At 45.6% G+C, this 288,358-nt stretch overlaps 4 protein-coding genes and 2 pseudogenes across 8 annotated transcripts; 3 read left to right on the top strand and 3 right to left on the bottom strand.

The window, feature by feature from the left end:
• Nucleotides 1–76,937: 76,937 nt before the first annotated feature.
• Nucleotides 76,938–119,617, top strand: ANXA11 (annexin A11). 2 transcript variants are annotated; one of them, XM_080926573.1, is made up of 15 exons: nt 76,938–77,075; nt 104,104–104,166; nt 105,283–105,395; nt 107,148–107,534; nt 108,550–108,637; nt 108,852–108,946; nt 109,359–109,472; nt 111,247–111,337; nt 111,689–111,768; nt 111,906–111,962; nt 112,755–112,848; nt 116,084–116,179; nt 117,069–117,127; nt 117,277–117,399; nt 118,872–119,617. In XM_080926573.1, the coding sequence occupies exons 2-15, from the start codon at nt 104,112–104,114 to the stop codon at nt 118,929–118,931; spliced, it is 1,512 nt and encodes a 503-aa protein (XP_080782699.1). In that variant the 5' UTR covers nt 76,938–77,075; nt 104,104–104,111; the 3' UTR covers nt 118,932–119,617. The 2 variants fall into 2 exon arrangements, with proteins under 2 accessions (XP_080782699.1, XP_080782698.1); XM_080926572.1 differs by lacking the exon at nt 76,938–77,075 and adding an exon at nt 87,696–87,766.
• Nucleotides 119,618–121,001: 1,384 nt separating this feature from the next.
• PLAC9 (placenta associated 9) lies at nt 121,002–134,946 on the bottom strand. The gene is made up of 4 exons (XM_080926199.1): nt 134,825–134,946; nt 124,331–124,428; nt 121,462–121,585; nt 121,002–121,121 (listed from the first exon to the last, which is right to left on the bottom strand). The coding sequence occupies exons 1-4, from the start codon at nt 134,919–134,921 to the stop codon at nt 121,111–121,113; spliced, it is 330 nt and encodes a 109-aa protein (XP_080782325.1). The 5' UTR covers nt 134,922–134,946; the 3' UTR covers nt 121,002–121,110.
• A 19,707-nt stretch (nt 134,947–154,653) lies between these two features.
• On the bottom strand, nt 154,654–158,745 carry TMEM254 (transmembrane protein 254; the record flags this gene model as incomplete). Of its 2 annotated transcripts, none has more annotated exons than XM_080926669.1 (4): nt 154,654–155,393; nt 156,241–156,300; nt 156,498–156,601; nt 158,455–158,745. In XM_080926669.1, the coding sequence occupies 4 exons, from the start codon at nt 158,539–158,541 to the stop codon at nt 155,273–155,275; spliced, it is 372 nt and encodes a 123-aa protein (XP_080782795.1). In that variant the 3' UTR covers nt 154,654–155,272. The 2 variants fall into 2 exon arrangements, with proteins under 2 accessions (XP_080782795.1, XP_080782794.1); XM_080926668.1 differs by lacking the exon at nt 158,455–158,745 and adding an exon at nt 158,202–158,306.
• Nucleotides 158,746–168,690: 9,945 nt separating this feature from the next.
• Nucleotides 168,691–211,588, top strand: LOC308428318 (double homeobox protein B-like; the record flags this gene model as incomplete). The annotated part of the gene is made up of 11 exons (XM_080926737.1): nt 168,691–168,721; nt 183,582–183,640; nt 185,866–185,982; nt 186,064–186,193; nt 186,265–186,428; nt 202,453–202,576; nt 206,153–206,185; nt 206,739–206,893; nt 209,269–209,362; nt 209,828–209,973; nt 210,938–211,588. The coding sequence occupies 11 exons, from the start codon at nt 168,691–168,693 to the stop codon at nt 211,586–211,588; spliced, it is 1,704 nt and encodes a 567-aa protein (XP_080782863.1).
• Nucleotides 211,589–240,718: 29,130 nt separating this feature from the next.
• On the bottom strand, nt 240,719–243,876 carry LOC308428317 (peptidyl-prolyl cis-trans isomerase A-like; annotated as a pseudogene). The gene is made up of 3 exons: nt 243,373–243,876; nt 242,441–242,513; nt 240,719–240,759 (listed from the first exon to the last, which is right to left on the bottom strand). The product of its transcript is annotated as a peptidyl-prolyl cis-trans isomerase A-like (transcript).
• Nucleotides 243,877–286,741: 42,865 nt separating this feature from the next.
• On the top strand, nt 286,742–287,575 carry LOC308428434 (protein phosphatase 1 regulatory subunit 3B-like; annotated as a pseudogene). The gene has a single exon. The product of its transcript is annotated as a protein phosphatase 1 regulatory subunit 3B-like (transcript).
• The last annotated feature ends 783 nt before the right edge of the window (nt 287,576–288,358 follow it).

Here is a 288,358-nt window from a genome sequence, read left to right as displayed (position 1 = left end):
ATGCTGAGGCCTTCATTCACCTCAAAGTCCCAGAATGGTATGTGTGCTGCCCCATATCCCTCAACTCAAGAACCTGGCCCAACTTCTCGGTGCCAACTCAGAGGAACTGACAACCCTGCGGGGACTCAAGTCTCCTCCACCTCGTTTGGCCCTGGAGCCATTAAACCTGGTGTTCAAATGCCAGAAAGCAGACTTCTGAGTAGCCCCTCATCTCTGCCAACCAGCCTGTGTTCTCTGTAGTATGGGAATGATTATATTCACACTGGGTATCTATTGAATGGAAGCATGGGGTCAATAGAGAGAAACTTTCAGGAAAGTCCTTTGTCCCCCAACCAGCCACCAAGCCAGGGCACCTCAGCACATCTGTGGATGTTTGGACCCAATAGCTTTCAGTGTGACAGCCAGCTAGCCTGTGTCACCAACTGAGAGACCCTTTGATCTCCATGTTTTGAACCAGTTCACCCATCAAACAATTGGCAGTTACTAATTTAATGACAACATGTATGTTGATAAAATACCAGCATATTTCTTCATCCAAGACATATCTATAAGCTGATGTAGTGGTTCATGTCTGAAATCAGGGAGGTAAATGCTAAATTCTGTACCCCAAGTTCTGGTTGCTCTAAGATGAGCAGATTCTCCTGCATACCATTTTTTGAAAAAACCTTGCCCACCCCCAAGTGATTTGGATTTGGTTTGATAATTGGATTATGTTTATTGGGTTCCCAAAATTGCACAAGAATCTGAATGTAAGATTTTGAAGGTTGGGGGCTGGAGAGATGGCTAAGCAGTTAAGAACACTGACTTCTCTTCCAGAGGTCCTGAGTTCAAAACCCAGCAACCACATGGTGGCTAACAACCATCTGTAATGAGATCTGATGCCCTCTTCTGGTGTGTCTGAAGACAGCTACAGTGTACTCATATATAACAAATAAATAAATCTAAAAAAAAAATTTTAAAGATGTTGAGGGTTCCCTGCCCCCAGTTGGTTCTGATTGGTAAGTAAAGTTGCCAGTGGCCAATGGCTGGGCAGGGAGACAGACACAGGACTTTAGGATTCTCAGGCAAGGGGACTGAGAGAAGAAGAAAATTTAGAACCACCATGCTGGCTGGGAAAGGAGTAAAAATCAAGCCTGACAGGTACAGAAGAGAGAGTAAACCAATCATGTGAGAGAACTGGGAATAGTGTCCCCAGCTCCCCCTGCCTTGGGTCTAGGGCAACAAAGATAGGATGTAGATTTTAGTAAGTAATAATTCAGACATATTGGAGGGGAGGTGTTAGCCATGTGGAAGTTTGGGAATAGCCCAACCAACCATTGAGCTGTTTAAGGCATATTAAAATATAAGGCTGCAGTGTGTTTCTGTGTGAGTGTGTGTGTGCATATGTGTGTGTGTGTTTCATCTAGGAACCCAAGAACATTGAGGCAGGTAGCAAGGTATGTGTGCTGCCTGGTTGATATGAATTAATTATCTACTGCTATTCGTGATTGGTTAATAAAGACGCCTATAGCCTGTAGCTGGGCAGAAGAAAGGTAATAGGGGCTTCAGTTCCCAGGCTTGGGGTCTCAGGTAGGGACTATTGAGGGAGAAGGAGAAGAGAGGAGAAGGGACTCACCAAGGGTAGGTGGATTGTGAGCCCGTGGCCTTGAGGGCCAGCCTGTTGGAGTAGAAGCAGCCTAGGCAGCACATGACAGGTGATATCTTGGGGATCACCACGGGGAAATATATAAAATGGCATAGGGGGTTGGTATCTACCCAGATCTGATGCTTTAAGGCTTATAAATATAAAGGTTTTATGTCTTTTTGGGAGGGGAAACTAAATGATCTAAGGTAGGATAGAAACCCCTAAATATTATTTACCACAACACTGGGCTGCATGAGACCCTGTCTTAAACAAGATAAAACACCTTAGCACCGCTACATTTCTGCAAGAGATTTTGAGCCCCAAAATATGGTTAGGATTTGAAACCACCCTCCTCAGAGTTTATAAAAACAAGTGAGAAGGACTGAGAGCAGCTTAGCCAGTAAGAGCAAGTATTGCTTTTGCAGAGAACCTGAGTTTGGTTTCCGACGCCCCTGTCTGCTGGATCACAACCACCAAAAACTCCAACTCCAAGGACTATGTTACCCTCTTCCGGTCTCTTTGGAACCTGAATTCAACACGACCATAAACTATACCTCATCACATACTCACACATACATGCACATATTCAAAGTAAAATAATATGTTTCTACAAAGATGGTTAAGTTAGGGGTTGGTTCTAATGCTTTTGATTTTATCTGGCCCCCAACATTGGGAATCTGCCTGTCCAAAGGTCTTGGGAAGGTGTGTGTGGGCAACCCATTGGGAGCACAAAGCGATTTTACTAATTACTGCTATATAGGTAATATCTTCCAACTGTATACCAGGCAGTTGGGGAGCTGATAGGAGAGCCTGAGATGCCCAGCAACTTTTGGCTTTATTCGTCTCCCCAGTTTTCTGATGAAGTCACCCCTTGGTGTCAGAAGTAACGATAATTCCCCCTGGTATGAATTGCAGAGCCAGACTGCTTTAGAAGCCAGACAGGTAACCACCATTCTCCCTTTGACACTGGTTTCTTGCTGGCCTCCAGAATGATTCTGATGCCAGAAGGGTACTTGTTTTAAGCGATGACCTCTGCTTTCTCCCCTTCCTCTTCTTGCAGAACCTGGCGCATGACTAGGGATCGGTAGGGAAATATTCGGTGAGTTGAGAGATAGGCAGATGGAAGGATAGTAAAACTAGGCTCCTTCGAAGTCTGGGTGGCCTTTGTGGATGTGTATGTCTCTGGTTCCCTCTGTCCTCAGCACATGTTGTTCAACATTTGGGCTCTGTCCCCAGCAAGTGATCAGTAAATGTGAGCAACCTATGGGCAGTTTGTTTGGATAGCAGCTAGCTGGTCTGAGGTCAGCCCCCAGATGGCTGCTGGAGACAAATACTACAAATTTCACGAGATAACATGAGCTGTGGAATGGGGTTGTGGGTAGAAGTAACAGGAGGGAACCAGAAGGCCAGTACTCAACCAATAGGCTGGGCCAGACCCCTCCCTGTGCCTCCCTTCCCAGACATACACTTTAACAAGAGGAAGTGTTGTGGCCCAGGCAGGGCAAGGGGCTTGCTGGAGTCACATAGTAACTGCTCCTAACCATACCTTGATTCTCTTACACTGGCAGCTTTGCCTCACTTGGGACTAGAGTAGGAGAGAGTTTTCATGTGAGGCTCCAGTCTCTGCCACCTTCATGCCTGAGGAGTAGTCTATTCTGTAGTCTACAAAATGGGACAAAAGAAAGAAATCAGAATTCAGAGAAGCTAGGACATGTTCTGGCCCTCTGTTTAAACTGTAAAGATTTCTAGCCCACCCATCCTTACCCACGTCTCCAGGGACTGGTGGAGCTAAAGCGTGTCTGACCAGAACATGCTACTTACTGGTAATCGTGTGGCAGAAAAGGGTGGCACTGGCCATTTCAATAACAATAATATTCATGCTGTCTAGGAAAAATGAGGAAGGATCGAGTGGAGACATCTCTATCCTGAAGTCACCCAGGAAGTGGATCTGAGAAGCCTTAGAAGGGTTTTGGACCAAGAACTCAGAGCTCTAAAGAATAGGAAGAGCTGGAGAAAGGAGGAGTTGAGCCCTGGGGCAGGGCCTGCAATGAATGTGTGGGGAAGATGGAGCTTACTAGCCTGTACAGGCCAGGATGCTTATCTCTCTGCAGAACAGTGCCTGGTGATTTATCACTCTAAGAAATCCAGGAGTCCGAGGATCTCTTGGTGTTCCCGTATAGCATCAGGGATACAATTAAGTACCCACATCGGACAAGGCTGAAGTTCTTCTCCCCCTGGGCCAGGGCCAGGCACTTGGGTGTTTTCAGACTATGTGTTGACACAGAAGGTGTCAGCTTACAGCAGAGAGGGCAAAATGACAAATGCTCTCCCTACTCCTGTTCCCGCCCCATCCCCCGCCAAGATAACTCTCTTGGGCAGATGGATCTTCCCAGATCTGACTTCTGCTCCTCCTTAATGGAATGCTCCAGGTTCCCATTCACAAGAAGCTGGCAAAGTGAAAATTCCTTTGCACCCCAGCTTTCTGTTCTCCTTCCGTGAATGCTTACACGGAAGGCAACTTCTTATCCAGGAATACAGGGCACATAGCTTACTAGACATTAGCTAGCTTTCACCTCTACTGACCCCAGATACCCCCCCTGCAGTGAACAAATGGTAAAGCCAGAGAGCAGCCTGACCACAGGAAAGCCCTCACCAGACTCCTGACCAGCCTTTAAGAGAGTAGCAAGAGGCCAGAGATGTAGTTCAACTGAAGACTGTTTGCCTAGCATGTGTGAGGCCTTGTATTGCATATCCAGTCATGGGGGGGGGGCGAAGAGAGAGAGAGAGGGAAAGAGAAAAAGCACAATCACCAACCCTTCTCACCACTCACAACCTGTAGCCTGGGAGAGTGAGCCCCAAGGTTAGTGATTGTGCTCACTTTTGGCCCCTTTCCTCCCTCTCCCACCTCTCTCTCTCTCTCTCTCTCTCTCTCTCTCTCTCTCTCTCTCTCTCTCTCTCTCTCTCTCACACAGAGACTAAACTCTTACCAGCTATAAGACACTGATAAACTGAGATAAACCTAGTGTTCGATCTGAAGAGAATACCATTGTCAGTGGAGGACTCAAAGTCGTATAAGGGCCTGCTACTGGCAGGCCTCAGCAGGTACCTGCTTGGTTTCAGGACTGTAGAACACTGAGGGTGAGCAAGAGAAGGACAACCTGTATGCTGAAGGCCTGGACAACCTGCAATCTAGCCCAGTCAATCTGACAGAATCTCTAAGTTTCAGGAACCTGGAAGGCTCAGAGCCAGGCCTAGGAGCATCCACCAAACAGTAGTGGGTGGGCAGCAGTCACTCTGCTCCTACCTTCAGATTTCATACCCATTTCTGAGAAATAAAAAGAGGAACAGGAAAGGTAGGGAGTGTGCGTTCATTCCACCAGTGGTCCATTAGCAAGCTTCGACCGCGGAAGGGACCCCAGGTCTCCAGTGGATGCTGGCTACTCCAGAGAGAGAGATGCCTCCGGGATCTAACACGTGGAACCCATCCTCCAGATGAATGTGACTACCCACTTTCCTCCCGCCTCTAGAATAGCTCCTAGGGGAGTCTTCCTGCAGTATCTCACCCTTCCAGATCAGCTCAACACTGACTTTTTGTGATCCCTCGGGGTCAGTGGCCCAGATAAGAACATGACCTCCCGTGCATCATAGCAGTGGGGAGCAGTCTGTAGTTCTCCTGTGCTTTGGCCTACGTGACATGTGTTTGAGAGATGGGATGAAGATGCCGGTCCTGAGACTGGTTGAGCAGAACTCTCTATGTTACTTTGAGAAAATCCTTGTCAGCGTCAAAGAGCCAAGGGAGAATTCACGGCCACTTGACGGCCACCTCCCTAGTCATCCTGTTTCTCTTTATGTACACATTCAGATTCTTTCTATTAGAGTTATCGGCATAAAATCCTAATACTCATTTGACGTGGCATTAAGGGTTTGTCCTTACTTCATTCCTGACCCTCCGTCTACAGTCTGCCTGAAGTGTTTCCTGGCTCTAGCACACCAGTCCTCCAGATGAATGAGGAAACTGGCTTCCCCATGCCTCTAGAATAGCCTCCTAGGGAAGTCTTCCTGTAGAGCACCAATCCCCTTCAAGATCAGCTGGGAACTGACTTCTTTCGATTGTAACCCCCACCTTACCTACTAGATAGCACCTCTCTGTTCCTGACTCTTTGTTGTTTGACAGGTGTCAAACACACCCTCCTCTCACTTCCCCCTACCTCCCACCCCAGCCCACCACTGGACTGTGAGCTGCTTGGCAGCCATGATCTCCACTGCTTGCTCAGCTCTGCGCTGCAGCAAGCCTTCTGTTTACTTAAGAGATGGAGTAATAACCTCAGTATGTCCTTGTGGTTTGCAGACTCAGATATGCAGACTATTGGTCACGTTGTGGACCAGCTCAGAGACACAGGGATTTAAGAACGGCACGATGCTCCAGCGGCAAGTGCGAACCTCCAGCATGTGCTGATCATCTGTGTCCTCTGCTATCTCTGAATGTGTCCCAAGGTTCATGTCCTGGACATTATCAGAATTGAGAGGCGGAGCTTTCAGAAGGCAATGAGATACTGGGACGTAGCTCTAGAGTAGAATGCTTGCCTAGTATGTGTGAGGCCCTGGGTTCGATTCTCTGCATCTCAAAAGAAGAATGATGACTATTAAGGTCATAGGGGCTCTGCCTCCTGAGTGGACTAATATCACTTTGAAGGGATAAATGCCTGTCGTCCTAGTTAGGTTTTTCTATTGCTGTGTTGAAACACCAAGGCCTAAAGCAAGCTGGGGAGGAAAGGGTTTATTTGGCTTGCATTTTCACATTGAAGTCCCTTACCTCACCAAAGGAAGCCAGGAAAGAAATTCAAGCAGGCCTGAAACCCAGAGACAAGAGCTGATGCAAAGGCCATAGACGGGAGCTGCTTACTGGCTTGCTCCTCAAGACTTGTTCAATCTGATTTCTTATAGAACCCAGGACCACCAGCCCAGGGGTGGCACCACCCACAATGGGCTGGGTCCTCCCACACCAATCACTAATTATGACATGCTTTTCAGCCAGATCTTGTTTTTTGTTTTTTTTTTTTTTAAAGATTTATTTATTTATTATATATAAGTCCACTGTAGCTATCTTCAGACACACCAGAAGAGGGCATCAGATCTCATTACAGATGGTTGTGAGCCACCATGTGGTTGCTGGGAATTGAACTCAGGACCTCTGGAAGAGTAGCCAGTGCTCTTAACCACTGAGCCATCTCTCCAGCCCCTTTCAGGCATATCTTAGGGAGATGTTTTCTCAGTTAAGGTTCCTTCCTTTCAGATGACTTATGTGGAGCTGACATAAAGCTAGCCAATGCAACAGTTTTCTGCCTCTCTTTTATATAGGTGTGTGTGTGATTCTGTGTAGGTGTGCATGTGTGTGAGTATGCCTGCTGTGCAGCTTGTGTCTCACTCAGTCTCTCTCTACTTTTTTTTTTTTAAGGCAGGGTCTCTTACTGAATGTGGAAACCTTGGAGACTGAGGCAAAGAGATCTCAGTGATCAGTAGTTAACGCTGAGACTCATAAATGGGCAAAGCACTAAGAATGATGACTACAGGGTACTCAGCACCTCTCCATTAATCCTTCCCCTAAGGCTCAGTAAATATCATGGAAGACATAGTGGAAAACTGAGGACAACCAAAATGAAGGAGGGAGGGGCAACCTTTGCTACATAGTGAGTTTCAGGCTTGGACTAAGAGCGAGACCCTGCTTCAATGTCCCCCTTACAATAACAACAGAAAAGTACTTAGATGTGGTGTCTGTCGCTGAACAGTGCCACAGGGTTAGTTCAGCCAGTGAGCCCATCTCCTCTCAGACATCAGCAGTTCCATTACGTATAACCATAGATAAACTTCTTCCCAACCCCCCTCCCAGCCTCCCCCTCCCCCACGAACTCATTCAGCTTCCTGTAACTCTAGTTCTCAGGTCGCATTGCTCCAGACCATTCATTCTGAGACACATTGAAAGTCAAATGAAAGACTAAGGGGGAAGAGCCCTGCTCTCCCTCCCATCCCAGCAGAAGCATCTGCTTCTCTGCATCATGGTGAGAAGACTGTGGAGGAGCAACCTCTGTAAGGGTCACAAGCTCAGCTCAGCTGTGGTGATGAAGGATTCCCCCAGCTTTGGAGGATGGCTTGTGCTGCCCAGAATCTTGAGAAGAGATTTTGACACGTGCACATACACATGTACTTTTGTCCTCGGAGAGTTTCATGATGGAGTGGACAGACACGGCCTGATAATAGATGGCTAGAGCTGGGTGGTAGATGGTTCTGAAAAGTATGGAAGAGGTAGGCTGAAAGGTGCTCAGGGAAGAAAGGTGTGGTCAGTGTGCTCTGTCAGGACACTGGCCGCCGTGTGACCTTGATCTGGTGTGGAAGGGAGAGGAGTCTCTGCTTTGTGTAGCAGAGCACATGTGTTCCATTGAGAAGACTAGGCTGATTCCATGACAGGCTTCCACTGACAGTTCAGGAGACCAGACCTAAATCTCTGTTTCCAAGAACTGAGAAATTCCAGGCAAGTCCTTCTGGGCCTCAGAAGCTGCCCCACCACCTGGCCTGAGGTAAGGACAATGTGTCAGTGGCAGTTTCCAGACCTCCTTAGCAACAGTTTCCAGACCTCCCTAGCAAGTTCCCAGTCCCCACACCCCAGTAATGGAATGTCCGTAGAGATGGACCCAACAGATTAACTTAGAGGTCACCTTCCCTGGAATTCCCAATGCTTTAAATCAGGTCTGCGAGCTCACTTGGCTGTTTCTTCATCTTGGTAATGGGAGACCTCAGAATGCTGGACTTCTACAGAATAAAATGCTCTTTGTGTTTATGTACTATTTGAGTCTGGGGTGCCATTCTTCAGCAAATCATGGACCCTTACACCACGTGCTGGCATTAAGACCATCAGTGCAAAATAGAAAAGTTTATCACTTTGGGAATCTTCCACTTTTTCAGAAGGGACTTAAGCCATAAGTAAGAAAGTGTAATAGGCAGCACATTAGAAAGAGTGGAGGGCTAGTGAGATGCCTCAGTGGTTAAGAGCACCAACTGCTCTTTCAGAGGTCCTGAGTTCAAATCCCAGCAACCACCTGGTGGCTCACAACCATCTGTATGAGATCTGATGCCCTCTTCTGGTGTGTCTGAAGATAGCTACAATGAATCATTTAAAAACAAAAAGAGCTATGAAGCAGGGAGGGGGACATGCTCAGGGTACCTGGGGGGAGGGGCTGGGATGGATATGATCGGCATCCATTGTTTACAAGTACAAGAGTGTCAAAGGATAAGGAAGAGAGATTGGATCTCATACATGATGGTGGCCCTTGACTTGATCTTAGCTTCTTGAAAGTCTGAGGCAAGAGGATCATAAATTTAAGGCCAGACCAGGAGTGACTGCACATGCTTAATTCCAGCACTCAAGATGCAGAGGCAAAGGCAGGCAAATCTCTTCGTTCAAGGCCAACCTGGTACAGAGTGAGTCCAGGAAGCCAGGGCTACACAGAGACCCTGTCTCAAAAAAAAAAAAAAAAAATTCAAAGCCCATCTTGGTTACATAGGAATCACTGTCTCAAACTAAAAGAAAAAAAAAAAAAAAAAAAAAAAAAAATCAAGTCAAGACTTGCTTTACGAAGCCACTGGAAATTGCCTCCCTAAGAATTGACAAATGAAAACCTGAAAAAAGGGATGAGGTACAGTTTGGAAACATCAGAAGGAAGATGGTGGTCCATGACCAGAAATCAGGAAGCCAAAGGCTACAAGGTCAAACCGTGTTTCAAGTGTCCAGGGGACACAAAGGAGAACCAAGGACCCCAGTGGACATGGAGCCCAGTGGAGGGTAGAGGACAGCAGGGAGAGTGAGACCAGAGCAGAGCCTCATGGGGCCCTGCAAAGACAGTAGCTCTTACTGTGAGTGGACCGGAGGGATCCCCAAGGGTCCTGGGTGAAGTGGCACCATCTGAACGAGACCAGGACCCAGCAATGGAAGTATACACACCGGGCAGTGGCCACTGCACACAGCCAGGCAAGAGATGCCAGGACTTGCCGAGAAGAGCTGCTCGGTGGTTGGGTGGTAAACTGGGGCACTTTTGGCTGTGTTCCGGAAGCAGAGGTGACAGGGTTAAGAAGAGCAGAGCTTTAGAGTCTCAGGCAGAGCGTGGCCTCTTGGGCTTGCTGGCATGCCGTGTGAAATCCCAACCTCCAGAATAGAGAGCTCTAACTATCCGCTCCTCTGTCTGCTTCTGTTTTCTGCCCTGTTGGCTGTTTCTCTAGACCTGGCGGCTGCATGCATCTTCCTTGTGTGCTCACACCACAGTGCTGCAGTCACCTTGGTTGTGCAACACTTTTTTCCCCCCTCTGCATCACCTTGGTTAAGTAGCAATCTAACATGACAAGCTTGGACTCTTCCTATGGCCGCAGACTCAGGCAAGTATGCTGGCCCAGGCAGAGTCAAGGGCTGAGTTTACTATGAAATATTATCCAGACGCACAGTGTGCCTCTCAAGGTAGAAGGCCTGAAATCTGAGGTTGGTATGCCATGGGGCCCTGGCAAAGGCTCTTCACAGATCTGAAAATATTCCCCAGCCACAAGCTTTCTATAGGAATAGGTTGTAATTTCCTATCTGGGACCAGAAACTAAGCAGTGCTCTCCTGAGTTCTCTGCCTCCCAAGCCTGGGTTCAGAGCACTAGTCACCTAGTGCAGGCACCACATATTTTTAATTTTTTTTTTCTCTTGGAGCAGGATCTACACCATTACCTAGCAAAAGCATTGCCCTGAGCTTGAAAGGAAGCCAGGATGGATGGTGGTCTTGTTTCACGTAGGACAGTATCTTTGAATCCCCTCTCCTGCATGCCAGGAGGTTGGTTCCCTTTCTCAGGCTCATCATCTGTGAAAGTAAAATGCATTTATTCTCCAGTGTGAAACAGACCCAAGGGGGGAACTTAGTGATCCTTGGTCATCATCAACAGTCATCATTAAAAGCTTTAATTAATTGCATCATGTTGGCTTGTTTTTTTCAGGGTTGGTCATAGCCCCTGGGGGAATTTATTATCTGAGACAGATAAAGTTGTTTGAGATGCTAGTCCTGGAAGCAAGGCTTGCAAACTCGAGGAAGAGTCTGGAGCTCGACAGATGGAAAGGATCTGAACACAGGGAAAACGATTCACGTCCTGGATGTGACACCAACGACTCACATGACCCCCCAGCAGGAAAGCGGAACTTTAGGAGAACGAGAATCTTTCGTGTTCTGAAGCATATTAACAAGGCTTTGAGAGGGCAGCCCATGGGACAAGGGAAACATTCCAAAGCTCACGTACTTCAAGAGGAACTGACATCTGCAATAGATGACCAACAGTCTCAGCTCTTTAATAGAAAACAGCATAGGAGCTGAAGAGATGGTGCCACAGAGAGGGTGCTGGCAGTGCAAGCATTCGGACACCAGTTAGGATCCCTACACTCCCAGCAAATCTGGGTGTGGCATTTGTGCCTAAAATTCCAATGCCAGAGCAGAAGAGACAGAAAATCCCTGGAGGCCCTTCCAGCCAGCCAGTCTAGCTGAGCAGGTTCACTGAGAGACCTTGCCTCCGAAAATTAAGTGAAGGGCTGGAGAGATTGCTCAGCAGGTCAAGGTACCTGCTGCCAAGCCTGATGACCTGAGTTCAACCCAAAGGATGGTGGGAGGAAATAACCACCACCATCTGCAGCATATTGACCTCGGACCTCTACACACACACACACACACACACACACACACACACACACACACACCGAGCACATACACACACCCTCACAATCTATTAACCAATCATGAAATTTAAAAATAAAAAAAATAAAATGGAGAGAGAAGAAGACATCTGACATTGACCTCCGACCTCTACATGAGCATGCATAAGTGAGGGTACCATCATACATATGTATACATATAAGCAGACACACACATACAGCTTAGTCTACAGGATACTTACCTAGAGTCTAACCTCAGGACCTCATAAACCAGTATGGTAGTGTACACTTGAATACCAGCCCTTAGGAGACAAAGGCAGGAGGATCAGAAGTTCCAGGTTATCCTTAGTTACTACATAGGGAGTTTGAGGCAAACCTGGGGTAGGGTATATACACCCTGTCTTCCCTTGTGTGTGTGTTTAATTTATAAATAAATTACATATTATAATTATATATTATAATTTTATAATAAACTGTAAATAATTCTGTTTTTAATGAGCAAATAATCTGCTGAGACATTTCTCCAAAGAAGATGAATGAATCACCCTAAGGCACGGACCCTCCTTAGTTAGCGGAGTGATGCAAATTAAAACCACAGGGACATACCTCCTTACACCTATGAGGATTGGAGAGGATGTGGAGGAGCTGGAGTCTGAATACGGGTGTTGGATGTGAGGCAGCCATTACATACAATTTGAAGGTTGCTTAAAGAGTGAGACAGAATTGTGACATGACCCAGCAAAAAGGATCTACCCAGAAGAAATGAAAACAGGGGCTCAGATGTCCACAGGTGAGCATGGTGGCAGTACTCATGTGACAAGGGACATGAACCACGAACTCCATGAGTTGGTGGAGGGGGAGCCAATATTGACATTCATCCAAGAGGAGAAGCAAATTGCTGGTCCAGGTAGAGCTTCGGAAGCCTGGAGAGAGAACAACAGGGTGTGTGCAAAAGCCATGCCAAATAGGTCCATTTTTAAAGGATTCATCTTAAATGAATGTCTGAAATAGGCAAGTTCATTGACCCCGATAGCCCTGCAGGAGCTGAGGGCTGGGGAACAATGGGCATGGGGCTGAAAATGACCTGGAATTTAATGGTACTAATAGTTCTCCCTTAGAATTACAGTAAGGAACAACCACACACTTTAAAGGGGTCACTCTTCTCCATGTGAATCCTGATATCAAAGGAAAAGAAGGCTAAGGAACTGCCAGGGTCACAACAGGAAGTGCCTCCGCAGCACCCCATGAGTGTAGGCTTTCTCATCTTGGGCTTTGTGGTCCCATGGCCCTGCTACAGTCACTTTGAGCAAAAGGGAAGAGCTGCTATAGGCTTCGTGTAACAGTGCCCATGGTCAGGACATCTGAGGGAGAAGAAGTTGAGGGGCAGGCCACTTGGAGCCCTAGCACCCTTCTCTCAACTGGATCCAGTCAAATTTCCCCAGGGTGGCTGCTGCTGTCCCTCAACTTGTCACACTCTGGTCCCTGCCTGAAAGCTTTCAATGCTCACCCGACACCTGGCCTTGACTTGATCCCAATGCTGCGAGATCCTAGACCAGCTAAGTGTCTGAAACCATCCCCCTTAGTCAAGCATCTACCCCAACCAGTTGGGCCTCTGAAAGGGGTGGAAAAGGGCAGTTCCTTTTCTCTTGGTTGTACCATTAGACTATGGGCAAGACAAAGCTTAAAAACACCAGCTGCATCTCCATTTTCTGCTTCTCTGGAGGCCTTGCTGCAAACTGAAGAATCTTAAAGGATTGTTTCTATGGAAACCCACGAGACAGAGGAAGAGAACCTACTGTTGCTATGGCCCCCATAGACTCATGTGCTTGAATGCTTGGCCCATGAAGACTGGCACTATTGAAGAAAGTGTGGCCTTGTTGGAGAAAGTATGTCACTGTGGAGGCAGGCTTTGGGGTCTATTATGCTCAATATATGCCAAGTGGGACACATAGGTTCCTTCTGCTGCCTTCAGATTAAGATGTAGAACTCTCAACTCCTTCTCCAGCACCATGTCTGCCTGCACACTGCCATGCTTCCCACCATGATGATAATGGACTGAACCTCTGAAACTGTAAGCCAGACTCAATAAATGTTTTCCTTTATAAGAGTTGTCTTGGTCATGATGCCTTTTCACTGTAATGAAATCCTAGGACAGCCTCCAGCCGTGTTCTGATCATTTACCCATTATATTCTTAGGTAGTGCAGATCTCGTCCTTCATCATGAAGCAGATAGAGGATACTAGGGAGACCTACAATTGGACAAATGGCAGAGAATGCATGACCGTAGGGTGCCCAAAGCCAGTGTGGACATCTACAGAGCAACCCCTAATGCCAATGGCTCAGGGAACATCTTAGAAGATGGGACAGAAAGACTGTAAAAGCCAGACAATGTGGATGGAGGAAATTTTAGGAAGGCTCCACACTTAGATGAAGAGCAGTGATTGGCTACCTGAGGTGAAGATAACCAGTTTTCTCCAGGAATGGTCCCTCTGACAGACTTCCCAGTCTTAAGTGATCAGTCCTAAACATGTGTACATATAGATGTCACTAACTGGATTTAGCAGATTGTGTGTGTGTGTGTGTGTGTGTGTGTGTGTGTGTGTGTAAAACAATAACAATTGTTGAATTTGAAAAAGAATGAGGAGACACGAGAAGAATTGAAGGGGGAAGGGGAGAGTATACTTGTGTGTGAAATTCTAAAAAAAAAAAAATAATAATAATATGAGAGGGTCTGGGGGGGGCGGGTCCTGAGTGCATAAGGCCAGATCAGGGCAGCTTAGATTCAGCAACAGACACCACGGAACGTGCGGTCACAGAAGGCACTTGAGGTCCTGTGGGAGCTGGAGTAGGAGGTAGCTTAGAGGTCACGCTCTTCAAAAAAAAAAAAAAGCACAGCCTCGAGGGAGCTGGGACTCCTCCCTGTGATGGAGGCCTTTTGGTTCCAAGCAGTAAACTTCAGCTGACCTGGAGATTGGCCAGCGCTTCAGACGATGAAACGATGAAATGCACCCGCTAGCCCTCTAGATCCTTGTAGACTGGCCAAGAGCAGCTCCAGAGCTAGGGAGAGGAGCTGCTGGACTCCAGAGAAACCCCGTTCCAGGAAGTGAGGCAGGAAAGGCCAGCTAGCCTCCGCAGGAGAACACAAACTGCTCTGAGCCCTTCTCATTAATCCTCCTGGAACACTGTGAAGCAGACTGTCACTTCCCACTTCACAGGGTTGGAAACTGAGGCACAGAGTAAAGCTGCTTGTGTGACATCTCACTGCAACTTTGTGTGGCAAACTCGGACTATGATGAAGGCTGCAGCCCACACTCCTAAACTCAGTCCCGTGGACTCTTTGCAGCCTGGGAAAATATTAACGGGAAAATGGTGTGATCACAGAAGGAGGTGTGTGTGCTAAAAGATGGGAATGTACTGGCGTTGGCTTGAGAAGAGTGGGAACATTGCCTAAACCCACAGTAATTGGTTAAGTAGTCATGGAGTCATCCTAGGAACCAGATCTTCATCCCATCCTTCACATGGGAACAAACCCCTGGTGTGTTTTCCAGGGAAGAAAGGAGACATCTGGGAGACTCTTGACCCCGGCAGAAAATGCAGAAGAATCCTGGTTCTAATTCTGAGATTACTGTTATGAAACTGCAATGCCTTGTTCCTGGCATTTAGACTTGAAAGGTCCTGAGATGGACCCTTTATGGTTCAAATATCCGCCCCCCCAAAAGCATCTGCGGACTGAGAGACCCAAACCTGGGCTCTGAAAAGCAGTTGGCAAACATCTCTCCCTACCCCCACTGAAGAGAGTCTTGGGCTTGTGTAAAAGCTGTTTTAATTGGGAATCTCAGCATTCAAGAGGCTGAGGGAGGAGGATTATTGCAAGTTTGAGGCCAGCCTGGGCTATATAGCCAGTCCTAAGCCAGTCAGGAATACATACTGAATCTGAGTTTTAAAACTAAGTTTTAAACCAAGGAGAACATGGTGCCACTTGGCTTTAGTCCCAGCGCTCAGTGTTGTGCTTCATAAAAAATAAAGAGAAGGAGCACGTTTGGTAGGGATGCGGTATGGTGTGGGGGAAGGACTCATGCGGAGACACTTTAACTCCTGAGGGATAAGCCACACAATGGTATAGAAAATAGAGTTTATTCAGGGCATGGGGAGGGGAGTTGAGGGAGTAGAGAGTAGAGGAGCAGAAGCTGGTGGTGAGTATGTGGAGAGAGGGGAGGGGAACGGGGAGAGATGGTAAGGAGTGGGAGCAAGAGCAAAAAAGAAAAAAAAGGGGGAGGGAGGGGGACAAGCAGCCCCTTGTACTGCAAGCCAGGCATACCTGCCTGTTGCCAGGTAACTGTAGGGCGGAGCCTAGACAAAAAAAAAAAAAAAAAAAAAAAAAACCCCGCCAACACTCAGGAGTCAGAGGCAGATGGATCTCTGAGGTCAAGGCCAGTCTGGTCTATGTAATGAAACACTGTCTTAAAAAGCAACAACAAAGAAAGAAACAAAAACACCAAAAGGGATTCAGACTGAAGGGTAATTAATCTTCAAGTCTGAATGCCAAGAACAAGGCATGGTGGCTTTATAACAGTAGCCCAGAATCAGTGGCAGGAAGGTTGTCATGAGTTCAAAGTCAGCCTGGGCCACAGGTGAGTAACACCTTATCTCAAAAAAGAGGAAGTAGGGGGAGGAGAAGAAAGAGTATGGGGGGCCAGGAAGAAGAGAAGTAGGGAGCAGAGGAAAAAGAGGACTAACAGAAGAAGGAAGAGGGGGACAAAAAGGACAACCCGCATTAGTGGTTAGTGTTTTTGTTTTTGTGTTAGTGTTGTATTTAAGACAGGGTTTCATGAAGTAGATCATACCTTGAATTCATAGGAAGAGGAGGAGGAAGGACAGAAAGAAGAAAACATAAAATAGGAGAAAAAGGGAGAAGAGGAGGAAAAAGAAGAGGAGAGAGAGGTGAAGGAGAGAGGGGAGGAGGAGAGAGGAGGAGGGGAAGGGGAGGAGGAGAGAAGGAAGGTAGAAGAAGAGGAGAAGCAGCATCTTAGGAAAGAAAAGGCACCTTGTTCTTTTAGCCCAGAGGCATACACTTGCCTTGACTTCATACAGGTTTTGCTAAAATATTCTAACAATTTTGTTTATTTGTCTTGTTTTATGAGACAGGGCTTCCCTATGTATCCCTGGCTGACCTGGAACGTACCATCTAGACCAAACTGGTCTCAAACAGTGATCTTCCTGCCTCTACCTCCCAAGTGCTGGGATTAAAGTATGAGCTACCACCACCTGGTAAATGAAGATATTTTAATACTCTCAAATAAATACATAACAGTGCTCAGAAGGAGGAAAAGTGTAAGAGAAATAAGCATGCCAAGAGAGCCTCAAGAAATCCCAAACAGATAGATGGGAATTGAAGAGGACTGCCACATGAAGCATACATGGCAGGGCTACTGTGGTGCACTGTCTCCACCAGCACGTTCTCAGGAAGTGTATGTATGTATTCTCTATGTATGGCTGGAGATGTCACCAGGACAGTCCTAAGGATGAGGCTGTAGGTGTGGATGTTATATGGCTGACATTCCCCCAAAAGGAGGTGTCATGGTAGAGGGCAAGATTTGAAGGAGGAGAGCAGAGACTAGTAAGGGTGGGCAGGGAGGTGGTTCAGATCAGTGGCTGATTCATCACTCCCTACTTGACTCTATTCACACACATCAAAAAAATCTGTCACTTTTCCAGAAGACTGCCCACGGGCACTATTGGGAAATGTGCATGTTTTCACAAGTAGAGACTACCAAGAGATTGAGAGTCATTGATTGATTCATGGGTTCTGTGTGTGTGTGTGTGTGTGTGTGTGTGTGTGTGTACACTAAGCTACACCTGCAGATCGACTCCTGGTACCTCTCCATTTGCATTCATTCCCCAAGCTGAGCCACATGCAGACAGCACCATGCAATGAGACCTCCAGCTCAGAATGCTGAACCATGTTCCTTCCATAGGTCTGGACCAACAAAGCACTAAGCCTAGGTAAAATTTGAACCTTGACCCTGGTGGGGACAAGGGGTGGAGACTTGCAGGCACAGGACATTCTTATATTCCTGAGGTCAATTCTGAAGACAATACTTCACTAATATCCTGTCGGCCAGCTAGGGTTAAGATGCAGTGACAACCCTCACCACAGGCACACACAACCCCCCCTACACATACATACACATTCCTCCCCCATCTCCCCACCCCTCCCACACGTAGAAGATTCACATACTTGAAGCTTGGACTACATTGAGGGAGTGTGGAACCTTTAAGACATGGGACATGGTTACATCATAGGGCATTTTCCTGGGAAGGGATTAGTGCTGGCTGCTTGGCAGTGGTTCATTATAAAGACACCTTATACAGTGGGCCTCTTCTGCATGTAATTGACTCCTTCTCTATTTTCAGCCATGTTGCAACCCAGGCAAAGAGTGTCAGTATAGGCTGAACAGATAGGAATGCTCAGTCTTTAACATTCAACCTCCAAAGCAGTAAGCTAAGTATGTTTCCTATTATTATTATTATTATTAGTAGTAGTAGTAGTAGTAGTAGTAGTAGTAGTAGTATTGAAATTTTAATACAGAATAATGGGGTTCATTGTAGTATCTTTTCTTTGTAACATTTTCAGCCTTGGGCATTTTGTCATAGCCACAGAAAAGAGCCCAAGAGTCTTCCTTATCCCTAGGGAGTTCAAGTTTGAGTGTTAGGGAATGGAAAGTGAGTCCAGTACTGGTTAGTAAGTTAGATGCTAAGCCTTTCACTCCAACTCTCCATCCCACTTAAAATGACAGCAAGGGACAAGCAGACATAGAAAACTCACTAGAATAATGAGACTTGGGGCAGGGGGAAAAGAAAGGAGGAGAAGCCAAGAAACAAGATGGTTTGCATTGGGGACTCAGCAGAAGGCTTTCTTCCTGCTATAGACAACCATGAAGGTAGAAACAAAGAAAAGTGATTGGCCAACAGCGTGCTTAACTTTCCAAATATTGACAATTTGTCCTCCCACAAAATCTGGCTTACAAATTGTTCATAATTGTGCACAGCTGGAATCATCTAGCGTGCCCTGCAGTGTGTGAAGGGACAAGAGGACTGTGCTACCTCCATGAAGTGGAACATACCTCCTGAGCCTGATACGATGAGTGCGACTCTTCAGTGCATGTTGCTGAGAGGTTCAAGTTTGGAAGGGCTCTGAGAGGGGCTGGAGAGATGGCTCAGAGGTTAAGAGCGCTGACTATTCTTCCAGAAGTCCTGAGTTCAAATCCCAGCAACCACATGGCTCTCTGGAAAAGGCAAACTCCAGAAAAAGAAATGGGCCAATGACTGAAAGAGGGAAGGGGAAAACAGCCAAACATGGGGAACCCCTTAGGGCTGTGGAACTATCATTGCACGATGATTTTGTGATGCATTAGTCAAAGCCTATAGGACATTACAGCACAAACAACGAACCTAGTTATATGAAATTTATTTTATTTTATTTTTAGTTTTTTAAAGATTCATTTATTTATTTTATCTATGTGAGCTCACTGTAGCTATCTTCAGACACACTAGAAGAGGGCATCAGATTCCATTACAGATGGTTGTGAGCCACCATGTGGTTGCTGGGAATTGAACTCAGGACCTTTAGAAGAGCAGTCGGTGCTCTTAACTGCTGAGCCATCTCTCCAGCCTGAAATTTATTTTAATCACTTAAGATATTAGCAAATTTCAGGATGCAATGAAGATATGACAAAATAAATAATCTATTTCAAGTACTGGAAACCTTCCAGGTTAGCCAAAGCTACATATTAGTCTTGGTCTCAAAATAAAACAAAACAGGGTCTGGTGACAGCAGGTAAAGGTGCTTGTCACCAAGCATAATGACCTGAGTTCAATCCCTGGGATGCACATCGTGAAAGAAAAGAACCAACCCTGTGGCATACGTACGCACAGCAGCAGCACCACCACCACCAGTACCACCACCACCAGTACCACCACCACCAGTACCACCACCACCAGTACAGACGCACAGGTAAAAATAAAGGGCTGGTGAGATGTCTTAGCAGTTGGCCATCAAGCCTAACAACCTGTTATCCCAGTCCTGGTACAGTCTCAGTTTGGAATTTCACAAGCCAGGACTCCGTCATCTGCGTTGCTCTCACCCTCCACGTTTCCTCGGTGGCTTACCAAGCTTTGAATCTCAGTGGCTTTTCTAGGCCAAAGTTTCAAAGTCCTTCTTCAATCGTTTTTTCCCCAAACACAGTCAAGTCTGCCGTAGGAATACGCCATGGCAGCGCTTGCTTAGGGCTTCCATTGCTGTGGTGGACAGCATAACCAAAAAGAAGGCAGACGGTGGTTCCCTTGATTCTTGGTTTTGCTCTCCAGCATTTATTATTTTTGATCAGCCATGCTCCAACTGTCTTAAATGGAAAATTCTAGAATAAATAATTCATAGATTCGGAATTACTTGCATTATAATACACTGTTAAATTTTGTAGTTTGGATGTGAGTCTATGTTCAGCTTATACTGGCCTAATAGAAATCTAGCTTTTCCTCAGTCAGTGAGTGTGACGAGAGACATGTGTCCCACGTAGGGTTTGACATTATTTGAGGTTGTAGGAACCCCTGGAACCTTCTGAGACATATTTTCAAAAATGAAGGAGGACAAACAATGAGTTTAAAAGAACCATACTATCAGGGGTGGAGAGATGGTTCAGCGATGACTGCTCTTTCCAGAGGTCCTGAATTCAATTCCTGGCAACTACATGGTGGCTCACAACCATCTGTAATGGTAACGTTCTCTTCTGGTCTGTCTGAAGACAGCAACAGTGTATTCACATATATAAAATAAATAAACCTTTAAATATATATCTCAAATTACATGAAAGAACCCTAAATGCCTCCTTGAACTGTAAGCCAGGCTCAATTAAGTGTTTTTCTTTATGAGAGTTGCCATGGTCATGATGTCTCTTCACAGCGATAGAAACACCCTGATTAGCTTAAAATGTGTAAGGCTCTTCTTGCTTCAATCTTCTGAGTACTGGGATTACAGGCTGGCAGGAAGGCAGGGAGGAAGGAAGGAAGGAAGAAAAAACTGATAATTTTCTGGGAGAAATGCAAGCAAAAATATAGATATGCAAATCAGGGTGAAAAGGTTGAGGCAGAGGGATGGCTAGTTAGGGTCCAACATCCGAGCAATCAAAGATCCAGAAACTAGAAATCAGAGAGAACAATAGAAAAAACAAAAACAAAGTATCTCCTAGAACCAAACAGTGCTTGTTCCCAGGTCAAAGAGTCTGGCATAGGCTCTGCAAAATAGGTGAAAATAGATACACGCCTAGAAGATGACCAGTCAAATGCTGGGGGCACACGGAACAGAAAGGAAGTCCTGCCGATTTCGGAGACAGCCCTGGCTATAAACAGAAACAGCCACCGAGCACACCAGCACTCGGTAAACTAGAAGGAAGTGCTGGAACGCAGAAATCATCCACCAAGCATTCTAGTTGAATAGAATTATGTCCCATGCTCAGCTAAGCCATCAATCAAGTTTGAGCATGGAAAAATAATCTTTGACTATTTAACTCATTGATTTTTTTTCCTTCAACACTATTAGGGAATATGTCCTGCCGAAAATGAGGCTGTAAACTGAGAAAGAGAACGAGTTGGGATCTAGAAAGCAGGAGACCAAACACAGGAGAGACAGGGGACAAGAAACTAAAGGGGATCCCTGTCTGGGCTGACTGCAGAGAGTGGCCAGCCACCAGCTGGTGGGAGGGGAGGGGCTGCAGAGGGGAGAGGGCTGGATTCCCAGATGCAGCTGGGAGAGGGCAGATTACACAATGTGTGTATGGGGAGGGTGGAAGGGACGTCAAACCTCACCAAGCAATTCAAAACCCAACTAAACAAAATCATAACTACTAATTCCACAAAGGAAAAAAAATGCGGCTTAGGGAAGAAAAAGCAACTGTGGTGAAACTTATGTCTAAGCAGGGAATACTGTTACGTAATCAGGATAGATGCAGGTCCTGTGACTCCCACTAGCATTAAGACACAGTCATAATGGGGGTCAAGCCCAGGAAGTGTGTGTGTGTATGTGTGTGTGTGTGTGTGTGTGTGTGTGTTTGTGTACACTTGTAAGTGCATGTATAAGAGACAGACAGAGGGACAGATGGAGGATGAAGATGGATGATCTCTATAGGAATCCAGTCCTTCATCTCCCATAGCATAAAAGTCAACTGGGAAGGCTTAAAGTGGAAACTCTGATAGCATTAAAGCAAACAAGTTATTTCAATAGAGATATGAAGACAGTCACCAAAAGAATTGTTTTTAGAAGGTTTGGGAATGATTTCCTCCTGGCTGATGTAGGGGTGGAGCACAGGGCAGGAAGCTGGGTACATTGTAAAAAAAAAATGGTCTGTCTGTTCAGTCATACCTACACCTCCTCCCGTTTACCTCACTCCCTTCCCACAACAAAGCATGAACCACTCACTGTTCATTCGGACTGCCCAGGTGAGAAAAGAGCTCCACAGCTAGCAAAGACCTGTTCTAATCATTCATTCCCCACATTCTCTACCCCTGTGGACAGCTCTCACCAGCTCACTGTTTTTCTTTTCAGTTAGTTCTCGGAGGAGGAGGTCAGGTTTCTCTCTGAAAGTCTTCCTCCAGCCCTGCTGACTCCAAGACATAAGTCTTCCAGCGATTTAATTCGATCCAGATGGAAGGCTCCACTTGGCTCTTGAACATGCCTTGGGGAGTGTTGAGATTTGCAGATAAGCCTTGGGATGAGGGAGGAAAGCAAGAGTGGCAGAGTCCATGGGCCAGGGATGGGAGAGTCCTAAAGGGATGAGTCTGGACCTAATGGAGCAGCCTCCTCCGCTGCTGTCAGGCCTACGGCCAGGATTTGATCCTCCGAATGCCTGATGTCCAGGGCTTGGGTGAGCACATACAGACTTCTCTTTGAGGATCTCAGTCTGGTAAATGAGATGGAAAGTTGGATAGACAGATCGACAACTGAATATTGATGATACAGTAATGCCGAAAATCAACATACATCAGAAGCAGGAACAAAGATTGGAGGGAGGATGAAGAGAGACATAGTTTTGGAGTAGTTGACTTCAGATTATATCATTAAAAAAGGGGGGGGTGGCCAGGAGTTTGAGGGACCCACTGGGCAGAGAGAATAGCGGTTGCCAAGGTAACAGGATCTGAGTGGCAGTGAGTCTCAGGAGCAGGAAAAGGGCTCTTAGGATTGTGTGGGGCATCACCTGGTCCTTCCTACTCCTAATTTTGTGCCCTCAGTCTCCCAGCCTCGGCTTCTTTGTCTGTTTTATAGGGAAGGATGATCTTTAGTAAATCTAAAAACAACACACACATACCCACCCCCCCACACACACAAGGTGCATTACATTGTACTTTTTGTTGTATATGTATGTGTTCAAGGTGTGTGGATGTCAAAGGTTGACACCATAGGATCTCTCTGAATCAATTTCCACATTTTTTTTGCTGAGCCAGAATGTCTCACTTGTCTTTTCAGAGCTGGATAATTCAGCTCGTCCTGATAATCTGCTTGTTTAGGAGATTTCCCCACCTCTGCTTCCTCACTGGGAGTAAGACAGGAGGCCACACCTGCCTGGCACTTGGTTGGGTCCTGGAGATCCAAATTCCAGTTTCTGTGCAGCTATATCCCAAAGTTCCTACACTGCATTTCCTTTTCAACTTTTTATTGCATTTGTTTATTTATTTATTTGTGTGTGTGTGTGTGTGTGTGTGTGTGTGTACACATGAGTAAAGGTGGCCAAGGAGATCAACAAGGTCATTAGATACCATGGAAATGGACTTACACGAGATCATAAGCCACCTGATACAGGTGTTGGGAATTTGGGTCCTCTCGAAGAGCAGGAAGCACTCTAAATTGCTGAGCCATCCTTCCAGACTCGTGTATTACCTTAAACCGAGAAATGTTCTCATTTTCATGATGATGAATATGTTTCTTGAGTCAAACCTCTCTACCCTTGATTCACTTCTGTTGGGTGACTTATTTTGACCTTGTATTTTAATTTGAGCAGTTAGCCTCTATGAATGTAACCAGAATGCTTATAGATTCAGTTCATTAGGGGCTGGGGCTCAGGCCCACTTGCCTGCATGTGAGCATGTAGAGGTCAAAGGTTGACATACAGACATCTTTCCTCAATAGTTTCAACACCTTATATTCTGAGGCAGGATCTCTCACTGAGCTTGAAGTTGACCATTTTGGACACACTGGTTGGTTGAGGAGCTGAGATCACTCAGTGCTGGGGGGCACAGACACACATCACCATGACTGATTTCTATGTCAATGGAGCGCCAAGTCAAGTCCTTGTGCCTGAACAACGAGCACTTTAACCACCAAGCTGTCTCAACTGGATCCAGTCCTTGATTCACCAACTTCAGGAAGTGATAGTAAGAATTTAATATAATGCCTTCCTTTTCTTCTCTTTGTTCTGTCTCCTGTTCTATCACCTGGGTATCTCCTCTTCTCCTCAATTAGCTGTATTTGAGCATCTCAACAATATTCTTGCATTTCTGTTTCCTTTTTAAAAATTATCATCTCTTGTCAGTATCTCAACAACCCCTAATGGGAATTAGGCTATTCATTCCTTTGACATTTTGTTTTGTTTTGTTTTTAAGATCTATTGATTTAGCCAGGCAGTGATAGCAAATGCCTTTAATCCTAGTACTCGGGAGACAGAGGCAGGTCTCTGAGTTCCAGGCCAGCCTGGTCTACAGAACAAGTTCCAGGATAGCCAGAGCTACACACAGAAACGTTGTCTCAAGAAAACAAGAAACAAAACCAACAAAACAAAACAAAGATGTGTTTGTTTATTATTTATATATTTACTTATGTGTGTATTATGTGTGTAGGTATAATATGTGCATATATGTATAAATGTGTGTGTGCTCATGCATGTTTGGAAAGAAGTCAAAAGATGGCATGGGCTAACCTCTTATTGCCTGTTAATTTGAGACAGAGTCTCTCCCTGAACCCCAGGCGTGTGTTTCAACTGGGCAGGAGGTCAGCAAGCCCCACTTGGAGCTGGGATTACAGGCATGAACAGGTTGCACCACTTGTGACATAAGTGCTGGGACCCAAACTCTAGTCCTCATAGTTACCCAAGAGCTTGACCATAAAGATACCTAGTCTTAAACTTTTTCTTATCTCTATAGACTATTTTATTTGTTTTAACTATATTTTTATACTTGAATGTCCCATTAGCTATACACTTAGCTGTTACATTTATAAGGTTGTTAACAATTTACATTTCATTCTCTAATCATCGCTAAGGAAACTAAGCATCTATGCTTGGCTATACGTTGCTTCAAATTATTGAAAACAGTTAGAAGCATGGTGCTGCACGTTTGTAATCACAGCACTTAAAAAGCTGAAGCAGGAGGGTCTCAACAGTAATATTTACATTTGCATTATTATGTGAATGCTATTTATTATATAATTGATACCAATGCTATAATTAAGTTTTCTTCATCACTTTTCTTGTAGTTTATACGCTAAACTTCCACCTTATCCCTCAGCTTGTCTATTTGTTTGTTTGTTTGTTTTTAAAGACACACTTTCTCTGTGTAGCCCTGGCTGCCCTGGAACTCACACTGTGGACCAGATTAACCTCAAACTCACACAGATCCGTCTGCTTCTGCCTCCCCAGTGCTAGGATTAAAGGCCTATTCCACCACTGCCTGGCTCTTCTAGTTTTTTAAGGATAAGATAACATGTGTGAAAGTTCTACAGTACAGAACTCCACTGATGTGGAAACATTTTTTGTCTGTTTTCTTCACAGCTGCATGTGATTAGTCTACCATCTTAAATTTGTGGTCCAAATAATTTTTTATCCCCCAAGACTATTTTGAACTCAGTTATACCAAAAAGATCCGACAAAATGTCAAGCACATTACACTCAAAATTATTTTTTAAAGATTTATGTATTTACTATACACTGTATACTGTAGCTGTCTTCAGATATGCCAGAAGAAGGCATCAGATCCCATTACTGATAGTTGTGAGCCACCATGTGGTTGCTGGGAATTGAACTCAGGACCTCTGAAAGAGCAGTCAGTGTTCTTAACCACTGAGCCATCTCTCCAGCACACACTCAAAATTATTATTTTCATTTTTATTTAAATATGGTAATTCTCCATACTAATGACTACCCAAGTTCTGTCTTACACACTTATTTCCTATAGTTAATCATCTCTGAGCCCTGAAATATCTTCTCTGTGCCTTTTCCCCACTGCCTCTTTTTAAAGTCTTAGAAGAGCAAGCTGTTCGCTGCATCCTGGCCTCAAAGACATGAAGATGATGTCCTGACCTTCAGACTCATCTTCTGCAGAGAGGGTAGTCCACATTCTTCCTGCTGTGGAGAGTACTTTCTTTCATCACCCTGATGACACCCTAGTGCCTACAGCTGCCCAGAGGTTCCAGGCCATCCAACCCAGAGCAGGCCGTGTATGGCTGCAGCCTTGCACTATGGTTATATCATCGTCCTGGGTGAGCCTGTACCATAGCAGGTGTACCCATATCTTAGTCCCCAGGTCCTAGCCCAAGGTTGCAAGCTGGTATGATTAGGTTTTTACTTGTTTACACAGAATATTTTTCTAATGACGACAATATAACAAAATTTGCTCAGCTAAATTTATTAGAAGGCTTTTCCTTTTTGTAATTTCTGTTGCTTTTACATGTTTTAATAATTAAATAAAAACATTTATCATTACTTTTTTTGTCTTAAGATCATTTGACTCAATGATAGATGGCTTCCATTCAAAAAGCTCCAAGAACCACACTTTGGGAAAACTGGAACACAGATGAATGATATAATGAAGAAGACATTAGCAAATAAAAATTTTTAAATGTGGGCCAGTGGTAAGATTCACAGACCCCCACGACTTGAATTTGATTCTTGAATTTCATGGTGGAAGAAGAGCACCAACTCAAGAAAGTTGTCCTCTGGCCTCCACAAGCAGGCTTACACACATATACACACACACACACACACACACACACACAATAATAGTAATAATAATGACAACAGTAAAATTTTTATAAAATTAAAACAAAAAGTTAGGATTCTGTTGTGCCCCTCATCTGGGCCAGATGTACAGTGCATTTACAGGCTAATTTGCTTTACTTTCTATTTCTATAAAGGAACACCAAACAAGTTAATTTACAAAGTGTAACAATTTGTTTGGCTAGCATTTCGGAGGCTGGGGAGTCCAGAACACAGTATTAGAATCTGGTGGGCGACTTGTAATGAGCCCTAGCATGGTGGTGAGACAGCTCCTGTGCTGGCTTCAGCTCTCTTCATTTTGACATATAAACTTGAATGCCATCCCGAGCCCCCCCCCCCAGCACCCTCCCATGAGCTCAGTTAATCCTCATTACTTGCTAAATGTTCCATCTCCAAACACTATGAACATGTGACCGAGGCTTGAGTTTCTGACACATGAACTTTCAAAGGACACAACCTAACCTTTGGAACCACTGGGCTGGCTGAGGTAGGTGGAAATCCAGGTAGTCCCTGACTAGCTCCAACAGGCTTCAGTTCCCCCTGATCCCTGAAGTTCACTCCGGCAAGCACAGGGAAAGCAAATCTGCATTCTACTTTGCTTTAGATAATGCTAATGGATGAGATATGGGCAGTGTGTGTGTGAGTGTGTGTGTGTGTGTGTGTGTGTGTGCTGCACCTGCTGGGGATTGAGCTACAGAATGGGCTGGATTCTTGGGAGGTAGGAATGAGCCACACGCTTCTGTTCCTCGGAGGACCTCTTTGGAGATCTGGGGCTTTTGCTGCACACAGAACAAAGAGAGCTCAGAGAGCAGGCCCCTTAACTGAGATGCCTGGAACTAAAACAACAAAAATCACCAAAAGTGGCATATAAAGGAGGGCTGTCTGATGCTAAGAGTCCCAAGAAGACCCATGTTAGATGGGCCACTGAGGTCTGGGATGCCTTCCTGAGGGAGCCAAGGGGTGCCGGAGCCTGACGATGTGGGACCATAAGGAGACCCCTGGGGTCAGGCCTAAAGGTGCTCATGTTTCTATTGCATGCGACATGCGGGGTTAACATGAGAAAATAGCCTTGCTTGTCAAATAATTTGGGGCAGTGCTAGGCTTAAGTGTGTGGAGCGGGCTTCTTCACTGCAGGGTTTCCAACGGGATGATAAGAGCTAGAGACTGCTAGAAATCACCTGTTTTCCCAAATGCCACACCCTTTACTTGCGGTACATCTGAGAGAGAGAAAGGGTGGAAATTCACCAAAGACTGAGATCCCGGACAACCTTGAATCTGGGGTTGCCAGGCTATCATTTCAGGAGACACACGGGCTCTGAGTATTAAATACACAGATTTCTTTTCAAGAGCTCACACCCTGAGTGGTGAGTCATTCAGATGAGACAGTTCTGGGGAACAGAAGTAGAAGCCGCAGTTGCAACAGCACTTTTGGACAGGAGCCTCCTGGAAGGCCAAGAGAGCTGAGCTGGGAACCCCAGAACCCTGCCACCTCCTGCGTCTCGGGCCTAGGGGAGAAGCCTAAAACCGGTATCCCCCCATTGAGGTAGTCCCAGCACAGTCGCTGGTCCTCCCCTACTGTCCAAAGCCGGTACTGCAGACCAGCTTCATCGACCTGTAGAGCGACTGGATTAAGTGAGCTAGGCTCAGCCCAGGTTGCCTCTTCCAAAGGCTTCCTTAAGTCCCGCCCTTCCTCTGTGCTTCTGTGGACCCCATTTTTTGGCCCACGCCATCTCTTGATGTCTCCCAAATGGACCTATTTAAATTTATGGGAAGGGTCTGGGTACAGACAGCTTTATATCAGAAATAAAAGAGCCTCACATTTGCAAGCAGAAAAGTCTGCTATGTGGCAAGAAGCAAACAGCAGAGATGTGTTAGGTAGGAGCGGGGAGGTGAACTTCCCATCTAAATCTGCCACACATATAGCAGTTGGCTGCATACAAAAGCTCTTAGATAAAGGCTCCGTTTATATGGGGGGAGGAACCCCACAGATTGGATCAGTGGCTGGGAGGGAAGACCTGAAAATAAGCTAAACAAGGTAGCTGCTTTACAGGCATCTAGAGCAGGGGAAGAGAAGAACATCTGGGGACAGGAGTGAGTAAAGGATCAGAAGCTGCACAGAGAAAGTCCCAACCTCACCAGCCCATGAGGCAGTAGTATGGAAAAATTAGTGTTCTTGGCCAGGATGCAGATTTCTCCTTGCCTTGCCCTGGCTGCTGACTAATGAATGTTGTAGGGATGTGAAATGTTGAGGAACGGGTGCTGCCAAGGATTCTGGGAGGGGCAGGTAGAACTAGAAACAGCAAGGAGTGCAGAGGGTTTGCCAGGTGTAGGCACTTTTTAAGTAGTATCTCATTTAGTCTCCACAGCAGTCTACTGGGTCTCTCGCTCCCACATTATGGAGAAGAGGTGAGAGCCAAGAACTGGTAAGTAAGTAGCCTACACATAACCACGGCTATTAAGAAAGAACAGGGACCGGGTATAATGGCTTCTGGCTGCAAAGCCCCCATCCTAACTGCCCATAGTGACTGTGAAGAACCTCCTAGTACCTTCCTGTGGTGCCTCAACCAGCCGTGGCCTATGAGCTGCCATTGACAGAGGATGCTTTCTGGGAAGATCACACTGACATGCGCCTCCCCCACATCCTTTCCCGTTGCCCCTTTGGCTCTATGGTAGCCATTGCTACTGTCCATGAGACATCCCCATCTGCTTCTGAGCAGTGGCAGCGTCAAGGGTATGTACGTGTTTATGTTCAGCATCAAGTTAGATGTTTCCCTGGCTGTGGTTTTGGTAAGTGATAATGTGCTTTTGGGTGGTGGTAGTGAGATCCTTAATAGTTGAGGCCAAGTTGAAAGTGCCATTGGGGTCTGTGGTGGCCAAAATGAAAATGGCCCCCATATGCTCACAGGGAGTGGCATTCTTGGGGTCCCCTTCTTGGAGGAAGTGTGTCACTGGGGGGTGGGCTTTGAGAGTTCAGAAGCTCAAGCCAGGCCCAGTCTCTCTCTGTCTCTCTCTCTCTTCTTGCTGTCTGCGAGTACAGATGCAGAGCTCTCAACACCTTTTCCAGCACCACGTCTGCCTGTGTTCCACCATGCTTCCCACCATGGTGACAATGGACTAAACCTCTGGAACTGTAAGCCAGTCCCAGTGAAATGCTTTCCTTTCTTAGAGTGGCTGTGGTCACGGTGTCTCTTCACAGCAATGGAAACCTTAACTAAGACAGGGTGTGGCCTTGAAGAGGATTGGGACCTGGTCCTTTCTTCCAGCTAACGTGGGATGAATAGTATGCTCCTCTCCAACGTACTTCTGCCACGATACAACCCCAACCTAGGCCCAAAGCAATGCTGCTAACCAACCATAAGCCAAAACAAAACTATTCTCTGAGTTGGTTATATCAGATGGCTTTTTTTTTCCCCCACTGAATAAAAGCTAGCTAATACACTGGGTGACTTCCTTTGGCCAGTACAAACTAGGCAGAAGTTTTAAAAGCCAGTGTGCAGTTTGAGCTCTGCCAAACTTTGGGAGAGACTGTCTGGATGGAGCTTGACTTGGCCTGAATCCATGAGCTGGCAGAATGCAAAGCATTCCCCCACCCCACCCCCCAACCCCCACTCACCCCCCCAACTCCCCACCCACCCCCACCCCCTAACAACCCTCCCAACCCCCACTCACCCCCCCAACTCCCCATCCACCCCCCACCACTTCCTGTGCTGACCTGTTTTGAATGAGTAGCAGGAACAGAAAACAAAGAGTTTCGGGAGCCAGTGAGATGCAGAGATTGCTTGTTATTGCAGCAAAACCTAACCTATCCTGGCTGAACTGGGTCTCCGTGCTGGTCAGTCTGTACCAGGCCAGCAACAATCCATCCTCCTCAAAGACTTCTCTAAGCCAAATTGCCTCTATTTTTTCATCAGAGCTTTCTACTTGTTAACTTCTCAACTGATCTAACTCGCCCAGATCCACTGGACAGGGTCAGCCAGCCGCCTTTGCAAAGCCTCTTGCTTCCGCATGCCACCCCAGTGATGTAGCCAGGGTCAGCAAACAAGGCAATCTGCCACCACCTTCTCATTCTTTAGATTCCAAATGGGCTTCAGGATTCAGAAGTAAACTGCTTTTAACCTGGATTTTTATCCTGATACTCCCACTGGGTTACTCTAGGCAAGTTCCTTAACCCCTCTGATCCTGCCTTCTAAGTTAAGGCCGAAAATGATGGCAGCCTTGAGAGAGTTTTCAGAATGAAGTAGAGTACCCGCAGTGCCCCTTTGTCTGGTTGTCTAAACAAGTGTTGTTCCTTGTCCTTTCCTCCCCATCCAAGCTCCTTCGGCTCATAAGCAAGGGGGTAAAGAAGGCCTTTCTGGAATGAGGCCAGACAGCTCCAATGCCATTGCTGGATTCTCTTAGTCCTAGGCTTTAAGACACAGCTGTCTCTGCCTCCATTGCCTCCATGGACCAGAGAGACAGGGAAGCAGACCACAGATGCCCAGGGCTCAGGGAAGGCTGCTGAGCTAATCCCAGGACTGCTGGGAAAGCTAGGCTAGAGCTCAGCAGGCTTTCTCCTGCCTGTGGCAGCCTGTGGCTGGGCTCGAATTTCCCAGACCCCTAGCTCAGGAACAGCTGCTGGCTTCCCCTCCCAACTCCCCAACTCCCTCCCACCAACTTTCCTTTGTACCCCCAACAGGAGTATCAGAGATGGGCAGGGCAGGCCCAGGCCATGGTCTAGAAAGAATCCAGGGGCTGTAGCCACTCAACCCAAGTCACTTTGAAGCCTGGGGTCTCAGATACCTGGGGTTCCCCAGGCCTTGCGGGCTGCAGGCCTCTCTGGAAGCTAATCACTTGGTCAAAAACCTTGGGCTCAGCTTTGCAATGTGGTGTTCTGCCAACTCCATGCTCCCTGGACTGGCTGTGCCTCCCATGAAAGCTTCTACCCAGCATGGTGAAGCAAGACCTGGCTCTGGGGTGGGAGCCTCTTGGTGTAAGCAGAGCCCCACCTGTAAGTTTTCTCAGATTCCACTGGCCCACAGATGCCAAGTACCTTTCTGGTCTGGCTCCTAAGGGACTAGCATCTGACTGGCCCTTTCTCTGTTCCTAGCACACTCCCCACCCCAGAGGTGTGTGTGTGTGTGTCCTGGATGACTGTGACAGGAAAACCCTATTTCATTCTCTCCTTGATTTGACAAGTGAGAACCCAATAAGCCAAAAGACAAATGGAGAAACTTGACTTATGACTTATGCAGAGAATTGGAACAACTTTCAGTCAAAGCCAAGATGGGAACATCATCTAGGTGACCTTTGAGCCTGTATTCTTTTTCCACTCACCAGCTACTCAGAAACAGCTGGGCAGCTGTGCAGTTCCCATCTAACGCTTAGCCTAGTGTGCACCAGAACCGTGAGCCACTTTAGAAGAGAGAAAGACAGACAGACAGACAGACAGACAGACAGAGAGGGACAATATCAATATGATACCTAGTACTAGAACCTTGGCCTAGCTTTACTACGCTTTGTATGAACAAATTTTTACATACAATGTAAGACTGTGGTTATCTGGCTTCTACCACCAAAGAGGATGTTCCTAAGGACCACTTAGTTATGTCACGTGTCCATCCGTACCATATTCCTTTTTAGGAGTGTAAAACCATTATTCATACAGACCACAGCATTCCAAAACTGATGGGGTTTCTTTTGCACTTATTTAATTTACTGGGGGTGAGGCAGGAATGCCACAACCTATGAATAGAGGTCAGGAGATAACTTGTGTGAGTCGATTCTCTACTTCCACCATGGGGGTGTCCCAGGGATCAAACTCAGGTTGCCAGCCTTGGTGGCAAGCAACTTTGTTCTCTGAGCCATCTCATTAGCTCCAGGCCACACCTTGTTCCTGTGCTCATGCTGATAAACATCAGGGTTGTCCCTATTTTGAAGTGACAGTCTAAGAATCTAGAATATACTGCTGTTCAGCCCTCGAACGGCATCCCCAGAACACAGAGTGTCAGCCTCTGATGGGACGTGTGCAGGCAGCTGCCATGGCTGCGGTGGTGTCTATTGAAGCAGCTGTTTGGCAGCAGCCTTGAAGAGTCTCTAAGTTGTCTTTCATTCTGCTTCCAAGGCCCAGGACAGAAGCAAAGAAAAAGGAAAGGTGGCAGGGGCTGGGAGGAGGGTGAGAGAGTAAGCTTTTCCAGAAGCTTCTAGAAGCTCTTGACTGATGGTGAACAAAACCTAATCTTACTCTAGGCTCTGAAGCCATCAGCTGGACAAGCTTGTCTAGATGGGGAAACTGAGTCCCAAGAAACAGCAGTGGTTCACACAAGAGTTGGAGAATCAAACCCTGGTACTCTGGTTCTGGAATGGATTCTCTTTTTCCTGAAATCAGCATGGACCTGGGGTCAGCTCCAAATGACGGTATGGCTCCTTGGTAGCCTCATCAACCCTTCTACAAAAAGTGGGGGGTGTGAGGGAAGGGCTGATGCTGGCCCTGGGCCCCAGATTCCACCAGGGTGCAAACAGCTCCTCCTGCAGGTCTTTCTGCCTCCCTCACTTCATCTAGAAAATGCTCAACAAGTCTCCCCCACAGACATGAGATCATGCCCATGGTGGGAGCTTCCAGGCTGTGAAACTCTAAGCTGAAAGAGAAATAAGCACGCAGACCCTTTTGGCTCCTTGAGCCCAATCAGATGACTCCAGCTCTTTTGCTCTCCTTAAAAGAAAGTTGTTCTGTCCCAAGGGCATGTTTACCTCCACCCACTCTGGGCCTAGCCTTGGCCCCTTTGGCCAGCATACACTAGAGCCAAATCCTGCCTCCCAGCCTCAACTGAGGAAAGGGCTGCACCTGATCTGCATTAATCTGCCCTGGACTTGCCAGACTTGGACTAAATTAAGTGCATCCCTGGCCAGCAGCTCTGTCCCCACAAACTGTGCGTTCTTCCATCCTTTGTCCCTCCTACCCACAGCTGTGGCTTCCCGTCAGGCAGAGGAAAGTTGACAGGACCTCCCATGCTCAGTCACCGGTGACTTCCCTGGCTCTGGCTGGTCTTTAGGCAGTAGGGAAAGACACGGTCCCTGAGCCTTCGGGGAATCTGCTGCTAGCTTCCTTCTGTCCTTGCATGCAGTTTTTAGCCCCTTCTAAATGCCACACACTCTTCTAGGCACACAGAGAAGCAAAGGGAAGCATCTGCCCTCCTGGAGTTTGCACTCTAGTGAGAACAGAGAGAAGTATTTGCAGAGGACGTGAAAACAGGGAGCCAGGGAGGTGGCTCAGTGGGTAAAGGCACATGCGGCCAAGCCTGACTACCCGTGTTCTATCTCCAGATCCCACATGGTGGCTGGGGGTGGCGCGTGTGACTCCCAGGAGTTCTCTGGCCTCCACATGCACTGTCCTACAAATACGCACACACAAATAAATGGACCCTTTTCTAAAAACAAGCTGAGGCTATCGCTAAGTGGCAAACGCTTATCGAGTATTGTGAGGCTCTGGTCTCAACCTCAGTAAACAAACAAACAAATAAACAACAACAACAAAAAAGCCAAATCTCAGTCAAACAGTGTGGGGCCTCAGGAGTGGGCAGAGAGGAAGCAGCGGTGTTGGAACAGGAAAAGGCGGGTCCAGACAGGCATCTGTGAAAGAATGGCAGCTGGGGAAATCTCCTGAGCTCCCTCAGCCAAGGATTCTTAGAGTATCAGTACTCAGTACTCGTTTCTGCTTCTCCAGAAGGTAGAGAAGACGCTAGGCTGTTGGTAGAACTCTCCAGAGGCAGGCCAAGAGATGGTGCCCTTCTTTCCTACTTGGGAAGAGGCTTTTCTATGAGTGGAAGTCCTGTCCGGGCTTAGGGTCAGCAGCTAGAAACCGGGCAATGTGAAGTCCATATCCAAGCCAAGCACTTGGGCCTCCTCTATAGTCTGATGCCCCAGTTGGTATATCGAAACAGGCCTCAGCCAGAAATAGAAGCAGCCCAGGGGAGGATTTATGTTTGCCTCACCCGGGAAATCCGTGGAGGAGCTCGGACTACAAGAATGGTTAGAGACATGGATATCCTATCCTGTCTCCCTCAATCCCAGACCTGTACACACACACACACACACACACACACACACACACACACGCTCACTCACAATGATGTGTTTATTAAAAGATAAAGAAAAGATATGTCCCAGGTTTAGGCACCAATGTTAGGAAAAAGATAGAGAGAAGGGGCTATGTTCTATGGAGGTGTGGTGAGGAGTGGGGCAAGAGCATGGGGTTAAGAGGTAGTAGGGGCAGAGAGAAGAGGAGAAGAGGAGTAGAGAAGTAGAGGCGAGCCATGAGCACATGGAGGTGGGGGGGGGTAAATGGGGAGAGAGTGGGGGCAGGAAGGCAAGAACAAGAGAGGAGCTGGGGGGGCACAAGAGATCAAGAAGGTAAGGGGGAGCAAGCAGCTCCTTTTATAGTGGGGCAGAACATACCTGGCTGTTGGCAGGTAACTATCAGGTGGGGTTTACAAAATCCCAATACACAATATACACTGCACAAACCCATTGCACATCCACATATATAGCCCATCATGTCCCAGAACATGCTCAAACACACACAAGCATGTAAAATGTACACATCACACACATCACAATCTATCCACCTACCATGCCCAGACAGCACAAGAGCTTACCCATGATGAAGCAGCAGACTACCAAATCTGACCGAGCTCTCCAGAACTGTCTTTGTTGCCCTGTGGGGCTGGGTGAGTCTTCCAATAAGGTCCTTCCTGGCAGCAACTTTGTTCTTTGTTTCTGGAGAGGGAGAAGGAAGAACATTAGGACTTTTTAAGAATTAAAGAATCTTTCTTCTCATCTATCCTTCCTAACAATCAAGATACTTTCATGTTACACTTAACAAAGAAACTGCGGTTTTGGAATGTTTACTGCTTCTAGGAGACAAAGATTTAAAAGTGTATCATAGGTTAGGCAAGGAGGTGGGGCAGGCAGATCTCTGTGACTTTGAAGCCAACCTGGTCTACAGAGTGAGTTCCAGGATAGCCAGGGCTACTCAAAGAAATCTTGTCTCAAAACAACAACAATGAAGTATATTATAGGTATACACACATAAACACACACACAATTACTTAGTAACAATTAGAAGCAGATAAGACATAGCTCTAATAGACGTCTTCACATAACAATGTGAACAGACTAAAGTAGGGTTTTGAGACCACGAAGAGCATTGTGCTGTCTGGCCGACAGATATTTTTTATGTAGGTGGTGTTTTGCCTACAAGTATGGTGCACACCCATGCATGCAGTGTCCATGGAGGCTGGAAGAGGGGGCCAGATTCCCTGGAACCAGAGTTGCAGATAGCAAAATCCCATCCTCTTGAAGAGCAGCCCTTGGTCTTAATGGCTGAGCCACCTCTCTAGCCCCTTCCCACCTAAAACTTTCAAAATCCTTCTACATAATCCACTTTCTAGAGTAGTTCAGGCTGAGGTCATCATGCAGAGCTCAGGGAAAACCAGAACCAGAACCTGTGTGTCCAATGCCACATCAATGGGTATTCTATTCATCCACCCAGAGAGGAAACATTCTAAGCTCTGTGTAAATCAACAAGGTCAGGCTGTTACAAAGTTGCAAAGTGGATTGTTACTTTTCTTCTTGTAGTAACTCAACACCTGACAAAAGCTACTTAACCTCATGAAGGTTTACTCCTATATTATCTTCTGTGATCTTTAAGTTATAGCTTTGCATTTAAGAATGGCATCAAGTCTCTTCAGGGTTAGGTGCCTCTTCTCCCACTGAGGCAAGACAAGACAAAGCAGCCCAGTTGATGAACGGATTCCAGCAGCGATAGGGATGTAAAATGAATAAATAAATGTATTAGTAAGAAAAACAAATTATGTGTTAATGAAACAACAACAAAGAATGACATCAATTGAGGCCATTGTTTCTAGAAAGAAATGTCCGCGTTGTCCACTGTGTATGTGGCTAACGAGTTAGGTGTAAGGAAGCATCAATGTTGTTCATTTTGTATTGGCTAGTTATACCAACATCATTTGTTGAAAAGCCAGATCTTACTTTTCTTGGTCTCTTATCAAAAACATGTTACATCCATGGAGAGGGTCCTGCTGTCCTGTTTTTTTATGTCTATCCTTACATCCATATCATATGTTACTGATGCCTGTGGCTTTGTACTAATCTTGGAAGTTGGATGTTATGATTCCTCTAGTTTGTTCTTTTACAAGCCTGTTTTGGTGCTGCCGAGCACCTAGGGTTGCTAGAGAGATTTCAGGATGTATTTGTTAATCCCTGGAATGAGCAAAGTCCATGAGACTTTGGTGGTAACCGCATTCAGTCTACAAATTGTGTCAGGAGGACTGATCTGACTGTACTAAATCTTCCCAGCCAGGCACACAGAATCAGTTACTAAGTCTAACTCTATGTGTTAGCTTTTCTTTGGTATCATTGTAAGTAAATTGTGTGTATGTTGTGTGTTCATGTGTGTTCGTCTGTGTTTGTATGTATGTATGTTTATCTGTCTCTCTCTCTCTCTCTGTGTGTGTGTGTGTGTGTGTGTGTGTGTGTGTGTGTGTGTGTGTGTCAGAGAACAACCTCTAGTGTTGTCCCTTAGGTATTGTCCACCTTGTTTGTTTGTTTGTTTGTTTGATATTGTCTCTGGAATTTGCCAAATAGATTCAACTGACTAGCCAGTAATCCCCAGGGATCTACCTGCTACTGCATTTGTGAGTGTGTGCCTCCAAACTCAGCCTTCCACACAGGTTTTGGAGACTGAATTTAGATCCTCATACTTAAAAAGCAGGTCCTTTACCTACTGAGCTATTTCTTTAGCCCCTGAAGTTGTGGTGTGTGTGTGTGTGTATGTGTGTGTGTGTGTGTGTGTATGTGTGTATGTGTGTGTGTGTACATGCAGGAATGTTCAGTTATGCCTGTGACTGTGCAGACCACTAGTTGGTGCTCTGTTATTTCTTTCCATTTTTCCACCCTATTTTCTTTTAAAAAATATTTATTTTAGCCAGTTGTGGTGGCACATGCCTGAACAATTTGCTGAAGGAGGTGGAGACAGGAGGAATCCAAGTTCAAGGTCAGACTAATTAACAAAATTTATTTTATGCATCTGAGTGTTTGGCCTGCACAGAGGTGTGTGTACTATGCATACAGATAGTGCCCACCAAGGCTAGACTGGAGTTACAGATGGTTGTGCACTGCCATATGGGTGCTGGGAATAAAACCTGGAACCCTAAGAGAACAGCCAATGATCCTAGCCACAGAGCCATCTCTTCAGTCCTTTCTTTCCTCTCCTCTTTCTCCCTCTCTCTTTCTCTGATACAGAGTATCCGGGAATCTATGTATCCTGGGATATCTTACAACTTATTATGTAGGATGGTCTTGAAGTGACTGAGAAACCATCTGTTTCTGCCTCTTAAGTTAAGTGCTTGTATTTTTTAAAATTATTTATTATGTATAGTGTTCTACCTGCATGTATACATGTACACAGAAGAGGGCACCAAATCTCATTATAGATGGTTAAGAGCAGATGGTTGCTGGGGATTGAACTCAGGGCCTCTGAGAGAGTAGTCAGTGCTCTTAACCTCTGAGCCATCTCTTCAACCCCTAAGTGCTTGTATTAAAGGCAAAATTTACTTATTTTTAACTATGTCTATGTCTATGTGCATTTGAGTGCAGGTGCCCATGGAGGCCAGAAAAAGGCATCAGGTCCCCTGGAACTGGCATTATAGATGGTTGTGAGATACCCTGTGGGTGCTGGGGACTAAACCCTGGTCCTCTAGAAGAGCAATCAGTGTGCTTAACCTCTGAGCCCTCGTTCTAGTCCCTCTACCTCATTTTGTTGAAACAGTATCTTTTCACTGAGCCTGCCACAGCCAGTTTGACTAGTCTGCCTAGCCTCTGATCCCTCTGGAAGCCCCCCATTTACAAGGCCCATCACCTGACAATGCCTGATTTTAATGTGGGAGATGGGGCCATGAATCCTGGTCTTCATGATTATGTAACAAGCATTGTTATACCCCCTGAACCATCTCTCAGCTCTGGGATTGCTTTTAAAGTTCAGTTCTAGATTGTTGAATGTTAGGGTACAGAACCTCTTCATTTTAAGCACAAATACAGGAACAGAAGGAACATCTAAGAACCAAGTTTTATGCTAAGGGGAAGTATAGTTGATGGAAATGAATAAGAAACACACACACGTCTGTGCGCACACACGTGCATGCATGCACACTGTGGGCATCAATGCCATTCCTGCATGGAGTTTGCTGTCAGTGTAGCAGACTTGAGAAGAAGGGTTGTGACATGCAGAGATCCCTGCAATTGCTAAGTCATGTTGACCTGGAAAACCTCAAGGCTAAATAACTCAGCTGCACAGCCCTGTCTCACAGGGAGGGTTCCAACTGTCCTGGAACACAGTTCTGCCCTCCCCCTCAGAGAGCTCAGTCTAAATATCTAATGGAAATACTTGCCTCGTTCACTGATAGTGAACATTCAAGAGAAGTACAACACCTGTCAAGAGATATTGCAGGGGCAGCCGGGGTATAGAGGGGTACCTGGAAGGAAAATCAATATGTTCTCCTCTATTTGGAGGTATACACCCTAGCAGATAAAAATGACTAAATATGGAACTGGAGAGATGGCTCAGCCATTAAAAGCACTGGCTGCTCTCACTGAGTACCCAAATTCAGTTCACTTATGCAGCACCTCACAACCATCCGTAACTCCAAATCCAAAGGAACCCCCACTCTCTTCTGGCTTCTGTGGGCACAGCATACATGTGTTACACAGACATACACACATGCAAAGCACCCATACATATAAAATAAAAAATTAATATTTTCAAGTTGCTAAGTGCATGTAAAATAAAGTAAGTGAATAAAAAGTACTCTTGGGAAGTTTCTCAGTTGTTCATAAGTAGGAAAGCAATTATTGTAAATGTCAGATGTAGCTGTGAGTGACGTTTGGAGAATTCCCACAGAATGTGGATCTGGGAAAGCATTAGGTAACAATATGCTGGGAGAATATGTTGATGTTCTTGAACTTGTGGATGAGCAGAGTAGAGGGAATAGCAGGGAGAGCATGTCATTTAACATCCTGATGACAAGAAGAAATTCCCAAGGAGTGACTTCTGGTGAGGGGCCAATGAGACGGCTTCTAGGGTAAAGACTATTTCCATGCAACCCCGAATGATCTGGATTCAATTACTGGATCTCATTCTGGATCCACAAAAAATGTCCTATGATTTCCACACATGTGTGATAGCACGTCTGTGTCCAAGCACACACCATACACCAACAATTGCATAATAATAATACAATTTTAAATTTAAACTTTTAAATGTATCTTAGTGTGTCTTTGTTTTTAACTTCTCTCTCTGCTGTTAAAATTGATTAAATTTATCACTGCTGTTTATTTAGATTTAAAAACATTTTTTTTCTTGGAGTAAGAAAACAGAGATGGCCTTTTCAGAAAACTTGTAGATCTAACAGCCTTTTCAAGATTGCTTGTGGTGGTTTGAATGAGATGTTCCCCACAGTCCTAGTCTTTTGAACACTTGGTCCCCAGTTGGTGGTGATGCTTAGGTAGGTTTAGGAGGTGTGGCCTTGCTGAAAGAAGTATGTCTCCTGGAGCAGGCTTTGAGAGTTTTAAGACTCACACCATTTTAGTTTGCTCTCTCCACGTTATGCACATAGTTCAAGATGTGAACTTCAGCTTCCTGCCTTTATGCCTGCTTTGGCTGCCATGCTCCTGCCCCACCTTATGGACTCTGATCCCCTTAGAACCATAAGCCCAAATAAACCATTTCCTCTATAAAATGCCTTGGTCATGGTGTTTCATCCCAGCATGAGAAAAGTAACTAGTACACTATTGAACTTGGATAAAACAAAACAAAGCATTGACTAAATTCAAAATGATTCTTCTTCACAACCATAACAAAGTAACAGGAGGCAGAATGACCCTTGTGACATTGGCAAGATGTATGATAGACATAGGTAAGAGGTGGCACAGGGCTGTGTTCCCTGAGAGGTTGCTGGATGAGGTATCCCAGAAGCTGCCCTGTTCCTCTATTGGAAGCCACTCTGGACCATGGTGAAAGAGAGGCTATGGATAGAACATAGTGATCCTGCAGAGGGAATGACCAAAGAGTTAAAAAGATAAATCAAGATGATCCTGGGATTCACAGCTACATTGTCTTCCTGGAACATTTGTGGAATTTCAGCCCTGGACATACAGTTTAAGCAACAAATATTTAATTTGACCTTAGAGAATGTGCCTTGAGGAGTAGATTAAAAGTAATTCATCATTACCAGAACAGTGAGCACTGGAAAAAGTTATCAGTGAGAAGATCTGGGGCAGGGGGTGTGGCTCAGATGGTAGAGCACTTGCCTATTATTCTTGAAGCCCTGGGTTTGAAAACTCCGGTACTACATAAACTGGATATGGTTGTACATCCTGTTATAACAGCACTCAGGAGGTGGATGTAGCAGGATCAGCAGTTCAAGGACATCCTCATTTACACAGTGAGCTTGAGACCAACCTGGGCTATATGAGACTCTAAATCAAAAGAGAGGAGAGAAGAAAAAAAAGCCCGGGGCCAAGGGCTGGAATTTAGTGGTAGGGTAGTGAAACATTCTATAATTCTGCATGCATGTCCTCCTGAAGCATTTGCTGTACCATCTGTGTTCACACAGGAGGGGGGAGAACAAAAACCTAAAGCATGGACACCAAGGGGCTGAACAAAAAAGCATCCGGGCCGTTAGACCTGAGAACCCACCAGTATTAGTTACCTTTCTGCTGCCGTGACTAAATGGCATGGCCAAAAGCTAGTTAAGGGGAGTTTATTTTGGCTTATGGTCCTGAGGCTGCATGTCCATATGGTGGAGGGAAACAGGAATTGGACAGATCACATCCCAACACACACAGGAAACAGAGAAATTGAGAACTGGGAGTAGGGTGGGACTATTACCCCTCAAAGCCTACTGTCTTAGTGAGGGATTCTATTCCTGCACAAAACATTATGACCGAGAAGCAAGTTGGGGAGGAAAGGGTTTATTCAGCTTACACTTCCACATTGCTGTTCATCACCACAGGAAGTCAGGACTGGAACTCAAGCAGGTCAGGAAGCAGGAGCTGATGCAGAGGCCATGGAGGGATGTTACTTCCTGGCTTGCTTCCCCTGGCTTGCTCAGCTTGCTTTCTTATAGAACCCAGGTCTACCAGCCCAGGGATGGCACCACCCACAATGGGCTGGGCCCTCCCCCCTTGATCATTAGTTGAGAAAATACCTTACAGCTGGATCTCATGGAGGCATAACCTCAACTGAGGATTCTTCCACTGTGATAACTCCAGCTTGTGTCAAGTTGACACACAAAACCAGCCAGTACACCCACCCAATAGTGAAGGACTTCCTCCAGCAAGGCTCTATGTCCTAAAGTCTCCATAGCCTTCAAATAGTCACCAACCAGGGATCAAGTACATGATCCTATGGAGAGTGGCATTTCTCATTCAACAGGCCACCACCTAAGAAGAGAGTCCCTGAAAACTACTCCAGACACTTAATATGAAAATATAAATTGGTTTCACAGTGTGAGACACTAAATATTGATAGCAAGGCAGGAGGAGAGAGAGGCAGATCCCTGGAAGCTCGGACCAGCCAGTCCGGCCCCTTAATTTCCAGGACAGTGAAAAACCCTGTCTCAGCAAACTGTGCAAAGTAGCTGAGGAATAACACCAAGCCTCCCTCTAGCTGCCACCCTCCACACGTGTGATGTACAAGCACACACCAGCACTCATGTCGGCACCACATACAAACAGGTGTGTGTGCTTACAAACAAGTTTTTAAAGGTGTGACATGGGGGGCGGGGCTGGAAAGATAGCTCATCAGTTAAAAGTCCTGAGTTCAATTCCCAGCAACAACATGGTAGCTCACAATCATCTGTAATGAGGATCAGATGCCCTCTTCTGGTGTGTCTGAAGATAGCTACAGTGTACTCCTATACATAAAATAAATAAATCTTTTTTTTTAAGTGTGACATGGGGTCTGTAATTAAAGAGAAGATGTGCTGGAGATGTAGCTCAGTTAGTAGGATGCTTGCCTAATGTGCATAAAGCTCTGGGTCCAACCTCCAAGGGCTCACTAGACGGCTAGCCTCATCAGCAAGTCCCAGGTCCCATAGAAAGGATCATCTTAAAAAATAAAATAGGTGGCTTCTGAGAAATAATATTCCTGTACCACACACACACACACACACACACACACACACACACACACACACACACACACACACACCAAACTACTAAAATAGCAAAAAATTTAGAAAGGTCGTGGGCTGAGAAAACCAAAACAAACTCAAACTCTTTTCAGGAAAGGAGATGGAGCTCAGGGAAGAGTACATGTCTAGAATGTTTGAAGTCCATTTTTAAAAACAAAAACAAAAACAAAACAAAACAAAACAAAAAAACAAAAAAACAAACCTGAGTGCTTTCTTATGAAAAGAATACTTTACCGGCCAACCAAAATGCTATAGTATGGTTATTAAGAGAGTATGATTTAGGACAATTAGATAATCATAAATAAATTTTAAAATTTCACTAAATGAAGAGTCCAGAGACGGACTGTGTTAGTTCTCTGTTACTGTAACAAAACACCAGAGACAATTGACCTACATAGAGGAAATGGTTCTTTTGTTCTGTTTCATTTTGTTTTGTTTTTTGAGATAGAGTTTTTCTGCATTACAGAGCCCTGGCTGTCCTGGAACTCCCTTTGTAGACCAGGCTGGGCTGGAACTCACAGGGATCTGCCTGCCTCAGTCTCCTGAGTGCTGGGATTAAAGGTGTGTGCCATCTCAGCACCACCTCAGTGGTTCTTTTGGCTCACAACTTTAAGCTTCAGTCTGCAGTTTGGTGGTCTAGTTTCTTTAGGTCTGTGGTAAGGTAGAACACCTTGGCAGCACATGCCTGATGGAACAACTTGTTTGCCTCATGACAACCAGGAATGAGAGAGAAAAGAGGGGGTTGGTCTGGGGATCCCCTTTAGGAACATGCTCCTGGTGACTCAACTTCCTGCTGGTAGGTTCCATCCATTAAAAATTCCCTCGCCTCCCAAGAGTGTAAAGTTTCTTCACAAATGAGCTTTTTGAGGGCTTTTCAGTATTCAAATGATAGCTCAGATCCTCTTTACTATGAAAATTGCATACATGACTGAACTGAAATCACAGACCTGAGAGGAAATGATGGGCTAGTCAGGAAGGGGCAGGAGCGTGGCTCAGTGGTAAAGCACTTACCCAGCATGCACAGGGCCCTGTAGTAGCAGAAGCCCTTCTTCCAGTTTTGAGTCTCAGCCTTTATCTGAGATTGTGGTCTGGCTGTGGTACCTCCTCTGAGACTGGGCAACAGCAGACCTCAGGTCCAGGTCACACACAATTACAAAGAGAAACATAGACACTGTATTGTGTAACGAGTTGCAGTATTTTTTGGATACAAGCATTCCAATCATTGCATGAAATGTTCAATATATTATCACAAATTAGGCTTTGTGTTTAATGGGCTTTCCTAGTTGTAGGCTGATGTGAGTGCAACCTCTCCCAATCACCCTCTCCACCTCAGTGCCTTGGCATCCCCCTACATTAGGCAAAAGTGCCCTCACTGGACCAAGGCCTCTTCTCACATTGATGCCAGATACTGCTATCTTCTGCTACATATGCAGCTGGAGCCATGGGGCTCTCTATGTGTTCTCAATGGTTGGTGTTTTAGCCCATGGGAGTTGTGGAGGGTTTGGTTGGTTGATAATGTTGTTCTTCCCATGAGGCTGAAAACCCTTGCAGCTCCTTCAGTCCATTCTCTAGCACCTTCATTGGGGTCCCCGTGTTCAGTCTGATGGTTAGCTGCAAGCATGCACAGCTGTATCCTAATGACTCTGGCAGAGCCCCTGAGGAGGCATTCATACCTGGGTCCTGCCAGTAAGCACTTTTTGGTATCAACAATAGTGCTTGGGTTTGGTGGCTGCATATGGGGTAGATCCCAAGGTGAGGCAGTCTTTAATCATAAAAAAATGATCTTTTTTAGATCCCTGCTACTCTAATTGACCTTCCTCCCATGGAGTGTTTTGTTCTCCCTTCTAAGAAGGACTGAGGCATCCCCATTTTGGCCTTTCTTCTTTTTTTTTTTAGCTTCATAATGTCTGTGAATTGTTTCTTGGGTATTCAGAGCTTTCTGGGGCTAGTATCTACTTATCAGTGAGTGTATACCATGTGTGTTTGTCTGTATCTGGCTTACCTCACTCAGGATGATAGTTTCTAGTTCCATCCATTTGCCTAGGAATTTTATAAAGTCATTGTTTCTAACAGCTAAGTAGTACTCCATTGTGTAAACGTACCACAATTTCTGTATCCATTCCTCTGCTGAAGGACATCTCGGTTCATTCCAGCTTCTGGCTATTATAAATAAGGCTTCTATGAACATGGTGGAGCATGTGACCTTGTTATATGTTGGAGTGTCTTTTGGGTATATGCCTAGGAATGGTATAACTGGATCTTCAGGTAGTACTATGTTCAAATTTCTGAGGAACAGCCAGAATGATTTCCAGAATGGTTGTACCAGTTTTGCAATCCCACCAACAATGGAGGAGTGTTTCTGGTTCTCCACATCCTCACCAGCATATGCTGTCATCTGAGTTTTTGATCTTAGCCATTCTGACTGGTGTGAGGTGGAATCTCAGGGTTGTTTTGATTTGCATCTCTTTAGGTGCTTCTTGGCCACTTGGTCTTCCTCAGTTGAGAATTCTTTGTTTAGCTCTGTACCCCATTTTTTAATAGGATTGATTCTCTGGAGTCTAGTTTCTTGAGTTATTTGTTTATATTGGATATTAGTCTTCTATCATATGTAAGATTGGTAAAGATCCTTTCTTAATCTGTTGGCTGCTGTTTTGCCCTCTGGACAGTGTCTTTAGCCTTACAGAAGCTTTGCAATTTCATTGGTGTGATGTTCAGGAAATTTTCCCCTGTGCCTATGTGTTCTAAGCTCTTCCCCCACTTTCTCTTCTAATAGTTTCAGTGTACCTGGTTTTATGTGGAGGTCTTTGATCCACTTGCACTTGAGCTTTGTACAAGGAGATAAGAAAAAAATTGATTTGCATTCTTCTGCATGCTGACTGCCAGTTGAACCAACACCATTTGTTGAAGAGGCTGTCCTTTTCCCATTGAATGTTCTTAACTCCTTTGTCAAAGATCAAGTGACCATAGGTGTGTGGGTTCATTTCTGGGTCTTCAGTTCTGTTCCATTGATCTACCTGCCTATCTCTGTACCAATACCATGTAGTTTTTTATCATGACTGGTCTGTAGTATAGCTTGAGGTCAGGGATGGTGATTCTCCAAGATGTTCTTTTATTATTGAGGATAGCTTTTGCTATCCTAGATTTTTTGTTATTCCAAATGAAGTTGAAAATTGCTCTTTCTAACTCTATGAAGAATTGAGTTGCAAATTTGATGGGTACTGCATTGAATCTGTAGATTGCTTTTGGTAAGATGGCCGTTTTTACAATGTTAATTCTTCCAATCCATGAACATGGTATATCTTTCCTTCTTCTGAGATCTTCAGTTTCCTTCTTCAGAGATTTGAAGTTCTTGTCATACAGATCTTTCACTTGGTCAGTTAGGGTCATATCAAGGTATTTTATATTGTTGTGACTATTGTAAAGGGTGTTTTTTTCCCTAATTTCTTTCTCAGCATATTTATCCTTTAAGTAGAGAAAGGCTATTGATTTGTTTGAGTTAATTTTATAACAAGCCACTTTGCTGAAGTTGTTTATCAGCTATAAAAGTTCTCTGGTAGAATTTTTGGGGTCACTTAAGTATACTATCATATCATCTTTAAATAGTGATATTTTGAATTATTTCTTTCTGACTTGTATCCCTTTGACTTCCTTTTGCTATCTAATTGCTGTGCCCAGGACTTCCAGTACTATATTAAATAGGTAGGAGGAAAGTGGACAGCCTTGCATAGTCCCTGATTTAGTGGGATTGCTTCAAGTTTCTCACCATTCAATTTGATGTTGGCTACCGATTTGCTGTATATTGCTTTTACTATGTTTAGGGATGGGCCTTGAATTCCTGATCTTTCCAAGACTTTTAACATGAAGGGGTGTTGAGTTTTGTCAAATGCTTTCTCAGCATCTAGTGAGCTAATCATGTTCTTTTTTTCCTTTGAGTTTGTTTATATAGTGGATTACACTGATGGATTTCTGCATATTGAACCATCTCCCCATCCCTGGGATGAAGCCAACTTGATCATAGTGAATGATCATTTTGATGCGTTCTTTGATTCAGTTTGCCAGAATTTTATTATTTTTGCATCAATGTTTATGAGAGAAATTGGTCTGAAGTTCTCTTCCTTTTAGGGTCTTTGTGTGGTTTAGGTATTGGCATAATTGTAGCTTTGAAGAATGAGTTGGGTAGTGTTTCTTCTGTTTTTATTTTGTGGAGTAATTTGGAGAGTATTGGTATTGGGTCTCTATGAATGTCTGATGGAATTCTGTACTGCATCTGGTCCTGGGTTTTTTGGGGTTTTTTTTTTTTTTTGTTGTTGTTGTTGTTGTTATTTGTTTTGTTTATTGGAGTTTCTGTTGTTTTGTTTCTTGGTTTTTTTTTTTTTTTTTGCTTGGGAGAATTTTGATGTCTGCTTTTATTTCTTTAAGTGTTATGGGACTGTTTAGACGGTTTCTGATTCTGATTTAACTTTGGTGCCTGGTACCTGTCAAGAAATTTGTTCATTTCCTATAGATTTTCCAGTTTTGTTTAGTATAGGCTTTTGTAGTAGGATCTAATGTTTTCTTGAATTTCCTCAGGTTCTGTTGTTATGTCTCCCCTTTCATTTCTGATTTTGTTAATTTGGATACTCTCTCTGTGCCCTCTAGTTAGTCTGGCTAAGGATTTATCAATCTTGTTGATATTTTCAAAGAACCAGCTCCTGGTTTTGTTGATTCTTTGTATAGTTCTTTTAGTTTCTACTTGTTGTTTTCCTCCTTGTGTTAGAGTTTTCCATCTATTATCCTTTGTAGGGCTGAATTTGTAGACAGATATTGTATAAAATTGGTTTTGTCCTGAAATATCTTGGTCTCTTCATCTATGGTAATTGAGCATTTTGCTGAATATAGATCCTGGACTGGCATTTGTGTTCTCTTAGGGTCTGCATGATGTCTGTCTATAGGATCTTCTAGCTTTCATAGTCTCTGTTGAGAAGTCTGGTGTAATTCTGGATTGGTTTCCCTTTATATGTTTCTTGTCCTTTTCCCCTTACTTTTAGGATTTTTTTCTTTGTTTTGAACGTTTGGTGTTTTGACTGTTATGCGTTAGGAGGAGTTTCTTTTCTGGTCCAATCTATTTGGAGTTCTGTAGACTTCTTGTATGTTCATGGCCATCTCGTTCTTAAGGGTACAGAAGTTTTCTTCTGTGATTTTATTGAAGATATTTACTGGGCCTTTTAGTTGGGAGTCTTTTGTGTCCTGAATTTCCTGGATGTTTTGGGTTAGGAAGTTTCTCTCTCTCTCTCTCTCTCTCTCTCTCTCTCTCTCTCTCTCTCTCTCTCTCTCCCTCGCCCTCTCCCTCCCTCCCTACCTCCCTCCCTCCTAGATACTCTGAATTTACATTTGAGAAATGTTATCCCTTTACCCTGCCTGCTCCCATCCTCCCTCTCCCTCCAGTTGCCTTCACAAAGGTGCACTCCCTTCTGATCCCTCTCTCCACCCTATTGCCTTGTCATTCTCCTACATGAGGAAAATGTGTACTCTCTGGAACAAAAGCCTCTCTCACGTTGATGCCAGACACTGCTATCTTCAGGTACATACACAACTAGATCAATAAGTCTCTCAAAGTGGGTTAGGAGCTTTTTGATTTTTGCCTTTTCTCTGACTGTTGTGTTAATGTTTTCTATGTTATCTTCTGCCCCTGAGATCCTCTCTTCCATCTCTTGTATTCTGTTGGTGATTCTTGCATCTATGACTCCTGATCTCTTTCCTAGATTTTCTATCTCCGGGGATGTCTCTTTTTGTGTTTGATTTCTTTATTGTTTCTATTTCCATTTTCAATTTCTTCACCTGTTTGATTGTCTTTTCCTGTAGCTCTTTAAGTGATTTTTGTATTTCCTCTTTAAGAGCTTCTATTTGTGTATGTGTGTTCTCCTGTAATTGTTTAAGGAAGATATTCATGTGCTTCTCGAAGACCTCCATCATTGTCTTGAAGTATCATTTTAAGTCCATACCTTGTTTTTTCTGGAGTGTTGGTAAATCTACTACTTGCTGTTGTGGGAGAACTAGGTTCTGATGTTGCCAGGTTGTCTTGGTTTCCATTGCTTAGGTTCTTGAGCTTTCCTCTTGCCATCTTGTTATCTGTGATTATAGGTGATTTTGTTGTCTCTGACTGGATCTTGTCTCTCCTGTGGGTCTGAGGGCCCATGGGCTCAGGAGGGAGATTGCTCCTGGGTATTCAGTTCTTTGCAGGCAGGCCCCAAGTCCTGATGGCAGTGACCCAGTTCTCTCTCTGGGCAGGAACGGACCCATTCCTAGATAGCCCCTAGATTGGCCTTATTCTTATTTTATGTGCATGAGTGTTTTGCACGCATGTGTGTAAGTGCATCCATGCCTGCAGTTTCTGGGATGGCCAAAGGAATCCTGAGACTGGAGTTGCAGATGACTGTGAGCTGCCATGTGGGTGCTGTCCTGTAGGTGCAAGGGACTAACTGGGTCCTTTGCAAGAGCTGCAGATGCTCTTAGGCAATGAGCTTTGTCCCCAGCCCTCACAGACACACTTTTACTCAGACAGCATTAGACCCCAGTTAACTCTTCTAATGTGATTCAGCCCCATCATACATGGAAGAGCAGCTGTTTGAGAAACTGAAAAGGCAAGCTACAGAAAGAAAAACATTATAATACACACACATAGAAATGATAAAGGGTGTGTATGGAATATATATTTTAATGTCTTCTGCATTAGTGGGAAAAACAAAACAATAGAGACTAGACCAAATATAAACAAAAATTTCCAGAAGGAATTAAAAATACTAACAAACAAATGCAATTTTGTTAAAAATAAATGCTTTCCAATCCGGGTGGTAGTGCATGCTTTAAGGTACTCTGGAGGCAGAGGAAGGTGGATCTCTGAGTTTGAGGCCAGGCTGGTCTACAGAAAGAGTCTCAGAACGGAACAGAGAAAGGGAGGGAAAGGGGAAAACGAGCAAGGACGAGGGAGAGGGGGAGGGGAAAGGGGAGAGGGTGGAGGATTGGGACAAGTGATGCTGGTTATCTGGAGCAGGGAATTTACCTAAATTTCAGCGCAACATGGACCGGCGTGGATGCTGCTATACGGAAGGTGACCAGCAGAGGACAGCATTTAGCTTTCCCGGCTCCCAACTCCTCCCCATTGCAGGCTTTGGAGAAGTGCCTGCTCCAGGTTGTGGCGACTTCTGGACCCTCGCAGCTCTCTGTCCCTCTGCTGCTGCTGAAAACACTAAATTAGCGTGTGAAGAAGCCCCAGTTTTAGACAGCGGGCCTTAGTGCTAAAGAACATGGGAGTCAGCCTGTGCCCGAAGCCAGATTCTGCCACCTGTTCTTAATAAACCAATTAAAAGAGCCCAGTTAGGGGGTGGCAAGACTGAGCAGTTAAAACGTGCTCTTCCCTTGCAGAGGAAGGGAGTTTGGTCTTCAGCACCTGTTTCAGATAACTCACAACCACCTGTATCTTCGGTTCCAAGGGGATCCAGTATCTCTGACCTCTGTGGACATTATCCATACTGTAAACATACTACACACAGGCAATGATAACATTTTTAAATCCAAATTAATAGCGAGAAGCAGAAGATGAGGTACCAAGAAAAGAGGGACAAAGAGATCCAGCGCCATCCCTACCCCAGTTCATCTGCCAGCCTAGAGATAATGCATAACTCGGTAGCCCAACCAAGGCTTGGCTCAGGCTACCCTTGTCCCTTCAGTAGGCAGGATTCAGTCTCATCCTGTAAAGTAGTCTAATAAATTATAATCCCTTTTCAAGACAAGTATGAGCTTCTGTGGAAACCGCCATTTGTTTGTATCCGTGGTCTCAATGGTCTGACAGATTGAGAGGCACAATTGTCATCTGTTTGGATTATCTTCATTCCTCGAAAGACAGTTACACTAGGAAAGGTGGAGTCTCGCAGGAGCTCTGTGGTAGAGGGAGCAGAAACTGCACTTTATGTTTCTCCTCAGTTCATGAACCTGAGACTCAACAGCAAGAAGACACAACCCAGGCATGTTCAAGTTCACAGAGCAAGGTCATGCTTTCTTACTGAAATGTAGTGTATTCTCTCTCAGGCATGGTGTTGTTTTTAATGCCAGCACTCCAGAGGCAGAGGTAGGTGAATCTTTAAGGCCAGGCTGGACTACAAAGCCAGTTGTAAGACAGCCAGGGCTACACAGAGAAACCCAGGCTTCAAAACAAATGAGAAAGAAAGAAAAGAAATGTAGCACACTTTCTGCCTTACCATCAACTCTCAGAGGTAAATCTATCTCGAAGGGATTTTCAGTTCATATGCTGTCTTATTTACTGTTCTATCTCTGTGAAGAAACATCACAACGAAGGCAACACTTCTATTCCATGTTTGTGATTACACTGTAGCTGTCTTCAGACACACCAGAAGAGGAAATCAGATCCCTTTACAGATGGCTGTGAGCCACCATGAGGTTGCTGGGAATTGAACTCAGGACCTCTGGAAGAGCAGCCAGTGCTCTCAACCGCTGAGCCATCTCTCCAGCCCAAGGCAATATTTCTAAAAGAAAACATTTGGGTGGGGACTTGCTTACAGTGATCGTCATGGGGGAAGCAGACAGGCTTCCTAACCTGCAGGCAGCAGGTGGCAAGCAGAGAAAGTGTTTGGGCCTGGAATGGGCTTTTGAAACCTCAAAGCCCTGCTCCCTCCCCATTAAGTATACAGTTAGAATAATCAGAAACAGCCTAGAAAAGGGTATCAGGATTTCACAGAAACAGGCTGGACCATTTGCTGGGTTAGGGTGTAAAAGAAACTATGGGGTCAGAGAAGGGTTCCTGGAAGAGAACTCCCCTTTCCCTTCAAAATATCTTTGATGTGGAAAATAAAAAGACACAGTAGTGTAAATGATGGGTCAGCATCACTGTAGACTGGGTGGGATTCTTCTCACCTCTCCCTCTAGCCCCCAATCCTATGACAGACATCATTAATCAACTGTAAAACTCTTACCCTTTAGCTCAGCCTGGAATCCATCTTCTCACCATGCATTGCCTCCTGGGTAGTCATAATCGCATACTCTGTGCCCAGAGCTGTGTTGAGTGTTTTCCGTTCAACCCACTTGTCAATAAGTTTCCAGATGTTGGGCATTGGTCTGGCTTCACAGTTAAGATATATCAAGGCTGAGAGGGTGCTAGGATCCTCACAGTGAACTTGTCCACATCCCAGGCTTCAGATAAGCTGTTTTGGGAAGGCAGGGAAGCTTGGATTAAGCCAGGAGACCGTAGTAGGACCAGTCTGCAGTGTAGTCTGAGTAGAGGTCACTGAAGATCTTTTGTTTCTTTGTTTTGTCAGGACATGTCACCTTGTAGGTAGCAGGACAACAAAAGATAAACCCTTCTGTTACAGGGTATGTACTGAAGAAAAAAAACCACTTAAAAGGCCTAAATAAGTCAAATTATACAGAGATTTTTTAAAATAAAGATTTATTTATTTATTTTCTGAGTACACTATAGCTGTCTTCAGACACACCAGAAGAGGGCATCAGATCTCATTACACATGGTTGTGAGTAACTATGTGGTTGTTGGGAATTGAACTCAGGACCTCTAGAAGAACAGTCAGTGTCCTTAACTTTTGAGACATCTCTCCAGCCCCCTATACAAAGCTTTTATTCACCCTGGGTAGGGTAGCCCCAGACAGAGTAGCAGGAAACAGTCCTGGCCTCCAATGTGTTCAAGTTTTAAAGGCAAAACCTTCTATTGTGATATATCTAGAAAGACAGCTGTGGACATTTGCACCAAGCAATCCTTGTTTGTGGAAGCAGAAAGTCACAGGTAATGCAGTTCTCGTGACCTTGACATCAGAAACACATTGTATAGGAATTTATGGCTAGTCTACATGACCAGTGAATTTATGGCTGGTCTACGTGACTAGGAACCAGTTTACCCAAGACAGTTTAGCCCTAAAACTATTCTTGAGAAAAGCTATAGTTTAGTAGCCTGCTACACTTCTGTGTAGACTGATACCATGACCACTCCACAGTAGGGCTGAAGGGGAAGGGTATTTATTGTATATATGAAAGAAGGAACAGCCAGGGGCTTCTAGAAGAGTCCAGAGCAGAGAAGGAGTAGACTGAACATGGCCAGCAGATTGAACCTGGCCAGGAGAAAAGCGGGAGCAAAGCTGGGGAAGGGGTGCTGAGAGAGGGGGAGCACGGGAGAGGAACAGCCTGACAGAGGTGGGAGTGGGGAGACAGGAAGAGAGGGTTGGGGAGGGGTGAGAAGAGCTGGGATGTTATCGTGGACTTTGAAATGTGTAACAGGTCCTGGGATACTGAGGGAACCTGGAGGCCAGGCTGAGCTTTGATATGCTTAATAGACACCACAGTTAGCCATCTGTCCCTTCTGCCTTTTGGAATTTAGAGAAATGGAGTTTTCCTTGGACCTGACTTCCCCGCCTTTTATTGATAAAAAGGGGCAACATTATCTCTTCTGTAACTGTTTCTCAGCTGAAATCGGGATGTGTTTGTCAGGGTTCACGGAGGCAGGAATGCCTGCTGTGGCGGTTTGAATAGGAATGACCCCCACAGATTCAAGTATTTATTTGAATGTTTGGCCCATAGGAAACAGCACTATTAGAAGGTGTGGCCTAGTTGGAGTAGGTGTGGCCTTGTTGGAGGAAGTGTGTTACTGTGGAGGCAGGCTTTGTGGTCTCATAAGCTCAAGGTAGGCCCAGATGATACATGGTTGTCTCTGCTGCCTGCAGGTAAGATGCTCCTTCTCCAGCACCATGTTTTCTGCCATAACTAACTTCTGAAACTGTAAGCCAGTCCCATTTAAATGTTTGCCTTTATCAGAGGTGCTGTAGTCATGGTGCCTCTTCTCAGCAAGAGAAACCCAAACTAAGACATTGGGAGTGGGGCAAAAGTAGGGGACATCATCTTCAACTCCCAGGTTCTGAAGAACCACCTAAGTCCAGGGAAGTGCAGGCTGCTTTGCAGCAGTCAAGAAGTCTGATCAAAAGCAGGGTTCAAGATGGTAAAGGCAGAGCAGGAGTAAGTAAGGTACAGGTAGGAGACCTGGGGAAATTCCACCAGAAGCATCTGGTTTGCCAACCATTGGGCAATCCCATCAATTCTTCCCTGAAAGGACCAAAGAGACAGAGGACAATCATTATCACAGGGAGTGTGCAAATCAGTGGGACAGGGAACCCTGAGAGCTCAGTAATACTTTCTTCCACCTGGCCAGACTGCTTTACATGACAACAGCATCCTTTGAGGTAGAAGCTAGCGCCTCCCCTTTCAGTCCAGAGCAAGTTGAGGACCTTTGATCTTGTAGGCCACAGCTGGTTTTAGAGTAACTGTAGAGTCAAAATTAATTACTAGGAGCAGTCACTGAAAAGCAAGTCATCTTAAATGAAGGCATACTTTTTAAAAATGTAAATGTTTAGTTAGTAAGTAGCAGCATGATTGCTTGAGTCTGTTTTTACACTGAAACCTGCTTCGTGAGTTCAAACCTGAGTCCACCTTTCTCAACAGGAGACCTGGCTCTTGAAACAGACTCTAGAGACAGGCTCTAGAAAAGGCCTGATTTATGAAATAGACTGACCAGGTAGCTGCAGCCTTGTGGGGAGGAGCTGGCTAAAGTTGGCATATTGCTACTAGACTTAGCAGCTGCAGTTAGCCACCGACACCATCAGAGATCTGGGAAGGAAGAGAGAAGTACAAACCAAATGGCTGGGCAGTTGTGTCAATTAAAGTGACAGAGACCTACTGATGCCTGGTCAGTCACCCCAGGCAACTCTATGATATACTTTTTTAAGATTTATTATATGTAAGTACACTGTAGCTGTTTTCAGAAACACCAGAAGAGGGCACTGGATCTCATTACAGATGGTTGTGAGCCACTATGTGGTTGCTGGGATTTGAACTCAGGACCTCTGGAAGAGCAATCAGTGCTCTTAATCACTGAGCCACCTCTCCAGCCCTATGACAATCTTGATTGCTTTTTGGGGGCACAGGGGTCCCAGGGTGCCTTCAGTTTTTGGCTTCAAGGCCCAGAAATCCAAGAGACTTTTCTTTGGATGAAGAACTTGATAGACTGATTTCCCTTGGAGAGGCCAAGGGGATACTTGATTCTCCAGTGTCCTGCTTGTTCACAGTTCAAGCAGGGTCCTGGTGGTGGTGACAGACAGTTCTTCACCCAGTGACCATCTTTGCCATATTTGAAGCAAGTTCCCAGAGGATTTTATTTGTGCCTGGTTACGGGCTTCGGAGCAGACTTTAGGGGTGCTGCTAGGTAGGACATTTTAATTTACACAAAGGCAACTTGGTTTATACTTCCTGCTCTAATTTATCCTTCCCAGATCTCTGATGCTGTTGATAGCATTTTGTCTAGCAGGAGAAGCCTTTTTTCATTAAATTCTTTCAATGCCATATTATACGAAGTCCTCTGGGGTTTGAGGAACACCATCTATTAAGTATACTTGATTTTAAACAACCTTCACTTGCTTCAGACTTAACCTTGACAAGATATACAGGAGGCTAAAAGTTTTCCCTGTAAATGAATTAATTACATTTGTACCTAGCATGACTATAATCATAGTTCTGAGCACATTAAATAATTTTATCATTTATAAGGTGACTGTTAACTTGCATGTCTTAATTTTTTTAAACTTTACTACAAGTTAGTAGCTTTTTATAAGATTAGAATTTTAGTCTTTTTTAAAGAATTATTTATTTTATGTATATGTGTACACTTCACTGTCCTCAGACACACCAGAAGAGGGCATCAGATCCCATTACAGATGGTTGTGAGCCACCATGTGGTTGCTGGGAATTGAACTCAGGACCTCTGGAAGAAGAGTTGGTGCTCTTAACCGCCTCAGCCCCACAGGATTTTTAGTGTTATCCCTCTTAAGTTTGAGCCTTAAGCTTTTGAATTGAAGGCCTAATTAAAAATTTTAGCATCAAGATAAAGTTTTAAACCATAAATATAATATACAGAGTGACTAGGAACTTTACTTTTCTGATTCTTTCATAGTATAACATTACAGAATATCATTTCTTGTATGAATTAATTTATCCAAGTAGCTAAAGCTTAACAAAGTTTAGCAAAGACGGAGAGGCTAGACCTATATCTTTAAGTCGGTTTCTTCCAAACTAAATCGGACTGCAGAATTTATGAACCTTATTTATTACGAATACTTTATTCATCAAACATATGTTGATAGTAGTAAGTGTTGTGTTTCATAAAAAGGAGAACTGGAGATATGTTTTGTAGAGCCAGGAATGATGAGGTGGGAGGGGTGCTTTGGTGGCCCATGCTGAGGCATCCCCCCCCCCCAAGTACCAGCCATACAACTGGTACTGTACAGAATAGAGTTGTTTGGGGCATGGGAAGGGGAGTTGAGAAGGAAGGAGAGAGAGAAGGGGGCAAACAGCCCCTTTTATAGTAAGCTAGGTCTACCTGGCTGTTGCCAGGTAACTGTTTGGTAGAGCCTAAAAGGAATGCTAACAATAAGTCCTGTTTTTATAAGCAAGAATTGAATACAAGCATGCTTTAGCAAACTAAGATTACCTATGCGTAATTTTTTTTAACTATCAACTTTTTTGTTACAGTTTTTTTAAAAAAATTATTTATTTCTGTGCATTGATCTTTTGCTTGCATATATGCCAAAGTGCGGGTGTCAGAACCTCTGAAACTGTAGTTACAGACAATTGTGAGTTGCCATGTGGGTGCTAGGAATCAGACCCAGATCTTCTGGAAGAGCAACCAGTTCTCTTAAGCACTGAGCCATCACAGTTAGCATCTGTCTAAGCTCCACCCCACAGTTACCTGGCAACAGCCTGGTTTGCCTGACACTATAAAAGAGACTGGCTACCTCCCCTCTCTCTTGCTTTTCTCTTGCTCTTGCCTTCCTGCCTCAACTTTCCCCTTCCCTGCCTCCCTCTCTCTCCACGTGCTCATGGCTGCCTCTACTTCTCTACCTCTCTCTCTCTCTATCTTTTATAAACACATCAATGGCTCTACCTGTCATATTTTTGTTAGAGACTTTTATGGATTTTTAAAGCATACCCAATGAAGCTAGACACTTGTTTTTGCACATCTTGAGATAAATTTTATACTTTGGCACAAGTTTTAGACCTAAGGGAGAGGAGTCTTTAGAGAGTAGAATAAACCTCAGAGGAGGAGTATGAGATATTGAGTGTTGTAGCTGTTTTAAAGCACATTGTGCCTTTCCTGGGCTGTTCTGTCTTGTTCTCCTTCTCCCAGTCAGAGTCAGGTGGCATGCTCTGGCCCAGGACAGAGATTTTGGAGGAAACTTTTAAACACACAAGACATGGGTCTGGAGAGGGAGGGTCACGACTCAATTCCAGAGCCAGCTATTTTTAATGGAATAGAACAGCATAAAACAATTCTTAGAACATTACTCATATCCAAAAGGCATTTGAATCTCTGTAAGACTAAATCCAGTGATTAGAGGGAGGAACTGAGACAGGCAGAGGGTGAGGAAGGTTCAGACATGAGAACAGGCAAAGGAGGGTGGAAAGCAGGCAAAGTCTTAAGAAAAAGATTTGGGGAGCTTGCTGCAGCATTCCTCACCTGCCCCCGGGAGTCTGTGCCAACTCACCCCAACCCCCAAGGGCAGGGGCTCATTTTTGCCTGAAGCAGCAAGAATTATGTCCGTGGTTTGACCTGATGTGCTCTTACTCTCTTGGTGCTGCTGTCATGCCTTCTTCAGTTGCTCCTTTGATAAATTGAAAACAAATGCTCTGAAGAAGATGAAGAGGAGGAAGAGGAGGAGGAGGAGAAAAAAGGAGGAGAAGGAGAAGCCAATCGAACTGGGAACAGCTGCCAGGGTACACATTTTTTTTCTCTAGGGTTAGTTTTTACAGAAGTGTTTTAACCAGAGTCACTGAAGCCACACCTATGCCCTATGGCTGCCTTTATTTCCTCCAGTGGCAGCTCGGATTAAAAAGACACATTTCATTTTGGTGTGTCACATGTCATTGCAAATATATTTTACACACGAGAGGACTTTGAGAATGTCATTTAAAGTGTTTTAGTAAATATTATCCATGGGGCTATGGATGTTTGTTTCCCCATCTTCCCAAGCCTGGAGTGAATGCTCCATCAAAACACAAGATCACAGACAATGAAATTTGTAGAGAATCCCTGAAAACATGTGTACAAACTATTGGATAGCTTACTTGTTCTTAAAAAGTTAGCATATTGATACCAGGAACTTGTATTGAACTTGAACACTGAAAATACTAAATAAGATTTTTTTAAAAAAAGAAAGAAAGAAAGAAAAAAGATTTGGGGATCATTCATTTGTACAGTGGTAGAAGTTGTTACAGTTTGCAAGAATTTGGAAATTAAGCATGTCATCTTTGGCCATTGGAGCTCTGAACTGAAGCCAAGTCATTCACTGTGAGGCAATAGAATCTCTGGATCTTGGGGGAAAGATTAGAGAAGACAGTGAGAAGTGTTCCAACTGGGAAGGGTTCAGGGTTGTAGAGACAGGAGTCAGCTGAGAGACAGAGCAGAGCAGAAAAAAAGATGGGGTAAGAGAGGCTCAGAAATTTGTCCCAAACAGGAGGTCTGCCAGAGGAGAATTTCACTAAGAGGTCCTCCGTCTCTAAGATATTGGAAGCATATATTTATGTTAGAGCAGGAAGCTCCCAGGGAGAAATGAGGAGCTTAGGGAAAAGGGTCACAAACAGGAACTCCACCAGAGAGAGGGTTGCAGTAAACTTCAGAGGGGGGCTGAGAGCATATGGTGGGGGACAGTAAAGATAGGAGAGAGAAGGATACATGTTTTTGTGACAAGAATTTTAATCCGGGGCACCCTCAAGCAGACAAGAGAAAGTTGCCAGGGAGAAATGTCCCAAATCCAAAGGAGAGGCATCCAGCAGGATGAGAGAGACACAACCTGATGTACCTGAGCAACTTTTGTAGCAGCAGTCGTGGGACCTAGGAGCCGGAGCAGGTGGCTCTGAGGTGACACCCAAATAAGAGGAGAGAGGCGGAGCATTTCTACAGGATGGACACCCCAGCTGCCAGAGAGTCCAAGAGATGACCTGATCACAGCGGAAAAGCTGGAAGAGACGCAGTTGGAGAGGCAGACTGTAAAATCTAGAGTGGAAAATGGTGGGTGGCAGAAACCAGCAGAGGCAAATGATCCATATCTTCGGAGAGTCGAATTAGCAACTCGGTTTGGTTAGGAGAGGAGTCTATTCATGTCGGATATGCCTCTCCTGAGTGTTGGCACCTGATGACTAAACTCATCTATGCTGTAGTTAAGGAGACGGTTTTGTAGAGAATGAGGGAGAGACATCCTGGGGCATCTGGAAGAATCCAGAGCAGAGAGAGAAAGATTGAAGACGGGCATCAGACTGAACCTGGTCGGGGTGGGGTGGTGGGAGACCGGAGGAAGAGTGTGAAACAAGAGAGTGAGGGGTGTGGAGCAGGGAGACACAGAGAGAGGGAAACAGTAAGGAAGACAAAGAGAAGGGGGAGAGAGAGGAAGAGTAGGCAAATAAAGGGGAGCCTAGCTGAAACAGAGGGGTTACAAGGAAAATGAGTAACTTGACTTAGAGGGCAGGATCTCCTGAACTGAATGGAGTTTAGTACTGTAGAACATTGTGGATCCCGATAGATACTGGATAGATAGATAGATAGATAGGTAGATAGATAGATAGATAGATAGATAGATAGATAGATAGATAGATAGATACTGGATAGATAGATAGATAGATAGATAATAGATAGATTATAGATAGATAGATGAATGGATTGATGGATAGATAGATGATTGATTGATTGATTGATAGATAATAGATAGATGATAGATAGATGATAGATAGATAGATATATAATAGATAGATAGATAGATAGATAGATAGATAGATAGATAGATAGATAGATAGGCAGGCAGGCGGACAAATATTAAAGCTGCTAACCTGTTGCTGGGGCAGTCTCTTAGCTAGCCCATCTAACATAACCTGACTTCTCCCCTGCTCCATCTTTCCTTGGGGCTCTCACCACGTGCTTCCAGCTTCATCTGTCTCCCTTCTGCTCCTTTCTAGCCTCTCTTCATCTCTGCCTACATCTCTCCTCCTCAGGAGTCCTGCCTTGGTACTGCCTCCTCAGGTCAGGCTCTGCAGGAAGAGCACACTTGATCCATCTCCTAAGGATTGCCCTTTGGCCTTGAGGGCAGTTTGACCTTCCCCACTGCTGCTTACTTTTTAACATAATAATCCCAGGGATTATTCAGCCACAGAAAACAAGCATTTACATACATTACATTACAGCTGAAAACTGGTCTAGGGCCTTAGAAATGACAATACCAAAATCCTGCCACTCTTACATTGAAAATGCATAGACATATTCCTACATTGTGCATGAAGGTCTTCTCTATAGTTTGGGATGGGGAGAGGTGAGGAGGGCTGGGATGCTGGCAGGGACCCAGACATGTTAGAGAGCACTTATGATACTGAAGGAGCCTGGAGGCCAGACAAGCTTTGTTATGCTAATAGGTACCACAGATAACCATTTATCTCCCTTTTAGAATATGGGAAGATAGAAGTTCCTTTGGACCTGACAACTTCCATCCCTTACCTTGGGAAATTAGCTAGTAGAAGGGCATAGAGGAATTTTTAACCCAGCAACATGGCTGATCTGAGGAGGGATCACTCAAAGACCTAGGTCTGTGTGATCTGACTTGAATGACACACATCTTTAATCCCTCTGGCTGGAATATAGATGCTCCTTGAGTCAGTTTGGTGTAGTTCAGAGTGAAGTGTTGGGGGGGGTTTGTCTGGAGTTGTGCTAATAATAGGACAGGACCATCAGAGTCAAAAACAAACCAGAAGCAACTCCATTCTCTTCCAGAAGCACTTCTAGCTGGCTAGGGAAACAGTCAAGGTCAGGAGCTGAAGCCTGGGCCTTGAACGGAGGGAGCGTGTTCTTCTTAGAGCATAAAACCACAAGCAGATGTTCAGGGGATGGTATTGAAGGCATTAATAAACTGAGGGTTAGTCCTTGAGTAAGGGCCTGTCCTGGATATGACCTTTTACCATAACAGGATGTCTGCACAGGCTCAAGGCTGTTTTAATAAGGCAGCAGTCTAATGTCAACGTTTGAGGCTAACACAGGCCAGGTGGTTTTACTGAAGGTGAAAAGAATGTAGGGCTAGAGGGTATGCAGTAAAATGGGGGTAGCCAACCAATGCTTGGAATTACCTTGCGCTCTGCGGGAGGACAGTTGAGTTCCGTTCAGTCATTGCAGTGTTACATCAGAGACAGTTTTACTGAGACAGTTTTACAAAGATAGGGTTCAGGTGATGAGAGCATGGGCCAGAGGATTAGAACAGATGGCCAGAGTTAGTTAGAGGCTAAGGAGAGCAACTCAGTCAGAAGCCTAAAGAAGCCATTTTGAATCAGTCAGCTTGGAGAGGAGTATGGGCCAGGTCAGCTAAACTGAACCAGCCAATCAGAGTTCAGAAAGAGCTAGAAAGGGAGACCTTATTTAGCAGTAAGCCTCTGACATGACAATTACATCTGGGGGGGAAAGTTATTTTTATAGTATTGTATCTTGGTTGAAGTTATGGGCTCAGGCTATGAAGAAAAACAGAAGCTATGGAGTAGGGATGTAGGATGTAGGGAGCACTAGCCTGGGAGATAAGGGCTGACTGATAATAGTAATAGATACAAACAGGGATAAAGCTCTTAATGACTTGAGTTCTAAAATCAGTGACGATGAGGTAGGTGGTGTTGGCATTAGGACGGTTCCTACCCCCAGCAATGGTGCAGGTGACAGGAAATCTGGCTCATCCATCACCATGGAAACAGCCAAGCATTCCCAGGGTACACTGATTCAGAAGCCCACCTCTACCTGGAAGCAAATGATGTCACTACCCCCAAAATACTGAGCCCCCTCCCCTTTGCTCTCTCTGTCTCCTCTCCTCTCAGCCCAGACCCCTGTCTCATCGTTCTAAACCTCTCCACCTGGAACCATGTTGGTTTGGTTTGGTTTGTCCGGGCACGAGACGAGAAATCTATTTTACAACATTGGTGCCGAAACCCGGGACATCATCTTTTTCCTGACATTCTATAAAAACAGCAGGTGACCTGGAGTTATGGCTGGCCAGTTTAGAGCACTTTGTATCCCAGAAACACTGGCTGTTTCATGACCTCTTGTAAGTTCAGCTACAAGGGATAGGGTACCCTCTTTTAGAGATTCCATGAACACCCACACTCACATGTCTCCATAATTTCTCTCTCTCTCTCTCTGGACTTCTATAAGTTATAGCCTGACCTCCGGGCACAAACTGTGTTGCCTACACACATGTGCACACAAAATACATTAAAACAAGAGTTAGAATTTCTGTGACATTGCTCCTCTCATCATTGGACCCAAGGTGAAAGAAACAAAACAAAAGACCTTGTAGATCACAGATGTTAAGAGCCACCTTGCCTCGTCCCAGGTAAAATGTAAATATGAAACCACATAGCTCGTTGTCTAGTAAGTTGGCAAATGATGACTGTAAGCAGTTATGCTCCTGCTGCAGGCTGGGGATAAAGACACTGGTTCATCCGAGGTATGGCTCTGTTCATTAACAGAGCTGGGTTGACTTCTCTCCTGGTGTAGCTATAATTCAGGAGTATCGGTGATGTGTTTATAAGAAGATAAAGAGAGAAGGGGGTATGTTCTATGGAGGTGTGGTGAGGTGTGGGGGAAGGGGATGCCTCTGGAGGGCCCATGTTGGACATCCCTTCCTCCTGAGGCACCAGCCACATGACAGTATAGTATAGAATAGAGTTTATTCAGGGCATGGGGAAGGGAGTTAAGAGAAGTAGGGGCAGAAAGAGAGAGTAGAAGAGAAGAGGCCAGCCATGAGCACATGGAGAGAGAAAGGGTAAGGAATGGGGAGAAGAAGGACAAAGGAGAAAGAGGGTAAAAGGGAAAGAGAGGCATGAGAGTGAGGAGGGGGCAAGCAGCCCCTTTTATAGTGCCAGGCATACCTGACTGTTGCCAGGTAACTGTGGGGCAGAACTTAGAATGCTAACAATCAGAGTGGAGTGTCTTTGAGAGAGATGTTGTGTTGGCTTGAGAGGCTAGGGTCTCAGACAGTCAACAACCACCAAAGCCACCTAAGAGAGGTGACTTTTGTGTCCTTGTCTCTGTATAAACAGGACCTGAGCACTTCAATTATGGTTGAGGGGGAGGTTTTTATTGCAGGTATGAGGGAAAGTATGACCAGAGGTATCTGGAAGAGTCCAGAGTAGGGCGAGAAAGAAGTAGATTGACCATTGATTGGAATGGGGCATGAAAGGAGGTGGGTGAGGGAGAGAGGAAGACAAGGGACATTCGAGCAAAGGAGACTGAGAAAGAAGGGGGGGTGCAAAAAAGGTAGAGATAAATGAGAGAGAAAGAGAAAGGGAAAGCATGGTCCAAATGGCAAGGATATAATGGGAATGAGAAGCTGGGATAGGGAAGCCCAAGAGCTGGAGAAGTTTATGGCAGGGGTGTGGTGAGGAGAGTCAGGATACCAGTGTGGACTCTGTTACAGGTATTTGTGAAGCTGAGAGCATCACAGACCAGCCTGCGATTTGCTATGCTAATAGACAAAACAGTCATTTGTTTCCGGGTTTTTGTTTGTTTTAACCTGACAGTCTCTCAGATTTGAAGAACAGACTGCAGAGGGTGATTTTTAGAAAGAAGACTTTTATGATAGGGACTTAAGAAGAAGAGAAAGCCCGAGAGGTATCTCTAGGGCTAGTGGAGCTCTGGGGAGTGGAGTGTCATCAAGAGGCTAGTCTGGAGCTGTTAAGGATTTATGAAAACACCTGGGGTGATCTATGATGAGGGTGATGAGCTGGCCAGGCCACTTGGGTGCCTCCTCTCACACTTTGGAGAGTGTGGTCTAGTAGAGGGAAACTTTAGAACAGTGGTTCTCAACCTATGGGTTGCCACCCCTTTGGGGATCCCACATCAGATATTTACCTTACAATCAGTAACAGTAGAAATATTACAGTTATGAAGCAGCACACCTCCATAGAACATGTCCCCTCTAACCTCTTTGTGTTGGAGGTCACCAGCACACTTATTAAGGGGTCGCAGCAATGGGGAGGTTGAGAACCGATGTTTTAGACCCGTTATGGGGAGGAACTTGTTTCAGAGAAGAACTGGGAACCTGATCCCTTTACTGGAATTGCTGCTCTTGGGGAAACCTCTGCCCTCCAGGGACATTTTCTAGCTCCTGTTCTCATTAGCTTCAACATAACTAGCTGCTAGAGATGTTATTGACACGCCTGTGCTTGGGTTCACAGGGACAGCCCTGTTTGGCAGACGCAGATGAAGATACAATATTTTTGCAGCTGAATTCAGGAGAGTTAGAATTTGAGTGCAGCCAACCCCATATCTTTTTTTCTTCAATTATTTATTTTTATTCACTTTACATCCTGATTGCAGCCTCCCTCCTCCCAGTCCCACCCTTACAAATCCCTCCTTTCATTACCCCCTCCCCTTCTCCTCAGAGAAGGGAGAACCCCCTTTGGGTACCACCCCACCCTGGGACCCTAGTCCCAGCAGGACTAGGCTCATCCTTTCTTGCTGAGGCCCAAACAGGTGGGGAAAGAGGATCCAATGGCAGCTAACAGAGTCAGAAACAGTCACACTCCAGTAACTAGGGGACCCTCATGAAGCCCAACTACACATCTTCTACAAATGTGTAGGGGTCCTGGCTCCAGCCCCTGCGTGCTCCTTGGTCAGTGGTTTAGTCTCTGTGAGTCCCACTGGGCCCAGGTTAGTTGACCTACAGTCTTCTTGTGGTGTCCTTGACTCCTCTGGTTCATTTACTTCTATCTCCCATTCTTCCTCAAGACTCCCCAAGCTCTGCCTGATGTTTGCTGTGGGTCTCCGCATCCATCCACTGCTGCACAAAGCCATGCAGGTGACACTTATGCCAGGCTCCTGTCTGCAAGCATAGCCGAGCAGGTCATGGGAGCCACACACCCTGCCCTCAGAGCCAGACTCAGCCACCATGATGTCTCTCACCAGGAACTGTCTATGGCTGCAGCAGCCTCAGTGGGAAGGGTCTGTGGAACTGCTCTGTGTGAAAAGTAGAGTTTTTGTTTCTGTAGTGCAGATAACAACTAAGTAACCCACAGCTTCTCAACTGGAAAATGGTGGACACAGAGTTTAACAATAGACCCTCCAGCCCTACTTACATTTTTTTCTGCTTTCAATTCCTTGGCTCACATTGTACTAATAAACTTTAGGGTGAGAATGTGCCTAGACCTGGGGACCAGGAGTGAAACAATGGGAGACATATAGTATCTAATTCACCCCCAATCCCTAATGGGTCCCATGATATGGTCCATGTGTGTTAACAGGAACATGAACTGCTGAGAGAAGGCCATGCTTGTCTTCAAGATTCTGGTGTCAGTTTGGGTTCTGCTGCTATAACAAAATGCCTGAGGCTAGGTACCTCACAAAGAAAAGGGGATTATTCAGCTCCACAGCCTTGGAGCTGAGAATTCAAACAACACGGCTTTACCTCCAGCAAGAGCCTCCTGCCTTCATCACTAGGTGGTAAGTAGCATCACTGTGGGAATACAAAAAAGAATGAGAGGTTACATAATGGGACAAGAAGCCAAAGACAAGAGGTTCCAGTTTTGTCCATTGTAATAGTTCATGATCCCAGGAACTGACAGAGATCCCAGGAGAAGGGCATCAATTTTCTCAGACGGCACTGCCCATACCATGAGACAATACACCATATTAGGTTCCTCCTCCTAAAGGTTCCGTCCTCTCCACCATGGAGGACCGACTTTCAGTCTCCTGCACAAGACTGATTTGTAGGATCTGTTTGTCTCCAACTCTGAACCCCCAAAGGAGATTCCCCAGAACTCAACATTTGCCTGTAGCAAGCTAAGCCTTTAGAGCCGTGTGTCTCAATCTGTGGGTTGTGACCCCTTTGTGGGGAGTTTCTATCAGATATCCTGCATATCAGATGTTTACAGCACAATTCATAACAGTACCAAAATTATAGTTATGAAGTTTAGCTCTCATTAGCTGATGGGGAGAGAGGAAAAGGACCTATTGGCGGGTGCTGAGTATTTGCAGGCTGCCTGCTTCATCTGCTGACATGAAAAAGCAAATTCTGGATTCCAGTAGAGGGTCCTCGTCCTTAGCAGCACTCCTACAACAGAGAGGGGACTCAAGTTCAAAAACCACATTTTTATTTGTTTGTTTAGCGCTCGCTCCTCCACAGGGGTTGAGAGCTAGCAACCCAAGTGCAAAGTGTCAAAGTAATTCCTCAGTGGCCCAATAGGGGGCAGGCAAGCACGCAGCTCGGCTGTTCTGCTAAACCCCACCCTGTATTTCAGAACACGAGCCTGGAGACAGGCTGTGCTCGGAAGGCACTTAACCACTGAGAACTTTTTCTTACCCGGCTTTGCAAAGGCACAGTGTACCTGTGAGGCTGAGATTCTCTTTAGAGTGCTACTTTCTACTGCCAATTACGGGATGACTCATACTTTAAAAATAAGCTGAGCTGAGACTTCACTTAGACACGCATGAAAACTCAAGCATCAGGGAGATGCTTGTAGCTGCAAGAAGGTCAAGGATGCTCTCACAGGCAGAGCATCGCTCTTTACAGCAGGAACTTTGAGAGACCTTCAGCATATGACGAATGGGTCATTATTACATTAGCAAACAAATCCCCTTGGAGAAATTGTAAAGTGGGTATGTAACCACATGGCCTGTTGCTCATACCCCACACCATAACAGATTAAACTCCTGGTTAAACTGGCTGGGAAACTCATACATAAAGTAACTCACAGGATGATTCATTTACTGTTTGTTATAATGTGCTTCTATCTGGGGCTAAAGGGATGATGGCTCAGTGGTCCAAGGAACCTCTTCCAGAAGTCTTGAGTTCAATTCCCAGCACCCACACGATGTTGGCTCACAAGTTTAGAAATGTAGTCCCATGGAATCCGTTGCCATCTTTTAGTGTGTACATGTGTATGTAGATGAAACACGCATAGACATAAAATACACAACTAAATCTTTTTTAAGACTCTACTTTCTAGGCTGGAGAGATGGTTCAGCGGTTAAGGGCACTGGCTGCTCTTCCAGAGGTCCCGAGTTCAATTCCCAGCAACCACATGGTGGCTCACAACCATCTGTAACGAGATCTGATGCCCTCTTCTGGTGTGTCTGAGGACAGCTACAGTGTACTCACATAAATAAATCTTCTTTTAAGAATCTGCTTTCTATAACCCATAAAAGCTGAAGATGATCCAGAGAGTAAAGAAGAGACGGTGAGGGAGGGGTGGAGACAGGACACAGTCAGACTAGGGGAGGGTACTGCAGGGAACCTGGCTGCTGAGTCAGGACTGGGTAGAGGCAGTCAAGTGAGAAAACAGCCATTTTGTTCCCAGGAGCCACTCCCAGTCTGTAGCCAAGTGATGTTTCTGTTTACTCTGAAACTTGAGGTTTTGTTTCTCAGAGTTGGGCTGCACCTACCCCAGTAACCAGAGGGCGCCATAAAACAACTCCATCCCTGCCCACTTGTTCTTGAAAATGTCCCATATCCATTATTCCGTGGCCCATTTCATTAACTGCCTGGTCTCACTTCTGTAACCACACTTATGTGAAAAATTGCCCACCCTATGGTTTTGACTATAAGAAGGCCTTGAAAAAAATTGGCTTCTGGCCAGGTCTGGTGAATCTCGAGGTAGGGGGACACAGCCACCAATTCAGCTCTGATGTGTACACAAAGCTTGCTTTAGTTTAGCCATCATTGGGGTCGATGGTCTTTCTTCTTACATCAGCTGAACAGTTAAGGACTGAACTTGTTCCTGGAGAATCTACAGAAGTTTCTAGACACTGACAAGGTTAGATCTGCATCTTGTTTACCACAAAGGGGAGATTTGAGGGAAGTGAGGTTCAGGAAGACCTACCAGCATGAAGGCCCCAGGTCAGGCTAGCTTAGCAGAGGCCTGGTCTAGACCAAGAGGACCTGCAGCCCAGGATCATGGGAATGGAGGGAGAATAGGGCTTAGAATCAGCCGAGGAGGCTTTCCTGACTGTTTTCAGGAAATCTAATAAGAAAGACTTCAGATTTTTTTGGTTCACATGGTTTGTTTCTTTCCCTTGTTCCCACTTCCTTCCTTTCTTCTAGAACTGGGGATTGAATCCAGAACCTTACACATGCTAAGCTCTCTCCCTGAGTTACATCCCAACTCCTTGGTTTTATTTTGTGGAGATGGGGCCTCATTATAAAGTCTAAGTTAGCCTTAGAGTTGCTATGTAACATGGGTTGGCCTCAAACTCTCTGTCCTCCTGTCTCCTAATCCAGTGCTGAGATTACAGATGTGGGGTACCACACCTTCCAAAAGTTTGCTATTTTAACTGAAATACATGCTCCCCCCTTATGTTTTAAAAAGGATCTCAACATAGTATGGATGAAACACGGTGCCTCATGCTTATGACTTTATACACAGTGGGTGGGAAGAGTTTCCATAGATTAGTTCCTGGTTGCATGTACGTCAAAACCCGTTCCTCCTCTTTGCAGACACATTCCTGAGTACAGGCCCTATAGCACAGTTGCTGCTGAGATACCATCTCTGAACCTGTGGCTGAGTCAGAATAGCGTTCCTGGAAGTCCGTCCTACACAAGGCAGGGATATGTAGCAGCTACTACCATCATTTCCTATCTCTGACAAGATCTTCTATGAATACTTCCACGTGGGAGGCATGAGAAATGAGTCCCAGAGGAAGCCACGTTAGCCACTTGAACATAAGATAGTTTATTTTTTTTAAATTCTGTAGTAAAGTAAGATAAGGCTTTTTAAAAATTATATATATATATATATATATATATATATATATATATATATATATATATATATTGGCTTATTGGCTGTTTTCAGACACACAAGAAAAGGGTATCAGATCCCATTACAGATGGTTGTGAGCCACCATGTGATTGATGGGAATTGAACTCAGAACTTCTGGAAGACCAGTCAGTGCTCTTAACCTCTGAGCCATTTCTTCAACGTCAAGACAATGCTTAACTATGGCTGAGCCTCTCCCTCTATAACTTTGTAAAGAATTCATCAAGGAAGGGGTCCTGCAGCTTCTAGATAAACCTACCCCTATTGATAGGTCATGAGAAATGATTATGGTAAGGAAACTCCAGTTGCTATCAGATTTTTGGCTTAGATGATGAGGTGGGACGTGATATACCCCAGAGATTCAGAGCCCAGGAGGAAAAGCAGGTTTATGGGGGAGAGACGGCAACTTTGCTTTCTGATGTGGCAAATAAGATTCTGTCAGGGTCCTATGTAGACCAGGCTAGCCTCAAAGATGTTATGTAATGAGGATGACTTTGAACTTCTGATGCTCTTGCCTTACCTTCCCTGGTGTTGGGGTTGTAGATGTGTCACTATGCTTGGCTTATGGAGATCTGGGGGATTGAAGAAGGGCTTTGTACAACAGGCGAGCATTCTATCTACTGAGCTGCATAGCCAGCCCCAGAAATTTATTACATATTTATTTGTACTTAGTCAAGATTTATTTCAGGGCCCAAGAACATCTAGACTAATCCAAATGGAAGTAGTGTCATTATATTGTCAGATCTAAAGGAAACTCCAATTCCCTAAACTCCACATATCCAGAAATGATGGCAACACAAGCTACAGGATTTCTGGTGGTTGGACATGAGCCTCATTCCTCGGGAACTAGGGAGTCATTTTCCCTGCCTCTGGCGGAAAGGACACATAACTCCCTTGGTCCTCTTAGCACACCGCAGCACATGCTGGTCGCCAGTCCCCCTCAGTGTCACAAGTGCCCATTACATACTTCAGAGTCCACACTAATATCACAGCTCTTCTCATCCCTCCCCCACTCAACTCCCTCCCTCCAGCTTCCTTCTCCTTTTAACCCTGCTATTTTCCTGGTTTTGCTGTTTCCCCACCTCTCTGCTCTCTCTCTGCTCTCTCCTTCTCTCTTTCTCTCCTGTTTCCCTCCTTCCCTTTCTCTGCTCTGCCCCCATATCTCTCAGTATCTCCCAGCATGTTTTCTGTATTCTTTGTCCTCTACTAGTCTCCCCTTCCTTGCAGATAGCCTGGCCATGTCTCTGTCCCCTATGCTTGGTCTGAGACTTTTCCACTCTGTTCTGGCCTCTCCCAGATGCCTCTGGCTATTCTCTCTCATGGCTACAATAAAAAACCTTTGCCATGGAGACCACGTCATTAGTTTAGACGCTTACAATGCCTAAACACTTAATATAAACTTTTGAAAGTGCAGACAGTTGGGACAGTGAGATGGCTCAGCAGGTAAAGGTGCTTGCTACCAAACCTGATGACTCCAGTTTGATCCCAGGGACTCAAGCGATGGAGGGAAAAACAAAACAAACAAACAAAAAAAAAACCAAAAAAAAACAAAACAAAACAAACAAACAAACAAAAAAACCCAGTAGTTCTCGTCCTCCACACGAGTGTTAACACACACACACACACAATAAGCAGATAAATGTAATTTAAAAAGTTAAATACAGATCATTAAGGAAGTCTTAAACAACACTATATATTTTTCCAAAAGCACTGGCCATTTAACAAAAACGAATCAAAGTGAAATATTAAGGAAGTGATTAACGAGCGATGGGGATGAAGTGGGGGTGAAGAATTTAGGGCAATAGCTTTCTAGCAGTCAGGATGAGAGGATTTCATCATGGGATCATTCACAGGGCTCCAGAATGAGTTCTAAGTGGGCATGTGGCAGCTCTCACATAGAAGGTGGAAATAAACCCAAGTATTGTGTGCACTGTTATCAGTATGAACCGATTAAATGAACTACCTAAAGAACTGCTATACTCGGATGGATCTTAAAACCTTATGAAAAGTGATGTTCCTTCCGAAGCAGTCGAGACAGCAGTGATGGGAGGTGAGAGACATAATCTGGACACAATCTCTTACTGGGTAGCAGTAGACATGGGAAATATCAGTCTACCTTCTTAGAAATTAACAGGTGGCAGAAATTATAGTGGCAAAACAACACTTCACAAAGAACTACCATAGTCAAAATAACTCAAAGGTGACGCATATGCAGTGTAGGAGTGTGCTTTGTGTGGAGGTCATAGGTCAGAGGTCAGCATCAGGAGTCTTCCTTAGTCACTTTCTACCTCGTTGCTGGAAACAAGGTCTTTCTCCCTGAGTCTAGAGCTTAGCCAGAGTGACTAGCCAGTGAGCCTCAGGAATCCTGTCTGTCCCCAACTATATAATGCTTCATCCTACTTTTCCCCCAAGACAGGGTTTCTGTGTGTAGCCCTGGCTGTCCTGGAACTTGTTTTGTAGACCAGACTGGTCTTGAGCTCAGAGATCCACCTGCCCCTGCCTCCTGAGTGCTGGGATTAAAGACCTATATCCCACCACGCCCTCCCCCCACCTCTGGTGCTGTGCTCAACTTGATGTGGGTGCTGGTAAGGAGTCTCCGAAGGCTTTCTGGATACATATTACCTACCTTTTGAGTTTCTTCTGGATGATCTCTATTACAAGTGGCATCTATTGCAGATAAACACAGTGTACAGATTTTTGATCATCGCCATACTAAGTATTTAGACTAGGGGTTAAGCTCTGATGTTTAGAGGTATTAGTAAAAAGTGGTTATGAAGCTGGGTTTGGTAAGGACCACCATTTAATGTCAGCACTCAATGGGCAGATGTTTGTTCGAGGTCGGTCTACAGAACACGTTCTAGACCAGCCACAGTTACACGGTGAGACCCTACCTACTGGGTATAAGAATTTCATAATTCAGGATAATCGTGGTTTTATCTTACATAATTTTGTAACTTGCCCATATCCACCACTGGGTTTTGGTCAGTGACTTAGTGTCCTATCATTGGAAATGCCTGGGAATACAGGAAGTGTAGTACAGTGTCAGAGGCAGGAAAGAAACTGTCTTTATTTCGCCATGTGCTGTGTTGGCTGTTAGTTTTCCACAGTAAAGCACTGGCTTTGCAACATTGTGAGAAACAAATAAAACATTCATCCTCTTTGTTTAAAAAAACAAAAAACAAGTGGCATCTATGATGTAGCTGTTTCTCCATTAGACAGACCTGTCCTAAGAATGTTAGAGTTACCCTCCTCTCCACTGAAAATTACTGTGTAGTGTAGACTGTCTCCTTACTGCATCGCCAGTTTGTGTCAACTTCCAGAGTGCACAGAGAGTAGCCATGAGCCAACGTACCCAGCCAGACATAGGAACTCTTGAATGAGGGCCTCCAGTCATGAGGATTGAGTAAGGATGTACTGGGCAACAGCTCCTAGTCATGAAGACGACTTAGCTGCCGCTTGACTGTTTCAATCCACCTGCAAAACCAATATGCCCAGCTATCAAAAACCTACCCTGCTTCCAGCAAAGCCTTAAAGAATATCATTGTTCTAATAAAGCAGTCTCAGCCTGTTGAAACCAGATCTGTCTTCTTTTCTGCCTTGTTTTTCTTTGTCTCTTTCTTTTTCTTTCCTTTTATTTGTTTCTTTGTTTTGTTTTTCCAGACAGTTTCTCCTAGCAACAGCCCTAGCTGTCCTGGAGCTCACTCTACAAGCTAGGCTAACCTCAAACTCACAGAGACCCACCAGCTCTGCCTCATTTTTCTTTCAGGAGCTTTCAATGATACCTGGTCCCTGGGCCCCGGGAACCCTGGGAAAGTCTTTGAGGCTGTACTCAACTATTATATATTGAATAGCTTGAAGTAGGAAGGTAAATAGATAATACCATGTTACTCCTGAGCTCTGTGCCAGGACCTTTCTTTATAAGACATTTCACTTTCTCTTGTGCTTGTAGCATCCCTGAACACAGGGAGGCTGGGTCATCCTGTAGAAGAAGTCTTTATAGGTAAGAAAGTCAAAGCTAGGGCTGGAGAGATGGCTCAGTGGTTAAGAGCACTGACTACTCTTCCAGAGGTCCTGAGTTCAAATCCCAGCAATCACATGGTGGCTCACAACCACAGCTAACTGTGATGCCCTCTTCTTGTGTGGCTGAAGACAGCTACAGTGTATATAATAAATACATACATCTTTAAAAGAAGATGAAGAAGAAAGTCAAAGCTAGCAGTATGCATCTGTAGTAGTTTGAATAAGAATATCCCCCACAGACTCATGTTTGAATACTTAGGTAGTGGCACTAGGAGGTGTGGTCTTATTGGAGTAGGTGTGGCCTAATTAAAGGAAGTGTGTCACTGGGGATAGAATTTGGGGATTTCAAATGCCCAAGCCAGGCCCAAAGGCATCTTCTCTCTTCTTGTTGCCTTTGGATCCAGATGTAGAACTCTCAAGTTCCTTTTCTGCCACATCTGCCTGTGGGCCACTGTCTTCCCAGCCAAGGCAATATTGGACTAAACCCTTGGAACAACAGTAAGACAGCCCCAATTAAGAGTTGATGTAGTCAAAGTCTCACAGCAATAAAACCCAAAGGAAGACAGCATTACTAGTAAATGTCAGAAAGAGATTCAAACACCAAGTTTCAGAACTTTCCCTTCCCCCAGTGTTGCCTGAGAGGCTCCTGCCACTGCCCTTGGGGGCAGGCTCTGTAAGCTGTCCATAGCACCTCCCTGACTGTTGGGCTCCAGCATGTTTGTTGAAAATAAAAAGGTGAGGCTGGAAATATTGCTCAGTTTGTGGAGTGCTCATTCAGCATGTGAGAAGACTAGGCACGGAGCTCACACCTCTAACTTCAGCACTTGGGTGAGGGAGAGAGGAGATTCAGGAATTTGAGGTCTTCCTCACCTGTGTTGATGTAAAGACCACAGCTCTCGTTTTTTTTAAGGAATAAGAAATAGCTTATTCCAGAGCCATTTTGAGTGACCATGAAAGGAACAGAGATTTAGGTTACCCCAAGTTTCATGTTCCAACAAGGAAGCAGGTTCATGAAGTTTGTATAGTTTTACAGAACCAAGAAAGTCATAAATCAAGACAAGTTTAACATACACCAGAGAGGCAGTGATATACCAGCCAGCCTTCATCTTAAGCTTGAAAGCCATCTTAGAGTAAAGACAAGCTGGGCTTCTTCCTGTTTCTCAAGGATTCGCTATGCCCCACCTGTAACCTTAACTACAATCTGTCCAAGGACGTGCCTTTGTTTCAAAGGGTTATCTCAAACACATGTTATGACTACCTTGTTGTCACGTCTTTGATTCCGGAGGTTGTTGTGACCAACTTGCTACTTATGTTCTGTTCCTGTAACCCTGCCTCCTTGCCTGCCAAATCCCCCATTTGAAACCCCACCCACCCCTGAGCTATAAAAAACTATCTTCCCCATATCCAAGGCTGATGTCTTAGAACCCCAACTTGGAGGGGGATAGCAGGGCACAAGAATAAAAAACTTGTTTTAATGAATTGCTTGTTATAATTAATTTGGCCATGATGGTCTGGGTAGGTGATCTTTCTCACATCTTTGGGGTTAATGGAAGGACATCTAGGGGGCTAGTCTGTAGGCCCAAGATATTATCAGATAACATTCTTAGCTCTTGAGTTGGTGGAAACTGGGGTACTGTGAAGTTGATAGGCTCTAAGGCTTTTAGTTATTATCAAAAGATAAGATTAGTTCTAAATTAATAGCGTCTGAGAGGTTTTTATTTATTATCATGAAGTGTTAGTTTGCATCCAGAGTGGGGCAAGGAATGGCTGTTCTGGAAGTCTAAGATAAAGTAATTAGGCTCTGAACTGGCAAAATTCTAAATTTTCCACAGTCCCGGAACTTCAGCTGGCTCATCAGTCTCCGTAGACACAGAAATTCCTTTTGGGGGTTTGTTTGTTCGTTTGTCCATGTTGTTCGCAGCCAGACAGTTTCTTTTCAGGAATTTCTGTTCACATGCCAGCCAATGACACCTGAGACTCTTATCTTAAAAAGAAAAAAGATTAATATTGTAAAGGGTGGCGTATCTTCTATTCTTCCATTAAAAAGCTCTGAGGCAGAAGGGCTTGTGTCAGAGAGGAGTCTCACCCTAAACTAGTGGTCCTCATTCTTCCTTAAGCTGTGATCCTTTAATACAGTCCTCAGGTGGTGGTAACCCCAATCATAATTTTTATTACTACTTTATAACTGTAATTTTGCTACTGTTATGAATCATAATGTAAATATCTCATCCTCAGTGACCCCGAGGAGTCACGACATACGGGTTGAGAAACCCTAAATTATTTATTTTTACACGTTATATTCCAAGAAGCATTGGCTCCACTTCAGAGAAAAGTGGGCCAGCAGAAGCCGGCCTTTTGTTGTCGTTGCGGGCAGACCAGCACTTGTGCAGGAATGGGATAGAGGAGTTAGGGCACAGCCAGGGCAAATTCCTTGGAGAATCTCCTGTCCCAGAAAGAATGCTAGATGACAGCAGCTGCCTGGAGTCCAGCAAGGCTTGGAGCTCGTTTGGTGGCAGATTTCAAGTGAGTCTCTACAAGTCACTGCTCTTTCTGCCCCTCTGCCCCCCCTTTCTGTTTAGGGGACCTTTTCTAAGTGCTGTTTTATCTTGTTTCTTTTTTAAAAATTATTTATTTTCATATATGAGTACACTGTAGCTGTCTTCAGACACACCAGCAGAGGGCATCGGATCCCATTACAGATGGTTATAGAACTACCATGTGGTTGCTGAGATTTGAACTCAGGACCTCTAGAAGAGCAGCCAGTGCTCTTAACTGCTGAGCCATCTCTCCAGCCTTTGTGTTAAGTTTCAAACCCTGGACAAATAGCATAGGTGCCGCCTGCTTAACACATCAAAGCCAACCTGGCTGCCAGGTTCTCCCAGCATCCCTCAGTCCTTACCTGTTACAGGGTGTGGCTGGCATACCTTGCCCTCTACCCTGAACTCTCCAGGCCTTGGCGCTGGGCTGCTTTTCTTTACATAATATAATGATTTTAGTTACTCACCCCCCCCCACCTGGTTCTCCTCTCTACCCCATCTCCTTTCCCTCCCCACTCTCCTCATAAGACTCAGGGTCATGACTACTCTGGATTGTCCCAGATGTGTTTGCCTCTGACTGTTTTCTTTGTCTTTACAGTAAACCTCCTCCTCCACCGTACCTAGGAGTAATCATGTTCCTTATTTATTCATTCATTCATTCATTCATTTACTTATTTACTTATTTATTTATTTATTTATTTATTTATTTATTTATTTATTATTCAGTCTGAAACCTTAAGTCTGAGTTTCACGCTTGTGATGGCAGTCCTCACTCCCGCCTGCACATAGACCCCTCTTGGCACAAGGCAGACCGCACCTGCCAACCAGGCTCCTTCCAGGTGCTTATGGTTTACTGGGCTCCTGAAATGCAAATGAGGAATGGCTTGTTTGCAAATCAAAAGTGGGCCATGAAAGAAGTGTACACCAGGTGGGAACTAGATGTTGAAGAACAGCAATTCTTAAAGGGGGGGTGGCAGTGTGTGTGTGAATGATCCTACGTAATCCTTAGGAGAAACTTGGTTGATCCTGGGGTGACAATTGAAAGGACTCTCCAAGATAAAGTGAGGGGAAAAAATTACTTCAATCCTGTTTTATAAACAAACATGTTTGCTTAAGCACACTAAGCCATGCATACGTAGAAGTGTGTTGGACATTTGGAATGAGGCACCTAAAAGTGAGCTGGGGAGAGTAAGAGTCTTGATTTTTATTTTAAAATGTTACACGGTCATATTTACTGTATTACCTTTTTCTAAACAAGCAAACACGGTTTTCTCCTGTTATTAATATACTAGTATTTTTACTACAACGAATGAACCAATATTGATGCGCTGTTACTAAAATCTATATACGGTTCAGATGTCATTGGTTTTTAACTAAATGTCCTTTTCCCAGGATCCCATCCAAGATTTCACATTACTTAGTTTTCATATCTCCTCTACATGACAGCTTCTCAGGCTTTCCTTGTTTTGACGACAGTACTGAGTTCCTCAACTGGGGCTTCTCTGATATTTTTGTACGATTACTATGGGGTCATGTGTCATCCGGAGGAAGACACCACAGGACAGAAGATTACTTATAAATCACCATTGCTAATGTTGGCCCTGATCACCGGCTGAGGTGGTAATTTTTTCCGTTGTGAAGTTTCCACCTGCTGTACACAGTGACCGTTTTAAGTTTTCTTCTCTGTCAGACCCCAAGAAATAAGCACCCTAGAGAATATCCCCTCATCCTATAGTCTAGAGTGGCTCTGCTCCACCGGGAAGTCCCGGGGACTTCCTTCAGAGCCACTACGAGAGCTCAGCCCTCACCTGTGGGCGTGACCACACGCACCCCGCCCCTTCAGATAGCTCCGCCCCTCTCGTGTGGCTCCGCCCCGGGGCGACTAAGGCGGCCGCGCCCAGAGAGTTTTCCGCCCTGCGGGCTCCTCCTCCGACGGTTCGCAGACACTCGCGGGTCCGGATCCCAGAAAGCGAGATTTGGAAGGAGCTGCTATCCGAGCTCAGTATCCCGGTCCCTGGTGCCAGGTGCGTGAGGGTCCCGGCGGGCGGTCTGCGGACGAGGGGCATTCACGCGTGGCGTGGGGTGCAATGTTACCCCACCCCCTCCGAGGACAAGGCCCGGAGTTGAACAGGGTCAGGGCAGGTGAGCCCGAGACCCCAGAGTTCCAGGGTATGCGAACTTGGGGGTGGCTGAGGTCTCCTTATCTCAGTGCGCTTCCGGGGGAAGCTTGAGCGGAGCCCAGCGGGCCGAAAAGACTGTCTTTGGGAACTTTGCTCCGGAACTGCAGGGCGCGGGTTCCTGGACCTGCCACTCGGAGTTTATATAAGGCAGGCTCCCAAGCGGTCCAGAGAATGCGCGATTGTGCCAGATGCTGTGCTGCCTGCCTTCCTTACCGCGTATCCGGCTACGATCCTGCCCCTGCCCCCGCTTCTCGTTCCAGAGTCCTTAAGAACTCTTGCTTGGTTCCCCGACTTCCCGTGGGCTCAGGCCAGGCTCCTTAAGGCGTACTAGGTGGCCAACAGATCTGGGGAAGAATAGCTAAACTCAAGCTGGGCACGTTCTCTGCCCGCCCTCTAATCAGTAGGTGTTATGGAGATTGGGTTTAGAGCGTCAGCCTACCTGTCTAATCCTTCACAGGACTCGGCTTGCTCCCTGCTCGGCCCTGCCCGCGCAATAAGGCTTGCCCTGAGGCTGCCTTATTCGGGGTGGGGGGGCTACAATTGCGGCTCTGGGTTGGGCTGTTCTCAAGTGTAAACTTTGTAGATGGCAGAGAGAGTGAGAAAGGGGGAGCAGGAAGAGAGGGGGAGAGGGAGGAGAGGGAGAGAGTGTGTGTCATCGTCAAAAGGATGACTATTCCTGGAGCCTGAGCCTGGAGGGGAAAGGGCCAGGTGTCTTGCTTGCTCCTATTATATTCCTTCATTATTTCCTTGCTTCAGTCATTTGTTGGGAATTCCAGGAGGATTAACAGAGCTGTTCTTTCTAGCCTTTGTGTATTCTCTAGCTGGGGAAGCCAGTTGCGCTCACCCACAGTCTGTTGCTCTAACACAGGTACCCACTTTGGGTTCTTCCATCCCTTCCTGGATACCTCATTAATTTCTGCACCTTGATTTTCTTCCCCATAAAATGAGGATAATCATAATTCCTATTCCATAGACGTATTGTGAGGATTTTGTGAGTTAATTTTTATTGTTGTTGTTGTTAGTTAATTTTTTGGGTGTTGTTGTTGTTTTTGAACCAAAGTCTACCTATTTAGCATTGGCTGGCCTGGAACTTGCTTTGTAGACCAGTCTAGTCACAAACTCTGATCTCAGACTCATACAGAACTTTGCCTCCTCAGCGCTGGGATTAAAGGTTTGTGCCACTTGTCCAGCAAGTTAATATTTTTTTAAGGATTATTTATTTAATGTATATGAGTACATTGTAACTGTCTAAAGACACCCCAGAAGAGAACATCAGACTCTATTACAGATGATTGTGAGCCACCATATGGTTGCTGGGAATTGAACTCAGGACCTCTGGAAGAGCAGTCAGTGCTCTTAACCGCTGAGCCATCTCTCCTGCCTGCAAGCTAATATTTTTTAAAAACATTTATATTATTTTTAATTAAGTGTATGCATATTCAGATCCCCTGGAGCTGGAGTTACAAGTTGTGAGCTTCCTGAGTCTGAAATCTGGTCCTCAGCAAGGAGAGTATTCACTCTTATCCACTGAGATATCTTTCCAGTCCTCTGACTTAATCTATTTTCACATGCTTTTTAAAGATTTATTTATTATATATAAGTACACTATAGCTTTCTTTCTTCAGACACACCAGAAGAGGGCATCAGATCTCATTACAGATGGTTGTGAGCCACCATGTGGTTGCTGGGATTTGAACTCAGGACCTCTGGAAGAGCAGTCAGTGCTCTTAACCACTGAGCCATCTCTCCAACCCCTAATTTTCACAGTTTTTGTTTGTTTTTGTGTAGCTCTAGCTGTTCTGGAACTCACTCTATATAGACTATTGGCCTCATACTCAAAGATCTTGACTGCTTAATGCCTTCTGGGGGCTGGGATCAACACTGGCTTATTTTCACAATTTTTAAACAAATTTTATGTTTATAAGTGTTTTTGTCTTCATGTATGTCTATGTACCATGTGGGTTCCTGGTGCCCTTGGAAGACAAAGAGGGCATTGAATACCCTTGAGCCAGAGTTACAGATAGTTGTGAACTACCGTATGGGAACAAGTGTTCTTAACCACTGAGCCATCCCTTAAACCTTAAGTTGTTTTTCTTTTCTTTTCCCTATAAGGCGGAGTCTGGGTAGTTCTGACTATTCTAGAACTTAATGTAGGCCAGGCTGACTTTGAATTCATAGAGATCCGCCTGCCTCTTCCTCCTGAGTGTACCGCCATGCCCAGCAAGTTAATGAGGTGGGTTTTTGTTGTTGTTTTGTTTGTTTGTTTTTGTTTTTGAGACAGTTTCTCTGTGTAGCCCTGGCTGTTCTGGAATTCACTCTGTAGACCAAATAGGCCTTGACTTCACAGAGATCTGACTTTCTTAACTCCCAAATGCTGAGATCAAGGATGTGTGCCACCACTGCTGTCTGGCATGAGTTGATGTTTTTAACATCTCTGTCATGCTCAGGTACTGAGCAGTTGGAACCATGGCAGCTGAAGCACTGCACCTGTGCATCACTGCACCTGTGCATCACTGCACCTGTGCATCACTGCACCTGTGCATCACAGGTGGCTGATGCTCAGGCTAGGCATAGAGTACACTGCTAGTGGATGATGCAGCGACAGCAAAAGCACGGGGTGCAGCTGGTCTGAACTGCCCTGTCCCAACACACACTTCTCTGCCCTCTTTCCTTCGTTTTGTCCATCTCTTACTTAGAAGCCATTCTGGTGTTCTGCTCCCTGGTAGGAGGGCTGACCATGCCCTCTTTAATCTCTCTGTCATTGGCCCAGTTCCCCAAACAGGTCTCAGAAGTATTTGTGTGACCATGTATCTAGTCATTGTGCCTATGGAGGACTTTCTGAATCTAAGTGCTCATGTGGGTCTTCTTTCTCCTCTCTCTCTCTCTCTCTCTCTCTCTCTCTCTCTCTCTCTCTCACACACACACACACACACACACACACTCTGGTTGACTTGGAACTCTCTCTGTAGACCAGGCTGGCCTCTAACTCCAATGGCGGGATTGTATGCTTTGTTTCTGGAAGGCCTGCCTGAGATGATCTCTTCTTCCCTTCCTAGATGCTTTTCTTCCTCTTGAGCCCAAAGCAATTTCTAGCATTTGGTCCCATGGGGTTGGGAGAGTCTGGATGTGGGTATACTTAATAGGTATAGCAAAGGGAACACACTCCAGTTTCTATTCATCTTCTTGATACCCACTGAGCTCATTCCTTCCAGAGCATCAAAAATCTGTGTGGTGCCTAGGTAGGACAGCTCTGAGAATAAATGAAATCTGGTTTCCTTGGTGGGAGTGGGCATTTGTAAGAACCATTGTTGAACTCTGTTTGGAATAAAACCATCTAATAATCTCCAAAACCAGTTGTTCTATATCAGGCAATGTTGACTGTAACTCACGAAAGGTTCCAGGCTCACTTGACTGGTTGTCATGAGGGAGAAGAACAGCTATGCAGTGAAAAGGTCAGCCCACACTAATAGAAAGAATGGAGTTCCAGGGGTCTGGAGAGATGGCTCAGTGGTTAGGAGCACTCACCGCTCTTCTGAAGGGCCTGAGTTCAATTCCCAGCACCCACATGGCGGCTCACACCTGTCTGGTGCCACATTCTGCTGTACAGACTTACAGACAAAGTACTAGTACATAAAATGCATAAATAAATAATCCTCTAAGAAAAAGAATAGAGTTAGGGCAGCTGAACAATTAGGGATCAGGGGCTGGACGGTTGGGTCGGTGGTTAAGAGCAGGTACTATGGCTGAAAGCGTAAGTTTGATATGGCTTATGCTTTCAGAGTCCGTCACGGCGGAGCAAACTCACACAGCACCAGAAACAGCTAAGAGCATACATCTTGCCTCAGAGAGAACTAACTGTGGGTCTTTTAAACCCTCAAAGCCAGCCTCTAGTGACACACTTCACCAGCAAGGCCACCCCTAATCCTTCCTAGCAGCCACCAACTGGAAACCAGCTGTTCAAATATAATAGCTTGTGAGGCCTCGTCTCTGTTCAAACCACCACACAGTGCTTGTTGCTCTCTTGTAGAGCCCCAGGTTTAATTCCAGCACCCATGTGGCCACTCACAACCATCTATAGCATCCGGGGGATCTGACTCCTGATCTTGGAGGGCACCAGTCATGTGTGAACATAGGTAGATGCAGGCATAAGCCCCCTTAAAGTAATAAAGAGAGGACAATTTTCATCTTCCAGCTGATCCTAGACAAGCCCTGGTGCCACATGGTCCCAGTTTTCTGCATGAGTAATTGGTTGCCTCCAGCAGAGAATCAGATAACTGTTTATGGAAGGGTTTTGAGATTATCGAGGGAGTGGTGATGATCTTGATATTGTGGGTATGTTGTTACTAAGGAAGCAGGAAGCTTAAGGTGGTGCATACTTGGTCAAGACTGGCTCCAAGATTATTAGTGTTAACTTTTGGGGGGATTGTGGACCTGAAGGTCCCACTGTCTTAGCAGCAAAGAAGACAGTTGAGGGACTCAGGGACCTGAGCCCTTCAGTGGATGCTGGCTTGCAAAAGGGGTGAGAATTCAGAGGGAGGGAGAGAAGAAACTGGACGTTGTTTACAGGGAGAACATAAAGTCTGGTGTTCACACGTCTTTGGGGGAACAGGGTGTGTAATGGGACAGGGCCAGTGTTAATGAACAAGAGCTTGCTGTGTCTACCACAAAGGGCACAGGTATTTTTAGTAATTAGGTGACAAGGCATGTTTCTGTTGAAATCTTCAGAGACCGCCCACTTGTCCAGTCAGTTTTGTATGCACAAAAAGAAGACCTAGTGTTCCCGGGGATATCAAGGGCTGCCCCCTCTTTGAGTTCTCAGTCTTGTTAGTAAGAGAATTTAGGAAAGGACTTGAAAGGATGTTCAAGGACAGTTTTGTTAGATTTAGGAAGAAAAATGCAGGCAAACTGTGAATCAGTAGTTGCCAAGAGGAAGGAGAAGAGGAAGAGAGGAGCATGCATGTCTTTAAGCAGGCAGGTCAAGCCTGGTGGTGGCCACATCCTCAATCCCAGCATTCTGGAGGCAGAGGCAGGGGATCACTGTGAGTTCTAGGCAAGCCTGGTCTACAGAGCGAGTTCCAGGACAGCCAGGGCTACACAGAAAAAAAACTCTGGAAACAAATGAAACAAAATGAAAGAGAGAAAGGAAAGGAAGGAAGAAAGGAAACAAACAGCTTGGCCAGGTGACTGACAGGCCCAGCTCATTTAACTCTTAGAGGGGAGCCTGCAATATGCAGGGATCTAATCTTTGGAGCAGATCTAAACGCTTGTCTTGTGTCTGTCTAGAGCCAGAGGTAGCTTCCATCTTTTGACCTGAGAGCTTCCCCCAGAGTCTTGATAGCCATCTGCAGTCGCCTCCAAGCCCATGGGAACACTAGCTTCACCCCACGCATGTCCCATGAGACTGGATGAGGACCCAGTTTGGAAAGTGGAGAAGGTCATGAACTTTGTTTACCCTCATGTTTCATTTCAGAAGTCATTGAAGACTAAGTCGGGGGTGGAGTTGGGCAGGACAGGAATCGTCTGGGCTAGACAGGAATTTTGTCTAAGTTGTATTTATATTTGAAGTCATGGGCATGGTGGTGGTAAATAACTCCCTGGAATAGCTGAGTAAAGGAAAGTGAGCAGTAGAAGAGGTAGGTAGGTAGGTAGGTAGGTAGGTAGGTAGATAGATAGATAGATAGATAGATAGATAGATAGATAGATAGACAGACAGATAGGTGATAGATAGATGATAGATAATAGATGGATGGGTGGTAGATAGATGATAGACAGGATAGTCACAGGGTCCAGGGTCATGTTGCTGCAATAGACTGAGGAGTCTGCGGTAGTAACATTGTTGCAAAGGAAAAGCTGGAACAAACCTCAGGAGAGCAACTGAAAGGAGGGCAGGCTGATAGACAGAGTGAACACAGGTTTCCTTGGCTCCCCTTCATTACTCCTCAGTCACCTGAGGAGAGTGGGCGCTAAATGGCCACAGCCCCTGCACCTCATCCTGCAGTTTCTGTGTATGACTTGTTTATTGCGACAGTAACCAACTGGGTTACTGTTGCTCCAGGTCGGCAGCTGTGGAATGTTCTCAGTACAGAATTACCATAATTTATTCAGTCTTTTCCTCACTAGTGGGTAATGAGTTCTTTTTCTGTTTTTATTGACTTAAATCAGAGTTGGGGCAAAGAAACTGTCTCCTTTGAATGCTCCAGAATGTATTTACTTAGGAAGTGTTGATGTTTTTAATGTGGTTAAGTTCTCTAAATCAAGAAATAGGATTCTAGCTGCCTTCAGTAATTGTATGTGTTTGTGTGTGTGTGTGTATTTGTTTAGGGGGCATTAGTTTTAACTTTTATCCATTCCTTCTCACTTTTAGATCATTCTGTTGCTCTCTTGTCATTAAAATCCCCCACCTCAGTCAGTGCTGCCCTTTGGATATAATGCAAGCCTTGGATAGGTTTCCACACTGTTTTAGTTACTGTTTATTGCTGTGAAGAGACAGCATGACCATGGCAACTCTTACTAAGGAAAGGATATAATTGGGGCTGCCTTACAGTACAGAGGTTTAGTCCATTGTTTTCATGGCGGGAGGCAGACTTGGTGCTGGAGAAGGAGCTGAGAGCTCTACAGCTGGGTCCATTGGCATCAGGAAGAGAAGGAAGGACATACTAGGCATTGGCTTGAGTTTATGAAACTTCAAAGCCTACCCCCCAGTGACACACTTCTTCCAGCAAGGCCACACCTCCTAATAGTGCCACTCCCTGTGGGGACCATTTTCATTTAAACACAGGAAAAGCACCCATGTCTCCACCCAACAACCTTTTGGTTACTGTAAATCAGCTCTGACCTAGGCACTGTTTAGGAAAACCATCCTAAATTTTCAGTTGGCAGTATCATGGAGAGGCTGACTGCTTCAAGTTGGGTCCTGGTTATAGAGGACTGTGAGTAACAGAAGACGGCAGACATCTCTTCTCAGATTGCATGAAGTCCTTCTCATGGCTGACTACACAGTGTTAAAGTGTACCTTCAAATTCAACGTGACTTTTTCTTATCCCTGAGAGATGTATCAGAAACTCTCACTAAGGGATTGTGGGAGGCATGGACCAGTAATCGCAGTGTTCTGGAGGCTGAAGCAGGAGGTTCATGAGTTCAGGACCGATGTGGACCATATATGAAGTTTAAGGTCAGCCTAGGTTATATATAGTGAGTCCTTATCTTTAAAAATAAATAAATAAATAATAAAAGCAACTGACCAAATAGTTCTCACTGTAATTTTGTGTAAGTCAAGCTCCATTTGTCCTTGGCAGTGGTTCTGGCTTTTATGAATTTGGCTCTCATGTCTCCAGTCAACAGGTTTTTCAGGCCTGCTCTGTGGATTGTATTGTGTGATCTTTGGTGTTCGAGTCTGTATTATTTATGTTTTAGAAATAACCAAGAGGTGGGATAATGTCTTTTCTTACAGCCCTAAAATTGATAAAAGCACATTTTACAAAATAGCAGGACCTAGACATTTAGAGTCAGTGTCCTTTGACAGACTTCACGCTATGCCCCCGTGCCCTTCAAGCTAGGCACTGGTGGGACAGTTCATAGTAGGGTCATGCTTCTCAGTCTGCTAATGACCATGAGCACCCCTCCCCCAGTGTCCCAGTGGTCTTTGTTCTTATGACAACCACGCTTTTGGAAAGAGTGGATAAAACGAGACTTACCTGTAAACTCTAGGGACTTGGGGGAGGGGGGGTCTTCATCTGTTTCTGATGCTATAACAACATAGCCGAAGCTGGGAAGCAAATCAAGAGAAGCTGATCCGACTCAGCGTTTGGCAGCTGCTTGCTGCATTACCGTATGGCAGACCAGGAAGGAGAAGGAAGACAGGATGAGGCTGCTGGTGTTCTAATAACCAGTTTCCATACCTCCCACTTCCTAAAGCCCTGTCACTTGTCAGTGCCACTGCGCAAAGCATCAGGCTTCCACCAAGTGGGCCTTTAGGGGAAAAAACCATAGCAGACCTATACCCCAACACACACAAACACACACCCAGAGCTTGGGCTCCCTTCCTATGTGTCCAGGGATGTGTGGCCAGCCCTGACTTTCCTGGGCACGTTTCCTTTGTCAGTGCAGTTAATACAGGAGAGTATAGAGGGACAGATGGGCCGAAGACTGCTGCGGAGTCTTTGTGCTCTTTTCCTTTCTCTGCACTGGACTGGAGCCTGGTGTCCTTGCCCTTACTGAGCTTAGACATTTTCGAAGGCCTGTGTTTTCAGATAGACAAACAACTAAACAGATAACTGGAAAAGTTCTTGGTTTGCTGAGGCAGGATTATGAAAAAGTCCTCAAGGGGTGGTGTGTGTGTGACATCAGATACTGTCCTCTGTCGTTCTACTTTGTCTTTTGAGACAGTGTCTCTCACTGCCTCTGGAACTTGCCATTGTGGTTCCACTGAGTGACCCGAGCCCGAGTGATCCTGCCGTCTTCGCCACTCTCCAAGTGCTGGGATTGTTGGCATGTCCCACTATACCTGGCATTTTACATGGGTGCTGGGGATTTGAACTCAGGTCGTCGCGCTTGCAATGCAAAGCACTTTGTCTGTTGAAACATCTCAACCATCGACACATTTTTTTAACATTCCATGTCTCATGTCTGCTTACTTTGTGTGTCTTTGTCTTATGAATTTTTAATGATTTAAGCTTAGAAAATGGGTTTCTCTTCTAGTCATCTCGTGTTCTGGGCTTGGAGAGAAAGAGGGTGGCTGGAGGCTGTGCCCGCCACAGTCCTCTCTGGAGGCTTCTGTCTTTGATAGAGTCACACTTCCTGTTGTGGCTGTCCATAATTTGCTTCTGTGTTACCTTTGCTGTTTGTTACACAAGGAGATTGTTTTCTTTCCTTGTTTCTTGCTAGATCCGTTCAGTGTCCCATCCCTCCTCTGTCCCTGCTGTTAGGATTCAGGCTTATTCGTTTATCAAGGAGAACTTATCTCTGCCCCTCTTCAGACACACCAGAAGAGGGCATCAGATCTCATTACAGATGGTTGTGAATCACCATGTGGTTGCTGGGAATTGAACTCAGGACCTCTGGAAGAGCAGTCAGTGCTCTTAACCTCTGAGCATCTCTCCAGCCCAACTTCAGGCATTTTCTAAGGCTGTGTTTTTCACACTTGAACAGGTGTAAAGCTCACTGAAACACAGTTCTAGACCCCAGGTGCTGACCGGGGCATGCACCCCTGTATCTGTGTATTTGTATATGCATATGTGTCTGAGGGTTTTAATTCTGGCAGGTGCTAGGATGTGCTAATCGAACTAGGATTGGCCTATTGCAGTCCTCACTAGCAGGCACTGCTGAACTGATAGAGAGGCTGGAAATACGATTTTTGGGGGTTGTCATGTGCCAGGTTATAGTGAGTGTTCTGTTCCTAAAAGCAAGATAGGACGACAGATGGTTCAGGGGTAACAGTCAGAAGGTTTGGAACACCACCCACTTCTCAGCTCAAAATTAAGATGTTTCTCCTCTTGCCTTTGGCTGAGCTGGCGTGGCACTGGCGGAAACTGAGCCATATACTGTAGCAGCCAGAAGCCATCAGGGCATACGGTGGGGCAGCTCTCTCCCAGGTCTCTACTCCTTCACCCTCCTCTTAGAGGCCTAGCTTGTTAACTCATGCTGTGATTCGCACCCTCAGGTCTTCCAGCCCTCTTGAATATGACATGTAGGGCAGTTTTGTCATGGCAACAGCCCTGTATGGGTGAGCTGAGGCTGATGTTGCTTAGGTCCTCACATCCATGAGGGCAAGATTTGCAGCTGCCCACTCCAGCTTCTCGGCTGTCACTCTTAACTCCCTGGAAAAGATGATGATACTCTGGTGTATGACTCAGTTTACGTGGGAGTGGTCAGAAAGGTCACCATCAGGACCTCAGTTTGGTTTTCTCAGTTTGACCTTCACGTCTCTCAACTTTACCTCCAGCCGGGTAAGAATGTGATGAGGCCAGGGGAGCGCGCACAGTGCCAGCTCTGGCTGAGACGCACTGCACAAGAAGTCAGGAGATACCGTTTCAGGCCTTGTCCTGTCTGTAGCCAGCCTTGAGAACTCAGGCCGGTCTCTCCTGCTCCCTAGGCCTTGGCGCCTACCAAATAAAATAGGCCATTGACTCAAATGACCTCAGTGATGTCACAATTCTGGAGCAATCCAAATGCCACTGGGGACTGGCTTTTTACTTCTAAGAAGGTTCTTTCAGGTTTGTTCCCTCAGGCCCGACTCCTTGGTGAGGCCCTAGAGATTGCTGTGGTTACTCTTCTGCCAGCTTTGCCCAGAATTTCTGTAGGTTGGGCTGCCCCGGAGACAGTCTTGGATGGTGGTGTCTGCCACACCGCCTGGAGATTGATTAATGTCAGCTCTGCTATTTTTAATTCCTGGTATGTGGGTGGGGAGCCGGACGCCTGCCTCCGCCTTCAGTGGGCTTTTTGTGTAGGGCCTGAGAAAACAGAGTCAGGGTTGGTGACTGCTGCCCCAGGGCTCCCTGGCTGTGTCAGTCACTTAATGGCACCCCTGACCTACACAGGTTAGTGACCCATGATCACAGGGTGTGGGACCCTGTAGACCTGGAAGAGCCAAGGTTGTTTGTACATCTTCTTGTATCATTTAGGGTCCTGTTTGGGATGGGAGGGAGAAGGGAATCTTATAGATGCATACTGCTTGTCCCTCAAATTTCTGGAGTCTACCACCCAGGGTGAGGAGAGATGAGTCAGGAACTTTTGGTCCTAGCAGGATATCCCAGTGGTGGGAAGCAACAGGGAGGAGGCTCTTTGATGGTCTGGAGACCCGTGCAGGTGATCCCAGTACAGCCCCTTGACCTCTGAGCTTTGTTCACTGGTATATAAAATGGGGGTGGCAGTGTGGTGTGTATCCATGAGATTGTTGGAGAGTTTAGAGGGCTGTTTAGTGAAGAAATGCCTATCCTAGGAACTAGAAAAAAGGGGTGGACGGAGAGAGAGCATACTAGGCTGAGGGCTGGGAGAGTTCCAGAAAGAGCCATCATTGTGAGTGGGAAGGACACCCATGAAAGGGGCGGGACCTCTTGGGGCCTCCGGGAAGTTGCCTGACCAGTCCCTGACCAGTCGCCTAAGATGGAAATTGCCATTCTTGGATGAATGAGCGACATAACATTTCCTGGCTTCTTCCTGTCACATGCATACCTTGGGGTGTCCTTTGGACCTCCTGTCTTTTTGCTGTTCCTCAGTGGCTCAATGTAACCCTGAGTCTAGAATGCCAGCCAGGGAGGACCAGGACAGAGAATCTTATTCCTGGTTGATCTGTGTGTTCTCCAGGGACTTCCTTTCAGTTTCTGGCAGGCTGACTGGCCTTACTTAGCACTACAGAAAACTCAACTGCAAAGGGGCATTTAAACCCCAAGGCTTCTAGGTAGGGCTGGTGTTTTCCAGGTGTGAAGGCACTAAACTTCCAGAGCAAATAAACGAATAAACAGCATCTGACAGTGATACTGGATCAGAGTCCCTGCAGCCTGTAGGCCTTGATCTCAGCCTCCTGCCTCCTGTTCCTTGCTGGGGCAAGAGGGTGACAAGGTGCCTTCCAGAGGAGAGAGATGGTCTCTAAGAGCTTAGCAGAGAGCCCAGCCTCTTGTTCCATTTCTGAAAAGGTTTACGTTCTAGATTCCCTCTGCACCCCTTCTCTTTCTCCAAGGAAGTAATTTTGAGCCCAGAATCTACCTGATGGTGGCTACAATACTTTGATGAAACCCAGGCTTCCTGGAGAGGTGCGGAGAGGAACCTCAGGGAGTCTGTGTCCAGCCCCTGTTGTTGGGAATTTAGCCCTAATGAGCTGTCCTCTTCCAATGCAGAAACAGATGTAACTAATCCCTGCTTTCACCTCCATGGACCCTAGTGGGCTTTTGATAACATTGGCATAAAGTAATGTGTTTTATGTTCTTTCCTTAAGAGGGCTCCTGCAATCCTGTACACTTTATGCTCCGCAAACTTCTGTCTATGCCTGTATATGTTGATAAACAAAAAAATCTCAGAGACAGGTGAGAGAGAGAGAGCGCGGGTGACACTGAGAACAGATGGTGTTTCAGCTTTTAGCTAATAAGTGTGTTTATCGTTCAGAGAGTAGTTGAATACTGTAGCTCAATTGTGCTGATAATAGTCTGTTTTTCAGTTAGGTGTCAGGGGTTCCATCCTATGTAACTGCATTATAAAATGCATAGTTTACCAACCAAGAAACTCAACCTTATTAATCTGAAGGGCTTATAATGAAACCCACTGTCTCCCCACGTATCCTCCCCTTTGCCTCTCTACGGGTAACTGTTTGATCTTAACAATATATTTAAATGGTTGGTTTATAGTTCTCTTTGTTAATGTGTCAATATTATTTGCTGACATGCATCTTGGATAGATAAGGAACCAATCAATGCATATCAGTATTTAATTCTTGCAAAACTATGACTGTAGTAGCTACTTCTAAGTCCTGCCCCATGTGACTCGTGTGGTTACACAGGCAGGGCTACCAGGGGACTTCCTGTTCCTCGGTGAGTCATTCCACCCTTGGCCTTGAGTTTTTCCATACCGATTGCTCTGAGCTGGACAAGTTGTTCTCCAAGTCTGTCACTCAGTTATCGTCTCGAGGCTTCCTCTTTTTTTAAAAAAACTCTGTGTTATATTTCCTTTGTATTTGGGGAAGGTAGGATGCCTTTTGTTTTTTGAGTCTTTATGGAAAGTCTATGGCATTCGGTGATTTAGCTGGCCTTAGGAATGAAAAGCTGAAAACAGTTTCTCCTGAGAAGGTTGAAAGGAGGAGCTATTGTCTCCTAGTTCCCAGCAGGAGTTGAGGGGTCCAGTGTCTTGCCACGCCCCCCCCCAAGAACCTTGGCTTCTTTCTTTTTCTCAAAGCTTGTAGTATTGTCTCTCTGCCTCTGAGCTGTCAAGTGCCAGGTAGTGAATTTTGCTGATGGTGTCTTTTCGGATTGCCAGTAGGTGGTCCTTTCAGCTTATGCTCTCTGCTCAGGTGTTGATGTTATATCATCTTCATCTTCATCATTTGAGTGTGTACCTATGGGGGTGTGTGGTGTGTAAACATGGGTGTGCCTATGTGTGTGTACAAAAGCCAGAAGAGGGTACTAAGTGTCCTCCATCACTCTTTCCCTGCTACCTTGAGGAAGCCCCAGGCATCCACCTGTCTCCGGCTCCCCAGCTCTTGAATTCTAAGCATATTCCACCACGTCTGGCTTTTAATGTTGTGCTGGCGATCAAACACGGGCCTCGTGCTTATGGCTAAAGCCTCGCTCCAGCTCCTGTTTGCTTGCTGCTATTTTCAGATAAGATTGTATGTAACAAAGGCCGGCCTCAGACTCATTATTGACCTAGGCCCTTGATCCCCAGACCCCTGCCTCTGCTACCCAGTTCTGGGATTATGGACATGGCTCACCCCCCCCCCCCCCAGTTTTTTGTGGCTCTTTTTTTTCCCCTGGATTTTTTCTTGGCTCTCTTCTCTGACCTTTCTGTTGAGTGTTAGAGTTGTCTGTTGTTCAGTCCCTTAACACACACATTTCATTTACTATCGATCTGTCGAACTTTGATTTTTTTTTTTTTTAATATCCTCCCTTTTCAGTTTCTAAGACACTTGACTGCTTCCTATTGCTCCATGTGTACGGTGTTTCTTTTCTGTTTTGCTTTATGAATAATTTCCTCTGTGTCTCTGAGCGTATTGATTGATTGATTGTATTCCCTCTGCTACTTCTCATCGCTTTCCGCTCAGAGCCTTCTCTAGGTCTCTCCTGTTCTCGGAGATCTTGTTCATGGTGCTATGATCCTAGTCTGTTTACACAAACAGTGCTGGGTCCTTGGACTCGGCTCAGGTGTCAGGTAGGGCTCTGTACCACTTCTTTCTCCAGTGCAAAATCATCCTTCTGTCTCGATGGTCTTCCGCACTGAGCCCACCTAGAACTCTTATTCTTTTAGAGACTTTGATAAAAGGAAGCGTCCAGGTGAAATGGGTCCTTCACGAGCCAGGAACCTGCAATGATGCCACGCCCTTTGCTTCATAGTATTTGGTAAGGAGGCAAGAGGTCCAGGGATGGTCCCTTGCTGCGTCATGGTGGCAAGCCACTTCCTCCTTGGTTGTCAGTTTCTCCATACATCAGCGGGAAGAAGAGGCGTTTGTGTCCTGGGTAGGAGGAGTAAACTGACTCACCTCTTAGGTCTCGGCTTACTAGCTGGGCAGCTTGTTCTGTTACCTGCACACATAAATCAGGTGCTTAGCTCCCCTCCCCAAAGCATTTGTACTGCTGGCTGAGTGCGTTGCCTGGCCACAGAGAACCCAGCTCTTATTGTGATGACTCATGGTGACCATGGTGACTGTGTTGGCCTGTACAAGTGAGCAAGCCTTATCTGAGCTCTTTCTCCAGGGTAGGGGGAGCGCCCTTTGGTCTTCCTTGTAGAAATGATTTGTTGTGGTGTCAAGGATTTGGTGTTTGTCAAAGAGGTTGGCCAGGCTGTATGGACTGGTGGTAGACCTCAGCCAAGAAGAAGAGGTCTGGAGGAAGGGAGAGGTGGCTACTGTGAAGGTTCCCTTGCTATTCCAGTTCTTGCAGACAAATTTAGTACGTGTTTTTGTGATGGTATACATGACATGACGTTTACTATGTTTACTAACTTTAGGTGTGTAGTTCAATGGCATTGAACTTTGTATGTAGTTGTCACCACGATCCATTTCCAGAACTTTCCCGTCGTCCCAAGCTTACCGTCCCCATTTAACATCTTCCCATTTCCCTCTTGCTCTAGCACCCGAGGCAGCTTTGTCTTTCTGTCTTAGAGTGGAATCAGGTAGCACTTACCTTTCTGTGAGCCTTATTTCACTTCGCATGTTGGGTTCTTCTGCCATAGCACACGTCAGGATGTCCCCCGTTTTCAGAGTGAGTGGCTGATTTTCTTTAATCTGTTCATCTACAACAGTTGTCCCCTCCTTTGGACTCCGACTTGTGGATAACGCTGCTAGCTGAGAGAGGACTTGCTTTTGTTTCCTGGATCGTTTCGTTTTGTTTGTAGGAGCCTTTACTGTTCTCTGCAGTAGCTTGAATGAACTACTACTACAGGTGGCTTGGCGAGCAGTTTGATCCCACAGTCTAGTCTTACGTCTGTTATGGAGGGACTGGTAAGGTGTTCACAGGGCTGTGCCTTAACTGGGGGTGATCTGTTTGCCTGGCGTCTCTGGTGCTGGTGTCTTTCCTGGCCTGTGGTCCATTCCTCTGCAGGTGAAGACATTGTTTGCTTCACTGGCATTTTTTCTTTTCCACAAAGGGGAAGAGCGTCCACTTTCAAAGGCTCCTGCAGTTGGATTGATTTTACCTGGGTAATCCAGAATCATACCACACCCATCTAGTGTGTAATCTCAGTCACACTGGACTTGCTCCTTTGCCGGGTTCTGGAGCATCGGGGCTGAAGACTGTATCTAGGATAGCTTTGGATAATGGTCTTGTCTCAGGCTTTGGAGTGCTCTTTCCTCCCATTCCTTTGATTGACCAAGGGTGTCCTAATGTCCTTTGATGTCTGATGGCCAGCCAGCCCTCTCACAACCATATGGGTCAGCTCTTGGTAATCAGGTGCCCACAAGTTTGATGAGCTCCAGAGTTCTGATCCTTTATTTCTTGTCTGTATGCCATAGCCTGTCTTCTGTGGCCACTTGGACTAAGTGAGATGATGGTCTCAGCCTACTCAGCATGGCTCCCACTGGATCGAGGAGTCAAGCAGAGTTTCCCATGGTCCTATCTATCCCTCTTGAGTTGTTGGAAGGATGGCATGACACAGAGGCAGTAAGTGGGCAAGACAGGACTTAGTGTAGAGAGCATCTCAAGCCCAAGGGGATTTGGGAGAAACCCAGCTGGGCCATACCAGGGTTGGAGAGACCAGGCACCTTGAGGGGTTCTCAGATATAGCTGTTGGTCCACAGTGCTGAGCCCATGACTAGCTGCTCCCTTTGGCTGTGTTCTGTATGTACAGATAATCCTAGTAGACACTGTTTCAGACCTGGAGATTGATGACATAAAAGAACAGAACTGTACTCTCATGATTGTACACAACAATACAATACAACCTAATCTCTCCCTCCGTTTCTCCTCCCCTCCATCCCCCGAATCTCTCTCTCTGGATAAGGCCAGAAGCAAGCATCAGATCTACCTGCTGGAGCTGGAGCTCCAAGTGCTCCAAGTATTTGTGAGCTGTGAAGCCAGGATCAGAATTCTGGTCCCTGTGTGCTAACTCCTTCCAGCCTTGCATGTGTTTCTTTAGGACTGCCTCAGACTGGACTGCCGTCATGGAACGCTGTGAGAGAGGCTTAGACAGCAGATGTGTATCACAGTTCTAGAAGCTGGAAAGCTCACATCAAGTATCTGCTAAGGGACCGGTTCTGGCTTTGTGGTCTCTTCTCATCATGTACTCACACAGTAGTCTCTTTATGTCTATGAGAGCTCTATTGTTGTGACCCAGCCACCGCAGTGCCCCACTGGCTAATTGCTTCTCACTGGGGCTCAGAGTTATAATGGGGTTCATCTGGGAGACAGGTGCATTCTGCTGTTGCCTGAGGCAATCAGTTAAAAAGACCGGAAGGATGGCTTCAGAGGTTCCTGCCTGGGCTGCTGCTTTCTGCTTGTGGTTAGGTTGCTCATCACAGTGCACTGCGGTGTGTGGTTGCAGCATGCTTATCCTATGGCAGCCAAGATGCAAAGAGGAAAGGCTCACATGCTAGTGTCTCCTTCTTGGACTTTTATCCAGTGGCCTAGGACCTGCCAGCAAACTTCCATCCCCAAAACGGTTCCACTGCCTACCAGTGATGCCGAGGGGCTTGGGACTCAGCCTCCAACGCATGGGCCTTTGGGAGCCTTTCTAGACCCATGTGGTAGCACTGTCCTTGCTAGTCTTTCTTTCAAACTATCCCAACCTCACCCCCACCCCTTTGCCCTGCCAAGTCATTCTTTGACTCGTTCTCCCAACCCCCACAGTTCTCACTTACCAAATGTCCCGGCGCCCTCTGGGACAACCCGACGGATGGAAGGTAAAGGGATAGAATGAGAACATACTTGGTAGGAGACTGCTGCTATTCGTGTTTAATGGAGGTAGGAAACTGAGGCACGGAAAGGTTAAATAACCTGCCCAGGACCGACCAGCTAGTGAGAACAAACCCAGCTTGGAGTTGGACCGGAGCAGTCTGCCTTCAGAGTTTGTGTTCAGCTTATTGTCCTACATTGCCGTAAGAACATGGGGCTCAGCTGGATGTGGAGGCGCACATCTGTAGTCCCAGCATTTGGGAGGCAGAGGCAGGTGGATCTCTGAATTTGAGGCTAGCCTGGGCTACAAAGTCAGTTTCAGGACAGCTAGGGCTGCACAGAGAAACCCTGTCTTGGCAAAACACAACAGACAAACAAAAAACAAAGGAAGGGGCTGGAGAGATGGCTCAGTGGTTAAGAGCCCCGATTGCTCTTCCAGAGGTTCTGAGTTCAATTCCCAGCAACTATATGGTGGCTCACAACAATTTCTAATGAGATCTGATTCCCTTTTCTGGTGTGTCTGAAGACAGCTACAGTGCACTCATATTAAAAACAAAAAGCAAAACTACAAACCAAAACAAAAAAGGAAGAAGGAGCTTGCTTGGTAATCGCTGGGTGTAGAAACCAGGTGTATTCCATTCCTAACTCTGTGCTCTTCTGTCATAGGAGCCTGAAGCTCAGTCTGAGATACTGTTCCCAGAATCAGTAGGTTCTGCCTACAAGTATGGTGTAGTGGTAAAGTCCTGGGATTCAAAGCCAGAAGGCCAGGGTTTGAGTCCCGCCCCTGCCATTCACTGGTTGTACCTACCCCATGTCTCATGCTGTTCAAAGGCTGTTGGTTTAGGTTTGTGTTAGGGTTGTTGTTGATAAATGGTGACGATTAGCTTGGCCTACTAAGTAAAGGCAAGTTGAGGATAGAGTTAAGCAGTGGCTTCGTGACAGGACTTTTCTGAGCTTTCACGAGCTGGGAGACATCAGATAGAACACATAACCGTATGTTCCATTTTATAAGATTTTTAGATGTCTCTCTGTTCTCTCACTGGCTACCTTGATAGTGTGTATGGTGCTGTTAGAGTTGGTGGCCACAGTGCACACAGCACTGAACTGTGTGTACATTGTGCTGCGTGCTTCTGCCTGGTGACCCCAGCTTTGTTGGGGTTTAGGTTAGGCTTAACTAGGATTGTAGGGGACAGTGGATGGTAGACATCCAAGAGTAGAGATAATAGTGAAATTTGACAGACTGATTCCTGCGAAGAAGACTTGGATCCCGTGTGTTCTAGCTTCCTATGGTTGTGTGTGTGGCTGCTCCCAGAGGTGATGGTGTCCTGCTCTGTAGAGTGGTATATGTGTTCTCCCAGGAGCTAGGATTTCGATGCCTATTGTGTTGACCTTTACCTACTATGTGCACGCCAAACATCACTTGCTCCTGTGAATCGGCAGTTTTCCACCTGTGGGTCAAGACTAAGGAACAAAGACACTGCTCAGGAGCAGAATTACAATTATGAAGTAGCAACAAAAAGAAATGTATGGTTGAAGGTTCCTAAGACCACCAGAAATCTGTGTTTTCCAGTGGTTGTGACCCACAGGTTTAGAGCTACTGTATAGATGGTTGCCAGACCAAGTGAGAGGTGAGGGTTAAGAGTTAATGACATGAAGTGACATCGCCAACCTCACTCAGCTACTAACCAGCTAAGGCAAAGGCCTGGTCCCAAGCCTGCTTTCTTTTTACTCAAGCTCTGTTTATGTTGATCATGGGGACAAGGTTGCTGGCCTTTGTATTAGACCAGACCCATGAGGGATAGTCATCACAGATGGCTGGGGACCATTGAGGCTTGCTCAGGACTCCCTGGTCCAGGTTCTTGGTAGGTTGGGCCTCTTGTCCCCTTGCCTAGACAGGGACGTTCAAGTGTTCCATGTTCTCACTTCCCCTAAGATGATCCAGCACCTGTGTCCTGTATGTTGGCTGACACAGGAGCTCAGGGTTAACATGTAGATTGAGAGAGAGACAGACAGAGAGAGAGAGAGACAGACAGAGAGAGAGAGAGAGAGAGAGAGAGAGAGAGAGAGAGAAATACATACACTTAAAAGCTGATAGAGACATGAAAATTACCCAGAAAATAGTTTACAGTGCCTGGGGTTTTCAGTGGTTAGGGTCTAGAGCAGTGGTTCTCAACTTTCCTAATGCTATGACCCTTTGATAAATTTCTTCATGTTGTAGTGATCTCCCAACCATAAAATCATTTTTGTTGCTACTTCATAACTATAATTTCACTACTGTTATGAACCGTAGTGAACCCAACTGTGGGTTGAGACACATCTAAACATCTGATATGCAGGATGTATTTTCATTATTATGAAATAACCCAAAGGGGTCATGACCCACAGATTGAGAACCGCTGGTCTAGATGAATCAAGATCTTGGCCTTGAAGCAATGTTTTTTTTTTTCTTTAGTTCTTTTAATGTATCATTTATCTTATGTACATTGGTGTTTTGCCTGTGTCTATCTGTGTGACGGTGTCAGAAACCCTGGAACTGGAGTTACTTACAGACAGTTGTGAGTTGCCATGTCGATGCTGGGAATTGAACCTAGGACCTCTGGAAGAACAGTTAGTGCTCTTAACTGATGAGCCACCACTGAGTGATCCCTTCAGCTCCTTGAAGAACAATGCTTTGCGGAAGCTGAAGGTTGGACATCTGTTGCCCCATTCTGTTTATATACAGCTTGCATGAGAATCATTGCTCATCAGAGTCATATGAGTCATTTGGTGGAACTGCAAGCCACTCTGCTCATCTGGTGTGCCAGGCCAGCTCTGATGACTCTGATTGTGCGTATGGTAGGGACTGGGTGGGTCTGGCTGCCCTCTTCCATCTAGGCCAACAGCCTTGATCTTAGCTGGAATCCACAGTGGGAAGGAAGTTCTGTGGGTTGAGACAATAAAAGTTTCAGGAACCTCCAGTTCAAAACCATCTCTCCTATCCTTGGGGAGAGTCTTAAAGCAGGTCACTGATGGCAGAGCCTCCTGGAGCCTTCAGACAAATGAGCCCAGTGGTTACCGGTGTGGGGACTCAGTCCTATTTGGGAAGAGGGCAGCTTTTCTCATTGCTACACCAGATTATATTCTACCACATCCTGGCTCCTTGGTAATCTGATATGCTCTAGTGACAAAACCAAGGGCAGTGGGAGCTAGATAAATCTCCAGACTGGTGCTTCCACCCCCACCCAGTGATGGGGACAGTTAAATAAGTTCCAGGGTAGACACACACACATATATACATAAATTAGTAAATAAATAAATACACATATAATTAAAAAAGAAAGGGAAAAAGAGTTTGAGGCTTTGGGAAGGGGAATAACATTTGAAATGTAAATAAATAAAATAACCAATAAAAAAAGACTGGGGAAAAAAAAAGAGTTTGAGGCCCAGTTAGGGCTGCATAGCAACACCGTGTGTGTGTGTGTGTGTGTGTGTGTGTGTGTGTGTGTGTGTGTGTGTGTGTGTGTGTGAGAGAGAGAGAGAGAGAGAGAGAGAGAGAGAGAGAGAGAGAATACAAAAGAAAAAACTTGTTTTCAAACAAGTGAACCATATGTATATGGTTATACATGTCTATACATATATGCAAATGTTTTGTAAATATATGCATACATGTATGTGTGTATTAAATTTTAGGTTTGAAGGCTTAGTAGTTGCCTCTCGGAGAGGGGATTGTGTCCTCTGTCTGTCTGCTTTGAGTGTCTATAGACTGGTTATATTCTCTTATGTTTTTAAAATAAAATTTACAGAATTTTGTCTTTTTGAGACAGCTTCTTCCTGTTTAGCCCAGGTTGGCCTTAAACTCATGATTTTCCTCCCACAACATCCCTACTTTTGCCAAGTGGTGGGATTACTGGTGTGCATCAGCCCAGTTTATACCGGGCTGGGGATTAAGCCCAGGGCCTCACGGAGGCAGTAGAAGCAAGCTCAGGACTGGCTGAGCTGTAACTGCAGCCTGGCTCATTGTCAGTTTAGTGTCAAATAATACTTAGTTTTTTAGAGATGGGACTGTGGTTTATCCATTCATCTGCCCCAAAGGCTTGTTTGTAGGAAGTGGAGTGTGTGTCTATGCTGAGGGGCTGCACCCTTGAGGAGAATATTAGGATTCTAATCCTTCCTTCTCTCCCTCTCCACCCCTGTATTGAAACTTCTGAAACTATGTCTTAAAATGAACCTTTCTTCATTCTAAGTTTATTATCTCCTGGCGTTTTGTTACAGTGACAGAAGGCTGGTTCACACAGACATCCTGGAAGTTTTTATCTCACTTGGCCCAACACCAAGATCATGCTGGTTGTTAGTTTTATATATATATATATAAAAAAATCCTTCCAAAGGTGTGCTATTCAGCATTTTCTACAGCAGCAGGTACCCCACAGTTTTCTGCACTCCCAGTATTTGCTGGGTCTCTGTCCTGGACACATCCTAATGGCTTTGCAGTCTGTTGTCCTCTGAGTACTCTCTGGTGAGCAGCCTTCTCCAGTCTCTTTCCTCTTTTTCACTCCATCAGCTCTATCTGGAATGCATTCAGCCACCATAGTTTTGTGGGAGTTTTTTGTTTATTTTGAAACAAGCTCTTCTTATTTTGCATAGGCTGGTCTCAAGTTCCTGGCCATAAGGGTTCCATCCTCCTGCCTCAGCTTCCTGAGCAGTTGAAATTACAGGGTACATCACCACGTCTGGCTTTCTTTCATTTACCTAGGGGGTAAAATATGTCAGCAAGGGTTATCAGTGCTGTGTGGTTTGAACTGTTTGTGTTGGGTGAGAGCAAGCTACTCTTTATAGCCCACAGCCTGGGGAAGCTGAGCAGTAAACTCTTCTGCAGAACAGAAGGCCTGATTGGCCTGCTTGAATGCCAAGGGGCTTTGGCCAGGGAGTGGTTCTTCAGAGCGTTAGCCAGGTGAGGGGCATGCTTTCTCTGTGAGGCTCTTTTTAGACCTGTACTTCAGACCTGGGGCCTCAGCTACCCATCTAGCTCCTCCCAGCTTCGTTCCCGTGCAGAAAGGCCAAGTTGTTTTTCCCTAGAGCCAGCTGCAGACTCTTCAGTTATCAAAGGCCACAATCCTTTCTCGTCCAAAAACTAAAAACAACAACAAAACAAGCAAACGAAAATTATCAACTTAGTGGGAGAGGTTCTTTATAGTTTACTCACTCTGAGCCAGTGGGCGGAGGGAATGGCGGCTTGTTTATTAACGTGATAATTGCAGAGAATCCTCTGCAGTTGAGGATCCTCTGCAGGTGAGGAAGTGACCAACATTTCCATACCCTGCTGGCACCAGGCTTGCCCTCTTCACAATTAAGCAATTAACAATTAAGAAAAGTGGAACGAGGCTGGGTGGGGTGGGGTGCCACACCCCTTCACTCCCAGCAGTTGGGTGACAGAGGTTAACCTGGTCTACTGTGGTCAGAGGTCTGGGACACCCAGGGCTACATTGAGAAACTCTGTCTACCGCCCCCCCCCCCCAAGTGTTTAGTGCAGATACAATTGAGAATACAGGGTCACAAACTTTCATAGCCAGTTGATACAATGTGTCGGGTAAGTTACCCAACAGGCTTGTTCCCTAAAGCCTGTGAACCTTATATTTCAAGGGTCCCTAACACATAGGCGGAAATCTAGAGATAGATAGAACAAAAAGCTTCCATGATAGAATTCCTCTCCCCAGACTCAGCCATTTCTCCCTCCCCGTTGAAAGCCTTGTGCTTCTCACCCTAGTAGGAAGAGATGGAGACGGGCCTCCAGCCTGCAGTAAAATTAGCCTGTTCACACCCTCCCATTTCTAGGGACCCTGAAGAGACTGCCCCATCAAACAGGCTAACAGTCTTAATACTATACAGATGTCCTGTGTCTTTATTATTGAACCCAAGAGACTCCCCAAAGCCCCTGACAACACAAGCCCTTTCATACTTCAAAAGCCCTCCAGTTGGGTTCTGTATTAACTGGATGCCCCGAGGTTTATAACCGGATGCAAGGTCTCCTTGTGGTGCTCTTGTATGGAGGAGCAGCCCCACACTATCTAGGCCCAGCAGTCTGGGTTTTAACGTTCTCCACAAGGGACTTTTATGGAAGCACCTTGTCCTGGCTAGTTTTACTTCAGTTTGACACAAGCTAGAATCACCAGAGAGGAGGGAACCTCAATTGAGAAAATGCCTCCGTAAGACTGGGCTGTAGGCAAGCCTGTGGGACATTTTCTTATCAGTGACTAACTCAGGAGGGCTCAGACCATTGTGGGTGGTGCCATCCCTGGGCTTGTGGTCCTGGGTTCTCTAAGAAAGCAGGTTGAGCAAGCCATGAGAACCAAGGCAGTGAGCAGCACCCCCACCACAGCCTCTGCATCAGCTCCTGTCCTGCTTGAGTTCCTGTCCTGACTTCCTTTGAACAGTGATACAGAAGGAAGTGTTAGCTGAAATAAACTCCTTTGCTCCCCAAGTTGCTTTGGTCTTGTTTTGTTACATCAATAGAAACCCTGAGACACATGTAGTTAGCTGGAGAGGGCCGCAGCTGTTTGGATCTGTACAGTTGAATTTCCATGGTCCCAGTGAGGAATGAAGGGTGATGTTTGCATTGTAGTGTTCCTAAGAGAGTCAAAGCCAGAAGCTAGACATTCTCTAGAGGTAGGGTTATCAGAATTCGAGCAGACAGATGTCTGTCTATGTAGGTGGACTCTCCTTGAGGTTCCATATTTGAGTGCCAGAAGGAGGCATTTAGGACAGGATATGCCTAGCTGTCTGAATCACGTTAGCCATGGGAAGTATCTCTCACCCATGTACTGGGAAGGTCCCTAGATGTTCTTGTTCAGTCCCCTTGGGAGCCGACAAGAGTCAGTAGGTCTTATTGCTCAGCTGGTGATTCTTGCCTTGGGAGTTGTAGGCAGTTAGCTGCAGGGTATTGCACACGTGGGTTAATTACTTCTGGGTCCCAGTGAGTACAGTATTGACAGAATTTAAGAGAGGGCATGTGTAGGCTGTCCTGGTGGAGAAGGCAGTGTTGGCAGAGGATGCTGAGGCTCTTCACATCCCTATGGACTAGGAAGTGGAAAAAGCAGGGCAGGAATCTTCATGGAGCTAAGCTAAGGGCCACCCCTATTTGCTTACCATCTTCAGACCACCTCCTGAGTCTACAGCCTTCTAAGATATCACCCTGTTTTGAGAACAAGTGTTCAAATCATGAAGGGGACACTTCCGAATCATATCAGTTACTTGGAAGAACATGATCCCGTGCACATCAAATTGATGGTTATGGAGCAGCTGAGAGAGCTAAGATGGTCCCAGTGAGTTACCATAGTCAGAGACTGAGGAGAAATGGAAAACTGGGCAGAACCACCCACAAGAGATATTTCACAGGAGGCCATATAATGATTCTATCTCTCAGGAAACCAAGTTCCCATGCAGTGGAACAGGAAGCTCCATTTGAGGGAGGAGGGAAGTGACCATCCTGCCCTGTGATTGCTGGGCTAGCCTGTGCTTTGGGTCCTGACAGGCCTCAAGAGGGAAAGAAAAGAGGGAACAGACTCCCAACAATTCTAGGTGGAAATTAGTGTGAAAATGAATGAGAGGGTTGGACTGGAAGCTGAGTCTAGTGGGAGGAAGGACCCAAGGTCACCGCAGCCGGAGTCTGCATTGGAATAGCCTTGGGAAGGTGTCCTAGTCAGGGTTTCTATTCCTGCACAAAACATCAGGACCAAGAAGCAAGTGGGAGGAAAGGGTTTTTTTTGTTTATCACCAAAGGAAGTCAAGCAGGTCAGGAAGCAGGAGCTGATACAGAGGCCATGGAGGGATGTTACTTTATAGCTTGCTTTCTTATAGCACCCAGGGATGGTACAACCTACAATAAGCTGGGCTCTTCTCCCTTGATCACTAGTTGAGAAAATGCCTTACAGCTGGATCCCATGGAGGCATTTCCTCAGCTGAGGCTCTTTTCTCTGTGATTAACTCCAGCCTGTGTCAAGTTGACACAAAACCAGCCAGTACAGAGGGCTCTCTTTCCAGGAGCTGCGTGCTACTTTAGCCAGGAAACTCCACCACAGCTCTCCTAGGGAAGAGGACTATCCTCTGGTGGCCCGGCTCTCTGAGCTGAATGAACCCTGTGTGTGTTATTTTTATTTTGGAAGGTACACCAAGGCTGTGTGGGATGGAAAGGGGGTGGCTTCATGTGTGGTTACCAGTGCCTGTCTGAATTGGATCTTTTCTTAAAGCTGCTTTTACTAGGCCATCACGAACTCGTCCTGTCTGAGCACGAAACTCAAACTTCACCTCCAGCCTGCTTTCCTTCCAGAGGCAGCTGGTGTTATCCAGTCAGTAACTGTGTACGGTGCCAAGGGCGGTCTGTGCGTGTGCACACATCACACCTCTTAGTTTGTATGTTTCTGCCTTCTTTCTTTAAAAGCAAAAACAAAAAAAAGATGTACTTTTATTTGTGTGTTTGTGTGTTTGTGTGTGTACATGCACAGGTGTCCATGGATGCCAAAAGGTCTCAGGATCCCCCTGGAGCTGGAGTTACAGGCAGTCATGGGTGGACATACATGTTAGGACCTACACATGCATAGGAGTTCTGGAAGACAGCTGTGTAAAGGGCAAGGGTCTGTAAACTACCAAATCTCACCCCAAGGCTATTTCCTATTGTATTGCCCACTGTCCTCTTTAGACATGGGGGTGAGAAAGTGGGTGGAAGTCAGGTCCACTTTGTGGGACCAGTGATACCTTAAGGAAATTCTGCAGCTTCCTAAGGACAGCATTCTTAGTTCTTCAGGGTAGACAGGACAGGCAACTAGAATATTGATATGGACATATCTAGACAGTAGTGACTGAAATGGGGACCCCCACAGCCAGTACACCACCTGGGGACGTGTTCAGAATAGGACCCGAAGGTGGAGCCCTTGATGTTTTAACAGTCCCCTGGCATACATAATGCCCGTGTATAAAACAGAGTGGCTGTCCTGGAACCTGTGGGCATGACTGTTGAGACCATGCATTTCTCATCATGGCCTTGGCCTGGACCTTCCTGCTTATGCAGAGGCGGCGGCGGCAGCTGTTATGTGCCGAGAGCAGGCAGGTTGGAGGGCTGCAGCTGATCTTTGTCCTTCTGGGGCATTTTAATTGACATGGGACGTTGCTGGAGACTTGTGTACAGAGGACAGTGAGAGCAGGTGTCCTATCGGCTTCCTTCCTCGTTCTCTCCTTTACAGCCTCGTTTCGACGTAACTCTCACTTTCTTGGGGCTTTGGTACCTGCCCTGATTCAGGGCTCTGTAGCAGCCAGGCCCTTCTGAGGGCATCTTTTGTTTCCAAGAATGATGACTCCCACAATAGTCGTGTTATTTTATGTTAGTGGAGTGCCCAGGAGAGACACAGACCTGCCATTTAAGACTGTGACAGCCAGTCTAAGCTTGCAGCTTGGGTCTGACCCAAGGGGGAGTGGGATGGCGCTCTGGAGAGCTTGAGGATTGTAGATGGGATGCAGGGAAATAGGGTCCTACATTGTCCTGGGAAGGATCGTGATAAGGACAAGTAGACTCTGAGTCTTGGGCAATGCTCAACCTAGAATATGATGTCAGAGAACAGGCCCCAGATGCTCTGTACTCTTGTTGGTGGAGACAGAAACCAGGCCTGGGGGAGCAGCTGGCTTGTGGTGTGGCACCCCCCTGTAGCCTTGGGGCGGGCCTGACCTACCTAGAGGCCCAGCAGGGAGGTGTGGGCTAAGGCATGGGAAGCTGATCCCTTCTCTAGGGGCCTGGACTCAGTTCCCAAGAAGCAAATCTCAGCGGGCCTGATCGGGAGCTCCCTCAAAAGAATCTGAATGCACTCTCTCTTCTTTTCCAGCTCTACCCATGAGCTACCCAGGATACCCACCACCTGCTGGTGGCTACCCTCCAGGTGCACCAGGTAAGAGGACCCAGGGGGACCCTTTGGACAAAAAGAACTGGGGGCTGGAGAGGCCTGGATTTGGCTGACTCTGGGAGGGCCTTTATTAGCTCACAGTGGGCAAAGGCCTGCTATACTCTGAGACTCTTTCTCTTTGGCAAAATGGCTTCAAGTTCTTTCCCTTTCCTGGCTGTCCCCAGGGGAGAGACAGGGAGTGACAACCTATAGGAGTTTCCTCCAAAGTGTTACTACTAGCACACCTACCCCATTTCAAGGAGTATGATTTTGGATTTTGCCGTATCAGAGTCTCCCCCACTGAGGCCAAGACCAAGGGTCACTGTCCTTTTCTGTATACCCTTCCCTGTGGCTTCCAGGATACCCTAGTGATGGGGTGAGACCACCCAACTGGGGCAGTGGCTCAGCTTATTTTCCTTCTGAAGACTCAGCTGCCCTGCCCAGAAATGCTTCCTGAACATTTGGCTTCCACAGTAGTGAGGGAACTGTGAGGGCTTCTGAGTAAGAAGACAAGGGCTGCTGCAAGGATAGTTACCATTGAGGGAATCCAGCAGAAATGAGCAAACAGAACAGAGAAGTATCTTAGCCAGTGTCCCAGGGCACATTGAGCCAAGCTGGACCTTTCTCTGATTTGTGACCTCAGCCCCTCTCCAGCAGAAACTCTGCCATCTGTGACATCATGTGTCCGCTCCTCAGCCCTCACCTCGGCAGCTTGAGGTCACACTTCTGCAGACATGAATGCGAGTAGCTAAGAGCCTTGCCCCAGGACACGCAGCCAGCCATGTGATCTCCTTTACAGTGTCCCTGTCCTCTGACACAGCTCTATTTCCCTCACATGCTCAGTTCAGCACAGTGCCTGAGGACGGATGTGTCCTCTCACCCTGTGATGCTGGGTTTGTGAGGACAGAGCATGCCTAATCCCAACAGGGCCTGAAGCTGCCTTCTTCTCGGGAATAAGGGAAAGCCTCCGCTGCTTTCTCTGACTCTCTTATTCAAGTCTTTCTGGGTCTTTATAACATTTGCTTGGTGCTGTGTTTGGTTATCCCAGGGCCCCTCTGCAGCCCTCTTTCCTGCAGTCACTGGACCAGGAATACAGAGCTAATGGCTTGGTGTTGCTTTCAGGTGGTGGTCCCTGGGGAGGTGCTGCCTACCCTCCCCCCAGCATGCCCCCTATCGGGCTGGATAACGTGGCCAACTATGCAGGGCAGTTCAACCAGGACTACCTCTCCGGCATGGTGAGTCAGGCCCCTGCCAAGGCACCCCTGGGATAGTAGCTATAGGGCTATCGGGATCAAGGCTGCTTACTCCAAGTCCCCAGCAAGACTTCATGCCTGGTTCTGTGAGCATAGGATACGGAGCAGCAACTTAGAACATGAAGGTCATCTACTTAGCACCCACCCGCTCTAGAACCCTCCTTTCCCCATCTATATTAGGGGAAGAGATTCTTGGTGCTGATGGTCTATCGGGTCCTTGTAGCCCAAAGGGATTGGGTTAGGCTGGTGCCTGCAGGAAGTTTATTGAGAATTTCTTATGAGCAGAGCAGGAAGCCTGCAGGGAGGTGAGCGTATGTGTGGAGAGCTGTTGGGGTGAGCACATACAAAGCTGTTCTGGTTCGTACAAATAGGTTAGGATACACTTGTTTTTATTTGTTGTTGTGCTTTTCAAAGGACGTTATCTTATAATCTGAAAACAAATGTGCATTTGGGGGAACCCTGCAACTAGTAGGTACCCAGATTTATGCCATGACCCAGTTCTGGGCGCTGGGATTATGTGAGTGCAGTTCCCAGAACCCACGTGTACAAAGACAGGTGTGGTCCCTGAAATCCCAGGGTTAGGGAAGCAAACTGGCAAACCATTGGGCTTGCTGGCTGGTGGCATGGGTCTCTGACCATAGCTTCTTGGAAAGCTGAAGCAGGAGGATTCCAGGTTTGTGACATGTTGGAGCTACAAAGTGGGTTCAGGGCCTGCCTGGGCAACTTAGACATTGTCTCAAAAGAAAAAAAGAGAATGGGGATATAGTGGTCAGTAGAAGAGTGCTTACCTAGAATGTGTGAGGCCATAAACTCAAGCCCCAGCACAGGACGGAAGGGACAGATGAAATAGTAATAATACAGGAAAGGCTCAGAGGTGCTGGTGGGGCAGACTGAGAACCTTAAAGTGGGATTAGAAAGGGACCTGAGCCAGGTGGTAGTGGTACACACCTTTAATCCTAGCACTTGGGAGTTCAAGGGCAACCTGGTCTACAGAGCAAGTTCCAGAACAGCCAGGGCTACACAGAGAAACCCTGTTAACAGTCTAAGAAGAAGAGGAGGAGGAGGAGGAAGAGGAGATTCCAAACAAAGATCTGACAGGGTAGAGAAAAATGCTATGCAAATTTCTAGGGACAGCAAGTTCTTAAGGTGCCCTTCTGATGACCTTGGGCACGGTGAGGAGGGCTTGGTGGTTGAAGAGGGGAAGTGAGGGAAGAGGTGAGGGATGAAGATATTGGGACCCATTTCTCATTGGGCATAAGAGACTGAGGTGAGGATTCAGGCTTTTGTTCTGGGCATGTGCAAACCTAGCCGGGCCTCACCTCCCTCTCTACTGACTGTTAGCAGACTGGTGTGACAGGGCCACCTCGTGCCTGCAGAAGGAACCCCCGTGTTTCTGGGTCTTTGAGTGGTTAGCTCTACCTAGTCAGTAGGTCTTGGTTGGAAGAAGTAGCCTCCTCTCAGGTTTCCATGCTTCTTGCAGAAGGGACAAATGGAGGTTCTGGTTTGCATAAAGAGCCCACGTCAGAGCCCAGCTGCCCGCTCACACTGAGATACTGATAATACAAGAGTACCATCATCTATGGCCAGATTGTCCTTCTTGTTCCATCCATAGTGGGGTGGAGGCAATCCTGAGCCTAGCATTGTGGTGGGTATACATAGTACAGGGGAGGGTAGACAGGGTGCTGGTTTTTCTGGGCCTGTGTGTCTCAGGCTCTTCTTTTGTGTATTTGGCAGGCAGCCAACATGTCTGGGACATTTGGAGGAGCCAACGTGCCAAATCTGTATCCTGGGGCTCCTGGGGGTGGCTATCCTCCAGTCCCCCCTGGTGGCTTTGGGCAGCCCCCTCCTGCCCAACAGCCTGTCCCTCCTTATGGAATGTATCCACCCCCAGGAGGAAACCCACCTCCTGGAATGCCCTCATATCCAGCATACCCAGGGGCCCCTATGCCAGGCCAACCTATGCCACCCCCTGGGCAGCAGCCCCCAGGGGCCTATCCCGGACAGCCTCCAATGACCTATCCTGGGCAGTCACCAATGCCACCCCCTGGGCAGCAGCCAGTGCCAAGTTACCCAGGATACTCGGGATCCAGTACCATCACCCCTGCTGTGCCTCCATCCCAGGTGAGTGCTAGTCCAAACTAAGTTGAAAGACAGGTCTCTGGCCCAGCCAACAAAGCCTTGGGGAATTGAAGGAACAAGGAAGGCTCAGACCTCCAGCTACAACATACAAAAAAGCTCTGATTACTCTTGTGTGCCCCAACTAAGGCCCTTACTCCTTAAGATCTGGAAGCACTGCCCTGGTGGTTGCTCTTCACATGAAATTACTCCCAAGGCCTCCAGCTATGTAGCCTCATGTCCAGTAGGCCCCTAATGTGCCTTCCTAGACAAACATGAAGGGCTCCTCTCATCAGAATCCTCTCTGGGTAGGGAAGATTGGCAGCTCCTCTAAGGTTCATTTTGGCTCATTCTGGAGTTCAGTTCATGTTTGCAATGCCTAGATTCATTGTCATGGTTACATGGCCAAACCGGCCAAGCACGGGGTTAGTGGTATGCACTGGCTGGCTATTTTAAAGGCTATTTAGGAGGGTCCATCATCTCCTTGCTTTCGTCCTGCTGCAGCGCTGCCCACCTCTTCTCTGAGCATGCCCCTTATTGCCTTGAAAACCAACACACTAGCTGCTAGAAAGGTCACCCACTAGGCTACAATAAGCCTACACCTGAGTGGAGCACACCTTAAAAGGAGGAGGAGGAAGGTTGATTAGGGCTCATGGTTTCCATTGATGGGTTGGCCTTGTGACTGGGCCTGTGTTGGGGCAGAACGTTATCAGGGAGCACTTGGTGAACCAAAGATGTCTACCTAATAGCAGACAGGAAGCAAATAATGGGAGGGATATGGGCCCCAATATCCTCTTCAAGGACCCGTCCTACCTCTAATGATCTAATATCCTTCCAGGGGCTACTTTCTAAACACACCACCATTAACACATGAGCCTTGGGGCTATTTGTGTGTAGTGCTTTTAGCTACCTCAACTCTTAGAGAGGGGGGTACTTGGGGGCTAGGAGGAGGCAGAACAGTCTTAATCCTTGGGGCAGCATGGGGGGGGGTCATCTTACATGTGGCTATTTGTCTGAGTAGTTTGGAAACCGGGGTACCATCACTGATGCTTCTGGATTTGACCCCTTGCGAGATGCTGAGGTCTTGCGGAAGGCTATGAAGGGCTTTGGTAAGAGACCAGACTGACTCCAAACCCACCCTTACCCCTAGTTCCCTGTGCAGGTCACTGTGTAGGAGGGGCAGGCAAGCCTGGCCCCTGGGAGATGGAGGAGGAGCTGTATTAGATGCCAGAGAGAATAAATGGGAGGCCCTAGGCCGGGAGAGTCCATGGCCACAGAACATCCTCGTAACCCACAGAGTGCCTTCTCCTTCCTCTTTCCTAGGAACAGATGAACAGGCCATCATCGACTGCCTAGGGAGCCGGTCCAACAAACAGCGGCAGCAGATCCTCCTGTCCTTCAAGACAGCCTATGGCAAGGTGAGGTGCAGAGGGGAGACAGGAAGACCACTGACTCTGTGTTTCTGTAAACCGGGGCCTCTTAAGGCTGGATCTCCAGGATAGACAATGAGCTTGGTTAGGGTTGGTTCACATCCTGTCATTGGCCCTGCCAAGATGAACCTGTGGATACATCACTTCTTCCCTACCTGGCCTCACTCTCCCGTGTCCTCTGCTTTCGGGGCATCCTGGGAGGTTTAGTCAGTGTGAGTGCTGGGGGGGGGGGGCTTAAGGGGACTATATTTTGAGTCTCCAGGGTTTTGAATCTTAGGTATAGTGTACATAAATCCCACATGTTTCCTGCTCTAGCTCAGGCTTCTCCCCATGGCTGGTCTTGATACCGCCAGCCCCCTCTTCATCTTTAAAACGAGCTCTCATCTGTTTATCCACTCAGGATTTGATCAAAGACCTAAAATCAGAACTGTCGGGAAACTTTGAGAAGGCTATCCTGGCCCTGATGAAGACCCCGGTCCTGTTTGATGTCTATGAGATAAAGGAAGCTATCAAGGTGTGTCATTGTACTTGTGTGAGCCTTCCTTCACATTTGTGCATAGCCACAGCCCAGAGGGACCCACTTACCAGTGGTTACACTTACCGGTTGCTGACTTCCCTGTGTTCCTGGCTACAGCCCATGAACTTTAGAAGGGGCAACTGGTAGTTTTTCCAAGACGCTAGTAACATGTTATTTCCTCACAGGAGATACCAGGCTAGGGTTGTGGAGGACACTGGTGATAAAGAAAAGGGGTCCCAGGCTGTTGCAGAACTCTTTTTTTTTTTTTTTTTTTAAGATTTATATGTTTGTTTTATGTGTGTGAGTACACTGTTGCTCCCTTCAGACACACCAGAAGAGGGCATTGCATCCCACTGCAGATGGTTGTGAGCCTCCATGTGGGACTTGAACTCAAGACCTCTGAAAGAGCAGTCAGTGCCCTTAACTGCTGAGCCATCTCTCCAGCCCCGTTGCAGGACTCTTATTAGCAAGTAGCAGCAACATGTCTGAGCAGCCTGAGCAGCAGAGGCAGGGACCCAGGTGAAGGTGGGAAGAGGTAGGGCTAGAACAAAGACAATGAAAGACAGAGAAGTCTTACCAGCTCCTGAGCTCTCAGATCACTCACCTCACTCCTATCTGCCGTGTCTGTCCTATGCTGTATCTAGAGATGTTTGTCCTGCTTCTTGTACACCCCGGACATCCAGCTCTAGAAGAACTGAAATCCAAACAGGGTCAAATCCCGCAGCTTAGCTTGGGCTCACTCTCTTCCTAGGTCTAGTTGATTTGATCATGAGGAACGTCCTGTCTGGGCTCTACAGCCATGTGGCTGTGTGTATCTTGTGAGTAGAGGGGTCCCTCTCTAATCAGGCACCCCAAAAGAACTACTCACTCAGAGGCAGGCTGGACACAGATTCTACCTCTACTGGAGGGTGGACAGGGTGGCAATGACCTGGACCCAGGAATGGCAGTACCCACCTCTAGTACCTTTACGAGAAGTTGGAATGCTCAAACACAACAGGCAAAAGGCTGCTAGCTGTGCTGAATAGCTGTTGTGTAAGGGACTTTCCATGAGTGAGTGGAGACAGTGGATGTTCTCTAAGGGCATGCAGGGAGTTTCAGGTAAGGTGCTAACATGCACATCCTTTTATATCCCAGTAACCTGCTGGTAGCATGCGGGCAGTGGTAAGCATAAAAACACCATGTCAGATAGACAGTCTACACAAATTAACCCATTTACTCCCTACCTTAGGAGGTGGTGCACATACCTTCCCTTTATAGCCGGGAAACTTGGCACAAAAAGTTAAGCACCTTGCCTGGGGTCACACAGTAAGCTGCAGAGCCAAGATTTAGCCTGATATAAAAGCCAGGCCTCTAGTCCTACTTTCTACCTTCCTGCTATCTCAGGTACAGCCCAGCCGTTCCCTTCCTCTCTCCTGGCTTCTTTTCTTAGATATCTCCAGACAGTTCACTCAGGACTCTAGGCTGTTTACATCCATTATGATCATGTCTTTGGACTTTCCCACTCCCCACATCTTTGTTGTCTAACTTAGAACTTGGACTTGGAAGCATCAGACTGCACGTCAGTCTGACCCAGCATGGTGTTTGACCCTCATGTGATAGCTACTCATTATCCTTGTCCTTATCTCATTGTCTAGAGCTTGTGTGTGTGTGTGTGTGTTTGTCTGTCTGTGGCAGGGAACTCTGTTGCTGAATGGCACCTGCTGTACTTTCAGGGCTCCGATGTGAGCCGGTCACCAGCATGAGATATGTTCTTTCTGCACTATCTATACAGGGGGCTGGTACTGATGAGGCCTGCCTGATTGAGATCCTCGCTTCCCGAAGTAACGAACACATCCGGGAGTTAAACAGAGCTTACCAAACAGGTCTGAAGCTCCCTAGCCACACCCTCTTGTCCTGGTCCTCTTTGTCCCCTGTTTCCTGTCACACCCAACTCCCTGGGCTTTGACCCAGGCCCAGGCCTGCCTGCTGTTTACACACCAGGGCAGGTGCCTCTGGTTGGGAGGGGCTGAGAGAATCTTAAGTGGATTTGGGCCAGGTCTGACCACAGGTCAGGTCACCCTGGAGGCACAGCTGAGCCTGGAAGGTTAGATGGGTCACCTATCACCTCCAGCCTGAGCCCCCTGGACCCTTGTCATGACAATGCCCCCTTGTCATGAACAATGTCTTTAGAGGTAACAGGCTTGTAGGATAGACCCTGGTGTCTGTCTTTTCAGAGTTCAAAAAGACTCTGGAGGAGGCCATTCGAAGCGACACATCAGGACACTTCCAGCGGCTCCTCATATCTCTCTCTCAGGTACCTTCCTCACCACAGGATGTTAGAGAAGGAATTGGGGGTGGGGGAGGAGATCAAAGCACTGGCAAATGAATGAGGAAGGGGAGGGTATGGTCTTCCAAAGAGTGGCTTGGCCTTAACAGCCCACTTGCTTCCAGGGAAACCGTGATGAGAGCACAAACGTGGACATGTCCCTTGTCCAGAGAGATGTCCAGGTGAGTCTGGTGGCTGGCGAGGTATGATGAGAGAGGACTGATGAGGCCCCACATCTGGGGATTTCTTTTTCAAGATTTATTTTTGTTTGTGTATAGGTGTTTTGGCTGTACATATCTGTGAACATGTGTGTGTGCCTGGTACCTGTGGGAGTCAAAAGAGAGTATTGGATTCACCGCCGAATCTTGGCTTCATCCCCATAACTGATTAGTGTGATAGTCATTGTTCCATGTGCTTCTTATAGACAGGGAAGCTGCTTTCCAGGATTAGGAAATTTCATTTAGAAATCTGGCAGCTGGCTTCAGTCTGGCGATTGAAATGTGGGTCTGTCAGATGAGGACCTGTGTTCCTCTGTCCTGTCGCTGAGAAGTGCTACCCCTGAGGAGTAGAGCCAGGATCCCTCTTAGCCTTTCCCACTCATCCTTTCCTCTCAATTACATGTCCATGTGGCCCCTTGGGCTTCAAGATCATGATATCAAGTTATATCTAATCCTACATTTCTTTATACGAGGAGATTGGGGCTCAGGAGCCAGCATCCTGACCATCATCCCACCACAAGCTGCTTCAGAGCCAGGACCTGAGTCCAAGCCTCTCTTTCCTCCTCTGGTCCTGGATGCTGGGCTCTGAATCCTCTGCTACTCATGGACAGATGATGGGACATGGGTTGCTGGAATCCGGGTCTCCCGTCTCCAGAACCCTGCTCCTCCTCTGTGGGCTTTAGATGCTGTCTAGGTAATCTAAGCCTGGGATCTGGATGATGCTCGCCAGACACCTGTATCTTCTTCCTCTTCCAGGAGCTGTATGCTGCTGGGGAGAACCGCCTGGGAACAGATGAGTCCAAGTTCAATGCGGTTCTGTGCTCCCGGAGCCGGGCCCACCTGGTGGCAGGTGAGACAGTCCTGCATCAGTTAGATGACAGTTAGATGAGAGCAGACAGGACGTTGTGTTGAGAAAAGGCCTGCAGAATATTTGGCTGATGTCATCTGCATTCACTTCCCTCAAGAGCCCCCTGGTGGTGTCTTAAAGGAAAAGGCAGGGAAATGGATTGCCACGCTCTGAAATAGTGTGTGTCAGAGTGGGGAGCAATGGTCCAGCAGGCAAAAGCATGGTGTGGCCCTGAACCCCCACACACGGCATGCCCCAAAACAACCAGAAAAGAGCAAACATTCCAGCAGTGCTGGGGAGCATTTGCTTAGCTTATCTGAGCACATGAAAGTAGACTTCTGTCCGTAGGATGGTGGAGAGATGTGGTGTGTTTTCATGGGGTTCGTCTTCGTGTCAGGGCAGTCCTGTGGTATAAGGCTGACTGTGTGACAGGTGCAAAGGCCTTGATGGGCTTCCGGCACGGCCAAGGATGTATCTGGAGCAGAGACAGTTGCAGGAGCAAGGGGTGGGGTCAGAGGTGGTGGACAGCTCTCCTGCAGTTCATCCTGAGAGAAGTCAGAAGTGACAGGAGGGCCCTCAGTGGAGTACATCTCCTTTCTTCAGCTTGCAGAGCAACATGCTGCCCAGATTCCCCAGGGTACCTGGCCCTCGGGTGTGGCACAGGAGGGTGAAGGATCCACAGTTAAGTTAATCAGGTGGAAAGCCACGACCTAGGGGGAGTTGGTGGAAACCTGGATGGGGAGTTGAGGAAGAGGGACCAGAATCCAGCCTGCTTGCTCAGAAGCTGTACATGGTGTGTTGGAGCGAGGGCCTCGGAGGACAGGAGTTCTACCAGCTGAGGATGTGGAAAAACAGTGGCTCTCAACTGAGATTAGGAGCTATGGACTAGACATTGGGAGCAGAGGACATCAGAAAGGTAATTGTGTTAGGAGAGGTTTGAGGCTTGGAAGGTTTGGGAGCTATGAGGGACCAGGTGTCTGAGGCCTTCGGACTGTGAGAGGTCTTCTTGGGAGGGGACCAGAAAGAGAGCAGCAGTTTGAAGGTGAGGCCCTGAACTATTGTAGTTCAGAAGTAGCCAGTTAGGTGGCTGGAGAAAGGGAAGCCATGGTCACCTGTGTCCAGAGGCCCCTGTGCGCAGACAGGTAAGGAGTCAGAACTGAGTGCAGTTTGGAAAGGCTGGCGGCGCCGCAGGGTAGGAGGAGGGGAGGATGGGCAGTGCTGCAGGGTAGGAGGAGGGGAGGATGGGCAGTGCTGCAGGGTAGGAGGAGGGGAGGATGGGCAGTGCTGCAGGGTAGGAGGAGGGGAGGATGGGCAGTGCTGCTCACGGGCTGTGTCCTGGGACCTAGGCACTCAGGAGGGAGACAGTATTCCATCAGTCTCAGGACTGGCAAGAGGCTGGCATAGCCATGAACCTGGCAGAGTTTGGGCTCGATCCCTGTCCCCAGGGCATGCCTTTTAACCTCTTGACTGCCGTGACTGTGCATGAACACGCGTATCCATTGTTGTGTTTTTACTGTTTGAGAAGTTCACATATGCATGTCATGGGCTTTGATCTAGTTGGTCCTCCCCGTGCCCTCCATACTGTCCACTCCCCCCCCCCAATACATGCTTCTACTTCCTGAGGGCTGAGATTAAAGGCATATGCTACCATATCCAGCTGTTATGTTCTCTCCCTCCCTCCCCCCCTCTCTCCTTTTGCTTTTCTCTCCTCCTTTCTCTCCCCCTCCCATACCATGTATTGTGACGGTATATACACTGATGTGTGTCAGCTACTGAAGCAGGAGGGTCTCAGGGACCACATTCTTAAAGTAAATGGCCTCTAGCATTCATCCATCACTTGCTAATGGCTCCTCTGCTAGGGGTGGGGCTTCACGAGCCCGTCTCTGCCTATGCTAGGCATTTTGGCTTGATCTTGTGTTGGTCTTGTGTGTGCAGACACTGTGAGTTCATCTGCACAGTGGCCCTGTCTTGCCTGGTAAATATTTGCTGCAGTCATCCACCATGTTGGCTCTGAGAGCTCTTCTGCCTTTTCTCCTGCAGTGATCCCAGAGACTGGGGAGGGGGGGTGTGATACAGATTTCCCCACAAGGGCTGAGCACTCCAGTCTCATTCTACACATGCTGAACACTTGCGATATGGCTTTATCTTCATTTGTTTTAATGAGTATCGATCATTTGGGTCACTGTCGGTTTCCAGAGCGTTATGACACAGGAGAAAAATGAAGAAAATTTCAGATAAGCAGAAACCACAGCTCTGGTACGCAGAGGACACTAATCTAGAGATGATTGGTTGCGACTGAGACAGGGGTAGGAAGAGAAATCCATGCTAATGCTAGCACTAGACTCAGCTTCCTGGGCTCTCTAGCATGGTTCCCTCCCATAGGAACCAACAGTGTGTTCTGCAGCACTAGGCAGCTCCTGGGTTTATAATTAAGACTTTCAGCACAACGAAACAGTGTGGGTTGTGTCTGAGCGGGGGCAGAGCAAGGTGAGCCTGCTGCATGAAGTAAGAGCAGCCAGGCTGGGAATACGGAGATGTGAGGACACCGGTGAGTGTGGGCTGAGGTCGGCCAGCAGACTTGACCGCTCTGATAAACGGGTCATCTGACTGTAGGCTGTGCAGGGCAGAGTGGGGAAGAGCAGGGACCCTTCGGGGTGTGCCTCCTCTCACGGGCTGGGCTTAAGCAACAGGATTGTATTTTCTTAAGAGTGTGATACTCATAAGCTGGCCAGTGTTAGTTTCTTCCGAGGCCTCTCTTTGTCTCTGTGGCTGAGCCTTCTCGTTCCTGCGTTCTCGTGTAGTCTCTTCCTAGAGAGAAGTTCCCAGTTTTATGATGAGGTGCTGTCCACCAAACCCATTTGAAGATGCTGTGAGTCACAAATACACTTAAAGCTTGGTAATGTCACAAACCTGAAGTCCTGGTTACACACGAGGCTGGGTTCCACGGAAGCCAGGGTTATAGGATGTGACTCCATTACATGAAAAAAAAAATGCCTTTATTATGCCTAGTGAAAGTCTAATTCAGCCTATCGTGACTCACAGAAACTCAATACTGACGTACAGCAGGACCCTGAGGATACAAAGTGCTGAGTACTTCGTGGGGCTTAGAAAGAGCTGTGCTTCTGTGTGCAAAGCAAGAGTAATACACGTTCCAAGTTGCTGAGGGTCGGGACTACAACATGGAAGTTTGAGAGGACGTGATGAAGGCTATGACATGTCCCTTCTATTTTCTTGCTAGTTTTCAACGAGTATCAGAGGATGACGGGCCGAGACATTGAGAAGAGCATCTGCCGGGAGATGTCTGGGGACCTGGAGCAGGGCATGCTGGCTGTGGGTAGGCATCTGGCTGGGGCTTGTCTTGCCTGCCTGCCCACCCACTAGGCAGTGTGGGTTGCAGGCTGGGTGCTCAGTGTCCCGCGGCTGAAGGTGCTGTAGTGGCAGAACCGCAGGGTCTGGGCTTGCAACATCTGGACAGTCTGGTGCTGGGCTCCGTGGCTCTTGTGTGTCTGCTGTGCAGCTCTGCAGAAAGGAGCTGGGTATTAGTGGGCGCCCATCCAGCTGCTCTCCTAGAGGAAGGTGACTCATATCCTGCCAAGTTTCCTCTAAAAATATATCCCTGTAGGCAATTGTCAGCTGTCTGTGATGGAAACACGAGGAAGGATTTTTACTTGCAACAGCAAAACAGGCCCATTCTAGAGAGTGCTGGCTGAGCTTGCAGCATGGAGAGTGCCCTCAACAGCAAGTCTTGGCAGCTCTAGGAACCTCCTCCTAATATGGAGCTGGGTTCTTGCTCTGTGTCCCCACCACCTCCCTTTATACTTGCTGAGGGACATAAGTTTGCCCATTTCTTTTAGGTTTTTTGTGGGGTTTTTCTGGCTAGAACAGGAAATAGAGCCTCATTTCTCTGCATGGCCTGAGGTTAACACCACATCCCTTGACTTTCCTTTCTCCACGATGGTTTTTCTGTTTGACCCCTCATGCCTAGGGACCCATGAAGTTGGTTTCTCTTCATGCCCCCAGGATATGCACAGCCACAGTGTTTTTTGCTCAGTGATGGTTGGGCTGGTGGTCCTACTGTGTGTGGAGCCGCACTCATGGGATCACAGTCAACAGGAAAAGGAGATGTCTGGTGGCAGATTTGATGTCCAGGCTTCTTAGGAGGACACTTAGGTAGTGTGTACCCTCCTGTGTTCTGCGTACCTTATGCTGTGTTTCTCTTGCAGTGAAATGCCTCAAGAACACCCCTGCCTTCTTTGCTGAAAGGCTCAACAAGGCTATGAGGGTACGTAGCTCTTGTGTACAGGGGACCTTAATTCAAGACATCTCAAAGCCTCCTGGGTCTAAGGGGTCCACTGTGGGCTGAGTATAGAAGGTAAGGGAGGGCTGGAGCTGGTGGAAAGCCCCATGTACATACTTTGGGTGACTCTTTAGGGAGCAGGAACAAAAGACCGGACCCTGATTCGCATCATGGTGTCTCGCAGCGAGCTTGACCTGCTGGATATCCGAGCGGAGTATAAACGGATGTATGGCAAGTCACTGTACCACGATATCACGGTAAGGGATTAGGGCTCAATAAAGCCTTCTCTTCCATCTCAACACCTCCAGGCCCTTCCTGTTTCCTTCCCCTCTCTAGAACATCCCTGTGTTTGGCCACATGGGCTTCTTCATCTATTCACCTCCAAACTGATCACTAATCACAAGATCCTGACAACAGGGCAGGTCACAACCCTGTGACCCTATGTTGCTACCCTCTAGGATCCCGGTGCTTTGTCACTTAACAGGATGTCTGTCAATGGTATAAAGACATCTCAGGCCTTCCCCTATGGAGTCTCTAATCTTCAGAGTCCCCGTCACTCTGGAGATGTGATCCACCAAAGAGAGTTCATGTCCCAGGGTCTGTGGAGCTTCCTTCCAGGGTCTCTTGCTTCCTGAGTTCTAGCTTTTTCCACTTTCACTTTCTAGTGGAGATCACATCGGTAGCTCAGCCCTGGGGTCACTGCCTGGGCATCTGATCCTGGTTTTCCTGCTTGGTAACCTCATGACCCTTGAGCAGTGTCCACACACCTCCCAAGCACTGGTCCAGCATCTCTGAGGATAACAGTCCCTCAACGGGTGTGGCTGGCAGTCACACAAATGCTGGGGGAAACACTGTGTGCCAGAGCTGGGCTGGCAGAAGTTGACACTGAGTCTCCAGCAAGCACTGCAGGGCCTGATTTCAGACTTGGCAACATTGGATATTGTTGGGCTCATCTTTGAAGATTCCCCATTCCCATGCTATGAAAATGAGGCAGTGTGTAGCAGAGAATCTGTCTTTAGTGTTAGAGTTTGGCCTGGGTTGCTAGTATTCTGTGACAGCTAAAGATGCCACAGACCTTGTCTTCAGTGAGCTTCATAAAGTTTAGGGTGTCAGAAAGTGATCTAAAATTAGCTATCATCCCAGAGAAAGCACAGAGACTGATCTGTGGAGAAGCGGAGGCTGCAATGTCGACGGTGGCTCCGTGGCTGGCCGCAAAGATGGCGCTTTCAAGGAAGAGCTCGGCATTGCTTTACAGTAGAACCCAGTATAACACTATAAGGACCCATCTCTAGGCAAAGAGCAGTGATGATCAGCCCTGGCTAGGGGTCCTTACACTGTATGTATGTATGTATGTATGTACGTACGTACGTATGTATATGTGTATGTATGTATGTCTGTACAGATGCATACATATGCCTCTGAAGGCCAGTGTCAGCATTGAGTATCATTCCTCAGAAGCTATCCATGTTGATTTTTCAGAGAATCTCTGGACCTAAGGCTTACTGATTAGCCTAGAATGGCCTGTCAGGGATCTGCCTGGCTTCACCTTCCCAGTGCTAGATTACAAACACATGCCATCCTGCTTGTCTTTGTCTTACGTAGGATCTGGGGGCTGCTGGACAGCGCTTGTACAGGGAGGTCTGCATTGCGTGCTCTGACAGGCCTGCCTCCCCACAAGGACGCTTGGAGCCTTGCCTCCCTTAACCCTGGCTCTTGTTTCTGCAATCAGGGAGACACTTCTGGGGACTATCGGAAGATCCTACTGAAGATCTGCGGTGGCAACGACTGAGCTGTGACAGTGGCTCACCCGCGCCCCCTGCTGGCACGGCCAGGAAAGTTCCCAAAGAGCACACTAGTTTTCCCCAATCTAATACCCACAAGTGCACCATCCCCCACCCCCAAAGCCATGGCCTTTTCCTGGTTCCCCTCATCCACATGTCGTGCCGAAAGGGCCCTGGTAGGCCAGAGTTCTCAGGCAGCCATGCCCCTGGCCCGCACAGCCTCTTGCTGTGCAGAATAGTTTCTCCTGGCTCCTGCACTCATTCTTCGTTGCTTGTGGCCAAGATTCTTAGCTTTGTGGTAGACATATGATTTTGTATGTTTATTTGAAAACTTTTTTAAAACCATCGTTGCCAGACGGATGCATACACGTGTGCTTCCCGTGTACATGTTTCTGGGGAGAACGGTAGGTGACTAGGGCACCCCGTCCTCGCCTAAGATAAAAGGGAGGTCTTATAAGGATACCGTGGTGTCTGGTGAGAATGTGTCATGAGTTTTGTTTTTGCCAAACTCACTCCTTTTTAGAAAAAAGGCCAGAAAATCATTTGTTCCACTTAGCCGTGCAAGAATTAAAGCCAGCCCCCCACCAGCGACAGGGCTCCTTGTAGTTTGGAATGTGCCTTAAACCTGAATGTCTGCAGCCAAAAGCTGTTTCCAAATTAAAGACAGCCAGTTCTGGAACATTCTGGAAATGTCTTTCTGGTGCCAGTGTGTTTTCTTCCGCTGTATGACTCAGAGATCCCGGCCCTGTTGGAAAAATATGCTGAACTAGAAACATACCTCGTACGCCGTTGAAATCCCAAACACAAGTTACCTGACAGGATTGTGTTTTAAGGATAGACAAAAGATGCTCTCCAGATTCACACAGGGCCCAGGGAGTGACAAAGTACAGGACCTGAGCGGATGCAGAGGTGGTCGAGTTCCCTGAGTGAGGTCACCTAGGTCCTGGGAAAGGACAGAGGGGTGTTCATGTGGTGTCTGGGGTGGCCTCTCGGGGAATCTTTCATCAGAAGAGCAGTCTTGGCTCTGACCCTGCAGGCTCCCTGTTCTGGCTGGGGGCAGGGGCATGGCGGTCTCCTGTCACTTCTCCTGTGCCAGCTTAGGATAGTGACACGCTAGAGAGACAAGTATCTTCCTAGCCTCCCGGGCCCAGTCCAGAGCCCCAGAGAGGTCTCAACTGAGCTGCGGGGTACCAAGCCTCATGTTTTCCCAACAACGGGAGGGTGGATGACACTCAGGAATAATAAAGCGCTGTGAGCTAAACACTGCTGTTGTGATTACACTAGCAGCCGTATTGTACACAGACCCCAAGACCCATTAACAGGGAGGTGTGGTCCATTGAGACAATAGAGCATCATTTTGCCATGTGTGAAGGAATGATGTGCTGTAATGTGGATGAATCTTGAGAACTTGTCTGGTGAAAGCCTGAAGCAAAAGGACGTATTCCATTCACAGAAGCTGCCCTCCGTAGGCAAGTCCAGGAAGATGCATGGTTGTAGAGTGTTGAGGTGGGAAGAGGTGGGAGGGAAGTGACTGTCATATAGGCCCAGAGTTCTTTCTGGGATGTTGAAAATGTCTTGGAATTAATAGTGATGACTCTTCAGACACACTAGAGACCACAGAATGTGTTCAGGTTAAAATGGTAAGTTTTGCTGAGTGTATCCCAGCTTGGTCTACATGGGGCATCATTCCCCCCTGAGTAAGTGAATTTTATGTAATAGGAACTTTTTGGGGGGGTGGAGAGATGGCTCAGCGGTTAAGAGCACTGACTGCTCTTCCAGGGGTCCTGAGTTCAAATCCCAGCAACCACATGGTGGCTCACAACCATCTGTAATGGGATCCAATGCCCTCTTCTGGTGTGTCTGAGGACAGCTACAGACTCATAAATAAAAATAAAATATACACTCATAAATAAAATCTTTAAAAATAAAGAACTTTGCTGATATATATCTATGAATAAGAGTTGGAAGTTGAGTTGCACAGGTTACACAGGTCTGAATGCTAGAACAGCTTTGTGGGGTTCAGGGTGCAAAAAGGAACCGGTGCTGCTGTAACAGAGGTCACGACTAGCAAGCAGAGGCCAAAATGCTAGCGTTTATTTCACACCAAGGTGGGGCAGGAAGGCAGGAAGACCTGGCTTGGTTCTCAGAGGGTGACTTCAGTTGACAGGCTCCACCACCTCTGGAAGTTTAGAAGCCATCTGCAAGAAAAGGGGGTCCCCTGAGTGAGGAGCCGAGGATGCTGAAGGAGTCCCTTGCCCTTGCTGTGCCCAGTGACTGCCTCTTTCCAGCTTTATGCTCCCTTGGGACAGCAGTGGAAAGAGAGAAAAAAAAAACAGGACTTAAGGAGCTGGGGGCTGAACTGAGCATCAGGGTGCCAGGGCCCTGACTGCCAGGGGTGGGGAGGAAAGATGGAGGAACACAAAAGCCAGAGTACCAGTCTGAGGTGCTCTGCCCAGGACTGCATAGCATAGCATACCCCGTGCGTTATGCTGCCAGGGGCCCTAGATGACAGGCCCAGCAGACGTCTGAGCCACTCACCACCTCCAAGCAGGTCAGGTTTGGGGCTGAAGGGCCCAGGGGGTAGGTTTGAAGCCAGGTCCTCCAGCAGGCCCAGGAGACCTGTCACCTCTGCCTCCAGGTGCTCCACCGTCTTCTCCACCGTCTGGAGTGGGAGGGTGGCGCAAAGTCAAGCACAGCTTCCTGTTATCCTGAAGTCCACTGTGCCCCAAGTCCCAGTGTATCGTGCAGAGGAGCTGGGTGCTGTTCAATCCTAGTTCTCACCAGTCTCTACTCAGTTTCCCCAGGTAAGAACATCACAGGATGCTTGCTCCATTTGCCCTTTTAAGGATCCTGCTGTCTGGCACTCATATGCGCCAGGCTTGGCACAGGGTCTCCCAAGCACCTTTTTGTTTGGGAGTAGGCTGTAAGAGTACACATTCCTTTTGTTGCACCGCCCCCTTGTGGCACCTTCATTAAATGGCAGATTTGGGATTTTAACATTTGTTCCTAGGAGTTGCTTTAAAGGGATTGTGTTGCTACAGACCCTGTTGGCAACCTAATAAATTCTACAGGCCTCATGTCAGAACAGTGTGTTCATGCTTAAAATAGAAAAATAAGGATATCAACTACATTATAAGCATTCAAATATTAAAATTATACATGACTTTAGTTGTTGATGTCTATAAGCTCAAAATCTTGAGACATGAGGATCATCACAATTTCTAGACCAGAGAAAAACTGTCTCAAAAATTTTGGCAGAAAGGCCAAAAGTCAGTCTTAGGAGTATGTGTGTCAGAGGTGTGTGTGTCAAGGGTGTGTGTGTCAGGGTTGTGTGTGTTAGGGGTGTGTGTGTCAGGGGTGTGTATGTTTGTTAGGGATGTGTGTGTCAGGGGTGTGTATGTGTGTTAGGGGTGTGTGTGTCAAGTGTGTGTGTGTCAGGGGTGTATGTGTGTGTGTCAGGGATGTATGTGTGTGTGTCAGGGATGTGTGTGTGTCAGGGGTGTGTGTGTCAGAAGTGTGTGTGTCAGGTGTGTGTCAGGGGTGTATGTGTGCCAGGGATGTGTGTAGGGGTCAGGGTTGAGTGTGTCAGAGGTGTGTGTGTATCAGGGGTGTGTGTGTATCAGAGGTGTGTGTGTCAGGGTTGTGTGTGTCAGGGGTGTGTATGTGTGTCAGGGGTTGGGAGGGCACTCACACTACTGGGAGTGTGTGGAGAGGTCAGAGAACAAACCGCAGGAGTCACTTCCCTCTTTCCATTTTGAAAGTCCTGGAGGCTTGGCAGTGGTGGTGCACACCTTAATCCCAGCACTGGGAGGCTGAGAGAAGAGAATCTCTGCATTTGAGGCCAGCCTGGTCTACAGATCTAGTTTCCGGATAGCTGTGTACACAGAGAAACCCTGTCTAAGGGGAACAAGGAAAGGTGGGGGAAGAAAGTCCTTGGGATCAAACTCAGGTCATTAAGCTCAAAGGCAGGTACCTGGTAGACCATCTCACTGGCTGGCTGGCCTCCTCTTGTTTCTGAGGCAGGATCTCTTATTGGTGCATGCTTAGGCCAGGCTGACGGCTAGGGAGCCCCAGGGATCCTCCTGTCTCTTCCTCTCCGGTGCTGGGATGCCACTGTGCCTGCTTTGTGGGTTCTGGGGATGGAACTTGGGTCCTTATGCTTACATGGTAAGTATTTTACAGACCAAGCTAGTTCCTTGGCACCCCAAACTAAAATGTTGATATACCAATATATGTAGTTAAATAGTAGTTAAATAGTAACGAAACGTGCTAAGTAACATAATCTAACACCAGCCCAGTGATCGCTGCCATCCTGACCAAGTGAGACAGTATGAATGACATGCTGAAGCTGGGTGTTGTGTGTGTGTGGGGGGGGCTGGTCCATGCCTGTGGTCCTAACACTCCAGAGGCAGAGCCAGGAGTGAGATCCTGTCCAAAAACCAAAACAAAATAACCCAACAACAACAACAACAAAGGGTGACTCAGCAGGTCAGACTCTGGCAGTCTGAGTTAAGTCTCTGGGACACACAAGATGAAAGGAAAGACATTTTCAGCAGCTGGGTGTGGTGGTCCATGCTTTTAATCCCAGCACTGTGAAGGCAGAGGCAGGTGGATTTATGTGAGTTCAAGGCCATCCTGATATACAGAGTGAGTTCCAGAACATTCCTGTCTCAAAAAGCAAAACTAAAACAAAACAAAGATGTTTTCAGCGATGGACCCTAAGTTACGATTCATCACAAAATTTGATGGTTCAATTTCCCCCTTCCCCAATGTCTTAGTCAGGGTTTCTATTGCTGCAACACCATGACCAAAAATATCAAGTTGGGGAGGAAAAGAATTATTCCACACTGCTGTTTATTATCAAAAGGAAGTCAGGACAGGAACTCAACCAGGGCAGGAACCTGGAGGCAGGAACTGACACAGAGGCCATGGAGGAGTGCTGCTTACTGGCTTGCTCCTCATGGCTTGCTTAGCCTGCTTTCTTATAGAATCCAGGACCATCAGCCTAAGAATGACTCCACCCATAATGGGCTGAGCCCTTCTCCATTAATCACTAATGGAGGGAAAAAATGCCTTATAGCTGAATCTCATGGAGGCATTGTCTCTCAATTGAGGCTCCTTCCTCTCTGATGACTCTAGCTTATGTCAAGTTGATGCACAAAACCTACCAGTACACCCAACTAGGGGGAAATCTCAGTGTGCAAGCAGCCTAGGACTTCCTAGGCTAGGAGGTAGGGTGTATAAGACATTACCCAACCGAACATCCCCGTTAGAGCATGGAGTCGTTAATCTGGAAGCTGGGGAACAGGACTGGCCTGGGTTTTTTGGCATTTGTACTCCACAAAGCTTCCAGTCTGGCAGATGGCCCATGAAGCTTCACAATCCCTTCCTCCCAGACCCTCCTTACCTCTTCCATAATGTCTAACCGGCCTTGGACAGCCATGTGTCTGTCACAGCCTGGACTCCAAGCTAGATCTTCTCCAGGGGAACTGGGAGACTCAGCAGCTGTAAGGAAAACAAGCCTTATCACGATGGAGCCTGTGGTTCTCTTGTGGAACTAGAGGGCTCTGCAAAGCACCAGGCTTAGGAGAGGGGGATTCTGAAATGAGACACACAGACATGCAGGGGATGAAGACACGAGCCACCACTCCCCTGTCTCCAGACCTAGGAGGGTTCTCAAGGAGGCAGTGTCTAGGCTGTGTAGCATCAAGACAGAAAAGGTTTCGGCTTCTTGCAAAGACATGGAACAAACCATCCACGGAGTTGGAATGCCTGCAGAGAAACAGGGCGGGGGATTCAACCAGAAAGGGGTCTCGGATCAAAGCCAAGGGTAGCACTTTGACCCAGGGACCGGGAGAGTGTGGAGGAATGCAGCTTTGGAGGGAGACGATGGCAGCGGTAATCTAAACTAGAAGTGATGAGCCAGAGTAACAGGCAGATTCCAGGGAGGAAACTGAGCTGCCTTATCACTGGGAACCAGCTAATCTGAGTTACCGCTCACCATGTTCAAAGCCATACTGCTAGTGAGAAGATCAGAGGTTTAACCTACTGTGCTGACTGCTAGACAGAGAGGTCCTTGTGTCTAGATCTGGAATTATCTAAAACCCAAGATGATGGGCACACATTAATTATTAATCCAGATTTTAAGGTGGGGAGATCCGTCTTTAATACGAGCTCTGCCTTCTGTTGGCAGACATGGAAAGCCATGCAGTGGTGGTGCAGGCTTTTCATCCCAGCACTTGGGAGGCAGAGGCACTTGGACCTGAGTTCGAGGCCAGCCTGATCTACAGAGAGAGTTCCAGGACAGCCAGAGCTACACAGCAAAACCCTGTCTCAAGATGAGGACAAAAGAAGACAGCTTGCTCTCTTTGCTTTCTTGTTCTCTTTGGCAGGCCCTTTCCATCACCGGCATTAGAGCCTTCTTATTTGGGATTCCAGAATAACGGAAGACCAGCTGAAATATCCAAATCGATGGACCGAGATTTGGACCTTTTGTTGGAAAACCTCCATTGTTGGATTAGCTGGACCACAGCCTGTAAGCATCCTAATGAACCTACTTTCTGTATATCAATAGATTCATTCTTAGTCATGTGCTCCCTAGAGGGACAGAACTGACAACCTTCGGGAGACCCCCACTAATATACCTTCTCAGTTCCTGACTCATGATTCTCCTCATTCACTGAGGCTGTACCTGGCACCACCAACTCTGACACAGAAGTGTCAGCGTCCTGGTTCTGAACGATGTGGCTGAGCCCCTGGGAAATGCCTGTCTCCTGGAATCAGGAGCTGTACTGGGAGTGAAAAGAGAAGTTTTTTCAGATTGTAGAGAGGGCAAGGAGCCTACAGTGGCAGGAGGGGTTAGCACTGTCAAAAAGAAAGCCAGGAACGTTCCTGCCCAGTGCTAGCCCATTCCCCATAAGATGAGCATAGTGTTGCCGATGGGAAGGGAAGGCTGAAAACTCAGGAACTGGGAAGTTTCTTCAGGAAACTTGGAAGGAAGGAAGGAAAAAAGGAAAGAAGGAAAAAAGGAAGGAAGGAAGAAGGGGAGAGAGGGAGGGAGGAAGAAAAGAAGAGAGGGAGGAAGGGAGCTCAGCTCGATATGGCCAGAAAATTGTGTACTATTTGTTGTTCTGGGTGTTTTCTTAGGCTTTGGAGAACACAGCCATGCTTACAGGGACAGGAAGGGAACAGAAGTGAAGGAATGTACTTCCTTGCAGTATTGAGAAGGTCAGAACAAAGCTTCAGTCTGGAACTGGAGTTACAGACAACATGGTTGTGAGCTTCCTTGTGGGAACTAGGAATTGAACCCAGGACCTCTTCACGCGCTCTTAACTGCTGAGCCATCTCTCCAACCCAGACACTTACTTTAAACTATGAGGGTCTCTGCATTTGTGCATGTGCGTGTAAATGCCCATAGAGGCCAGAAGAGGGCGCCAGATCCTCTGCAGCTGGAATTACAGGCAGTTGTGAGCTACCCAATACAGGGACTAGGAACCTTACCAGGGGTCCTTCCTAAGAGTGTACACACTGTTAACTACTGCCACATCCTCTGCAATGTGGAACTGTTACCTAAAAGCAGAAGCCTTGATGGGCTGAATGAGACGATTCAAAATGCCAAGGACGAGGAATTAAAGACCTCCAGCCCAGACTTTCCTGCTGGAATGCTCTGCCCTGTGATCCGAGATGCCTGTGAGAGACAGAAGAGATCCAGACTAGCCTCAGGGAGGGGACTCCACATTTGTTTCAACTTAAAGCTGGGCGCTCAGCCAGGAGAGAGTTATAGGAGGCAGGAAGAGCTCTTCCTACTTCAGGGTGGGCTGTTGGGGAGAAGATGAACCTGTCTTGGTGGGAGTCTGCAAACACACCCTCCCTGTAGGCCCGGCCTGGAGGCCTTCAGCCAGGTTACTGTAAGACAGAGGTTCTCAACCTGTGGGTTCTTTGTGGGTCACATCAGATACCATGCATACCAGCTCTTCACATCAACTTGTAACAGTAGCAAAATTACAGTTATGACGTAGAAATGAAATAATTTCATGGTGGGGGGGTCACAACATAAGGAACTGTATTAAAGGACCACAGCATTAGGAAGGTTAGAACCGCTGCTCTAGGAATATCACCTGCCCTTGCTGGGTCCCCTTACCCAGAAGCTGGCAACTGTGGGTCTCTTGAGCAACATGCCTCTGCTTCTCTTCCACTGTTCTCCAGAGTCTGTGATGAGGTCTAACTTGGCTCCAGAAGCCCTCCAGGGAAGAGGCTGGGGTGAGCTCACTCCCCTCGCTCATGCTAATCCCTCACATCTGGAGGGAGCTGTGCTCTGAGCTCATCCAGGCCTCCTGAGAACTCATCTGACAGAGAGCTTGGAGCACAACCCTAACAACTGTCCAGGTCTCCAGCTGCAGAGAATCCCAGTGTAGCTCTGCCTAGAAAACCCTTCTCAGCCTACACCCTCTGCTGTTAACTTTCCTCTCCATAGCCCGCTCTGTCAAACTGGGTGGGGCTAGCCTGAGGCTCTGCTTCCCAGATGGACAGCACGCAGGAGTACAAATGTCGTTCAGAATTGGCTTGAGGCCTCAGAGGACAAAGCTGGAGTGAGTAATGGACAAGTCTCTTTTGATGAAAAGAAAAACAAACCCTTAGGCAAGTAAAAAACTGAGCTCTCTCTGTCTCTGTCTCTCTCTGTCTCTCTGTCTCTGTCTCTCTCTCTCTCTCACCCCCACCCCCACACACACTCCCCACTCTCTGGCTCTAGGAAGCTCATCAATGAAGTACAGGTGGAAATGTCCAGAGGATTGCTGTGTTGTCTCACAAGACCTTCAGCCTAGGCTGTGGGCACGTCCTCCCTCTGGTCTCCTGACTCTGCCAGTTGGAAATGGATTTCCTAAGGCATGGGGTTGTTTTCTCTGGCCTGGCCCCTGCTTGAAGCTTTGTTTGTACCCTGGCTGGTGGCCATGGGTGAAGCAGCATCCTGTGATGGGGGTGGCCCAGAGACCAGGAGAGGCGCTGGGCTGGCTGACCTAACTAAAGAGGTCTGGCCACCAATCTGTCCTCTATATGATCCGCCCACTCACAGCCCTTCCAAGGCAACCCGATGTACCTGGAACTCACACAGTGAGAAAGTACCCCCACCCCTGTAATCACCAAAGCCATATTCTATTTTTACCAGCAACCCCAGCCACTTGGGGTTAATGATATTTGACCACATTCAGTGTAATAGAATAATAAACGTTACCACATTTAGTACTTGTATGAATATTTGTGATGCGTTCAAAACCATCAGCGGGTTTTGAGCCTGTTTAAAGAGAGGCAGAATGCTATTCTTAAAGGGTTGTATGAGTAACTGTGCGTGGTGATGCTCTGACTGAAACTGGCCAAGGGCCCTGGAGGCCTTTAAGAGAGAGCACATTCTGAGAAACGTTGGCTTTGTTTGTTTTTGCTGGGAGGGGGCATGTTCTAACTCCCTGCTCTTGTTCTGAGTCTTTCTCCAGCAGTGGGTTTTTGAGACTTGTGGCTCACTGAGAAACATAATGTCCTTCCCATGATTTCCCTTTTGGTTGAGTTAGTGTTTCCTGAGGATGCAAGTTAAGCTGCTGTAAGGAAGAGCCCCTGTCAGTCACCACACCCTGTCTATTTACCCCTCATGTGTCCATTCAGACTAGATGATGGTCAGACTGGCAGGTATCCCTCGGGCCAGACGTGATCTCTGATCCTGTCTTGCTACCCCATATTCTTTAAAACCACTAGTTATAATGAATGAATTCTTTCCAACCCCTAGGATGCTGAGGTCTCAAACTCACTGAGATAAACCTCATCAGCATATAATTGGAAGTCAGAGGCACAGTCCGTGGGAAGCTCTTTGCCTACACTCAATGTCCTCATGTTGACTGAGAGACCTGTCTGCCCTGCCCGGTCTCCTTTGCAGGGTTGCCATGACCCTGTGCCCAAAGATGTCTATGAACTTCAGGGTGGAGGCCACAAGACTGCTTGGGTGCTTCGTCTTTGTCAACTTGACATAAACTAGAGTCACCTGGAGAGAAGAAACCTTTCCTGAGGAACTGAGCCTTTCAGAATAGCCTGTGGACAAGACCGACTGATATTTTCTTAACAAATGACTTGATATGAGAAGGCCTGGCCCTCTGTGGGTAATGCTTTCCCTGGGCAGGTGGTCCTGGGTTGTATAAGAAAGCATCCTAGGGGTTGGAGAGATGGTTCAGTGGTTAAGAGCACTGACTCCTCTTCCAGAGGTCCTGAGTTGAAATCCCAACAACTGCATGGTGGCTCACAACCATCTCTAATGGGATCTGATGCCCTCTTCTGGTGTGACTGAGGACAGCTACAGTGTACTTACATACATAAAATAAGTAAATAAAATCTTAAAGAGAGAAAGAAAGCGAGCGTTCTAAGTAAGCCACGGAGAACAGGCCAGCAAAGCCATGGTTCTTCACAGCCTCCACTTCAGTTACTGCCCCCATACCTGCCTTGACTTCCTGTCCTGGTTTCCCTTAATGGACTGTAAGAAGAAGTAAGCCATTTTCTCTCAGATTGCTTTTGGACACAGTATTCATTACAGTGACAGAAACAAATTAGGCTGGGGCATTGAGCAGATAAAGGCTCAGAGTGATGGAGCAGGTAGGTCAGGGAGCTCCTCGCTCTGCCTCTCTCATGGAGTCTAGAGCTCAGTATAGATCATTTAGATCAGGTCTCAGGACAGAAGGGCATCTCTCGGGCTGGAGTTAAGAGCACTGACTGCTCTTCCAGAGGTCCTGAGTTCAATTCCCAGCAACCACATGGTGGCTCACGACCATCTGTAATGGGATCTGATGCCCTCTTCTGGTGTGTCTGAAGACAGCTACAGTGTACTTTATGAGTAGACTGTTACTGTCCTCAAATACACCAGAAGAGGGCACCAGATCCCAGATGGTTGTGAGCCACCATGTGGTTGCTAGGAATTGAACTCAGGACCTCTGGAAGAGCAGTCAGTGCTCTTGGCCGCTGAGCCACCTCTCCAGCCCCCTACAGTGTACTATAAACAAACAAACAAACAAACAAACAAAATTTCTTTTTAAAAAAAAGGACATCTCTCTAGGGCCAAATCTATGCCGGAAACCAGAAGGTGCTACGTTACAGAGGGACTTCTTCAGCAAGGATTTGGGGGCAGACCTGACCTGACTGGGTCCTGGCTTTTGTTACTTCTGGCTTCTAAGTTCTATTGCTTCCTCATAGCGAGTTTCTTGCTGCACATGGCTGTGTCGGTCATTGGATTCTTCTTTCCCAGTTTTATTTTTTCCCTCTTCCCTCCCTTCAAACCTTCTCATAAAATCCTCCTTGATCTCTTAAAGTTCATGGCCTTTCCCATTAATTTTTATTACATGCATAAATGCATATACTTATACATTCCTAAATACAACCTGCTGAATCTGTATAATGTTATTTTCATGTATGTTGTCCGGGCTGACCATTTAAATAAATAAAGTCACTTCTTTTTTTCCTTTCCTTTCTTTCTCAATCCTCTGACACCTTAGCCTTCCAAGGACCAGATTATATATGCCTTTACCTTAAAAAAGACTTTTTTTTTACAGTGAATATGAGGCATTCCTGTAATCCCAGCACCAGAGGGACAAAGGCAGGAGAACTGCAGGGACAAGGCCAGCCTGGGATACACAGCAAGAATTTGTCTCAGCCGGGAGACGGTGGTGCACACCTTTAATCCCAGTACTCAGGAGGCAGATGCAGGCAGATCTCTGAGAGCTCAAGACCAGCCTGGTCTACACAATGAGTTCCAGGATAGCCAGGGCTACACGGAGAAACTCTGTGTTGGATGGATAAATAAATAAGTAAGAAATTAAAAAAATAATGTCTCAAAAACAAAATGAAAACCCAAATTATTATTATTGTTATTTTACAAAGTCAAAAGTTTAAGTGACATACATAGATTACCCAGCTAGAAGGTGGAGGTGACTGGATTGGAACCCAACTGTCTGACACTGTCTGTCCCTGTTGCTTATGTGGCTGTGTAAAGTAAGTTCCTCTATCTTGGGGGTTGCCACTCTCTCCCTTTGTAAGAATTAAATCATTATGTTTCATTTTCAGGGTGTTTAGAATTCAATGCTGATGGAGTTCACCTACAAGTGAGACCTCTGTGCCTCCCCTCCTCTCTCTCTCTCTCTCTCTCTCTCTCCTTCCCTTTTTCTCTCCTTCACTGTCTGTCTGTCTTCCTTTCTCCTACACACAGACACACACACACACACACACACACACACACACACACACACAGGTTCCTGTCTTCCCTAGCTAGCAGCCAGTGCCTGCCTCCTGGGTGACTTTTAGTTTATTTTAGACTTGAGAAGTTTCAGAGAGTAGGCTATGTGACTGGGCCCTGCAAAGGAGGGCATCTTGAACTCCAGGTTCATCTTAGAACATCAGATAGGGCTAGGCTTTGTATTCTGAAAGAATAGGATGGGGAATTTGGAGTGGGGCGTTGTTAGATACCAGGAAGACTATACATTCCTAAAGAACGTAGCTGATGAATTCATGGGGCAGCGAAATGTGATTAGGAATTACAAAAAGAAAAAGAAAAAGAAAACAAAAACCCCACAATTCTGTGCCAAATTGGAATGTCAGCCATTTTTGTCTTTTTATAGCCTGACACCTGACTTTTCAAGGTCAAAAAAATAATCTATCTTGATATTGCTTCTCACTTTCCTTATACCATCTATAAAATGGGAGAAACTGAGAGGTGGCATGGGTAGCAATATACCTTTCTGTTTCTGTCTCTATCTTCCATATTGGTTAGGTCTACAGTGTGTGTGTGTGTGTGTGTGTGTGTGTGTGTGTGTGTGTGTGTGTGTGTATGTAGTAAAAAAATGCTATAATGCAGAGATGTTAATGAGGATGATTATACTTGCTTACAAGAAGAGATTCAGCTCTTGGGAGAGAGAGATGGCTCAGTGGTCAAGAGCACTGGGTCTTCCAAAGGACCTGGGTTCAATACCCAACACCCTCATGGTGGCTCACAACAGTCTGACTCCAGTTCTAAGGCATCTTCTCTTCTTCTGGGCACCAGGCATGTATATGGTACACAGACATACATGTAAGCAAAACGCCCATGTAGATCAAATAAAGTTTAACAATGAAAGAGGAGACACAGGAGGAAGAGAAGGCTCACCTGTTAAGTTTATTGCTTCTCTGGAGGACCCAGCAACATGCCTCCAGTTCCAGGAGATACAGTGCCCTTTAACCTCTGAGGGCGCTTGCCTATGTATGAACTTATAAAAAAAGTGTTTGGGATTTCCTTTAAAATAATTCAGGGATGAAAGCAGAGGTGAAATTATAAATGAAATAAGGCTACTTATGAATTAATAATTATAGCATAATTACATTATAGTAATCTATTCATGGTGCACATAAACTCACACATGTACTCATACATACATACATACATACATACATACATTCAATTTTTCAATTATAAGAAGTAAAGGAGCCAGGCAGTAATGATGCATGCCTTTGGCCACAACACTGGGGAGGCAGAGGCAGGTGGATCCTGTGAGTTCTAGGCCAGCCTGATCTACAGAGCCAGTTCCAGGACAGCCAGAGCTACACAAAGAAACCCTGTCTCAAAAAAAAAAAAATAAGTAAGGAAACAAACAAATAAATAAGAAGACACAGAGGACGGAGAAGTCTTCTGACAATAAAAACAGGAACTGAGCTGAGGTTGGTCTCGGAAAAGGTATTCATAAGGGGGCTGCTAAGACCACTCATTGGATAACAACTACCTCACAGCACAAACCCAGAGACTGGACTTCTATCCTCAGAATATACACAAAGGTGGAAAGAGAGTTTCGACTCCACAGAGCTGTGCTTTGACTTTCTCAGTCACGCTGTGCAACCCCCGAATACAATAATAAATAAATTACCGACTTCCTAACAGTTTACAAGAATCGTAGAAATGGCCACTAACCGTTGAAGAAAAAAGTCTATCCTTAGCAGGAATCAAAGACATTCAGTGAAAATAATAAAGATGACTTGGAGAGCTAGCTCAGTTGGTAGAATGCTTGCTTTGAAATTTTGAGGCCCCAGGTTTGCCCCTCAGCATAACCTAAAGACAGAAACGATAGTATATATCTCTAAACACGGCACTGGGAAGGGGGAGACAGGAGGATCAGAAGTTCAAAGTCACTCATACATATATGTTCAGCACCAGCTTGAGCTACAAGAGACCTTATTCTTCAAAACTAAATAAATAAATAAAAATAGCCAGGCACGGTCCCGACATTTGGGAGGTAGAGGGAGCTCAGTGAGTTCCAGGACAGCCTACACCAAGAGACTCTGTTTTGAAAAAACAAATATATACCAGATATGTAAACGTAGAAAGTAATTTTTTTTGCAAAGAAAAATCTAACTGGAATCAGATCAAGCTTCTATAAATAGCCATCAATTTTATAGACAACCCAGAGGGAGAATAGTTGAATGATACCCAGGAATTCAATCTCTCCCCCCTCCTCCCCCTCCCTCCTTCCCTCCCTCTGCTTTTGAGAGAGAGAGAGAGAGAGAGAGAGAGAGAGAGAGAGAGAGAGAGAGAGTTGGTATTTTAAGACAGTTTCGTTTGTCCTGGAGCCCTTTATGTAGAACAGGCTGGCCTCAGACTCAGAGATCTGCCGACTTCTGTCTCCCAAATGCTAAGAATAAAGATGGGCGCCGCCACCCACCAGCATGTACACCGGCAAAACTTTTCTCAACAACCGATCTCAAGGGGGAAAAAAAATGAAAGAAAGAGTAAGAAAGATTACACATTTAAAGAGACAGCAGACATGTCAGCCAAATCTAACCAGCCATGTAACCTTGCTTGGATCACATAAATTAAACGTCAAAGGGACAAGAAAGTGACTTGTGGGGTGAGAGTGCTGGGAGGGCGTGACTACTTGTCACTTGGCTCCTTCCTCCGGGAGGCTCCAGCTGAGCTCCCGTGCCCACCTCTGCAGCCCAACTTAGAGGAGCATCTAAAAGGGAAGGAAAAAGGAGGTCGGTGCCTGTGAGCTGACTCTGGGCTGGACAGAATGCCAGTCACTCATTAACAGATAGGGAAACTGAGGCTAGAGGGGTTGATGGCCTGAGAAAACGGTGGGCGCGACCTTTCTTACACTCCCTGAAGCCATCTTGTGAGACGAAAAGCGATTCACCCCACAGGGGCTCCTTTAATGATCTGGGTTCGTCTCCCTTCTCTCTGTGGGCCCTCAAGAGCCACCAGAGCTTTAGTCTCAGTACCAGGCATTTCAGCTTGTCTGGAACAAGAACCCGAGAGGGCCAAAGGCCTGGGATTTGGTGCTGCGTTTGCCTTGACACAGCCTGAGCTCACTCCTTATCTAGACAGTGAGGATGAGCCATAGTTCTTAAACCGTCCTGGGAACCTCATTACAGACCCCTCAGGCCTCCAGGCAGGTGAGACTACTTTTTTCTGTCTGTCTCTCCAGTGATGGTGCTGGCCCTACCTGGGCCATTGACCCTTTCAGGCTCCCCTTCCAACAGGATGCCCTTCGAAACCACGCCCTGGATGCTCTGGCCTGAGGACGGCCACACCCTACAGCTGGATCTCCGCCCATGCCAGGCTGGTCCTCTCCAACTCTCTGGACATCCGGTTGCCACATTCCTTTCCCTAAACCTTTCTGTCCTCGTTCGTTCCTGCCATTCCCATTTCTTTCCTTGTGTTTTTCTCAAACGTATGCCCTCCTCACCCACAGGCATTTATCTCCAAAGCCTCTTTCGCTCACAGCCTCTCCTTTCTTACTCATCTTTCTCCTTGATCTCCTCCCTTTTCTGCCCTTCGGTCTCTGTTTCTTTCGCCACCTCCGTTCCCTCCCTCTGCTTTTCCCGGTGTCTCTGTCTCCGGCTCCTCTTTCATTCCTACCTCGCCGTCCGGGGTTGTCCCTGGGACGCTGGTCCCATTCGCCCGCCCCAGCGCGGAGCAGGGCGAGCCCGGCCAGTGCACAGAGCAGCCGCTGCATGGTACGGAGCCACCGAGTAGTACAGCGGTTTGTCCGTAGTCGCCTCCCGGGGATCACGCCCGCCCGGGCCGAGGAAATGCAGTCCGAGCCAAAATTCCTGGGCGGCTCCGGGTTTCTGGCTTCAGAGAACCCGCCCGCCCCTTCTAGAAGCCCCACCGTACCCTGAAAGAAGGCGCAGCCCGGGATCTCATCCCAAAGTCAACCTCTCCATCAGGGCCTCGGGTCCAGATCCCCCCCCCACCCCTGCCCTTTAGGGACCAGGCACCGAAGTGGGGAAGGAGGCTGCAGGCTCTCCTTCTGAGCCCATTTCACAGACAGCCAGATTGAGCCCAGGAATGAGGACCTTCCTCTGTGTCCCTCCCAGACTGGTACTAGTTCTGAATCCCGGACTCTAGGATCTTGGAAATGCTCACTGCCTACCTCTGAAGGCTAACGAGACCGGATATAGGGAAATAAAGGCTTACTGTCTGCCCGCTACAGAAACCTACTGATAAAGCCCACTTAACTCCTTCCTGAAGAGCTAAGGAATGAGCTCCAAGCTGTCCAAACAGCTGCCCAAGCCTAGGATATCGACCGACCTGCCTGTGCTTTTGTGGGCACCTGGCTTTCCCCAACAGTGATGGATGAATCCTGCAGTAAGTGAGCTTATCACAGACAGAATCTGAGGGAAGAGTTATTTTGCACCTTTATCAGTTACTTAGAAGTTACAGCTTCAAAGCAGTTTAAAAGCAAGGAAGGGAGAGTAGCCAGGTGTACTTGGGAGGCAGAGGCAGGAGGATCTCTGTGAGTTTGAGGCCAGGCTGGTTCTACACATCGAGTTTCCAGGACAGCCAGGGTTACACACAGTGAGACCCTGGCTCAAAACAAAACGAAACAAGCAAAACTTTTTTTTTTTTTTTTTTTTTTTTTTTTTTTTTTTTTTTTTAAAGCAAGGAATGGCCCAGAGACCCAGTAAATTGAAGTCAGAGCAGTTAGCAAATGTGCTAGCCCTGCACCAGCCAGTGTTTGGTAAGTGAAAACAGAACTTAAAGGAAGTACATGACTATTCCTAAGTATGGTGGAGGTGAGAGTCTATTGTAGCTAGAAGAGAGAACACAGGCAGAAGCAGAGACATCTGGGAGAATCCAGAGCGGGTCAGACCCTGAACCTTGTGAGGAGTGGGGAGAGACAGGAAGGGGGCAAGAGGGAAACCAGTTACAGCAGCCAGGAGGGCTAAAGACAGAGGGAAGAGTAACCAATATGGCTGGATTATACAGGGAAGAGCCTCCAGGGAAAGGGTAGCTGCCCCCGACTCCCTTCTGGAGATAAGGGGGTGGGAGTAGAAGATAGGGAACTGAGGGATGCTGGGAGAACCTGGGGGCTGGGTCCTCTTGATATTGGATAGGCACCTCAGCCATTTGTCCCAGGTTTGAGACAGCATTTGGTAGTCTCTAGGAGAGGTGAACACGGAAGTAAGCCACGAGTCATATAAGTATCTACCCTTTAAGGAATCCACAGTCCCAGCTGTCGCTGTGCTATAAACGGAGCTGAGCCAGGGGCTATACCACAAGGGTCCTATCTTCACACCCACTCCGAAGATCAAGAAGTTGAGAATCAGAGAATCAGAAAGATTAAACTGTGCTGATGCCTACACAGTTGGATGATGTGGAGTCTGGGTTCAAATCAAATTCTGCTGGCTCTGCAAGCAAACTTTTAGATAACAACATAATTCTGTTTCGTGCTAAGCAAGCTGCTGGGGAAGGGTAGGGTGGAGGTAGGGAGGGTTTATGTCTTCTACCTAAGACTGAAGTGGGTCTGTTTGTTTGCTTGTTTGCTTTGTTTCCCAGTGAATTTCAAACCATCACAGATCTCCTGTAGTTTGGAACACCTTGGTGCTTCATATGGGGAACATACCGGTCTTAGTCAGGGTTTCTATTCCTGAACAAAACATCAGGACTGAGAAGCAAGTTGGGGAGGAAAGGGTTTATTCAGCTTACACTTCCACATTGCTGTTCATCACCAAAGGAAGTCAGGACTGGAACTCAAGCAGGTCAGGAAGCAGGAGCTGATGCAGAGGTCATGGAGGGATGTCACTTACTGGCTTGCTTCCCCTGGCTTGCTCAGTTTGCTTTCTTATAGAACCCAGGACCACTAGCACAGGGATGGCACTACCTACAATGGACTGGGCCCTCCCTCCTTGATCACTAGTTGAGATGTCTTACAGCTGGATCTCATGGAGGCATTTCCTCAATTGAGGCTCCTTTCTCTATGATGATTCCAGCTTGTGTCGAGTTGACACAAAACCAGCCAGTACAACACCTACCCAACAAATGTAAAAACAAACAGTAACCAAACCATAAAGCAAGAACAGTGATTCTAATGAATCTGCAGAACTCACATGCAGAGCTCCTAGCTGGAGGCTTTGAACACCTTTGTGGCCAAGTGTGGGAGAACGGTTTCATCAAGCGTCAACCTGGGCTCCAGAGACTGTCTGAGGGTCACGGCTGTTAAACCACATGTTTGTGTATGAATGGGTACAGACACCCACAGAGGGTTTTGGATACCCTGGACCTGGAGTTACAGGCAGTTGGGATCACCCTTGATGTGTGTGCTAGAAACCAAACCTGGGCACTCTTCAAGAGCAGTGAGTACTCTTTCATGTTACTCTATTTCTCCAGTCTCTGCAGCGTCAGAGTGCTACCTCCCCTGCAGATGTGTACACCACTATCTCTGCATTAACTAATAGCCTTTACTTCTTATCTTCCCCTCATCTGTAGGCTGTGGGCTCTGTCACAGAAATTCAAACTAGGAGTCATCAGGTCTGCCACCAAGACATGGCTCTAATTCTTAAAAAGCACCCTTCCCCCATACACACACACCCTTGAGGATTAGGATGTCCTTTAGGAGGAAGGATTTATCTCAGTAATGCCAAGAATTGGATATACTTGATAGGGCATTCTGATTTAGCCTAGCCAGGCATGAGATTGTAGAACAAAACCTAAACCCACAAGGATTTTTTGTGGCTTAGAGCTGGTGAGCTACTTAATTATTTGAATTTAAAATAAGAAGACACAAAACCTGTCGTCGGTGGCACATATCTGTAATCCAGAACTCAAAAGGTGCAGGTAGGAGGCTATCAGGTGAAGACCAGACCTAGTTACATAATATGATCCCGACTCTAATAAACTAGTAAGTGAATCAATGAATTATCCAATAGGGACTCATCACTGTGAAATCAGAGTGTAGGCCAATGCTCAGCGGGTAAAGATGTCCGCTGACCTGTGTTTGCACCCACACTGGGGAAAGTCTGACCTTCATAAGCACCATGAAGGTCACACACACACACACACACACACACACACACACACACGATTAAATGACAGGAATAAAAGTAATTAAATTAAAAATAAATCAATTTGGTGAGTGAGGTGGCACACACCTATAATCTTAGGGCTCTGAAGGCAGAGGCAGGAGGATTTCTGTGGGTTTGACGTGAGCCTGGTCTCTATAACACATCCCAAGCCAGCAAGAGCTACATAATGAGATCCAGTCTCGAAAAGATTAATTATGAAAAGCAAAGTGACAAAGTATATCATGAGAAACACGAACACCTTCTGTCCCTTCTCGACCAGCCTAGACCGGTCCCTGCAGCTTGGTGTCTTCTTCCTAGTCTCTGTCCACAAATTCTGTATCTGTTTCCTATCTATTCAGACATATTTAAAATGACAGGTACCTTGTCTTTACTTTTATGTTTATCTCAGTTAGATCATTTGATCACGGAAGAAGGCCATTAGCAACTTGAAAAGTCCTTGGGAACGAGCACAATGCCATCCATTTGACACCTCTTGAGAGCAGAAGAAGGAGAGATGACAAATTAGTTGCTTAGCACAGAGGACCCGGATTCCCAGTATACAGGGCAGTTCACAACAGTTTGTAACTCCAGTTCCAAGGAATGCTGTCTCTGGCTTCTGGGGGGCGGGTACCGTGCACGTGGTGATAAGCATGCATGCAGGCAAAACACCCATGCACAGAAAATAAAATTAAAGTGACCATAAACAAACAAGCAAGCAGACAAATAGAACTAAAAACAAAGTTGCAAAAGCTCCCAGGAATGGATGCTTCACCGTTTATCTAGGATGTCCTTTGTTATTACTCCAGAACTACAGACATGTAGTGACTGGCTCTCCGCACCATAATCTCATTTTAAAAGTATATATAATTCATATGTAGGAGACTTGTGAGTGTATGCTGCGTTCGTGAGGTTGGTGGCAGGTGTTAGAAGATCTCAGAGACACCACTGGACCAGGCCAGTATGGAAGAGCGCTTTCAGCCTCCACTAGATGGCGCTCTTTTCCAATGGTTTTATAGGCATTTGCTTCCAAATGGTTGGATGTGGTTTTGTCTGAGCCCTAAATTCCATACATTTCCCTTCTTACCCCCTTCTTGTCACCTTGTTTGACTGGAGCCTCACAAGAAAGAGGTGGCATTGACCTAGAGAATCAGGGAAGCCTTGAATCTTCATTTCCCAGCCGTGTGTGTGTGTGTGTGTGTGTGTGTGTGTGTGTGTGTGTGTGTGTGTGTGTGTATTATGTACATATTCCACAGGTATGTTATGTCTGAGCGGAGACTTGTTTGTTTGTTTAGAGACAGGGTCAGTATGGCCTGGAACTCTCTATGTAGACCAGGAACTCACTTTTGTAGTTCCAGGTGGCCTGGAACTCAGAGATCCACCTGCCTCTGCCTCTCAAGTGCCCAAATAAAAGGCGTGTGCCACACTATGCCTGTTGGTTGTTTAAAGAGCTGTCATTGAGGTAGGCCTTTGTCATTTTGTCTCTCTATAGGATGGTGCTTCAGGCAGCCATTTTTACGAGCCTTCAACTTAGGAGGCTCCTGAGACCAGGGGCATTTTCCAACAAGTTTTGATGATGAAATATTGAATACCCTGTCATGGGTTTTATTTACACACTGTTTATTAGAAGCTGAGCATCACTGGCCTATTCAAATATCTTTTCCTACTTTTTCTTTCCTTCTTCACATTTCTGATAGCATGCTAATGTCTTCTCTGTGTGCTATCTACCTTTTCTCTCAGTCTTGTATGGTCTTTAACTTCAATTTGTCTACATTTCTTTTATTATTTTTTGAAATTTTAGAAATGATTTTTAATGACGTGTCAGTGTATGGAGATGAATGCAGGTTCCTTCAGAGGCAGAGCTGTCAGATCGCCCTACAGTCTGGTTGGGAGCAGCCTGATGTGGGAGTGGAGCCTGGGTTCTCGGAAGAGCACTGCATGTTCCTAACTTCTGAGCGATCTCTTTAAATATGTGTGTGTGTGTGTGTGTATGTATGTATATTACGCATCGTGTGTGTGTGCATGTGTGTCTGTGTGCATGTGTCTGTGTGCATGTGTGTGTGTCTGCCTGTACATGCAATGACCCTGATGGTCAGATGAGGGTATCATATTCCCTGGAACTACATGTGCATGCTAGGAACTGAACCCAGGTCCTCTGCAAGAACAGCGAGCACTCTTAACCACTGAGCCAACCTCCCACCCCAAGATGAGGTGAGAGACAAAATATTGCTAGTGGTAGAAGATTTGCTTGTGACAAAATCCAGCAGAACTAGATTGACAGGAATCACCCCATTAAGCTGGCAGAACAGCAGCGTTTACTCCTCTCACCCACAGAAGTCACCCCAGACATTCAAAGGATGTTTACAGGACGATAGCAACCACCCACTTCAAGGGCCTCCTGCACCATTCTCCAGAAAGGAGCGCTTTTTGGGGGTGGGCATCAATGGACCGAACTAGAGGGATGGATATGCCAGGCAGCTGCTAGGCATTGAGCGCATGGGCAAGCTGGCTGGGCACAGTGGGAGTAAGTGCCACCGTCCACTGTTAGGCTGCCATTTAGAAATGTCTTCTCTGAACCTAGTGCTCAGCTAAGGTTGCACACATAGGTCTTAGCACAGTGAAGCAACCAGGTAGGATCTGTAGCCCTGTTTTTAATATTGGATAAAATGTTTGAAGTGGTCTGGGTACTCATGCCCACCCACAGAGGGAAGTATTCTTCTAGGTGTTGGGGTGTTCCCATTCCCCTGCCAATGAAAGCCACAGAGAGCGGAGTGGGAGTCTCAGAAGACCTTGGGGGTGGTCAATGTCGTCACCCTAGGGACCCCAGCAGTTTGCTCCAGTGTCACCCCAGGATGTGCATGCTACAGCCTGTTTTGGGGAATCCTCAGCCTGGAAGACACGTCTGGGAATCTGGCAGGGGCTTGCTCTCCTTGCTCATAGCCAAAGGCAAGGGGCCAAGGGAAGCAGGAAATAGAGGCTGGCTGGGCTTCTGGGCATAGTGATGAGGTGAGAGGGGCTGTCCGACTGGAAGATCCTGAGTGGCTGTTGAGGGGGAGTGTGTGTCTGGGATGCACAAAGCCTTCTTGTCCTCGGCCACAGGGAGGCCTGGGCTAGAGGAGCCTCCTTGGTGGAATGAACACATCTAGCTAGCTTCTCTATGCACAAAAGGAAGGTAGTTGCTGGCCAAGGCACACAGAATTAACACTCATAAAAGATGTCCCTAGGTTGGCCTGGACATCTGGCTGGGAAAGGTGGCTGAATACTTGATATGTTGAGATTTAGTGCTATTATTACTATTATTATTAATTGTGTTGTTGTTGTTGTTTTGAGACAAGGTTTCTTTGTGTAGCCCTGGCTTTCCTGGAACCAGCTCTGTAGACCAAGCTGGCCTCAAATCCATGGAGATCTTGTTGTACCAGGGAAATGTTAGTGATTCCCCCAAAAAAACAAACAGTAGCCAATCTGATGCAACTCACAGCAGGGTCTTTATTCTATTTGAGCTAGCTTGCCCCCCCCCCAACACACCATCATCACTCAGGACAGTTTTGTTGGTGGGGGAGCCCTGAATGTCCATGGGGCAAGGCTTTGTAGTAAGCAGCAAGCAGGGGATATGAGTGCAAGCATCTAATTGGAAGCTACTGTAGCCTTTAACATAACTGGCTGGTGCTGGGAGTCATATTGTAAACATACCTTCTGCTCCCTTCTGCACTGGTGGTGGATGGGCAGGGGATGGTTTTATAACCTGAGAGTGCAGATTTGTTGGGGAAATAACATGGAGACACTGGCTTTGTTGAGGGTGTAACCTGAAAACGCTGTCTTGTTGGGGATTAGCCGAGACATTGGAGCTAGGCTCAGGTTTTGTTGGGGGGCAACTTGGGAAGCAGAGCTGGGCTCCAACCTATTAGTTTGCCTGAGTTCAAACTTAGGTCAAGTTCTCTAAAACAGAGTCTGAATTGAAAAGATTTGGCATCTCCATCTGCCTATCTTCCCAAGCTCTGGTATTAAAGTGTGCCACCATGCTTGGCTGAGACTTAGTACTTTTTATCTATTTATTTTTAAAGATTTATTTATTGTATGTATATAAGTACACTGTCGCTGTCTTCAGACACACCAGAAGAGGGCATTAGATCCCATTACAGAAGGTTGTGAGCCATGTGGTTGCTGGGATTTGAACTCAGGACCTCTGCAAGAGTAGTCAGTGCTCTTAACTACTGAGCCATCTCTCCAGCCCCGACTTAGTGCTTTTTAAAAGATCAATATTTATTTATTATTTTATTGAGACAGGGTCTCATGTAGCCCAGGCTGACCTTGAACTCATGTAGCTGAGAATGATCTGGAACTTCTGGTCCTCCTGCATTCGGTTCTGGAATTTGGAAGTGCTCCTCCACACGCCTGGTTTATAAGGTGCTGGGGGTCGAATCCATAATTTGGTAAATGCTAGGCAAGCCCTCTCCTTGTTGAACTATACAGTCTAGCTGTTTCCCAACACTTCCCAGTGAGAAGAGGTATAAGAAGAGGAGGCGTATGTTCATCTTGGGAGACAAGAAGTGTACAGTGAGGGAAAGAGTGAATGCTAACAGTGGCGTGGTACCTGCCAGCTCAGCTCTGGGGTGTTCACAAGTGACGCTCGTGTGCTCACAGAGCTGAGTTCAGCTAATCAACACAAACATGGAGTTTCCTAAATGCTTTAGGATCCCCTGTAGAAATGGGAGGCAGCTGGCATCCGGCCCCCAGCCCTTAGAGATTGTTCTCTGCTTTACTCTCTACAGAGATTATCTCATTTTGGTTTCTGGAGGTGGGTGTTGTCATAAAAATATTAGCTGTCTGCATACGATGCTAGGATGAACGTTTGAAGAACCTTAGAGTTAGTTTTTGTTAGTAATGGAGGCGAGGATGGTCTTTATGGGCTGCGAAGCCTTAGGCAGCCCCTCCACTCCGACCCTGCATCTTCAATGTCCACCCTAGAAAAGTGAGGTCATAAAAACATCTCAAGTAAAGCAGAGTATGGTGGCATGTGCCTGTGTTCCCAGGCCCCTAGGGAGAGGCAGGAGGATTCTCAGTTCAAGGCCAGCCTGGGTTACATAGTTAAGAACTTGTCATAAATGAAACACAGCAGAATTCCTTGGTTTTCCAGGATTTTCTGAGCCTGCAGCTATTCAGTCAGGCCCTTGCTGATTTCAGATGTCCTTGGGTACAAAGGTGTGGCAGAGCCAGATGTCTCCTGGAAATTCAAAATTCCCAGTGAAAGGAATGGCTGAGGAGGTGTGGCAGGGCTTAACTGCCCCATGACAAGGTCGCAGCAAACACTTTCATTCTTTTGCTCTGGAACCATAGCTCTGTGGATTCTGCTTGGCACACAATTGCACACGCTTACAGGTCACCAGTTTGTGCGCAGACTTTGCGTGCATAATGTTCAAATAGAGGCAAACTAAGCAAAAACACTTATTATTTCTTTCCCATGAGAACTTTCAAAATCCCTGGTTTTCTGTTTGTTTTGAGATAGGGTCCCTTCCAGCCGGGGCCAGCCTTGAGTTTGCTCTGAACCCCTGATCCTCCTGCCTTCAACTCCCAGTCCCAGGACTAGAAGTGTTTGCCATATGTATCCTGCCCAAACTCCTTTGTCTACATTTTGATTTTGTTTGAGCTGAGGATTCATTGTGTTGTCCAAGCTGGCCTCAAAATCCTGGACTCATTGGGTGTAGTCTCCAATCTCTGCATTTAGGAAGTCAACACACACACACACACATACACACACACACACACACACACACACACACACACCACACATACACACCATCTCAAGAGAACACTTCTGAAGCCTTCCGTATAGCTCTGACTATAGATACCACCACACCAGGCTCTTCCAGGTTTTTAGGTTATTTCTTAGAAGATTTGAAGAGGGGTGTATGTGCACAGTACGTGTAGGTACTGGGCTTCCAAGTGCCAGGACCACATGTTCATGGCCAGCCTGGGCTATCAAGCAAAACTCTGAAGTCAAAAAAGAAGCAGAGCTTGGTGGAGCACATCTTTAATCCCAGTACTTGGGAGGCAAAGGCAGACAGATCTCTGTGAGTTCAAGGCCAGCCCAGTCTACAAAGGGAGTTCCCACACAGAGGAAACCCTGTCTCAAAAGCCAACCAACCATCCAACCAGTCAACCAAACCAAATCAGAAGTCTTTTTTTTTTTTTAAACTAGTGCATGGAATGGCAGGTGATAGTTTACAAATAAGGGGACCCTCAGTAGTTGACAATCCCAGCAAGGCAGTAACTGAATGGTCACTGGGTAATGTTAACTTCTAATAGCTCTGTTCTACTTTCCCTCCTGGACATGGAGCCCTGGGCAAGCCCTGCCCCTTCATTCACTCCCTAGGGTGGGTTGAGGAGTCCTGAACCTGGAAGGTAAACATCAAATGTATACAATGTTTAACTTTAGAGGAGGGAGGATGGGGTGGGGTTAGACACAGGTAGAGGTTAGGGGTTAGCCTTTCTCTGCTGATGTTGCAACAACAGAGTTAAAGTAACAAGAACTTTGGAGTCAGAGCATTTGTTTGTTTGATAATTTTTTAAGTTTGGAAATAAAGAATGCATACATTTTAGGAACTGAATGCTGCAGGTAAACAGTCCCCAGACCCAGTGACAGAGCATAGAAATTAAACAACGCACCATTCTTACAAAAGTTTGTCTTTTCATTTACAATGTAGCTTATATAGATAGATGATCTGTTACCTGTTCTGCTGTCAGTGGGAATTAGGGTACTTTATATACATTATATGCTGTAAATATACTGCATAAACCTTCCTATGATTAAAACAATAGCACTATGAAAAACAAAAATTTAATATTTAGAATATTCCAAATTCAAGCATTATAAACAAAACCAGGTAAAACTATTTAGTTTGATTAATTTAACGTTTGCCTGTGGTTTGAAACTAGACTTTGAGCTACCAAATACTTTACTATGAGCTGTCTCAACGCTAAATTAATTTTTAAGTCTTTCAAATTTTACAACATGACCATTTGTTTTAATGCTATTTTCAAAGACCTTTGATGTCAGAATTAATTTTATAATACTGTGAAGGGATGCTTTTGTTCCAGTTTATTGACTATTGCTACTTTCAAGTGAATCCTTAATATGTATCACCTAAAAATTCCATTTTGTTTTCTTCCTTTTTTATTAGACTGGGTTTTTCTCTGTGTATCCCTGGCTGTCCTGGAACTCTCTATGAAGACCAGACTGACCCTGAACTCATAGATCTGCCTGCCTCTGCCCCCCAAGCGCTGGAATTAAAGGCGTGCCGCCACAACCACCTGAAAGATTGAGGGCCTGCCAATCATGGTGCATGCCTGGAATCCCATCTCTTCTCTCTCTCTCTCTCTCTCTCTCTCTCTCTCTCTCTCTCTCTCTCTCTCTCTCTCTTTCCATTTTGCTTTCTAATATAGTAAATATCTATCCTTGTCATTCATGAAAATGTTTCTTCCTGTTCTCAGTGTGTCCTAGTTAGGGTTATTATGTGATGGCTCGAGTTAGGTTTTAAGTTTAAATTACTGTGCTTAAGCAATAAAATAAAGTGCCTCTAATCTGTAAGCCCCACTTGCCCAAGAACAGATAACTTCCTGTAATGCTAGGAGCTGCATGCAAAGCCTGGTGTTATCTGTTCTGCAAGTAAGTATGGTTGCACAGCTTGTGCAGCAAGTATGTTTGACCACAAGTAGGTACCTAGGCAGGAAGCAGTTCAGGATGTATGTTTGCTACTGATTGGACAAAGGTGGGAAATACATAGCCTTGTGGGTCTTGCATTTATGAGCTCGTGTCTAGCTAGCCAGTAATGGCACACACTGTTAATCCCAGCACTTGGGAGACAGAAGCAGGAAGATCTCTGAGTTTGAGGCCAGCCTGGTTTCCAGGGTTTTAGGAGAGCCAGGGTTATACAGAGAAACCCTATCTCAAAATAAATAAATAAAATTAAATAAGATACACTGTGTGTCTTAGTCAGGGTTTCTATTCCTGCACAAAACATCAGGACCGAGAAGCAAGTTGGGAAGGAAAGGGTTTATTCAGCTTACACTTCCACATTGCTGTTGATTACCAAAGTCAGGACTAAGACTCAAGCAGGTCAGGAAGCAGGAGCTGATGCAGAGGCCATGGAGGGGTGTTACTTACTGGCTTTCGTCCTCTGGCTTACTTAGCTTGCTTTCTTATAGAACCCAGGTCTACCACCCCAGGGATGGCTCCACCCACAATGGGCTGGGCCCTCCCCCCTTGATCACTAGTTGAGAAAATGTCTTACAGCTGGATCTCATGGAGGCATTTCCTCAACTGAGGCTCCTTTCTCTGTGATAACTCCAGCTTATGTCAAGTTGACACACAAAACCAGCCAGTCCACTGTCTAATGTAATTCGGCACCATACCCTAGGAATTTTAGGTATTATCCTGTCATTATCCATGGACCTGGCTAGTATTTCATAAAGCTTGCTTCAAATTTGGCTCAAACATTGTGGGGATGGTCTTGTTTTCACCTGGTAGAATTAACGTTCGCTGTGATGACTCCCTATCACCAAGGCAACGTGTGGAGGAAAGGGCTTCTTAGGCTTCTTTCATATTCTTGTTCATAATCAAAGGAAGTCAGACAAGAACAGATGCCCTCTCTCCTATAGCTCTGAAGTCTGATCTCTTTGCTTCTCCATCATGGTAATTCTGCCTTCATCCCTTCTCCAGGAAATCTGAAAGTCCCTCCACCATCTCCCTGCTCAGCCGCTGGCTGTTAGTGGCTTTATTGACCATTCCAAAACCAATTGGGGACTGCATCCTCAGTGTCTGGACACGTAGATTCATTTGCGATTTGGGGAGCCAAAGTCAAGACAAAGCATTAAAACCAATCCACAAGAGTTTCTTCTCTTTTAAACACCCCATCTTAGTTAGGGTTTCATTGCTGTGAAGAGATACCATGACCACGGCAACTCTTGCAAAGGAAAACATTTAATTGGGGCTGGCTTACAGTTTAAGAGGTTCAGTCCATTATAGTCATGGTGGGAAGCATGGCAGCATGCAGGTAGACATGGTGCTGGATGAGCCTTCTACTTCTTGATCTGCAGGTAGGGGAAAGAGACTGACTGTGTGTATCACACTGGGCATAGCTCCAGTATAGATGAAATCTCAAAGCTTGTCTCCATAGTGACACACTTCTAACAAGGCCACAACTCCTAATAGTACCACTTCTTTCTATGGTCCAAGCACTTAAACTTCCTATGGGACTATGGGAACCATTTTCATTTAAACCACCACAGATCTTACGATCATTTTATTTTTTAATTCCCCAATGCTGGAGTGTTTCAAGTTGGAAAAACTGGGCTAACAGCAATGTTTCTTATTTAATGTTTACAAAATATTCAATATTTTTCACAGGAAGCTTGATGAAATATAAAGACATCAGGGATCTGGGGATTAAATTACTATTATATGAGAGTACTTAGGGGGTTAAATTAGTATTATATGAGAGGCAGACGCAGGGCTGGAGAGATGGCTCAGTGGTTAAGAGCAGACTGCTCTTCCAGAGGTCCTGAGTTCAAATCCCAGCAACCACATGGTGGCTCACAACCATCTCTAACGAGATCTGATGCCCTCTTCCGGTGTATTTGAAGACAACTACAGTGTGCTTATATATAATAAATAAATCCTTAAAAAAAAGAGAGAGGCAGGCACAGATGCTGGCGCAACACCATGGTGCATGTCCAGTCAAATTTGCTTTTATTAACATAGACGCCATTCTGTGGGATTCTGCTGATTTCAAGGACAAGATGGAATCTCCTAAGAAGCTCTCCTCTGGGGAAGGTATGTCTCAGTGTAGACCTGACAAGCTGCCAGGGTAACAGTGGTGACACATAAATCACTGAAATTTCATGATGTATTTATTTCCAGTTTCCTAGGAAATAGGCTAATACTTGGAGCATAAGCCTGTGAGCTCTGGCAGTGCAGATGTGAAAGCTTCCTAAATGCTGTAAACATCCTGGGCTGGCAATAAACCCTGGGGCCTGCAGAGGGCTAACACTATTTGGGCATTGCTATGGATACACACAAAGGCAGGCGTCAGTAACATGGACAGGATGCAGGGATTTAAGGCAACTAATGACAGGGACCATTCTCTATGACTGTATTTTTCTTGGAACAATTTTGCAAAATATTTGGGACATGAGACAGACTTCTGGGAACATGACTTTGGATGGTTCACTCCACAGATAGGCAGCTTGGGGAAGTGTTGAGATATGCATGTGCTATGGCTTCTGTAGGGGTGGGGGTGGGGGTGGGGGCAGAGGAAGGTAGTATCAGTAGACAACCCACAGGAGTTGGTTCTCTCCTTCTACCATGTGGATACTGGGCTCAATTTTAGGTCATTAAGCTTGGTGGCAAATGCCTTTACAAGCTGAGCAGTTTCACCAACCCCCTAAGCTATGTAGTTTAATGCCATTCTAGCTAAACTGATCAAAATAAAATAAACTTTGGAGGTGTCCGTGATTCCCTGATGAACTGCTTTAGCCAGCTTGGCCCCTCCCTCACCCTGCCCCCTCAACAGAGTTTTCTGTGTAACCCTGGCTGTCCTGGACAGTTTGTGGGCCAGGCTAGCCTCACAGAGATCTACCTGTCTCTGCCTCCTGAGTGCTGGGACTGAAGGTGTGCGCCAGCATGCCCTGCTCTCTCTAGGCTTTCTTTTCTGTTTCTTACTTGCTCTTCACAAGTACCTCTCAGCTGGCTCTTGTACTGTCTCAAGACAGAATGTCCCCTCTCTAAGGGAGCAGCAAGAGATTGGAACAACTCAGCTCTTCTTGGCAAACTGTCAAAGAATTAAATGAAAGTCAGACAAGTACTCAGAACCCTTCCTGAGATGGCAAAGTTAAATAGCATCTGACAAGTCGAAACACAACAGGACCTTTCCATTACAAACACATTGCTATCTATTTAAACTGAATTAAAAACACACACAAAATAACAATGCAAGTCTACAGGACAGGCAGCTGTAACACACAGGAATTGTAGCCCAGGACTGAAGACAGCAGGGAATGGGAATAAAAGAAAACAAAAGAAAGAAGACACAGAGATGATGTAATTCTCCCAAGGTGACACGACTCTTAAGTGGAGAGTAATTGAACAGGGCTGTCAATCAAAGGTGTAAAGCCCTGCTCTCTGGCTTCTGTTCACAGGAGAGAACAACAGTAATAAAAGACTGCAATAGGTTTTGTTGTGTAATGACAAGTTTGCATGAAGTGCCATTACATTGTATGTTAACCTGAAAACTGAACTAAACAAAAAGGCGTCCTGTGAATCTCAGGGCACTGCTGTGTGCTGCCTGTTCCTTGGAAGTACAGATTCATGCATAGCTGTCTTCCCTTCTGGGGAGGGGGGTGGTCTCTGCCTCCTTTACATTGGCTCATCTTATTCTCAGTAGCATCAAAAGGAAAGGAAATGAATTATGATAGTCTTGGTGTAAATAATCCCAGCTCGATGAAATACTCTCAGGAGTTTGAGCAGAAAGTTCTTGAAGATATGGCCCTTTTAAAATATTGACAGAGGGGCTGGAGAGATGGCTCAGCGGTTAAGAGCTCTGACTGCTCTTCCAGAGGTCTTGAGTTCAATTCCCAGCAACCACATGGTGACTCACAATCATTTGTAATGGGGATCTGATGCCCTCTTCTGGTGTGTCTGAAGACAGCTACAGTGTAGTCATGTACATGACATAAATAAGTAAATAAATAAATAAACCTTTAAAATATATTAACAGAGCTAGGCAGTGATGGCACACCCCTTTAATCCCAGCACTAGGGAGTAGAGAAAGGAGGATCTCTGAATTTGAAGCCAGTCTGATCTAGAGTGAGTTCCAGGACAGCCAGGGCCACACAGAGAAACACTGTCTTAAACAAAATAAAACAATCTAAGAATATTCATTAAAACTCCTCAAATGGTCAAAAAAGAGTGAGTAAGAGACTAAGGAGTTTTCATCTCTAAACTGGATGCTCATCTTTTCCTACTAGTGCCCACGCGCGCGCGCGCGCACACACACACACACACACACACACACACACACACACTTTCCCTAGGCTCAGGGATCTTCTAGAAGAGGGGTGGAAGAGATTGTCAGAGCTTAGAAAACAGTATTTTCTGGATTCAGAAGGGCATTTCCATATGCACAATACCTGTACAAGCTCAAGCCAGACAGACCCCAGCACAGAGGGGCCTAGACGGGCAGACAATCCTACCACCAGGGAGGGAGCTATTGGTATTTGATTGCTGTGGGAGAGGCAGTTTTCCTTACTGATACCCCTAGAGGGTAGACCACACATCAGGGTGAGCCAAACCATGCTGTGTAAAACGAAAGGGGGTTGATGGGAGTTAGAGAAGAAAACTCAAAGTTGGGTGGGAAGGAATGGGAGAATGAAGGTGGAGGTTATGGATAGACGGGGAGAGGAAGTAGATGTGTTTGAGACACATTGTATGACAACCTCAAAGAATTAGAAGAAATATTAAAATATTTGACAATGTCACATATATACACAATGGAATTTTAGTTGTGTTCGGCCTTCTATTAGGCTTCTCCCTCCTCTCACTGAAAACTGTGAGAGACCCATAGAGAATAATCATGGCAGCTCTGATTAAGGAGCATCAGTGGGGGGTGATTTTACTTCAATAGGCTACATCATGTCAGAACATGCTACTCCTTCTACAGCATCCATTAACTTTCCATCAAGATGGAGTGTGGAACACCATTTGCCCCTCCCATGCGCATGGTGAAAGAGGCAATGGGTTCAATCTTGTGTACGTCCCGATAGCTGCAATGCAGTCATAGATGTAATGCCACAGTCCTGGAGACTCTGCTGCACATCATCTGCGGATGTTCCATTCTTGACGGCTCCTCATGTACCTTTGACTGAAGACTGATGGTCTTCGTTTCTTTTCTATTGCTGTGAAGAGACACCATGACCAAGACCGTTGTGATAGAATCATGGGCTCACATCGGGACAGACCACACCAGCCCAATGCAGTTCCCTGTGAGAGAGGTTTATTGTGAGAGGAAGGGGACAAAAGGGGACAAAGGGAGAAAAGAGAAAAGAAGGGGCAAAGGTCAGAAAGGGTCTGCCTTTTATTTAGGCTGTGATGTAACTGCTCAGAGGTAGAGGTGGGAGGTAAACCAAATGGACGCTGGAAATGTATGGTGATTGCCATGGCAACAGATTCGAGGGTCCCTGTCGCCTATGGGTGACATCCCCGTCATTGATGGGTTCGAAGGCGATCTGCAACCAACTGTAAAGTCAGTTCCTGATACCAACAAAGAAAACTTACAGACAGAAGAGAATATTTAATCTGGGGACTTATGATTCCAGGTTAGAGGTGACGACATAGGATGACAGATGTCAAAGCCAGATTGCCTTCACATCCACAACCCTTTCATTCTCTCTGTCCCCTCTGCCTTAATTTCCCCAGCTTTGATGGGTCATAGGGATGTCTTCCTCAAGGACAGGCACTCCACAGTACTTGGACCAGCTGTCTTGAGAGAAAACATTGTGTATGGGATTCTTTCTTCTCCCGGGGAAGGACACCCCGTTGTCCATTTCTGTCTATAAAAGGCGACGTTCCCTTTGTCTTTTCCATCTCCTTAGGTACTGTCTCTTACATTTCAGCTGATCCCTTAACTGTGGGGGTGGGGTCGGGAATGAGCTGAGAGGGGGTAGGGAGGGAAGTTGGACTTCTCTGAGTGCACCTTCTGGTGTAGCTTTACCTTCTCTGCTTTATCAGCATTATGGATATCAAGGGTACACTAGAGAGAGAGGAAGGTGAGAGAAGACATAACAGATTCACCCCTCTTCCTCAAGACCAACAGCACTGTCAGGAGAAAGGAAAAGAACTCAGAAGCAAGCGCAGAGACTGCAAAGGCAGCTGCTGTTTGCAGTGGTGCTGGCTGGACGTTGTGCAGTCGTATGGAGTGAGGGGTCCGAGGAGCCATGCAGGAACCAGGATTCTCCACTGGGAGCGAGAGACACAGGGGGAAGAGGAACCCAATGGCAGTGCTCGGGAATTACAAGTCTCCATTGATTCAGAAGTTGTAAGGAAGCTTTTCCTGGCTGGGCACCTTTAATCCCAGCACTAGGGAGGCAGAAGCAAGAGGATCTGCATGTTCAAGGTCAGGTTGTTCTACTTATCCCAGGACAGCCAGGGCTACATAGACCCTTCTCAGATTAAACAAACAAACAAAGCACCACCCACTTCCCTCCTCCGTCCTGTAGACACACAGTATGCTACATGCTACTGGGCTGTATTTAAAGGGTGACCTTGACAACTGTAACTAGAGGGAAGATTTTCTGCTCGAATTTTCCATGCATTAGTGTTCTGCCTGTTCTAGAAGTCTTCAGTGTAGGAGGGGAGGAATTATAATTTCTGCCTTAGTTTTTAGGAACCCCTGCATCATTCCTGCTCCTACTGTTTATTTTCTTCTTTTCGTCCCCCTCCCCCCACAAGTTCTATTACATAGCTCTGGCTGTCCTGGAACCTGTTTCGGTAAATATTGAAAAGTGATGCAACTTTTTAATCCCACGATAGTGCAGTATCAATCCATATGGCACTGCGGGGTACATTTATCTTAGAGGCTCCACACCACCTCTAAATACTCACAGGCCCCAGCTTCTTTTGACCCAGGATCGCGATCCACTCTTCGAGCACCACTGCTTCTGTCCTGGGTGGGTCACGATCTCCCAGTTTTCACTCACTTTCCCTTGGTGTGTTGTTGACAAGCCTTGCACACACACACATCCTAATCCGTGGCGGGCTTTGTGAGTCCCACCACTTCAAACTCAATTAAATCACCACATCAAAGAACATGCCAAAATACTCCGATCCAACTGGTATAATTTGAGCAACTAGATAAGTCAAATGATCCTGTACAATTCCACCCCTTATAAAATAGTCATACTAACCTTGTCTGAGTCAGGGTTTCTATTCCTACACAAAACATCAGGACCAAGAAGCAAGCTGGGGAGAAAAGGGTTTATCCAGCTTACACTTCCACATTGCTGTTTGTTACCAAAGGAAGTCAGGACTGGAACCCAAGCAGGTCAGGAAGCAGGAGCTGATGCAGAGGCCATGGAGGGATGTTACTTACTGGCTTGCTTCCCCTGGCTTGCTCAGCCTGCTTTCCTATAGAACCCAGGTCTACCAACCCAGGGATGGCACCACCCACAACAGACAGGGCTCTATCCCCCTTGATCACTAGTTAAGTAAATGCTTTACAGCTGAACTCATGGAGGCATTACCTCAACTGAGGCTCCTTTCTCTGTGATAATTCCAGTTTGTGTCAAGTTAACACAAAACCAGCCAGTACAAACCGCATCCATATAGAGATGTGCGGAGAGAAACATCCATGTCTGTGTCCACGATGCCTCCTCCTGAAGAATTTTCAGCTTTCTCTTCCTCTTCCCTACCTACCTTTCCTTCTTATCCAATGATAGGCTGGACCCACCTTGTATGACATTATCCTACAGGAATCCACCACATAGACCAGCCTGTAGGCTTAGATATTTTTAAAACCTATTTTTAATAAAGGGTTCTCAAATCCTAGAACTGACAGGGTCATTCTGCCAGGATTAGGGGAAAGAGTAGTTGGTGAGCCTTCCCCGACTCTGAGTACTAATCAGGTATACGGTAAGTCGGGAGGTACAAGGAGCAGGCTGGACAACCAGATCAGGAGTGGTGGTGTGACTAAGCCAGACCTAGACAGAGAATGACTGAGCAGACATGTGTGAGGGAGCAGGATTCTCAGGGAGGACCCACTCCGCAGCGGGGTCACGGCTGATGGAAGATGGAAGCAATTTTGCGCTTTCCTGTGAAACCCACAGATGGAACAGGTTTTAAATAGGTTTTAAGCTTCGGTCAGCACCCATGAAGGGTAGCCTCTATGGGGTGCAGCTGGAGCCGGAGTGCCAAGACGAAACAAAGGCAGAAATAGAAAAATGGCTTGGACTGAAGGAGGAACCCAGCAGAGGCCTTGGCTCTCCAAATACTCCACTGGGCCGGGTCACCTCCTCTGGCTTGCAGCATCAGGGAGAATATCCCTCATGTTACCCTCGTGGGCTTAGCAGGTCTTTCAGGTTTTTATGCCAAGCCCTTGCTTGTTTTTATCTGTCTCTGTAGCTGGAGAAATGGAAGTGGGAGTTAGGTTGTGGGTGGATAAGATCCTGCCTTGTGGTACCTAATAAATGCATGTGGAGTTCTGATGTTATGTGGAAGCTTTACCTTTGTCCAGAACCAGAAAAAAATTGGGGGTAGACGCTATCAGTAGAGAGGAGTGGAGGAGGTGCTAGTCAGAACAGGGAGTGTCTTAGTTAGGGTTTCACCATTGTAAAGAGACATCATGACCAAAGCAACTCTTACAAAGGACAACATTTAATTGAAGCTGGTTTACAGTTTCAGAGGCTCAGTCTATTATCACCATGCTAGGAAGCATGGCAGCGTCCAGGAAGACATGGTGCTGGAAAAGGAGCTGAGAGTTCTACATCTGATCTTAAGGTGGCCATTTCACACTGGCTGGACTTGAGCAAATATATGAGACCTCAAAGTCTGGCCTCCACAGAAACACACTTTCTCTAACAAGGCCACACCTCCTAATAGTGCCATTTCCCATGGGCCAAGAATGTTTAAACCACCACACGGAGCAAAGGTGGACCCACAAACAAATCTAGTTTGTGCGTCTCAGCCAAAAGGCAAGGAAATGGTTCACTTAGGACCTCAGGAAAGTGGCCTGAGGCCTTTTTCAGGCTGGAGGTCTGAAGAGTTGGAAGGGCAGAGTCTTGCTTATTTCTTTCTTAAACAACAAAAGGTCTAACCAAGGTTGGTCGGAGCACCAAAATAATAGTGAATAGAGTGTCTCAGGCAGGTTTCTAAAAGACACTGCCTAGAAGACAGGGAGGTTGTCATGGAAACCAGGACCCACTGAAAGGAGGACTTGAAGGAGTGGAGAAAAACACCCCTCCCACCCCATTTTCTCCTTTAATTGTGTTTTTGGCGCTTTGGTCTATACGCAAGCAGGATGGAGAGAGAGGCTATTCCTAACAGAAAAGTCTGTAGGAACCAGAAGAGCTGGGCCTGGCTGTCTGTGATTCCTTTACGCCTGAAAGAGAGCAAATTTAAACAACTGAATTTTAATGTCGGTTCCAGGAGACAATTGTACTCTACGTTTAGTTCTATGTGTAATTTTGAGGTAAAAATCTATGAGGATCTTGTTTGAGGGCTTTTTCTTTTTGTTAAAAAGAGATTCATTTATTTTATGCATATGACTACACTGTAGCTGTCCTCAGAAACACCAGAAGAGGACATTGGATCCCATTAGAGATGGTTGTGAGCCACCATGTGGTTGCTGGGAATGGAACTCAGGACCTCTGCAAAAGCAGTCAGTGCTCAACCACTGAGCCATCTCTCCAGCCTGTTTGGGGGGCTTTTCATTTACATTGACCCACAGAACTATTTCAGGAGCTTTAAGAAAGAACAAGCACTCGTATCTGAAGCAGGGCCTTTCAGATCACAATCTATGGGTCTGGAAACCAGGCATGTGTATTTTTGAAACAGCTTCTCATGTGATTCCGTTTTGAATTGGATTGAAAATCACCTGGAGAAGTAACTCAGGTCTTTTGCAGACTAGAAGATAAACTCCTGTCTATTCGGTCCAGTTGGTTAGGCAGAATTTTTGAAACACAGCAAAAACAAAAACAAAAAACAAAAAAACAAAAAAACAACCCAGTTAAATAACTAAATCATTAACTAGCAACACAAGAAACTACATTCACTCATCAAATATTTACTGAGCACCTCTGTTCCAGGCTCAGTATTATGTATAGGGATCCAGGCTGCAATGGAACATGCTCTCAGCCTGAAAGTGTGTGAATTATTTAGCTATGGCTATTCATGACTTACATCAGATACAAAGATAAAAGTAGTAAGTTCCTATTATGAAGACGTACCTGCATAATGCCAAGGCACACAAAGACTCTCCCACATGAATTAACCATGCAAGCCAATACCTGAAACCAGAAAAACTTTTTTTTTCTCAAGTTTAAGGTGATAGTTATTTGCTAATCAGTTTTAACACAGAAACTTTAAAAAGAAATGCATCGGATGGCAAACTAGCATCACTGTTAGCTGCCTAAAGGGAACTGCAGGCCTTCCTGGTACCAAGAACCTGTAGTTGCAGTGTCTGTCCAGAGCTAGCTGTCCTTACCCATTCCTTAGGAGGGTGTGATAGTGGTCCACCAAGTACTTCGTGAAGGGACCCAGGGGCCCAAGGCTCTGATAAGGGATACTCTGAGGCCAGAAGACAGCCCACTGCAAGAGAACCAGAGGCACAGAACATTTCCAGCAAATGGTTATTTTTGCAAGCATCTGTGAAACAATACTGACTGTACAAAAACTACACACCAAAGAAACTCAACAAGTCATCCAGTCCTCCCTCCCCCAGCTTTCATGTTCTCAAAACAACTCAATTGTGAGACTTACACTTACCAGAATCAGTGTCTGGGTGACTGTTTTCTCTTAACGGATATCGGCAAAACGTTATTTTATACAGGTTATTAACTATTTTTTATGCATATACCTGGGCAAGACTGCAGAAATTACAGCTTGAGCCAATCTCCTATTTCATTCAGAAGGGCTTCTCTTTCACTTTTTTACCCCTAAAACCAGGATGCCTTCGGCATAGGCGTGGGAAGAAAGTCAAAGCAGCTTTCTGATGTTTTGACTGCAACTGCTGGTTTGCGAAAGGTTTCTGGAGCTGGATTACTATCTCGGCCTCTGTCATGTAGTTTCTGCAAGCCTGGCATGTCTTCAGAATTACTTCATGCCAACACTTTCAACACTCTCATAGTCCTGTTCATTTTGTCAAGGACAGCAGTACCTGTCTGTCTCCTGATGTTTCATAATGGTCTAGTGAAGATTATATTGTAAATGCTCCTTTCCGAGCTGTGGAACCGAAGGGTTTTACCTGCCAACTCCTCTTATCTCTGTCTGAACTAGCAGAAAAAAAAAAACAAACAAAAACAAAAACAAACAAACAAAAAACCTTCCTCTTTACTATATATGCTATCAAGCAGAGACATGGGACCTTAGAACCAAAAGGCAGCCTTGAAAATTCTCATGTCAGATGGAGAGATGGCTCAGTGGTTAAGAGCACACTGACTGTTCTTCCAGAGGTCCTGAGTTTAAATCCCAGCAACCGCATGGTGGCTTCCAACCATCTGTGATGAGATCTGATGCCTTCTTCTGGCGTGTCTGAAGACAGCTACAGTGTACTTATAATAAATAAATAAATAAATCTTTTTTTTAAAAAAAGGAAAATTCTCAATTCATGCCTCTTCGTATGGTGAAATTAAGATAGGGGTGATGACCCTTGTCCCCAATAACACTGTGGACATGACAATCCCACGGTCTCCTGCAATATCTAAATAGCATTTCTTCATAAGTATACCAGTTGAGCCCAATGTATTTCCCAGCAATTTTGTCATTATTCTTTAAACAAAATCTTCCTCAGATGGACAAGCTACTCTTCTCTGTGCATCGTCTTCTTCCACACCTTTGTCCAGTTATATTATTTTCTTTTCTTACCAATATAAAAGCTACCCATCCATTAGGTTTATCCCAATTTGGCAAGCAATTCAAACTTATTCAAGCACTCTGTTTCGAATCTTATCCTGAGCTGTTAGGTCAACTACAATATACTAATTTCACTTCTCTTTTCCCAAAAGGATAAAACATGGTTAAACCTCAATGACTATGAGAATAGGACACCAGGACAGAAATACCATCAACTAGAAATCCCTCAGAGCCCACCCAACATCCCTAATCAGTAACCTAGGCCACCATACGCGTGCGCAGAACTGTCCCCCTCCCCCCATCCTTCGATCAAACTGCCAGCACTCCCCACGCCTACCGCGAAGTAGCCCAGCCCCAGGACGGTGATCAATGAGGGCCAAGGTCTGGCTGCGCGGAAGTATGCAGTGGGGTCCCTACGGGCCGCCGCCTTAGCCACCACCATCTCGAGAGACCTAAAAACTGAGTCGTTGGGACAGAATCGCTTTCCGCCCCCGTCCACGCAGGGAAAGCCTGGCGAGCCGGTTTCCCAGGCTTAACCCTGGCTGGCCAGTGCGCTTGCGCGGCGCCTGCCTGCGGCTCGCGGGCATTACCGTGTAGTAGCCGAAGGAGACGGTGATGACTGTGAACCAGAACAGGCTACCCCTCTGGAAGTAGCTGGCGCCTGTGGCCGTCCCCATCACTGCAACGACCCCACCGGACGGTCTCTAGCACCGGGTGGAAGGTTGCCGGGGCGGGGCGAGCGGCTCCCTGGGCACCAGACCCGGAAGGTTTTGGCTGTGGTGACCGGGGCTGGAGACACCTCTCAATTTCAGTTAGAGTAGCCGCTGTTTTGCCTCCTTGATACGGGCGAGTTAAGTTTCCGAGCCATTTCAGTAAGTTGAGCTCGGTGGGCAGCATTGCGCCGCCTCATTTGGGTGGAGCCATTCACAGCACTAGCCTACGGAATGAGGCTATGCCTATGTCACCTCATTTGGGAGGAGCCTACACAGCAACGGATGGCGGCAGGCTATCCCTGTCTACTGCTATTTTTGTAAGCTCAGTGTGGTTTCTTAGCGCATGTGTGTTTCACTCTATCCGTAAAAAACTGCCACGTGTTAGCCCTGCTCGAGGTTTTGGGTTTATCTAAAAAGAAAGTGTTAAGTTTCTAACCCATACTGCTTACTAACTATTGCTGATTAATATTAACTCTACTTCCTGGCTTAAAAAATTATTTCTTAGGCTTTAGGGTATGCATTAGCTTCCTGCTGCCTCCCTCTGCTTAGTAACATCTCTGTGTAGTGGGAGACGTAGGGTACCTAACTGTTTTTGATTGAGCATCTTCAAAGAAAGACAAGTTTTATTTGGGACTAAAACAAAGGATTAAAATAACATGTTGGTGGTTCATGTTTGTAATCCCAGGACTCAAAAAATAGGGGAGTGCTATGAGGTCGAGGCCTAAGTGGACCAAATGGTGAGATCCAGGCCAGCCAAAATAATAGCACCTCCAAGGGATTGGGAATGTGGCTCAGAGGGTGAGTAGAGAGCTTGCCTAGCATTCAGGAAGCCCGGGGTTCAGCCCTCAAGCACCACATGATGAGTTGTGTTGCCCCAAGCCTCTAATCCCAGCATTTAGGAAGACCAGGAGTTCAAGCTCATCAGAAACACAGTGAGTTCTGATCAGCCTGGGCTGCTTGAGACCCTGCCTTAAAACCGAAAGCCAAACAGAAAACAAACCCGTCCTTCCAAGACTGGGAGGGTGAGAGCTATGGCAGTCTCGAGACCCTGCTTCAAAAATTCAATAGCTGGCATTGGGAGCTTACTAAGTACAGTACAAGGTTTAGTTTGTCCAATCTGCACATCTGTAGGCAGCAGACAGCTGTGCTTCCATGAAGAATAGCAGGCCTGCAGAGAACCGCCTGTATGCTCTGAAGGACATGGAGTAGGGGATGTAAGAAGTGTAGGCTGTGTGGGATGAATATTCCCAGAACGCCCACACATATATGGACACACAAAATAGGTTTTTACAACATTACAGACAATAAGTCATAAAGTAGTTTAACAATGTTTGCTATATATCTAACTTAAACATTTTACCAAGGACATTTCTAATGTACGTATCGGCAAATACATGTGCACATTCATTTACATAAAGAAATTCTGGGCTGTCAAGATGACTCCGTGGGTTTCTGTTAAGTATTGTGAGCTGAGTTTGATCCTCAAAACCCACACAGTGGATATGCAACATGGTAGGTACCCATGCATAGAATGAGTAATTATTACTTAGAAATTGATTCAATCTTGGCTGAGTATTTGATGCTGCAGGAGAGAGACTGTTTTTCAGAGCTTGGTCCATATTTTAATTTTATAATTGCCCGTGCTGAGAAAGCTGCCTTGCATGCAGAAATGGCATGAAATGGCAGAAGTATGTTAAAGTCATTTCGAAAATTATCGGGAAATTTGTCTAATCTCAAGCCACAAGCCATTAAACAATTTGTAGAATGAAAGCCAAGTCAGCAGCTTGAACAGCAATCTTAAAGTTAAATATCCTGGCTGAACAGTGGGATTCTAGCTCTCAGGAGGCAGAGGCAGGAGGATCTCGGTGAGTTTGAGGTCCTCCTGGTGGTCTACAGAGTGAGTTCCAGGACAGCCAGGGCTACACAAAGAAACCCTGTCTCAAAAACCAAAACCAAACTAATGTTTCTAGGGGGTGGCGAGGTGGCTCAGTGGTTCAGAGGCTTGCTGTGTAGTCATGAGGACTGGAGCTCAAATGCATGTAATTCCACTCTGAAGGATCACACACCCTCCCCTGCTGCTTCACATGCACCAGCATGTGGACCATATGCACACACACAGACACACACATACTTATTTGGAGCTTTGAAGATGTCTCAGTGAGTAAAAGCCTGACAGCCTGAATTTGGTCCCAGGAGCTCCTGTGAATTAGTTATTTTTTCTGTTATGATAAAAACTGTAGGGCTGGGCTGGAGAGATGGTTCAGTGGTTAAGAGCACTGACTGCTCTCCCAAAGGTCCCGAGTTCAAATCCCAGCAACCACATGGTAGATCACAGCCATCTGTAATGAGATCTAATGTCCTCTTCTGGTGTGTCTGAAGACAGTGACAGTGTACTTATATTTAATTAATTAATTAAAAAAATGTGACCAGGGCAAGGAGTTGGCTCAGTGGTTAAGGGCACTTATTGCTTGTCAAGGACCGGGGCTTGATTCCCAGCATCCACATGAGGGTTCACAACTGCCTGTAACCCCTGTACCAGGGGATATGATGTTTTCTTCTGACCTCTTTAGGCACCAAGCATGTATGTAGTACACAGACATACATATAGGCAAAGCACTCATATAAAATAAGTAAGTCTAAAAAAGTTTTTAAACCAAGAGAGCAACAAACCCCCCACTTTGATAGTAAGCAAAGAACACGTGGAAAGGAAAGTTCCTTTCTTTTGCATCTCTACAAGGGAAGTCCATAATGGCAAGGAAGGCATAGGAACAGGGAGCTGGCCAATTTTCTCCAGCATACAAAGCAAAGAGTTAGAAATAGAAGTAGGGCGTGTTGGGGGTTTACTGCTGTGGACACCATGACCAAGGCTACTCTTATAAGGACAACGTTTAATTGGGGCTGGCTTACAGTTTTAGGCTATTATTATTATTATTATTATTATTATTAATTATTATAAAGCATGACATGGTGCAGGAAGAACAGAGAGTTCTACATCTTATCTGAAGTCTGCTAGGAGAAGACTGGCTTCCAGGCAGCTAGGACTAGGGTTCTGGGAATATTCATCCCACACAGCCTACACTTCTTACATCCCCTACTCCACGTCCTTCAGAGCATACAGGCGGCTCTCTGCAGGCCTGCTATTCTTCATGGAAGCACAGCTGTCTGCTGCCTACAGATGTGCAGATTGGACAAACTAAACCTTGTGCTGTACTTAGTAAGCTCCCAATGCCAGCTATTGAATTTTTGAAGCAGGGTCTTGAGACTGCCATAGCTCTCACCCTCCCAGTCTTGGAAGGACAGGTGTGTGCTACCATGCCTTACTTGGTTTGTTTTCTGGTAAATTGCTTGGTGTTTCCCAACTCCACACCCCTGATCATGGAGGGAATACTGGTACAGCTCACAGCCCAAGGATCTGATTGTTAGTTGCTGGCTAGTCTTATGTCAATGTCACACAAGGTAAGGCCATCTGAGAAATAGAAATCTGAATCAAGAAAATGTCGCTATGGGATTGGCCTGTAGACAAATCTGTAGGGCATTTTCTTGACTGGTGTCTGAGGTTGGAGAGTTGAGCCAATTGTGGACAAAGCCACACACCCCAGAAAACAAACTGAGCAAACCAGAAGCAGGCTAATGAGCAGATTTCTCCTTGGCTTCCATGTCTGTTTCTGCCCTGACTTCCCTCAGTGATGGAGTGTGACTGAAAGTTGGAAGCTGAAACAAATCCTGTCTCCTCTGCAAGTTGTTCTTGGTCTTTATCACAGCAGGAGAAACCTGAATGAGGCAGCCTTCACATACAGGGCATCCAGAGAATCCAGTCACTTGGTTGATGAGAAGGCCTGCTGCTTTTTCTAGGTTGGCAGGGGTATCACACATGGACACTCTCTCCTCTTCTGTTGTGGTACTGACCAGCCCATGGAAGATGATCAGGGAAATAGAGGCCAGTAATTTCAAAATCCTTGAAAGGAAGACAAGCTCTTGGCAAATATTACAAAGCATCAGAGAGCCCTGATATAGTGGCATATACCTTTGATCCCAGCTCTTGGGAGACAGAGGCAGTGGGACATCTGTGAGTTTAAGGCCAGCCTGGTCTCCAGAGAGAGAGAGTTCCAGTATAGCCACGGCTACACAGAGAAACCTTGTCTCAAAAACCCAAAACAAAGGGCAGCACAGATCCAAATGAAGGGAGAATTTAAAACTTGATACTGAAGTGTCAGGTCTCAAAGAAACCAGAGACAGTGTTCACTCAGTACCTGTAGCTCCTCCCTGCGCTTACCCAGCCCCTAAATCTCTCTTGTGGGGTGGAGGGGTGGGAGGGTGTGGGTAGGAAATTTGGAGTGGGGGGCTTCAGTTCATTTCTCTCAGCTTTTCCTTCCTATATAAATTTGCAGTGGCCAGGTGCTCTCTTGGTCTTTGGCTCCCTCCTTTCTGTGCCACCCCCTCTCTTTCCTTCCTCTCGGTCGGCTTCCTCTTCCTGTCTTCTCATGGCCCAGTTCAGTCTGGACTCTTGCAGACTCTGCTGACTATACTCTTATCTACAATAAAACCCTTCTTCTCAACGGAATTCGGAGTGGCCATGTCCTCTCTTTCCTTCACTTAGCTAGGTACAGTGGCATGTTGTGATCTCAGGGCTTAGGGGGTTGGGAGTGAGAGAATCAGGAGTTCAAGGTCATTCTTATCTATGTAGCAAATTTGAGGCTGGCTTGGGTTATATGACCCTTGTTTCAAAAAACCTAGTGCAGGAGCCAGGTTGTGGTGGTGCACATCTTTAATTCTAGCACTTGGGAAGAAGAGGCAGGAGGATGTCTGAGTCTGAGGCCAGTCTGGTCAAGAGAGTGAGTTCCAGCATAGCCAGAGCTTCGTAGAAACCCTGTCCTGGAAAAACAAAGCACTTCCCCATCTCCTAGACAAAACAAAACAACCTGGGGGAGGTTATCCAGAAGGTTTAGGTGAGTAATGGTGCTTGCTGCCATGTGAATCAGGCATTAAAAAAAAAATCTCCACACATATGAGCAACAACAAAAATTTGCCCTAATTATGAAAAATCACCATAAAGTTAAAAGACTTAAAGGAAGTATTCAGTGTTCATAGTAGGAAAAAGCAGAGGTCATGCACTAAGCATCCTCAGACTGGGATGAGTAATGACCCCTTAATATCTGAAAAAAAAGCAATAATAACCTACAGGCAGCTGGGCACGGTAGCACCTGCCTCTAATTCTAGCTCTCTAGAGGCAAAGACAGCAAGGAGAAGTTTTAGTCACACTGAGCAATACAGGGGACTTTACCTCACAAATCCAAAACAAAATAATACCTTTGGTATTTGACATGCAAAAAGTTCATGGGAAAATAATGACCTCAGACATAGACCTGTATATATCCAAGCATTAATCCCAAGATGAAGGTAACGCTTCCAGTTAGAGAAGAAATGAGAAATGGGTGGGCGGGCGGGCCATCAGATGATTCTGGGACAGTTAGTTACCTATTGGGACAGGACAGGAACAAAGCAAACATCTGGAACTCTACTCTCAAACTCAAATACACAACAGGGCTGCACCACCTAGGGCACGTGGATGCCTGGGAGGACAGTGGAATCGGCATAGCACAAGGGCAGCTGAAACGGTCAGATGTAGTAGCTCTTTCAGTAGACTGAGAAGCAGGAGCTTCTCCCCAGCAGTAGCCTGTAAGAATCAAGGTGTCCCCCATTCCATTCAGGACCTGAGCCCCTGAATAAATTGGTTTTTTTTTTAACGTGTTAGTTCCTTAAAGTTTGCTTTTAGAAATAATGTTCCCCGTGCTTCCTTAAGGAGCATGCAACCCACGGCATGGCTGAGAGCTGAACTTAGGTCGCCAAAGTCACCCAGGGGAGAGCAGAAGCCTTCTGTTAACATGGGGAAGAATGAGAGCCCGTGTTCCGAACTCCTGGGTTCCATTCCGGTGTGGATGCCTTCTCCCCTTCTGAACAGCTTTCCCAGCCAGGTAATCTACAGTTGGTTCTAAGCTTTGGGGAGTCTCTTTCCTAAGAGCCCTTTTCCCAAGGGCTCTTCCGGCTTGTTCCTGCTCGGTGCACGGAAACAAGCCCCTCGCGCTGTAGTAGGTTTGAGATTGGCTAGTGAGAAGCAGTTTTAAGCAGGCTGACCTGCCGAGGGGGATGCCAACATAGAAACAAGACAAAAATGGCTGGCGCGCTGATTTGGCTAAAGACAGGTTTTTTTAAATTTTCTGAATACAGAGGCAGGAGAGATGGTAAGAGCTTTTCCAGATGAACGGGGCTCAATTCCCAGAACCCACAGGACGGCTCATAAGCAATCGGAAGGCCTCTTCTGGCCACAGCACAAGATGTATACTTTGGTGCACAGTCTTACACGCCAGGTAAAAACACCCATATACATCAAACCAAGTAAATAAAGTTCCGGCTTGTGAGAAATTTCTGCTGTCTCTTTCCCATAGGCTGTCACACCAGGGAGAGTACTATCTTTGAGTTCGAGTGTATCCCCTGTAGGACCGTAGGCCTGTGCCCGCCCTGATAGTTGGGAAGGCAGGATGCGGGAGTTTGTGTTTATCCGGGTCGGCTGCTGTAGGAACCTGTGCTGGGTCTTAGGAAAGCACTGAGACACCGCCCTGGGGGATGGGAGAGCGTAATGGAAAAGAGGGCGCTGGCTCAGGGGGTCACGGGTCTGCGACAAGGAGGGGGTCGTGAGATTCTCAGGCTCATGGACATCAGGCTCCACTGGGAGTAGCAGAAGAGCAGAGAACAGAGTCAGGTCTGGGGTCCTTAAGCTGAGACAGTGTCTAGCCTGGGGGGGGGGGGGCAGAGGAGGGCGGTTCCAGCTTGTCCCAGTGGGGATAGTACTTGGCTTGGTGGATGCAGGCTTGCTGGTGATTGTGGCTGGAAGCACAGAGAGGCCTTCTATGGGAGATTAGGCAGTGGCTCTGTATGCAAATCCTTCTTCATGGCTCCCCACCGCAGATGTTCATGGTTCTACACAGTTTTATTGTCATGGCAGAAAGTAGATGTGTAAAACCCTATCCCCTTTCAGGGTGGGCCTGAGATTAAAATCTTTTGCAGGGAAGAATGTCTGGGAAGGGAAGCTTGCTGGCTAAGCCCTCAAGGCCTCTAGATACCCCCTTATCGTGGAGAACTCTGTCTTGAGCCTGTGTGACCACGAGTCATGTTTCCTTTATGTGAAAAGCACGGCACGTGTTCCAAGTCAGGAGTCTGGCAGGGAGCTGGGAGTCACCTAAGCCTTACCAAATTTCTGGGCATGGTTTTATGTCCCACAAGCCCCCTTCCCAAATCCCCATCCTGTTAATTCAGGAAAGCCCCCTCCCTTTTTGAGACTGGGTTTCTCTGTATAGCTCTGGCTATTCTGGAACTCTCTCTGTAGACCAGGATGGCTTCGAACTCACAGATCTGCCTCTGCCTGCCACGTGCTGGGATTAAATGTATGCACCCCCACTGTCCAACTAAGGACATTTGTTTTTGATAGTGGACAGTGAGCCGACTCCCTACAACTTTCTAACTTTCAGAATTCTGAGATAATTAAGCACTGGCTTCCTGCCAGGGGAGGGAGGGGCCTCCTGCCTCTTGCTTATTTGTGACTCTTTCATGAGCTCTCTAAGCACACCCTATACTAAAAGTGAATTATAATGCCTTATATTTTACAGGGGAGGCAAAAGAAACAAGAGGTAGCATATTCCGAGCCAAATAGGAATGATCACAACCTGGGAACACAAATTCATGTCACCGTGGATGTCATGTTCCATCAAGGGAGAGGTTCAGTTTTATAAACAGAAAAGGAGCTCATAGATCTATATGTTTACCCAATATATTGGTGGGGTCATCAGGAAGGAAGGTTGCTGCAGGAGAGTAGGGAATGTTAAGCAACTGAGGTGCCTGCCCCTATAACCCACTTATCAACTACCTGTTATGGTAGGGTGTGGCTGGCATACACAGCCCTCTACCCTGAACTCTCCAGCCCAGAGACTGGGCTGTTCTTCCATGTATAATTGAAACATTTTGATTACCTTTTGTACCTTTGTGAAGAACCTGGGTTCTGTGTGACAACTCTTTTTCTGGTGTTTGGACTCCCTTTCCACTAAGAGGTGAAGTCATTATTGTTAGGGAAAGGAGGATGAAGAGAGTGGGGGGGGCATATGGCCCATGGAGGTGCTGTGAGGTCTGGGGGAAAAGGGGATGCCTCTGAGGGGCCCATGTTGGGCCCTTTCCCCTGAGGGACCAGCCACACAACAGTATAGTACAGAATATAGTTTATTCAGGTCATGGGAGAGTTAATAGGGTGGTAGAAGCAGAGAGAGAGAGAGAGAGAGGAATAGAGGAGTAGAGGCTGGCCATGAGCACATGGAGGGAGGGGGGAAGGGAAGGGGAAGAGGAGGAGTAGGGGTGGGAGAGCAAGGCTGCAAGAGGCCTGGAGAGGCAAGAGAGAGAGGAGGGGGTAAGCAGCCCCTTTTATAGTGTTAGGTCACTGAGGCAGAGCGTATCTGGCTACTGCCAGGTAACTGAGGGGTGGGGTTTACAGAATCCCAACAATTATGTTTGGTGGCATAATGTGCTGACCACCCTGAAACTCCAGCCTCGCTCATCCTTCCAGGATAGCAGGATGACAAAATCTAAACAAACTTTTTTAGGGGAGGGGGAGGGAAGGATGGAGAAGGGGAGGGAGAAAGAGACAGACAGACAGACACACACACACACAGAGAGAGAGAGAGAGAGAGAGAGAGAGAGAGAGAGAGAGAGAGAAGATTTTATTATTTGTTTTAGCTGAAAGGAACTTAATTGAAGGGGAAGAACAGGATAGAACCAGAAGGAACCTGATGAAGAATGAGGTTGGAAGTAAATTGGGGCTTTTGGATTCCTTGGTTGATATGAGTTACTGATGGTGTGTTTGTTTTTAAAGTTTTCAATAGGGGATGAAAAATTCTCAATGTAGATAGGGCTGGAGAGACAGCTCAGCAGTTAAGAGTGCTTGCTGCTTTTGCAGAGGACCCAAGTTCTATTCCCAGAACTCACACAGGTACCTACACTTAAACACACAGTTCCCCTCCCAACATTTATACACAATTACAATAAAATAATAGATTTTTTAAATTGTGTGGGGTGCACTGTGTGGGGTTAAAGGAAAATGACAGATGATCATGACTGGAAGGAGAGGCTAGCGTGTTCAGAAATAGAAGGAGCCATTCAATGTAAGGTGTGGTACTAGCATCTGTGAACAAGACCAGCGTAGTCAGGTTCTCAACTTAGTCACAAGAGTACTAGGAGTATGTTAGACACGATTTTGGTATCCTAATACAAGTACCCATTTTATATTCTTTTGTGATCAATATGATAATCCTCCTGCCTCAGGTTCCTAAGTGCTGGGATTACAGGTGTAGGTCACCATTCCTAGCCCTATTTTATGCCTTTTGGGATGGGGTTGGGGGTTAGGAGCTTACATTGTCCAGACTGGCCTTGAACTCACATAGTCTGAGGATAACCTTGGACTTCTAGTTCTCTTGATTCTACCTGGGTGCTGGGATTACAGGCATGAGCCACCAGGTACACCGTGCCCTTCTGTGGTATTAGGGAACAAGGATCACACTGAGGGCTTAATACAAACTAGGTTAGCACACTTTGAGCGTCACCCCCAGGCCCCATTTTTTGTTAACAATAGAAAGCATCCTGGGGCTACTGAATTAATGGAAGGACCAGAGACATCCATAGGGTGTGGAGCTAGGGGTGGTAAGAAAAACTGAGTGTGTCCTGCATAAAAAAACAAACCCTTCAAGTCTAAATAATGATTTGTAATAATAATTAGGTTTGGGGGGGATTTTTTTTTATTTAAATTTTTGTTTGTTTGGGAAATTAAACCCAAAGCGTCAACCTTGTAAAGACTGTCCTGAAGATTGTCCTTGTAGATTGTCCTGAAGTTTTTTGTATTTTAATGTTAATTCCACTTCCCTAAGAAGTGCTGCCTAGTCACTACTCCTGAGGTGACTTCATCCAAACCTTCCCATTTTAATTAGTAAAATAAAGGAAAGCCAGTGACTGGGTAGTTCGAGGGAGGTGGAGACAAGAGAGGTCTGAGAGGTCAGGGAGGAGTGTGAAGGACATTGCAACATGGAGAGTCACAAAGACCAGCTGGACCCAGGTGAGATTGATGGCGTTAAATAGCTATGAGCATTAAGGATTTTACAGGTCTAATATCTCATATAGAAGAGCAGTTTGTATCTTTGTCTATTTGATGTAATCTTGTTGTGTAGGGGGTTTGTGGATTGAGAGTTGAATATGTAAGCCTGTTTGAAAAGCTATTGGTATTCAGTTTTGGGGTAAACAAACACCCAGGAGGGAGGTGAAAAGCAGGCAGAGGAAGACCGCCAAGGGAAGGGAGTTGTGAAGACAGGGTTGGGCCTTGGGGTGGCTGGAACCGGGTGATTTGGGCCAAGCGACAGAGGTGCTAGCAGCTACATATCAGGGTTGGGCCTGAGGAGTGAGACCTCAGGGCTGATAAAGAGATAAACCCACTTTTATATTTTTTAAATATTTACTGCAATATTTTTGGCCAGAGGACATTTGTTTTTTAAACCCTGCTTGGGGACTGCTCAGCTCAGATGAAGCAGAGCGAAGTCAGGCAGCATGAGCCAAATGTACCCTGTGAGAAAGAAGCATGTGGCTAAAATTTATTTTGGAGAAATTGAAGACTCAATGGGCAATTGACATGAAATGTTCTTGCCAACACTCTTGGGGTGAGGTGGAGGGCATATGGAGGCCCGCTGAGAAGGCTCAGTAGTGAGAATGGAGTGCTCTCACAGTGAGAGAGAATGGGATGATCTCACAGTGAGAGAGAATGGAGTGATCTCACAGTGAGAATGGAATGAAATGCTCTTACAGTGAGAATGGAGTACTCTCACGGTGAGAGAGAATGGTTGCTCTTACAGGGGACTTGGGTTCCCAGCAGGCTCCTATGTCTGTAGACTCACAACCTGCTGCCTATAGCTCTAGCCAGAGGCTCTAATGGCTCTGACCTTGGAGGGTACCTGTACTGACATGTGGATATCCATCCACAAACGGACATAAGTACACATCTTAGAAAAATATCATTCTAAGTCACCAAGTTGCTAAATCTACCAGCTGTATGCATTGCTGCATTATTGGACACACTTATTTAGTCTTTATGATAGTTGGGGATACACAGTGAGACCTTTTCCCCCAAACAAACAAACAACAAAACCAAAATGAAACTACAGGCCCTCGTCAGACCACACTGTTTCATAGACTTAACAAACAGGCCTTAAAGACCAGCAGGAGCTCAGCGTCTAGAGTTTGAAGGCCTGAGCCAGGCATAGTACATGTCGCAGAAAATATTTAAAAAATATACAATCTACAGTACATACACTTTCCAGGCCAAAAGAAAAAGAAAACCACTTGTGTTACTTTTCACCCTTTCTACAAGTCTACATTTTGGTTGCTTAGGGTGGGTGTAAGACCCAAATTGAGTATTATCTATTTGAGGCTCCCATGAATGAGACTAGAGATCGGGAACTGATGCAAAAAAGCAAGAGGTTTATTTGTCCAGTGCACTGGGGTGGCCTACATCCAGAGGAGAGGTGACCCTGAAAGGCTGTTATAGTTTTTATACTTTTTAGGGGTACAGGTTACATCAGCAAGGTTATAATTTAAATTCATTGGCTTAGCATATTGACCTTTGACCCTATTGATTAGTGAACATATGTCTCAAGATCCTAACTGGGACTTTGGCTATCAGTCAGCACATTTTACGATTCTCCTGAGAACTGTTTACTCAAGGAAGTCCCTTAGGCCAAGGCAGGGTGGACTGGGCTGGGCCATTGTTTCTGAATGGGTGGGAGGTAGAGAATTTCTCACTTTTTTTTTTTTTTTATGGGAATGTGTTTTGCAGGGCATGGAGAGTTAAAGTCATTTGTGATCATACATGGGCCAAGGTGACTATCTGCCTTAAAATATGAAACTGGTGTGGAGGTGGAGAGGACTAGATCCAGCTATCTCCTTTTACTTTTCTTATTTTTTGAGCAGTCTTAACCCAGTCTATTTTCTTTCTTGTTCCTGATGACCTTGATCTTCTTGTTCCTATTTCCTGAGTGCTGGAAATACCGGTGTGTGCTGGGGATTGAACCCGTGGCTTTGCACATTTCACACTAGTACTCTATTCATTGAGTCACTTCTCCAGCCCTTCTTCCCTTTACATTTAACTGTTTCTTTCTTGCTTTCTGGTTATCCTTGTGGGTTTCTATTTCTTGCTATTAACACAATGACCCTCCTGAACTTCAGCTGGCATTTGCCAGTGAAAGAGTTAAAATTTTAAGTTGTCCCTACTGACCCTGCCTTGAGGACAAGTATGTCTCAAGGCTAAGAACAAGTAACATGTTCAAAGAAATGGCCCAAACCCAGACCATCTAGACTCGATAAGGTCTGGTTCTGCAGTCCTGAGAAAAACAAGTACAAGGTCAGTGCACCTCAAAATAGAGTAGCCTAGAATTAAATCGTGTCTAAAGCAGACAGAGTGTGCCAATTTGAATAAACCAATGAAATTGCTCTGTGCCCGTTGCTAACTGCCTATGTAATTTTCCCTATAAATATGTCCCTCTAATTGAGTTCAGGGTTGACTCCTCTATCTCCTGCGTGAGATAGGTGTTGTCCCCAGAGCTCTGGTCTCTCCCTCTTCCCCCCCCACCAACAAATCTCTTGCCTGATTGCAGCAAGATAGGCTCTCTGTGAGTTCTTGGGTTCAAGTTCTCTTGGTACTAGAGTGAAGCGCTTCCCCAATTTGGGGGTCTTTCAGTAGCTGCCTGAGCTTCTTTGTCTCTTTCTTTCATCTGTACTTTGCTGGTCTGCCAGCTGGGACATCTCTTAGATCTCTGCCTTCTCTCCTGTAAGCTTTTGGTAGTGATCTAAGGGACTGGTGGGGTGTCAGGGCCTCATCTAACATGGTGGGCATGCCAATAGGTTAAAAGGTGTTTGCAGAGACTGGAGATAAAACCCAGTCGAGGCCTGTGATCTCACTGGATGAGGCTGCTGAGGGCAGGCAGCAACCTAGGAACAAGGCAGAGATGTCTTTTCCCAGGTGCTTCCTTTGGCTTGCTTTGCTCACTCAGTGAATTTCAAGCACCACTCGTACCCCAGAGAACATGGTACTACCCCAGAGGAATGGTTGAGGTCCTCAAGCAGACAGCATAGGGCCACTACAGCCATAGCTCGTGAGTGGGGCTGCTCAGGACTTCATCTGTCCCACAGGTACATTCCTTGAACCTCTGCTCCGTTATGGACACCAAATATAATATGTCCTGGAATCAAGCCAGAACCCAAAACTCCAACCTGGACTTGCTCCTTTGCTCTTGCCCAGTTAAAACATTTCCCCCCTGCTGGCTGGTGGAGGCTCACGCCTTTAATCCCAACACATGGGAGGCAAAGGTAGGAGGATCTCTGTAAATTTGAGGCCAACCTGGTCTACAGAGTGAGTTCCAGGACAGCTAGGGCCACACAGAGAAAAACCCTGTGTTGAATAAAACAAAACAAAACAAAATCCAAGCCAAAAATTACCCAGACTAAAAGAAGAAGAAGAAGAAGAAGAAGAAGAAGAAGAAGAAGAAGAAGAAGAAGAAGAAGAAGAAGAAGAAGAAGAAGAAGAAAACACCATTTCTACCCTGTACCCATTCTCCTCTTAAGGGTAGACTTTCTAGGTAAATAGCTAATAGTGAATTATTATATTAATAATTAATAATCTCTTTGAGCTTCTAAGCAGCCAAGGCTTGAAATTTGTATGTCACCAAGATTGGCCTCAAGCACCTGATTTCTAAACTCCTCACCTTGGTTTCTAGAGCACTGGAATTAAAGGTGAGTCAATCCAGCTAGGACATACATACCTGCAGTTTTGAACCAGATTGCTGGGGAATAATGCAGGAAAACCAGCACTTCTACCTGCTCATACATCTGCAGCAAATTATTTAAGAACAAAGAGGAATTCTACATCTTTGCCTCCAGATGAGTTAATATGTTGCAGCCGTGAGGTGTGCCTATTTTTTATATCTTAAGTATGGAAAACAACTAACAACTCTAGGTCTTCTTACCTCCCACCTACACATCCAGAAAATACACAGTTGCCAGACAGATCTGAGAAAACAAACCCAAGCATCGACTTTCTCCACTATAAAACCCGGGTTTGGGTTAGCTCTCTCTTTATTTTTATTTATTGATCTCTGTTTTTTCAAGATAGGGTTTCCTGTGTGGCCTTGGCTGTCTTAGAGCTCATCCTGTAGACCAGGCTGCTATCAAATGCTCAGAGATCCACCTACCTGTTTCCTGGGCCCTGGGATTAAAAGCATGTACCACCACCATCCGGCATCTTTCTCTCTTTTTAAAGATGGGGGTCTTGCTAAATTTCCTAGGTTCATTTTGAACTGTAGACACTCCAGCCCCTCCTGTTTCTTCTCCATCTCCTTCTCCTTTTTCTTTAACTTTTTTGTTTTTCCTGAGAAAGGGTTTTCCCATGTAACCCTGGAACTTGTTCTGTAGACCAGGCTGGCTTCAAACTCACAGAGATTGCCTGCCTCAGCCTCCCCAGTGCTGGTATTAAGGGCACGTGATGTAACCTTCTCTGCCACCCAGCCATATCTCAGCTTCTTGAGTAGCTTGGAATTACAGGTGGGAGCCCCAGGAGTTTCTGACCTGGGCCGTATGAGCCCCTCAAAAAAAAAAAAAAAACAGAATAAGTTAGCCAAACAATTTAATGCTTACAGAACACATGGGTCTTGCAATGTCATTTCAGTGTCATGGTGGGCACTCACTCTATTGCCCACATTCTCAGTGTTCCGTACTCAATCATTTATTGCATGTTGTGGAGCATCTGTGACCTCACCAGACTTCCTTTCTTGCATAGCAGTCACCTCTACCAGTGGGATGTGGCCAAGCATATGGTCTAGGCACTCTGTCTCCACTGCCCTCTGGTCTAGGTGGGGATAAAACAGTGCCAATCCTATGAAGACGCACACATTAAACACGAAGATTCCTTTCAGTGTGTGTTTAATGTGTGCATTGGAATAAAGACCAATTTGGATTTTGCCAGTAGGTGTGCCTATGGTGATTTCAGGTGGAGGATTTATCTGGGTCAAGGGTGGAGCCTTGTTTTGTGTGAAAATTGGGTGGGCTGTTTAGGGTGTGTCTGGGGAGGGGGCAGCCTTGGATTCTTATATAATTATCAGTAACCAGGGAAATTCCTTTCTCTCTTCTGCAGTGAGCAAGGTCTGAGATTGGAGGTTTCCGGCATGTCTTCAAATAGTAAGTTGCTTGGATAAGGACCAAACTGTGGCTTCTGTAGCCATTTATCTCATGCTCTGCCCAGGGATGTCTAACCATTTTGGTATTTAACATGTGCTGCATCTGGGTTTTTTGTTTGTTGTTTATAGGGATGTGAGTTCTCATCTCTTTTATTTTTTTTAACCTCATGGATGTAGGCTAGTAGGATGGGGACAGCTCTTGTAAACAGTGTGACTGCTCTTAGCTGCTGCATGGTGAAATGGTTGGTATAGAGCTTTCCCAGAGACTCAGGTACCTAAAGAAAAGTGTGATCACCTTAATGGGATTTCTCCTATTGTGGAGGTCTATATGGGACATTTTGCAGGTAAAATGATTGCACTTGGGATTCTATTTGCAGTGATGTGTGGCGTAGAGATGAGCAGGATGTGTGGGTGAGTGAAGGGCAGGAGCCAAGTAGCATTTCCCATTAGAGCAAATGGTCACGTGCAAGGCCTTAGGCTTAATCCATAGGACAGAGAAAAGGAGGCTGAATCAAAAGTTAGGGACTTTGGGCTCTCTCCCCCCCCCCCTCTCTCTTTAAGGAGTTGGTGTTGATAGGGTTTCTCTCTACATAGTCCTGACTCTCTCGGGACTCCCTGTGTAGACCAGGCTAGCCTTACAGAGAACTGCCTTTTTGAGATTATAGGCAAGCACCATTATTTCTGGTTTGGTTTGGCTTGTTTTCGTTAATGAGATGGGGCTGGGACTTGGCTGCACAGTTCTTGCCTAGCTAGCAAGGCTCCAGACTTGATCCTTAGTATTGTAAAACAATACGTAAAAGTAAAGCTGGGTGTGGTGTGCCTCTGCTGCTGGGAGGCAGAGGTTGGAGGGCAGCCTGGTCTACAAAGTGAGTTCCTGGTTAGCCAGGGATACTCTGTGAGACTCTGTCTGAAGGAAAATAAAATTAGTAAAGATAAAAATAAATGAAAGGGAAAGAGGTAATAGGGTAAAAAAAAAAAAAGGCAGAAATCTAAATTAAATTGTAGTTTTTAAACACCTCAATCCAACTTTGCTCCTGTTCTTTGGAAAGGGCAACTTGCAGGGTCTGCAGTTTAATTCCTTCTTGATGAGCTCTGCTTGAGAGTAGAGGGCTCTGGGGTTGACTGTAGCTGGGTTCCTGCTTTATGCATGTTCCACCAAGCAAGAGCAGATTCAGCTGCTACAGCCTTTTTTGTCAACAGGGCATGATTTCTGTGTCAAATTTGGCTTGGGGTTGTGGGAGCTTAGGACAATAATGGTCAATATGGCAAACCTTCGAGGAGGAGTTCTCTCATCTGAGCAGGTTCCAACCCTGTTTCTCACAGTGTGGCTGGCCATGGGGTTCCAGATAATGATTCTTGATTGGTCTGCAGGAGAGGAGAAGGGAGAGCAGCCGCCATGGTCTAGAGACCAAGAGAACATGGTCCAGAGGGCTGTCTGATTGGAGCTAAGAGCAGCCCCCATGAAATATAGCAAGTAATAACTTGGGTTAGGGATAGGAGGTAGATACTAACAGTATGGAGGGCAGGCAGTTGCCCAGCTACTGCTGCTTAAGGCTTATTAAATGGAGGCTGTGTCTGTGAAGGAAATCCAAGACGGGCTAAATGTTTTTTTACTACACTGGTGTTTTCAGTACTCAGCTTAGTTTCAATGCCATGGTGTTTGTTTGTCTGTTTGTTGATATTCTGAGGCAAGGTCTCCAGACCAATCACAGTGACTATCACTGTACATGTTAGAAGTAACACAAATCCTTGAGTATTTAGCATGACACTCGAGATGGCTTCTTGCTCTGAACCTCCTCTCCAATAATTTGAATAGCATCATAAAAGGGCATCAATCCGAAGAAGCTGCCTAACTTCTTGTGTCAAAGCAATTGCAGAAGCAGTGGTGCTATTAATGCAATTAAAGCTGCTATGCCAGCAATAACCAAGCCCATTGCCCTCTTGCTTCGGCTTAAAGCCGGACTCGCTTCCAGTACTTGTAAGCTTTTTGCAGAATACCTAGGTCCTGTAACACTCACAGGCAATAAAACAAAAGCTGATTGACAGATGACAGACATGCCAGGTTTCAACACACTAACACAATTAGAAAGTAAACAACTTAACACTACTGAGGAAGAAACAAAAGTAATTTTAACAGGACCAATTTATAAAAGATTAGGAGCCTTAACACATGCACTAACACTTGGAACACTAATTCTTGCCTGAAGCCTTCTTTGTTCTATCTCAAAATCAGATTCCTGCCTGGGCTTACTTCCCTGTTCTGGCCCAATGTCAGACTACTTCCAAGAGGCCCCCAAAGCTCTCCATAGCTGGCTGTTCACAGCTGGTACCCCAAGATCTCCTGTGCTCTGAGCAGAGGGTCCCAAACTCTGTGGTAAACTGGTTTCTGGGATTATAGGTATGAACCTTATACCTGACTGGACACTGGTACTCTAGGATAGTAGGGAAAGCTGGATTGTACATTGAAACCTTGGAAGGTACTCTTCTGAATCACTAGCCCTTGCTTTTTCACCAGACCCTCAATCTAGTTGCAGATGAGATTAAATATACCCCTGAAATCAACAGTCATGAATTTCATATTTAAGTTGTTTTATGGTCTTCTTGGCATGAAATAATTTTTTGGCCTGTATTTTAAGGTGAGTTGATGTACAATTGAGAAACGGTTTGAGACAAGATCTTACCGTGTAGACCAGGTTGGCCTTGACTCACTGAGATCTGCCTGTCTTCTGTATGGGGGTTAAAGGTATATGCCACAACAGCCAGTCGTCTTACAAATGACTGCCTTAGAACCAATGCACTGTCCACGTCTCTTATAGTATGTTCCAGTGTCTGAGACTCTGGAAGAAAAGGTTGAGAACTGCCAGCTAATATGTTCTCAGAATACATTTGTATTTATTCCAAATGGTCCTGGAGATGGCAAAAAGCCCTAGGTTTAATATTAGCCCACAGAAAACAGGCGTGGCAACACATGCCCGTGATCCCAGCACTGGGTTGAAGCCGAGGGATCACAAGTTCAAGGTGTGGCAGCACATGCCCGTGATCCCAGCACTGGGTTGAAGCCGAGGGATCACAAGTTCAAGGTTGTGTGTTATCAGTTGGAGGCTAACCTGAGTCACCATGTACATGTAACACACATTGCCCAAATTATTTATTGGGTCTTTTAATAGTCCCAAGTTGTATAGTCCCTATAGATGTTTTTATAGTACAGGAAAAAAATAGGGAATTAGCAAAATTCATCTCTTAGACCTTCAGCAGTTAGGAAGGTAAAGTAAGCCAATACCTCTGAATGTTTGATCTAACGTTTATGCCATTGGTGAGACTAGAAGGCTTAAAAATATATATTTGTAGCTGTCTCCAGACACACCAGAAGAGGGCATCAGATCTCATGAAAAAATGGTTGTGGGTCACCATGTGGTTTCTGGGATTTGAACTCAGGATCTCTGGAAGATCAGCCAGTGCTCTTAACCACTGAATCTCTCCAGCCCCAACTAGAAGGCTTTTAATGCCAAGGAATCAGGTGTCCCATTGTTAGTGTGTCGACTGTATTTTTTTTTTTTACAAGGAATTATGCCTGTGGCTTTCTTCCCGAGAAATCTCAAAAAAGTGAATGCTGTGTTTTAAGCTCTAGGAGAGAGACCAGTAGGAGGCCAGACAGGAGGGTTGGGGACTCAGATTAGTGGTAGAGTACATTTTTAGGCCAGTACAAGGCCCTGGGTTCAGTCTATACCACCAGAGAAACAACTATACACTAGTACTGGTTGGTTTAGGAGTGTATATCATAAGAGCCAAGGACTAATCTTGTTGGTACAGAAATTGTCAGAGCAATGTCAAGGGTCACCCTTGGGCAAACTTTTTCTTCCATATCAGAAATAGTTTCCAAGGCCCAAGAAACCAATGGGGACACGCTGCCTAAGGCAAGCAATGTAAATGTTGGACCTTTAGGTTACCTGGGAATGTTGGGCCTGACCAACAACTGATTCTCTGGGTTCAAAATGGTTCTGTGGCTTTAGCCTGCCTCAGATAAAATCTATCCTTGTCCAGGGACAATAGTAAATTCAACCTGCCATTGGGTTTAAGGACCAGCTACGTTCATGTGTCAGCCTTGTAGGTATTTGACACACAAGCTCACCCCCTTCCTTCCCTTGGCTGCTGGAATATGACACTCACCTTTTTTCTTATGCCGTCCTCTGGTTTTTTGCTACTCTAAGAATAGCAGAATTTGGGTAATTAAGAAACAAAACTTTATTTTCTTTTACAGTTCTGGAAGCTGGGAAACCCAAGAAAGAGGTGCTGGTGTTTGGTGCAGGAATTTAGGCTCTTCACCGTGCCTGGATCTCTTTAGTTTTTCTAAGACTTATTTTCGAACTGTGGTGAAAAATAAAATGTACTGACTAAACTAAGTTTAGTCGTGTTTCATTCACTTGGTTTTATCAGCAAGCACTTTGTTCAGCAAGCCAGGACTGTGATTTTCTTTTAATCAGGGGCACCCAGAATTTAGACAGCAGTTAAAGAGTCAGTTCTGTTTCCATGTGGGTCCCAGGGGTCAAACTAAGATCCTCTCAGGCTTGGTAGCAAGAAATCTTACTTGTAGAGCCAACTTGCTGGCCAGATTTTAATTACTTTTAAATGCACAATAAACCCATTCATTTATTATGCAAATTAAATGTCTGAAATACTCACCTCGTGAGTGTTTACAGTTTATTGTAGTGCATTGAGTGAAGATGACTATTGTGGCCAGGGTCCCCAAAGGTTATATGTTTAAAAAAAAAAAAATCCCTTAATGTATCAGTGCTAAGAGCTGAGGCCTGTACAAAGTGTGCAGATCCCAGAGGCTGCACCCTCAGAGTAGACCGATGCATTCATGTGAAGTGGGTTAGTTTAGTCTACAGGTCATTTTAATATAAGAGGGAACGTGGGTCTAGTAGAAGTTGTCTTCTAGTTCTGAGCTAGTTCCTTGGTTTGATTATTTAAGTCAGTTTAAAGCAGGGGTTCTCAAATACTCCATTATCAGAAGACAGATATTTACGTTATAGCAAAATTACAGTTATGAAGTAGCAACAGAAGTAATTTTATGGTTGGGGGGGGGGGTCACCACAACATGAGGAAATGTTTCAAAGGTCGCATTAACGAAGTTGGGTACCACTAATCCATAGTCTGGTCTGCCTGCGAAATATGCAAGGGCAGTGGCGACCTGAACCCACAATACAATCCCTGGGTCATGAAATGAGGGTTTCTTCCTGGGCTCTTCTTTCCCATTTGTCTGTCTCTGCCACTTCACTGCTTATTGCTATAGCTTTGAAATCACAGCACAAGGCTTCCAGCTTAGCCTAACTGGTACTATTGGAAGTTCCATACATTTTAAAACCAAAATGTCTCGTTCCTGCAGAATGTGCTGTTGAGGTTTCAAAACTGATGACTACTGTGGGTAGTATGTTTTTTTGTTTTGTTTTGTTTTTTGTTTTTTCCGGTTGTTGTTGGTTTTCTTTGACAGTGATACCTTTCTCATTATTTTGAACAACTGGGTTTATTATGTAGCTCAGGCTTGTCTTGAACTTAAAATCTTCCTGATGCTCAACCTCCTGATCCTGGTACCACAAGCAGAGGACTACTGTATGTTCTTTTAAAATTTATTATTTGTGCGTATGTGCAGGTGATGGTTTAGAGGTTTGTGAGCCACCCAAAGGGGACGCTGGAAACCAAGTTCTTCCTTTGGGAGAATAGCCAGCCTTCAATAACTGAGCCATCTCTCTAGCACCCTGACTGTTACATCTGTATATTTTGGTAATCCATTAAATAGTTTCATGTTAAAATTTGTGTGTGTGTGTGTGTGTGTGTGTGTGTGTGTGTGTGTATGTGTGTGTGTGTGTGTAGGCCTGAAAAGGGTATCAGTTCCCTTCGGCAGAAACTACATACAGTTGTGAGATGCCTCGTGTTGGATGCTGGGAACTGAAGTCTGGTCCTGCAACCACAGCAAGCACTCTTGCTGGAGCCATGAACGCACACACACACCTGCACTTTTGCATTTCTTATGAGATAGGACTGATGGAAATGAGCTCCCCTTGGTTTATGTGATGGTCTTAGTCCTTCTAATACTCTCTTTCCCCTAATTATCCTTGGAGAGCAAATTGTGGGATTCTTAATTGACATAAAGAATTCTGTGTGTACATGTCTTCCAGAGATCAAGAGTGTACCTCACAAAGAGGCCTGTGGAGTGAGAATTGGTGCTTTAAGCCATACTTGGCCATTTGTTGATACTTTTGACTATCAACTTTGGGGGTAGTGAACTGAATACAACAGAAAATCACATTCTCTCTGCATCCTACGATCTGTGGGCTTCATATTGATTTTAGGTTGCAGTGGCTTGCTATTGCAAAAACTGAATTTCTAGTTTAGATGGTAGCTGAACTCTCTGGGGTTAGTTCTCTTTTTATTGGCAGTCCTGGGGATCAAACATAAAGCCTTACATTTTCTGATAAAGTCACAGACCACCGATCTAAATTTCTAGCCATTTTTTGTCTTGTTTGTTTTGAGGCAGGGTTACTATATAGCCCTCTGCATGGAACTTGCTATATAGACAAGGTTGGTCTTGAACTCAAAGATCTGCCTGCTTCTTCTGAAGCACTATGATTACAGGCCTGTGCCTCTATACTCAGTCCTATTCTTTTTTTTAATTATTTAATTTTTATATCTGTGCCTTTATATATGCAGTGTATGAATGTTTGATGCCTGCAAAGTGGGAAGAGAGAGCTGAGATCTGAAACTGGACTTTCACATGGTTGTGGTCTTCCACATGGGTGCTGGGAATTGAACCAGGTCTTCTGCAAGAGAAACAAGTGCTCCTAACCACTGAGCTTTCTATCCAACTCCCTTAACATTTTGCTTTTTAAACTTTCTATTTTGAGGCATGGGATCCCTAAATTGCTTGAATTCTTTGTAGCCAAGCTAGCCTTGATTCTCTTGCTTTTACTTCCTGAACAGTTGGGATTACAGAACAGCACCCCAGCCCTGGCTGTCTCTGTTATTCAGCTAATGTGCAGAGTTGTTCTTGAATGCAGTGAGAAGTCCCAGTCTTGGCTAATTGATTATTCTGTTCCTGGGCTCCTCCAGATTTTATACAGATTTGTCCTGTCAGAGATCAACCTGGTTTGCTTTGAGCTTGTGCATGTTTTTCTCTATACTTAGTTATAAGGCTTATACTGGGTAGTAGTGGCCTGTGCCTTTAATCTCAGCTTCAGTAGCAGAGGTAGGTAGATCTCTGTGAGTTCAAGGCCAGCCTGGTCTGCAGATTGAATTCTGGGACAGCCAAGGCTACACAGAGAAACCCTATCAACAAACAAAGACATATTTATTGTATGTGTATGAATGTTTTGACTGACTGCATGTGTGTTTGTGCATCACATGCACGTGTATGGATAGTTGTGAGCTATTACATGAGCACTGGGAGCTTTTTATACCTGAGAAAAACATTTCCACAACTATCTGATTAAGCAAGCTTTATTTAGACTGGCCAGTTTGCCTCTCCCAAACTTAAGATTCAGTGAGCAGCCCCTCACTTACTTGAGGCCCCTTTTTATGGGGAAGGGTTAGAGTTGATTGAAAACAGCTGTTAAAACCCAGACAGAAGAAAGGAGGACTCTGGACTCAAGGCTGCCTGTGGGGTAGATCAGTGCAAGACTCATCATGTAAAAGGAGACTCATCAAATGTCTGGTAAGACCTTTCATAAGGCAAAAGGGCTATCATATATCATAGGTTCAGGAGTTTAACTAGACAAAGGACTGGGTGTATATACATCATGGGGTCATCAAGTTCAGTGTTGGTTGAAAAACATGGTTTACCCTACAGAATCAACTAACCTGGACTCAGGGGCTCACAGAGACTGAATGGACCATCAGGGAACCTGGGTCTAGCTTAGGCCCTCTGCTTATGTTTTGGTTGAGTACCTTGGTGTTCTGTGGAACTCCTAACAGTGGGGGCAGGGGTGGTCTTCCACTCTTTTGGGAACCTTTTCCTCCCACTAGGTTGCCTTGTCTAGCCTTAACATGAGGGGCAGTGCCTACTCTTACTACAACATATGCTGTGTTTGAGGGTAGGGGGGAACAGAGGGACTGCAGTCTGGAGGTAATATGAGAGAATAATAAGTAAATTAGAGGGGCTGGAGAGATGGCTCAGTGGTTAAAAGCATTGACTGCTCTTCCAGAGGTCCTGAGTTCAATTCCAAACAACCACATGGTGGCTAATGAGATCTGATGCCTTCTGGTGTGTCTGAAAGCACCTACAGTGTGCTCATACATATAATAAACAAATCTAAAATAAGCAAATTAAAAGAAAAGAAAACCATGGTTTGTAGGCTTAGGAAACAAACTTATTCTTTTAAGGTATGGAGATTAACAACAAAGAGATTCCTATTTGGCTTCACAAGCTGAACCTTGGTCTTCAGCAAGTACTCTTAACTGCTAAGATATCTCTCTAGCCTCTTATACTGAATGTTTTGAATGTCTCCAGTTTGTAAGTATTCCAGTGTAGATCTTTAGTCCTAGCCACCTGAGTCTTATATTTGATCTGTAATGTTTTCAAGTTTAGGGCGCTGTGCCCCTTCCCCTTAATTAATTAGAAAAAGAAGAACCTGGAAAGGTTTCACACTGTGAGGATGGGCTGTTGAACTCTAACCTGGCTTTAATTAATGTGTGTGTATGTGTGTGTGTGTGTGTGTGTGTGTGAGAGAGAGAGAGAGAGAGAGAGAGAGAGAGAAAGAGAGAGAGACAGAGAGAGAGAGAGAGAGAGAGAGAGAGACAGAGAGAGAGAGAGACAGACAGACAGGATAACTGTAAGGATCTACTAAGTCTTTTTCTTTTTAGACTTATTTTATGTATGAATACATTGTCACTGTCTTCAGACACACAAGAAGAGGGAGCTAGATCTCATTATAGATGGTTGTAAGCCACCATGTGGTGGCTAGGACTTGAATTCAAGACCCCTGGAAGAACAGTCAGTGCTCTTAACTGCAGAACCATCTCTCCAGCCCCTAAAGTTTGTTTTTTTTTTAAAGTGAAGCTCTATCTTATTTCTACCAATAAAAGGTTAAAGACCCAACTTTAAATTGATGAAGATAATTGAATTTATTTATAGTTACTAAAAGAGGAAAGCATTTCTTCTGCCTAACAGAATTGTATATACTATATAGAAAAATTCTAATGACGCCCATTTATGTTAGTAATTGAGTGTTTTGGGTGTAGGTGGGGCTGGAGAGATGGCTCAGTTATTACAGAAGACCAGAGTTCAATTCCCAGCACCCAAGTCAGGTGGCTTACAACTGCATCTGCCTGAACTCCAGCTCCAAGTGATTCTGATACCTCAGCCCCTTAAGCACTTACACTCATACACACACAGAGAAAAGACACACAACTAAAACCAATCTTTTTCTAAAAAACATAATAATAGCATTAAGGCTAAACTGATTATTTTAGAACTTTTTTTTTTTTTTAAAGAAGGAAAACTAACTAAAAATCAGCCAACAAACAAGCTTTTCTCTGGATACTACTGCATTCAGTGCATTTCTGAATTTTTTTTTTTTAATGGCTCTACAGACAAACACAGCATAGCAAGGACGAGATATAGAAGAGGAAAATCAAAACTGAGACATAAATTTACCAAAGAAGAACTGAAGAGCCTTATAAAACACTTTGAATACTCCCCTTATCCAGACTTCACCACCAAGGATGAGCTGGCACAGCAGTTTCAATGTGGAACGGAAGTGATTGAGGTAAGTTCGATCTCTGGAGCCTTTTGTGAAGATGTCCTTTGAAGCCATTTGGAAAATGCAGAGTCATGAGAAAGCTGGCTGTCGTGGGCAGTGTTAACATGTCCGTTTTCATCTTTTAATGTGACTGAACATATTATACACAGCTTATGGAAAATAACCTATTATGAGGAAAATTTGGAAGTAGGGACGCATTTAAGGAGCCATTGTCATGGGAGTGGGAAGATGGCTCAGGGCTCTGGGTGCTCTTCCAGAGGAGCTGGGTTTGATTCCCACCCCCTGTTTGGCAGCTCTTATCTCTACAACTTCAGTTCCAGGGCATCTGACACCCTTTTCTGGCCTTCACACACACATGGTACACAGACATACATGTAGGCAAAATACCATACACAAACAATAAAAAATAAATGGCCACACTGTCTTGGGACCCGTGAAAATCAGACAGATTCGGTACAGCCAGGGTTATAAGGAAAAACCCTGTCTCCTACACAACCACACCAAATTAAAAAAAAAAAAAAAAGAGAAAAAGAAAAAGAAAGAAAAGTTACTGTTATTACCCAGGTGGCAACTTCGGTGGTTTCGTATTCATACTGGATATTTGCTGTAGCATGAGCCTAGTCTTTAATCACTGAGCCATCTCTCCAGTCTGGAAAGAACATTTTAATATTGCAAATGTTGAACATTTGGAAAGTTTGCTAAGGTGTGAGGGATAAAGTGAGGCGAAGGTAGACAAAGATCACCCTGAAAAAGAGAGAAATAAATGGAAGATCAGAGTTGTCTCTATACAAAGGCCCCATGGAGACTGTTGAGTGGTTTGATCACACATAGCCCTTGTGTAGGCAGTCAGAGCCACTCTGTGGTTATTGTTATTGTTGTTATTTGCTTGAAGTGAGTCCACCAAGACAAAGCTGTGTCTTGCCTGGAAGGCAGCACTTTGCACTTCCCTTCCTCCATGGTGTCCCTGAGCCTTGGAGGGTTTGTTGATGTAGATGTCCCTGTAGTGAGGGCTGAACACTCATAAGCACTCAACCGAGTCAATCCCTTGACTGATACATAATATCTGCACTAACTACTGTTTCTTTGACCAAGGTTAAAAGCAGCACAAGTCTATGACTGTAAACAATAGTATTTAGAAGGCAGTTTGATAGCATGACTCAGTCCCTACTAGAGATCTTAAACTCTGAATCTTCCTGCCTCAACTTTCCAAGTGCTAGGATTACAGGTGTGTACCATCAAGTTCATTTTCTTTATTTAGAGACAGAATCTTTGTAGCCCTGACCATCATGGAACTCACTCTGTAGATAGACTCCTGCCTCTGCTTCCTGAGTGCTGGGATTAAAAGTGTGTGTCTCCTTGGGGCTGGAGAGATAGCTCAGTGGTTAAGAGTACTGATTATTCTTCCAGAGATCCCGAGTTCAAATCCCAGCAAACATATGGTGGCTCACAACTATCTGTAATGAGATTTGATGCTCTCTTCTGGTGTGTCTGAAGACAGCTACAGTGTACTTACATATATTAAATAAATAAATCTTTAAAAAACATTTTTAAAAGGCATGTGCCCTAATTCCTGGCCCCCATCTTTTAAAAAAAGAAACATCTTATTTCTACAACTCATCACCCTTCAAAATATTTTGGACAGTTATTTTCATGTATAATTGTTTTGAGGAGGCTTTTAAGAAGTGAAGGCCAGATGTGCTTAGGACCAAATAAGATACCTACCAAGGCATGACAAACTATTGCCAAGTGTTTCATCTTTGAGTGTAATACATAATTTGTAATACATTGTATCTTGGTTGGGAGCAGCAGCCTAGTAGAGTATCTAGGAAGTGTTAAGGGACAGTTTCCATCTGTTCTGTCCTGATAGCAAGGGGCTAGAGTAGGGTTAGCTGGAGCTGGCTTCCATCCTTAAACATGAAAGCAGAGCTAGGGAGCCAATTGGAGGGTTCAGTCTCCGTCATAATGGGAAGGCCTGGGAAAGGCCGCCTTCATCTTTTCCCCTGTCTTTTCAAGGTCAGGAAGCCAGATAGTAAGGCTGGTCTAGGTGACTGTGAAACTGACTGGGGCTGGGCATGTTGAGGTCTACCTGATTTGCTTAGTGAGTTACAGGACAGCCAGAACCACATAGTAGAGAGACCCTGTCTCAAACAAAACAGATGAAAGAGAAAAGAAGTGCTGTGGGGCACTGCTAGAAAGCAGCTTTGATTAGCTATTTCCTTTTTCTCTTTTAGAACTGGTTCCAGAATAAAAGAGCCAGAGTACCACCAGAATTGAAAGTCAAAATTTCTGCCCTCAGAAGAGTGCGCAAGCATCAAGACAGCATGCTTGCAGGTCAACAGGATGCCCAGGTACAAGCTTCCAGTTGCTACCCTGGGCAAATCTCTCACATCCAAGAGGCACTAGGTGGCCTTGCTCTCAATTTTTCGCAGACCGAGGAAGCTTCTGGTGAACAGTATGTCTCATATGACTCTGTGGACCAAAGCACTGGAAGTGGCTCTTCTTACAACTTCAGACCCAGGAACTTTACTCTTCCTGATGAATCTGGGCAGTATTATATGGGTGAGCAGCCTGAGACCCAGGAAAGCCTATATTCCACATCCTCCCTTGCCGACTATGTTCCTTATGTGCAGGGACAAAGGCAGATGATTGTAACCATGCCCCAGTGTTCCCAGGACAGCAGCAGAATAACTGGGAATACCAGCAACAACTGCAGTATCCTCAGAGCTACCAAGAGAGCGTCTTCTTGGCAGACTGGCTCGTTGTGCCCCAGAGTCTTGGAGACTTATGGCAGCAGGTGTTCTCCTTTCCCTCAGAGCATCAGGACAAATTAGATCCAAATAATGGAGATGTAGCAGGCTCTCAGTTAGTCCTCTGTGAGCAGCAGTCAGCGTTCCACCAAGTGCCTCTTTGGCTACATGGGCAACAAGGGACTGCTGACTGTTTAGGAGAGCAGTCCTCTCAAAACACACCCAGTGTGCTGGGACCAGCCTACAGTTCACAAGCTGCAGGAATTTAGAAAGCAGCAAGGGGGCTAAGGTGGAGCCCAGGAATCTTACAAGCTTCTGAAAAACCCTAAGACTCAGCAGAGATCCAGGGGTGCCAGGAAGGTTGTAGACGAGGAAAGATTTTAATTTCAACTTGTAACCTTGTCCTAGCTATAAGTTTTTTTTCTTTCCAAAACTGGCAGACATACCAATGCTTTTAATGTCTAAGAACCAGATTGGTCAGTCTTCTAGGACCCCTGGCAGGTGGCATGCATGGGGCCAGCCTGTCACACCCAGCAAGAGCATCAGGGCCTCAGTAGCCAGCGGCAGCCCAAGTGACTTCATAATCAGAATTCTTGGCTTTGATCTTTTCAGTGGTTCCACATTAAGAATCTGAGGAAGGTCTGACATGATACCTAGAGTATTGACTGGGTCCCTTAAAGAGCCTAGCTACAAGTTTAGATGGCCACTATTGGCCTGATCAGAGTCATTCAGAGGGCCAATGCCCATTTGGCCAAACAGGCAAATAAGAGGTTTAGAAGGAGGGACCATTTGGCCCAGCTAACCTGGAGTTTATTGATTTTTTTTTTTGAACATTAAAAAAAAATGATATATTGTTTTCTCCTCCCTTGAGGGTTTTTTGTTTTGTTTTGTTTTGTTTTGTTTTTTAATTAAACTTTTTTTCCAACTTTATTATAAAAAAAAAGAACCGGAGACTGTTGTTTGTTTTTTAATCTTAGGATGTTGCTTAGATTAGAGGTTTTGTTTCTAGAGAATATAATATAATCAATAAATGTTGTAACATTTTAAGATATGAAAAGGTGGAGGGATGTATTCAGAGTATGTGAGGCTGGGAATACACATTGTATATGGGTGTTAATTTGTCAAAGAATGAATAAAAGATGTTTTAAAAAATAACTTCCCAAAACACCTGTATGTAGATTTTTTTTTTCTTTAGCCAAATTCAATCTCTTGGAGAGTGAGTGTGTCACCACCAGGCATGGTGGCATATACCTTTAGTCCTAGCACTCAGCAGCCAGAGGCAGAGGGATCTCTGGGAGTTCAAGGCCAGCCTGGTCTACAGAGTTAAAGTTCCTTGTTAAATCATTTATAAAAACAGTGGGTGTTTCTATAAGTTATACCCCACCCCTCAAGCTGTGAGGAAGCTGTACTTCCTAATAAGCTTGTTTGGATAAGACCTCATGACCTAAGATTTCCTATCTTCCTTACCTTCTCATGCCTTGGTTTACTCTCAGGAATCTGGCATTGAGTAATGGCCTGCTGGTCCAGGCTAGACTATAGTGATCCTTTTGTGTCAGCAGATGAAAAGTACTGTACACTCAGTCCACTCATCAAGCCAAGGACACTTAATAGCGGGTGTCGTACAATGGCATCCTTGGGAGGCAAATGCTGGTAGAAAATGACTAAAGGATAAGACTTCTGCTTTTAAGGCACTTAACCAGAAGGGTTATGTGGAGGACACATTGGCAGCTTTGTACAAACTGCCCAGAGAAAGAAGGAACAAAGGCCTGTCATGTTACTAGGACCATCTGTGACTACAGTTGAGCACCATGTCATTGCTGTCCCTAACACTCCCTGAGATGGTTTGTATAATCTTCCATCAAAGCTTGGTCTCAAGATCTGGGTTCAGTGAGGATGCAGGTGCTACACAGAAGCACCAATCACAAGTCAACAATTTGATTTTAAAGAACTCGAGATTGCCTCCTTTCTATTCCTTACCAAGAAAAATACAGAGTGGTGCTTTTGATTATGATGGGGAGTTCTTGGCTCCTAAAGAAAATGCCTGAGCAAGCTGGGAACCATTTTTCTTTAATACAGGCTATAATCTTTCTTCAGTGACTAGCTGAAGTTTAGGTTCCACAGAAAGAAAAGATGCATTTAAATTGTGTGGGCTTAAAGGGCAAAGCAACAGACCAATTTGAACATTGGGTCACTCAGAACAGTTTGAGAATTATGACCAACAACAGACACAGAAGCATTTAAAGAACATGGAAGCAAAGGAATCTGCTCCACCACTGGGCACTGCTGCTTGGGGAGGTGGGACACAGGGAGTATGACTGTACTTACCCCACACGGGTGTCAGGCTGTATAGAAGCAATGAAACAGTCTTAGTTGGGAAAGCTGGAGCTGGTTTGGGGGTCCCCAGGCCTTGGGGGTTCTCATATTCTTGGACATCCAGGCACCGCTGGGAGTCAAGAGAGAACAGAGTTGGGGGCTAATGGGCTGGGACAGCATCTAGCCTGGAATGTGTGTGGGAGGGGAGCCCCAGCTTGTCCCATGGGTGATTGTTCTGAGTTTGGCGGAGGCAGGCTTGATGGCAGTTGTGGCTAGGAACACAGGCCTTCTATGGGAGAATTAGGCTCTGTAGGCAAAGGCCTTCCCCACAGTGGATCTTGATGAGGTAGCCCATGGTTCTAAACAGTTTGCCATGGCAAAAAATAGATTCATAAAACCATGCCCCACTTCTCAGGTGGGCCTGAGATTAAATACTTTTTGCAAGGAGGAATGTCTGGGGTGGGAAGCTTATTGGCTAGGCCCTCGGGGCCTCTAGGTACCACATTAGCATGGAGAACTCTGTCTTGGGCCTACATGACCATAGGACACATTTCTTTTATGAGAAGCATGGCATGTGTTTCAAGTCAGGACTCTGGCAGGGAGCTGAGAGTCACCTAAGCCTCAGGTGTGTGCCCACGGAGTCTCAACTTCTTGTTCTATCTTACCAAACTTCCTGGCGTGGTTTACATCCCAAACAGTGCTCAAACAGATACCTCAGGAAGGTGAGCCCCCTCCCCACTCTCCAACTCTGGAGACAAGCAACCTGTCTTTTCCTGCTGTGCTTTCAGCCAGTGTCATCATGTGGATTTGGACAAGCTGAAGGGGCAACACCAGCTACTCTCTGGTGTTGGTTGAAGGTTCCTTTGGCCTCTGTCTAAATCCTGACATCCTGGAATAGGTGAAGACTCAATGTTCTAGTTCAGCTATCTGCACACAGCTAGTAGAACAGCCTCTATTACAGCACATCCACCCCTCCCGCAGCCCATGGAACACCTTGTGTTTGCTATGAAAAGGAGCTCAGGGGGATGGAGACTGCCACAAGACTTTAGGACAATTAACAAATCCATATGAGTCTGGGGCTTCCCACAAAGAGGATTACCCCATATCTCAGCCACCCCTATCAATGTTCCCCAAGCAATAGACATAAAAGACCACTTTTTCCCCCATCTCTCCCCACCTCTTGAATATGATTGCTTTGTATTCTCAGTAGCCCCCCGTTAACAACTCTGGTCCAGCTCATGAGTGGACTATCCTCCCTCAGAGAATGGCTAACAGTCCAGCCATTTGTCAGGAGGCTGTAGCCACTGCATTAAAACCCTACTTAGACAAAGGACCCAATGTGTACCATTGCATGGATGACATGGGGAGACACTTCCACCCTCCTCTCAGCTTAAGGACCAACTCAAACCTTCCCTATCTGCCCTAAGATTCAAAATAGCCCCTCACAAAAATCCAATTTATTTTGCCCATTGCATTTTTAGGAAGAGAGATCTCCCCCTCAAACTCTTGCCTTCCTCCGGAGCCTTTTAGGCAATCTTAATTGGCTTCAACCCTGGATCCCCCCTCTCCCGAAAGCACTTCTCAATCCCTCTTCAATCTCCTGAAAGGAGACAAAAGGCCCTCCTCCCCAAGAACACTGTCCCTCGAAGCAATCCAAGCCTAAATTCTGTCAACACAGCCCTAAAAGATATGGCTCTTGTTAGATATGACTCAACAATACCCGATGGGTGGTGCACCCCAAATTTTAAATGAGGTGGATGCCCTGCCTAGCATAATTAGAAATGGCAGGGACAGAGCCCTACAAACCTTAAAAAAAGAACTTGACATTCTTGTTACCCCATTCTCCCTCTCCGACACTCAGTGGCTAATCAAAAACCACCCCTGCTTAGCCATCAACTTAATAGGATTCCCAGGACAAATTGACAGCCATTATCCTGATGAAAAATGGGCCTCTGTCCTCCCTCTGCAATGTCTGCCCCCCCCCCAACTATTTTCAAAAAGGCCCATTGTGGGAACCCCCTCAATACTACCGATGGGGGGAAGAGTGGAGCCTCGGCAGTAGTATACTACTCCCCTGAGGATGAACCCATTATTCTCCAACTCAGAGCTGCCCCATCACCCCCCCCCTCCAATACAAAGAATTATGTGCCATCTATCCAGCTCTAAAAGAAGCCAAGGGCCCCCTTGACTTCAGACAGTGTATTTGCTGTCAGTTTGCTCCTCTGGCTGCCAGGGTCCTTTGTCAGACTAGATGCCAACCCTCTTTCCCCTCTTCTCACACGGGGTTCTACCCTCCTACAGGACAGAGCCTCCCCCATCTACACACAGCATGTCAGATCTCATAGTCCCCTGCCAGGCCTGATAGCTGAGGGAAATGACCAAACTGCCTCATCAGGGACATTCAGAGCCTCCATTGAGCAAGCAGACCAATTACGTTTGTACATGCATGCACGCACACAAATATAAAGGGGCTTCATTCCCCCACATCCCCCTCTGCTTAACTCCAAAAGATAATAAAAACATGCTTCCCTTGTGCATCCCTTATCACCACCCCAGCTTTACAAACTGTGGGCGCCAATCCCTCAGGCCTCAAATCCAATACCTTATGGCAAGTTGATATCACCGATATTCCCCACTTTTGGTAGACAGAAATTTGTTTTTGTCTCCATAAATACATACTCACATTTTATATGGGCTACAGCCCAAACAAGTGAAAACTCACAAGGATCAATTCACCATATGCTCTCCACCTTTGCCATTATGGCAAACAATCAAACAGATCAAAACTGATAATGGCTCTGCCTTCACGAGCTCTCAATTCAAAACCTTCTGCACATATCAGGAAATTGCCTACCTGTACTGGCTGTTGCTGTTTAGATTATGAAGATTCTGTGGTTTTGGCTAGCTGGAGCTGAAGAATCAGCTGTGATTAACAAGATACCAGAACTACTAAAGCAAAACCTTACTAGGACTATTGATGCTGATCGGCTAGAGCTGAGAAATTATTGGTGATTAAGAAGAGGCAAAATCTTCTGGAACTGTTTTCTGAGAGCACAAAGAGGCTATGTTCCAGAGATAGCCAAGGTTGTACCTCGTGCTGTGGCTGGACTTGGTAATGTGTAAGAGTTAGTTACCCAGGTGGTGCTGGTATGAAGGAATGAAGGGGTCATGAAGAGCAGCTGAGGCTTGGCTCTGTGAGAGGCCATGGAAGGCCATTGATGAAGGTGGTGACTGGGGTTACTGTGGTAACCAGAGTGGCCTCAATAATAGAAAACCTGTTCTCTAATCAAGATTCCCAGGGAGATGAGCACCCACTTCTAAACCTTATAGAAAAGTCTTTTCTAGTTCTAAACTCAACCAAGCCTTCCCTTACCACCTCTTGTTGGCTCTGGTATGATACAGTTCCCTCATATTATGAGAATAGCTGCTTCGGGCCCCATAAGACAGAACGACACAATGATAATCTCTCACCTTGCAACAACTGTGCTGGCCAGGACTATGCATAGGCACTGTCCTCCCAGAGAAAAGGATTTTTTGGTAACTTTACTCATGACTATGGTAGACCAGATGGATTTTTGATTCCCCCTGAGGATATCTGGTGGTCTTGCTCTTCAGGATTGACCCCTTGTGTACATCTTCAGGTCCTGAATCAGACCAAGGGGTTTTGTGTTTTAGTTCAGCTGATGCCTCAGCTAGACCTATTGTTTTTACAGCAAGTGGGGAGGGGGTCACTTTAGTTTCAACTCTGAAAGAACCTTTGATCATTCTATGTTTGCTCCTAAAATTTCATCCTTGCATTTTGAATTGCTTAGTTGCATTCATCATGGGATGCTTTAACAGTGCAAATAATGGTGCTCAAACAGTATGATGCTGTGGAACAAGATGACCTTTGGTTTCAAGATTTAAATGGTGGCCTAGAGGAAGGGGAAATGAAGGACCTGAGTGTGGAGAGCCTTTTTGGCACCTCTGGTCAGCTGGTGGTGGAGATATATTAATTTTTTCAGGACACCTTGAAGCTTATCATAGGCAGGAAACTGGCTTCTGTGCTTTGCCCAGTAAGGGCTAGAATTGAGCACATTTGCATCTGAAGTTCAGAGAAAAACTCTTAGGACTGAAGCCTAGGAAGGTGCATTTACATTTGAAATGTGGTTCAGAACTGGGCAGACTCAGTGGATATAGGCAGTGGCAGCCTCTTTGATCACCATTTGTCCCTGATCTTCACACCTGGTCTCTAAAAGGACAGTTACAGGACCTTTGATTGTTAACTTGCTTAGTCCCTATCTCAGAACTGATGTTATCTTTCTGCATGTAATTAAAGTGGTATATAAGAAGACTAATAAATAAAGGCCTCCCATCAGCCTCTAGGTTTCAACCTCAGAGCTAGCCAAAGTCATGTTGTAACCTTTAACTAACTTGTCTCTTTTCTTTCAATCCTTGATCCTGTTCTGGGGGAACCCAAGTTGTTTGCCCAAGCTGGTCTTGGACACCCAGCCTTACACCCACTGCCTCAGATCAAGGCTAGGCCAAGTTCCATTCTCCACCTACAGTTCTTGGGAGGAGCAGGAACATTCTTGAAAAACTTCAGTGTTCTGACCGATAGTCACCTGACCCTCTGGTCCCAAGACCTGTCACATGCTTTAAATCAATAGATTCAAAGGCCAATATGATTAGCCAATGAATTTAAATTATAATCTTGCTGATGTAAACTGTGATATAAAAAAAAAGTTTTTAGGGACTCTGAGACTTTCCCAAAACACCCCATTTATGTGAGACCCTAAAGACACAGAAATGGTTAAAGTCAGACTCAGAGATTTTCTAGTCATCCCAAGGCTATGAGATCCTGCCTGTGCCTGACAAATAAAAGCAATGGCCCAGAGTAATTCTCAGAAAAAACAAACAAACAAAAAAAAAAAAAAAAAAAAAAACCCAGAATATACTAACTGATAGCCACCTGGCCCTCTAGAAAGCCCTAGATAGGGTCCTGAGTGTTGGGATTCTGTAAACCCCACCCCTCAGTTACCTAGCAACAGCCAGGTATACCCTACCCCTCAATTACCCAGCAGTGGCCAGGTATGCTCCGCCTCAGTGACCTGACACTATAAAAGGGGCTGCTTGCCCCCTCCTCTCTCTCTTGGCCTCTCTTGCTCTTGTGCTCTTGCAGCCTTACTCTCCCACCCCTACCCCTCCTCTTCCCTTTCCCTTCCCCCCTCTCCCTCCATGTGCTCATGGCTGGCCTCTACTCCTCTACTTCTCTCTCTCTCTCTCTCTCTCTCTCTCTCTCTCTCTCTCTCTCTCTGCCTCTACCACCCTCTTAACTCTCCCATGACCTGAATAAACTCTATTCCATACTATACTGTTGTGTGGCTGGTCCCTCAGGGAAGGAATTCCCAACATGGACCCCCCAGAGGCATCTCCCTTGCCCCTAGGCCTCGCCGCACCTCCATGGGCCATGTGCCCCCCACTCTCTTCATCCTTCTCCTAACATTGGTGCTGTGACTCGGATCGTTATCCTTTCACAACATTGGTGCCCTGTGACTCTTCCTTTCAGTGACTTTTCCTTTCATTAGTGCCCCATCATCTTTTCCTTACACTGAGGCATATCATAATTAACTCATGCTCTAATCACCCAATTCTGAGAAACAAAACAGGACAAAACCCCTCAAAGTTTTAAAATATATGAACAACTTTCTGAAAATGTAAAAACAAAGTTTTAGTGAACAGGTCAAGCTATCTTGACCAAGCTGAGTTAAGGCAAAACAAAAATAACTGCTTTAGAAAACAAAGAGACCCTCTACCCCTCCCAGTGATAAATTCTGAGAAAAACCATCAAGAGTCAGACTGACCCTGACTGACCACCCAGTTCCTCCCCACCCCACCCCGGGAAAATTTTCCAAGCTATCCCCTTCCAAGGACAAACTCAAGAACTAGATGAGAAAATGACCGAACCAAGAATAGCCCCTTGAGCGGGGCTAGCCAATACCTGATTTTTTGTCCTAAGATCCACCAATGAGAGTAAGCCAATTACTCGGTTGCTGAAATCTGCCAGCTGTAAAGAATAAAAGATGTGTGCTTTTTGAATTCGGGGTTGACTCCAAGAGGATGAACAACCCCATATATATGGAATTAAAAGTAAACCTCTTGTTATTACAGTGATCTATCGTCTAATTGTGTTCTGTGGGTCCTGCTCCTGAGCTAAGACTCCTCGGGGTCTTACAACACCTGTACCCCTAAAAAGTATAAAAATTTCTTGTAACATTCTTTTGGGGTCACCTCTCTTCTGGAAGTAGGCCACCCCAGTGCACGGGACTAATAAACCTCTTCCTTTTGCATCGGTCCGGGATCTCTCATTCATGGGAGCCTCAAATAGATAAGACTCAATTTGGGTCTTACAGGTTCTGGAGATTGAACCTGGGTCCTCTGGAAGAGTAGTCAGTGCTCTTAATGTCTGAACCATCTTTTTAGGCCCCTTTATTTTTGAAACAAAGTCTCAAGTGTCGATGGCTAGCTCCAAACTCCATCTGTATTAAAGGTATTATGTAGCTGATGATGACTTTGAATTTCTGGTCCTTCTGCCTTGGCTTCTTTAGCGCTAGTGTGTGCCATTATACTTGGTTCACACAGTGCTGTGGGTTGAACTGAGGACATTGTGTATAGCAGAAAAACAATACTGAGCTACATCCCTAGGTTTTTCTGAGACAGGGCTTCTCTGTGTAACCTTGGCTGCTGTCCTAGAACTTGCTCTGTGGACCAGGCTGGCCTCTTTCACAGAGATTGAGAAGGCTAGACTGACTCCATGACAAGTTTCAAAATGGCAGTCCCGGAGATGAAGCTTAAAAACTAGGCAAATCCAGGCAAGTCAGTTACTAGAATTACAAAACAAAATACCCCAGGCTCAAGCCCCCAAGCCCCAGAAATGGCTCTGGAATGCTAGGTACCCTAATTGGGGTACCCTAATGTGCTTTAAATCAGGTCTGCAAGCTCACTTGTGTGGAGAGCTTTTGGGGTCACTTGGCAAGAGTTTGACATTGGGCTAGGACAGGAAAGTAAGTTTAGGCAGGAATCTGATTTTAGGCTAGAACAAAGAAATAGGCTTCAGGCAATAATTTGACTTAGGGCTAGGATAGGGAAGTAAGCTCAGAGAGGAATCTGATTTTAGGCTAGAACAAAGAAGTAGGCTTCAGGCAATAGAATGATTTACCTCGGACAGGAAGTAGGCTCAGATAATCTTGTCATCTTTACAAGCCCTTAGAAATACTGATTATGGGATTCGGTTTATGGCCTTTCTTGGCCCCTGACTATTTGTGTTTATTGTCTTGCTGGTTCCTTTAGCCTAGAACTGACCTTATTATTACCTGCATGTAATTAAAATGGTATAAAAGCACACTGGAAGAATTAAGTCCACCCTTTCAGCCTCTCAGAACTGGCTGGGGGTCATGCTGCAGTATTGTCTAACTCTCTCTCTCTCTCTCTCTCTCTCTCTCTCTCTCTCTCTCTCTCCCCCCTCTCTCCCCCCTCTCTCTCTCCCTCCCTCCCTCCCTCCCTCCCTCCCTCTCTCTCTCTCTCTCTCTCTCTCTCTCTCTCTCTCTCTCTCTCTCTCTCTCTCTCTCTCTAATCCTTGCTCCACCACTGGAGAACCTGGTTGACTGACTGAGCTTGGTCAGGTGGTGCCCCAATGTCTGGCTCCAGCAGGGCCGATACAGGAAAGGAAGCACGAGCAGAGGAAAGTTTAGAAAAGTTTGGGCCAGCAGTGAGTAAACCTCATAAGAATGGGGTTTGGGGATGATTGTCTGAGCTGGTTCTCCCAGAGCCGGAGTGAGGATTGAAAGAAAAAGGAGACAAGGTTAGTTAAAGCTACAACATGACTTCAGCCTGACTTGAGGCCTAAGCCTCATGGCAGAAGCTGAAGCTCTGCCTCGTTTATTAGCCCTGTTATAAACCACTTTATAATTACCTGCCGAAAGATAACATCAGTTCTGAGACAGGGAACAAGCAAGTTAACAATCAAAGGTTCTATAACTGTCTTTTTGGAGATCAGGTGTGAAGATCAGGGACGATGCTGCCACAGCCTACATCCACTGAGTTAGCCCTGTCCTGAGCCACATTTCAAATGTAAATGTCCCTTCCTGGGCTTCAGTCCTAAGAGTTTTTCTCTGAATTTCAGATGCAAATGTGCTCAATTCTAGCCCTTATAGGGCGCAGCACAGAAGCCAGTTTCCTGCCTATAATCAGCTTCAAGGTGTCCTGAAAAATTAATATTTCTCACCACCAACTGACCAGAGGTGCCAAAAATGATCTCCACAGATGGCAACATGCCATTTATATATGCTTTTAAATATGTTAAAGGCTAGGGGAGTGAAAATAAGTCAGAAACACACTTGGTTGTCTTTCCATCTTGAAAATGGGAGACCCAGCATTCTGGACTTCTGCAGAATAAAACACTCTTTGCGTTTACATACTTTGAGTCCAGGTGTCTTTCTTTCTTTTCTTTTCTTTCTTTCTTTCTTTTTTTTTTTTTTTTTTGAGGAATCATGGACCCTTACAAGATCCACCTTCCTCTGCCTCCCAAGTAGCTAAAGTAAAGGCATGTGCCACCACCTCCTGGTGTGTGTACTTTCTTACTGGCCATTTGCCCTGTTGTTTTGGGCCTTAGCAAGGCCAAACACAGGAATACTTAGCTGAACAAAGCTGCTTCCATCCTGATGGTTCAGGAATTATGAGGAGGGGGTATTGACAGCTTTTTCAAAGCGTCCCCTCAGTGGCCTTCCCCCAACCAGACTCCACCTCTTAAAGGTGTTCCTCTGTTTCCTAGAAGCAACACAGGAGGTGTAAGGAAAAGATGACCGGGCACTAATGAAAGGAAAAGTCACTGAAAGGAAAAATCGCGGGGCACCAATGTTGTGAAAAGATGACGTCCCGGGTTTCAGCACCAATGTTAAGGGAAGGATGAAGAGAGTGGGGGGCATATGGCATATGGCCCATGGAGATGCAGAGAGGCCTGGGGGCAAGGGAGATGCCTCTGAGGGGCCCATGTTAGAAATCCTTTCCCCCTGAGGGACCAGCCACACAACGGTATAGTACAGAATAGAGTTTATTCAGGTCATGGGAAAGTTAAGAGGATAGTAGAGGCAGAGAGAGAGAGAGAGAGAGAGAGAGAGAGAGAGAGAGAGAGAGAGAGAGAGAGAGAGAGAGAGAGGGACGGAGGGAGGGAGGGAGAGAGAGAAGTAGAGGAGTAGAGGCCAGCCATAAGCAGGTAGAGAGGGGGGAAGGGAAGGGGAAGAGGAGGGTAGGGTTGGGAGAGCAAGAGAGTCAGGAGGTAAGAGAGGCCAAGAGAGAGAGGAGGGGGCAAGCAGCCCCTTTTATAGTGTCAGGTTACTGGGGCAAAGCATACCTGGCTACTGCCAGGTAATTGAGGGGTGGGGTTTACAGAATCCCAACAGGAGGGCTCTGCTTGCTGCTCGCAGCTTGTTCTGTAGTTAACCCAGTCTCTCTTGGCATGCAGTGTGTGCATACTCACACTATATTGGCTCGAAAGCAGACCAGAAGGAATCTCATCTTCAAAGGCATACTCTGAGTGACCCAGCCTGCTTAAAGCAATCACATCATTTGCTTGTGGCTTTTGAGATCTAAAGTATATTACTTATCTTTTTATAAATGCCTTTTTTCCCCCAATATAGTTCTGGCTGTCCTGGAACTTACTATGTAAACCAGGCTGGCCTTGAGATCCACCAGCCCCTACCTTCCAGGTTCTGGGATTAAAGGCATGTGCTACCACCTGCCTGCCTGTTTCTAAGACTCTTGACCAGGTAGCTCTTTAGAGTTTGAGCCAGAGAGGTTGACACACAGGCTGAAACACTTTACTTAGAAGATGGAGTAAGTATGTAGGGTGGTGTTGGTGCACACCTTTAATCCCATTTCAGAATTCAGGAGGCAGAGGCAGGTAGATCTCTGAGTTTGAGCCTAGCCTGGTCTACAGAACCCAGGACAGCCAGAGCTACACAGAGAAATCCTGTCTCAAAACAGATAGACAGAAAAAAAAAAAGGAGGAGGAAGAAGAGAGAGAAAAGGAGGAGGAAGAGGATTCTATGCCCTTCAAATGCCATATCAACTAGAAAAGGCTGTAATATACAGTGGTGAAGAATGTATTCTATGTAGAGACAGATCCAAAGATTTAATTCCGTGATCATTAACTTATAGGTGGGGCTGGGATATGGCTTAAAGTTTTCGCCCTGTAAGTTATGAGGACCCAGGTTCAAATTCCTAGATCTCTTGTAGAAAAGCTGGGCAGATATGCTAGCTGCTTGTAATCTCGGCACTCAGGAGAGAGAGAGAGACAAGCCCCCAGGCCAGCTGTGCTAGCTAGACTGAAAGTCACTCAAGAAATAATGCTATGGCAACAAATGGCCTCCAGAGTAAGTGGCTTTCTGTAACGAAGTGTCTACCCCCTGCCAGTCACTGTGAGCCATTCTTCCACCCACTTGTGTGGCTTTCCACTGGGTTATTGGATATACTGAGCATACATTTCTAGAACTTTCCTGTGCTGCTATCCAGAATGTGTGTCTCTTTGGAGTTCCCATTCAGACTGCTGTATTTCTTATCCAGATGATTCAATGTCTCACTCGAGGTAACTTGTCTTACTTATTGCTATGCCAAACACTTGGGAAAAAGGTCAGCCAAGGAAGGACAGGATGCACCATCAGCACAGGGAACGCAGCAGGAACAGGAGGCAGGGTCATTTAGCATTCGCATGGAGGAAGCAGCCAGTGATGATTGCTGCTTTGTGCCTGAGCTCTCCTGTATTTGGTATAGGACTCCAGCCCATGGGACAGTACTATACATGTTCAGAGTGAGTCTTCCCACTTCAATTAACCTAATTCAGTAACCTTGCAGAGGCAGGCTCAGAAGCCCTACATGTGTGCCTGCAGTGATTCCTAGGCAACTCTTCCATGAGCCTAGATCTTGTCAAGTTGACAGACAACACTATCATCACACACTTTCTGTCTCCACAGGCTCATGTTTATCCCATGATGAAAAAGTCAATCCAACCTTAAAAGCCTCCCTTCCAAACCAACAATTCAAACACTAGAAATCCAAAGTCCAAGTCTCACATGTTGCAGGGTACTTGATCACACTGTGAACCCCCATGATTCTGATTTTTACTGAAAACAAACAAACAAACAAACCTGTTTCTAGTTGTGGTATGGCCCAGCCCTTAGCACACACTTTTAATCCTGAACAATGAAAGTAAAATTAGTTTGTAGAAGGAAGCAGCCATGTTTGAAAGTGATGTTTAATGGAGTGGCAGACAAAGTGATGAACCAGAGAAAGATCTGACAGAACAGGATCTGCCCGACTCTCATGAGAAGAGAGAGGGAAGGGAAGCTATTTAAGAGGGGGACAGCACAGAGGGAGAGAGGGAAACAGTTTTACTGGGGCAGTTATAGAGAGACACCGAGAGAACAAGCTAGACACACACAGCGTATGGAGCTGGAGTTATAGGCAGTTGTGAGCTGCCCATTATGAGTGCAAGGAACCAAACCCTGGTCTTCAGCAAGAGCAGTAAGTAAGCGCTCTTTTAACGCCTGAGCCATCTCTCCAGTTCCTTCTCTTGAGGCCTTACTGTCTGTACCAACCCAGAATGAAGATAGCAAAACACCAACACAGCAATAAAGCACAAACAAATCAGATATAGAAATACAATGACAATCGAATAAATCGAACTAGTATGCCTCAAGTAATCCTGGAAAAGCTGTGAAAACAGCAGGGAATAAACTATAGTTAAAAATTAATAGGGTGGGCTGGAGAGATAGCTCAGTGGTTAGAAGCACTGTCCTTTCTTCCAGAGATCCTGAGTTCAATTTCCAGCAACCAAATTGTGGCTCACAACCATCTATAAGGGAATCTGACGTGCTCTTCTGGTCTGCAGATGTATATGCAGTAAAGCACTCATACATTCAATAAATAATTTTTTTTTAAATTAACAGGGCTAGAGAGAGGGCTAAGTGGGTGATCACAAGGCCCAGAGTTCAAATCCTAGCTTCTGTGTAACAAGCTGGGCATCTAGTATATGCCAGAAACCCCAGCTCCATAGAGAACAGAGACAGGAGGATTGCTGGAACTTGCTGGATCCTAGTATAGCTGAGAACATGATCCCCAAGTTGGGAATAGACCCTGCCTCAAAGGAACAGTTAGAGAAGAGAGGAAGACACCCATTTCCTTCTTCTGGCCTTTATGTGCACACACAGAAGTTCAGGAACCTCTGCATGTACTCATACACGTAGGCATAGACACACAAATGATTAAGTGTATCTTTTAAAAGCTTTCAATACAGCCAAGAAATGCTGAGGGCCACAAGTGTGACTCCAGCAATTACATTAGTGGTACTGCCAGTTTGGGCCAGAGAAGCATCTTATCACAGTGGGTAGCAGTTACTGCAGAGACTCAGAATTGACAATGACTCTTCAATTGTCAGCCCCAAGTTATGCCCTCCAAGGCTCAGAGGAGGGAGAAGGAGAAAAGTCCCAAGAGCTGAAAGGGTCAGAGTCTATAAAGATGTCATCTAGGCACGACTGGTCCTTGTCCTCTTGAACACTCAGTAGCTGTGACTCCTTCTGGAAGACCCGTACAAGACTGGACTTATCCACTTTCTGCCATGAGGGGAGAGAGGTTTCGAGGGCCTTGCTGCTTCTTGAGGGTGTCAATCACTTGTTTCTTGCAGAGAGAGAGATGTTTTCCACAATGGCACAGCCACTGGTAAGTTGAGAAAAACCACATCATTCATTCTGTCCGTTTCCTGAATGTGGACACAGTATGACCAGCTACATGCAGCTTCTCCCACCGTCCCTTTCCTGAGCTGATGCGCCCCGTTTCCTGGAACTGGAGCCAGAATAAACCCTTCCTTCCTTAAGTTGCTTCTGTCAGATATCCTGTCTCAGCAGCAAGACCAGCAAATTATACACATGCATAGAAAAGACATAAGGAAACCGGGTGATATGTATAATTAATACACACCAATAAAAAGTCTTCACATTAATAAAGATAAAGGTAAAAGGGTGAAATTAAGGAAGGGGCAAAAAAGGGGGGAGGGAAAGATGAAACTAGGTTAAGCAAAGGTGTGAGGAAGGTTATAATATGGAGTAGAAATTTAGTTTGTAAGTAAAGTTATGTAAATAAAGGAGGACCAAAAAAGTAAAGTACCAATGAAATAAAGTAGAAACATAATATAGTAAAAAGAAAAAAAGTGTGTGTGTGGGGGGGGACACGATCAAGAGACTTTCTTCAGGGTTCTTAGTACTGGAATCTGCCAGGTGAAGGGAGAGCGGTGAATGGGGCTTGAAGCCTGTAGAAAGCCTTCGGTTTGTTTAAGCAGAAGGTTCTGCCTCAGTGAAGGTTGGACCGTGAGCTATTAGCTTCCCCTCCTTGTGTCCTGACAGCTGCTGCTGACCAAAGTATGTGGCCCGAGGGCTGGGCAGCTTCCCAACCCATAGACACCCGCTCCTTAAGTTTGTATATCCAGAAATGACAGGGATGTCCCCGGAGTGGAGGAATGGAGGAGTGCTCAATTTCTGCACGGGGTGAAGATGCCAAACTGTGTGCCTGATTCTGGGCACGCAGCCCCAGCCCAGCAGCAAACCTCCCCTTGAAAGTCCTCGGCCAACTCTAGGCTCCAAGAGCTTTGTTTCAATGCACAGCAAACCAGAGGCAACTCCAGAGGCCGAGGAATCCGCCAGCCAGGACTTGGATCTCTCTGTGTCTTTGCAGGGATCCGCTGGCTGTGGGGCCCTCGCTCCCAGCACTCAGGGAGGGGGCGCCCTCGCTGAGCTCCGGCCCCTACAACTTCCCAGCCGGCCTCACCGTCGGACCCTCCCCTTTGCTTCTGTGTCTGGTAGCGGTCTGCCACTCTGGCTCTCTGGCAGAGTGGCCCCATGCTCTCTGACTTGTGACTGACTGTTCCTTGTTTTCAGAGTCCCAGAGTAGCCTGGTCTCAAACAATAGGTCCTTTCTCGGCTAGGCATCTGGTATAGCACTCCTGAAGCACCGGGTTGGGTAGAGGTTTGGATGCGGGGATTGGATGCAGGATCCCCCCCCCACCCCACCCCCCGCAGCTAACGGGCCCCACCGGAGGAGGCATTATCTCCCCTCCCCCCACTGGATTAAGGCTTGCGAGTACTGTGGATTTATCCCGCAGCTGGGACTGCCAGTCTTTTGTCACCAAGGCTGACAGGCTTACGAGTGGTTGGGGCTCCAGCTCTTCTTTCCCCTTGCGGGGATTGGGACTGCAGATTGCTTCTGCCTGCCCTTGCCTCAGCCTTTCTATTTTCCTATCCTGTTTCATCTGTACTGTCACCTCTTTCTGATGCTCTTTCTTTCTTTCTGTCCCGGGGATATGGACTGTCCTTTGTTACCCTGACTCTTCTATCTCGGAAGCGTTCAATCCGCCATCTTACCCCAGAAAGCAAACATTTTCTCTTCTGATACAGTGGGGAAGTGGGTATGTGGAGTGGGGAGAGGAGGAGACTACGAAGAGAACGAGGTAGAATCAGTGGGACACCAAGTTGCTGCTGGAGAGATGTTTTCCACATCCTTCAGTTTCAGATGCGAGTGCCCTAATTAGGTAATTTTTGCTGCCTGACTAAAATACCCAGGCTAGATCCCCGATTTGCAAACACATAGGGGGATGAGGGGTTACTGGGTCGTTCCTTGCTTTACCATCTGGGTAGCATCCTGGGGGTCTAGATAGTATTTTTCCACACATGTATTTTTTTCATTAGTTTAGTCACGTGGCTTTTTTTTTTTTTTAAACTAACACTCTATTCTACACAGATATCTGTAACACTCCATAAAGGTTAATTAATGCAACTGATTGAATCTAGCTACAGGGGCTCCCATAATTTTTTTTAACTTTTGTTTTCTTAAATATTTTTAAAGTGAAAACGATATATTTTATCTCAAGCCACAAGAATATATCTTGTCAAATATATATATATATATATATATATATATATATTTATATTTATATTTATATATCATTATGTGCATATGAAATGTGAGTTTTGGTTACAGCCAATAGAAAATTGGCAACGTTAAGGGGTCAGCAAGTAATTTTTAAAACATTGATGTCTGACTATAATGTAAAACATATAAGAAAACTCGGTGGAATGGACCCCCTGTGGTAAATCCTCAGCTTTTGTTGTATGGTTGGTGTGATTGATGGGATAATCACCACTACAGGTGTGCTGAGTACACCTGTGAGTGGTTCTCTTTATTAGGCTAATAAGACAAGAAGGCCCAATTTCAAAGCAGGCTACTCCACTCCCGGGACATGGTGCTTAGGTTCTGGACTTCATTAAAACTTGGAGAAGTGGCTCTGAGCAGTGGCACCCCTGGCTGTCTTCCTTCTGACTTCGGAAACAGTATGACCAGCTTCTTCAGGCTCCTGCTGCCTTGACATCCCTGCATGGTGGACTGTGCCCTGGAACTGTGAGCCAAAATGAACTCTTCCTTTCTTAAATTGCTTGCATCAGGGTAGTTTATCACAGCCAGGAACGAGAGTAAGTTTGTTTCTCAAATAGCCTGAGCCTTTCAGCCTTATGGAAGCACCGACTGTCTTTTTCTTCTTTAGCAGCAGAGACAACTGAAGTTATTTTTTCACTAGCGGTTTTAATTTAACTGTTGCTTTTAACACAGAGGCACAATAGCCATGCAGACTTGACATGCCTGTGTCTCTCCTAAGCTACTCATAGATGCATAAGAAAACAACAGCAAGATCACACTTCTCCAACCGTCTGTAGCCCTCCCCTGAACACATTTACTCAGAAGGGTGAGGTTCATTCTTTTCTTACTATGTGTTAAATGTGGTTATGTAAAGTTGTTATTTTTTCTTTCAATCACTCATGTGTTTACATGTGTGGGGGGGTACATTGGTGCCATGGCATATGTAGATGTCAGAGGACATCTTGTGGGAGGTGCCTCTCTCCTTCTCTAGGGTGTTCAGGAATTGAACTCAGATCATCAGGACTTGGCAATAATCTCCTTCACCTATTCAGCCATCTCATTGGCCTCGAGTTAATTGCTATCAATACACCTTGCATGAGATTCGAGTGGATAGAGGTGATGGAAGCGTTTTTCAAGTCTGCATAGAAGCATGCTCACAAGGCATGTGTATTTAATACGCACACAGGCACTTGCATAGCAGCAGGGCTGGCTAGGAAAGGAGAAGGAAGCAGGCTGGGACTTGGCCAGAGCCATGGTGCTACTGTGACCTTCTTCAGGTGGCCATCTTTAGTTTTACTATTTTCTTCCTATTAGGTCAGTCCCACCCAGACTGGACAGACTGCCTTACTTAAAGTCACCTCCTTTTTCTCTTTAACCACATCTGCCAAATCTATTCACGGCACACCTACACCGAGGTTGAGTCAATATCCTAGAGAGTTTAGGCTGACTTCTCGGGTGTACAATGAGATCAGCAAGGGCAGAACAAAAGCAGACATGTGTTCTAGCAGATGATGAGAAAAAGTTGAAACACAGAAAACAAAGGGAGACTCCTAGTACATTACAGGATATGGCCAAGTCAAGGGAATTAGGAAATGAGACAACATGAAAGGAACAGGAGGGCCCAGGACTGCAGCTCAGTGATAGAAGGCTTTTTTACCCAGCCTGAGACTGGGTTTCATCCCAAGCACAGCAAGCAATGAAGAGGAGGAGGAGGAGGAGCAGGCGGAGGAGGATGGTGATGATTATAGACATAACACGCAGGTACAGTCTAGAGAGCTTATACACAGAGAGGTGTTAGAGAGGGGGCAAAATTACCCAGAAGACTCTGTACTTTCCTCCAAATTCAACTTCTCCTTTGCGGTAATTACTTCAAACTCCTCTTAGGTGGCTACGATAGTCAGATTTTACATTGCTCTAACGAGAGCCCCAGAGAGACAGCTTAAGGGAGGAAGAATTCATCTCTTGCTCACTAGTTTAGAACTCTACCCATGATCACCCAGGCTCATTGCTGAGCTCAAGGTCAGGCAGAATATCATGGCATTGTGGCAATGAGTCCAAGGTGGGGGGGGGGGGAGAGAATTCACTCTAGGGCCAAGACCAGTCCTTTAAAAATCACACAGCCAGCAACCCATCTGCTCCACCTAAGTCCCAGAATTCACAGTTCATCATCTGTCAAGTCTTTTAAAAACTCCAGTCCATCAAAGGGTTAAACCAGTGATTAGCTCAACTCTCTTATGATCTAATCTCCTCTGGAAACACCCCAGACACACCCAGAGGCGGGTTTCACTAATCTCCCAGGAACCTCTTAATCCAATCAAGTTGACTATCAGGATTTGGCACAGTGCTGTTGCATATTTAATGAAGGGATTAAACAACCGACAGGTATTTAAGAAATGGGTGGACCAGTCTGATTTTCTACATCCTGTGTCTCTGAGCAGCTAGCTCTCTTGGGCCTCTTGGGATCCAGGTGGCTACAGCATGGATCAAAACTGCACCACTGGTAAGCTTCCCTCCCTGCTGGTTCCTGTGACAATATGCTAAGGGCCTCCCCTCTTTGTCTCCCCAAACCCCAGAACTTTTACATCACACATGCTTATTACACTGTTGGAGAGCTGGTTTTTCGTGACCGTTTGGGTGGGTAGATGGACAAGTACTTTGAATTCTTGTAACTTACAATTTACGAAGGAGACTTCCAAGTTGGCACTTTGGATGGAGAAAGAATGAAACACCTAAAGTTTAGTCTTAGGCAAACGTTTTATTCCAAAGTTCAACTTTTATATAAAATATGTACTTGTTTCATTAATTTGCACGTTTCTCGTTGCCATGACTCTCTGTATTTACTATCGTGGAGGTCCTGTCATTTCTTGTGTTTGGTCTTATGTGATTACCATCCTTTCTATATGCATGTTTATGCTGTGCATGTCCTTATTGTCATGACTTAAGACTATCCCTAATGTCAAAATACATAGTCATCATTGTATGTCAGGGCTTTCTGCATGTTCATGCCAGGAAAGATGTCTTTCACACTTCTTTATCTGTCTTCTCTTTGCTAGGCCTACTGGAAAAAGAAGCCAGGAGAAGGAGAATTATTCTAAGCCAGAGTCAAAAGGACACTCTTCATCTGTGGTTTGAAAAGAATCCCAATCCCGATTTAGCTACCAGGGGACATCTGGCTAAGGAACTCGGCATCTCTGAGTCTCAAATTATGGTAGGCATTAGGCCTCTTTCTCTCTCTGAGTCAAGAGCAAAGCTAGGCTAAGTTCTTCTGAGCAGTTCTTGTAAATGTGCTATAGTTTGCTAAGTTTGTTCCATGGGCTGTGGGAAGATAGAACAGAAGCATATATAAGATATATAAGATGTCCCCATAGGAGATAATAAAGACATTATTTTGAACATTACAGAACCTAAAAAACCTATGTCATCAGTAATGTAGAGCTTTTTATTGTTAGTGCATAAGGAATAAAATTGCCATACCACTGTGAGAAAGTAGGAAAGTCATGATCTTATGAAAACTGCTGGTTTGTAAGTTAGTTCTTTTTCCCTCCTTTAATCTTTTCTCCTTTATTTATTAATACTTTTAAAACTTATTCTGTGACAATTTCATACACCCTTTCTGAAGTCCCTCCCCTTATTTTCCTACTAGTCCCTCTGGACAGCTTTTTTTTTTTTTTTTTTTTTTTTTTTTCACTTTTCTTTCTTACCTTCATCTTTTCTTCATTTCTCTATGTAGCCCTGGCTATCCTGGAACTCTCTCTGTAGAGTAGGCTGGCCTCTACTCAGAGATCTCCTGTCTCTGCCTCCTGAGTGCCAGGATTAAAGGTGTGTACCCACCACTGTCTGGTTTTGAGATAGGATCTCACTGCCTGGAGCTAGGAGATCCTCCTACCTCTGCCTCTGGAGTTCTGGGATTATAGGTGTGTACCACATTTTACTATTTCTTTATTTTTTCTTCCTTCCTCTTTTTCCCCAAACCTCTTCTCTTCCCCCTCTCTTCCTCCTTCTTTATAATCCGACAAATTTGACTAGAGCTGTTTGCCTGTGTACAGGCTGTGTGTATGGGATTATTTACTGGATTGTGGGACACTTTGGTTTTTGGACTCTCCTGATACTTACATGCTCAGGATTACAGATTTGATAATCAAAGATGAACTAGGGGCATGAAATGTATAGTTGTATCAGAAGGATTGGTATTTGAACCAGTGAAGATAAACCTTTAAACCTTTAGAGGTGAGAAAATGAACTCCAGTTTCTACATTTGGTGCAATGATTTGCTAACTTTAGTCTTCCAAAATCCTGGGGAGAAGACAATTTTTTTTTTTATATCCTGAGAAACTGTCCAGGTATGGGAGATGGTCTACACAAATAATGCTAATGAAATTGTTCCATGTGGGCACACCTGTGACTGGATGCTCAAGAGACTTGAACTAATGAAATTGTTCTATGCAAGCACACCTGGTGACTGGGTACCCAAGAGACTCAAACTGATAGAAAAGTTCAGAATCATGTAGGATGTTGGTGGCTTCTGAGGACCTTTCTATCTGCTAATTAGTTGGATGTTTCCAGCTGTTCATAAGGCTGTAATTTGAAAACTTATTTTGAATATTGAATCTGGAAAACATGATGAACCTATGAGAATGAAGCTTGGACATGGTGATCTAAGATTGCAAGGCCTATGCCTAACAACTTGGCTGATGATGACTATCTTAAGGTTGTGAATTCTAGAATGAATTATCAGGTTGTCCAAAGAATATACTCAGAAATAACTAAAGACAAAATAAAACAAACAAACAAATAAAAACTCCACATGGCAAATAATTTCAATTATAGAAGTGACTATAGTTTTTTAAAACTTATCTTTATTATTTTTAAGTGTGTGTGTGTGTATGTGTTTTCATGTGTTCCTGTAAGTACAAGTCTAGAAAGAGGTCTGAGGTGTCAGATCCCCTGGAGCTGGAGTTACAGATAGTTGTGACCTACCTAATGTGGGTGCTGGGAATCAAACTCACATCCTCTGGAAGAACATTTGTACGTCTAGCTGTTGAGCCATCACTCCAGCCTGTGATAATCCCTAAAACTACATGTTCTCATTCATGGGAGTCTTCTTATTTCTGGCTTCCCCTGGAGTGAAAAAGTATAATCTCTAACCAGAAATCTGTGTTAGCTGAACTGTTTTTTGTTGTGAGTTCTGCCTTCCTTCTTAAGAAAATGATTTTCAAACACTAAGTCCGTGTGTATTGTACATTGTAAAATGACATTTGCTAAGAAGAGGGGCCTAGAAATGAGCACTGGATACTTTACCGACTTAACAAGTATCTAGTGTGTGTGTGTGTGTGTGTGTGTGTGTGTGTGTGTGTGTGCATGGCAGGGATTGGGGGAGCAAGAGGGAGAATGAGTGTAGAGATTTGTGTTGGTATTTTAGATAAACATAATAATAAAAATAACAGACTGATACCTTCCTCCTCTAGACATGGTCTTGAAGGCAGATGCCCAATCAGTTTGTTTGGCTGATGTTTGGAGTGCTCTAAATAAACTGAGCTGCATCCACTTCCTCTGACCCTCTCCTCATTTTCTTTCTCCATATAGACTTGGTTTCAAAAGCACAGAAAAATACAGAAACAAGGAGAGATGGAATGTTGCTCTGAAGGAAGCAAAGAACAGGAACAGGTTAAACCTAAAGGTGAGATCCACAAGTTCAAACCTAACTTCTCCATAGATTTCTTTGGGAGCATAAGCAACTGCATGCTGTGGAGAGAAATTCTGCAGGGGAAGCTCAGACTAGGGACCAATTCTATCATATTCTGGGCATCCCCGGGTCGGAGATTAAGCATTGTTTCACTGGGTGTGGTAGCTACAATCCCAGCTTTGGGAGGTGGAAGCTAGAGAGAGGATCAAGAGAGTTCAATGTCATCTCTGGCTATATAGTGAGTTTGAATCTAGCCTGGGCTACAGGAGTGGTCTCTTAGCAAGAAAAGCTCCCCCCCCCCATTTCCATTGTTTATTAAGGCTGTGTCCTGTCACCTCTGGGGTTTCATCAAACCATTGTTTCTATGAACAACATTCACTCAAAATGTTTTTGTTTTCTTCAAGTTTAAAAGTGTAAAAACTGACTTGCAAAGCCTGTTGTGTGCTTACCTTGACCTAGTTAAAGAAACTAGAAGGAGCCGAACGCATTTCACCAAGTTCCAGACTGATATTCTAATCGAAGCTTTTGAGAAGAATCGATTCCCTGGCATCGATACCAGGGAAAAGCTGGCTAAACAAACAGGCATCCCAGAATCCAGAATTCACGTACGTTGTGCTTGCTCTGTGCCTCTGGCAGCCTGTTTGTCCTTACTGTGAGCTGCTTCTCTTCTGAGCTGCTGCTGGACAAAGGCAGGCTATTTGGGGTTGTCCCTCTACTCTAGACATAGGATGAAGATACTTGGTGTTGCCAGGGACAGTCTGGAGCAACAGTCACGTCAGACCCACAGAATCATAGGAAATAAGAAATAGCAGTTAGGTGAAAGTGTGAAAGGAACTCTTGTTTCGAGAACACAGTCCTTGAAAATACCAGAAGCTGAGCCTCAGAGGGCAATGGTGCTGTCCTTTGTGTTAGGATGTTAGTTAGCATCCAGATGTCCATATGCACAGGATATCTGCATACCTAGGCCTCAGTTTACCTCTGATTGTAGCCTAAGAAATCTAGAATACAGTCTGCACAGTTTGAGATCCCTGTTCTGTGTGTATTGTGGAGATGAATTCTTCTGAAGCATGTCGTTAGCTAATCCTATCTTTGGATCAGCCACTGTGCTCCTGTGCCCTGTGGGAGCTCCCTGTTCTTAGGAGAGCTCCTTGGTAAGCAGAAATCCAAACTTCCTTTGAGAACTGATTCTATCAGTGCTGGGTATCAGATGGGTGGAGCCGAACATTTCAACCTTTTCAACTACATCGTTTTACCCATGACCACGTAGCATAGCTTACTTACTCTTGATTGTCAACTTAGGTAGATTGAGAAACAAGGAAGATTAGTTGAGCTCATCTCCTGGTGTGTCAGTGAGATGAGGTGTTTCCAGCTCATTAGATCAGAAGAGCTCAGAACTAATCACTCCAAAGAATCTGTTCAAAAATCCAAGTGGGTTATCGGGAGGTGGTAGATATGTAGAATGTGGGCTCTAATTGGAGGAAATGAAGTTCCTCGTTGTTTCTATTTAGCAAACATAAGAGAATACGGAATCACTCCTGATGTTCAATATTCTTTGTGTGTTTGTTCTAGATATGGTTTCAGAACCGGAGATCACGGCACCCAGACTCAAGACGGAGAACTCGGGCAACTTCTCATCCGCCCCAGAGCAGCCAGTGCGCCGCCCAGAAGACTGATGGTCAACTCGATCCTTCCAAAGCTCTCACTAGCAGCTGTTTGGTTATACTGCCTCTTTCTCCACCCCACACACCAAATGGTCCTTTGGATCTCTCTAGGGGCCGCTGTCAGAAGCAGTTACCAGAGACCACAGTACAACAACCCTCCCAGGTTGTACAGCTAAGGTGTGCTGATCAAAACCCCTTATTACTTACTGGTCACTTATCACCGGCAAGAACTCTAGGAGAGGAGGGCTTCCACACTCAGACTCCTTTACAGCGCCTAATCCAAACCAAAGGGCATAATCCCGGTGAGAACGGTTGTTTGGCTGTGCCGCCCCTAGAAGATTCGACTCTGGTTTCAGGCGTCAATCAACACTTCTGGAAACTGGACCAAAAGGATTTCCCCTTTCTCCAACACTGGGATGAATGGTTGCAATCCATGCTTGCTGAATGGATGCCCGACAAAGAGTACTGGACTGCGGAAGCTGGTCTGCTGGCCACTGTGTCTCATCAAGTGGATCAAACTCCACAGCAACCGGTTTATGGCTCAAGACTCTTCCGTTAATTCTCTCGAACATGGATTTTCAGGAAAGGATGTCTTCTTTCTGTATCCAGGTCCCCATGTGGATCCCTGTGCATGGTTAGGACGGCCTCTCAGAGTTTCAGAATGGGAAGAAGTACATCAGTGAGTCAGGAGAACCTGTCCTCAGGCGTGAAATCAGTGGATATATTGAATAGATTAGTCAGCACTACCGAACAAGTTCGAATTCGTGTACATACAAACCACATGGACACACAAAAGGAACAGTTATTTTTATTTTTAATTTATTCTTGAGATCTGAGCTTTCATGCTTAAGCCTCAGCCTCCTAAATAGTCAGCACTAACAGATACATCCCCTGTGTCCATCTTGGTTTTAATTTTAATACTGGTTTTTAAAAAAAAACCCACAGTTTTATTTATCATCTGCTACAGTTTGAATCTGAAGCACCTCTCAGAAGTTCATGTTTTGAAATCTTGCCTCTCAGCCAATGGTGCTGTTTGAATGTGGGGTTTTTAGGTGGGTCTGACTGGCAGACATAGCCGGGGTGGTACCTTGAAAGTTATATCCACCATGTGAACAGCATGTACCACATGTTCCTGGTGCATTGACTGACTCACATCTCCATGCCTGTCTGTGACCATGGGACTAAAACATTCTGAAAAGAATCCAAATAAACACTTTTCTGCCAAGTTGCTTCTGGTAGATGTTTTGGTCTCTGAGTTAAAAGTAACTAATACTGGTTACCAGCCTAACAGTCACTCAGTGTATGGTACAGTGGTATTAATTCTATGCTTATTCCTGACCGGTACATACCAGTCACTTTCATCTCTCAACCTGAAACTCCAGTCTCTTGAGTCACTTGAACAACCATAACAGTACCACAGATGGAATGTCCCAAGCCGCAGAAAATGTATATTTTCACAGCTGTACAGGGCAGAAGCCCACTTGGCAGGTGCCTTCAGTTCTTAGGGGCTCTTTACTGCTTGAGGATTTCTGAATTCTCAGTCTCATGTAACTTTTGCTCTGTGCAATGTTACATTTGTCATCTCTTCTCGGCTTTTAAGGGTCCTACACGTGTGAGCTCTCTCAACACTGATTACCTAGCTGAAGGTCTTATCTGTAGCTACATCCTCTTTGCCCTTAAGACCTCAGCATATGCTTGACCCCTACCAACTACAGAACACTGTAACCTATTTTCTCTTTCCTTAACCTCTGCTAACCACAATTATGTGTATGTAGCGGGGGCTGTGGGGAGTGGGTACCAGAGGCCAAAGTCCAATGCCTTCCTTTACTTCCAAATAGAGAAATATTTTTCTATTTTCAAAAGATATTTATGTTTGTATGTATGTATATGCGTACATACATATATGTGTCTGGCTGTTAGTGGTTATAGTCCCAGGACGGCAGATGCCTGTGGAGGCCTGGGGTTTTAGATGCTCTGAATCTAGAACTGTGAGCCACCTGACAGGGATATTGGAACCAAACTCAAGTTCTCTGGAAGAAGAGGTACCCAGGTATCCAGGTACATGAGTGCACACAATTTTAAAAGCATGTAATAAAGACATCTTCAAATTCGGCTACTCTAGGTACCTTGGGTAGGTGCATTTGCAGAATATTTGCTTTTGTAGTTGGCTTATATTTTTATTGTCATAATGTCTTCAAGGTATATTTTTTTTTAGCTTATGTTAGGATTTTCTTTTTTTGAGGATAAATAATTTACATTAGATGTGTATTCTACACTTTATCTACCATCAATGGACACTGGGGTAGCCCCTACCTTTTAGACAGTGGAAAAAGCATTACAGTGAATGGCAGCCTGCAGATACTATTGAGACCCAATTCTTTTGCATACTGTATAAAGACCATCCTTCACTGACACCTTCTTTCCAAGTGACTCTAGGTTGGGTGTTTTTATTACATGCTTTTAAGATTGTGTGTGTGCATGCACCTGCATACCTGTGTAAGTTTGGGAGTTGTTTCTGTTTCCTACTTTGGGCATTGAACTAAGGTGATCAGGGTTCTACAGCAACTGCTTTTACTTGATCTTTCTATATGCTGACCTTGAGACTTTAAGTTGTTTATTTATTTAATGTATATGAGTGCTCTATCTGCCACTGTGCCTCCATGCCAGAAGAGAGCATCAGATCCCATTACAGATGGTTTCGAGCCACCATGTGGTTGCTGGGAATTGAACTCAGGGTCTGTAGAAGCAGAGCCAGTGTTCTTAACCACTGAGCCATTTGTTCTTCGTCATGATTGTCTCTTACTGAGATGAGGCTCAATCGAAATGCAGTTCTGACTCATCAGCTCTTGCTGTTCTGTCCCATGCTTTTAGAATCCATTTCAGAAAGTCCTGGTTTATATCTTCATATCTTCATCTGTCTTTTCTCTGCTTCCTTCTTGCACTTAATAGCTTCAATTTTAAAAAATTGAGACATTGTCTCTGTGGGTAGCCCTGGCTATCCTGGATTTCATTCTGTACACCAGGCTGGCCTCGAACTCAGAGATCTGAGTGGTGAAATTAAACACCTAAGCAACCACTGTCTGGATGAGCAGTCTTCTATTAAGGTCTTTGATCCATTGGGGTTGAGTTTTGTACAGGATAAGAGATGGGAATCTAGCCCCAATCTTCTGCATGTGGATATTCCAGGTCCCCTCACTAAGGAAGATTTTCTCTCATCTACCTTTATGGTAATATTGTCTAGAATGTAATGGCTGCAGATACATGGGCTCACTTCCAGGTCTTATAGTTCATTTGGTTTTGCCCCTATTTGTAAATTAGAGTTATTTATTTTGTACATTATATAACGGGAAGTATGCATATGCCATAGATGACGGCTTTGAGGAATTTGTTCTCTCTACTACGTGGGTCTCAGAGTTCAAAATGGGGTTGCCAGGTGGCAGCAGATATATTTAGCTGCAGAAGAGGCTCACAGGTCCTCTGTGTATTGTTACGACTGTTCCACACTGGCTGTGTTATTTGGGCTCTGTAGTGCCCTGAAGGCATGGATTGTAACACCTCCAGGATTGCTTTTTGCTCAAGATTACTTGGGCTATTCGGGATCTTTTGTTTTTCAATGTGAATTTTTAGTATTGATTTTCTGTATTTTGATGTGGCTCCATCTCTTTCAGTAATATATTCCCTCAAACAATATTAATTTTTCTGTTCTGTGATTGTGGCAGGATTTTCATCTTCTAGAATTTTCTTCAACTTTGTTCCTCAGTGCTTTGTAGTTTTCATATAGAGGTCTTTTAGCATCTCTGATTAAGTTTATAAATTAGGTATTCTCATATTTTACAAAAGAACATTTATCTTATTGAGGCCACACAAGTCATGGAGTAAGGAGATCAGAGGATGACCGGAGGGAGTTGGTCCTCCCCTGTGAGTGTTGGGGATCAGACTCAGGTCATCACACTTGGCAATGAGCGCCTCACCCCTGAGCCATCTCACCAGCCCTTATTTTGTTTCTCAGAATAATGTTTGTTATCGATATATGCATATGCACATGCATATATATAATACAGCTGGATTTTAAAAACATTTTTAACCTGCTACTTGTTTATTTAAGACAGGGTCTCTTTGTGTAGCCCTGGGCAGCTTAGAACTCACTGTGTAGACCAGGATGATCTTGAACTGCGGGTGACACACTCTGCCTCCCAGATGATAGGCTGTAGCATTAGCACACATGGCCTACTGTCAGCAGGTCTGGGAACAATCTAACAACAGCAGAGGTGTTTCCGTGTGCCCCATCAGTCCAGTTTCTAGTTTCTCTGGGGACTTTTTATCATGAAGAGTGTTAAATTCTGTCGAAGCTTTACTCTGTGTCTGTTGAGTTCTTTTTCTGTCCTTTGAATTTCGTCTCTGTGTGTCTTTGTCAGTAGAAGCTGGATTTTTTTTCTTTTTCTTTCCTTCCTTCCTCCCTCCCTCCCTCCCTCCCTGCCTCCCTTCCTTTCTTCCCTTCTTCCTCCCTTCCTTTCTTTTTTTTTTTTTAGCAACCAGCCAGTCTGAGGTCTGAGTATGAAAACCTAATATTTTTTAATTAGTTAAATTAACTAGCATTATTGTTAATATACGTGTGTGTGTGTATGTTTCTGTGCATATGCATGAGTGTGAGTATGAACACACTCACACGTTTGTATGAAGGCCAGAGGAGAACCTCCAAGAGTCAGATCTTTTCTTCTACTGAGGGATCAGGGATGGAACTCAAGTTGTCAGGCTTGTCCGGAAGCAGCTTTACCCACTGAGCTATCTTGCTAGTCCAATCTGCATGTTTTAGGAAAAAAAATTATGGCTGTTTGAATTTAAGGCTATTATTGGGAGGCAAGTGTGAATTCTTGTGATTTTGTTGGCTTGTTTGCTGACTGAATTTAATTGCCCTCCTCCCCCCCCCCCACCCTTTTTTTTCTCCTTTTTCTTGTAATCATCTTAGGGACAGCCTGGTTTGCGGTTTGCTTCCTTAATAATGATGCTTGGGTTTTTTTTTTTTTTTTTTTTTCTTCATGTTTAAGGAACATTCTGTTAGTGTATGTTAACTGTTTAAAATAATGGGATTCATTATTGAATTTTTTTTTTAGAATTGTCACGTGTTTCCCTGTTGTCATTATGTGATTTATTCTTTTCTAATTTCTTATGATTGTGATTGATTTTTTTTCCTCATTGTGTGTAGAATTACTTTAAGTATCTTCTGCAATGCTGGCTTAATGGTCATGCATTGCTTTAGTTTGTAGTTTTCTTGAAGAGTCTTGATTCTCCATCAGTTCTAAGGATAGCTGAACACAGACACACAGACACACAGACACACACACACACACACACACACACACACACACACACACACACACACACACTGGGACAATGTCTCATTATGTAGCTCTGGCTGTTGTGGACCTCACTATGTAGCTCAGGTTGTCCTTCAACTCACAGAGATCCACCTGTCCCTTCCCTCCTGAGTGCTGGAATTAAAGATGTTGGACAGCATATCTAACAGTGGGGGCCTCTGCAAATACCACGGTCAGCAGAATAATGAGCCACACGAGGCAAGAAGGACATTCAGTTGAAGTGAGTCAATAGACAGTACTGGAGTCTGACACCAGGCAGTTTATTCTAGTCAGATTTAAGTACAGAACAGCTTGAAAAAAAGTTTCCTGTTGCCAATTATCACACTAATGCTTGAGGCATGACTAAATTGACCTCTTTTGCAAAATACAGTCTTTTATAAGAATGGGTTCTATTGCCTGAAAATCAGGATAAAGGCGTAAGGAGGAAGGATCTGGGATAAACATAATAGTCTGAAGAATCTGGGTGAGACGTGGTCCTACAGACAGTATAGATCACTAGGCCATTAGTTACACTCGTTCCCAGCTTTCTGGACAGGAACAGGTATGCATTCCTTCCACTGAAGAGACAACCCTGCATGTTTTAATACTCACTGTCTCCCTAGTGCTTGTCTGTGAGCACAGGGACCTCAGATCCTCTACATCCCTCTATTTTCTCAGTTTTTAAAGAAGAAAACCGTGGCTGTTCCCACTTTTAAGTTATAAAAACTACTTAGAAGGGAACTTTTTGGATAGTGATTAAGATATGTAGATCTGGGGTAACATGAAAATGCAACCTGCCAATTATCATCATGGAACAAATAATCAACCTGTATTTTATATAGTTACACAACCATTTCTGTAGGACTTTTGCTGGTAGAGGATAAACTCTATGAGCAACTGCTTGAGCAGCAGCAATATTTAATAAGCTAAAAACCCACTCTGCTTCAGGCATCGAATTTCTTATAGAATTGTACCTGAAAGTCTACAGCAACAACTTTAAAATAGCTGAGCCAAATACTTAGTGGTGATAGGTAGATGTCTTAGTCGGGGTTTGTATTCCTGCACAAGCATCATGAACAAGAAGTTATGGAGAAAAGGGTTTATTCAGCTTACACTTCCACATTGCTGTTCAACACGAAAGGAAGTCAGGACTGGAACTCAAGCAGGTCAGGAAGCAGGAGCTGATGCAGAGGCCATGGAGGGATGTTACTTACTGGCTTGCTTCCCCTGGCTTCCTCAACTTGCTTTCTTATAGAACCCAGGTCTACCAGCCCAAGGACGGCACTACCCACAATGGGCTGGGCCTCCCCCCTTGATCACTGGTTGAGAAAATGCCTTACAGCTGGATCTTATAGAGGCATTTCCTCATCTGAACCTCCTTTCTCTGTGATAACTCCAGCTTGTTGTCAAGTTGACACAAAACCAGCCAGTACAGTAGATAAGAGCATACTCAATTGACAGGACTGAATTTTTGCTTTTAGTTTATTTACCAGGTAAGTTAAACATTCATTTAAGTATTGATTAGATAACCAGGGAAAGAGAATGTCATTCACATACTGGATGACCAATGCCTAAAGAAATGTAAATACCACTGCTTTACTGCTTCATGCCCTTGTTGTAACTATTCCTGTACTAGAAATCGGGCCAGTTTTACTTTTCCCCTATGATGGGGCCATTAATCAATTTATACTGAGTTATGTGTGTGTGTGTGTGTGTGTGTGTGTGTGTGTGTGTGTGTGTGTGTGTGTGTGTGTGAGGGAGGGAGACCAAACTAAAAAACAAACAAAAACCTTGGCTCTAGGCAGCCAAGCTCTAGCTCAGGCTGCAGTGGGTCAGTCCTACCCTCTATTCTTGGAACTCAGGTGTTTCATCAGAGGCTACCCGGAGCTCAGCCAAACCCAGGCAGCAGAGGCCTTGGGGCCAGAGAGCTTTGAGTTCCAGTCCGATTGCTTGGGAGAGTGAGCCCTGAATGTGAGTGGCTGAATGTGAGTGAGAAGCTGAGCAGTCCCAGAATCCATTCAGATAACCCCACCAAACCATACCAAGATATATCCTGTAGAAAACCTGCCCCCTTCCCTTGCACCTCATGAAAGGGTCCCAGCAATACACCCCTAAACTCCAGCTTGTAAAACAATTAGCAGGGGTTTTATCATCTCCTTCTTCATGGGCCCAAATTATGTTTACAAGATTTATGCTTTAGTTTTAGTTTTTAGGGGAAAAGTCATTACTTTAGTGTGTGTGTGTATGTGTGTGTGTGTGTGTGTGTGTGTGTGTGTGTGTGTGTGTGTGTGTGCATGTCCTATAGTGCATGTGTAGAGGTCACAGGATAACCAGTGGGAATTGTTTCCTTCCTTTATCATCTGAGTCCTAAGGATCAAACTCAAGTCATCAGCTTGGAGGTACCTGGTCCCAAAGACAGTCAGGACTAGGCCCACTTGATAGTGTGGCTCCTCCCAGCCTTTCTCATCTCCCCTTCTACCCTGTACCTCTCTAGCCCATGGGTTAGGCTTTGCTTTCCTTCTGATTCCTATATAACTCAGCCATTTTGTTACACAAGTCTCTCGGTCCTCTTTCCTCCTTCTCCTCTCTCCTCTCTCTTCCCTTTCTCCCTCTTTCTTTACCCCCAGAGCTCAGTCTATTCCATTGGCTATGTTCAGTCTGGACCCCTCCAGATTCCTCTGGCTGTTCTCTCCCTCATATCTACAATAAAACCCTCTCCTCAGCTGTACCTCAGAACAGTCACGTCCTTATTTTCTTGTATCTGGTACCCAAAACCGAGGAGTGTCATATATAAGTTTCTTCCACGGGTCTTGGCTTTCCAAACCAAACAGCAGATTTGATGTTCCTAATGTACATATATAGATCAGTGTTTATGCTGGTTCCTGCCAACACTATATTTGACTCCAAATTCTAGTGCTTGACTCTTCAGCCATTCTACCTGCTCCCTCCATCCCAGTCTCTCCTTGCCTATTCTGTGAGTGTCTTCTCTCTGGCTCCTGGAGCCTACTATGCTCTTTGGGGCACTGTCATGTTGGCAACTGGCTATTAAGACACCTGTCTCTCTCTATTGCAGTGGTTTTCAACCTGAGGGTTGGGGCCCCTTCAGGAACAGCCCTTTTAGAGGAGTCACCTAAACACAGATATTTACATTATGATTCACAACACTAGCAGATTACAGTCATGAAGCAGCATTGAAAAATTTATGGTTGAAATTCACCATAACATCACGGTTAAAGGGTTGCAGTACTAGAAAGGTTGAGAACCACTGACCTATAATCTGTCCTGCCTACAACATATTTCAGCCTGATAGTTAAGGTTGAAGTCTATCATTCTCCAGATAACCTTCTGAGCTCATCACAAAATATCGGATTCCTGTTGTCAGTGAGGCTTCCTTTTTCTCAATATGGGGGATCCCAGACTCTATATTCTATACCTGTCACATAGTCCCAGTTAGATTACAGGTTCAGCTTCCTTTCTCTTAGTAAGAACCAGTTCAGCAGGCTGGAGAGGTGGCTCAGTGGCTAAGAGCACTGACTGCTCTTTCAGAGGTCCTGAGTTCAATTCCCAGCAAACACATGGTGGCTCACAACCATCTGTAATGGGATCTGATGCCCTCTTCTGGTGTGCCTCAAGACAGCTGCAGTGTACTCATATGCATTAAATAAATAAATAAACAAATAAGTAAATCTTTAAAAACAACAAAACAGTTCAGAAAGCACCTGAGATTCCCTGAAATGCCTCCCACCAGTACCCTAGGTATCCAGTATCCTAGCTTTCAGCCTGTATCTTTGCCCTTCCTGAATACTCCTAACTCTTTCACCCAAACTATACAAACCTTAGTTCACTCTGAGTAAAGTTGATATGTTTCCCGAAGCTGGTTCCAGTATGTCATTACTGTTTCAACTCAGGGGCTGTTGGAAATCCTGTTTATTGACTGGTGCCCAATGACCCCAGGGAGAAGGTAGACCCTCAGCAATGTTCTATTGGGATCCTCCTGAACCCTCTCTTTCCCAAAAGCATCTCCCAGGCCACTTGAGATGTTTTCTGCTCTACCTGCCTTAACCTCGTGTCTGCTCCTCTACTGTGTCACCCTGGAGCTGCCTACATTGTCTATTACTGCTATAAAAGTAACACAGGTGTCCTAGGACATTCTTCCCACTCTACTGGGCCACTATCTTGTGGAAAGGGGTGTCTCTCCTCTGTGATTTGGGACATTTGTTCCTGAGATGTCTTTCAGTCCAGTTGGGGACACTCTGTATTGAAATTCTTGTCACCATGAACCTTGCCCCTTTGCTCTCAGTGTCTTCCTGGAGCTTCCTCACCCCTCTTTGGAGCAGTGCTCTCATAGTATCTCTACGCCCATATGGCTTCTATGATACTGGAATCCTTCCTTGGGAAGAGTTCCTATTTATGATGCTTGTCCCTTGTACTGGCTGGTTTTGTGTCAACTTGACACAAGCTGGAGTTATCATAGAGAAAGGAGCTTCAGTTGAGAAAATGCCTCCATGAGATCCAGCTGGAAGGCATTTTTCTCAACCAGTGATCAAGGGGGAAGAGCCCAGCCCATTGTGGGTGGTGCCATCCCTGGGCTGGTAGACCTGGGCTCTATAAGAAAGCGAACCAGTAAGTAATATCCCTCCATGACCTCTGCATCAGCTCCTGCTTCCTGACTTGCTTGAGTTTCAGTCCTGACTTCCTTTGGTGATGAACAGCAATGTGAAAGTGTAAGTTGAATAAACCCTTTCCTTCCCAACTTGCTTCTTGGTCATGATGTTTTGTGCAGGAATGGGAACCCTGACTAAGACATCCCTCATGGCTACATTGCCTACATGTTCCTGGGTTTGTACATTGAGATTCTTGTTTCCCACAGCTTCTTGCTTCCCATAGGAGCTGCTTGCTGAGTGCTATAGCTTCTTAAACAACCCCTGTCTTAGTTTTATTGCTGTGAACAGACACCATAACCAAGGCAAGTCTTATAAATGACAGCAGTTAATTGGAACTGGCTTACAGGTTCAGAGGTTCAGTCCATTATCATCAAGGTGAGAGTATAGCATTATCCAGGCAGGCATGGTTGCAGGAGGTGCTGGGAGTTTTACATCTTCATCCAAAGGCAGCCAGGAACAGACTGAGCATCCTCACATAGCTATAAGGAGTGTCTCCAAGCCCACCGCCAGAGTGACACACTTCCTCCAACAAGGTCATACCTTTTAATAGTGCTACTCCCTGGGCCAAGCATATGCAAACCATCATACCCTCCTAGGTTTCTTTAATATTGGAGTCCATCCTTGGGCGGAATTCCTGTCTGCAACCCTGTCCTCTGTCTCTCAGCTCCATCTCAGAGCCCACAAGAACCCTCCCTATGATCCAGTTCATTTTGTCAGTTTTGCTCTTTTCCACCTGAGCCACAGTGCTTTTATTAAAGCCTCGCCATCTTACTGTAAATATTTGGCCTTGATACAAATTTATGGCCAAAGGTTGGCACAGGTGATTTTCAAAGTATCTCAACACAGAACTTCTGCCACTGCACAAAGGAATGAACCCCACAACTCTCACATCTGAGCTTCTTATTCTCTGCACTCCCAACAAGTCTCTTATCGCTAAGGTTTTTTCAACTTTCCACTCTTGAAAATCTTTTATCTTTATAATTTCTCTGTGTTCTGCTCCCAAGATTAAGATTACTGTGTATAATTACTTACCTGAATTTGCAAGTTTATTGGATGTGGTTAAAGAATCTGTAAAACCTGTCACAAAAAGCCAAGCTTAAAACTTGGTACAAAAGGTTGAATCTTAATTTGATATATCGGATTCGACTTTTATTTAGAGAAATAGATGTACTTACTATATATGTAACTTGAATTCAACTCTTGTTTTGGAAAAATGGATATTTTCAAATACCAACCATGTGAATTACCTCTATCTTGGCCAATAGCCTCACTAGAATGGAAGAAGCCATGTTCCTGGCAACTACCCTAGCCAAGGTAAAAAATGTTCTGTGCCATGTGACTTTAAGATGACTGTATTATTTAAACCAACTATATAGTTATAAACCAATTATAATTTTTTTGTCCAACTGAACCTTATGCTTATCATTATGTCTCCTTTTGGACAAAGAATGCAACATCAGGTCTCCAAAAATATTTTGAATTAAGTTACATTTTTATATGATAAATTCCTAAGATTATAAAGACATAGTTTAGCAGAAGCCTTTTAGATAGGTATGTCTAACTACTTCTGTTTTTGATAACTGAATCTAGCACCAGGTTTCTAGAAAAATTTAAATAAGTAATAACATATGTCTGATGAATAAGGGATATTTAAAAAATACAGTTTATAAATTTCTAAGGTTATGAACATCTACTCAGATTGTCTTTGCTAACTACTCAACACTAGGTTTCTAGAACATTTAAAATAAGTAACAACTTATGTTTGATGAATAAGGTATGTGTTTTAGTTAGCATAACTATGCTATGATAAAACACCCTGACCAAAGTAATTTAGAGAGGAAAGGGTTTATTTGGCTTAACCTTCCACAGTTCACCATCAAAGGAAGTCAGGACAGGAACTCCAACAGAGCAGGAGCCTGGAGGCAGAAGCTGATGCAGAGGCCATGGAAGAGGGCTGCTTTTTGGCTTGTCCCTCATGGATTTTCTCAGCCTACTTTCTTATAGAATCCAGAACCATGAACCCAGGGGTAGTACCACATACAATGAGCTGGGTCCTTCTCCATCAACCTGTAATTTTAAAAAATGTCATACAGCCAAATATTATGAAAACATTTTCTCAATTGAAGTTTTCTCCTTTCAGATAATCAGCTGGTGTCAAGTTGACATAAGACTGGCCAGCACAGTATGCTTAATAATTAAGACCTATAAATTCCTAAGGTCGACTCAGATTAACAGTAACTGACTTAGATAGGTGTCTAGCCTCTTTATCTTTGTTAACTTGGCTGAGTTTTAGCCATTTGGATAAACTGAGTCTTATAAGAAACTGTGATGCTCTGTAATGATATACTATGAAAGAATATGAAAAGTAGAATTCATTTTATTCAGTCTCTCTATTTCCCAGTCTCTCTATAGTTAAAGTCTTATTTTGATGCTTAAGAATCTTCAATAAAATCTTCAGTTCAAACTTTTAGGGCTCAAACTTAACAGGGGTATTAAAGTCCTAGTCTTATATAAGCTACTAACTTTTTATGTACTCTGATACAGATAATTAAGACATGCAAGTTAATGCTTGGTCATTCCACAGCTGACAAAATTCTTTAATGTGCTCAGAATCATGTCAAGTAGAATATAATTCCTTTACCATGATAAGCAAGACTATGTGTTTTCAAGGTTAAGCCTAAAGCAAGTAACTAAAATCAAGTAAAGTTTATTTAAAATCAGGTATATGTATTAGATACTGGTCCCCAAACTCTTTAAAGATCTGTTAAATGTGGCATTTAAAATGTTTAATGAAAAAGCTTCCTGTGATGGGCAGAACTGCCAGCTTCTAGCGGTGACCTTAAGGTCTCTAAGGAGACCATGGGACATAAATAACTCCACCTGGGTTGTGGTGATACTACTGGTCACTGGGCAACAAACTGCCCATGCCTCTCTTGCTGCTGCCAGGGCCCTGCCCCAGCTGTGGGCATTGTTGGGTTGACAGCTCTACTCTGTCTTGCCAAGGTGGATCCATTTTCCCTAGTTCCTCCTCTACAGGGAAATCTCTGAGACTGTCTGGGTCTGGCAGCCAAAAGCTAATGCTACCCTGTGTAGCAGTTGAAGATGCAATGCTGTCTTGTGTGACAACCAAAGACCTATGACCTTTACCGCTCCCCCCCAACTCCATGAAGCCATTGAAACCATGGGAGTCTAGGCTAACTATCCAGGGATCAGTAGGTCTCTGGGGTTTTCTTGTGTATTTGGTTTTTTTGTTTGTTTGTTTATTTGTTTTTTGTTTGATTTTTACTGATAAGAGGCTATTTGTATTACAGTTTCTGCTATAATTTATTCTTTTCAGATCTCTGATGGTGTTGATATCCAGCTGCAGCTTTGTCAGGTCAGCAGCAGCAGGTGCCCAGCTCTGTCCCCAAGACTGCAGATACCTACCTGGTCAGTTCATTTCCAGGGTCAAATCCAGCTTTACCTTTCTAGAGTTATGAGGTCTCCTGCTGAAAAGGCATACCCAGCACAGTTACCTTGCTGGCTGACTTCACAGTGAAAGAGATAAAACACACAAAACAGGTTGTCTTAGTCAGGGTTTCTATTCCTGCACAAAACATCATGACCAAAAAGCAAGTTGGGGAGAAAAGGGTTTATTCAGCTTACACTTCCACATTGCTGTTCATCACCAAAGGAAGTCAGGACTGAAACTCAAGCAGGTCAGGAAGTAGGAGCTGATGCAGAGGCCATGGAGGGATGTTACTTACTGACTTGTATCCCCTGACTTGCTCAGCTTGCTTTCCTATAGAGCCCAGGTCTACCAGTCCAGGGATGGCACCACCCACAGTGGGCTGGGCCCTCCCCCCTTGATCACTAGTTGAGAAAATGCCTTCCAGCTGGATCTCATGGAGGCATTTCCTCAACTGAAGCTCCTTTCTCTGTGATAACTCCAACTTGTGTCAAGTTGACAAAAAAACAGCCAGTACAGAGGCTTCAGTGTAACTTTTTACTAATTCCTTTATTTAAAAGAACTTGCTTGGAAATGACTGCTGTCATAATCAACCACTTATGGCTCTTGGCAAACAACTGGATGAAGAGAAAAGGTTTAAAGTTTATGTAAGTTGTGAGGGTCTAAGATGTAAATGAAAGTTGTAAGGGTCTAAGGAAGTGATTTAAGGTATATAAAAATGAGAAATGCTTCAGGTTTCTTTCCTTCTCTATGATGTTGTTATACTAAGATTTTGAAAGTTCAGAGTTTTTATACTAACCAATGAAGCTCTGATAGGCAATTAATTTAACCCTAGTAAAGCTCTGCTACTGTTGTCAGAGTCACAAGATTGTAATCTATATTTCCTTTGGTTTCTACGGTTCTTTGAACAGGAATGGCCCCATAGACTCATGTGTTGGTCTAAATGCTTGGACTAAAGGGAGTGGCACTGTTAGAAGGTGTGTTGCTGTGGAGGTGGACTTTGAGGTCTCATATACTCAAGCTAGGCCTAGTGTGGCAGTCTCCTGCTGCCTGGGGACCAGATGTAGAACTTTCAGCTCCGTCTCCAGCACCATGTCTGTCTGTATGCTGCCATTATGATAATGGACTGAACCTCTGAAACTCTAAGTGAGCCCCAATTAAATGTTTTCCTTTATGAGACTTACTGTGGTTATGCTGTCTCTCCATAGCAATTAAACCCTAAGCCTTCTAAGTATATCCAACCCTCTGGATAGTTGGGAAAAGTTTTCATGCTTTGAACCCAGAGGGTTTTTAGGGGGCAGGGGGATCCCCAAGCCTATCCTATGACTCAGTGACATGAGTCTACTGCTTTTTCTACAATGAGGGTTTCGGTTCAGATTACAAATAGCTGTGTATTAGTCAGTCATAGAACTTATGGAATAAATCTCCTTATGTATAAAATAGAGATTTATTGGAATGACTCTAGGCTGCAGTCTAGCTATTCAAACAGTGGCTGTGGATGGAAAGTCCAAGAATCTACTAGTTGCTCAGTCTCACAGGCTGGGTGTCTCAGCTGGTTGTCTAGAATCCTGAAGACATAGCCTCCAATGCCAGTGGAGGAATAAACATACTAGCAAGGCAGAGAACAAAAGCTTCCTTCTATGTTCTTATATAGACTCAAGGTTTGAATTAAAGATCTGCATCTTCCAGCCTTAAGATCCAGATCTAAGTCATATGTCTTTCTGCCTCAAGACCCAGAGCAGAGATGTGTGTCTTCTACATTAAAGGTGTGGACTAGAGGTGGATTCACTCACCTCAAACCAAGCAGAAAATCTCTCAATGATGTGCCCTCCATTTCTTGACTGTAGTTCACACCAGATGTATTCAAGCTGACAGTCAAGAATGGCCATCACAAGTGGCAATGCTACTGAGACTTGGATCCTCCTCTCACAGGTCAAACGGACTCCAGATAAGTACCCCTGATAATCAACATCCTAAGATTCCATACCTGCTTATTTACCAGAGTAGAATCTCTCTCTTTCTTTTGGTCTTGGGACTTCCCCCTAAGTACCAGGACCATGGTAGATAAAAAAAATATTCCCTATGTTCCTTACATTTACCATCTGTCCCTAGTCTAAATCTGTCTCAAAAGGTTCCCAAAGAACTACAGACAGCAAACTGCTCCCAAACTGCCTACCACATGCCAGCCTCAGGTGTGTGGCAGTAATTTGGGATATACCACTTTGTGCTTTTGGCAGGTCATGTGCTTCCAGCCACCTGCCTAGAAACTCTTACACACACACACACACACACACACACACACAACTTATTTGGATGATTTTCCTTCTGCAGCTCTAAATCTGATTCGTCTCCCTTCTGGTGATTCTCTCTTCCTCTCTTCCAGTTCCCAGTCCACACAATCTAAAAGCTCTACCACTTTCTCTCTGCCCAGCCATTGACTGTTGGCTCTTTATTGATTGATCAAAAACCAATTGGAGACAAGGACCTTTAGTGTTTGGACATGTAGATTTTCGATTAATTCAAAGCATTAGAACCAATCCCTAACACAGGTGCTCCTTCAGAACCTGCATCCCAGACTTCTCCAAAGAGGCCTTCATTTCAGTAACCCCAGATGGTTCTGCAGAACCTAGGCAGTGATGGAAACAGAGGTCCCCCAGCCTGTCCTCTTCACTTTCTTATTGGCTTTGGCCAACATTCTAGCCTTCCCAAGCCCCCTAATAACACCACCTCAATTACATTTCAGAAGCAGTTATTGAAGAGATTTTATCATCCCCTATCATCATCAAAAGGCTGGGGTATTAGGTCCCAAAGAAACCAGGGAGAAATCTTAGTACCTGTGTCACCTCCCAGCACTTCTTATCCAGCCACTGGTCCTAACCCTTTCCAGCCTGGGGCTTCTCTTTCCCCATGTCCTGATTCCTCTATAACTCAGCCATATTGGCTATGGATCCTCTTAGTTTATCTTGGCCTGCATGTCCCCTTTGCCTTCCTTTCTCTCTTGCCCTCCTCTTCTCTTGAGTCTCCTCTGATATTCTGGTTTATTCTCGTGGCCATGTTCAGTTTGGCTTCTTCCAGATACCTCTCGCTGTACTATCCCTCGTAGCTACAATAAAACTGTTGGGATTCTGTAAATCCCACCCCTCAGTTACCTAGCAACAGCCAGGTATACCCCACTCCTCAGTTTCTGCCCCAGTGACCTGACACTATAAAGGGGCTGCTTGCCTCCTCCTCTCTCTTGCTCCCTCTTGTTTGTACTCTTCAGCCCTTACCCCTCCTCTTCCCCTTTCCTTCCCCCCCCCATGTGCTCATGGTCAGCCTCTACTTCTCTACTCTCTTCTCTCTCTCTTTCTCTGTCTCTACTACTCTCCTAATTCCCTCATGACCTGAATAAACTCTATTTTATACTATAACGTTGTGTGGCTAGTCCCTTAGGGGGAAGGGATTTCCAACATGGATCCCCCAGAGGCATCTCCCTTGACTCCAGGCCTCACTGCACCTCCATGGGCCACATCTACCGACTCTCTTCATCCTTTTCCTAACATTGGTGCTGAAACCTGGGACATCATCTTTTAATAACAAAACCTTCTCTACAACCATACCCAGGAGCAGCCATGTCCCCATTTGCATTCAAGAGGCAGGCATTTTTACCCACTGACCTTTTCCCTCATCCCTTATAATTTTATTATTATCATTATTATTATCATTATTATAATCATCATCATCATCATTATTTAAACCATTTGCTTCTATGATGAATTCCTTATCTAAGATTTGAACTGATGACTTTGTTCATCTCTATAGTTGTGTACTCTGTATGGTAATTGATCATTAAAAAAAAAAAAGGTAGGCTTTTGAATTCTTTGGTTATTGAAGTTACAAGCATTTGGAGGAGGTATATTGTCCGGCTTGTTTATATTACTTCTTTGGTATACCCATAGTTTGTGCGTTTGCTGGTATGAACAAATCTTCCAGTTTCATGTAGACTTCTGCTTAGTAGGTCTTTGTCTTTTGAGTTCTCATTCTTCATGACTTCCCAAAGGACAGGACGCAGACTGCTGCAACATAAACTCATAAACAAGCCAGGTATTTAGACTAGAGGGAAGAGAAACCCCCCAAAAGTTAAAGATATTTACAACCCCAATATGGATAGAAAAGGGAGCAAACATCATTATAGGTCAAACTAGTTTGTTTTGTTACTTTTGTTTTTTAATTTTAAAAAGTTCAAGTACTGATTTAGCACCAAGAAAGGAGGAATGAGGAAAAAGAAAGCAAGCTAGAAAGAAAGGAAAAAAAAGATGGTTCCAGTGGTATCAGAGGAGAAGGGGAGGGAGTGGTGTTGGATAAACAAAAATGGCAGAGAAGGAGAGGGAAGGCAGGGAGAGACAGGGAGATATGGGGTGGGCAGGAGAGGGAGAGGGAGAGAGGGGAGAGAGAGAGAGAGAGAGAGAGAGAGAGAGAGAGAGAGAGAGAGAGAGAGAGAGTTTCCTAGCAGTGGAAACACTTTTGTCTAGGGTTGTTTACTTGTATGGAGTGGGAGAACTGGGAGGTAATAAGCCATTTTCTCTCTGAGGTACAAACAGGTCAGACCAGAAAGTGCTGTTTGCAGGCTGGGTCCCGCCTGCCCCCCACCCCCCCTGCACACATGCCTCTACAACTGCTGCAGAATTGAATTCTTCCCAGGATTCTGTTTACAGGTTCAGCCACACAATGAGCCTAGGAGCCTGTCCTTAAGCTTCTCCTGCCTGCTCAGTCTAGGAACTACCTGCCTGACTGTCCCTACATTCCTGGCATTCTGCCAGTGCATGTGTGGGCAATATCTACACGGTTCCTGTGTTTCCACTAAAAGTCTCCTGGAAAGCCCACTGAACCAAAGCAAAATTCCCAGTGAGGACAGGAAGGCACCCCCAACCCTGGCTTAGCTGCACAGGTCCCTGCCCTTATTCAATCCACACACCTCGGGCCTTATTTCTTCCTCTCTCCAGAGGTCAGGTTGCAGTTCCCAAACGGAGGTGGCCTCTGCTTCCCCCAGCAGCCAGCTAACAGCAGACCTGTTTGCTAGTCACAACCAGTTTCTTGGGCTCACACTAATTCTCAGAGTGGATGCTTAGTTAGCCGAGGCAGAGGAGGCTTTTGCAGCAGCAAAAGGTTTGAGGGTAAGACCTCTCTGGAGATGTTCCCACACCACAGCAGTGAGGAAGCTGCACAGTGCAGGGGTTCTTCTCAGGATCTGTTCTCTGCTCAGATCACAGATCTTCTGACTGCACTTTTGCAGGCTGGGATCTGTGCCTCCACAGAACTCCTCCGAGGCTCCTCTTAGTTCTTTGCTCAAAGCTCCAGGGAGTTGAACTCTGCCTTCCCTACCATGTTGCCTAGAGTCTGATATGTTTGATCTGCTATGGTCTCTGATATATTTTCTAATGCAGTGAGTGGCAGGATGCAGTGGGGGGTCCCTTAACGGGCCCACGCTGAGGCACTCTGCCCCCTAGGTACCACCAAGACCTAAGGATTTCAAATATATACTTAAGAAAAAGTTTTTCTCCCAAACCTACTAGACTTTATTCTCTGCCTCTAAAACATGTGGGGTGTGTGTGTGTGTGTGTGTGTGTGTTTCATAGTTTGTTCAGTCAGGACATTTCCTCCTGATTATAGAGAGCATGGTAGGAGCTTTGGATGCATGCTCTGGCATGCTGTGACCTTCTGATCAATTCCTAGATGTTTCACAAGGACAAGCCCATATTATTGCCAAGTTTGTCTCTGCAACAATGAGCAGGAAGGCCTCAGCTTGTTTTGGGTTCACTTCCTTCCTAATGAGTGTGTTGAGGGTCAGCAGTTTGCTGCACAGGAGGCCCTGCAGGTACCCAGTAGCAGCCATGCTCACTGAATTCCCACAGAACTTCTTCTTCAGCATGCTGTACAGGCTGCCCAATAGAACAGAACCCTCTCAAAGCACAAAAATGTGAAATGTACCTTTCCAGCTGGCAAGGTAGAAAAGCACATCTGAACTCAGCATAATGGGATGCTTATGAGAAAGAGGAATTGCTTCCCTGTAGCCCTGGGATCTAAGGAGATTGGAACCTACATCATAGTTCATTGGAAAAAGAAAATCTAAATTGAGTTTATGGTTCTGAAACTCTTACCTATAACGTAAGAACTGTGAGTCTCTCCTCTTGCCTACCCCTTCCTTCTCTTCCCCTCTTATGGTCTTTTAATGGATGTTGTCTCCAAAGCTAGCAGTGCCACCTTTTCAAGAGTATGCAAATTATCACAGGTGGCTCCAGACCAAGGGATTCTGCAATACATTCTTCCCTCTCACTCTGTGCGCTGTTTTTTTTGTTTTGTTTTGTTTCTGGTGTGCATGTGAGTGTGTGTGTGTGCCTGTGTGTCTTCCTACTCATGATGTTTCTGCATAGCCCAGGCTGACCTCTTACCTGCAACTACTCTGTCCTTGGCTTCCTGATTCCAGGTTTGGGCCATTATATGCATTTTGGGAATGCTTGCTTTTGATGTCCGATGGCTCAACTGGGATGACCCAGAGTACATGTGGTTCCAGCCAGACCTGTGAACAGCTCATCACATCTGCACCAACAGCCTCAAGGTTACAGTGAGCTTAGCTGGGGCCTTGGGGAAATATTCATCACTATGTATCTTCCCTGGGTGCTTGTTTACTTTTGGAGACTCCTTTCCACCTCCTCCTTCCTCCTTCTCCTCTTCCTCCTCCTGACCTAACTTCTCAGCATTCTTTATTTCTCATCATACTGAGTATGGATTTTAAGGAGGGGAAGAAACATTCTTGGGCAGTGTTTAGAAAGTGAGCCTTAATATCCCACAGATAAAATGTTTCTAATGACACAGAGAGCAAGATTCCTGGCTTTGAAGGAAGAGGTGTTGAAGGGATTCTCCTATGTCCCATAAGAGGCTCCTAGAATGGGCACCTTGGCTTCAAGTGAACTTGGGGTGAGGTAATTAGTAGGGAGGCAAGGGCTGTACCATGTGACACCAGCTGTCCCTTTCCTGGTCATTCTATTGTATTCTGGAAAGCCCTGGGATCTCTTATGATGTCATCTGTGTTGTGTTTACACCAACTGCCACTGAGTGGGACATTCACTCAGTGCTTTCACAGTTCACCCAGAGACATGTTGGCAAGAAGGAGCAGTGGGATAGAGAACCAAAGCATAGCAAGACCACGGAGAGGCAGAAGGATGCTGGTCTTTGGTCTCAGTATAAGACAGGAAGAAATAAAATGTGCAGTGGATGGGGAGCTTCCTAGAGGAGGTGGGCTTGAGTTGGGTCTTCCAGTAGTGGGACTCTGCAGCTGGGGGCCTCTGGGAAACAAAGGGTATATCCTGCTTCTCTGTATTTCTAAAGAGCAGACTGAGAGTCAAGAATCTTTTACTAGTTTTTCAGAGTCAGGAATTGACATGGCTAAAACTGTAGCTACTTTTCTGGGAGATCCTTAATTTCATCTTGAGCAGCAAAGGAGGCTATCAGGAGGCACAGAGTAACTAATAAAATGCCTCCTCTCAGGGAAGGGTGTGGAAACACTTCATCCTCACCTGATTGCTTTAGGTTCCTTAGTTATCTGATGCCAATAACTGGGATGGATGTGTGGGGGTACTCCCTGGGCGTTTATGAAGGTCGAAGACATTTAGATCTTTGGTCTTAAACACACAAGATCAGGGCTTGGTGGTGCTATGCACTAGGGACTCTAGGACTTAGTTGTATCATATTAGATATGAACTGACACTATCCTCCAAATCTTCATGTCTGGGTTAGCTTATGCCTTCCAGGGCCAAGAAGACTGCGGTTGGTGCCAAGGACCAGCCTCATCTTGAAGATGGGTTCTGAGGAAGAGGTGTTTGGGAGAAGCAATGCACAACTTGAAGTCAAATTGTGGGTACAAGATGACAACCTGTGTTCAGCTAGAGACAGCTTTCCAGACAGCCCTCTGCTCAAGACAGCTCTCTCTTCAAAGGAAAAAAAGTCTAAAAAACTCTCTGGATAGGTTATTTCTTGCAGATTAAAAAAAAATCCAATCTTTTATTTACATATCAATTTAATTGTTCACCCCAGGTTCTCCTCTGATTATTTCATGAATCAGCATCCTCTAACCCTAGGCCCTGCTTTTTAGAAAAAGACAGCAAGTACATTTCTTACTTTAAAAAATGCAAATGAATCCAGAGATCTTCCTGCCTTTGTAAGCACAGATAATAAGCTATATGAACAGATTGACAATCCTACCATGCCTGAGCCTAACCTTGCTCTGTCCCAGGCTGATCTCAAACTCAGGAATCTGAAGACCTTTGTAAGCACAAACAATAAACTTAGCTGGGTGGGATCCCACCCTGAAATCACCACTCCTTAAATCTCTTTATCTCCTTTCTTAGTATCTTTCTGACAAGCTGTCTCATAGTGCAGCTGCCTATATTATTTTAGGTCTGTGAAGTTCTGTTGTACCCACATGGTCCAACAATTGAAGTGTTTGCTCCCATAGAGACACAGAAACTGAGAATGATGCAATAAGCAAGCGGTTTAATAAGTCTAGTATACTGGGATCATTCTGCAAGCAGGACAGAGATGACCCAAGGTTTCAAAGTACACAATTTTTATACAGTTCTGAGGGCAGATTTCAGCAATAGTATGGGGTGGTGACATCACATTGGTGGGTTACAGTGACCTTTGGAGTCATTGGATGAGGGGATTTAGGCTGATGATGTATATTTGGGTCTTTTCCATGAGACCTTGTGGCTGTCAGCCAGCAAAATCTGTGGGTTTTCCCCTTGTTTTGTTTCTTGGAACTGGGATTTGAGCATGAGCTAATTATGACATGTGTCAGGACCCTATCTAGGGCTTTCTAGAAGGCCAGGTGGCTATCAGTCAGTATATTCTGCAGGTTTTCTGAGAATTACTCTGGGCCATTGATTTTATTTGTGGAGGTACAGGTGGAGCTTGGTTTCTTCTAAGAGCAACATTTATCTCACAGCCTTGAGATGACTAGAAAAAGGACTAGAAAGTCCCTGAGTCTGACTTCAGCCATTTCAGTGTCTTTAGGGCCCCATAGTTCCTTATACAATTAATGTTGTATCCTTATATTTTGCATAGTTTAGAAATTATACATTCTTGAACTTGTGTTTTCAGAGATCTTTCCCACAACCTTAAGGGTTGTCCTGAAGGTCTCTGCATTTACCATTTTGCTGAGACATTAGCCACACCCTCAATTCCTGGACATGTGATGTCTCTGATTATTATAACCTTAGCAGAGAGGACATTCCTTGAAGAAGGAACATGAAAATATGTACATTATTATACAAAAAAGCCTTAGGGCCACATCAACCTTCAATACTGGTGGAGGCCCACACCCTGCTGGCTCTGCTCCAGGGACAGGAACCATGTTATCCTATTCCTTGCCTGACCATACAGGACTTGTCAAGTAAAGAGTGAGGTATATGTCTAGCTATGGTGGTTGGGGACAGGGACATGGCTTGTGGGCTCAGCTTGAAGATAGCTTCCGTGCTCTTTCGGGGCTTTACTGGGTCTCTAAAATTCTCTCTTCCTCAGGCTTCCTCTTGGGAGTCAGCATGGTCTCTTCTGTCCCTGTGCTATCAACCATGCAAGTTTGTTTGTGTTTATCTACCTGCAAGGTCTGCTGGGAAGGCATCATCTCAATTCTCTACTATCACTGAGCAGGAGCAGCCAATGAAGAAGGTGGAGAAACTGACCATTCATCTGCAGAAGATGACATGGTTCTGATGCTCTGACCAGAATCTGTGTGTGAATGCTGAAGGTCCTGTTCCCCAGTTGGTCCTTTATTGATCAATAAAGATACTAGATGGCTGGGAGGAAGAGACAGGACTTCCAGGTTCCCACAAGCAGGCTTGTAGAATTCACCATGCTTTGGAGGGAGAGTGAGCCACCAGCCATATGAGATCTTGGGTGGAGTGGTCACTGGCTGCTTCCCCAACTGGGCCTGAGGTAGCAGGCAGGAAATTTAAAATGTAACTAAGCTGAGGGCAGAACTAGAGGTGTTGAGCTGGGAATTAAAGAAGAGCATATTAGGCACAGGAAGCTTAGAAATGTCTGCCATTGAGCTAAAAGCATATTAAAAATAAGATTGTGGGGCTGGAGAGATGGCTCAGTGGTTAAGAGCACTGACTGCTCTTCCAGAGGTCCTGAGTTCAATTCCCAGCAACAACATGGTGACTCACAACTATCTGTAATGGGATCCAATGCCCTCTTCTGGTGTGTCAGAAGACAGCAACAGTGTACTCATATACAAAATAAGTAAATAAATATTTAAAAAAATAAGATTGTGTGTGTGTGTGTGTATCTGTCTGTCTTTTATCTGTGCATCCAAGGGAACCTAGATGAGGCTGGTAGCATAGTCTGTCCAGAGCTTAAAGCAGGGTAGTAGAAACTACATGCTTCAGATGAGAGGGATATTTTATCCTGGCCCATTCTACAAACAAGGATGTGAACAACAGGGAGTTAGCAAGCCCAGCTCGCTCTCAGCTATGTTGACTCTACCATGTCAAGCCCAGCTGTCCACAACCTCCAGGGTGTCCTCATGCCCAAGCTAATTTTTCTGAGTGTGTCTGAGAGGCAGAACTCAAAACACCTGGGTAGGATTTAAGGACATGGGCTGTTTTACTTCCTCCAAATGAGAAGCAGAGCCTGTATCCTGAATCACAGTCTGGGGATAAGGACTATATATAGCATGTGAGTTCTCAACATGCACTTTAAGATGCCTTGACTGGCATTGGCTTGTGAGAGATTCTAGGTCCTGTGAATTATGATGAATCTTTGTATTTAAACAGCAAGGTGCTTGGGGTCCTGGTTGCTTTTGGCAATAGCAGAAGGCACCTAGTTATATTTGGTCCATGTCAGTGTGTGACCAAAAGGCCTAGAGCTTAGCATTCCTCCTCTCTGATCTTGTTCCTTATACTCAGAAACAATGTCACCATCCTTCCTTCATTTCTTTGACATCCTAATTGTGTGTGTGTGTGTGTGTGTGTGTGTGTGTCCCTGTCACTCTGGGTTTTGAGAGTTGAGAGTCAGAGGTGGGGTCTTCAGAGTTGCCCATCTCAGTTTCCAGGAGATGTCAGTGCTGAGGTCTGGAAACCCAACTTTGAACAATGGTCTTGGCCCCTGTTCCCACTTGGTAGCACATTTGAATGGCCTAGGCAATTTATATATTCATCGTGATGTTAGGTCTCCACCCTGGAATCCTGATCATATACTCTGGGCATTATTTAGTAATAAGAACCCAGATTCAAGAATCCATGTCTGAAGATAGAAATCTCACAGTTTCTGGTGGGTCCAGACCCGTGGCATAGACTACTGGGAACTTTTCAAAGAGTGAGTCTGCCCCTTTAGGTCCACTAATGGAGGTCATATAGCCCTGGTTCCCTCCCTTTGGACTTCCTGTCCTGGGGCCAGGAGAGGAGTTTAGCAAACACCGGGATATCCTAGTGTGTAGGATCCAGGATGTGACATCCACTGGTCCGGAGAAGTCCAGGACACAACCAGAATTCATGAACTATTCAAAGCCTGTGTTCATAGTGTTCTTTGCTCCTGGCACCAGGCCCTCCCACAGGCTGAATTTTGAGCTTGAGATGCAGAGGAGGGAGCATGAGCAGGTGAGGTCAGACATGAAGAAATTGCTCAAGGAGGTAACTGTGGCCTTGGACAAGTTGACCGAGGAAACTGTCTCCTGCTGGTGAGAGACTGACTTGCCTGGGACCCCAGCACTTGGCAGGGGCTGCTTCTGCCCTTCTTGTCTTCAAACCAAACTGGAGGCTCTGGTTCTCTCCTGTCTGTTTTAGCAACCAGATTGCCTGTGGCTCTTCAACTTGTACCTCTTGGACTCAGTTTTGCTGAGCGTGGAAGAGACTGCGAGCTAAACCGTTTGGCCATCCTCAGGTGTCTGTAGGTAGAAAAGTTTGTACCCTGAGGGGAATGTCAGGCAGCCTTGCACCTCTGAAACTCTGGCAGGGGCTTTGCAGAGCTGATTTCCAGGGGATCGATATATTTCTGTTGGGTGTCCTATCCTCTCTCAGAAGGTGTGTGACCTCCCTGCTTATGTTTTCCAATACCATGGCCAGATAAGCATAGGTCAGGCCACTTCCTGTTCTGGGAGGTACATGGATCCCTTTTGGTGTCAGGGTTTTCAGAAGTACTTTGAGTCATTCTGGGCTCAGCTGTTCTTTGACTTTGGCCTGTATATTAGTCAGGGTTCTCTAGAGTCACAGAACTGACGGAATGTCTATATTGATCTATACTGAGGGAATTTATTGTGATGACTTACAATGTCTAACTAACCTAACAATGGGCAGCTGTGCATGGGAAGTTCAAGAACTTAGTAGTTGCTCAGTCCCACAAGGAAAGTTGTTTCAGTTGGTCTCCTGTATCAGCTGGAACCCTGAAGAAGTAGGTTCCAACAGATATGCTGGCAAGTAAGTACAAGTAATCATCAGTTGAAGAGGGGTAAGCCTTCCTTCTTCCAATATCCTTAAGTAGGCTTTCAGGAGAAGGTGTAGCCCAGATTAAAGGTGTGGACCACCATGCTTGGGTCTTGATTTTGTTTTGTCCCAAACTGGCCTTAAACTGAGAGATTTCCTAGCTTTGGTCTCCTGGGATTAGAGGTGTGTACTATCTTGCCTGGGCCTAAGCTTTTCATAACCACTATGCCTCAAGATCTCCATGCCAAGATCCAGGTCAGAAAATTGTGTCTTCCAGCCTCAAGATCTGGATCACAGGTCTGCCCTCTAATTCTGGATTATAGTTCATTCCAGATATAGTCAAGGTGACAACCAGGAATACCCATTACAGCTTGCCTTTAGGTGATGCTGGTTTGGCTACTGTGGGTTCCAGTCTTTGGCTCTCTGGGGACAGGGACCTTGCAGAGATGATGGTATGTTGAGGTGGAGAGGTAGATAAAGGCTGGCTGGGGAATCACCATTTTTTGGTTGTGGTTCAGTATCGTCCACACACAGCTCCCAAGTGAGCAGACTCAGCTGAATAAAGCAATGTACTTGTTGAGGCAGGAGAACAGAAAGTTGCATGGGGAGCAGATTGTGCTGCAAGATGCTTGTGAGGAGGCCCATGAGAAGATCTATGACCTCTTGATCAAGCAGTGGTAGGCAGGTTGAGGCAGCAGGAGTGGGCTGTCTGTCTGAGCATACATGTGCACACCCCCATGCTAGTCACACACCTGTGTCCCACCCAGTTGTTCATGCCTGTCATCATCCCAAGTCTTTCTGGGGATGTGGGCGCTTGTGAGAAACTGGATGATTGACAAGCAAACCCTCCTGCTCTGCTTGAAGCTGCAGTTCATTAAAGGAGAGGGGTTGATCACACACCACACACCTACCTGCCTTTAACGGTGGCATGGGTGCTGTGTGGAGAGCCACCTAGGAAGTAGCACAGAACTTCTCAGGAGTGAGGTCAGTGGCCTGAGGCTCCTTTTCTTTGCGGGAGTCACGGGGGTCACAGGTGGGAAGTAGTTTGCAGGGAGGACAGCCCTGGGCAAATGCAAAATGAACAGTTCTCAATGTTATCTTCTTTGGGAGGGGTCATGTCACCTTTTCCTTTCTTCCTGCATCCTGATGTGGTCTTTTCATACTCGGTACTTGGTTCACATTGAGAGAAAATGGTGTAGCAGCTTGTCAGCTCTGTTTATTTGTGAATGTTGCTGGAGTGTTCTCCTCTCTTGGAGCTTAGGATCTAGAGGTGACTGAATCCTCTCAACTTTGTCAGTTTCTGCATTGAACCATGGTTTCTTTCTTCCCCCAGAAGCTTGCTGTTTTGGCTAGCCTGGCTGACTAGCAAGCTCTTGGGATCGCCTGTGTGTGGCTGCCCTTGTATGAACATCTGTGCCTGCCCATGTCCAACCCTCCACTCAGAGTGCGTCTTCTTATGAACAGGATCTGGGACAAATAGAGGAACTGCCATGGGACAGACACAGCAGAAGGAGTCGCCAAACAAAAGAAGTGAGTAGGAAAGCTGCAGCATCACTTTGAGGTCCTTCAGATGAGGTGGGAGCCCAGGCTGGGAGGACAGGGTAGACCCACTGGTCTACAGTACCTGGGTTCTCTCTTATGGGCTTCTGCTCACCAGCAAGGCTAAGAGCATCTGCCAGGGAAAGAACACCTCAATGTTTTGTCCTGGTCTAATCAACAAGGACTTCCAGGAACAATATGTTTGATGCTCTGGGTCTGAGGCACTGTGAGTTCCTTCAGTGTTCTCTGGTATGTTTCAAGCAGGCTTTTCTTGAACTCACAGAGCAATACTGATGGTGTCACAGAAGCCAGAGACCTCAAACCAGACCAATGACTCATTGCAATGAGCGATACTAGAGCACGCAATGTGAAACTCACCAAGAATCAATAAAAGGTTCAAACAAAAAAGGACATAGGCCTGGTGGGGATTTGCCATGTCCCCTGTCAAGCTGCTACCATCCACCACCTCAACTGTACTGGATGATTGTCATTGATCCTTTGACTGAAGTCATTGTAATCAAAATCAGAGTCACACAGTAGCTGGGCCTAGAAGTATCAGAATTCAATCTGAATACCAAATGTTCTCTGTTCTACTAGAAAGAATATGACTTTCTCCTAAACTCCAGGTACATAATCTTGTAAAACATAACAGCATATTACTACCGTAGTCGACAACAAAGGAGAGATGCACACATTGTTCACGGTGAGTCAGGAACAACACTCAACCATCTCATCCTAGAGAGAGACAATGCAGCCTTGCAACCTGACCACCGGATCAATCAAGGTCATGAGGTCAGCTCAGTCCTCCAGCTCAGTCCGGATGTATCTTACACCCAAGCAACATGCAAGACAGAGCCTGTCAGGCTAAAACAGTATCTCTCCACTGATGTGTCTGAGAATAATGGCCCTACACAGGCTCTGGCACTGAACAGAAAGCTGAATGAAGCTCCTCAGGACTAGATCAGGGAAACTGCGTCCTGGCTCTCTATGGGAGTCTGTTGTAGAACACTCCTCTGAAGGGTCTGATCATCCCAACAGCAGAGGCATCTGCCTGGCTCCATCCTGGAAACTCCTTAATCGATTGTATCTACAAAGTTCTTTTCAAAGAAATGGGTAAGGCATGGGAAAATTTCCCAAGTGATACAGCCTGCAAGGGGCTGGGACAGCTCTCCTATTCCCAAGCCCTTGGTGCTGGCTCTCCTAGGCCTTTGCCACCAGGGCTGGCTCCACTGTGTTGCCCAGGGGAGGTGTAGGGTCTGATCTCCCAAGTGCTAAGGCCAGTGAGGGGGCACAGGGTTAGCTATTACCTGGTCTCATGACTGCCTCTGGTGGGGAAAGGCAAGGGGGCAGAGGACATCTCTCCATGCCCAGGCAACTTCATGGCAAAGGAGTGTCAGGGTCAGCTCCCCCTTGGTTACACTCCATGGGAGGGTTCACCTGCCAGGCCTTTTACCTTAGCTGCCTCCTTCTCCCAGGTTTGAAAAACTTCAGCAGGAGTTGAAAAGTCCACAGGAGGAGGAAGACCTCCTATAAAAGAAGCTACTGCATCGGGAGCCACCTGCTGAATCTATTCCCAGAAACCACAGAACTGATTCATGGGTTAGGGCTTTCTTCCTCAAACTTGGCTTCCTTATGTGTGAATAGGATTTTATCTAGCCAGGAAGCCAGCCAGCCTGCTTCTGGGTCTGATTTCCCTTCCTTCTCTGACAACATCCCTTGAGAGAACTGAGGAGACCAAAGGAAGCCATGGACCACCTGAATTCGTGATACTCTAGAACTAAGGCCTCAGGTAAAGAACATCTGTGTAGCTGTGAACTGACCAGCAAGACAGATACCAACAGACCTCCATGTGGTCCAGCTCTAATCCTATCCATGGGTCTGTTGGCTCACCATTCCAGGAGAAAGGAAAGCACTGAAAATCACCTTGAGATACAGAAAACCCTAGACAAGAATCACTCACAACACTGCCATACCGCAGCAAGTGGTCCCAGTGAGGGCACAACAACATGGGGGGTGGGGGGAGTATATGCTGGTGAGCAAGAAAACTCGTCAGTTTTCTGTCTTGGGCTTTGGGAAGCGCATGAGTCCTCAGACATCATGGAAGAACTACCTGTTGATACCACAGTTCTTCAGGCAGATCACACCCCAACGCATAGGATTTTCTCTCTCTAGGACAATACTGCAGCTGACAGACTCTGTGACACACATATGTGTTGTGGAAGATAATTTCTACCGAGATGATGACAGTCCCCCGTTCTTCATGTTCTTCACTTCCATAAGGAAAAGGGACAGGGAATCTTAGTCCCACACCTGGAGTGAAGTGACCCGTCCTTAGAAAGGATTTGTAGAGAATATGTCAGAGTCATCTTTCACTTGTTTGGGGAGAAGATACTGCCCCTAGATTTCTAAGGCCTCGAATAAACGCACACAGGCATATGTTGACTGTAGGAATCACATAGTAGCAAACATTACAGGACCAGCCTGCTATAGAATTTATTCTAGCCAAGGCTGTATTTCACCAGCAGAGGGCAGTAATTCATCATGAAACATCCCCCAGCGTCTCAAAAACATGCGCTAGGAAGTGGCAATTCTGACTGCTGAGGCTAGAAGTCTTTTAGCTGGCAAACTTCGGATGACATTCTGATGCTCAAGAGCTATGTTAAGTATTGCTGGATCATGTGAACATTAGCTGAAAGGCATGTATACAGAAGACAGCATTCCAAAATTATCCAGGACAAAGATGTCTGCTCCAGCTCCTTGCTTATGAGATTGAGCTGAGTGTAAATGAGAGATAGATGGGAAAGTCTTGTGCATCGTGTGATATCACCTGCGGACAGCGTGGCCCAAACTTAGAGCCAGTGCTGTGCCTGCATCTGATGAGGTTCAGGCATGACCCTCAGGTAAACAATCGAGGCCAGTGATAAATAGGAGTTTTCAGCTTGATTAGCACTTACTGGATTTTGGGGGAAAACAGAACCCAAGGGCTCTACAAATTATCCGCCATGTAGCCCTGAATCCCAGCAGAGAGAATCATAATACACGACGAGGTTTATTTAAACCCCAAAGGTGACTTCAAATGGTGTGAATTTGGGGTCACGAAGTCTGCAAAATAAATGTGTTTGATAAAGAGGGGACCTGATGTTATCTTAGTAGGTGTGTGCTCCTAAAACATGGAGAATGAGTTGCTGTGAAGACATCTTGATGCCCACACATATCCGATCAATGTGTAACTTGCTCTCTGTTGTGTGTGACAGAGCAGAATTTATCCAGGGTCCGAGGTGTAGCTTCCATGATCGAGTTAAACCCAGTGCCACAGAGAGGATTCAGGATTTATACTTCTCCCTGGATAAAACCCTTGGTTTACAGAAGGATGGTGACATTTCAGAGTCCTAGAGCGATGACTTTGAAAACAGAAACCATGAGTCCCACTGGGAAAGAGCATTTCAGATACTTCTGCTGCCTCACCATGGACCCCATCTGGCTGCAGTTTTTCAGGTCTCATGGTGGTAGATTAGGACCTGGTGATTATTGGTACAGAACTGTAGGCACAGTACGAGTGTCTATAATTCTTCAAGCTGAGAACCTAAGAACCGTCACTATCAACAGCCTAAGTTAAAAGCAGAGCTGTGAGCCGCCCAAGTGTTAAGTGCTTTAGGCTCAGAAGTGAGTCAGAGCTGAGGAAATAACACACTATGTACAGACCTGCCTGACTGTGTGCAGGGTGAGATAGAAGAGTGAACCACACTGTGCAGTTCAGGGACAAGGCACCAGGGAGAGTTTGGCTGCTAGAAATCATATCCAACAAAAGTACAGTGCATATCAAGAAGATGAGCTTTTATATATCCATCCCTTGGGAATGGAACAATTTCCATCTGGCATTTCCTTGGCTCAGGTAGATGTGGGAGATTCTTCCCCACAGAGACTGGGATTCTCCTCTTGCTGAGGATGCACCGGGGAGGGCTTCAGAGAAGTGCTGAGGTACATCAGAGCTGCTGGCATCCAGGACGGTGTATTTGCACTGGTCCTGATGGAACACAAAGGACACTTTAGTGTAGACTAAAGTAAATTCAAAAGACTTTGAACAAAAACCTGTAACATTTCATCCTTGACCTTGGGACAGCTACCAAGCTCCAAAGAGGCATGGCCACACTTGTCTTGATAGGAATGTTACCATCTGTGACTCCTGCCTACCCTGTGCCCAAGGCCAGCTTCAGGGTGTAAGTTGGTGTCTAAGTCTGCAGGGAGAAAATAATGCTTAATTTTTGGTTGGTTTGTGGTTTTGTTTTCATAGTTTTGTTATTTTGTCTTTGTTACTGTTTTTGATATTCTGCAGAGGTGTATTCACTGTTTATATTGATTGCCTTCTTAAAGCCCTTCTTGAGAAAATGACTAGTTTTCATGAATAAAAAAAGTAATTTTTAACTCTTCACTCTTAAGACCAGCTATTTTTTAAGTTAGGTATGGTGTTACAATCCTGTAACCCCAGAACTCACAGGCAGAGATGAATCTTCACAAGTTCCAGGCAACCTGGGTTACAGAGTGAGTTCCCAGCCAGAGATCTTAGGGCTACACAGGGTCATGGTATACTGGGGGTGGGTAGCATGGCTAGCTGCATCAATGCACACCTTATGATGAAGGGCCATACTGTATGCACGCTGTCCTATATTTAGCTACCCCTAAAATTTGGTCCTCTTTTTCTCAATTCTTAGTTTTTATTCATAATCATAAACTTAACTTTGCAATCCAGCTAGATTTGAAGGGGAATGAGGAAAATATGAAACCCAAAGAACTTCAGTGAGAGCAGAGATTACAGGATATTGTGAGCAGATGGGGTGGGAGTGCTCTCCTGAGCTACAGAAGGAATGGTTTGATGGGTAAAATGCCTGAAAGTCAAAAGAAAGTTGTCCACAGTCAGAAATGGTGATCTTCTTGCTGGTCTTGCTATTCCTGGACCCAAAACGCTCCATGGCTTCCACAATGTTCATGCCTTCTTTCACCTTCCCAAAGACCATATGCAGCAATCAAGCTGCTCAGTCTCAGCAGTGCAGAAAAAAACTGGGGGACCATTTGTGTTGGTCCAGCATTTTCCATGGACAAGATGCCAGGACCTGTGTGCTTCAGGATGAAGTTCTCATCCTCAAATTTCTCTTGGTAGATGGACCTGCCAACAGTGCCATTATGGCGTATGATGTCACCAGCCTGGTACATGATCTTGGAATCGTTCTGTGAAAGGAGGAACCCTTATAGTCACATCATTTCTCTCCAGTGCTCAGAGCACAAAAGTTCTCTGCTGTCTTTGGAACTTTGTCTGCAAACACCTCAAAGGAGACACAGCCCAAAGGCTCACCATTGGTCATAATGTCAAAGAACATGGTGGACTTGACCATGTCTGCAGGAAGAGGTGAAAAGCAACAGCAGCATCTGCAAAGCCAGTACTCTTTATAAGTACTTTCTTGAAGTGGTCCTGTGAACAAAATTATTGATAACTATACCTGTATTGTTCTATAGTCTCTCAGGAAATGAAAACATTCACTGAGTATAAAAGACATCGGGAAGCCCAGAGCTATGAGCCTCTGGTTCTCTTGCAATATAGCATCAGTGATAACCACACAACAGGGATAATTATTTTCCAAAATTTGTTGGGAAATAGTTCTTTGGGGGTGAGCTCAAATCTTCTTTGTCAGCAGTTCAGTCCTGTAGCAAACACCAAATACAAACCAGCGGCTCCAGTTCAGTCCTGTCAGCAGGCAGACACCACACATGAACCAGCAGCTGTAGCTCAATCCTGAACAAACTGGCCTGAGGCGAGGTTGCAGAAGCCGGAAGCTACTGCAGGAAACTCTCAAGCAGTTCTTTGGTGTGTTTCTCTCCTTGGCAGTGTTACCACAAGGTAAACCAATCTATGCTTATTAGTGAAGAATAGTGAGAGGCAGAGCAAACCAAACCAATGTTCCATCCCACTGCCATATTTATACTCCTTTGTCACGCATCCTTTCACATGTCTGCTTATAGCAAAACATCTTTTCACCTGTATCTGCTTCAGGAAAACATCCTTTCACGCAAGACGTCCTTTACCTGTGTGCTCCAGCAAACCATCATTTGACATAACTGACTTTCCAAACAAACCAGAAGTCTCCACTTGTTGGAAGCCGTTTGTGCCGCACCCAAAGATGGCGCTGGCTTCCTGCCGATGATTCAGCAAACAGAGCTGTTGTCCAGCCTGAGGGATGTAGTGCGCATGTACCATGCACGTCACAGCCCGCTCTCGGGGCATGCTAATGAGGTACTGGAGGGCACACCAATCAGGTAGTGACACGAGTCTCCTGGGCATATATAAGCAGTGCACTTTTCTTCCTCAGGGTCCCCTGCTCAAGAGAACTGTCAAATAAACATTGCTTGAAGAAGAATCCTGTTGCTGCGCGACATTCTTGCTGGCGAGACATCGGGCGTGCAACATCCACTTAAGACCCCAGATCCAAAGAGCTCCTGACAATGGGCAGTCATACTTAGAAACCTGAGAAGCCATTGAATAATCCTTACCTGTCTTCTGCTAGCCACTCAAAGACTTTTTTTTCTGATTACTCTTTGAAATGTCAATGATGGCCCGTTTGGGTAAACATCTACATCTTCACATTGCTTCCTTCAATTTTGCTGGTGTCTGCCTGAGCCTAGGAATACTAGCATGGTGTGTTCTTTGGCTCTGGGTAGTGTGGTAGACTGCTCACACCTCAGAGGAATATTGATGACAGCATAAGACAGTGTAGCTGACCTGCAGCAGCTGTGCATCATTAAGGCCATCTAAAGTAGGCTCTAAGCTCCAGAGAGGCTTCAACAAGCCGCAGGGAGACTGTAGAAACAAAGTTTTTAAGGGCTCTGAGACTTTTCCAAAACACCCATTTTTGAGGAGAGAATTTACTGGCTGACAGCCACAAGCTCTCATAGAAAAGTCCAAACATACATCACCATCAGCCTAAACCCCTCAGTTTTTAAAAATATAAAATCAAAGTTTTAGTGGACAGGTCAGAATGACCAGACTATGTTGACCAAGCTGAGTTAAGACAAAACAAATATAACTGCTTTCATAATAACTCCCCTGCCCCTCCCTGTACTGCATTGCAAATTGTCAACAACCTTACTGCCAAAGTTTCTCCCCTCTTCCTCTCCCCTTTCTGATCAAAGAGTTTAAAATTATACTGTTGCTTTGCTGACCAACTGTAATACAGTAGTTCACCTCCCTCACAAAAAGGTATAAAAGATATATGCTTTTTGAGTTCAGGGTTGACTCTCCCAGTGAGGCTGAGCAACCCCATGTGAGTCTGATCAAATAAACCTCTTGCCATTGCATTGATCTGTCATCAAGTTGTGTTCTGTGGGGTGGTGAGCCTAGGCTGAGACTTTGGGGGGGGGTCTAACAATAGCAAGTTCCAGGATATGAGAGCCACAGAGTCCCTGTCTCATAAAGACAAATGAAGTAAGCAGTCAACCACACAAAATGTTTTTCTTCTGTGCTGACAGGGTCTCATTCTCCAGCCCAAACTAGCTCTTTAAGTCCCAACTTTTAACTGTGCATTTGGTCTCCAGAATGACATGTCCCAGTGTTTTTTGCAATGACTTAGGTCAGCAATATTAAACCCAGACTTTGAAGATGGAAGAAGTCCTGATAGCCAAGTGTGGCTTGCAGCTTTAGCCACAGAATACTTGGGAGACTGAGGCAGGGGGAACTTGAGTTTGAGATAGGTATAAACTATATAATTAGATTCTTTCTTCTCAATAAACAAAGGAATCAAAAATGGAAGACGGGAAAGATGGAAGACAAAGAAGTGAAAGGAGAGATGTGGGGGGAGGGGACTGAGCCACAGCAACCACTACTAAGATTTTCCCATGGTGCAACACAACTTCAACTTTTCCAGGCCCACAATTTCCAAAGAAGCCGGAGAAGGCGTTGTGCATAATTCACAGCAAATCTGGGCGAGTTAGGAGACTGAGATCCAGGGTCCGAGAAGGAAACGGACACCGACACAAAGTGAAAAGGCACGAGTGATCTAAACGGGGTGGCAGGGATCAAAACTTAGGGGATCTGCCCCTGGCCTAGATTCCCTTCTTGCTGATTGCAACCTCAGGTGCCAGAGGGCTAATAAATGGTGAGGTGCTTAGAAAAGTGGATGATCCACAGCCTTCCAAGGTGTCCTCAACATCTGCCCAGCCATCACACATGAAGACCCCTGAGAACTCTGCATCAGTAACAACCACATCAGGGAAGGCAAGAGTTTTGGTTGGGTGTTATTGATCCCAGATACCCTGAGGACAGACAGGAACAGACTACTGAATTCAGGTAGAGGCATTTATCCCTCCCCTGACTGGCTAAGAGAAAAGTGTCACCCTTACCATATAGGTAGAACAATGGCCTTAACCATATATGTGGTGTACATGTATATGTGTATGTGTATATGTACACATATTTATATATACACATATTTATATATACCTCTACAGGTATATATATTTCTATTTACACACATGTGTCTATACATATAGACATATATGTATATATATTTGTGTGTGTGCACATGTGCATGCTTATCTCATATATGTGTGGGCTAGAGCGCAATTTGCAGGAGTGCCATATCTCTTCCTACCACTTCTGTCCTGGGAATCAAATAAAATCAGATTATCAAGCCTGGCAGCCAGTACCTAATTTACTGAGCCCCATCATCTACTTCTGGTTTGAATTTCTAAGCATGTACTTTTCCTTTTGTGTTTAGGTTTTGTGTGTATATGTGACATATTTGTTCATTGGTTCTGGAGTTTTACCTGTGTTGCAGTTTCTGGTGACCTGCTGTAAGCTCTATTCTATTATACAAACAGCACAAGTTACTTAGCAGTTCTGCTGGTGGGCATTAAATGGTATCTGAACTCATGACTGAATATGCTGCCTTCAGGAACACCCGAGGGCACACAACTCCAGGACATTTTAGAACAGTTCATGGGTCAGGCCATGAGTGTGTTTCATTCTAGGTACATCCAAAAAACATGGTCAGTTCTCAGATCAAAGTAATCAAGAGAAGTAGTAAACAAAGAGATCACACAGGATAGTGGTCAAGCCAAGTAGTAAGCAAGGAGATCACACAAGGCAATAATTAAGCAAAGCAGTAAACAAAGCCCATGGTCACAGTTTCTAATATTTTTACCTGAGCCTGCTTCCTTGACCAATCCCAGTGACAAATGCCAAATTTCTAGAAGTGGCACCAAAAGCTCTAACATTTTGCCATTGTTTTGAAGCGTGAATCTAGGGACCCACAGGATCACATTCTCTGTACATTAACTCTCTAACTTAGATCAGTTACAGAAGTAATTCCATAAAGATCCATTCCAGGGGAGCTTTACAAGAATAAACCACTCATTGGAAGAATACTTCCTGAATACACTCTCGTTGTGCACTGAGCGCACATTGAGTAGTGTCAACCATTCCTTTCCCCTTTTAGCCTTGGACAGACAAGCTCTCCACGTGAGGCATGTGGCCTCTACTGCAGGCTCTGCCCACTCATGCTCTTCTCAAGCTTCTTCCCAACATTGCTTGCCTGGAGCATCCAAAGGGACTCCTTAGCCCCTTCTCCCCCATATATAAAGAGGGTCTTCTCAGTTCTGCTTCTGATCAGATGGGCCTTTTATTGCTTGTTATTCTAGACATGAGAGACAGACCTGCTCCAACCCTGGCAGTAAGTGATGTTGAAGCAGGATCCGGAGCTCATGAATACCTTGCGTGGATGCTTTGCAGTCAATGACAATTCGCATGCACTCCTCATGTACCTGTCCATACAGACATTAGTAGATTTCCCTCTCTTGTCACAGGTGATCTAGTACAGGTAATACAGTACAAACCTCTAGAGGGACAGATGTCAAGAGCAGGGACTGGAGAGATGGCTCATCTATTAACAGAGTGTATTACTCTCCCAGGGCATAGAAGGAGCAGCTAACAATCCTCTGTAGCTCCAGTTCCAGGCAGAATCCATCCCCTTCCTCTGTCCTCTGTGGGAACTACATTGGTGTGGTTCACAGACCCTCAGCATTCAAAACACCCATGCACATTCCTGAATGAAATAAATCTCAAACAAGCAAACAAAAAGACTACATTTCTCCGAGTCTAGGGAGCCATTGTCTCTATGGTACCTCTATAGCCACATAGGTGTCCTGAGTCACAGTTCAGGAGAGATGGGCATGACTTTGATTGGATACCAGGTGAATGTGGACAGCCTGGAAAACTACACAGGTCTCTAGGGAGCCTGTGCAGGACCACACTGGAAGCTCTGCTCTACCTACAGCGCAGATCACTGCACGGGATCAAATCACCAACCCCTAAATCTGCCAGTGCACACCGCAGAGAGCCTCTAATCGGCAGGAAAGCGCTGCAATGCAAATCTACCCATGGGTGGGGACTTATTTCTGAAGGTGATATTCCTGAAGAAATTTATAATGTCAGGAAGAGTCCCTGTCCTCCACAATTAGCCCACTGCTAGATTATCGCTACAGTAGGAAGAGTTGAGTGGAGATCTGAGGAACAAGGTACTCAGCCCATAGCAGAAAGTTTTAAAGGGAGGAAGGGGTATACAACCCTAGGCTCAAAATATTGTTTCTTGGACAGACGTTCGTGTTGACTGGAACAGCACAATACTCTGAGGTGTTCTGTCCATGGATGGGGCTGAGAGCCATGCAGACTCCCAGAAAACCAAGGACAGAGATCCAGGAAGGGAGAACTCTCCGGCACCATTCACAGAAAACAGGCCTGAGGAGCTGCTCTTCAGAGAGCTTCTTTGTCTCCTCACAGGGCTGTTGCACCACCATCTGCTTCCTCCGAAGATCTGAGAACCGTCTCAGTGTCTTCACTGCTTCCTTCCGCTGAGTCCACTCACTCAGGAGCTGGGTGTGGACGATGCTGAACCACAGTGAGAAACAATGAAGCCCAGCCAGCCTCTATCTGCTCCCCAACTCCAACCAGCATCATCCCTGCAAAGCCCCTTGTCCACAGACAGCCTCAGACCAGAGTCCACAGTAACTATGCCAGCATCACCTAGAGGCAGGCCAAATCCAGAGAGCAGCCAAATCCCAGAAAGACTCAAAGGACTCCTGAAAACCCTGACACCAAAAGGGATCCATGTACCTCTCAGAACAGGGAGTGACCTGACCTATGCTTATCCGGCCATGGTATTGGAAAACATAAGCAGGGAGAGGATAGGAGACCCAACAAGAATACAATCCATCTACATGTCTCATGGAAACCAGCTGTAAAAATCTCCAGCCAGAGCCCTAGACACCCAGGGCTGATTGATAGCCTCCCCCCACTTCATGGCACAAACATTTTTTCTATCTAGATGCTCCCCAGATTATAGTACTATGCTTGGAGGGGCTGACAGACTCTTCACACTTAGCAAAACTGAGTCCAAGAGGCACAAGTTGAAGAGCCACAGGCAATCTGGTTGCTAAGACAGACAGGAGAGAACCAGAGCCTCCATTTTGGTTTGAAGACAAGAAGGGCAGAAGCAGCCCCTGCCAAGTGCTGGGGTCCCAGGCAAGTCAGTCTCTCACCAGCAGGAGACAGTATGAAGAACCAGATCAGAGAAGAGCAGTTGTGAACTTTCAATCATACACTGACATGGACCAAATGAAGCCAGTTGCTCCTGCTATTCCCAAAACAACCAGGACCCCAAGCACCTGCTGGTTAAGTATGAGGACTCATCATAATCTCACAGGACCTAGCATCCCCACAAGCTAATGCCAGCCAAGGCATCTTGAAATGCATGTTGAGAACTCACACTTACCGTCCTTATCCCCAGACTGTGACTGAGGATACAAGGCTCTTCTTTCCATTTGGAGGCAGGAAAACAGCCTGTGTCCCCAAATCACTCCTAATCAGGCTTCAAGTTCTGCCTCTCAGACACACTCAGGAAAATTAGCTTGGGCATGAGGACACCCTGGAGGTTCAGCCTCCGGTCCCTGAGGACAGCTGGGCTTGACTAGGTGGAGACAACATAGCTGAGAGTGAGCTGGGAAGAATGACTCCCTGCTGTTCACATCCTTGTTTGTAGAATGGGCCAAAGCAGCTCATCCCTCTCACAGGTCACCTTCTGTAGCTGAACAATCAGTTTCTTCCCCTTCTTCATGTGTTGCTCCTGCTGAGTGAGGAGCCCCGGATGAGGCCTCCTGAGGAGTCCCTGCAGGTAGGTAAACACAAGAGAACTTGCAAAGTTGAATCGCACATGGCCAGAAGAAACCAGGCAGAGTCCCAAGAGGAAGTCTGAAGGAGAAAAATGCTGAGCCCAGTGATGCCAGGAAAGGAGGGAAACTCAGGCTGGGGCCCCTAAGACATGTCCCTGTCCCCAACCACCATGGATATACATGTGCCTTACTCCCCACCGTAGTCCCCTTATCCACGGAGAGCAGAAGCTGGCCCAGTCAGGAAGATTTAGTGGACAATGTCAGGTCATATCTAATGTGATGGAGGTAAGTCCTAATGTCCCTCTTTTTTACCAACACCAACCTCTGAAATGTATGTCTGTATATCTGAGCCATTTGGACATCCAAACCCTAACTTTAGAGTGACACAGTCTAACTTTCTCTGTGCCTTCTTCTGGACTTCTTTGCTACTCAGAATGAAATTAAGGAGCAACCAGAACAGCAGCTGCATCTTTGTCATTTCCTGACTCTGCCAAATAATCTAGCAGCAATTCTTGACCTGAGTCTGCCCTTTAGGAACCCAGAGAAGCAGGATAGGCCATTCCCTTCCCAGAGTCTCTCAGCTGCTGAGTCCCTCTACAGGAAGACATAGCTCCAGCTCTACCTCCCTCAATCTTCCCCTGCCTTCTCTCTTTTCTTCCCTTCTTCCCAGCACTCACTGTGCCTTTTCCAGAGGCAAATATTTCTTCCTGGTGTATATTGAGATTGAAGGACAGCTTCCTTTGGACTGTCAGCCTTGCCAACAAGTTTATGGGTAAAACCAATAGGCACTGACTGAATGCTTAAGGCAGTTGCTGTTGCCACAACACAGGTGACATCACAGAGAATTCCAAGGAATCTCCCAGATACAATAGAATGTCCACCAGAACACACCTCCCTAAATAACTCACCAGACCTAAGATGTCCTTTCCATATGTGGCATATCATTGCTATTTACCCAGAGCTACACAAAAGCCAAATTCCTTGACCAAGAGCCACCTGTGTACAATGCACATTCCCTTACGGTAGGTAAGAGGTTGAATCAGCCAGAACCACGCTGACTCCACAGCTGGCTGCAAAGTGCAGTTTAGGAGACCAGGCCTAAGTTTCTGTTTCCTAGAAATGGAAAAGTCCAAAACAAGTCAAGTCCAGGAAAAGCTATCCCTGACAGGCTGTCAATCAAGAAGCTGTCCCATCACCTAGCCTGAGCCAACCTCAAGGGCAACAAATCAGGAGCAGTAGAAGCTGCCCCACCTCCTAGCTAGAGCCAAATATAATCAGCAAACGTGGCCCAAATCTCACAGAGCCTTGACAAATCACAAAGGTACCCATATACCTCGAGATAGAGTGACCCAATCAAGGGGGAAAAGGTAAAAGTCACCACTCCTCTCCTAACAGGCTTTAAAGTCCACACCTGTCTTCCATTCTGATGTATGGTGGACCCCTGCATGCAGGTTCTCTGCAGAATAAACACTCTTTGCTGTTGCATACTGTTTGAGCCTGGGATGTCATTCTTTCTGAATCACAGAGCCTTACAAGGAAAGGAGACACAGCCAGCTTTATATACAATAGCCACTTACCCCAACCTGCAGGACAGTCAACGGGAACTCGGGACCACCTAAGAGAGAATGGAAGACAAGAGGTTCGAAGAAGGGCAGAAAGACAGGTGGTCTGATCAAGCTGACTTTTTTTCCACAAGCTAGTTTTATACAGGTAGAAAAAGGAAGTAAGGCATGGGAAAGTAAAGCATGGGACTAAGAGAACTTTCCAGCTAAAGGATTTTTCTTCCTTTGTGGAGAATTACATGGAGAGGGGTACAACCCAGGTGCAGGAGGGAATGTTCTGCCAAGCAGGATTTATTGTCTGGGAGATCGTTTTACTCAGCTAGCTACCTGACCAAAGTGAGATCACCTAATTTCTGGGAAAAGGCATTTACTGTGGGAAATAGAAACCTAGGCTGAGCTCTATGTAAAATGGCATTACTCAGGCTAAGGGAATTTCTTAATTCTGTCAGCTCCCGGCATCCACTGAAACTCGAGAGGAGAGATTATTAAGGTATCTTTCCCCATAGCATTACCAGCACCCCACTTCACCCTTTTCAACATACTGATAGCCCTGGAGAGAAGACTGGGGTCACGTTAAGCCTTGATTACCAATACTCCACAGAGCTAATATACTCCATCCTATATGTGTCTCCTGTGCCCTTCCTGAACCCTATACTCTACGAGGGGTGGTTGAAGATGTTGAAATCGCAATCCATAAAGGAGAATGTGAACCTGGTTTGGAAAGATCTTTAGGGACAGGAAGAGCCGACTTTAATCTGGGCCACACCTTGTGCTGGCAGCTTCCATAAAGGGCACTTTTCAAAGAAGAAAGCTCTCTTTCCTTGCCTGCTTGCCACTGTGTTCCTTAATTTCTTCACTACTATTAGAGCCATCTTCCTCAATGTTCTGAATTACAGACAAGTACTGAAGACCAGATGAGACATCCAGCCGCTTCGGAACCTGAACTACAATAGATTCTTGGATCTTCCTTCCATAGGCAACCGTTGTTTGACCTTACAGTCTGTTATCCGTTCTAATATGTTCTGATCATTGGTTTTGAGCCTAGTCTTCAGAGGCTGAGCCATCTTGCCAACCCAAAAATATGTATGTAGTCTAAGCTAGACTTGAGTTCATTGTCATATATTTTATTTAAATACTTATGGATACATGTGTGTGTGTGTGTGTGTGTGTGTGTTTGTGTGTGTGTGTGCGCGCGCTTGTATGCATGTGTGAATTAAAACCTTCACTAAGACAAGGTAAAACATGAGGTGAATCTAGCTACCTTAAGCATATTTAAATACAGTGAGGTAATATTAAAGGCTTATGTTTTAGCTTATTTGGGTTTGTAAGAAAATCAAAGATGTTCCTCCCAGGTCTCTATCTTTCCCACAGAGATAAACACAATCACATTTCTTTCACGTCCTTGCTTTCCAATACATTCATTATCATGGGTTTTTAAACTCTTTCAAGAAGGCCATCTATTGGGAAGAACATTCTGGCACTGACCCATCCAGGATTTACAGCTTGCTTGCACAGGTTCTCACAGGAGTTTAGTAGAAAGGTGTCCCCAAACAGGCATAAAAATTGAAATAGCAAGTGTGGGTGGGACACAGTTCTCAGGCAGAGGAAAGATGTTCCAGCCAGTATAGTAACTATGTGAGAACACACACAAGCATGCATACATGCACAGAAACAATATGGATAAAAAAGAATAGAATAGTGAATAGAGAAGGCAAAGTGTAGAGGATGCCTGCAAAAATCAGAACTGAGGGAGGCTTGCAAACAGTTGTATCCTGGTGCTTTGAGGGAACATGCCAATGTGAATGATAAATTGTGAGACAACACAACTCTGTGCTGAGCCCCAGCTGAAAATCAAAGAATCGATTGAATGTGATTGCTGCTCAACTCTTTGACCTGTCACAGAAGACTTCAGGTGTCTTCCACAGACACTGAGAGGCAGCAGCTGAGGGATAGCTCCTTCTCCACACATCACTTCTTCACAGTCCAGCCCGAGCACAGTGAGGTATGATCAGGAGTGACCTGACAGGTGAGACCTACCCTGGCTGTTTCTGAAAACTCAAGCTGCAGAGGTCAACTTTAATATAGGTTTGTAGAGAGGTGGCTACTGGTTTCCTTTGTCTCCCTCAGCTCATGCTTCAAGAGACTCAAGTCCACAGCCTCTTCAGGCATATTCACAGCTGCACAGGATGCAACTTGGCTTCAAAACACTGAAGAATGTTTTCAGAAGCTGGAAGTAAAATAGCAAAGTCCACATGTGATCACATGCTGTAGATGCCCAAATTCCTGTCTAGGTCACACTGCACACAGCTGTGGACAGAGAAGCCATGAAGGGGTACAACATGGTTACTAGACTCAGAGTCACCCCCCTTACAGTCCAGAACACCCAGAACTAGCATCTAAGAGCAGATCTTTGTGCTGGTCCGCTGGCTCACACAGTGTTTGCTGCACTGGGGAACTGCCTGCCACCCATACCTCCTGAGTAAGAACTACAATGATCAGAGTAGTTCTGCGGTAAAGCCTTAGATTCCAAGTCTTGGACAGAACACTTTACTTGTCCTGATGGCAACTACTCCTGAAGGAATCTACTGGGGATGAAGTACAGTGATTTCCTGTCCTTAGCTGTTGCCATGTCACTAGTCTGTCTCTTTTTCTTCAAGCTTCTTTCCCAAACATCAAGAGTAAAAGCCAGGAGCTCTCAGCAAACAGCTGTGCCCTTCTGTTGTTATTAGGGTGTTACTGCTGTGAAAAGACACCATGACCAAGGCAACTCTTAAAAAGAACATTTAATTGTGGCTGGCTTACAGGCAGCTAGGAAGAGAGTTTTGATGCCCAAGAAAGCCCACAGTGGCACATCTACTCTAACAAGGCCACACCTACTCCATCAGTGTCACACCTCCAAATGGTACCACTCCCTAGGTTAGTTATACTCAAACCACCACACCTTCCCAGGATCACTTATTTCTCACTGTTTTACCATGAATCTAACGGACAGCATCCTCCTGCTCCTCACTGGTGTTTCTTGCTCTCTGTTCTTGCTTCTAAGCGACCTGCTCAGTGTTGCTAACATGTCCATGGCACTGAACAAATATACCAAGAGCAGTTGACACCACTACACTGTGACATCACAGATTACGACAGGGCTCCATAGGATACAATAGAATCATCAGGAGTTCACATTACAGGGTGCTTTGGCAGTAATGGTTGCGGTAGGTTTTCTTGGTTCTACAGCTTCTGGTTTCAAATGTAAAATAACAACAAACACTGAACAGCCTCTCAAACTGAATAAAGAACTAACAGCAATGTATTTCCATGACTACATCAGTGGAGAGTTCAGCATAAAGGAGCAATGGGAAACCAGGATGGTGTCCTGGCCTCTGTGGGTCTAGACCTGTCTTGTCTCACAGGTAGGTGTGGGCATGTAATGACAAAAAGCAGCAGCACTCCTCCCCCTACCCCACACTGTCTCCTGTCTTTGGCGGAAGTAGATAATTAATGTCCCATAAGTGGTAAGAACCCTACCCCCTGCCCCTTTCCCCATCCTTAAGCTATGGAAAAGAGACAACCAAGCGTTCCCAGCAGATGGAAAGAGACACAACAGCTGTGTCCAGCTTGCAACAACAGGAAAGAATGCACTGGTCACTGATAATGGGATGAGTTAGTCCTTCCCAGGTTAAAGAAGTTCTTCCCAAACTGATGGTCCCTCCTTGCAGTCCGAACAAATGTTATTATTTTGAAGAATAGCATTCCTTTACCCCTTGACCCAATCCTGTAGCACCAAGGCTGGAAAACTCCAGTTGTGCACTTTCCCTTTATAAACCCTGAGCCCCAGACCCAAGTGTCAAATTCCTAACCTATTTGCAGGGAGGGCTGTGTTCAGTGTTCTAACAAATAAAAAGACTCTTGTGTACTTACATCAGAGTCGTGGCCCCTGGTGGTGTCCTGGGGTTCTGAATTGGGCATAACAGGCATAACATAGCATCCTCTGTAGAAACTGAGTGAGGTGGAATGTCTGATGAGGAGCCTGAGCAGCACTGTTGAGGCTGCAGGAAATCACAGACTTCAAGTTCCCCATTCCCCTGCTGAGCTCCTTGAATCCAAGGAGGCCATGGGTCTTGTCTGACCATGAAATCAGCCAGGTCCTGCAGGCATCATTCTAAGGGACAAAGACTCATGCCACTCAGCACCAGACAGGAGAGGAGGACAAGGTCAGGAATGCTGTCTTCCTGCAGTAAACTATGTGACAAAGGCCATACATTTGTGTCTGGTTTGTGTGTGGAAACCAGGGTCCTCTTGGGTAGTGGGACCTTGATGGCCTTTGGCAACATCTTGAGAAGCTCAATTTCTATCTTCCCTAGGATTCCCATGATAATGACCTGGGACATACCTGGAACCAACCAGACCTAGGTCAAAGAGCTGGATTCACAGAGGGGAGGGGAGGGAACACTACTGATTCAGGATTGCAGCCTTGAGACCTGAGACCCTGTGTCTACCATGTGTCACCTGGATGAATTTCTTTCACTTTCCTTCCATGCAGACTAAGTTGATGGCTAAAGAGCCATGTTTCTGGAAGGGCAATGTCTGTATCAGCTCAGCTGGTCACTGAAGGCAAGTTCGGCACAGTTCTCTCCCACAGGGGTCAAAAGCAGAGACAGAGTCTGTCTTTGAGAAACTGCTTAGGCAGCAGGAATCCTGCCTGTAATCAGAAAGAACCTTTCTTAGCTTAGTGCCTAGAAGAAGAAAAAACACCCAGGTTAGAAGTGTAGGGTCAGGGCTACTAATATACCCATATTAGGACCCTCAGAGGCAGGCTTCTACCCCTTAAAAGAGATGTGTGCAGATCCCCTCTCCTGACTTCTGTCCAACTCTTAGGCAAATCTAAGTATTGATTGTGCTAGGGCTTTGAATGTCCAGGAAGTGAACAAAAGATCACTACATTCTAAGTAAGAAACATAGACATCAATAGACCCAGAGAGGCAAAGACCAAACTAATTCCCATGTTCATTGAGAGCTCATATTGGCCTCATGTGCTTCAGGCTTATATCCTGCAGACATTTCCAAGTTGAGTGGGAGGAAAAAGGTGTGCCAAGGCTGTAAAGGTGTCTGAAGTGTGGGGAACTGGCTGCTATAGAGCTTGAGCAAGGACTGGGTGTCCTGTCTCCAAGGTAAGTGTTGGTCTCTCTACTGACTGGTTTGTGTGTCAACTTGACAGGAGCTGGAGTCATAAGAGAGAAAGGGCCTCCCTTGAGGAAATACCTCCATGAGATCCAGTTATAAGGCATTTTCTCATTTAGTAATCAAGGCCGGGAGGGCCCAGTTCATTGTGGGTGGCATCATTCCTGGTCTGGCTGGTAGTCCTGTGTTCTATAAGAAAGCAAGCTGAGTAAGTCAAGGAAAGCAAGCCAGTAAGCAGCATTCCTCCACGGCTTCTTCATCCACTCCTACCTCCATGTTTCTACCCTATGTGAGTTTCTGTCCTGACTTCCTTCAGTGATGAACAGCAATATGGAAGTGTAAGCTGGATAAACCCTTTCCAACACAACTTGCTTCTTGGTCATGAAGCTTGTGCAGGAATAGAAATTCTGACTAAGACAGTCTCAGTCCTAGACCAACAGATCTGCTGTGGCTTGTGTCAGGGCTTCTCCCATGCTAAGCCTCCTCACCCTAGTTTCTGCTCACCTTCCTTTAACTTCACCTGGATGTAATTTGCAGGTTTTGTTGTGGTAGTGGTAGAGGTTGTGTTGTCAAGACAGGGTCCCACTCTGTAGCCTTGGGTGTCCTGGCACTTGCTGTGTAGAACAACCTTAAATGCACAGAGATCTGCCTGCCTCTGCCTCCCGAGTGCTGGGATTAAAGGTGTGCACTGTAAATCAGGCTTTCCTCCATCTCTTTATCTCTCCATTGCACATGTGTTCCCACATTTTCTTGGTACCCCTAACCTTCTTTTAAGTATCTTACCATGTGGCAGGACAATAGGCCACCCTGCTGTCACCTGGTGGCTTCTCTTGTCAACCTTAGTGTTAGTCTATGTAGCCAAGTACAGCTTCCTGGGCTACAGAGGTTCCCATTGACTCTGCATCCACCTTCCTGTTTCGACACAACATGTCTATTTTGAAAATAACAACAGAGAGGGGAGGGCAGGGGGCCTTAGAGCTTTGGAGACAGAAAGATCCATTGGTCCTTTAAGCTATAGGCCTTTGACACTGCAAACCTACAGCATCAGAAGTCTTTCAGCTCAATCAGACCAGAGCAAACAAACCCAGCCAAGCAGGTCTACGTGGTACCACTAAAGGATTTGGTTATCAGTGCAGCCTTGGAGCCTATGAGGCAGTGGGGATACAAAGGTCATGAAGCCTTTCACTTGTATCAAGATTCTGTGCCACAAAGACTTAGAAATCTGGGTGTTAAGAAGAAGAGTGTTTCTCCTTTACTGTGCTCTAGAAGGGAATATAGAAATAGTTTAGGTCCTTCCAGCCAAGGAAGTATCATGTCGGACCTGCACCAGACCCACGCAGACCAGTTCTGTCAGCATCTTATCATGTGAGGGATGGAATCCTGCAGCATCACCCTCTGAGAGGCTGATGGGAGCAGGGACAGACCTTTTCTTCAATGGTACAAACACTGGTAAGGCACCCCTGCTCCTGTAAACAACCCCTCCCTCACCCTGTCGCCCTAATGACAGTCAAACAAGAAAACAGAGAGACATGGTGTCATATGAGAATTACAAGAATGTGGCTCTTGAGTGTTGCTTTCAGGAGTTTCCCAAGCCTGAGGTAGGTTAACTAGCCACAGGTTAGAGGGAGGTGGCAGTTAGTGAGGTCTGCAAGCCCAGCCCCCCTCAGCTGATCCCTACAAAGGATGTTGTAGTCTTCCTCCACAACTAGAAGGCCTTACCACACAGTCAAGGGCTGTGCTGAGGACCCACAGGTGAGTGAACAGAGCTGCCCCAGGCTCCTCCCACAGGACCTGAAGATAGACAGAGAGATCAACTATCCTAACACCCTGTGGTGATAAACAGAGGATCTCACTGAGTCTCAAATAGTTTCTCCAGCATCTTCAGATGGCCCTGTCTTGTTTGTATCTGGAACAACTCAGAAGGAGGTGACAGTTCACCAACAACACCTGCTGCTCTGGGTGTTGAGCTTTAAAATCCCTGGTGTGTCAGCACCTGTCTCTCACTACACACATATACTTACACACTTTTATTCCACTCTCTCTCACATACACACTCTCTCACACACATACATACACACACACACACACTCACACACACTGACACACATTCATACACACAGACACTCTACCTCTTACACATACACACTCACACACACCCTCATACTCACTCACTTACTCACACACATATGTACACACTCACAATAGTTTGATCCACAAAATCTTTAAGCCCCAAGTCCATCCCCTTCACGTATCCTCCACCCTTACAAGCTCGTTCCCACAGGAATATGCAAACAGAGTTTTGGGTTCTCCAGAGTGGAAACATTCATTTACATTTCAGAGATAAGAGAGTTTCCAATGGATCTATTCTAGATCCATTTTTGGTTTCCAGACAATGATACAGAGCAGATGTGTTTCTAGACTGTGCCTGTGACACTAGAGCAGTGTTCTCAACGGGGGTCTAGACCTCTGTGGGTCAAAGACTCACAGGAGTTACCTAAGGACATCTACATCTCAGACGTTTACTTTAAATTTATAACAGAAGCAAATGTGTATTTATAAAGTAGTGATGAGTGTTATTTTTGGCTGGGATTCACCACAACATGAGGAATTGTGTTAAGGAGTCACCGCATTAGGGAAGCTGAGAACCACTACATTGGAGGATCTTTGTTTTTAAAGACAGACTCAGCTCTCTGTGGATTTTTTAAAATTTTATTTAATGTATATGAGTACGCTGTAGCTGTCTTCTGACACACCAGAAGAGAAGAACATCAGATCCCATTACAGATGGTTGTGAGCCACCATGTGGATGCTGGGACTTGAACTCAGGACCTCTGGACAAGCAGTCAGTGCTCTTAACCACTGAGCCATCTCTCCAGCCCGTAGAGGGTCTTTTTGACATTCAGACTCTTGTGTTTTGACCTTGACCCTCTGGCCAGGCCCACTACCATAATAAACCTGCTTCTGCCCACTCACTGTTCAAGTTACCACTAAGAATTTAGTAAGCCAGGACCCCATGAGTCCCTCCTAAGAATTGTCAAAGATGCCTAAGACTGCTCCCATTTAATCTAAGGCAATGTCCCTGACTTAGACCAAGGCCTTTATGTTCAAGGCTCATCAATGAATGACTTATGTCTTAATCGGCCCTGAGGTCTCACTCCGAGGGTGCCACTTTTAGTATAGAGCTGAGTGCACAGACTCTGTCACTGGGTCCACGAGCCATACTCTCTGCACAGTTCCCTTCCCTGGCTGTTTACTCCGCTTTCTCTACTGTCTCCGTCCCTGGTGGATTACCGCTCTGCCCAGCACAACCATGACTCAATAGCTTTTCATACAGGTTTATATATCAAACCCACAATCCACAAACCCTCCACTCAATAAGATTCCATCAAATGGACAAAGATACAAACTGCCCTTCTATATGAGATATAAGACCTATAAAACCCTTAAAATGTTCATAGCTACCTAATGCCAATTAAGTTCAGCTGGATCCAATCCATCCTTCTCTATCTCCATCTTGGTCATCTCCTTGGTCCCCCCCTCCCCCGGTCCTCGTTCGCTCTCTCTTTTCCTCTCCACCTCCCTTCCCATGCCCAATCACCCACTCTCTCACCTTTACTTTACTAATTAATTAACATGGGCAGGTTCTGATGAAGTCACCTGAGCATGTGACTAGCAGCTGTTCTTGGGGAAGTGGAATTAATATCAAAATACAAACAGCTGCAGGACAATCTACAGGTCTAGTCAAGCAATGTTTTTCACAGATTGCTCCATCAACCCTCCCACCACCTTGAAGACTGAATCTTCTGTGTTCTTATTTACAGTAATGTTGTAGACAAGGTCTCAGGTAGGCCACATTTCCCTCAGATGACTGATCCTCTGCTACTCCTGCCAAAGTGCTGGGATTGGTGGCCTGTCAGCACATGACTCTGCCTGCTAGCTCATCTCTATCGGATATTCCTTTCAGTGCTGTTCCTGACTGCTAATACTTTAGGGACCTTCCATAACTGTCATCCAAGCAAACACACTGTGGGTAGATGGAGACAGACTTGTTAGCTAAGAGTAATTCAACAGAATGAAGAGGCGAATGGAGCCAAGACCAAGTTCTGATCAAGGCTCAACTTTATTGCAAAGCAGCAGGTTCCTAAAGATAAAAACCACAAACCCAACCCCTAGATGTGACTGATGATGTAAATCAGCTCATGCTGGCCCATGGCGTGGGTTTTCATTCCTCAGCACAGGCCTCTCTTAAAGGAAGGCGAAACTGAGATCAGTCCAAAAGCAAAACTCCCACCAAGTTCTGTGATAGCGAAAATAGCTGATGCGGCAACTCCTGCTGTGCAGGTCACAGCTGAACCTCCAAAGGAAAGCAGTGAGTGTTAAATGGCAGTGGAATGTGCCACAGCCAGCAGGGAAGGAAACAGAGATAGACATGCTGTCCTCTCTTGTCATAACAGTGCCAATGCTCCCTCATTTCCTGACTATTCAGAAGACAGAGAGTGACATCAGGGTGTGTGTACCGTCAAGTACAGATCCAAGTTTCCCACTGTGAGCCATATACACCTTGAGAATATGCAAACCCATAGACCTCCCCCAACCCCAGCTAGCTAGCAGCATGCTGGCACCCTCCCCTTCTTTCATCCAACTTCTGTCCTGAATCCGGGAGGAATCTTGCATTTCCTATGTCAGTTGGACACGAACGTCTACATCACTTGATAATACAAAGTTTAGAGTTGCCTGGTATTAAAATATGATTTCATTTTCGTATTGAATTTATTTGTGTGCATACAGGAGTGTATGGGCATGCTGTCACCATAGCATGGTTTGGGGGCAGGGGACAAATTATAGGAATCGATCTTCCTCCTCCCACCATGTCCAGCCCAGAGGTCTAACCCAGGAGTGCTAATGCTGGGCATTCGTAACTCTGGATGGTGGAATAGACTGCTCATGGCCACATCAGAAAATGTGGATGGCAGCAGAAGGCAGTGCAGGGGACCCAAACCAATTGTGCATCATTCAGACCATCTAATCCCCATTCTGGAAGCTCTAAGTGCCAGTGAGACATCAACAAGCCACAGGGACTGGCAGACTTTCATCACAAGGCATGGATTCTTCAAGACAGTCCCAGGAAGACAGTTAAAAAAAAAAAAAAAAAAAAAAAAAAAAAAAAAAAAAAAAAGAGGAAGAAGACATTTTAGAGCCATTTGGGCTTAGCAATGGTCTCAGCACAGTTACATGGTCTAGATGCCCATGTTCCCTTAACCTGTTTTTCAGGTGAACATGTAGCTTTTTTGTTTCTATAGCTTCTCTGTATCAAAAGTAAAATAACAAATGTGCCAAATCTGTCAAGTGGAACACAGTAATTAATACATGATTGTATCAGTTGGAGAGATTCTAGCATAAGTGAGGAATTGGAAACCAGATTGTCTGGTTTCTCTGGGACAAGACCTACCACACTTAGGAACACCCCAAGAAACTCAGGGTACAATTTGTGGCAGATTTTCCCCCTCCTTCATTCATGTGTGTCCCGGGGGAGAAAAACTCAGGTCTGTGGGCTTGCCAACATTGCTATTAACTGCTTATCCATCTTTCCAGTCGACCACAGAAAGCCCAGATTTTAATAAGCTATGGATCTATATTTATGGTCTGTTTATGTATCTGTTCTTTATTGGAAATGTTAACCTCGAAACTGAATGTTTGCTGTATTCCACTGAAGGCAAGAAATGGAGGTTGAATGATTTAAAATTTTTCTATGAAACCTGACTTTCTGTACGCTACTCTCTAGGATGTGACAGGGTGAACTTTCTGTTCCCTTCTACCCAGATGTACTAAGAGTAAACCTAGGACACCGGACCTGCTTGGCAAGCACTCTATCTCTGAGTTACAGATCTGGCTGATAACTCGGTTCATCTGTTATAATTACTACAAAGCTGATTTCAACAAGAGGTTGAGCTGTCAGTTCAGCCACCACACTGTCCTTGAGAATGGTTGACAGAGTGCTCTCAAGCCTGGGAATGTTTCTCTGAAAGAGAAGATGAGGGGTCCCAGTCCACATAGCACACACTCAGGGCTGTTTAGCCCGAGATAGGCTGAAATGAAACTGTTCTATACCTGCATAAATGCAAGGAGCAAAAGAGATGTTAATCTACCTATCTTTTAGCATTTTTCAAAGCAGCTAAGAGCTGTGATGAGGACCCACATGGAAGTAAGGCATGGCCTGCCCTGGATCCTTCTAGATCACAGAAAGGTGGACAAGGAGCCCCTTGCCTCATGGTGGTGATTGGTAATTTAGTGTGAATGAAGTCACAGCCTTACTTTCACAGCAGGAGGTTGGACAGCACAGGATTACTCTACTCACACATTAACACTGGGGCTCACTGTCAGTCTCAGAAGTGAGATCCCATCCCAGGGGAGCTTCACCAAGTAAATCAACCATGTGGAAGAAACACTTCCTAATCCACTCAGAGATCCACTGTGGTAAAAGAGCAGCAAGGACCACCCCTCTCCTTTTCTAGCCTTAAATACACACAATATCCCTCAGAGCCATGTGGCCTCTGCGCTCTGGGTAGTCCGAAGCTTCTTAACACTGCTTAACTGCACCAACATGGGTTCCTTCCCACACCTCCAACCCCAGGAAAGTTTCTCAGTTCTTCACTTCAGATGATGGGCAGACTCTGTATTGTCATCCTAGATGAACACGGACAGACCTTCTCTAACCTTGACATTAAGAGATGCTGAGGCATGGTCTTGAGCCCAGGAGAGCCCTGCACTGATGCCTGGCAGCCCAAGGCACTCTTCCATGCCTACCTCATGTACCAGTCCCTACGGGTCTCCACAAACACCTTTCTTTGTTTTGGGTTCATCCAGTACAACTAATACAGTATACAAAGGAAGGAAAGAGGAAGGACAAAAGTCAAGAGCAGGGGCTGGAGAGATGGCTTATCCGTTAAGATTTATTGCCCACAAACAAGAAGATGGCCTTCTCGGAAGGAACCTGGATCCTTTTCCTGGTGTTCCACATGAACTGTGCCACAGTGATGTCAGGTGGGACCAAGTACTTCCTCTTGTCAGTGTCAACCATCTGAGAGCCACAGACTTCAGCGAAGTCCCACAGTCCAGCCTAACTATGGGACAGCTTTATGACAAGGAAAAAGATGAAGATGGATTCTTGTATGTGGCCTACAGCAGAGAGAGCGCTTTCAGCTTCTGTGGCCCTTGCTGGGCTAGGTGCACCCTTCCTGTATATATTATAAATGTCTGTTCTCAGTTGCTTCACCAGAGCCTCCACACAAACCTACTAGATTGTAACTGGATTTATTTCTTAATATATTGGAAGGTTTTGTTTCCTTAGATTAGTAAATTATCACAGAGTTTTATTTTCAGTTTTCTTTTTGTGCACTGTCCCCATGGCTCCAGGGAACCTGTCCTCTGGGAATCATATTTAATGAAGATATTTCTGAAGTGAAGGGCAGTAGGTGTCATATTAAAGTGAAAAGGAGGGGCTGACGCATTGCTCTGGATTATGGTCTAAGTGTTAGATGGTTGAGTATTAAAAGCACCCAAATCAAAACCTTAGCAATCAGAGCACTTGCTACATTAGATTTTTGCCAACTGCAAATCATGTTGGACTGAGCTAATCTGTTCTTCTTTCTGAGACCGTTGAGGTAAATAATTAACAATAAAGTTTCCTTATAAAGGAAAAAAGAAAAAGATTTATTGCTCTTCCAGGGGATCCTGAGAAGATGCCAGTCCTCTGTAACTCCAGTTCCAGGTGGAAACCATTGCCCTCTTCTGGTGTCTGTGGGAACTTCATGCATGACAGCAGCCAAAATATTTAAACATATAAATATAAATTAATCTCAAAAATATGTATGAAATGCATCGTTGATGCCAACAGATCCTTAAGACTTAGAAGCTTATAATCTCTGCATTGTGATTTTGACATATTCTGTATTTTAAGGAAACCAGAGGCCAATAGCTCTGGGATCTCCTGAGTTCTTTATATTCCCTTAATGAATGTTCTCATTTCCCGAGAGGCATCAGGAAATACCAGTGTATTTACCAAAACTTTGATATGCATGATCCTTTCGGAAACAGGCACACAGAGTACCACGTTTTAAGAGCAGCTGGATGTGTGACATGATATTGGGAATGAGTGATGTCATGGAGTGAGCTGGATGTGTGACATGACATCAAGAAGTGATGTCATGGAGTGACCCACCATGTCGTCCAAGCCGCCAAGGACTTGGAAGTATCCCTCTCTGTCTGTGAGTTCTGGGGTTACAACTGTAGAACGGCACACCTGATTTTAAAAGCTAGTTTCAGAGTTAGTAGTTGGATATTGTGTGTGTGGGGGTTAATTCATAGAAACAGTCATTTGACTCAATAGGAGCTTTAAAAGGGCATTTAGTATATTCAGTGTATAGCCTTATAAAATAGCAAAGAACAAAAGAAAGATCTAAACTATAACAAAACCTCAAAACAATACAAAGAAAACCAACACCTCAAACAAACAAAACACGCTAACCAACCAACCAACCAACAACCAACCATCCAACTAACCAACCAACCAACCAACAACCATCCAACCAACCAACCAACCAACAATCAACCAACCAACCAACAACCATCCAACCAACCAACCAATAAACCAACAACCAACCAACCAACCAACCAACCAACCAACAACCAACCATTTAGCTCAGCAGCAGTCTCTTGATGCAGATTTTGTGGCACTGGCCTATATCCTGTGGCTGGTCGTGGACACACAGTAGGAAAGCAGACACTGATTGTAACCACCTTTCCAGCACAACTGTAGAGATGCCACTTAGGGACTTTGTAGGTCAAGCCTTTGCTAAGGCTGATTCTATAACTGTTGGCTACTATATGATCTTTAAGCCAACATATATGTGTACTTTTTGAGACCAGAAGAATACATGGGGGGCATCAACTGTCCAAAGACATCAAAGGTCACTCTGACATCCTCTCTATATCCTTTTTCAGGATTCCAATCTAGGCTTTGAAACTGGAGAAGCCTCAGTCAATTTCCTTATGGAAGAACATATGACTAGCATGCCCTGCACGGAACTGTTACCCTCTCTGTAGAGCATTAACTTCAGACTCACACGTGCATGGCGGAGCAGCTTCAGCATTGCACCGGGATGAGGAGATGATGGTTTCGGTGTGGTTTCAGCAGTGTGACTGTAACATAGACTCCCTCAACAGGGTTCCCACTGAATATGAAGGACAGAGAGCTCCAACAGCTTACAAAAAATCTCAGCAATGTGACAAAGTAACTATGAGCATCCCCCCTCTACGTCATTGTGGTCCTCACTGGGACCACTTGCTGGTGGATGTCAAAGGTCTAAGTGATGAATATTTCTGGGTGGGGTTTTGTTTTGTTTTGCTTTGCTTTTGTTGTTATTATCTCAAGCTTTTTTCCTTCTTTCCTCCCTTCCCCCCCCTCTCTCTCTTTTCTCTCTCTTTCTTTCTTTCTTTCTTTCTTTCTTTCTTTCTTTCTTTCTTCCTTTCTTTCTTTCTTCCAAAAACACTGAGCCAACTGACACATGGATCAGAATCAGAATGGACCATCTGCAGCAGGGCTGCTGCTTGCCTCACTGGTGAGTTTAGAACAAGGATGTGCCTTGTTCTAAGAAGTCCTTGATGGAGAGTGGAGAAGGTCTGTGGCTTCCATCACCTCCTCAGTTCTGTCAGAGAAGGAAAGCCAATCAGACCCAGGAGCAGCCTTGCTGGTTCACAGGCTAGACAATATCAGGGCCTATTCACGCATAAGAAACCAGAGTCAAGGAGGAAAACCCACCCCAGGATTGCCATGGTTGCTGGGCTGAGATGCAATGGTGGCTCACTTGCCTGTGACACTCAGTGCTCTTGCTGCAGTCCCTCTGTCTACAGGAGGCTTTCCTGCTGGGCATGGTTTCCTTCCTTTTTTATTGAGTTTTTCTGCCCTAGAGGAGGAAGGTAGTTAGGGCTAATGGGGTCCTGCCACGTAGCAGTCAATATTTGACCTTCAAAATCTTTATGGTACAGAACAGTCAACACTGATCTTTTGAGAGAAGTCATTGTTCCTACCCACAAGGAGTAAAGGTTACAAAGTAGCTGGACCTTGAAACTGTTTCATCCTTTAACAAGTGTCAGGAGTTTGTCTCAGTACTGTACGTTCCCTGTTCTCTTAGACAAGTCTTTACCAGGGATAGATTTGGAACAAAACCCAATAGTGCAGCAATTGCATTGCAACAGCATAGGAGAGGCAAACACACTGTTCATGATTAGCTGCTCACCAATGACCTCACTCAATAGATATACATAATGCAGCCTTGCAATCTAGGCACCTGAACAAGGTCATGAGACAAGCTCAGTCCTCCTGCCCAGAAGGCGCCTTGCACCCAGGTAATACGCAAGGTAGAGCCTGTCATGCTGAAGTAGCATCTCCTGAGCTGTGTGGCTGAGAACAGAAGCCCTGGGTGGGCTCTGGCATGAAACAGATCAGCTGTGTTTTCCTTAGGACTACAGCTGGGATTCTACATCCTGGTTCTTTTGAGGAGTCTGTTACTTAGCACTTGATGCAGGTTCTGACCAAATGCTGCAGCAGAGACATCCACCTGGGTTCCGGAGAACACTTTACAAGGGAAATGATCAAACAACGAAGACAGCTAGTGTTACATCTAATAGTGTCCAAGGGTGAGAATCTCATCCTAACCCGGGATGCTCCTGAATAAAACTAATTTCAGCTGGGCACAGTGAGACTCACCTTTAAATCCCATCACGTGGGAGGCAGAAGCAGGCTGAGTTCTGTGAGTTGAAGGACAGTTTATTCAGAATGCGCCAGAGAGCTCAGAAGGAAGGAAGAGAACACAAATCTACAGACACATTGAGTATCAAACATATTTTTTCCTGGATAGAAGTTCTTGTTGACCAGTCTTGCACAATACTCAGAGGTGTTTTTCCATGATGGTGGCTGCAAACCTTAAACATAAGCAGAAGTCCACAAAAGACAGATATCCTATGTACAGGGACAGCTTTGGCTCCAACCTGCAACTCCCAGTCTCATCTGGGAAAAAGTCAATTGATTCTGCCGCCTTGCTTTCCTGGGGGTGGGGGCTGGGGGGGAGCTCCTTCTGCTCCAGCAGCAACTGCAGCCTTTCCTTCATAGAAAGAATTCGGCCTGTGATAGTGCCTGGCCCAGGAGCACAGACTGTCATGAACATAGGCCTGAAGCACCACATGAACCCAGGTTATGCCGTGAACTACCCCAGCCCAGTGGATACCATATCCTGGCTTCTATCTGAAGATCCTGGTGCTTGTTAGAGTAGCTATCTTGGCCCTGGCCAGCAGAGGCTGGATGTGCAGATGGACAGAGTCAAGCCTGGATGAACTCCGTCATAAGCCTGGAGGGGCAGACCAGTCCTCTAATTTCCCAAGAGTTTATTATGTCACATACTAGGACCCACTAGAAACTTGTGATGATGTTTCTCCTGTCTTTAGAACAGAAATTCTTGATCCTGGATGCCTATTACTATACAGATAGCCAGAGCACATAATCTGTACTTCTGGAGATGAGACTCAAATCAGGATAGCTTTGTAAACTCCCCAAGAGAGTCTCATGTGACACCAAGGTGAGTACTGTGCTGCTTAAAGTGGGACTCACTCCTGAACTTAGCACTGGCATCACCTGGAAATGGTGAGACTGGTCAGTCTTCATGCCCCACCACAGACCTCCTGACTTACGTAGAGAGACATACATACATACACAAACACACAGAGAATGAAGTGGAGAAAAGGGGAAGAGATAGACAGACAGACAGATAGACAGAGACAGACACACAGAGAGGGCAGGCAACAGGACGCTAAAGAGATGCATCGAGCAATATTGCCTCAGAATATAAGGCGCATGACCAGAGAAGAGCAGTGATGAGCTCCAGGCCTTCATGAGATGGACCAAGTAGGACCACCCCCTCCAGCTGCCACCAGGAGCTTCTAGCACACAACCACCTGCCAGGCAGTGCACAGACTCACCACAGACTCACAGCAGCTTGCATCTCACTCAAAGCCACCACCTGTCAAGGCCTTTCCAAGTGCATGCCGGGAACTCCTACAGTACCGTCTCACTCCCTGAATTATGTGACTTAGACCACAGGCTCTGGTTTTCATTTGGAAGAAGCAGAATAATCTGGATTCTCATCTTTATCCTGCCCGGGTTTTGGGTTCTGCATTTAGAGAGATGATGTTGGACAAAGGGACACCCTGGAGATGCAGCCTCCTAGAATCTAAGACTTTAGAAGGTGAGTGTGAAACTCTGGACCCAAGACAGTCACCATGGAGTTTGAGACAATGAATACCTATTGTCCAAAACTCGCAGCTCATTTCTCTCACTGCTGAAGCTGTATGGTCTCCACCTTCTCCTTCATCTGCTTCTTAGTGAGAATGATTAGGGACATAGGAATTCCCCAATGCTCTCTGTAGATAGATGATCACAAGTGAATTTGCACAGTGACCACACATAAAGGATTGACAGAACACCCTGATTTCCAAACAGAAAGAGCATGTCTAGAATCCAGTGACACCCCAAAGGTTTTGGCCCAGACTTGAGATGCCTCCTGTGTGAACCTTAGCTCTCCCATCATTCTGTAGAGAAGGGAGTACCAAAGCATCTAGGTGTTTCCTCTGCCTCTCTATGAACACAGAGAAGGCCTTTTCCAGCTTACCTACAGCTACACAGGATGCAATTAGACTTTGGAGGCTTTGAGCCCATGGCTTCAGAAACAAAAAGAAAAATGGCAACGTTCACAAGACTTGGGTGCTGTGGAGATGCTCAGATCTCCTGTCTGGTCACTCCAGGCCCATGGCTGTGGATGGAAAAGTCATACAGGAGCAGAACATGGTCATGAGAGTCACCATGTCTTCCCACTGACAGCCCAAAACACCCAGGGCTGGCATGAAGGATCCAGTCTCTGTCTTGGTTCACTGCCTCTGACAGTTATTCAGCTGCCTGCCACCCACAACAGCTGATTCAGAAGGCTAAGAGGCCACTTCCAGGGAGAGGTGGTCAGAGTAGTTCTGTACAGCCTGAGACCATAAGGTCTTGGCCAAAAGTACTTTTCTTGCCCTGTGACTAGTGTCAGACAGACGTTGTACCTAAAGGGATACATTGAGTGTTAAATGCAGTGATATTCTGCCCTAAACTGGGGATACCTCCCTTTGTTCCCCTCTACGCCCCCATCCCCCAGAAAGAGTAAAAGCTAGTCCTTTCAACACAATAGCGTTGGCCTTGCCAGCTAATGGCTTTTGAGGTGGAGAAACTAATATTCTGGAATCTGTGACTTTCCAGCCAGAATGTCTAGATGCTTCCCAGAAGCTGCAGTTCCTGTGCCTATTACTGAAAGGCTCAGCTCAAGCCTCCAAGAAGATTTCCTCCAAGAAGCTCCCCATCCCTGCCCAGGACTCACTGCCCCTTTCCCAGGAACATTTATTTCTTATTGTTTTACAATGAAGCCAAAGGCCAGCCCTCTCTGCCTCTTTCTCTCTGGTCTCTCTAGGCTCTCCATTCTCTCTCCCAAGTAACCTGCTCAGTCTTGGCTGTATGTCTGTGAATTAACCCAGTAGGAACTTAGTCTCACCATCATGTCTGTGAATGAGCCCAGTAGGTACTAAAGGAATGTACCAAGAGCAGCTGGTGTTGCTACAACACTGATGACATCACAGGGAATGACAAGAGCTCGCCAGGACACAATAGAATGTCCAGAGACGGTCTCTTCTCTAGGCACTTTTTAATTTGTTGGGAATTGAAGACTCAAATTCCAAACATAGCTCAAGGAATGGCTCTTTCTCTCCCTAAAAATCTCTAGTCGATAAAATGGGAAATAATAATACTGAAAAGTTAGATCAGGATGGTGGGGAGGAGTAAAGATGGGGAGTTCTGTTATGTAAACAAGCATGCTGGGGAAGACCCATGCGTGTGTGTGTGTGTGTGTGTGTGTGTGTGTGTGTGTGTGTGTGTGTCTGTGTGTGTGTGTGTGTGTGTGTGTGTGTGTGTGTGTGTGTGTTAGCAAAACAAAAAGAAATCAGAAATGCACTGATAAAAATTCTCCAAAGATCCTCAGCAGACACACACTCTGACCATGAAACTATTAGCAAAGATGGGATGAACTCTTGGCAGGTCAGGCTGGAGGACCACAGGTGAGTCCTCAGACACTCGCAGGCAGATTGTGATGGCCCAATTTAGAAATCAGGAAGCTGAGGCCAAGGTGACTGGCATATGAAAGGCTAGCCTGGGCTACACAGAAACACTGTGTGGAAGCAAAGTACATCCAAGTCACAGTCAATGATTCTCCAAGCCCTGCAGAAAAGCCAGAGCCTACTGTCATCAGAACGGTGCCTTGAGCAGTATTGGCTATGGGACACCTTTTTTTAGAGCTACCTAGGATAATGCACATTGTCTTAGGGAAGGTGACACTGTCAGCTTTGACACAATTCCCAACAGAGCATGAGAGGACAGGCAAAGGGCAGCATAGTAGTTAGGATTATTATGGCTATGTTGAAACACCATTACCAAAAGCAAGTGGAAGAGGAAAGGATGTATTCAACTTGTATTTCCATATTGCTGTTCCTCACTGAAAGAAGTCAGGACAGAAACTTAACAGGACAGGAATCTAGAGGCAGGAGCTAACACAGAAGCCGTAGAGGAATACTGCTTATTGGCTTGCTCCTCCTGACTTTCTTATTCTGCTTTCTTATAAAATACAGGACCACCACCCCAGGGATGGCACCAGTCATATTGGGCTGGTTCTTCCCCATCAATCACTAATGAGGAAAATACCTTACAGTCAGATCTTATAGAAGCATTTTCTCAACTGAGGTTCCCTCCCTTCAAGTAACTAGTTTGTGTCAAGTTGACATAAGATTAGCCAACACTACTGACCCCTTGTCAAGTTGACATACAAACACATTACTAAGCCAAAACTCTTCCTTTCTTATTTGTCCCCACGATCTTACATTTAAAAATGACTTTAAAGTTCCCAGAGTCGTTGCAAATTCAAGCATTAAAATTTCAGTCCCTTTAAAATGGCTAATCTCCCCTAAAATCCAAAGTCTTTTAAAATTATATGTATACACACACACACACACACACACACACACACACACACAGTACTTTCTTACTTCAAGGGGGAAGAACCAGAGCACAGTTCACAATCAAATGAAAGCAAAACCAAAACAACAAGGACAACAGCCACCACCACAAAAACCTCCAACCGCTCAGTGTCTAAGATCTATTCATGCTCTTCTGGGCTCCTCCAAAGGGCTTGGGTCACTTCTCTGGCTCTGCTCTCTACAGCGTACACAGCTTGTCTTCTAGGCTATGGCTGACTCCTTGCCACAGCTGCTCTTGGCGATCCTGGACTCTTCTGCTGCCACTGGGCTACACTTTCACCAATAGGCTCTCCTCATGGTGCCAAACCTCACCTTCTCTCCATGACCCCTTCAATCTTGGGCCTTCACTGATGGCTTCTCTTTGCTTCTCACAATGCCAAGCCTCACTCTTTGACAGTACACCTGGGTGACTCTTACACTACCAAGGTTGGGTGCCAGATGAGGTACAGCCTTGGCTACCTCTGTAACACAGTCTCTGTGTGCTGAAGTCTCAGGAAACACTTCCCAGATTTCACCTCAACAATGCCGGTCTCTTCTTCAACTAACTGGCATTGATTGTCCCAGTCACACAAAGGTTTTACTTCAGGGGTACTGTTTCATTGTGGCTGACTCTTAAGTTCCAGCTGACCAGAATGACAGAATCTTAGTAGAAAATAGCCAATAGCCCTGACAGACTCTTTAAACATCCCTCTGAAACTTCACAAGCCTGGCCTCCACCTTTGGCACTGTTCTCAATACTCTTACCTTCCAAACTCCTACAGATCACCCCACAGAGCTCTTAACACTCAATGGCTTTTCTAGCTCAAAGTTCCAAAGTCCTTCCACAGTCCTCAAAATAACATGGTCAGGTCTTTCACAGCAATATCCCACTGTGGTGGCACCAACTTGTGTTAGGGTTACAATTGCTATGATAAAATACCTTGACCAAAAAAGCAAGTTGAGGAGGGAAGGGTTCATTTGGCTTAAACTTTGATATCGAAGTCTGTCACTGAAGAAAGTCAGGAAAGGAGCTCAAACAGGGTAACATAAGAGCTCAGTACAGGCTCAGGACACCAGGACCAGGTTTTCAGCACAAAGAAGATTAATTTGCCCCATAAAGAAAATGGAGAGGAAATAAGAGACAAAGGCAGGAGATAGAGGGCAAGGAAGAAGGGGAAGGGAACAAGGGAGAGGGAGGAGGAGTACTTGTCTTAGACTTAGAAACAGACAAATGACTGTTTCTGGATAGAGACAGGTGGGTGTGGCCCATAGGAAAATGGCAGTTTATAAAGGGAAAGGAAAAACCGTGTGTTAGGATGAGGTGTTTATTTTTAATCAGGCATATTAATTAAGTGATTGCTGGACTTCAGTACTTTGATAGGGACCATGGTAGTCAGTCTCAGAAGGAGGAAGTGGCCAAATCATGGAACAGACTTTGGTGGCTAGCTTTAGGAATGTAATCTTTTGTTTTGGTGTGTTTTGTTTTAAGCAAGACAGAGAGCATGGGGGAGAAGGGCAAGGCCTTCCAGAACCGTGTTCACCATGTTCGAGTGAGCCAGAGTCATTTTAAAGAAGAAATCTAGAGACTGAAGCTGATGCAGAGGCCATGAAGGGGTGTTGCTTACTAGCTTGCTCCTACTGGCTTGCTCAGCCTGCTTTCTAATGGAACCTGGGCTGAAAAACTTGTCCATCAGTCGCTAAGAAAATGCCTTACATAAGAAGTCCTTCCACATCTGCTGACTGACCCTGGATAATAAAAGGCTGCCCATGATCAGTCTGGAATGTAAAAACTCCTGAGCACTGTCATAAATTCCCCAAAGTATGTTCCCTGTGCCATCCCTGAGCCCTAGAAACCACAAGAGCTCGTTGGACTGAGCCTTTCAGGTGTTGAAGTAAAAAATTCAGTAAAGGGAATGTGAATCTGATTTGGAAATAGGATCTTGTAGAGATATAGATTTGATATCTCTCTCTCTCTCTCTCTCACACACACACACACACACACACACACACACCCCTCAGGACTCACATTTGTGAGAAAGAAAAGGCTCTTAAGATGAAGCATTTTGAGGTCTGTCTTATCTTTATTTCCAGAAGTGGTGTCCAATCTCCTAGGAATCTAGGGACATCATTTGATTTTTGTCAAACCCAGAATAAGAAATGTCCTTGGAAACCAGGGACTCAAATATGACTGCTTCCCAACTTTTGTTCCACTGTCTCTTTGCTAACAACAGGGCACCCTGTTTATAGCTAAGCACAGTGCCACCCAGAGGTGAAACATTGTCCAGCCTCCTCTGATCCCTCTGGCTGAAGGGATATAAACAGAAGTGTCAAGTGACTGTGGGTCTCTCCTTAAAGGGCAAGGCCTCCTCTCTGTTTCTCTGGCTGGAAGGCTTGGCACTCAAGTGGCTCCCTTAGGCCACAATGAATGAGGAGGCTTCTACCTCATGGGTGGTGGACAGCCACTGTATGAGCTCCTAAATGGCCACTGGAGGGTTTGTTTTAGTTGTGTGTGTGTGTGTGTGTGTGTGTGTGTGTGTGTGTCTTGTGCATGCTTGGCATGTGTTCTCTCACTGAGCCACTGACCTTTTGCCAGAAAAAAAAAAAAGAAAAATACCCCAAAACCCAAAAACCAAAACAACAACAGAACCAAACCCTTTATGTGTTTAGAGGTGTGTCAACTGGAAATTTGGTTATCTTGCAACCTGAGGATTAGTGTCTATATGGCTGTCTATATCGCTTGCTGTCTCCAGAAGGGACAACGCAACAATTTTCAGAGCAGTAACACCAGAGAACTTTCTATTTTTTTACATGTAATAGTCACATATTTGTGTATGTTTGTCTCTGTGCGTGTGCATACACACACATGCCATAGCTCTGAAAGGAAGTCAGAGAACAACAGGGGTTGGGTCTCTCCTTTCTTTCGGGTCATCAGGCTTGGCCACACACTTACCAGATGAGTCACCTCACCAGCCCCACCAAGGAGGTTAGTTCCAAGATGACTTGATTTCTTTACCATCTGGTATTGACATTAACATATAATTAGAAAGACCTTCAAAAGGCACAGGTACAGCGGAGAAGGGTGAAAATAAAGACTTCCTTCCTCACCATCCCCAGTGCCTTGTTCTCATTGGACACCCTCACTCCTAGCTCCCTAATAGAAAACCCTGTCAAACAGCTGTGGCCTGTTTCAGCTCATGCTGGAGTTTCCCAGGCCTAGGACAGGAGAAGGTCCTTCCTTGACTTCTCCCAGCTAAGGAACTGTGACCTGGAAGTATAAGATGAAATATACCCTTTCTTTCCCTAAATTGCTTTTGGTTATGTATGTGCCTCAGCAATAGACTAAGACTAGGGTACCTTGTTGATTCACAGAAGCCCAGGCTATCTAAACAGAGAGGGATCCTCAAATAGTTTTTCTCCACCATATTGGAATCCATGTTGGGCTATAGGAGCCTTAAGAAATTGATAAAGTCAGGCTGGAGCGATGTCTCAGCAGTTATGAGCACTGACTGCTCTCCCAGAGGACCCAGGTCAATTCCCAGCACCTACATGGCAGCTCATGAAACTCTAGTTCCAGGGGCTCAGACATCCTCACACAGACATACATGCAGGCAAAACACCAATGCACATAAAATAAAAATAGATGGTAAGAAATTGACAAAGCTATCAAGCCCAGTCCAGAAAACACATGTTCACAATCACGTTGAAATTGTTACAGTGCTACAGTGACCCTGCTGAATTTGCTTGTGAAGCCGCAGCTGAGAACCCCTAGTTTGATGCTCTCCCCACCCCCTTTCTCCTGAGGAAATACCTGATGAGCAAAGGTAGTTGTCTCTCTTCCAGCTGAACATCATTTGAGACACAGAGCAACCTAAGAGCAGAGCCTGGTCCTCTTATTCTAATCACTAATCAGGGATTGTTTCCTAGTAACAAACATGGTTTCTGTCAAAGGAGGACATCTGAGATGCCTTTGTCTTGGTGACAGCGTCATAGAAAGAGTTCTTGTCCCGTCTTAGTAAGTGAGTCTGTGATAGCAATGCAGAAGTTTGCAGTCTTCCCGGGGGTCAGATCCACACCAGGAGCCAGGTTTGCTGAGAACAGTTGCTTTGGGTTTTGTCCCAGGTGAGCAGCTTGCAGAGGGCTGTCAGAGAAGGGCTTGAGCTGCAGTCATTATGGGAACAAAGTAACTGTGATTTGCTATAATCTTGGGGTGACACAGAGAAGACAAGCACTTTTGTTAGAAACCTCCAAGAGCCCACAGCGAAAGCTCCTTATGCACACCTAGTTTCTGCAAACACCGCTGCCTTTGGTTCTGGAGCTCTGATACAGGTGTGCAGGATGCTACGTGTGCAACAGGTTGGGGGGTTTTGTTGGATTTGTGTGTATGTGGAAGATTCTCTGAATGGGTACTGATTCCATAGAGGTCTTAAATTGGAAATGTCTTCGTTTTGCTGAGACGTCTTTCCATCGAATCAACGGTTTATTTTAGAATTCTAGGGAGGCCCTTGATTATAGGCAGTAGGGATCAGGTGTGTATGTGGGGAAGGTATCTTCAAATAGCTTGGAGGCTGGCCTAACTCCTCATCCAAACAGTGAATTCACCAGTCTCCTGGGGCAGGCAACAGGGAGGGGGCCATGACTCTTCTGGCCTTAGCCTCCAGCCAGAAGGCAGGGCAGTGAGCGGAGAGGCAGCAGGTGCTGGCCACAGTTGTGTCGACTGAGGTGGTGAGTTCTCTCAGCTAAATTCCCTCCGCAGCAAATGCAGTTTGCAGGCCAGCAGGACACTCAGAGGCAGAGTGGGGGAGCTTTAAGGCCAGCCATGCTGCCATCCGAAACTCCATCCCCTCCTACATCTCTTCCTTCGGTCTCCTTGGGGCAGAAGCCAACTGGACAACACCCGGAAACCCAGGATGCAGCCTCTAAGAGTCAGCCAAACGCTTCAGCCTCTAAGAGGCCTCCAAGCGCTTCAGCCTCTAAGGGGCCTCCAAGCGCTTCAGCCTCTAAGGGGCCTCCAAGCGCTTCAGCCTCTAAGGGGCCTCCAAGCGCTTCAGCCTCTAAGGGGCCTCCAAGTGCTTCAGCCTCTAAGGGGCCTCCAAGCGCTTCAGCCTCTAAGGGGCCTCCAAGCGCTTCAGCCTCTAAGGGGCCTCCAAGCGCTTCAGCCTCTAAGGGGCCTCCAAGCGCTTCAGCCTCTAAGGGGCCTCCAAGCGCTTCAGCCTCTAAGGGGCCTCCAAGCGCTTCAGCCTCTAAGGGGCCTCCAAGCGCTTCAGCCTCTAAGGGGCCTCCAAGCGCTTCAGCCTCTAAGGGGCCTCCAAGCGCTTCAGCCTCTAAGGGGCCTCCAAGCGCTTCAGCCTCTAAGGGGCCTCCAAGCGCTTCAGCCTCTAAGGGGCCTCCAAGCGCTTCAGCCTCTAAGGGGCCTCCAAGCGCTTCAGCCTCTAAGAATCACCCAAACATCTCAACCCCAGGCATGCTGGTCCTGACCCGTAGTGTCCTCACCCCAAAAGGAAAAACTAAGAAGAAAACAGCACAGGTCTTTCTGGTATCTCTGAAGCCACCCGTCAGCACTCAGCCTAGCCAAATGAGGAGGAAAAAGAAGCAGCAATCGGAGGCCACTATGGAATCTTACTGCCGGGAGCTGCTCACGCTATGGCAGCAGAATCTGGCCCGTGCCTTGAGAGAGGTAGAGGCTATGCTCAGAAGCAGAGGGAGACTTGTGGTTAGCCAAATGGTGGCAGCTGGAGGAGAAGAAAGGAGGCCACAAGGCGAAGCGGCTGCTCCAGGTGCACCTGGCCAAGGAGCAGAATCACTTCCAGGACCTTCGCTCTTCACTAAAGAAGATGCAGGTTCACCTGCTGCCCCCTCTTTAACTGAAAGGTATCATCTGGCTGCCACAGTCCCCAAAGGACATGGGTGAGTACCAGTCCCAAGGGGCCCCTGCAGCCTGCTGGCCACCCCTACTCTCTGCAGTTCACGGAGCTGGGCCAGGCTATTGCTCTACCTGAAAGGCAAGAGTGACACCTGTCTTAGTCTACCATGGAAGGGACCGCTGTCATACCTTGACCTAGGTTCACATGCTGTGTCTCAGTCCCGGGGGATTCTGGGAACCATAACACTATCAAAAGCCTTGCCTTCTATGTCATGCTCACCACTCCTAAAGGCTCCTCAGGAGGTCCTCACGTAAGGTGGCCGTGCAGAGTTGGAGGACACCTTGGAAGGGTGTGGGGCATTCCTTTTCTTTTTTAAAATAAACTTTCTTTACCGTACGAGTCCACTATAGCTGTCTTCTGAGACACCAGAAGAAGGCATCGGATCCCATTAGAGAAGGTTGTGAGCCATCATGTGGTTGCTGGGAATTGAACTCAGGACCTCTGGAAGAGCAGTCAGTGGTCTTCACTGCTAAGCCATCTCTCCAGCCCGGGCCCCTTTTCTAAACTCGTCATTTGTTAGCCTTCTGGGAGCCAAAGGTTGCAGTCAGCCAGAGGGGAATCTAGGCCAAGGCCAGAAAGCCTATGATTTGATCCTTGCCAGCTCCTTTTAGGATCATTAGAGCCTTTTCTCATTGTGTGTCCTTTCTTCTTATCTGGAGCTCAGTCTTTTAGCTGGCCCAGATTGGCTGTGAATTATGCACAATGGCTTCCCCAACTTTTAGAAACTACAGGCCCAGAAAGTTAAGGGAGTTGCATTGCACCATGGGAAAAAAATCCTGGTAGTTGGGTAAGGCTCAGTTCTCTCCCTAGGAGTCTAGTTCCCTCTGGAGGAGAGCTGGTGACTGATTCCTTTGTGTGGTCTCTTTGGAACTTCCATGTCCTTGCTCTTGAATCTATTATTCCTGCTATCTCAGAGAGAACACTGTGGCTTACAGTGCCTAAAATGCTCAGGAAGGGTTGCCTACCAAGAGTTTTGAACTACTGTCTATTGCTTTATTCAACAAATTCAGAGCCTGGGTACAGCAGCCCTGACTTTGGCAGGTCCAGCTGTTGTCTTAAGTAAAATCAATAAAGACAAACATGTGAAAGGAAAGAGAATGAAAGAGCAGGGGAAACAAATAACAACAGCAGCCAAATGCCCATAGCAACTTGTGGGCCAGAAAGTGAAGAGAACAATTCCTGTGGGTGTTAAAAGCTGTGCTTACGAAGAGGAATGTTTTATATGGTTTTCCTTCTGCCCCCTCAATTTCTTGCCTCTACAAGATCCTGTTTCCAAATCAGGTTCACATTTACTTCATCTGAAAGACAGCATCCCTCCTGGATGCTAGCATCCAGAGGCACAGGAGGCACACTGAGGGGAGAGCGGATCAGAGAGCTGGAGTATTTGTATTTTCTAGTTTCCTAGGCTCTTTGGTTTGGGCTGAAGTAATGCAGCCTGTGATAAAGGAAGCTCCATTTGGAGGAGGCTGCTTACCTTGGAGCTACTGGGAAGAATGAACCAGTGGTCTGCCATTGTCCAGGCCAAGGATGCCAGAGGTCTACTGGTGGTTGCATTGGATTTCCAGGGCAAGCACTTCATTGAGCTGTCCACATCCCCTGCCCACTATGTTCTCCTCCAAGAAAAGTTAACTTTCTTCTCCCTCATATCCTTGGTTGCCTGTGAGAAAGTTCTCTTGTTATAAGAAGATTTAGGAGTTGGTGATTTGATCCCGTGCAGTGATCTGTGCTGTAGGGATAAGCAGAGCCTTCCGTGTGGTTCTGCATAGGCTCCCTAGACGCCTGCGTAGTTTCCCAGGTTGTCCACATTCACCTGGTATCTAATCAAGGCCATGCCCATCTCTCCCAGGTAACTGTGCTGCTATTTTTCAAAAACAATGCTTCTGTACCAGTTGAATTTTTTTTTCCTAGTTCAGCATAATGGAGATGTCTCAATTCAAATTCTAGGAGTATTAAAGGCTGGAGAAGGCGGTGGGGGGGATAATCTAGGAATAGTTGCTATTGGATTTGGCCTGCCTCTAGGTGATGCTGGCATAGTTACTGTGGACTCTGGTCTGAGGCTGTATGTGGACAAGGGACCTTGCAGGGACCCCTGAGAATACCCAGAATGACCTCTGAAAGGTCATGGTGCATTGTGCAGCTGAGTAGAGGTGGTGGAGGCTGAATAGCTGACATGGCAGGTCCCCATGGCCTGTGTTCCAGCTACCTTCCTCCTCCAGGTGTGAAGAAGACCAGCAAGAACTCAGACAGGCCACAGACCAGGAGGACCAGAGCCTCCTGAAGATGGAGCTGCCTCAGCAAGATCAATGAGTTTACCGGGTAAGTGAACCATCTTAGAGCCCATTCTTAGCAACCATGGCGTTCATAGGGTGGGTTTTCTCCCTTGGCATTGGTTTCCTTTATGAGAATAGTCAGCCAGGATGCTTCTGAGTCTGATTGCCTTTCCTTGTCTTACAGCACCTGAGAGACCTGAGGAGGATGAGGGAAAACACGTACACCTTGAATTCATGACAGTCTTCAATCTAGGATCAAGGCCTCCTCAAAAAAGGCACCTCCTTGTAGCTGAGAACTTAATAGTGAATCAGTGTCACCCACACCCAGAGCACAGGGTCCTCTCCCAGTCAGTGCTGAAGTTGGCTTTGTGTCACACACAAGAGTTACCGAGGAGAGTGCCCTGCAGTGAGGATGTCCGTCTCTCAAGGCAGTCACTTGATAATAATACTACTAATAAAGATTGGATTTTACTGTTTCACAGCATGGACTGAGAAAGGATGTTTAGAGAATGTCTGAGTCGCCTTCAATGTCATTGGACAGGCAGATGTTCCATGTCAAGCAGATGAACTAGAAGGTTTGAGCAAAGGAGATGCTGTGGCTCAGGTATCTATTGCTGGAGATTCTTCCCCACAGAGACTAGGATTCTCCTCTTGCTGAGCATTCACCAGGGGGGGGCTTCAGAGAAGTGCTGGGACACGGCCGGAGCTGCTGGGACACGGCCGGAGCTGCTGGCATCTTGAGAGTGTAAATTAGTGCTGTCCTAATGGACTGTCATGGATACTTTAGTAGAGATGAGTAAAGTGAATTAGAAAGACTTAGAGCAAAAGCCTGAAACTGTCTCATCCTTGGCCTTTCAAGGGCTTACTCTTCAAAACCCCCTAGAGGCATGGCCACACTTGACTTGATAGGCTGTTACAAACTGTACCCAAGGCCAGACAAAGGCATAGGTCTTGCTGCAATCATTTTTTTTTTCCATCAAAAGATACAACTTTAATTCCAAAGGAGGAACACATTCAAGAGATCCACTGGGGTCATGACAGCCTTCATTAATAAGTGTGTACCTGAAAATTGCTTAGGGTAGATTTTCAGTATTCTCACCATACCTTTCAAGTATGTGAGGAAATATATGTTAAGTATATCAGCCACTCCACAATGTGTGCATATGTCAAAACAGCATTTTATTGCAGTTATTTATTTAGTATGCAGTGTGTATAAAAGTCAAAGGACAACCCATGGGAATGGTTTCCTTCAACTATGTGGGTCTCAGGGATTACTCTGAGCCATCTTACCAGTCTGGATATATAGTTTATTTGTCAAATAATAGTCTCCAGTGTATAGCAAAAACATTCCTCAGATTGTAGTGGTAAATATTAAGGTTCTGTTCTGTTGCCATCGATCCCACTGACTGATACTCCTTGGAAGCCTCTCCAGGAGCTACTCTAGTGCAGAACTGCCACAATCCCCTAAGGTGGTTAGTGACCAAGCCTGTGCACCCAACCTGGCATCCACACATCTCATTCCACTTGCCCGAGCGCCCTCACTTCTTGTGGGCAACAGCTGGAACAACTAGCTCCAGCTGCATCTCAGCCATTGCTTTTACACACTGTCCTCCACAGCCAGTAAACTCAATAACTTATCAAATAGGTTTATATGTTAAATTCTCAATCCACAATCCCTCTACACAATAAGCTTACAACCAGTTGACAAAGATATAAACTTCCCACCTAGATAAATTGACCCATAGAAACCCTTAGAAATATAACAATATAGAGATGCATCAAGAGAAACATCCACATCTGCTTCCAAGTTGCCTCCTCCTGAATCTCTTCTTCCGCTTTCCTAGACTTTTCCCCACCTACCTTTACTTCTCATCCAATGATTGGCTCAATCAGCTTTGTTGTATAATGGCATCATCCTACATAGCACCCTTTCTGTTTACTTAAAAAAAAAAACTTTTCTATTTACCGCTACAGGTGGTGAACCAACATGTTAGGCAAGAATCCACTAGAAAGTTAGCCTAAGAATCAAACTTTATTTTCTAAGTAAGAGGGGGCCAGTGCCATGTTGAGTCACGTGATGTCTCAATCATGGAAACCTTAAAAGAAACACGGAGGCAGCCTCTGCTGTGGGTCTCTTGCTGTGAGAAGGCAGGCTACCCTGAACACAGAATGAGAAATTAGAAGCTACTTGATTCTTTGACAGAATTGTTTAAAAATGTATTTAAAAACTGCTTTGTTTTGAAGATGGTATAAAGAATTAATGCTCAAGTCAAGTTTGTTTTTCTAATTAGAAGAACAGAGTTCACCCGAATCACATGGCAATTTTCACCTGTGGTTCAGAATTAAGATAGGGAAAATTAGTCACTGACTCCAAGTAGAGAGTGGTAATATTTGCAAGTTAAGAAGGCTATTAAACTCCCAGGGACTAAACACCAACCAATGTGCACACATGGAGAGGCCCATGGCTCCAGTTGCATATGTAGCAGAGAATAGCATTGTCTGGCATCAATGGAAGAAGAGGCCTTTGGTCCAGTGAAGGGGAATGGCAAGGTGCTGAGGTGAAGAGGATGGTTGGGAGAGGGAGCACCTTTATGGAAGCAAGTGGGGGGGGGTAACATTTGAAATGTAAATGTAGAGACTATCCAACAAAAATTAATTTAAAAAAGATTATTAAAAATAGTTTAGGGATGGAGAGATGGTTCAGTAGTTAAGAGCAATGACTGCTCTTCCAAAGGACCTGAGTTCAATTCCCAGCAATCACATGGTGGCTCACAACCATCTGTAATGGAATCCAACACCCTCTTCTGGTGTGTCTGAAGACAGCAACAGTGTACTCACATACATTAAATAAAATATTTTAAAAAAATAGAATTTTGTACACCAGGCAGAGTGAATACAGACACATATTAGGGAAGTTATTAATAAATGAAGATCTGATGCTCCAGATTGAGAGCTGGACAGATCAATATATTTTGGGCTAAAGTCCTGGTTTTACAAGTTACTTATTGAAATTGATAAAAGGTGTTTGTTTTATGAATTACTCCACTAAAGCCATGTGACTCCTCAGATGCCAGCTTGTGAGGGTTTGTGGTAATTTTAAAACTACCACAACAGGAGGCTCATATTCTCTTAACATGGGATCCACGGGAATTTGAGTTGATTTCTTGACATGACAGATTATTAGAGGCCTAGGAATGAGATCATACAGTTTTTTAGCTTGTTCATTTGTTTTGTCTTGTTTTAAATTTCAAAATGGGTGTGATGTTGAGTTTTGTGGTTATATTACTTCTCTGGGAAAGAATACGAGATACTCTAGTTGCCAACTAAGGGACGCAGTACTTTGGGAGAAAGGTTTTATCTTTGTGTTTTTAAAAAGTATAATTCAGCTTTACATGACTTCCAGAGTGATATGGATCAGATTTGATAGAGACCGCCTGAAAAGCTAGATTCAAGAGGATCAAATAAAAATATACCTCAATACTAAAATGTTTCTGTTGAGATATACATATTGCAGAATGTGCAGCTATGGTGAAGTTCATCAGAAAGCTGAACTGGCCTACTTAGATTCCTGATCTCAGAGACTTTCAGCCGGAATCTGCCAGGACAGACATCAGACTACAGCAATCATTGGTGTGGCCTTCCTTCTTGAGACCCGACTGGCTTCCTCATCCCTTACCCCTTCTAGATTCTCAATGCCCATATTCAGCTTGAAGAAACTATGAAGGGTTATTGCCCTGATTCCCTGGACTTTGTGGGGTGAAAGTGGTTATTCTAAGGTTTAATCTCCTTTAGTAGAGCTAAAGTCATATCTTACATTGCTAGAAATCTTTGTAATTGATACAAAGTTGAAGTTATAATTTTTACAGTGGTATAGAATTTATTTGGTACAGATTTAAAGTTTTCACTGGTATAATTGCTTACTGATTTCAATTTGAGATTAGTATTGATGCTTTCATATAGTATTGTACCTATTTTGGAATGCAAAGCTTAGACCCAGTTCTGTAACTACTATTATACACTATTTTTAGTTGATTAAACAATATGAGTTAAAGGCCAGATAGTACACTTATAGTTCTGAGTCAATTAAAAGGGTGTTTTTGAGATATTTCAATTAGAAATGGCCAAGAGTAGTCAAAACTTAACGGTTCAGAAAGGCTTTTTGTAGTTAGGTGGTTTTTAAAAACATCAGAAATCCATAAATTATGACATTTAATGTTATTTATCTTTTGTTGCAAAATATCTGCTCATTACAGTTCCCCGTTGGTAGATTTAACAAAGAAATTGAGCATCTCTATCTCCAGGTAAGATATACTTTGTGGCTAGGCAGTCACTGGGCAGAAACTGCCGATTTTATCTACAGACTAATACTGTCCAGAAAGGAACACATTATGCAGAATAGTCCACTGATACTCTTTGTCGAGCCAAAATTATCAGCCCTTCAAGATTTCTGCATTTCCAAGGTCTGTTAGTTGATTCTGGGTCAGGAGGCTGAAGACTTGCTTTCACATGTTGCTAACAGGGGACTGCTAGTGGAGATTTGTCTCTACAACCTCTCTCAGCTCTGGAACCTTGTTAGGTTTCCTATGTTTTTAGATATTTGACCATTCTCAGATTTCTGACAGAGTTGAAGAGTAATTTAGTTTTATAGTCTACCCAAGCTAATTAACTTTGAGAAAACATAGTCATTTAGAATATTTTCAAATGGTAATAGTTGTACATAGTTTACAATTGAGAGAAAAGGTTTTTTTTTTTTTTAAGTAAACAGAAAGGTTGAGATGTAGGATGATATCATTATACAACAAAGTGGGTCGAGCCTATCATTGGATGAGAAGTAAAGGTAGGTGGGAAAAGTCTAGGAAAGTGGAAGAGGAGGAGAAAGAGGGAGATCCAGGCAGAGACAACATGGAAGTAGACGTGGATGTTCCTCTTGACACATTTCTATATGGATAAGGTTATTATGAATATTTTATAAAGCATGGAATTGTACAGGATCATTTGACTTATCTAGGTGGGCAAATTATATTATACCAAACGGATCAGAGTATCTTGGTGTGTTCTTTGATGTGAGACTTAACTGAGTTCGAAGCTGTAGGATGCAGAAAGCCCACCACGGAGCTGTGATGTGTATGCGTGTGCAAGGCTTGGCAACAACTTACCAAGGGAAAGTGAGTGAAAACAACACGCTGGGGCAGAATCAGCTAGGGCGGGCAGAGTGAAGCGCCTGGGAAGGGAACCAAGAGGAGAGAGGAGCTGGCAGATCCTATAATAAAAGTCTGGGTGCCTGTCCCCCCACGACCCCCACCTTCCCCACCCCGCACTGGAGCAGCTTCTGTGGAGTGAGACCTGGGTGCTGATAAGAGAACAAATCAACAGTTACAGCTACATCAGATCAACTGTTTGTGGGGCATATACTTCAAAAGGGGGAATGTCTTTTATTCGAATAATTCTGCAAACAATAGGAAACCATAATGCTTTTGTTTGTTTTTCAAGACAGAGTTTCTGTGTTGCTCTGAGACTCAATCTGCAGACCAGGCTGGCCTCAAATTCAGAATCCTGACTCTGCTTCCCAAGTGTTAGGATGAAAGATGTGCTCCCCAACCACCTGACAGGAAATTATGATTCTTAATGCCTTTCATTCTTTCCTGTGGTGTATTAGCATATGGGAGGACCCAAGACTTCTAGCAGAAAAGCCCATGAATTAGCCTTCAAACTGTTGAGTTCCATAGTCTTTTCTTTGTTGTTTTACTCTTAGCTTCTTTTTCCATTCCAGCCCCCAGCCCCCCAGTTCATGCCTCTCTCCACACAATCTTTGCAGAAACCTGTGTCCTGTGAGACCACATGGGAGCAGCGAGCCCAGATGAAAGGCAGCGTTGTTTATTCATCTCTGTCAGAATGAGGATTTAAGCATCTCTCTGACTTCTTCAGTGTTTTCTCTCATCTCCCCTTTGCAGACTTCTAGCCTGTTCTTCTAACTTGATGCCTGTGGGCATAGAATACACCTACAGCAGTATAGCCCCTTCTCCACACAGAGAGCGCTTCACCTTCAAGATCTCCCAAAACTGAGCAAGCCCCTGAGGCCTTGTATTTAGCTCAGCAGCAAGGATGAAGCCAGGGGAATGGTGCCCCCCACAGTGCAGGAGAAGAAGGTGAAGAAGCGGGTGTCCTTCTCTGACAACCAGGGACTGGTCCTGACAATGGAGAAAGTGTTCTCGGAATTCGATGACCCACTAGATATTCCATTTAACATCACCAAGCTCCTCAACTGGTCTGGTCTGAGACCAGCAGGGAGTGAGAGCTTTGTTTTAGATTTTCTGCAGCCTTCTGTGGATTACTTAGACTTTAGAAATCGACTTCAGACCAACCATGTCTGCCTCGAAAACTGTATGATGAAGGAAAAAGCCACCGCAGGCACCATGAAGGTCCAGAACCTGGCATTCAAGGTTATGAAGATCAGGATGACAACTGACACCTGGAAAAGCTTCACAGACTTCCCTTGTCAGTATGTGAAGGACACTTAGGCTGGTTCAGATAGGAACATGTTCTTTGATATCAGCTTACCCGAGAAAATTCAGTCTTACGGGCGAGTGGAGTTTGCCATGTAATGGTCAGGCATATTGGGACAGCAACAAGGGCAAAAACTACAGGATCACCCCGGCTGAATTCCAGTCCACTCAGGGAATGATTGGGCCATACAAAGGGCCGGATTTTGGAATCTCTTTTGACCAGTTTGGGAGCCTTTGATGTTCCTTTGGCCTTTTTCCAGAGTGGCCTAGTTTTCTGGGATATGAAAAGCTGGGGCCCTGTTACTAGTGACTGCAGTTGACAATCTGTGGCTCTCTGTGGAGGCGAGGACGCAAGGCCAGAGGGAAGTCGAACTGCCATTAGGCGTGGTTTTTGAAAAGACATGGTCCTGTTTACCTTTTTCTTAAGCCAATAAGTGAAGTGTGTTCCCATCACACCTGGTCCTGGTCTCTTGCTCAGAGGAGAGGAGATGCTGATCCTCTATGGTATCCGGGTTGGACACAGGGGATTGTACAGGATGGTGCCAGAGGGTCTGGAGAATCAAACAATTTTTGTAATCAATTTTTTTAAATCAAATTTCTAGCTTGGGTATTGTTTTCTTTAAGGTTTTCATTTGTTTTGTTTCAAGGTTTTGCTACACATTGCATATAATTGCTGTTTGTAAGCCTCTGTTGAGTGAAGACTGTTTTCATGAATAAAAAATTTTCCACCTCTTCTCTTTTCCTATTATGTATTCACTTTACATCCCCACCACAGCCTCCCCTCCTCCCCTTCTAACACAGGATCTTCCGCCACCCCTCCCCTTCAGATCTGAGATGGGGAAGACCCCCTCGGTATCCACCCACCCTGGCACATGACATCACCGAAGAACCTGACATAGTCTCTTCTACTGAGGCCAGAAAATGCAGCCCAGTTAGGGGAACAGGCAGGCGACAGAGTCAGGGTAAACCCCCTGCTCCAGTTATTGGGAGATCCACAGGAAGCCCAAGGCTACACACCAGCTACATATGTGTGGGGGACCTAGGTCCAGCCCTTATCTGTTCTTTGGTTTGGTTTGGTCAGTCTCTGGGA

Source organism: Micromys minutus, assembly GCF_963924665.1.
Source record: "Micromys minutus genome assembly, chromosome: 12".
Classification (NCBI taxonomy): domain Eukaryota; kingdom Metazoa; phylum Chordata; class Mammalia; order Rodentia; family Muridae; genus Micromys; species Micromys minutus.
Note: the sequence above shows the minus strand (reverse complement) of the source record. Positions and strands in the feature narration are given on the sequence as shown.

Bases quoted from the DNA above. Each gene is read 5' to 3' on its own strand.
- PLAC9 (XM_080926199.1), bottom strand. From the start codon at position 134,921: ATGCAGCGGCTGCTCTGTGCACTGGCCGGGCTCGCCCTGCTCCGCGCT. The intron at 124,429-134,824 runs GTAGGAATGAAA...TTTTCCTTACAG, and splicing joins GGACAACCCCGGACGGCGAG to CTGCTGAGTCTCCCAGTTCC. The intron at 121,586-124,330 runs GTAAGGAGGGTC...CTCCCACTCCAG, and splicing joins GGTTAGACATTATGGAAGAG to ACGGTGGAGAAGACGGTGGA.
- ANXA11 (XM_080926572.1), top strand. From the start codon at position 87,745: ATGGCACCCCTGACCTACACAG. The intron at 105,396-107,147 runs GTGAGTCAGGCC...TGTATTTGGCAG, and splicing joins AGGACTACCTCTCCGGCATG to GCAGCCAACATGTCTGGGAC. The intron at 108,947-109,358 runs GTGAGGTGCAGA...TTATCCACTCAG, and splicing joins TCAAGACAGCCTATGGCAAG to GATTTGATCAAAGACCTAAA.